The 203,470-nt window shown below is 48.4% G+C and overlaps 10 protein-coding genes, 1 long non-coding RNA gene and 1 other non-coding gene across 24 annotated transcripts; 7 read left to right on the top strand and 5 right to left on the bottom strand.

Annotated features, from left to right (window-relative positions):
* Positions 1-22,111: 22,111 nt before the first annotated feature.
* On the top strand, positions 22,112-28,128 carry AZGP1 (alpha-2-glycoprotein 1, zinc-binding). The gene is made up of 4 exons (XM_034988454.1): positions 22,112-22,187; positions 23,964-24,224; positions 26,206-26,481; positions 27,104-28,128. The coding sequence occupies exons 1-4, from the start codon at positions 22,112-22,114 to the stop codon at positions 27,433-27,435; spliced, it is 945 nt and encodes a 314-aa protein (XP_034844345.1). The 3' UTR covers positions 27,436-28,128.
* Positions 22,886-26,327, bottom strand: LOC117999390. Of its 3 annotated transcripts, none has more exons than XR_004676263.1 (3): positions 24,719-26,327; positions 23,311-23,554; positions 22,886-23,103 (listed from the first exon to the last, which is right to left on the bottom strand). It is a non-coding gene; the product is annotated as an uncharacterized LOC117999390 (long non-coding RNA). The 3 variants fall into 3 exon arrangements; XR_004676264.1 differs by having other exon boundaries at positions 24,096-26,327; XR_004676262.1 differs by lacking the exon at positions 24,719-26,327 and having other exon boundaries at positions 23,311-23,642.
* Positions 26,394-125,006, top strand: ZKSCAN1 (zinc finger with KRAB and SCAN domains 1). The gene is made up of 18 exons (XM_034988175.1): positions 26,394-26,481; positions 34,896-34,988; positions 53,756-53,921; positions 61,096-61,263; positions 64,053-64,657; positions 74,381-74,896; positions 75,142-75,295; positions 77,269-77,360; positions 77,640-77,766; positions 79,968-80,858; positions 81,693-81,861; positions 103,817-104,285; positions 104,924-105,113; positions 106,681-107,504; positions 119,501-119,588; positions 120,607-120,698; positions 120,968-121,094; positions 122,771-125,006. The coding sequence occupies exons 6-18, from the start codon at positions 74,471-74,473 to the stop codon at positions 123,838-123,840; spliced, it is 4,719 nt and encodes a 1,572-aa protein (XP_034844066.1). The 5' UTR covers positions 26,394-26,481; positions 34,896-34,988; positions 53,756-53,921; positions 61,096-61,263; positions 64,053-64,657; positions 74,381-74,470; the 3' UTR covers positions 123,841-125,006.
* Positions 70,496-70,599, top strand: LOC117999693. Its single transcript, XR_004676307.1, has one exon. It is a non-coding gene; the product is annotated as a U6 spliceosomal RNA (small nuclear RNA).
* Positions 125,007-149,768: 24,762 nt separating the features above from the next.
* On the top strand, positions 149,769-152,405 carry COPS6 (COP9 signalosome subunit 6). The gene is made up of 10 exons (XM_034988462.1): positions 149,769-149,853; positions 150,074-150,199; positions 150,411-150,542; positions 150,883-150,971; positions 151,061-151,123; positions 151,421-151,468; positions 151,544-151,658; positions 151,751-151,843; positions 151,937-152,037; positions 152,146-152,405. The coding sequence occupies exons 1-10, from the start codon at positions 149,796-149,798 to the stop codon at positions 152,284-152,286; spliced, it is 966 nt and encodes a 321-aa protein (XP_034844353.1). The 5' UTR covers positions 149,769-149,795; the 3' UTR covers positions 152,287-152,405.
* Positions 152,406-153,278: 873 nt separating this feature from the next.
* Positions 153,279-161,160, bottom strand: MCM7 (minichromosome maintenance complex component 7). Of its 6 annotated transcripts, none has more exons than XM_034988459.1 (16): positions 161,082-161,160; positions 159,989-160,085; positions 159,815-159,894; positions 159,350-159,514; positions 159,064-159,188; positions 158,808-158,988; positions 158,363-158,500; positions 157,903-158,052; positions 157,388-157,502; positions 157,166-157,297; positions 156,861-156,944; positions 156,208-156,601; positions 155,436-155,519; positions 154,700-154,868; positions 153,812-153,921; positions 153,279-153,661 (listed from the first exon to the last, which is right to left on the bottom strand). In XM_034988459.1, the coding sequence occupies exons 4-16, from the start codon at positions 159,482-159,484 to the stop codon at positions 153,460-153,462; spliced, it is 2,019 nt and encodes a 672-aa protein (XP_034844350.1). In that variant the 5' UTR covers positions 159,485-159,514; positions 159,815-159,894; positions 159,989-160,085; positions 161,082-161,160; the 3' UTR covers positions 153,279-153,459. The 6 variants fall into 6 exon arrangements, with proteins under 6 accessions (XP_034844350.1, XP_034844349.1, XP_034844348.1 ...); XM_034988458.1 differs by lacking the exon at positions 161,082-161,160 and adding an exon at positions 160,225-160,502; XM_034988457.1 differs by lacking the exon at positions 161,082-161,160 and adding an exon at positions 160,188-160,502.
* Positions 161,161-161,421: 261 nt separating this feature from the next.
* On the top strand, positions 161,422-165,318 carry AP4M1 (adaptor related protein complex 4 subunit mu 1). 2 transcript variants are annotated; one of them, XM_034988468.1, is made up of 15 exons: positions 161,422-161,607; positions 161,711-161,799; positions 162,121-162,227; positions 162,307-162,403; positions 162,526-162,636; positions 162,691-162,795; positions 163,009-163,071; positions 163,174-163,240; positions 163,346-163,399; positions 163,547-163,653; positions 163,755-163,849; positions 164,098-164,142; positions 164,383-164,433; positions 164,565-164,676; positions 164,816-165,318. In XM_034988468.1, the coding sequence occupies exons 1-15, from the start codon at positions 161,550-161,552 to the stop codon at positions 165,035-165,037; spliced, it is 1,383 nt and encodes a 460-aa protein (XP_034844359.1). In that variant the 5' UTR covers positions 161,422-161,549; the 3' UTR covers positions 165,038-165,318. The 2 variants fall into 2 exon arrangements, with proteins under 2 accessions (XP_034844359.1, XP_034844360.1); XM_034988469.1 differs by having other exon boundaries at positions 161,424-161,607; positions 162,715-162,795.
* TAF6 (TATA-box binding protein associated factor 6) lies at positions 165,245-178,772 on the bottom strand. 5 transcript variants are annotated; one of them, XM_034988466.1, is made up of 15 exons: positions 178,755-178,772; positions 169,961-170,176; positions 169,769-169,855; positions 169,469-169,622; positions 169,222-169,278; positions 168,993-169,112; positions 168,693-168,838; positions 168,508-168,585; positions 168,300-168,401; positions 168,011-168,193; positions 167,482-167,556; positions 167,228-167,353; positions 166,522-166,695; positions 166,090-166,287; positions 165,245-165,808 (listed from the first exon to the last, which is right to left on the bottom strand). In XM_034988466.1, the coding sequence occupies exons 2-15, from the start codon at positions 170,114-170,116 to the stop codon at positions 165,428-165,430; spliced, it is 2,037 nt and encodes a 678-aa protein (XP_034844357.1). In that variant the 5' UTR covers positions 170,117-170,176; positions 178,755-178,772; the 3' UTR covers positions 165,245-165,427. The 5 variants fall into 5 exon arrangements, with proteins under 5 accessions (XP_034844357.1, XP_034844355.1, XP_034844358.1 ...); XM_034988464.1 differs by lacking the exon at positions 178,755-178,772 and adding an exon at positions 178,368-178,502; XM_034988467.1 differs by lacking the exon at positions 178,755-178,772 and adding an exon at positions 173,774-173,857.
* Positions 174,062-178,324, top strand: CNPY4 (canopy FGF signaling regulator 4). Its single transcript, XM_034988471.1, has 6 exons — positions 174,062-174,327; positions 176,148-176,274; positions 176,373-176,469; positions 176,682-176,804; positions 177,318-177,435; positions 177,529-178,324. Exons 1-6 carry the CDS (start codon positions 174,213-174,215, stop codon positions 177,690-177,692), a joined length of 744 nt encoding a protein of 247 aa, XP_034844362.1. The 5' UTR covers positions 174,062-174,212; the 3' UTR covers positions 177,693-178,324.
* Positions 178,584-179,992, top strand: MBLAC1 (metallo-beta-lactamase domain containing 1). Its single transcript, XM_034988470.1, has one exon. The coding sequence runs from the start codon at positions 179,000-179,002 to the stop codon at positions 179,750-179,752; it is 753 nt and encodes a 250-aa protein (XP_034844361.1). The 5' UTR covers positions 178,584-178,999; the 3' UTR covers positions 179,753-179,992.
* Positions 179,993-183,728: 3,736 nt separating this feature from the next.
* LOC117999398 (paired immunoglobulin-like type 2 receptor beta) lies at positions 183,729-192,378 on the bottom strand. Its single transcript, XM_034988472.1, has 4 exons — positions 192,172-192,378; positions 191,454-191,843; positions 187,438-187,632; positions 183,729-184,165 (listed from the first exon to the last, which is right to left on the bottom strand). The coding sequence occupies exons 1-4, from the start codon at positions 192,224-192,226 to the stop codon at positions 184,113-184,115; spliced, it is 693 nt and encodes a 230-aa protein (XP_034844363.1). The 5' UTR covers positions 192,227-192,378; the 3' UTR covers positions 183,729-184,112.
* A 6,477-nt stretch (positions 192,379-198,855) lies between these two features.
* LOC117999192 (NADH dehydrogenase [ubiquinone] 1 alpha subcomplex subunit 1-like) lies at positions 198,856-199,785 on the bottom strand. Its single transcript, XM_034988144.1, has one exon. The coding sequence runs from the start codon at positions 199,709-199,711 to the stop codon at positions 199,499-199,501; it is 213 nt and encodes a 70-aa protein (XP_034844035.1). The 5' UTR covers positions 199,712-199,785; the 3' UTR covers positions 198,856-199,498.
* Between the last annotated feature and the right edge of the window lie 3,685 nt (positions 199,786-203,470).

A 203,470-nucleotide genomic window follows, 5' to 3' on the forward strand; every position in this document is an offset into this window, starting at 1 on the left:
GAGTAACCCTTGATCAGAGCCAACCCTACACTCTTCAAGAAAGAGAGTTGGAGGGCCCCTCAGTTCCAAATGCTGCCCCTGTGGGCCTTTGGGGCATCGTTCCACCATCTTCTAGCATTTAACATTGTTATGGTGAAGTTTAAGTCCAATTTGGTAGTCTTCATATTTTAAGTGATTTGTGATCTTGACAGTTTGCCAGATGGATTTTTTTTAACCCTTGGGGCTCGTTCACTCCTCCAAGGGATTCCATTAATAAGACATAAGTTGGCACTGGCTCTCCTTGGCGTGTTCACATCTGGTCCACAGGATATATGTACGCATCCTTAGGGCCATAAAACTCTGGGCATGCAGGCCAGTTCCAGTGCAGCCACACCTCCTTCCATTCATTTGCCGGAGAGCCTATCTCTTGCCTTTTTGATTTTTCAGGCAGGAGTCAGTAAACATGTTTGAGTCCCCCTCTCAAGGCTTGACATGCAGAGGTAGCACCCTCACCCCTTGCCCTTGAGGAGAACTAACAGCATATCTCTTTCCAAAGATACCCTCTCTCTAATTTCCAACAACTCTGATGTGAGCACAGGGCTTTGAGAATGACATGACCGTTATTTATTTATTTGTTTATTTATTTGGGGTTCTTTTTCCCCTTGAAATATTTCATCTCAGACTAGCGAATCACTTCAGAATGTCATACGTGTTGTATTCTCTAAAACACTTGAAATGCCATGTTTTCCAACTTAAATCCTGTTACACTAACATTTATTCAGTACTTAAGTAAATGATGAATATTCTAAGTGCTAGATGGCTACTAATTTACTTCCCCCATGACAACCTCATGATGTAAGTCTATTATCATCCTCTTTTACAGAGGAAAGAGGTGAAGAACAGAGAGGTTATGTAATTTATTCAAGGTTGACCAGCTAGTGAGTGGGAGAAGTTGGGATTTGAATAGGCAGTGTGGTTGCAGGCGGCAAACCCTTAAACGCTACAGTAGGGCTAGCTTCCCCATTATCCAAATCAGCACCTTTGAAAGAGCTTCTGATTGTAAACCCATTGTAATTTCATACCCTCGTGAAAATTAACATCCTTTGCTTACATGTTCTACACCTCAGTGACTAACTTCACCATCCACCCTGATCCCAGCGAAAAGCTTGGGCATCATCACTGACAACCTCTCCTTCATGGACCAACATCTTCTCAACCGACCAGTGGTACTAATTCTGAATTAAGAAGGTGGTTTACTTCAAGAGTGAATTACTGCAACACCATCCTATGTCCCCACTCCTAGATTTGTCCCCCTCTAATTCATTCTGTGCATTGCAAACAGAATACTTAACTCCATACTTAGACTTACCAACATTTACCAGTTTCTTTGCTCAGTGTTGCTCCTTGAATCCCATACCTTCCATTTGGGTTCATTTTTCCTCTTCTTCTTTTTTTAAACCATCTTAATCATTTTAAGTGTGCAGTTTAGTAGTGTTAAGTGTACTCACATTGTTGTGCAACAGATCCCTAGAACTCTTTCATCTTGCAAAACTGAAACCTTGTAACCATTTCTCCCTCCCCTCAGCCCCTGTCCACATTATTCTACCTTCTGTTACCACGAATTCCACTGCTTTAGATACCTCATGTCTAAATGCAGCATTTGTCTTTTTGTGACTGGCTTAGTTTAATGCCTTCAGGGATCATCCAAATTGTAGTTATCCCGTAGAACTTTATTACTTTTTAAGGTCAACTAATAGTCGTTGTATATGTATATATGTATATACCAAATTCTGTTCATTCATTCATCCACTGATGGACATCTGGATTGATTTCACCTCTTGGTGATTGTGAATAGTGCTGCTGTGAACATGGGTGTGCCAGGTTTTCTTCTGGAAACACAACCTTCTGTAATTTTTCTACCTGGGAACTGTCGGGGGTAAACTCTTTTCATCCTCTTTGGTCTTAAAGTGCTTTCATTTTCTCCTCAATCTTGAATTGTTATTTAGTTGGCTAGAGAATTCTTGATTGATGGTTATTTTCTTTCAGAACTTTAAAGATATTATTTAACTGCCTTCTCCTATCTAGTGGGCTTTATAAGTCTTTTCTGTAAAATGCCTACAGCAGACCACATAATGCCTCCCATGATATCCACATTGTAATCCCCAGAACCTGTGAATGTTGCCTTATGTTGGAAATGGGACTCTGCAGATGTGATGAGTTAAGGGTCCTGAGATGGGGACACTCGGTTGTCTGAGTGGGCCTGATGACATCACAGGGTCCTTATAAGAAGGAGGCAGAAGGTCAGAGGGTACACAGTAGAAGATGTGAGGACAGAGGCAAGAGTCTGGAGTGATATTTGGAAGAGGCCACGAGCCAAAGAATGCAAATGGATGGGAAGGGCAAGAAAACCACTTCTCCCTGAAGCTTTCACAAGAAATGCAGCCAAAACCTTGATTTTAGACTTCCGACCTCCAGAACCGTAAGAGAATGTATTTGTGTTGTTGTAAGTCACTAAGTCTGTGGTAATTTGTTATAGCAGTGATCGGAAACCAGTACAATGGCTATTCTTCACTTTTGCCCACATTTGTATTGGGTTGCTTTTCTTCTTCTTAAGGATTTGTAGGAGGCTTTTCTGTTTTGTATATGTTATTTTTTGGTCAGTTATATATTTTGCAAATATCTTATCCCAGGTAGTGATTTGATTTTTCACTCTTGTCATGGAGGCTTTCGATAACAAATGTTCTTCACGCAGTCAAATCTTCCAATTCTTTTCTTAAATAATGTGTCCTTTTTGTCTTAAGATATCTTCCCTATCCAGACATGATAGTTTTGAGGTGTAAAATTTTTATCATTCAGCTTTAATTTTTTTATTTTCCATCATTTCATCTCGATTGCATAAAATGTTTAAAAGTACATTTTTACATTTCTAAATGTATGGGACTTATCTGCTTATCTTCTTTATGTTAATTGCATCATGGTCTGAAAGAACATAATTTCTGTAGTTCCAGCCCTTTAATTTTGTTATTCTGTGGTCTAACACGCTCCGTTTTTTAAAATACGCCATATTTACGCTTGAAAATAATGCTTACCTTTGATTACTGAATACAGTGTCCTCTGTAAGATCATTAGACTAGTCTTGTATTTTGCTCTATGTCTATACTATCCAGTATGGTAACCATAAGCCACATGGGGCTATTAAGCATCTGAAATGTGGCTGGGACAATTGAAGAAATCGATTTTTAAATTTACCTAAGTATAATTAATTTTTATTTAAATTTAAAAACTGAAACCCCATAAAATATTTTTCTGTTAAATACAACTTTGGGGTTTTTTTTTTTTAAGATTTATTTATTTATTTTAGAGAGAGAGAGAGCAAGGGGAGGGCAGAGGGAGAGAGAAATCTCAAGCAGACTCCCCACTGAGCAGAGCCTGATGTGGGGCTCAATCTCACTAACCCAAAGGCATAACCCAAGCCACAATCAAAAATCAGACACCTAACTGACTGAGCCACCCAGGCATCCTGACAACTTTGTTCTTTCAGTAGAACAACATTGCCTTTAACCATGCATTGCATAAGATGTTATTGTTACATTTTAATGTAAGTATCAAGCTCAAGCATGTGCATTGTTCCTGGTAATTCACCTAAACCTATTACTGATCTGGTTAATGCCAGTAGATTGATTCAGTTCAATGATTTAATTACCAATGTAACATTACAATGCATTTATTAAATATTTTATGCAGACAGCATAAGTTACAGTGATACCTATGTAAATTACAGTGGTAATTAATTGAAGTACTTTTTTATTTTAATTATAACATAATTAAATTATTTTACTAGTTTAAAAAAAATTAAATAGGGAGATGCCTGACTGGCTCAGTCAATGGAGCATGATCTTGGGGTTGTGAGTTTGAGCCCCATGTTGGGTGTAGGGATTACCTAAAAATAAAATCAATCAATGAAAATAGGGATAAATTTTTAAATTTAAAATGAAGGCACACTACTAATACAGAAACAAGTGGAGATAAAGAACATAGCTAGCACTGTACGTAAATATAGGGAACCAACTGATGTTTACCAGAGCGGGGGATGGGCGAAACAGGTGATGGGGATGAAGGAGTGCACTTGTCTATGGGGATGGGCACCAAGTGTTGTATGGAAGTGTTGAATCACTATATTGTACACCTGCAACTAACATAACACTGTATGTTAATTAACTGGAATTTAAATAAAGCCAAAAAAAAAAAAAAGAGTAAAAAAAACTAGCATTGTGACCAGAAAAGGAGAAAAAGAGACCGGAAAAACGTATGTCTCAGTTTTACAATTATTGGCAGCTAGAATTCCCTGAGGTGAAGCAAAATTTAAAAGCTGTTTGTTCTAATAAAGAAATTAAGGTAATAGAGTTGACTATATTAAGAGACACTTTCAGCAAATAGTGAATTTGGTAAGAAATTTCCTCATGGGCAAGCGCCTGGGTGGCTCAGTCGTTAAGCATCTGCCTTCGGCTCAGGTCATGATCCCAGAGTCCTGGGATCAAGCCCCGCATCGGGCTCCCTGCTCAGCAGGAAGCCTGGTTCTCCCTCTCTCACTCCCCCTGCTTGTGTTCCTGCTCTCGCTCTCTCTCTCTCTGTCAAATAAATAGATAAAATCTTTAAAAAAAAAAAAAGAAAGAAATTTCCTCATGGGGAGCCTGGGTAGCACAGTTGGCTAAGCATCTGACTCTTGGTTTCAGCCCAGGTCATGATCTCAGGGTTGTGAGTTCAAACCCCACACTGGGTGTGGAGCCTACCTTAAAAAAAAAAAAATGTAAAATAGCCAGAGATGAATCTATGTTGAAATTTTAACTTTTGGGGGGTGACTGAATGGTTAAGCATTTGCCTTCAGTTTAGGTTGTGATCCCAGGGTCCCGGGATTGGGATTGAGCCCTGTGTCTGGGTTCCTTGCTCAGCAGGGAGCCTGCTTCTCCCTCTCCCTCTGCCTGCTGCCCCCCCCCCCGCTTGTGCTCTCTCTCTGTCAAATAAATAAATAAAATCTTAAAAAAAAAAAAGAAATTTGAACTTTTTGAAACACAAATCAATAATAATGATTTTAAACATTATATGTATATGCTTGATACATATAAATATATACAAAATTTTAACTCCAGGAGAGTTAACATATAGTTTTAGTTTCAGGTGTATAATATAGTGATTTGACAGTTCTATACATTATTCAGTGCTCATTATGATAAGGATTTTACACATTTTTCTAACATTGAATCAGTATGTACACTAATCAGATCAATAGCTACTTTACCACATAACTAAACTGTGTTATTTTGCTCTGCTAAATATACTACATCTGACCCAGTGGTTAAATTTGGGGCTCCTACTTGGTTAATTCTTCAGTGGTCCACCGTCATCTGCCATTATCTGTTCTGTTATCCATTATCTAGGGCCCAGACTAGTGAATTCAGTGGGAATATGATCGAGACCACCCCCATGCATTTCGTAATTATTTGAAGATGCCACTGATCTCTGCTGTTTCTCCAATGTAACATTGTTTTCCATTTACTATCTTGCCCTAGTGTGAGTTTGTGGGGAAGAGGGTCCATTTGGCCTTTGCGACACACATTTGACCCTTGAACAATGCAAGGCTTAGGAACATTGACCCCTGTGCAGTTGAAAATCCATGTACAACTTTTGACTCTCCAAAAACTTAACCACTAATAGAACTGCAAGAGATCACTTTTTTTTTTAAGATTTATTTATTTATTTATTTGAGAGAGAGAGAATGAGAGACAGCACAAGAGGGAAGAGGATCAGAGGGAGAAGCAGACCCCCCGCCCAGCAGGGAGCCCAATGTGGGACTCGATCCCGGGACTCCAGGATCATGACCTGAGCTGAAAGCAGTCGCCCAACCAACTGAGCCACCCAGGCGCCCCAAGAGATCACTTTTTATTGCAATACGCAGTTTATTGGAGAGAGGAGCTGCTCACTGGGAGATGATTAGCATCCCATGTTTTAAGCAGATGCCTCAGTACCGACAGGAAGTGGTTATGAAATCATGTACTACAATTAATTTTACGCAGTTAAGATTTAATATTGCATCTTTACATTTGTTTACATTTCTCTCGACTGCAAATAGCACCATGTACAGTCTGTAAGTGTGAGCATAAGTTCTGATAAATTTTAACTTTTTAAAATAAGATTTGTGGGGACACCTGGCTGGCTCACTAGGTGGAGTGTGTGACTCTTGATCTCAGGGTTGTGAACTCAAGCCCCATGTTGGGTGCAGAGATCACTTAAATATAAAATCTTTTAAAAAACAATAAAATAGGGCACCTGGGTGGCTCAGTTGGTTAAGCGACTGCCTTCGGCTCAGGTCATGATCCTGGAGTCCCGGGATGGAGTCCCGGGATCGAGTCCCGCATCAGGCTCCCTGCTCAGCAGGGAGTCTGCTTCTCCCTCTGACCCTCCCCCTCTCATGTGCTCTCTCTCTCCCTCTAATAAATAAAGTCTTTAAAAAATAATAAAAAATAAAATAGATTCATGATTTTTATGGTAGTAATTGATAAAAGAGATTGTATCTACATATGACATGCCTTTTACTTATTTTTTTCAATATTTCTAGGCTACATGGTTCATCTGTGACTTTTTTTAAATTGTTGCAAATCTCCCAAAAATTTTTCCAATATATTTTTTAAAAATCTTCATATAAGACTAAAGAGCATCCTACTAAAGGACGAATGGGTCAACCAGGAAATTAAAGAAGAATTTTAAAAATTCATGGAAACAAATGAAAATGAAAACACAAGTGTTCAAAACTTTTGGGATGCAACAAAGGCAGTCCTAAGGAGGAAGTATATAGCAATACAAGCCTTTCTCAAGAAAAAAGAAAGGTCTCATACACAACCTAACCTTACACCTAAAGGAGCTGGAGAAAGAAAAGCAAATAAAGCCTAAACCCAGCAGGAGAAGAGAATTGATGAAGATTAGAGCAGAGATCAATGAAATAGAAACTGAAAGAACAGTAGGACAGATCAACGAAACTAGGAACTGGTTCTTTGAAAGAATTAATAAGATTAATAAACCCCTGGCCAGACTTATCAAAAAGAAAAAAGAAAGGAGCCAAATAAATAAAATCATGAATGGAAGAGGACAGATCACAACCAACTCCAAAGAAATACAAACAGGGCGCCTGGGTGGCTCAGTTGGTTAAGCGACTGCCTTCGGCTCAGGTCATGATCCTGGAGTCCTGGGATCGAGTCCCGCATCGGGCTCCCTGCTCGGCAGGGAGTCTGCTTCTCCCTCTGACCCTCCTCCCTCTCATGCTCTCTGTCTCTCATTCTCTCTGTCTCAAATAAATAAATAAAATCTTAAAAAAAAAAAAAAGAAATACAAACAATTACAAGAACATATTATGAGCAACTATATGCCAACAAATTAGACAATCTGGAAGAAATAGATGCAAACAAAGGCAAACATGAACTATTGGGACTTCATCAAGATGATCACAGAGGATCATAGGGAAAGAGAGGAACAAATAAAACAAGACGAAATCAGAGAAGGAGACAAACTGTAAGAGACTCTTAATCATAGAGGTAAAGAAATGGGAAAAACATTCCATTTCTGTGGGGGGATAGGGTAACTGGGTGATAGACATTAAGGAAGGCAGGTGATGTAATGAGCACTGGGTATTATATAAGATTGATGAATTGCTGACCTCCACCTCTGAAACTAATAATACATTGTATGTTAATTAATTGAATTTAAATTTTAAAAAATAAAAAATATTGCAATTAAAGAAAGAAAAGAAAAAATCCTCATATAAGTGGACCCGCGCAGTTCAAACCCAAACAACATAGGCTTGAAGGCTCAACTGTAATAGTATTACTCCATTGGTCAAGGAATCTATGTTGGATTTAGCCACATGCTAAGCTTATCCATTCTAATTATACATTCTGGAACATGGGAAATGACTACCAGATGGGTTTGTAGAGCAGTGACTGTAAGATGTACTGGGAGAGAAAACTGGACCAGGGCTCCACTTATTGCCAAATTTCCATATGCATTATGATGGAGTATCCTCAGCTTGTCAGTGTCAAGTCAAATCATGTATCCAACTGTCCTTTCAGTATTCCCCTTCCCTGTTGTGTGGCTTCTTTGAGTAAATGGCTGTAGGTTACTATGGGGAAGAACTCAGGGAATCCCTACTACATACACCTGACATTGTGTTGCAGACTCCTTCCACATGGAGATCCAACTGCATCTTCATTCGGTAGGCTCTCAGTCTGACTTACTTAAAACTAACAGTGCTCAGAACTCACTTGGCTCAGATACCTGTTGAGAGCTTATGGATTGGCATTAAGGTGGCTTTTCTTGATCTCTTTTGATTGTATTTATTATACCATGCCCAAAAGTAGGCTGTCCATCTACCTTTTTAATAACAGCTTTATTGAGATATGATTCACATGCCATAAAATCCACCCTTTAAGTCTACAGTTCAGTGGGTGGAGTATATTCAAAGTGTTGTGCATCACCACTATGTAATCTTAGAAAATTTCATCACACCAAAAAGAAACCCTGTACCCACTGATAGTAACTCCCTATCTCCTCTCCCTTACCCCCATCCAAAGGCAACCATTAACCTACTTTCCCTCTCTATAGATTTTCCTATTCTAGGCTTTACAACATGAATGGAATTATATGTGGCCTTTGGTGATTAGCCCTTTTCACTTAGGATAATGTTTTCAAGGTTCAACCAGGGTGTAGTATGTATTGGGACTTCATTCCTTTTTCTTGCTAAATAATATTCTATTGCATGGATATACCATTTTTATTTATTCATTCATCAGTTAGTGGACATTTTGGTTGTGCCCCTTTCTGGATAATACCACTGTGAATATTTGTGTACAAGCTTTTGTGTGGGCATATGTCTTCATTTATAGAAAATCGATGTTTAACTTTTTGAAGAATTGCCAGATTGTTTTCCAAAGTGGTGGCAACATTTTATATTCCCAATGACAATGTAGATGGTTCCATTTTCTCCATATACTTGCCAGCACTTTTTTCCCCCCAAGTGTTGGGGTCTAATTGACATATAATAGTGTACAACTTTAAGGTATACAATGTGATGATTTAATACATATACATATTACAGAATGTTTACCGCAGTAAGATTAGCCAACACATCCTTTACCTCACAATTAATAATTACCATTTTTGTTGTTGATTTATGGCAAGAACATTAAAGTTCTCCTCACAGCAACTTCCAAGTATACAATACAATATTGTTAACTATAGTCACTTACTCATCATATAACTGATGGTACCCTTTGACCAACATATCCCCATGTCCCTCACCCCTCAGCCCCTGGCAGCCACCATTCTACTCTCTGTTTCTATGAGTTCAATGTTTTTAGATTCCACATATATGTGAAAGCATGCAATATTTATGTCTTTTTCTGTCTGGCTCATTTCACTGAGCATAATGCCCTCAAAGTCCATCCATGTCGTCACAAACAGCAGGATGTCCTTCCTTTTGATGGCTGAATAATATTTCAGTGTGTGTGTTTGTGTTTGTGTGTCACATCTTCTTTATTCGTTCCTCCATAGATGGACATTTAAGTTGTTTCCACACTGTGGCTATTGTAAATAATGCTGCAGTGAACATGGGAGTTCAGATACCTCTTCGAAATCCTGATTTCATTTTCTTTGGGTATATACCTGATGTGGAATTGCTAAATAATAATGTACTTCTGTTTTTCATTTTTTTGAGAAACCACCATACTCTTTTCCATAGTGGCTGTACCAATTTAAATTCCCACCAACAGTGCACCAGGGTTCTCTTTCTCTGCATCTAAACCAACATTTATTATCTCTTGTCTTTTTCATAACAGCCATCCTAACAGGTGTGGGGTGATATCTCACTGTGGTTTTTATGAGCATTTCCCTGATGATTAGTAATGTTGAGCACCTTTTGGTATATTTGTTGACCATTTGTATTATCTTCTCTGGAAAAAAAAGTCTATTCAAGTCCTCTGCACATTGTAGTGTTTTGTTTTGGTTTTTTTTAGTAATCTCTACACCCAACATAGGCTTTAATTCATAACCCTGAGATCAAGAGTCACACACTCTTCTGACTGAGCCAGCCAGGTGCCTCCCTCTGCACATTTTTAAGTTGGATTGTTTGGGGGCTATTTTTGCTAGTAAGTTATATGAGTTGCTTATATATTTTGGATATTAACCCATTATTAGATAGAGTTTGCAAATATTTTCTCCCATTCCATAGGTTACGTTTTCATTTTGCTGATTGTTTCTTTTGCTATGCAGACCCTTTTACTTTGATGTTCCTACTTACTTGTTTTGCTTTTGTTGCTTGTGCTTTTGGTGTCACATCCAAAAAATCATCGCCAGGATAAATGTCAAGGAGATTTTTCCCTATGTTTTCTCCTGGGAGTTCTATAATTTCAGGTCTTATGTTTAGGTCCTTAATTCATTTTCAGTTAATTTTTATGGGCAGTGTAGTAAGATAGAGGTCCAGTTTCATTCTTTTGCATGTGCATATTCAGTTTTTCCAACACCATTTATTAAAGAGACTATCCTTTCCTCATTGAGTATGCTTGGTTTTCTTGTCAAATATTAGTTAGCGATATATGCATGGGTTTATTCCTGGACTCTTGATTCTGTTCCATTGATCGATGTGTGTGTTTTTAATGCCAGTTCTATACTCTTTTGATTACTATAAGCATTGTAATATGGTGTGAAATCAGGAAGTGTGAGGCCTCAAGCTTTGTTCTTTCTCAAGATTGCTTTGGCTGTTTGGAGGTCTTTTGTGGTTCCATACAAATCATAGCTTTGCTTTTTCTATTTCTAAGAAAAATGCTGTCAGAATTTTGATAGGGATTACATTGAATCTATAGATGATTTTGGGTAGTATGGGCATTTTAACAATATTAACTCTCCCAATCCATGAACATGGAGTATATTTCCAGTTATTCATGTTTTCGGTTTCACTTATCGAAGTCTTATAGTTTTTTATATATAGATCTTTCAGTTCCTTGGTTAAATTTACTCATAAGTATCTTATTGTTTTTTATGCTGTTATAAATGGAATTGTTTATTTCTTTTTCATCTAGTTCATTGTTAATGTATAGAAACACAACTAATTTTTGTATGTTGATTTTGTATCCTACAACTTTACTGAACTTGTTGATTAGTTCTAACAGGTTTTTGGTGAAGTCTTTAGGCTTTTCTATACACAGGATCATGTCATCAGGAAATAGAAACAGTTTTACTTCCACCTTTCTGTATGGATGCCTTTTATTTCTTTTTCTTGCCTAATTTCTCTGACTAGGATTTCCACTACTGTGCTGAATAGGAGTGGTGATATGGGCATCTTTTTCTTGTTTCCAGTCTTAGAGGGAAAGCATTTAACCCTATCACTGTTGAGTATGATGTTAGCCAAGAGTTTATCATATATGGCCTTTATTATGTTGAGATGTGTTCCTTCTATACCCAATTTGTTGAGAGTTTTTGTCATGCAAGGACCTTGAATTTTGTCTAATGTTTTTTTCTGTATCTATTAAGATGATATGATTTTTGTCTTCCATTCTATTAATGCAATTGTATCACATTTATTGGTTTGTATATGTTGCACCAACCTTGCATCCCAGGGATAAATCCCATTTGGTCATGGTGTATAATCCTTCATAATTTGCTGTTGAATTTGGTTTGCTAGTATTTTGTTGAGAATTTTTGCATTTATATTCATTAGGGATGTGGGTCTATAGTTTCTTTTCTTGTAATATCCTTATCTGGTTTTGGTATCAAGGTAAAGCTAACCTTGTCGAATGAGTTTGGAAGTATTTCCTCCTTTTCTGTTTTTTGGAAGAGGTTGAGAAGGACTGGCATTAATTTTTTTCATTTTTGGTAGAATTCACCCGTGAAGCCATTTGGTCCTAGACTCTATTATTGGGGGTTTTTTGGTCACTAATTCAATCTCCTTACTTACCATTGGTCTGTTCAGATTTTCTATTCATGATTCAGATTTGGTAGGTTGTATGTTTCTAGGAATTTATGCATTTCTCCTAGGTTGTCCAGTTTGTTGATGTATAATTGTTCATAATAGTCTCTTATGCTCCTTTGTATTTTTGTGGTATCAGTTATAATATCTCCTCTTTCATTCGTAATTTTATTTGAGTCCTCTCTTTTTTTCTTGGTAACCTAGCTAAAGGTTGTTAATTTGGTTTAGCTTTTCAAAAAAAACCGGCTCTTAGTTTCATTAATCTTTTCTATTGTGTTTCTGGTCTCTATTTCATTTACTTCTGCTCTGGAAGAGGCAGGATGGGAACTAAAGGTGGCTCTAGGGTCTGACTCTTCCCCCCTCTGCCAAACCGCTTCTCAAGGAGGAGCCACTGAGTTCGGTGCCTTTAGCACATCTTTGCTCACGGCATGTGATCATCTCCTTGGAAACCAAGAGCTATGACCCCACATTCAGGGCTATGCAAATGGTCCAGCCAGAGTGACCAAAGTCCTTGTCTAAATGTCTGAAGTGGGGGTGGAAAGTGGGGAGGTGCACAGAGCCCGGGGAATAGGGAGACTTTTCAAAGTTGGATGACTTTCTCCAGATTCCTCAATGGCTCCATTTATAAATGTCCTCAGTGCCTGGGTCAGTGTGGGTATCAGGGGAGGAGGCTAAGTTTGGTGCCAGGGGTTGGGGGGAGGGGGTTTTTGCCTAGTTATTTCTAAGCTTCTGACAAGACCCTAAAGTACCCAGACAAGCTTCTCTTTCACAATAAGTTTCTGAGGGTTGGTGCCAGGAAAGAAGCCCCTGAGGGTAAAGAGAACTCTCATCCCACTCCTTTATTCCACCAAACAGTGCCCTCTTTGTCTCTCCTCTTCCCACCAAATGAGACAAGCATCCTCCCACAGTTACATGTTGATGGAATGTGTCATGACCTGGAGCAGCAATGTGCAGAGATCACCCAAGGGTAAGGAGTAGAAAGAAGCGTGGAGGCCCGGCATCTCTGTATCCACTGTGATGGGAGAAGAAACCTTTCTTCTCTCCCTCCCTCCTTTTCCACCGCTGGATGTACCTATCTGGTTTTGAGGAGAGTGAGAGATCACTAGGGACAAGGGTTGAGGAGGGGTCAGCAGATGGAAAGCATCAGAACAGAAGGAAAACATCTGCCCAGAGAATTGAATACAGCAGGACTGCACCTGGGATACTGCCCGACCTGGAGAAAAGAGAGCTAAGCCAGTCCGGCACCCACCATCACATGAAAATCTGGAGGAAACAAAAATATAAACTAATAATTTCTTAAGATTAAAAATCTGTAACATTTACAAATAGTCAACAAATGCATTTCTCACCAGTATGGCAAGAATTCAACTTAGCAGCAAGTATACTCAAAGAACTGGTGATACAGAGGCAGCATCCTGGTTTTTATTCCATGCTGATCCCATCTGGCTCATCACTAGCATTTCTAGAAAATTCTCCTTCCTGCACTTTGTACCATATAAAGGCAAGCTCTTGCCCATGCAAGCATGCAGTGCTGGGAGGCTGACAGGAAGGAAAGCCTGGAGACCAGAGCCCATGAGCAGCTGTTGATCCCAAAGACCAAATTTTTCCTTCTTGACCTGCTGCTGCCGAACAGTGGGACTCACAGTTGACCCATACCTCAAAGTCCTCTCCACTTTGACAGGTCCTTACACTGTGACTTTCTTTACACAAGGTATTCCAGATCTAGTGAAGTCTTCCCCAGGTTTTAGGTCACTGCTCGCCCCCCAACAATCAGATCTTTATCCATGATTATAAAGGCAGAAAGCCCCTGGGGCCCTAGAGCCAGGTAGTGGGGATGGAGGATGGGAGGAAAGCCAAGTTCGTAAGACCAGAAGGGACATCTTTGAAAGCCATCATGGCCTATTCCAAGAACAGAGAGTGCTAGTAGACTGAGTGCTATGCTGTTTTCACAAGCTCAAGGGGCAATCCCTAGTAGGCATGAAAACGGGACTTAGCGGGAAAGAAATATCAGAGCCCCGATGATTGACAAGAGACACAAGTAGAAACGTGCAGACACTCTGCGCCCCTCACCCCACAATGCATCTCCTTTCCTCCTTCCCTATCTTATTCCCATCCTCACCTCCAGGCCTCAGCTCTCACACGGGAAGTGATGTCAGAGTCAGCACTTATCCAGCTACATCTGGCCACACGCCTTACCCATCTGAGGCTGATCCCACTTTAGAAAGCATCAGACTAACCCCTGCCCAGGATTAGTGGGTAGAAAATGAGCTGACTTTGGGGTCATTCTGACCAGGGTTCATGTGGGGGCTCCGCTAGTCACTAGATATTTCACAGTGGCTTAATCAAGTGACTTAATCATCTGGGCTACTTTGCATCAACAACTCCTCTCATGGTTATTGTGAGAATTCCAATTTTAAAAACTAGCTTATGTAAGGTGCATGTGGCCAAGGGATGGCGGGGACACTGGGTGATTATAACAGATGGCATTTATCAAGCAAGTACTATGTACCAGGTACCTGTGATCTTTTTTAATTCTCATCACAAAACACCTCTGTGATAAAGCTATTACTATAATATCCATTTTAGCAATGAGGAAATTGAAGCGCAGATTTGCTGAAGGTCACAAATTCGGCAGGTGGTGATGGAGTTGGAGGTCAAACCTATACATGCTGTCTGTGAAACCTGGGTCATTAACCAAAACTTTCACCATATTAGGAGTTACTTCTGAATAATCAGAAGGAGCGGAGAGACAGCCCTAGGTAGGGATTATATTGACCCCAGAGAGTGGCTGTTCAGGGAGGATAGAATAATGGAGCATTACTGAAAATGGGTAGGGGTGATGAGGACCTCTGGAATTTAAGGAGGGATAGTAAAAGAATAAAGGAGCAGACAATCACTCTACAACCCACAACTGGACAGTCGAATTCTTAAGTTGAATGGAAAGAAAAATTGCAAATAACATAAAGATTAAAAATAATGTTTATTTGGTTTTGGAATACCTACAAACGTTGTTGCCTCTGGTTCCCTCAATATTCACAAGATATCCAAGGAAATGAAGTCTGTTCAACTGACTCAGGAGTGTCTGCAGATCTGACTTCTCTCTCCCAGCCTACCGATAAGCTCCCTCTTGTGGCAAATGGGATATTAACTCTAAGACTCAAGAAACACCCATCCAAGGGGAAATGTCTGGCTTGGACCTTACCGAAGTGAGGGCATTAGGTGTATGGGTCCGCCACAGCTCCAAGAGGCCAGCAGTGAGGGCTGGACCATCCTGTTTGCCCTGCAGTGGAAGACCGGCTTTCCCAAAATTGCGCCAGCATATTAATGCAAGAGGGGCCTTCCGTGCTCAACACCCCTCCACCAAGACTGGAGCACACAGGTGGGTTGATCACCTTGGCACACAAAATCCCCTCTGCCAGTGGGGATCCAAAATGCAGACGGGAGGGGCATGGGACCATCCCTTGAGGCAGTTGCTTGGCAGAGTTTGGAATTTAACCCTACTTGAGCCCACAGGTTAACCTGTTACTGTTTCGTGGATGCTGACAGAAGACAGGAGAGCTCTGGGACACAGACAAAGGACTGTTGGTCATGGCACAGCAAGCAGCATGAGCATCGTGTTGGCCAGGGTTACCCCGTGCCCCTAAATCCCAGACAGTAACTCTAAAGGATCCAAGTAGATGTTCTATAAGCAGTAGGCTTGTGGTACAGTCAAGGAACGCTGACCTTGAGGAATGCATGTTTTTCTAGTGAGCAGTCATGAGTCTGATCTTTTTCCAAAGGTCATCTCTTAAGGTTGCTCACTGCAAACACTATCCTGAGAAATGGCCCGGGTAAAGATCACATAAGGCTTGGCATTCTTGCCATGTCCAGTAAGAACATGCAGGAAGCTCAAGAAGCTCAAGGCCCATGGCAGATTGCCCTGCCCAACAGCACCCCTGACCACTCCCCTACCTCTGTGCTGGGTTAACCAGTTGTCTGTGTGAGCTCTGCAACTCACAAGACAATTGCTCCTACTGGTGAGGCAGGATTGAATCCAAAAGGTGCTAACACACTGATCTTTGGTGACTCTCTGCATGGGTTGAGACAAGATTAATATGATTTGTGAGGAGTTTGCCACTGAATAAGAACATAGAAAGGTAATGAATTTAACTCCATTGGAAACAAAAGTTTGTGTGGAAAAGTAAAATAATTATAGTTGACTGCATAGCAGAGCTGTAAAGTTATTACATAGTCATAATAATGGAAACAATGAAAATAGATCTGACCTAAGTTCTCATATATAATATTTATATTAGGAGGATGGGTGATGGGAGATGGAAGTGTGTGATGGAGGCTGGCAAAGGGAAGAAAATAAATCCTCTCTTCCAGGATATCTATATAACGCCTAACACTGAAATATCAAGCATTTTATTCAGAGACACGGAGGTAAACATCTCCAAAATAACCAGCCAAAGTTTAAGCAAATCACTGCATAAAAAATGAAGAAAAATATTTTGGAAACCATATTACTTTTCATAAATTAGGCATTGAAAAAATACTTATCTTGGGGCACCTGGGTAAGTCAGTCATCTTATTAAGTGTCCAACTCTTGATTTTCATTCAGGTCACAATCTCAGTGTTGTGAGATCCATCCTCATGTTAGGGTCTGCAATGGGCATAGAGTCTGCTTAAGATTCTCTCTCTCCCTCTCCTTCTGCTCCTCCCCCTCCCTTTCTAAAAAGGAAGGAACGAAGGAAGGACAAGGAAGGAAGGAAGGAAGGAAGGAAGGAAGAGAAAGAAAGAAAGAAAGAAAGAAAGAAAGAAAGAAAGAAAGAAAGAAAGAAAGAAAGAAAGAAAGAAAGAAAAAAAGAAAAGAAAGAAAGAAAGAAAAAGAAAGAAAGAGAAAGAAAGAAAGAAACTTCCTGTCTCACTGGAAAATGGTTAAGGGAAAAAGGGAGGAACTGCAGAAAGATCCTGTAATTGGAAGTAACAGTGTAGAAAAAATCTTTTTAAAGATTTTATTTCTAAGTCATCTCTACACCCAATGTGGAGCTCAAACTTACAACCCTGAGATCAAGAGTCGCATGCTCTACTGACTGAGCCAGCCAGGTGCCCCTGGAAATTTATTTTGTTTTATTACTTTTTGAAGATGGATTGATTGATTTAAGAGAGGGAGGGAGGGAGGGAGAGAGAGAATCTGAATCAGACTTGAGCTAAAGCGCAGAGCCCAACGCAGGACTCAATCTCACAACCCTGAGATCATGATCTGAGCCAAAACCAAGAGTTGGATGCTCAACTGACTGAACCATCCAGGCGCCCCTGGAAATTTATTTTAAACAAAAAAATTGACTGAACCCCCAACTGCTTTTATGGCTTTATAGGATAAAATCAATAATAAAAAATTTTTAGAAACACAACAGAGGTGGAAATGAATGCCGTGAACAAAGCAGGAAATGAGGCCAGACTAGCTGGCTGTGTGTGGGGGCCCTACATTCAGGGTCTTGCACCTTCTGGGGAATGTTGGGTTGAGAGCTCTAGAGTAAAAACAAAGAAAAAAAGCAGGGTGGTGTTCTGGAGATATGCCTACCACAATGGACATATTCATCAAATTCAACAAAGAAATCCCAGCCTGAGTGCTCCTGGACCCTGTAGCCCTGGGCACCAATCAGAAGTGGGAATCAGAGAACATCCCAGTGAAGTGGCTGGGGCCTGCCTGGAGGAGGAGTGTCCTGACATGCTCAGAGGGATCACCTACTACCTGGACTAAGTCCAGTGCTTCCTATGTTCTACTCACCAGCAATGAGCAAGAGAAGGGCCAAGGAACCTTGAGAAGAGGAGACATGGTAGGTTGAAGACCCAGTGGAAGAGAAAGAGGGCTTAGAAGTATGGAATGGTGTTCCTCAGAATCCTACTTAACCCACTAAAAATAATTCTCAAAAGCTCTGAGTTCAGGATGAGAATAAGAATAGGGAGGGACATTGCCGGCTCACTCCTGAGCCTCAAGGAAGGTGCCTAAGTTCAGATTCTTTCCTTATCTTGAGCTTCCTAGGGAGAAACTGGCCTGGGTAAGCCCCATGGACCTTTGCTTCTCTCTCTCATTCGTAGTTTTTCTCATGCCGAATTGGGTGCACAATATGTGAAAATACTGTCTTTGATACTTGGTCATGGAAGAAAACCCAAATAACTCAGAAGGAAATAATTCAGCCAGTGATATTTCAAAGAAACTTCTGGCCCCTTGAACAAATTTGAAAAACCACGTGACAGGAGAAGGATTTCAGATCAATAAGGAAACCCAAAGTCCACAGGAACAAGCCAGGCTAAGGCAGACTGGAATGTGAGACCCCACCCCACCATGGCAGGAGAGATGGGTTGGGGGTGGGCAGGGGGAGGGAACCTCAGAAGACCCCAGGACTGGCCAGCTGTGGGGGAAGAGAAGAGGGACACTGAGCCACTCAGACATCCAGAGGAAACTTCCCGGAGAGATTGAGATTTCAGAGGAGGAAGTGAAGGCCAAGACAGCTGGCCAAGAAGAGATGAAAGATTGTTCCTGACCAGGTGGGTGTGAGATGGCTGAGGGGAGGGCCACAGGGGCCTGACAAGGGACATGACTGAGGGTGAGGCTGGGCTGTGGGCATCACCGGGCACACCAGGGAGGATAGAGGGCCCAGAGGACCAAATGTGGATCCTTCCACGAGCACCTCCTGCCCGCCCAACAGAGAACCAGCAGCAGATTCTCCTTCAGGCAGGATCAAGTTCAAGTGCACTCTGAGAATGCCCCACCCCAGGAGGACCTCATTGCTACAAACTGTCTCCTTCTTGGCAATTCCTCAGTCACTTTGGAATTGCATATTGCTCTATATCGGGGGACCACTCTGCAAACAGCCCACCAGCCCCAAGGGTACATGGGAAGACCTGTGTTTCCATGTAATTGGCTTCCTCTGTATCCTCCGTATTTTATTTTATGCATCAAAAATTATCTTGAGGGGAGCCTGAGTGGCTCGGTCGGTTAAACGTCTGACTCTTGATTTCGGCTCAGGTCTTGATCTCAGGGTCTTAGTTCAAGTCCTGTGTTGGACTCCATGCTGGGTGTGGAGCCTACTTAAAACAAGAAAAAATTATCTTGAAAGAAAATAAATAAATTTTAAAATTAAAAAAATAAAAATTATCTTGAGGATAACCAGCAAGGGAGGCGATGGCACAAAAGGCCAAGAACCACTGACCAAGAGGGATGGGGTATGCAGAGACCAGAGGCTGTGAGGGACAAGCTGCAGCAGTGGGATGTGCCTCATTCGTTGGATGATATTGGATACTCATTGGATTGGAGCCCTTCAGAACCTGATTCCAACCTGCCTTTTAAATTTATCATCCCACCTGCCCATCCCCTCAATCTTCACGAACCCAGTTTCCACCAAATTGGCCTTAATGACCCTCACATAGGTCTGGCACCATCTCTTTTTGTCTTTGCTCATGTATCCGTTGATGTATTTATGTAAGTGTTATTTTACTGTCTTCTCTCTGTCAAGCACTGGACTAAGCACTAGGGACAGAAAAATGAACATGACAGATAGCATCCCTGTCCTTACAAAATTTGTCCTTTATCTGCCAACAGAAATTGGCATTTCTGGGGCACCTGGCTGGCTCAGTCAATGAAGCATGCAACTCTTGATTTCGGGGTTGTGAGTTCAAGCCCCATGTTGGGTGTAGAGATTACTTAAAAATAAATTTTTTTAAGTAGTCTCCACACCCAGCATGGAGCCCAACGTGGGTCTTGAGCTCACAACCCCAAGATCAAGACCTGAGCAGAGACCAAGAGTCAGACACTTAACTGACTGAGCCACCCAGGCATCCCTAAAAATAAAATTAAAAATATATATATATAATATATATATATACATATATTATATACATATATAAATATATGTATATAAAGAAATTGGCATTTTTTTAAACTTTTTTTTTTAAGATTTTATTTATTTATTTGAGAGAGAAAGAATGAGACAGAGAGACAGCATGAGAGGGGGAGGGTCAGAGGGAGAGGCAGACTCCCTGCTGAGCAGGGAGCCCGATGTGGGACTCGATCCCAGGACTCCAGAATGGTGACCTGAGCTGAAGGCAGTCACTTGACCAACTGAGCCACCCAGGCACCCAGAAATTGGCATTTCTATCTCTGTTCCATGTCCTGTTCAACCACAGTATGTCCCATGCTGACACCATTCCAGATTTGAGTTCCTTCTCCGATAATTCCTTGTTGGCATCCATCATAGGAGATGGGCAGGAAACTCCTGACCACACTTGGTTTTTAGATTTCTTAGGTTTTCATAATTAGGTTACACAACCTAATTTTCTGTTGTTAGGTTCTAATCATTAATCAGTATTAGGTTTTCATCTGTTCCATCCTGGCAATTGCAAAAGACAAAAGATTCTTTCCACACTGTCACAGAAATTGCCTAATCTTTCAGGCTGTGCTTGAAGTCGGTAATTCCTGCTTCTGCGTTTACACTCTTTTTCTTTAGGCTCTGCAACACTTCTGGACTCCACATTCCCAGACTTGGGTCCCTGATTTCCTTAAGCCCTTCACGCCGTCCTATGGTAGCAGCTGCTTAGGACCTAAAATTTTGCCTTCAGTGAGCATTTCATTCTGGCGGACCGCCAGAGAGAACTCAGTCAGGTGGGTAACTCTCGACGGAGTAAAACCACAGCCTGCAAGAAGGTTCCCAAAACGCGTGTATCGTCTCTGCATTCAGCCCCAGTCCGTCCGGCCCTGCGATCAAGCCCGGTTACCCTCCCTGCATTTCCCTGTCCCAATTTCATTATCAGCAGAATCTTCAGTTGCTGAAACAGAATCGAACTCCCACCTGAAGCAGAAAACAAACAGGCTTATCGGTTAGCCGTCGGGATCAACGGAGAGACTGGCAGACCCCGCCTCAGAATTAGGTGGGAGAAGCCCAGGGCAAAAATCACACCACTGAACAAGTCCTGCAAACACACACCGCGGCCGGGAGGAGGGACCAACGACACCACCTCCCCGGACGCGGGGCACGCCCCCCGCTTGCAGACCCGCTGCTCCCAGGAGGGGCCGCCCGCTCTGTCGCCGCCTGCGCTTCCGCGACACCCGCCCCCGCGGCCAGGGCGCGGCGTCCGTTGACCGAGCCCAAGCCGGGCGCCCCCGTTCCGTTGCGAGGAGGCTGCCCAAAGGGGCATCGGGCTACTTCTGCCCCCAGGGTGGAAAGGCCTGGATTCCCCAAGCATAGGAAGGGGCGCCTGGGCGGCTCCGTCGGGTGAGCGTCCAACTCGTGGTTTCAGCTCGGGTCGCGATCTCAGGGTCCGGCTCCTTCCTCTCCCTCTGCCCCTCCCCCACTCACGTAAGTGCGCGCGCGCTCGCTCTCAAATAAATAAATCAATCTTAAAAAAAAAAAAAAAGACGGGGCGCCTGGGTGGCTCAGTTGGTTAAGCGACTGCCTTCGGCTCAGGTCATGATCCTGGAGTCCCGGGATCGAGTCCCGCATCGGGCTCCCTGCTCGGCAGGGAGTCTGCTTCTCCCTCTGACCCTCCCCCTTCTCATGCTCTCTCTATCTCATTCTCTCTCTCAAATAAAAAAATAAAATCTTTAAAAGAAAAAAGAAAGGGAGGGAGGCAGAGATGTGAATGTCCTCCACGCAGAACTCCAGTGTGCTGGGTGAGAGAGAGAGAGAGAGGGTCCCACCCTAGCTGGGGTCTGCCATGTGCAGAACTTTTCCAGAGGCGGTCTGACAACACCCCAACCCCCCCGCAGTGAGCCTAGGGTGATAGACTGGAAAGGCTACACACACCCCAGGCACCTGCCACTTAACACTCCCGCTTCCCTCCTCCCTCGTGCCCTGGCATTCTGTCACCTGGGGGATACACAGTCCCAGCCCGGCTTGGCTCTCAGTCTGCACACGGTCTGTGAGCTGGCTGAGTGCAACCTCTGCCCGGGGTGGCTTGTGCATCCTTCGCTGTCACTGTCAGAGGAGGAGCCTGTCCTGAGTGCTAATTGGCTGTGGAGTCACCTTTCCCAGGCTGGGCTCACAGCCCAATCATTCCCAGAACTACACCTGGCTTTATTTCCAAGTAGTCTGCTCTGAGCTCCATGACCCAGGGCAGTCCAGAATCTTCCGGTCAGGCAAAATGGTTACAGTGGTGTCTGTCCTGCTGTCCCTGCTACTCCTTCTGGGTCCTGCAGTCCCTCAGGAGACCCAAGCTGGTGAGTGAGGAAGCCAGGGTGGCTCTGGGGGACAGATGGGCTGGAGAAGGGCCTCTAATGCAGCTGGAATTCCCAGATATACCGTGGGAGTGAGTGTCCAAGGCTGTCACCTAACTCAGCTCACAAACGTCGAGAAGCCTTGAGGGAGCCTCTGAACTCATGCTCAACGAGGCCTTAAGAATCAGAAGCTAAAACCCTTAGTTTACAAATGAGCAAAACTGAGACCAAAGAGGTGAAGTGACCTGGCGAGGGTCACACACAAAGCAGGAGCCACACAGGTAGAACTTTCTGTCCCTTGCTTTCTTCCAGTGGCTGGGTGAATCTGTCTGGTTCTCAGAGAAAGAGGGAACAACCCTAAGGGGCAGATGTGAAGGCAGGTTAACTGGACGGTTGTACAAGGAAAATGATCCCCTCCCCCCACAGTCAGACCACAGTGCTACCATTAGCCCTGAGGGCAAGTTAGGGGGAAAGAAGCCAGCTGGAATCTGGGAAGCTCCAGAGTCCACACTAGGATAGGAAAATGAGGCTGTTTCCTGGCCACCAATTACATGAAGAAATGTAAGCTAAACTGTGCATGTCTGAAATTCGTTACATTTAAAAATTATGAGGATGCATGTTTTATTTTAAAATGTTAATCACACCCTACACCAAAATCTGTATTAGTCAGGGTTCTCCAGAGAAACAGAACAGACAAGATATAAATACAGGAAAAGAGATTGATTTTAAGGAACTGGATGGCACAATTGAAATCTGCAGGCCGGAGACCCGGAGAAGAGTCAGTGTTGCCATCTTGAGTCCAAAGGCAGTGTGGAGGCAGAATTCCTTCTTCTTTGGGGGACTGGGCTTCTTTCTTGTGGCCTTCAACTGATTGGATGAGGCCCACCCACTGTGAAGGGTAATCTGCTTTACACGAGGTCTAAAGTTAATCACATTGAGAAACTAATTAGCAAGAATAATTTCAGTACTTGAACTAGGAATCATCCATAGAACCTCCAACATTATTAACCCCGATGTGAGTTATATCCTGAATTAATTGGAAATGTCCCCCCTCTCCAAGCCCCTGCCTCACACCAAAACGCAAGGTACAACCCTGGGAATTCTGAGATCCAGATCCTGACCTTACCCTGTGCCAATCCATTCTAGGTCATCTCCTGAGTTTTCTGGCAAATTCTTCCTACACATTCGAATTCTATGTCTTAGATTAAGTTGTGCTCCAGTAACAAAGTTTTTAGTGGCTTAACCCAACAAGTGGTTTATTTCTTGCTTGTGTAAAGTGAATACAGATAAGGCAATGTTCCTGTCTTCCCTGGGGTGACTCAGGAATCTGGGGTATTTGCATCTTCGGACTCCTGGTTTCATCCTGAGGTCTCCACAGTCATCACATAAATAAAAGAAAGACAGAACAAACCAGTTAATAGGGCCTCAGACCAGAAGAAAGACATCACTCCCACTCACATCCCCAGAATGCATATCACTCCCACTCACATCCCCAGAATGCAGTCGCATGATCCCAAAATACATACAAGGAGGCTGAGAAATATTACCTTCTTATGTGTCAAGAAGAAACAATGAAGTGAAAACACAATGGTGTCTGAAGTACCATACCCAGGATAGAGGTAGGGCCCTTTGCACTTGGGTGAGCCTCCAGAGTGGTGAGGCTGAGGGCTGGGGAGGACGAGGCCCAGTGGCCACAGCCCCCTTCCTGGCCCTCTGCTGCCCCACATTGGGCATCCCTTGCATGGACCCCACACCTCAAAGTCTTCTCCTCTTTTTCAGGGCCTTACTCTCTGAGCTTCTTCTACACTGGGCTGTCCAAGCCCAGGGACGGCTTCCTCAGCTTCCAGGCCACGGCCTACCTCAATGACCAGGATTTCTTTCACTATGACAGTGAAGATAGGAAGGCCATACCCTCGTACCCCTGGAGCCAGATGGAAGGAATAGAGGACTGGGAGAACGAGAGTGAACTTCAGAAGGCCAGGGAGGACATCTTCATGGTGACCCTGAAGGACATCATGGACTATTACAAGGATACAGAAGGTCAGTGGACCGTGCACTGCTGGGGTGGAGGGTCTTAGTTCAAGAGGCAGCCCTGCAGGGGTGAGTGGAAAGGGGTCAGCAGGATGGAAGTAATCCCCGTCCCGAAGGAGGAACGGAGAGCAGGGTAGAAATACGCAGACACTCTGCATCCCCCCAACCCCACAGCGCATCCGCTCTCCTCCTGCCCCATCCCATCCCATCCTCACTCCCAGGCCTCAGCTCTGACAGGAAGTGATGTCAGAGTCAGCTCTCATCCCGGCATGCGTCACCTCTCAACTGCACAGCCCAACCTGTCTGAGGCTGATCCTACTTTAGAAGGCATCAGGCTCCCTTGCCCAGGGATGTTGGGAAGAGTGAGCTAACCCTGGGGTCCGTCAGACCTGGGTTCACATGGTGGCCCGGCCAGTCACTAGCTGTTTGACAATGAACATGTTCTTAATTATCTGGTCTGAATCTGTGAAATTGGAGCCTTCAAAAGATTCCACAAAACTTACCTATGCAAATTCCATGAAAGCTAGAACATCGTCGGTCTTGATCTCCCCAATCGTCCCATCACCTGGGACAGCCACTAATAACCTGCTCAAATGAAATATGTTGAATGATTGAGAGAAACTGCCTCACACAAACTGTGGCCCATACTGGGAGCTTAGTAGGGACTGAATTCAAAGCCACACACTGTTAGAGTTACATGGAATCCTAAAGACCCTCCTGTCCATAAGGAGCGGACTTGGGAGGGCTCATCTGGAATTGTGTTAGGAGGAGGAGGAGGAGCCGGGACCTCCCCACCCCCCAACCCCCCATCCCCAACCCTATGTCCCAAGTCAGCCAGTCACAGGCTGGTGAACTGTTGATGCTAAATCATCATAGGGTGAGTGTCGAAAGATGGGTTTCTGAGCACAAAAATGCCTAAGAAGCTACGTAGAATCTGAGAGTTTCCTACAGGAGGCCAGAGGTACGCAGACATCTGAAGGATAAGGAAGGGGAAGCCCTGGTAAGGAAAAGGGCCCGCACTGTGCATCAGAAGTAGGAGAGGGTGAGGTACCCGGGTGCCCGGGAAGGACCCAGCAGACATCTGATGGGCTGGAATAAAAATGCTGAAGCAAGTAATTATGAGTAAAGAGGGTAAAGAGAGGAATGGAGGGTGTGAGAATAACATTTCCTGAGCACCTACTATGGGCCAGGCACAGCCGTCAACACTGGGAACGCTCACAGCAACGCTCTGTGGCCGTCGCTGTTTCCAAGCCGAGAAGACCAAAGCACAGGGAGGGTAAACGCTCAAGTTCACGCCAGGTCGGGGCGGAGAGAGATCTGCCGTGTGCGCCCAGGGAGCTTGGGATCAGAGCCTGGGCCCACAGCGCTAATCAGTATCGGGTCCCCGCCAGTTGTGTCCCCCTCCCAGAGGAGGCCAGTTTCCAAGACTTGTTGCTCACTGGGCTGAGAGGGGGCTTCAGAGATTCGTAATGAAGATCTTAGGCCCCAGAATAGAGGGGAGCCGTGATCACATCATGTTTACTCAAGCGGTAACATGAGCTCCACTTAGAACAGCGAGAAAAAGGAGAGATTTGGTAATCTGTATAAAACTCCGAATAATTTCTATTTAACTTGGAGATGGCACTTCAGTGTGGTTCTGTCAGGTTCCTAAGAACTCCCAGTGTATTCGACGTTCACTAGATGAGATGATGCCGGACGGTGGGGGGCAGGAAGCTGGGAGCGCGGTGCATGGTCTGCAATCCCTGACCCTCCCCAGCCAGGAAGGATGCATCGCAGCTCAGACGGGCCTAAAACACCAAACCAAAGCACCTTTCCCTCTTCTGCTGTATGTGTGACTCATAACCCATTTGCCAAGATAAAGGGACCACATGCTGAGATTTCCAAAACCTCGCTTCCTGTTGTTTCTGCAAACTGGGTAGGAGTCGAAGTTATTAAAACGGAGTCGATGCCAGGCTGACTGACTTCCCTGGGGGGCCCGGGGCGGGTGCAGGGGCTCACACCTTTCAGGGAATGTTTCGCTGTGAGCTCCGGAATAACAAAAGCAGTGGAGCATTCTGGAGGTACGCCTACGATGGAAGGAACTTCATCGAGTTCAACAAAGAAATCCCAGCCTGGGTCCCCCAGGACCCAGCCGCTCTGAACACCAAGCAGAAGTGGGAGGCGGAAAAGGTCTACGTGCTGCGGGCCAAGGCCTATCTGGAGGAGGAGTGCCCAGCGATGCTGCGGAGTTACCTGCAGTTCAGCAAGATCCACCTGGACCGACAAGGTACCCCCCGCTTCCTAGGTCCTGCTCCCCCCGTGCTGATCTGAGAAAGACCAAGGTGATCTCAGGCTGGGAGCCTGGGGAGCATCTCAGGCCCAGGTGGTGTCTCTCGGATGATGCCTCCCGGCTGGGCAGTGGATGAAGGCAGGTGTGGGAAATGCCTGCCTGTCAGAGCCTGGTTGTCCCAAGCTGAGACTTCGGTTTGGGAAACAGTGAGAACGAGGGTCCTGTGGGACAGAGCAGGCATGGGTCTGACGGAGAGAGCCACAGGCAGAATTAAGACACCGAGCTGAGAATGGGGGAGGAGGGAGCCCCAAAGCTCACTCAGAAGTTTGGGAAAAAATAGAAAAATGTATGGGGGGGTAGTCACAATTTCTTGCCATCAGATGTCAATACACGGTGGAGGGACAGGGGAGCCCGTGGGCTGTTGTGGTCATTCCACGATCCAACGGGGAGGCTCCTGGGAACCCTCGGCCTTGCCTGATCTTCGCAAAGGTTCCCTGGGGAGGCAGACACAGAGCGTGGAGTTCTGCTCATCACTGACGCCCAGAGAGCGGGAGGGAAGGGACGTGAGCGGGAGCCACCGAGGGCAGACCCTCAATGTCCACGCTCTGTCCCTTCGCAGATCCCCCCACCGTGTCCATCACCAGCCACTGGACCCCAGCAGAAACTCAGACACTCAAGTGCCGAGCCGATGGCTTCTACCCACGAGAAATTGAGCTGCACTGGATTCAGGGGGACGATACACAGGAGGCTGAGGGGGGAGACGTTGTTCCCAGCGGAAACAGCACTTACCAGTCCTGGGTGGTGATGTCAGTTTCCCCGCAGGACAGAGCCTCCCGCTCCGGCTCCGGCTCCTACTCCTGCCGGGTGAAGCACAGCAGCCTGGCCCAGCCCCTCACTGTGCTGTGGGCGGGAGCGAGGGCTGAAGGCTCCGAGGGCACCCGGGGGCAGTAGCCACCCCTCCTGCGGGACAGGAGAGACGAGCTCTAGAGGCCAGGGGTCAGGTGGTGGATTGAGGGACATAGAAGCCGAGAATGCCGGCCACGGAGCTGACTCACGGCTCAGTTGTCTTGCAAAACCCCATTAATCTAATCTGTGGATCAAATCAACAGTAATCACCTTGCCTAGCACACAATGTAGAAAAGTATTTTTTTAAACAGAGATGATACAAAAATGGGAGTAGATGTTACCCTTCATCCTGTGCTTCTCAGCCTTCGATTCATTTGAAATTCTTGGTATCGACTTAAAGCAACGTTTACAGGGCATCCTGCCCTGGGGGGTCCACTGTAGCAGGGCGTGGACCGTCTGGTCCCTTGCGCCTTGTTCAGGAGCCCACTGTGGATGTCCCCTCTGTTGCGAGGTCGTAGAACCTCTTTAATACAACCCACGCCTCTTCTGTGCCTCAGTTGCCCAGACCTGCCTCCTCCCAGTGAGCAGCCCCCCTCCATTCCAGGTTCCCACACCTTCTGGTCTTGGAGTCGCCAGAGACCCTAGCTCATCTGAGAGGCTTCCTCTCTTCAGGACGCACTCCCAGGAAAACAGGAATCAGATGTTCTTGGACTCCCTCCAAATTCACTTGAGTTTGTTTTTTTTTTTTAACCCAGTTACCCACCACCGTCCACAGGTTTGAAAACCCCAAAAGACAGAACAGACCTCTCACCCCTGACCTTTCTATGAAGCTCATCTGCGTGACGCACACTTCCTTCCCTTCCCAGTCCCGGGCCTCCGAGTTGGGCTCCTTAAGGAAATCATCCCCCGCATTCAGTATGCTGAGCTGACCCTTAGTCTTTCTTGAAAGCCTAAATTTGAAGGTTCTGCTTGTCATTTTTGATACTTTGACCCAGTTTGGAAATCAAACTGAGAAATAGCTTCCTCAGTCTATGTGAAATCCACATTCCTCTCCTCTAGAACCAAAAAAAAAAAAAAAAAGTCCTGTTTGAACGGTACAGGCCGCAGAGGAAAACAATCCAAATAGTCACGATGGAAAAATATGGCCATGAACAAATAAAGAAAACCACGTGACAGGAGAAGGATTTCAGATCAATAAGGAAACCCAAAGTCCACAGGAACAGGCAGGCTAAGGTAGACTGGAATGTGAGACCCCGCCCCACCACGGCAGGAGAGATGGGTTTGGGGTGGGCAGGGGGAGGGAACCTCAGGAGACCCCAGGACTGGCCAGCTGTGGGGGAAGGGGAGAAGGACACAGAGCCACTCAGACATCCAGAGAAACTTCCCGGAGAGATTGAGATTTCAGAGGAGGAAGTGAAGGCCAAGACAGCTGGCCAAGAAGAGATGAAAGATTGTTCCTGACCAGGTGGGCGTGAGATGGCTGAGGGGAGGGCCACAGGGGCCTGACAAGGGACATGACTGAGGGTGGGGCTGAGCTGTGGGCATCACTGGGCACACCAGGCACCCACACCGTGCGTCCTTCCACGAGCACCTCCTGCCCACCCAACAGAGAACCAGGAGGTTCTCCTTCAGGCAGGACCAAGTTCAAGTGCACTCTGAGAATACCCCACCCCAGGAGGACCTCATTGCCACAAACTGTCTCCTTGGCAATTCCTCAGTCACTTAGTAGTATTTTGTCTCTCTCGAAAATTCCTCTGGGGATAGTTCACCAGCTAGACTGCAGGGATGGAGGGCTCGGATTTAGGCAGGAGATGCCAACAGGATATGGGACTTAATGTAGTTGCTGTTAAGGTCCTCTCCAATTTTGGTTGAATGCTGCTTCTCCAATCTGGCTTGTCACTAGAACTTATTCTGCTTATTGAAACAATACCCTCTGTCAAGGTTCAGCCCACATCTTACCTCCTCCCATGACCACTACCACGATCAGTAATTCCAACTTATACTCGTCCATGCTGAGATGTCTCTCAGAAATATCAGGGAAGATTTCCAGAAAGACATTGAGTGAAGCCAATGTCCACTCTATCTCAGCATCATCCCAGACCATTCTCCTTTTTGTTCCTTTCCAAGTGAAAGGAAAGGAATCAACGATGGGAATATCTGGGGGAAGAGCATTTGGGGCAGAGGGGATAGCGAATGCCAAGTCCCCAGGGCAGGAACAATCGTGGTATTTGAAAGGCAGAATAATGACCAGTGGGCTGGAGTGTCATAAGAGAGGATGTTGAAAAGGCAGGTAGCAGTCAGATTGTGCAAGGCATCGTTTGCCTTGGGAAGGAGTTTCTACTGCAAACGGCAACACCTGGTAGGTTCTAACCAAGATGGCAGTAGGATTTGCTTTAGGTTTTTTGTCTTTTTTAAGATCTTATCTATTTATTTGAGAGAGCGAGAGCAGGGGCAGAGGGAGGGGGAGAAGCGGGCTCCCCTCTGAGCAGGGAGCCCAGTGGTGCGGGGCTTAATCCCAGGACCCCAAGATCATGTCCTGAGCTGAGGTCAGAGACTTAACCGACTGAGCCACCCAGGCGCCCCTGCTTTAGGTTTCTAAAACATCACTTTGGCTGCTGTGTGAGGAAGGGACAATGGTGACACAAGGGTGGAAACAAGGAGACCAGAAACAAGTCCCCGGAAGGACTCTGGACTGGAATCCTAGCAGCTGTGAAGGGAGCAAGCAGCCAGAGTTTAGTATATATTCTGGACATCAAGCCTACAGGACTTGCAGATGGACCGATGAGCCTTGAGTTTGCTGACGGGTTAGATAGGAGCTGTGGGGGAGAGTGGTGACTCAAATTCGGATCCCAAGCCTTGGATCGGAGTCACTTCTGGCAGCACCCTCCCCCACAGGCTATGTCACACACAGCCTCCAGCCTCAGCCCCTTTGATGGCTCTCACCCACCTGATCCCTACTGCTGGAGCACTTGCAAGCTTCCTGCTTCTCATCGGAGGAAACATTTTCAAGATGACCCACCTGGAATAGTAGAATAGTATTTCCAGTACTCCCAGTCCCTGCTCTGGTTCCCAGTGTAGCTCCCCCCCACTCCCCAGAACCAGCCTCCAAAGCAATCCGTGCTATTCCTTTCTGCGTCCTTCCTCGCTCTTACCGCTCAGACCTCTCTCTTCTCCCCCACTAGCCGGAGCGGCAAGCTAAGGTCCCAATTACGCCCCACGCTCGCATCCTCCCCTTACCTGGCCTGCCTGCACACCCTCGGATGAGCTTGTCCTTCCAGAAACCCCTCCCTAGCCCTCCAGACGCAGCTTCAGCGTGTCCTACGCGCCCCCTCGTGGTCGAAAGGCAAAGGTGCAGGCTGGTCGTGCTCACGGGGGCGGGGTCTCCTCCCGCCAGAGTGCCAGGAAATGCCCACGCACCCCTGGAACCCAGGAAGCCAAGGTGGCTGGATTTATATCCCCGACCACAGCAGAGCTCCGGGAAGCAGAAGTGCTTTCTACCTGGGAGGTGAAAAACTGTTATCGATCATTCTAAACTAAGAGCTGGCAGAGAGAGGAAAAGATCCAACCGAAACGCTTCCGTGAAGCCCCCCTTGGACCGGCTCCTCCAGCCCGTGGCTGCCCCAGAGTTTATTTGCTCCCTTCTTCAGTCCTGACCCGATACTCCTCGCTCTCACCTGCTCTGGTTCAAGGGCTTGCGTTCGGCTTTGAACTTCAAATCCCAGTGCCTACTTCAGGCAAAACAGTAAACTAGTGACAGAAGGAGACCTCCTTAACCAATGTGGCATTTAGGAATGCCCCTCAGCTGCAAGGAATAGCATACTTGACTGCAGATGGTTCATACAACAAACGAGGGATTTTTCTCAGCTCCGGGGTTACGTCTCTATGGGGGTTTTTTTGGTCTCCCCCTACTGGTCACAAAAATAATTGCAGCAGGTGTCAGGAAGGCGTCCTCAACAATTTCAGCTCAAAGCCCGGAAGCATGGCCCTAAGATAATGACCAAAACCTCTCCCCACCCACCACCCACCCCCGCTACTCACCCCACCACAGTTCCTGCCTTTGTTCACGGAGGGAAACCTTCCTAGGAAGACACACCCACCCACCCCTTCCGACTTCAATTTACATCTCACTGCCCAAAGCCAGTTTCCAAGTACATGTCACAGGCTGGGTCCCTTTCGTGAGATTAAGAGTTTTCTGTCAATTCTTGTCAAAATCAGAGCGCATTTTTTAGCACACAAGAAGGAGGGAGATTATTTCGGGGTAAGCAGCCAACAGTTTGTTACATTTGAAAAAAATATGATATAATGTTAAAAGAAAAACAGTTACCTCACTTAATGAAACATGAGCACATTCCCATTAAGGTCAGGAATAAAACCAGAATCTCTATTTCCACAATTATTCAATATTTTTCTGGCATTTCTAAGTTAATTCCTTAAGACAAGAGGAAATGAGTTCAAATACTAACAATCATGAAATGAATTGACACTTATTAGCAGATGCTCTGCCTTCCTACCTAGAAAACTCAAGAAAATCAATGGCCAATTCCCTGAAATAAGTCAAAGAGTTCAGAAATGTGGGTGACAAGCAAATATACAAGATCAATAGATTGCCTATATACCAACAACAAATAGTTGGGAAATATTAAAGAAAAAAGGAAACCCAATCACAATTGCTTTAAAAGGAATAAAAATAGGGCGCCTGGGTGGGTCAGTTGGTTAAGCGGCTGCCTTCGGCTCAGGTCATGATCCCGGAGTCCCGGGATCGAGTCCCGCATCGGGCTCCCTGCTCGGCAGGGAGCCTGCTTCTCCCTCTGACCCTCCCCCCTCTCATGTGCTCTCTCTCTCTCATTCTCTCTGTCTCAAATAAATAAATAAAATCTTTAAAAAAAAAAAAAAGGAATAAAAATAGAATACCCAGGAATGACTGGATGTTTTCCTCGGGATTGATCAGGGCGCCCTGATTTATACAGGTTATTGTTTGCAATGGAGTTCCGCACCTTTGGCCTTGAATCTGGTATTTGCCCCTTCTCTTTAGGAACCCAATGAAGGGCTCTCCCAGGCCTCCTGGCTCAAGCCTTCAGGCATATCCTGTCTCCTACTCAGACTTCCTCTCTACCCAAGCTATGTAAGGGGTCTGGAGAACCAAACACAGGCCAGGTTGCAGTGGCCTGAGAACAATGTGTCTTCGATATGGGAATAAATTCTTAATATAATACTAAACCCCCTCCAAAAAATATATATATATACAAAATAGTGCACATGGGAGTTAGTATGGGTTACTGGCTAAGTAAGCAGTCTCTGGAATAAGATTGAATGGTTTTGACTGGAAGCTCTGCGGTTTATAACTGTGTGATCTCTCTACCTCAGTTTTCTTGTCTGTAAAATAACAGTAGTGTATACCCCAGAATGGGATGAGGGTTAAGTGAGCCAACACAGGTAACACTCTTTAGTGGCAGGTATGTAATAAACATTCAAAAATTATTAGCTACAGGGGTGTCTGGGTGGCTCAGTCGGTTAAGCATCCAACTCTTTTTTTTTTTTTTTTAAGATTTATTTATTTATTTGACAGAGAGAGACACAGCGAGAGAGGGAACACAAGCAGGGGGAGTGGGAGAGGGAGAAGCAGGCTCCCCGCCGAGGAGGGAGCCCAACACGGGGCTCTATCCCAGGACCCTGGGATCACGACCTGAGCCGAAGGCAGACCCCCAACCACTGAGCCACCCAGGCGCCCCAAGCATCCAGCTCTTGATTTCAGCTCAGGTCATGATCTCAGGGTCGTGAGATCAAGCCCTACATTGGGCTCCAGGTGGAGCCTGCTTGGGATTCTTTCTCTCCCTCTCCTTCTGCCCACCCCCCACTCACTTGCACGCTCTCTCTCAAATAAATAAATTTTTAAAAAAATAATTAGCTATATTAAGTATTCTATCATGGTTATTGCTACTGAGAGAAAGGCCTTCTTAAGCCAGGTACTGTTCAAAACTCATTAATTCATTTATTCCTCAAGACAACAGAAATGTTTTCCATGCAACTCCCAGGTGAGGCCCTTACAGGGAAGGGGTGAGCCCTCCTTCCCCCTTGGTCTTCCTCATCCTGCTCCTTGGGATTGGGTGTGGTGCCTGGAGCTCCATCTTCAACTGTGACATTGAGAACCACACCCTGGGGACAGTGGAGCAGAAAGCTGGAAGCAACCAGAGTGCCAGGTGCCTGCCGGTGGAGCCCCCAGCCCAGCCCCAAACCGCCTAAATCCAGACTTTACAAATGTGAGAAAAACAATCCTCTGTCTTGTTTCAGCCGCTCACATTTGGAGTCTCATTCACAGCCATCAAACCTGTGTCCTAACTGATAACAGCCTGCCACCAGGCAGTTTCTGCCATTTGAGACATTCCTGGGTGTAGTATTGAAATAAAAGCTCGGCCTTCTGAAATGCCCTTTCCTTAAACTGAGACAGGGCCAATTAGGAGATAAGAAGCCCAAAGCAAGGGGCACCTATCTGGCTCGGTCGGTCGGTGGAGCATGCGGCTCTTGATCTCAGGGTTGTGAGTTCGAGCCCCACGTTGGGTGTGGAGCCTACTTTAAACAAATAAATAAGCTTTTTAAAAAGAAGAAAGAAGCTCAAAGCAAAATGTTTCCCAGGTAGTAATGTTGCTTAGGGACCACCTAGGCAGACAATTTTCGTTAAACTAAAGCTGCCTGGCTGGAAAATTAAATATTAATAGCTGTACATTAATAGTTAAAAGGAAATTTGGGAGCATGAGGGTGACCCCAAAATAATTTCAATATACACACTGTTCTCTTTTCACTATGCCCCATTAACTTTGCCTTGCCTTCTCTCAGCCATCCGGTCCCACAGGTGCCTCCTAGGCTCACAACACCTGCTGAGGGAGCAGTCGGCTTCCCTGGACCCTTGAGCACCCAATCCTTACATAAGGATCTTAAAACACATTGGGCGTGTCAGTGTCAGATTTCCTTCTCAGGCTAAAGGGGCCCCTTTCAGGATTCCGAAAGACATTTCCTCGCTAGGTGGTAGGCTCAACTGCAGTTGCACCATACTGCCACGAGAGGGCGCTATGTACCCATGCTAACGGATTGGGAGAGGCTCAGCCGCTTTAAGAACGTGTAGGGCTGGCGGGAACCCTGGTTTGCTGATCCCTTTCATGAGGTCATCTCACTTCGTTTTCACACCTGTCCCCCAGCATTTCCACCTGAATGTCCTGAAGACCCCTCAGAATCCCAAGTTCAAATACCAGCACGATCTTCCCCCTCCACCCCATCCCCAGAGGAAACCAGAACAATTTCTCTCCTCCCCCTCCTCTCTCCCCCTCCTCCCCCTTTACCTTCTCCCCCTCCTCTCTCCCCCTCTTCCCCCTTTACCTTCTCCCCCTCCTCTCTCCCCCTCCCTCCTCCTCCCTCTCCCTCCTCCTGATTCCTCCATCTCAGTTAAGGGCATCTTTACCCTCCTAACCACCCAAACTAAGACCTTTGGTTCCTACCCCTCCCTTTCACCCCAGACAGCCTAGATGTCACCAAAACCAAAACAGGCTCTCACTCAGGTCCTTTTGTCCACCCAGATTGCTCCTGTCTGACTGTGCCTCCCTCGGGCAGTGCACAGTCCTCCCCAGTCGCCGGCCTTTCCCATCATCCTTGACGCTCTGACAACACAGGTGAGATCATGTCATTTCCTTTTTTAAAGGCCAAGAAAGGTGGAAACGACCAGAGTGTCCATCGAAGAGTGAATGTGGTCTAGCCATTCAATGGAATATTATTCAACCTTAAAAAGTAGGAAATTTCAGGGGCGCCTGGGTGGCTCAGTCAGTTAAGCGTCTGCCTTCAGCTGAAGTCATGATCTCGGTCCTGGGATCGAGCCCCACGACAGACTCCCTGCTCAGCGGGGAGCCTGCTTCTCCCTCTCCGTCTGCTCCCACTGCTTGTGTTCTCTCGCACTCTCTCTCTCTCAAATAAATAAATAAAATCTTTTAAAAAAAAAAAAAGGAAATTCTGACACATGCTCCAACAGGGATGAACCTTGAGGACATCATGCTAAGGGACAGCAGGGCTTGGATTCATCCAGAACTGACTGTTGGACCCAGATAGTTTTATCAATAGGCCAGGCTTTTGAGACAACAGTCCCAACACATGGCAAAGGATGTGACAGAGGGATCTACTTCAAACATACGCCGATTTGAAGAAAACCTTTAAATCAGTTACTTCCTTGGTCTCTAATGTCCTTTTTTTTTTTTTTAAGATTTTATTTATTTATTTGAGACAGAATGAGAGAGAGAGAGCACATGAGAGGGGGGAGGGTCAGAGGCAGAAGCAGGCTCCCTGCCAAGCAGGGAGCCCGATGCGCCACCCAGGCGCCCATGTCCATTTTTAAATAAGGGAAATTTCTGGGTTGAATTTACTTTTCTGAGTAGATCTTCCTACTGAAAGAAAGGGAAGTTCTCAATCTTCATTCTCTACCTGGGAGTAGCTTTGCCTAAAAAGTAATAAAGCTGGCATTCAGCTTTCCAAATAAGGCTTTTTGGCTTTGGTTACTGCAAATCTGTCTGAAGTCGCTTTGTGCTTCTAAGAGGACACACCAGCCGAGAGTTAGTCGGCTCCAGAGCCACTCCTGGATCTTCCAGTTCCTATGTGAGCACTCTAGGCAACTTATTTATGCTCTTGGGTTTGTTGTTGTTTAAAGATTTTATTTATTTATTTGAGAGAGAGCACGAGCAGGGTCATGATCGGCTCAAGTCATGATCTCAGGGTCCTGGAATCAAGCCCAGCATCAGGCTCCGCACTCAGCAGGGAGTTTGCTTGAGATTCTCTCCCCTTTCCTCTCTCTGCCCCCCCCCCTCACTTGTGTGTGCTTGAGCATGCTCTCTCTCTCAAATAAATATATAAATCTTTAAAATAAAATAAACGTCGGCCATCAACAAGCTTGCAGTTTTGCTGTTGTTGTTGTCATCAGTGTGATTAGCCCATCAGGACCAAAAGAATTAAAATAGTGCTTTCTGATGTAAATATAATGCAAGCACATACAAAATGTTAAATTTTCTAGTAGCCACATTTTGACAAGCAGAAAGAAGCAGGTGGAATTAACTTTAACGCTATTTTTAATTTAACCTGATCTGTCCAAAATATCACTTCCACATATACATTTAAAATTATTTTTAAGCTATTAAATGATAAAGTTTACACTTTACAAAATTAATTAAAATATTTAAATTATTAATTTTAAATGTTATTGATATATATCTTACATTTACATTCCTTTTTTTCATATGAAGTCTTTGAAATCCAGTATGTATTTTACATCAAAGGACATCTCAATTGGGATTAGACACATGTCAAGTGTTCAGTAGCCACCTGTGGCTAATGCCTACCCTATTGGAAAAAGCAGGACTAGAATCTTAAGCCAAAGAAGATACTTAAGGCAGAACATTGGCAAATCCAAACCCCTGCTGATCAAACAGAATGCAATGATTTTTCACAAAGCTGCATTTCTAGTTCTACTGTGGTAAGAGCTGAGGTAGGAGGGAAGACTTTCTCACATATTTGGGTGACCATTTTCCTCTGCTGTAAATTGTTTAAAGCCAAATGAAGTCCTTTTTTTTTAAGGTTTATTTATTTATTTGAGAGAGAGAGAGAGCATGAGCAGGAGGGGCAGACAGAGAGGGAGAGAGAATCCCAAGCAGACTCCACACTGAGTGTGGAGCCCAACAGGGGGCTCCATCCCAGGACCCCGAGATCGTGACCTGAGCTGAAACCAAGGGTCCGACACTTAGCCAACTGAGCCACCCAGGTGCCCCTCCCCCAAAGAAGTCTTGAACCTTCTTTAAGGTGTTTTTCTCCAGGGTAGCTTTTCTAATGTTTCTCTAGGCTTGAGTTACAACTGGCAGCATCACCCCATATGCTAGAATTTCTGACCAATGTAAAATTTCTCAGATATGTAAGAAGTCCTGATAAATGCCTGGGACTTTGGCCACATTTATATTTTCAGGAGGGTCCTGACTTGAGTGGCTCACTGGATTTTCCTCTAATGTGATTTTTTTTTTTTTTTTTTTTTGACAGAGAGAGACAGCGAGAGAGGGAACACAAGCCGGGGGAGTGGGAGAGGGAGAAGCAGGCTTCCTGCAGAGCAGGGAGCCCGATGCGGGGCTCGATCCCAGGACCCTGGGATCATGACCTGAGCCGAAGGCAGCCACTTAACTGACTGAGCCACCCAGGGGCCCCTGATTTTTTTTTTTTAAGTAGGCTTTACACCCAACATGGGGCTTGAACTCAGAACCCTGAGATCAAGAGTTGCATGCTCTACTGACTCAGCCAGTCAGGCACCCCATTTGTTTGATTTTTTTAAAGAGAATAGATGCCCCCACCTCTGTTGAGGTATGATTGACATATAACATAGTGTAAGTTGAAGGTGTAAAATGTGATGATTTGATACAATTATATATTGCAAAATGATTACCACAGTAGGATCGGTGTCAGAATTTCCTTCCTTCTTAAGGCTGAATAATATTCTATTGTGTGTGTAGACCACATTTTGTTTATCCATTCATCAATAGACACTGGTTTGCTTCTACTTTGGGACTACTGTAAATCATGTTGCTGTGAACAATATCTCTTCACGCCCTTGGTTTAAATTCTCTGGGGCATATACCCAGCAGTGGAATTGCTGGATCACATGGTAATTTTGTTTTGGATGCTTTGAGGAGCTGCCATGCTTGTTTTCCACAGTGGCTGGACAGCTTCTACATCCCCACCAGCCATGTACAAGGGCTCCAATTTCTCCACTTTCTTTTTTTTTTTTTTTAAAGATTTTATTTATTTATTTGAGAGAGCACATGAGAGGCGGGAGGGTCAGAGGGAGAAGCAGACTCCCCGCCGAGCAGGGAGCCCGATGCGGGACTCGATCCCGGGACTCCAGGATCATGACCTGAGCCGAAGGCAGTCGCTTAACCAACTGAGCCACCCAGGCGCCCGAATTTCTCCACTTTCTATTTCCAACACTTGCTATTTGGTGTTTTCACTAGTAGCCAATCCTAATGGGTATGAGATGGTCTTTTCTGCATTCTTGCACACTCCATTTGGTCGATTTGGGTGTTTTGTTCTTAGCTTTTTTTAATTTTTGTGGGGTTTTTTTTCCCCCCATTTGGTCAATTGTGAAACTGTTAGATGGTTCCTGCCGTTTAAACAATTAGGTTTTTTTTGTTTTGTTTTTTGGGGTTTTTTTTTGAACAATTAGGTTTTCATTTTCATGGTGTTCATTTCAGATGAGAGGCAGCCCCAGGCAGTGGCAAGTGCACAGGCCGTGGTGGCACAAGTCCTGGGTTCTGATTCAAGTGTGTCCCTGGGAGACCCTGGGCGCGACAGAAGTTTCTCCAGGCCTGTTTGATCCTCCTCCGGGGGACGCGAGCATGATAAATAATACACCGTGCTCCGACCCCTCAGCTGAAACTCAGGCCTGGATACATTTGAAGTGGACATTCTCTCTCACAAGTGAGCTGCCGGACTCGATTTCCAGGTGTTTGTTTTCCTTTTGACTCCTTTTGCTGCCCCTGGACGTGGGTACACGCCGCCCTGGGAGTACCGTCCGGGGACCTGGCGTAGTCGGGTCCGCGCGTCCAGCGAGCCTGGGGAACCACCGAGAGGCGGGGCCTCCCAGGTCCTAGAGAGGGCGCCTCGAGAGGCCGACGCGGGGGCACTTCCGGCCTTTGTGCGTCTGCGGCTGACGGCGGCCCGTGGGGGTCGCTGCGCTGCGCTTCGGCCCCCGGGGTCCGCGCTGACGCGCGCCTCGGCGTTCCCCACCCCCTGGGCCGAGGCGGGGCTTCCCCTGCCGCGCAGCGCCGGGCTCGGCCTCCCCAGGGGGCCCCTAGGAGAGGCCCGGCTGCCCACTGCGGGGGCCGCGACTCGGCCTGTCCCCGCACTCGGGTCTCGCCTTCCCTTTGTGCCCCCGGCCGGCGAGGACCCTTCAAAGACTAGGGGTGCGGTGGGGGCGGGGTCCGCGGTTTGACCCCTCGTTCCGCCCGGCTGCAGAATTCGGGCCCAACGCGCTCCCTCCCTGATCCGTGTTGCCGTACGTGGCGGGTCCTTTGGGAAAATGAGGTGGTTGTCGAACTGCGAAACGGGCTCTGGATCCCCCGGCTTTCCGTTTTCGTGGTTCAGCGCACACTGAGCACCCCGAGCGCTGGGCTAGGAGGAGGGGAAGTGCGGACTCACTAGGTCCTTGTCTGTGCCAGCCTGGGGACACCCAACAAGGGAACAGACGAGTGTGTCCCCGACGCGGTGTGAGATGCACACGAGAGCTGGTGTGGACGTGCCACTGCGGACGGGGATCCGGACGGGGAAACTTCGGGGTGGCTGCTGGTGCGGGGAGGGGTGGGAGTCGGGGCTGTGGAAATGCCAGGCAGCCCGGAACGTGCCTGTTAGAGCTGGAGCGGGAGTACAAAGGTGAAAAGGGGAGGTGGGGGGCGCTGCCGGAGAGGGTGACTGTTTCAACGCCATCCTGATAAATGTTTATTCTGTGCTGGGTTGTGGAGATTAAAGACTGTGCGTGACCACAAGGCCCCGCCGTAGAGATTGTTGAGTCCCTTCTGCTGGAAATAGCCAAGACTCAAAAAAAAATAAATAAAAAGATAAGTAAACAAATAAAACACCTGGCTTTGTTATCGAGAGATAGTATGGCAAAATGATACCTGAATGCCGCTTACTGGCTATGTGACCTTGGGCAATTTTCTTAATCTTTCTGACCCTCAGATTCTTTGTTTCTTTCTTTTTTTTTTTTTTAATTTTTTAGTTTTTAAAGATTTTATTTATTTATTTGACAGAGACACAGCGAGAGAAGGAACACAAGCAGGGGGAGTGAGAGAGGGAGAAGCAGGCTTTCCACGGAGCAGGGAGCCCGATGCGGGGCTCGATCCCAGGACCCTGGGATCATGACCTGAGCCGAAGGCAGACGCTTAAGGACTGAGCCACCCAGGCGCCCCTCTATTTTTTTTTTTTTTAAGATTTTTATTTATTTGAGAGAGAGAGCGAGAGCACATGAGAGGGGTAGGGTAAAAGGGAGAAGCAGACCTGAGCAGGGAACCCCACTCGGGGACTTGACCCCAGGACTCCAGACCTGAGCTGAAGGCAGTCGCTTAACCAACTGAGCCACCTAGGCGCCCCAGATTCTTTGTTTCTAAAGGAGGGATAATAATAGTAGTAGTTAATAGGGACCAATGAATGAGGTAATGTGTATAAACACCTGCCTCAAATGTGTGGCAGGTACTCAAGGTCCTCCTAGGATAAGATAGGGTAGGGTAGGAGAGTGTAGGATAGGATGGTCCTCCTGTAGCTTTCTGCACTTGATCTGAAGTGATGTCACTCCTTTTTTTTTTTTTTTTCCTTGTATCGGCCCAGACATCTGGCACTTTTCTTGGTGTCTTTCTGTTTCTATTCTGCGTTTTAAGATTTTTGTTTCTTTGAGTATACTTTTTCCTTTTATTTATTTTTCAGGCTTGAAATCAAGTGTATTCTTTTTCTTCTTCGGGCTTATTTACAGACCTTTTTGCTGAATTGTGATCTATTCCTGAGAACTTGATATTCTGCAAATCTTCATGTCCCCCCAAAATCACTCAAAATAAGACCAAGGCTAATAGAGTTGGGGACACATACACAGAAAGATATTTATGATCTTACTTATATGTAAAATCTAAAAAAAGAACTAGAAACAGAACAGAACAGATTGGTGATCGCCAGAGGCTTGGGAGTTGAGGAAAATGGGTAAAGGTGGTCAAAAGGCACGAACTTCCAGTTATAAGGCAATTTCTGGGAGTGTAATGTTCAGTATGGTGCCTATAATTAGCAATACTGTATTGTATATTTGAAAGTTGCCGAGGGAGTCAATCTTAAAAGTTCTCATCACGAGAAAAAAAATTTTGCAACTATGTATGGTGGTGAATGTTAACTTATTGTGGTTACTATTTTGCAATATATACATATGTCAAATCATTATGTTGTACACCTTAAACTGATGGAATATGTCAATTATATTCCAATAGAACTGGGAAGATCATTTAAAATAAAAGGAGCTGGGGCACCTGGGTGGCTCAGTTGGTTAAGCGACTGCCTTCGGCTCAGGTCATGATCCTGGAGTCCTGGGATCGAGTCCCACATCGGGCTCCCTGCTCAGCAGGGAGTCTGCTTCTCCCTCTGACCCTCCCCCCTCTCATGCTCTCTCTCTCTCATTCTCTCTTTCAAGTAAATAAAATCTTTAAAATAAAATAAAAGGAGCTGGGGGGCCTGGGGGGCTCAGTCGGTTAAGCGTCCAACTCTTGATTTCGGCTCAGGTCATGATCTCAATCGTGGGATCGAGCCCCAAGTTGGGCTCCGTGTGCTCAGTGAGGAGTTGGCTTGGGATTCTCTCTCTCCCTCTCCCTCTGCCCCTCCCCCCACTAAAATAAATAAATTTTTTATAAAAGGAGTGGGTAAGGGGTGCCTGCCTGGCTTAGTCAGTAAAGCATGCAACTCAGATCTTGGGGTGATGAGTTCAAGCCCCATGTTGGGCACGGAGCCTACTTAAAAAGAAAAAAGTTGTGTAATATAAAAGGAGCAGGTAACTTGATGAAGAGGCTGAGAGGAGAGGTTGAGGCCTGAGTTAGGGAGACACGGGCACATACACAGAGATTCGGGCCAACTGTGCAATAAGCCTTTCCAAAATAAAGCTTGTAGCTACCTGAGCTAGCAAGAGGAAAGAAGGGTGTGTACTGAACTCAAGTTCCCCACAGCTTGCTGAATTCAGCTTTTCTGCTGTGCTTTGCTTTCGGGTGCACAAGACGTTAACACGCTGAGAAAACTTGCACACGAAACAACAGGACTTCACATTTTACTAATATCGTTCTCCCCGTTTACCAAGCGTCTCTGTGCTAATCACACCCCCAGGAACATATTCTAGCTAAGCAAACTATCTGGTCATTGCTTTCTTCTGGTCCTTTCATAACCTCTCAAGCTACTTCTTTTTTTCCTAAATTTCTCAGGAGACAGTATGATGGATAATAATTTTTGCTTCTAAGAGCAGAGATGTGCAGTGATCAGAAACTGGGAAAACATGTGGGGAGAAGTGGCGTGGGTGGATGAGATTGAAGTATACAGGATACAGGGAGTCTGCAAGTTACAAGCGCCTAACTGACAAACGTTGTGAGTACAGTAGCCAGATGCACCTGCCTCCTCCTCTCCCACCCTCCTCCACCCCAGCCCCAGCCCCACCTCCCCATCCACTACCCCTGAAGGCTCTGACCAGGAAGCAGGAGCTAAGCAAGACACATCTAATCTGGCACCTCTTCCTCACCGCCTCAGGGAAACCGTGTCCTCAGCGCCACCCTTCCCTGCCCGTCACTGCTCACTATTATGCCACATCAGGCAGCCTTCCACCCAGGCACATAAGCTCCCTCTTTGTGTCCCTGCAGTAGGGACATTTTCCATCACCTGCCTTTACCTTAGAAAATGTACTGGCCTTTTCCATCTCACGCTCTTTACCCCACTTGTGAATTTCAATACAACACTAATCATGGCTGATTTGACCAATGATTATTCAGAGATACAAGCGTATTAAGAAGAGAGAAGACTGCAAATATCCACGTGAAATGACATGGGGGCTACGAGCCCCTCAATCATTTAAAAGCCCAAGTATCTCACTCAGAACCTCCACAGAAGTAATCTCTTGCTGGAATCCTCCACTACTAGCTCCCCCAAAGGAATAGTGTTTCTAATCCAGCTGCATTGTTTTCCTTTTGTATTTAGATGCTAGAACTGCAGTGATATTTCCTACTATTTTTCACTGCAGGTCTATAGCGTTTGGGCCACATTATGTTTTAGCTAAGTTCTTGTGAGGGCGTAAGTGATGTCTACAGCGCTGTTTAGTTGGGAAAATTAGCTCTAAACTCCCAAGAGCCAATCTATAAATGGGCTATTGGAATATATTTCTGTTGTTTATTAGAAATAACCATTTATATGTTAGTATTTTAGTCTTGTAATACTTTACTGTTGTACATAATTTTTTTCTGCCCCTAACCCACATTTATTGGCTTCTTGCTAATGTTTTGAGAAATAACACTTTTTTTTTTAAAGATTTATTTATTTATTTATTTGAGACAGAGAGAATGAAAGAGACAGAGAGCACATGAGAGGGGGGAGGGTCAGAGGGAGAAGCAGGCTCCCTGCCGAGTAGGGAGCCCGATGCGGGACTCGATCCCGGGACTCCAGGATCATGACCCGAGCCGAAGGCAGTCGCTTAACCAACTGAGCCACCCAGGCGCCCCGAGAAATAACACTTTTAATCACTCTGCATGGAAATCTTGCTAAAATTTATGATGCTTTCCTGTGGGGACATGGTTTAACTCATTTTTCTTGCCTCAGTCAACATTACACACATCTTTTACACAATGATGTCCTCAGGGACATCGTGGGTTCTTTGCCCTACATGAAATGATCCTACCTACATAACTTTCTTAGTTTCTCTGTAGATGTCTTTTCAAAGAAAAAGTAAACCGAAGCCTCATATATGCAGATAATTTGCTCAATTAAACAGGAATCCTGCTTTCATCTCAGTTATTACAATAGTCTCTCAGGTTTTTAAAAGTTATTTCTAAGTGACTCAAGAAGTCTGAATTTGGTTAAAATTCAATCCGTGGCACAACCCTTTCCATACGCCATTTTAAAAAACATGGTCTGACACAAATATTTACCTTGTAATGTTCACAGACGAACCCTGAGCCTCTTTAAAAATAAGACAAACAAACTCTGTCCTTTGCTTGGGACGTAGTGCTTATTTTTCAAACCCTATTGCAAACTTCCCTGGTATCTCTGACCCCATTTATGTAGCCAGTGTATTTACAAGAGTGAAGTGACTCATACACACTTGTTTTCTAATTTCCTTTTGGGCAATGGTTATAAAAACATTATTTTGTGAATCCACTCTGTCCCCTGTCATCACTTATTCCCCTGGTCCCACCTGGAACATTAAAATGCCCTCTTTCTGGGAGCAGGTCTATAATCCCAGTCTGTTCTCAACCACATGGTTCTGCTGCTATAAAGGGACTGGAGGTAAAACTAAGGGCGAATGATTGCTCTTTCAAGGAAGTTCCCTTCCCAAGGGCTCTGTCTGTGTTAGAACATTGCCCAGTCATGCTGTGCCCCAGAGGAGCGATCCCATACTACCAGCCTGTTGCTGAGCCTTGGTTTGTCTGTTTTTAAATAGGACCTAATACTTGAAGATCAGTGAGATAGGACAGAGGAAAGCCCTGTGGAAACTGTGTAGCAGGAACACGGGTAACAACCACAAAGAGTCAAGCACCTGCTGGGAACCAGGAGTGCTACTAGATACTTTGTATCTATGATGCAGTCACTTTTAAAATTTAGGACAACCCTGCAAGGTCCTGCAAGGTTGGCATTATCATGCCCGGAACCTTAATGAGGAAACAGAGGGGCAGACAGTTGCTCATGCTCAGTGGCTCTGCCAGGGGGCCAAGTCAGCTCAAGTTCAAGGCTCAGGCTCTTTTCACTAAAATCCTTTTCCGGATAGAGGCTCTTATTTTCCTCTCTACCCAGAAGGAAGACAAGAGCTGTCTTTCAAGTTCTTAACCACAAGCGGAGGGGATGACAGGACTCAGCAGGCCTCAGCAGGGCTGGCTGAGAAGCACAGCAAGTCTCCCAGACCTGGGCATGCATTTTAGAACAGGCTCCAGGCTGTCTGGAAAGCCTGTGACCTTTGTGCATTTCAGGGTGGGGGTTGCTATATAATGTAAAAGAGGAAAAAGGTGTTTCAGACAAAGCGTAGTATGATCTTGCATTCGGAGATAACCAGAGATGACAGAATATTCCTTCCAGGAAGCTCTGTCTTCTTCCTCTTAACCGAGTAGATGCACAAATGACAAATGACGTGGAAAACCCGAAGGACTTGATTGCTTTTTGAAAATTGCTGAATGATCACCACCTCTTAAAGTGAGTTCAACTAAACTGGCCTATCATCAGGACTAAGACTGACTCAATGAGACCAACTATTTACCAGCTCAACTTGTAACATGTGGAACTTCCAGGGAAGTTCCAGACAAGAGGAGTGAAGGGGTGCAGGAGAGACACCCAAAATGTGCCACTTTGGCATAAAATTATTTCGAGTTAAGGGGCACCTGGGTGGCACAGTTGGTTAAGCATTGGACTCTTGATCTCAGTCCAGGTCTTGATTTCAGTGTTGTGAGTTCAAGTCCCATGTTGGGCTTCACAATGGGCGTGGAGCCAACTTAAAAAAAAAGAAAGATTATTTTGAATTAAAAGGAATAAAAACCCAGCAGATGCAGGAAAGGTGCTCCACCTCCCTCATGACTGCCTAAATTTACATTGGAAAGGAGAGCCTGTGACAGGCAGAGAAGTATTAACAGAGTCCCCACTCTTTATCAATGTGCACAATAGGACAATCTAGTTTGGGCCAAACATCTCCTTTTACCTTGATGTTGACTTTTCTCCCCTCTGTGTCCTCAGGCCCTTACCTTTTTCCTTAGTTTATATAAGCTTCATGTTGGCTCACTGCCTCCAGAATTTCCTGTCTGTATAGGTTCCCCAAACCTACGTCTATTAAATTTGATTTTCTCCTGTTTAAAAAAAAAAAAAATTGCCAGACAACAACAAAACAAAAAATGGCGGGGGGGTGGGGGTGGGGCGGTGGTTTAAGAAATGCAAAAAAGTCTTTTTCCATAGGGGTACAATGTCTTTTTTAGGTTTTGAGAACAATTTGATCTATAACCTCAACACAGACATGTATTTTACTCTTCAGAAAAATCCTGGCACTCTCTTGGGGGCTGGCTCGGTCGGAAGAGCGTGTGACTTTTGATCTCAGGGTTGTAAGTTCGAGCCCCATGTTGGATGTAGAGATTCCTTAAAAATAAAATCTTTTCGGGGCGCCTGGGTGGCTCAGTCGGTTGAGTGTCCGACTCTTGATTTTGGCTCAGGTCATGATCTCGGAGTCATAGACTCCAACTTCACACTGGGCTTGGAGTCGGCCTGAGATTCTCTCTCTCCCTCTCCTGCCCCTCTCCCTGCCTCAAATAAATAAATAAATCTTTTTAAAAAATGAAATCTTTAAAGGAACAAAAGGAGGAAGAGGAGGGGGGGGGAGCGGGAGAGGAGGAGGAAGAAGGGGAAAAAGAAAAATCCTAGAGTTCTTTCTTCCTGCTCCAAGATGGCCAGTCTGCTACCCAACTGTGCACACCTGTCACCTCAGGACACCTGTCTCCTGTCAGCAGCACTCAGGGAGCCCGAGACCCACCCTCAGCCCCAACCCCACCCCCTGCTGGGTCTCCTGCTGCCGAATCCCATATCTCTCCTGAGTACACTTTCTTTGGGTGACGCACATCCTTCCATAATCTTCCTGAGATAGAGTGCCCGCCGAGTAAATATTTTGAGACCTTGCATATCTGAAAATGTCCTTTTGCTCTCCTCATCACCCTTTTCCCAGTTTGGGTGTAAAATTCTAATTTGGACATTATTTTTCCTTGGAATTTTGTCTTCTAACTTCCAGTGCTGCTGTTAAGAAATCCAGGAGCATTCTGATTCTTAGTCCTCTATATGAGACCTCTTTTTTTTGTTTCTGGAAACCTTTGGGTAGTAAATTTCACGTCGATGGGTAGGTGTTATTTCTTTCTTTCCCAAATTCACTTTTTTAAATATTTCATTTATTTAATTGAGAGAGAGAGAGAGAGAGAGCAAGCGAGAGAGCATGAGCAGGGGGAGGAGCAGAGGGAGAGGGAGAAGCAGACTCCCCGCTGAGCAGAGAGCCCGATGCAGCTGGGGACTCCCGGATCTTGACCTGAGCCGAAGGCAGAAGCTTAACCCACTGAGCCACCCAGGCACCCGTCCCAAATTCATTTTTGCTGAGCATGCAGCGGGCTGTACATGTTCTGGATTTCTGCGACATTTTCCTAAATTCTTTTGTTGAGGATTTCCCCCCACTTCACTTTCTCCATTCTCTTTTCAAAATTCCTGAAATTCAGCTGTGGGAGCTCCTGGGTTGGCTTCTCCAATTTTCATGTTGTTGGTTTTTTTTTTAAAGATTTTATTTATTTATTTGAGACAGAGAGAATGAGAGAGCGAGCACATAAGAGGGGGGAGGGTCAGAGGGAGAAGCAGACTCCCTGCCGAGCAGGGAGCCCGATGCGGGACTCGATCCAGGGACTCCAGGATCATGACCTGAGCCGAAGGCAGTTGCTTAACCAACTGAGCCACCCAGGCGCCCCAATTTTCATATGTTTTTCACTCATATTTCCAATCTCTTGATCTTTTTGTTCTATTTTCTGGCATTATTTCCTTAACCTTCTCTCCTAATTAATTTTTCATCTTTGCACTAATATTATTTCCAAGATACTCCTTCTGTTTTCTGAATGTTCCTTTTATAGAGCATCCTGCAATTTCTTCTCATATCTCTGCGGACATTAACTGCAGAGGTTTGGTTAAATGTTTCCTTCTGCTCCCACATTGTCGTGGTTTCCGTCTTTCTCTTGCTGTGGCCTGCTGGTACAGAAACGGCTAAAGATGGCCCCTGTGTTGTTTACTTTGCAGCAGGCTCAAAGCCCACCAGCACTAAACTCAAATTCTTACACATCTTATTGCTTTAAATATAGCCACCCAAGCAGATTTTTAGCCACGTAGAGCCTGCCTGCTTGCAAAACTGCACACATCAGTTAGCTCTAGATAAGACCAACCCCAGGGCTATAAAAGCCCCCAAACCAATGCTGCTCTTAGGGTTTCCTGACCCAGAAGCTCCCCACTGGCTGCTGAGTGACATCACCTAGACAGGCAAGTCCTCTCTCCTAGTCCCCTCTCTTCTGAGTGTTCTTTTGCCCTACTTCCCCCGCCCCCACGTTCCAGCTGTCTCTGCAAGGCCCTTTTCATGCAATCCGGTGCACACTCCACCCAGTAAAACACATCGGACAGCACTGTCACGTGTTGTCAACCTCGGAGTGTCGTGGACCTGGGACGGCGAAGGAACTGAGGAAAAGAGACGACAGTAGAGCAAGGCACAGGGACCCTGAGCAATCAGCCCAAGGACCCGAGGTTTATTTTCCATAATCTTATATACCTTCTACAGTGATATAGATCTATAATGATTTACAGCAGGGGCTTGGTAAGGCACATTCTTCCATGTACATAGGATTAGTGCATGATAAGAATCTTTAAAGCAGGACAAAGGAACAAAGAGGGGAGTGCATGGTGCGCTGTTTACAGCTGGCTTCCTATCTACAAAACATCTTCTGCTGCCTACTTTAGAACAGACCACACACGTCCCAAGGGCATTTCACTCTGATCCTTTCGGGTTATTTTTAACCCTGCAATCTCGAGTTTTCTCAGAGATCTCGGAGTCTGAACGAACATGCACCAGTGGTTCTTGTGGCATTCTGTTTCCCACAACGTGGTGGCCTGTCTTCCTTGATCAGCCCCAAACCTGGCCCTCACCACACCTATCCTTAAAATAAGGGCTTTTCTCAAACGTCTTGGCTGTCCATTCACACATGTCAGCGTGGAACTCTGGGAAGCTCCCTGCAAGGCTCTGCTTGTGGGCAAGTTCTGTCCACTATGAGCTTCCCTTAGAGGATCTGGTGGGAACTAGCCTCCCAACTGTCAGTGTCTTAGTCTTGTCTCTTGGTCAGTCTCTCCAGGGGAAAACCCTCCAGTCTCCCTCCTGAGGAGCCCAAGCCTGGCTGGCTGCCAGCACCCTGGATGCAGGGGAGGAAAGGGCTTGACCTTTGAAGGGTGGGACCGGGGAGAGCAGGACCCCCGACCATGGGCCTGAGAGGCCACGCCCCTCAGGCTACCACCCAGGCCCAGTTGAGGTGTGGGTGCTATACCAAAAAAAAGGGATTCTTGGGGCGCCTGGGTGGCTCAGATGGTTAAGCGTCTGCCTTCGGCTCAGGTCATGATCCCGGGCCCTGGGATCGAGTCCCACATCGGGCTCCTGACTCAGTGGGGAGTCTGCTTCTTCCTCTCCCTCTGCCTCTCCCGCTGCTCATGCTCTCTCTCTCTCTGTATCTCTGTGTCTCAAATGAATAAATAAAATCTTTAAAAAAAAAAGAAAAAAAGGGATTCAATAAATACCTACCTCCAGGATGGTGACACCCTCCCCCTAGGCACGTGCTTTTTCCTAGAACAGGAGACAGCAAACTTTTTTTTGGAAAGGGCCAGATGGTAAATATTTTAGGCTTTTCGGGCCACATGGTTGATGTCACAACTACTCAACTCTGCCACCGTAGCGCAGAAACCACCACAGACACTATGTAAATGAAAGAGCATGGCTGCGTTCCAGAATCACTTTATTTATGGACACTGAAATTTGAATTTAATATAATTTTCACGTGTCACAATTCTTTTTATTTTTTTCAACAATTTTTTTTTAAAGATTTTTTTATTTATTTGACAGAGAGAGAGAGACAGCGAGAGGGAACACAAGCAGGGGGAGTGGGAGAGGGAGAAGCAGGCTTCCCGCCAAGCAGGGAGCCCGATGCGGGGCTCGATCCCAGGACTCTGGGATCATGACTTGCGCCGAAGGCAGACGCTTAACCGACAGAACCCTCCAGGTACCCCTTTTTTCAACAATTTAAAAACATAAAATTCTTAGATTTCTGACTACACAAACAAGTGGCGAGCTGCATTTGGCCCAGCGGCAGGAATTTATGGATCTCCTTCCTGGAATATCATCGTTTAGAGATTATCATCAAAATCCTCTGAACCTGGGGGCGCCTGGGGGGCTCAGTCGGTTGAGCATCTGACTCTTGGTTTTGGCTCAGGTCTTCATCTCAGGGTCGTGAGATCGAGACCCCCCGTCGGACTCTGCAGTGCATGGAGTCTGCTTGAGATTCTCTCTCCCTCCCGCTTGTGCTTTCTCTCTTTCTCTCTCTCTCTCTCAAATAAATACATAAGTCTTAAAAAAAAAAATCTTCGGAAGCTGTCTTCCTCTTCCCCTTAGCAAAGCCTCCCAGCGCTCATTTTTGTCTGTAGGTATAAGGGTTACAGGTTTTCTCCCTCCCCCGCGCAGCCTCCAAGATGGGCCATGGAAATTTAGACGTTTATGAATTGCCTTGGGATGGAAGCCGTGGTAACAGGGCCTCCAAGACTTGCTGCCAAGTTCTGCCCGGGGTGGAACAAGTTGTTGATTGTTCTCTTTCCCTGGATTTTAACCAAGGTGATAAATGAGGGCCGGAGGAGGAGATCTCTGGGAAAGGTGGGGGCTCGCAGCCAAAGCCCTGACTCCCAGGCCACAGGCTCATCTGAGTCAGCGCCTCGGTTTCCAGCCATAAAGACCGTTCTAAGTAGGCCGGGACCTGTCTAGTCTCAACTTTCACACGAGGGAAAGAAGTCCCACCTTTCGTAGTTGCAGGGGCAGGATAGGGGTTTGGCAGAGAGAAGAGCTCCTTCTGCCACTAGGTGTGTATTTCCGTGCAAGTCCATTCTGCTTGCCCAGTCTCACTTTCTTTATCTCTAAAGTGGGGATAGGCACTCCGACCTCATTGGGTAGTGGTGTGGATTAATAAATTAACATACCTAAAGTCCCTGTCACATCGAGGGGGCTCAACGAATGGCAGAGAGTATGATTCTAATTTATCCAGACGAGGAAACTCAGAGAGGTTAAGGCACCATCCAAAGGGCACACAGCTCATTAGGGGGTGGAGGCAGGAACATAATTTGTTTTCTCAACCCTTCAACTAATATTCTTTCTTCTATCCTGAGCTGCTTGGAGAGGAGAGCTTAGTCCTTTTTTTTTTTTTTTTTTTTTAAGATTTTATTTATTTGACAGAGAGAGAGAGAGCACAAGCAGGGGGAGCAGCAGAGGGAGATGGAGAAGCAGGCTCCCCACTGAGCAGGGAGCCTGACGCAGGACCCTGGGATCATGACCTGAGCTGAAGGCAGACAATTCGACTGAGCCCCCCAGGTGCTCTGGGCTTAGTCCTTTTTTTTAACCACACCTGAAATGCTACGGGAGGGAAGGTGTTGGGACTACAGGATATTGCCCCGTTCCCTCTCTTTCTCTCAGTGCCCCCCCCCACCCCCCCGCCCTGGTTTCAGGTGACAGACACTCTCCTCTGGTGGTTAGACACAGCAAAGCGGGTCCCACCTCCACATCATACAGTATGGGGGTATTGCAGGGCACCACCCCTTGGCCACCTCCCCTTGCCACCCCCAGCACCCCTGTCTCCCCTCACCCCCTCCCAGATGCAGGCTGCCTTCTTCTGGGCTGGGCCACTCCGCTGAACAGTTGCAAAGATTCTTTGTAATGTGTTTGCCTGGGGAGGAGGGAGAGCAGGGCCTGGCTGTCCTCAAACCACAGAGAAGGAGCCAAGACAGATGACCTGTGGTTTGGGGGCCCGGATTGCAGACATAACCCAAGTGCAGAGCCCCTGGCTCAGCTTCCTTGTTTCTGGGCATGGAGGCGCCTCTTTACCCAGGGAGGCCTGTTTACTCAGCTCAGCTGAGTGAGAGATGTTTACACAGGGAGGGAGGTAGCCATCTGGCTCTTCTCTGGCGGAGCGGGGAGCATTTGCAGGTCAGGCACCCTCTCGGTTCCAGGGCCTCTGGGGAGGCAGCCCCCTGACAACAGGCTTTCTGAGATGTGTGTCTCTCCTTTGAGAGTGAATGTGGACAATTTGGGAAAAAATTGTAAAAATGGTACTGTTTTTTTTTGTTGTTTTTTGTTTTCGTTTAATCCAGACCCACATCAGATAAATTGTCCAGGATCTTTCTTCCCACAGTTGTATTTTGCAAGGCTGGGAGAAAGGCAGTTTTCCACACTTAAAGAATGGTGATGTTTGTCACCGGTGAGGTACTTTGTGGTTTGAAAAGCTTTGCCACGGGTGCCTGGCTGGGCTCAGTCGGTAGAGCGTGCAACTCCTAATCTTGGGGTCGAGAGTTTGAGCCCCACACTGGGTGTAGAGATTACTTGAAAAAAATGAGTTGAAAAAATAATTTATAAAGGACGGTCCTGGGGCGCCTGGGTGGCTCAGTCGTTAAGCGTCTGCCTTCGGCTCAGGTCATGATCCCAGGGTCCTGGGATCGAGCCCCGCATCAGGCTCCTTCCTCAGCGGGGAGCCTGCTTCTCCCTCTCCCACTCCCCCGGCGTGTGTTCCTGCTCTCGCTATCTCTCTCTGTCAAATAAATAAATAAAATCTTTTAAAAAAAATAAAGGACGGTCCTATCCACCACTCCACATGATCCTCAAGACAGCCGAGCGGTGGCCAAAATCATCCATATTTTACGGATAAGGAGTGGACACTTGGAGAGGTCAAGTTGCTTGCACAACATGGCGACATGAGGCCATGGGTCTGTCCCGGGGTACCCCAATGGAGCATTCCCTGGGCGCCAGACGAATGGAAAGCCTGGGGACCAACGCGTGAAACCGTGTGTAACATACCCACCGTACCGCTCCACCAGGGAAATCAGGGAGGCGAGGATGCAAGTTACAGAATCCCTGAAACTTGCCTCCACCTTCCTTCCCCCATCTCCTCTTGGGCTGGGGCTCCCTGCATTCAAACCTGCGTGTGTCCATCTGAAGCCACTACCTAGGTTCCACCTACCATCCTCGCTACTTCTTCCCAGCCCTTTATCCTCCCTTTGATAACCCCAGACACCAAACCACCCAAGTGGGAGTCATGCCAGCCTCTTCCCTTTCTCTCTTCATCTCTGTCCCTTAAGTCCAGCTCAAGCCAAATTGCTGTGACCTGTGTGACTGATTAATACTCCTCAGCTTGGCCCCGCCACCCTTAGCCCAGCCCCGGCACCTGACTCGGCCACCAGCCTCGCCTCCTGGTCTCTTCTTTCCCGCCACTGTCAAATCCTGGCCCTCTCTCTACTTGCCAATCTATCCGTCAGTGGCCACCTTTCTAGAACGACTAACGTGTTCCTGAGTTTTGCAGCTTGCAAGCGCATTTGCATACAGACACACAGACATTCACACGGAGTCCCGTTCCGAAGTTAGCTCCTCCTCCCCAAAGGATCTCCGTTCATCTCCTGCCTAATCTACCGAACCTGGTCGGTTTTCTTTCTTTATTTATTTGACAGAGAGGGAGACACAGCCAAAGAGGGAACACAAGCAGGGGGAACGGGAGAGAGAAGCAGGCTTCCCGCCGGGCAGGGAGCCTGACGTGGCTCGATCCCAGGACCCCGGGACCATGACCCGAGCCGAAGGCAGACGCTTAACGACTGAGCCACCCAGGTGCCCCGGTCGGTTTTCTTTTTATCTTTGCGTTCAGTGCATCTAACTTGGCCTGCCATCATTCCTCCAACCAACCTGCCTTTCATTACTTTCCCCATAAAATGCTATTGATATGCTTTCAAGTATTCTTCCTAATGCAAAGTCCTCACTTCCCTTCCTCCAAAAATTCTAATCAGCCCTCTTCTGTGTCCTTCCTTATTCTTTCTTGACATTCAGTGCCTGTCACCGATTGTTAAAATCAGACTGTGACTCCCGAAACAGGAAGCTTTAGGGATCACGTGGCCGCGAATGGCAGTTTACCCCATGGCCAGCCACCCCGTGCTGCCCGGACGTGTCTGTACATCCACAGTGTGCTTCTTTACACCGCAAGCTCCCTGGAATGGTGAGGATCCTCTTTCTTTGCAGACTTCTCTGAAGTTTAGAAGAAGCTCTGGGGTTAGCTCAGCGGCTCTCCAGACTCTGGCCCAACTCTGAAATGCATCCCCATGCCATGAATCGCTCTCCTCTGCCATTTGCCCTATACCAAAGGCAATTTGGGGGAGGCCCTGTTATTTTTTTTAAAGATTATTTATTTATTTGAGAGATACATGAGTGGGGGGGGTGCAGAGGGAGAGGGAGAAGCAGGTTCCCCACTGAGCAGGGAGCCGGATGCCAGACTTGGTCCCAGGACCCTGGGATCGTGACCTGAGCCAAAGGCAGACGCTTAACCGACTGAGCCACCTGGGCAGCCCTGGGGGAGGCACTGTTACAAATGACTCTCAGTTTGCCTGTGATTGATACTCTGATGATCAGAGAAGCCTTAGTATTATGTCCTCAGGTTGAGTCCCAGAATTTCAAAGAGGGTCGTGCAAAATTTGCATACGACTTGGGCAAATGAAAGGCCAGACCCGGGAACCCAGCTGAGTGGTATCACTGTCTTCTTTTACTTTGTTTTTTTTTTTTTTTTTTTTAAGATTTTATTTATTTATTTGAGAGAGAGAGAGAATGAGAGAAAGCACATGAGAGGGGGGAGGGTCAGAGGGAGAAGCAGACTCCCTGCTGAGCGGGGAGCCCGACGCGGGACTCGATCCCGGGACTCCAGGATCATGACCTGAGCCGAAGGCAGTCGCTTAACCAACTGAGCCACCCAGGCGCCCCTTACTTTGGTTTTTAAAGGGGAGGAAGGCCACCCCATCCCGTTTGGCTGCCTGCCCGAACCACTGGAGTTGTAGTGAGCTCTCCTATATCGCTGCCACCTCTGTGTGCCATAGACAGAGTCTGGCTGTCTCTGGCATACAGGTGGAAAGAGCTGGTAGATGGGCCTACACAGGCAGCCTAAGCCCAAGGCTCATTCAACAGTCCAGAGCCCTAAACTCATCTCATGTCCCATGTGAGTCCGAAACTATAATCATGATAACCGTGGTGTTACTAGCCACATAGTTCAATGTGGCAGTCACTCTGCCAATGACTTGACATGAATCAGTTCAACTGGAGCCTCATCCCAGCCTGATGGGGTAGATGCTGTTATAATCCCAGTTCTACAGAGAAACTGAGGATCCAAGAGGTTACGTAACTAGGCTAAGAGAACATAGTACAGATAAAATTAGAACCAAGGCCAGTGTGAACCCTACAGTGACCTTCTACTGGGACCCCCTGGTCAGCTGGGTCCCCTTACATCCTTCCCTGATACGAATGGGCCCGTCAACGAGGGGGCAGCTCACCTGCAAGAGAATCGCCAGTGGTCCCAGCTGAGCAGAACCAAGCTGGACTTGACTTCTTCCTCCCTCTGGGTCACCTTGTTGCAGTCCCACCACTTTTTTTAAGCATAAGGATAAGAATCCGGGCACCTGGGTGGCTCAGATGGTTAAGCGTCTGCCTTCGGCTCAGGTCATGATCCCAGGGTCCTGGGATCGAGTCCCGCGTCGGGCTCCCTGCTCAGCAGGGAGCCTGCTTCTGCCTCTCTCTCTCTCCCTGTCTCTCATGAATAAATAAATAAAATCTAAAAAAAAAAAAAAGACAAGAATCACTATGTTTAAAATTTAAAATTAACTCCAAAAGATACCTGCTCCCCCATGTTCATTGCAGCATTATTTACAATTACCAAGACATGGAAATAACCTAATTTATTTATGTATATATAATATACATTTATGTATATATTACATTTATGTGTATATAATATATGTATATATTATTTATGTGTATATAAATGCAATATATAGAATGTATGTATGTATATATATTTATAAATACAGATAAATATACTCACACAATGGAATACTATTCAGCCATAAAAAAATGAAATCTTGCCATTTGGGACAATATGGATGAACCTTGAGGGTATTATGCTAAGTGAAATAAGTCAGACAGAGAAAGACAAATAGCATATGTATGATCTCACTTATGTGTGGCATCTAGGGGGGAAAAAGTTCCTAAATACAGAGAACAGATTGGTGGTTGCCAGAGGGGATGAGGTAGGAGGTTGATAAGTCATGTGGAGGAGGGCGTCTGGATGGTTCAGTCGTTGAGCAACTGACTCTCGATGTTGGCTCAGGTCATGATCTCAGGGTCGTGGGATTGATGTCAGGATCCACATTCTGCATAGAGTCTATTTGGGATTCTCTCTCTCTCTCTCTGCCTCTCCCCCCAATTGCGCACACACACTCTCTCAAATAAATAAATTAATTAAAAAATAAATAAGTTATGGGGACATGATGTACAGCCAAGAGAGTTGATCTTAAAAGTTCTCATCACAAGAAAAAAATTTTGGAACTATGGTGACAGATGTTAGCTGGGCTTATTGGTGTGATTGTTTTGCAATATATCCCTATATCAAATCATTATGTTGCACACCTGAAACTAATATAATGTTATATGTCAGTTATATCTCAATTTTATTTAAGGATGGGGTGCCTGGCCAGCCCAGTTGGGAGAGCACGCGACTCTTGGTCTCTGGATTATAAGTTTGAGCCCCACCTTGGGTGTAGAGATTATTTAAAAATAAAATCTAAAAAAAAAAAAATGAGGTCACTGGGTGGGCCCTAATCCAATAGGTCTGGGGTCCTTAAAAGAAGAGATTAGGACACACACACACACAGAGGGAGGGCCACGTGAAGGCACACGGACAGGAAAGAGAAGACAGCCATTTACAAGCCAAGGAAAGAGGCTTCAGAATGAACCAGCCCTGCTGACACCTTGAGTTTGGACTTCTAGCCTCCAGACCTAAGACGATGCATACCGGTTGCTGAAGCTGCTCAGTCCGTGGCACCTTGTTGGCAGCCCTAGACGACTAACACAGTCTCCCTCTGGAGCCCCCAGTTCAACCTAAGCCGACCTTGCTCTTCTTTTTTTTTTTTTTTACGATTTTATTTATTTATTTGATAGAGAGAGACACAGCAAGAGAGGGAACACAAGCAGGGGGAGTGGGAGAAGAAGGCTTCCCATGGAGCAGGGAGCCAGATGCAGGACTCCATCCCAGGACCCTGGGATCATGACCTGAGCCGAAGGCAGACGCTCAATGACTGAGCCACCCAGGCGCCCCCAACCTTGCTCTTTTTGCAGAACCCTAGAGGAGAAGCTTCCAGTGCTCCTTCCCTGTGTTGCTAATCTCCTTCTCCCTGCACGCTGGCTTGTCCAGGTGCCCAGAAAGCAAAGCCCTGTGCCCAGGTGGCCTGGTCGTTTCTGTACTGCTGTCCATGGAGCCCAAGATTTGTTCAACTGCTATTGAACCAGGCTCTTGGCTCACTCGGAGTTTACAGCCCATGAGGAGCTCCAGGGCCCTGCTCACTGCTATTGCTGTCAAAAAGGCCACATCTTCCACATCCAGTCCTTCCCTACTTATTTTTTCCAGATTGATGTTCCATCTTGGATGGTGTCCACAAGGATGTGTTGCGGACTTTTCCATCTGCATGCAGAACATTTGGCCCTATTACATTTTAACTCACCCATTCCTTGTTTGGGGCATGGGTATAGGGAAAAGGGTTGCTTTTCCTCCCTCGATGTACAAGTTAGCACTGTTAGCTTAGGGTCATACACAAATCTAACTTTCTGTCACCAACATTCCCATATGTAACACTGATAAAACAGGAAACAGTTTGCATAAAGCACATATAAAAGGATCCTATTGAACAGGAAATGGGAGAGAACCCAGTAGTAGCTGGCTCTGGAGAGTGCATTCAAAGTTGCTGTGAATTTATTAATATAATTTGGGTCTGGTAATTCAACCAACTAAAAAGTCCATCCAACTCTGCCCTTACCTGCCTTCCATCCAATTAGCAAGCAGTTGTTGAGGGCTTGTCCGCCCCCCTCTCCGGAATAAGATCCATAAACACACTATCTTCTCTATAAAGTAGTATCTCCAGGTAATTGTCCTTTGTTTTTTGTTTTGTCTTTTGTTTGTTTTAATTCAATTAATTAACATATAATGTATTACCAGTTTCAGAGGTACAGGTCTGTGATTCATCATTTGCATATAACACCCAGTGCTCATTACATCAAGTGCCCTCCTTAATGTCCATCACTCAGGTACCCCATACCTCCACCCCCATCCTCTCCAGCAACCCTCAGTTTGTTTCCTATGATTAAGAGTCTCTTATGGTTTGTATCCTGGTATTTGTCCTTTGTACTCTGCTTGAGCCTCTTCATTCTAGTGTTCCAAGATCATGATCAAGCCTGTTTTACTCCAGCCACGCCATCTATAATTTTTCAGATTCGCAAGTCTTAAATATATATCCTCCTAGACTTCACTTCTGGCCATATGGCAGCCAAGATGAGCAGAGAAACCCTCCCTATATAGCACACTGAAAAGTGATGGGTTCCATGCAAAAAGCATCTTCTACTTACTCATGAATGAGCTGGTGAGAAAGTAAGGGAATTCCTTGGAGGCCAGAAATGACAAGAAAGCAGTAATCCAGAAGGATAAGCACATCCCCAGAGAGACTTTTCCCTGGAGTGTCCGCTCATCTCTGGTGCCCAGAATATGGGTTTTAACGGGCCACATGTGAGGGGGATAGGAGAAAAAGCCAGGGACTGAGCCCTCTGCCTAAAGCTAGGAACCTCAAAGGACAACATCCTGAAAGGTGAATACGAGTAAAATCCACACCAAAGAAGACCATGGGAATATGTGGCTATTTGGGTCTTGGAAAATTCCTCAGGGTCCTGGGATTAAGCCCCATGTCAGGCTTCATGCTCAGCGGGGAGTCAGCTTGTCCCTCTCCCTCTCCCTCTGCCCCTCCTCGCTGCTCGTGCTCTCTCCCAAATAAATAAAATCTTTTTTAAAAAGAGTTTATTTTTAAGTAATCTACACACCCAACACGGGGCTCGAACTCACAACCCTGAGATCCAGAGTCGCACTCTCCACCAATGAGGCAGCCAGGCATCCCACTAGCTAAATTTAGTTTATAGTGACCCCAACATATTCATGTCTCTGGGTACAAGACTGAATCAAACAGATTCTCACTATAAACCCAGCGCCCACCTGGCTCCCACAGGGAGAACCCTGAGGAGCTCGCAACAGGAAATCACTAGACACCAGAGAAAACACCCCCAAGAACCCTAGTGCCTGGTGTCAGCAGCACATTCGGGGAATGCATCCCTTTGGTATTAACCCCACCTGTTTTCACAGCACAGAAGTCAACCTTGGGAGCCCACAGTTTCTGGAGTGCCCTTCAGAAACTTTTATTTGTTTGGGGCAACCTGCCAGGCCTAAAGTACAGTGTTTCTTTGTAATAGTAAATCATTACATTTAGTGATACTTTGAGTTCTTTCGAAACTCTTGTGTGGACGTCACCTGATCTCATTAGTAGAGCTTGTTCACCAATAGGTAGAGAACCTTGGGGTCACCAGCACGATTTCATGTAGACCCTCTGACTATTTGTGGGGCCAGCAATCTCATTTCTCGGAATCTATCCTTAGGAGGTAATCGGAGATGTCTTTAATGATCATGGACAAAGATGTTCTGCTTTTCCCATAGTGCTGCCACCAAAGTATCTTCTTTGGTTATTGTCTCTTTCCCCTCATCCTGACGTCAGTGCCATTATTTCCTCTTCCAGTCAAGATTATGATAAAAATAGCAATAATTGTGATAAGTAACGTGCACGGAGTGTTCACTGCGTGCCAAGCGCTTTGCTATGAACTTTTTACACATTCAGTCATTTAATTCCCACAGAGACGTTGTAAGGTTAGCATCACCATTATCAGCTACCAGTTATTATCAATAATTATCAAATATTATAATTATCAGTTATTAACTATCATCGTTTTACAGATGAAAAAACTGAAAGCTTAGAGAGAGAGGTTATTAAAAAGCCCCAAACATGGGGCACCTGGGTGGCTCAATCAGTTGAGCATCCAGCTCTTGGTTTGATCTCAGGGTGATGCGATCAAGCCCCATGTTGGGGAGTCGGCTTGAGATTCTCTCTCTCCCTCTGCTCCTCCCTCTCTTTCTCTCACTCTCTCTAAAAATGAATAAATAAATCAATCTTTTTTTTTTAAAGCCCCAAACATATAACCTGTTAATGGTGGAGTTGAGACTTGAACTCCACTCTTTTTTACTCTATTTTTTATGCCTAAATAAGTACACTGTGCCTGGTACCTGGTGACGCTGAAGAGGACTTCATCAGTTTCTGAAGCCATCCCACGGAACCAGCAGTATCTCAGAGAAGAGCATCCTAGATGTTTCGGTTTCTTGTCCAGTGGGGAAGAACCTGTTTGTCAGGACTCAAACCTCTGCCCCTTCTGCCCCAAGGAACTCAGCTGTCCTGTTTTTCCCTGCTGGCTGCTTTTGCTCAGGTTCTCACCTTCCAGCCAGCTCACAGATTCTATATCCCAGGTTGTGAATCTTCATAAATTTTAGCCAATCATGGTAATCCCATCCCCTATGCTCTGATGGTTCTTGGCATGGGTATGTCATGCTTTTCAAGCTGAAGAGTCGTGAAAACCTGCTGGGAATGGGGATGGGGGCCGAATTATGAGATTTTCCTTGCTCTTAAAAGGGGACACAAGACCAAAGACAGCCCAGTCTCCTTTGCATCCTTTATGTCTCAATTCTGTGCAGTTTCTGGAAAATGTTTTCTGTATCTTTGGGGAAAGAGGAAGGTTTTTGTCTTATTCACCAACCTGTCTCCACCCTGCCCCTCTTCACACACACCTGACATGACAGGTGCTTCTGGAAGGTTTCTCTCAGTGAAATCTGCATTCCCACAGCCCAAACCAATATTTGAGTAGCATTTAGCAGAAGCACCTGTGGGCATTTGGAGGTGGGGTGGGGGTGGGGCAGATTGGACATACATAAAGAGTAGTCAACACTCAATGGAATAAAAACTCCAAGAGATTGTTAGGATCCTAGAAGAAAGGGGGTGTGAGGAAGGTTCTAGACAAAGCAGAGGACTTCACGTGGGGATAAGCACTGGAGAGCTGGCCCGGGATAAATTCCTGATGGCTGAGATGGCTGAAAATGTTAAATATTCACCTTGAGTGATTCCAGGCTGCGCGGTTAGAATATCCCTCATTTATTCAGAAACTGAGGGATTAAATTTATTGTGCACAACGATTTTCTGTGTCATGGACTTTTTTCATAGGTCTGGAAGCTGAAGAAGAGGCAGTTCCAAGCCAGGGAGCCCAGACAAGACAGTGGCAGGCAGTGGTACTTCGGGGCAGAAGGAAAAGTGGCAACACCGCTGACCTCGGAGCAGGCTTGAGACCCTGGAGCAGCCCCTGGAAATAGAGGAATTCTGAAACAATTAATGGTACAGCTGCTCGATAGAATACTACATAGCTATTAAAATGACAATTATCCATTCAGTGAAGCAAAATTGAATGTTAATGATATAATATTAAGTGTTTTTAAATAGCACACGAGGGGTGCCTGGCTGGCTCAGTCGGTAGAACATGCAGCTCTTGATCTTGTGGTTGTGAGTTCAAGCCCCACGTTGGGCATAGAGATTACTTGATAAAAAAGATTTTATTTTATTTTTTTTATCACAGAAAAGCCAATTAATTATTACTAAGGTTAGCTTTTGTGGAGGACTATAGGTCACAGATTAGCAGTCTCATCAATAATGTGACCATTACCTGTAATCAAAATTTTCAAATATAAAATTATATACATATACGTAATGTAATACAAATATTTTTTCTATCCTTTAATTTCCAAAGCATGCTCATTCACCTCTGACTGACTGATCGTACATAAATATCCTTTTGATAGGCTAGGATACCCGTGTTATCCCAATTACAGAAAAACAGATGCAAAACAGTGTTACGTGACTTCTTTGCCTGAAAGTGTAAGACTAAGTGTGTGTGCATATCTATTTTTAAATCTCTTTATTCCCATTCCATCCTTTTGGCTAAACTTTATTCCTATAATATCTGCCCTTCTTAAAGTCCCTTCTCTTGTGAAAGTCATCATTATCCAGTCCCCCCAGCCAAATCTTCTTCTTCTCCATCCCCCCCGCCCCACTTCTAGTCATCAAATGCTAACAAGGCATCTTAAATCTTTCTGGAATGGATCTCTTCTCCATTAGAATTCCCTTTTGCAAGTCCATTTCTTCATAAGTCTGACATGAAAGATTATTTATTAGAGAGAGAGTACAAGCAGGGGGAGTGACAGAGGGAGAGGGAGAAGCAGACTCCCCTCTGAGCAGGGATCCTGATGCAGGACCGGATCCCAGGACCCTGGGATCATGACCTGAGCCGAAGGCAGACGCTTAACTGACTGAGCCACCCAGGCGCCCCTGACATGAAAGATTGTAATTGCTCTGCCGGTTTTCTCTTCTTTAGTCAGTGGTGACAGCTCCAGGTCTGTTTGCTCTTGTCGTTCTTGTATCATGCTCACAGTCTTATTGACTATGCATGCGAAGTTTGATACCAAGACTTTATCGCTGACAATTCCTTTAAGAGCGTAACTGGATTTTTCTTGCTTGCTGCATCCGGATGATTAGTCTTGATTTCATATTCCAGTCGTCCACTCCAGCTTATCAACCTCCGCTCCCATGTTGGATAGTTGACCAAGAAAAAAGATTAAAAAAAACAACAACAACAGTGCACATGATGTCACATCAATCAGATTGGGCTTTTCCAGGTGGCAAGAAACAAAGTTAGGCTCTTTTGTTGGCAAGGGATTTATTGTACGTAAGGACGCACGGGGAGATAGGGCCACAGGATGCACTGACATCACAGAATGTTATTTGGGGCCTGAAGGTGACTCAGGTTATCACCTTTTTCTGCTGTGGGCCCTCACTACTAGCTGGCTCCCGTCTGTGAGCTCTGCCATGTGGTGACCATTCCCTTATTGCCTTTGTTTCCATAGTTCAGTTCTCTCTCTCCTCAAACCTCTGTTTACTCATGACTTTTCATGCTTCTATCACCTATTGGCTTCCAATTACTGATTTCTGCTTGCCCTGTTGTTTTTTTTTTTTTTTAAGGTGAACAGTGTGTTACCCTCACAGCATTTTTTTTTAAGTTTATTTATTTTTTTTTTTAGTAATCTGTACACCCAACGTGGGGCTCGAACTCATGACCCTGAGATCAAGAGTGGCGTGCTCTCCCCACAGAGCCAGCCAGGCTCCCCTTGCCCTGCTTTCTGATTGTTTACATGTGTATCTCCCACTGAAACTCCCCAGGAAAGGGTATCTAATGGTGTAGTTCCCTACTGTTCCATTAAAGCTCTCAGGCCAGGCCACCTCCATAGTTCCACCAGTCAGGATATATGTAAGCTGTTTTTCCGTCAGATGCCCAAACCTGACCCATTCTGCTCTGGTCTGAAAAGTGGTCACACAACACGAATGTGGCACCTACTTAACGCATACCAGCCATCTATCCAATACAACTGTAGTTTTGAACTATGTTTCAAATGATAAATAAAAAAGATATGGGGTACCTGGGTGGCTCAGTCCATTAAGCGTCTGCCTTCGGCTCAGGTCATGATCCCGGGGTTCTGGGATCCAGCCCCGTGTCATGTTGAGCTCCCTGCTCCGCGGGGAGCCTGCTTCTTCCTCTCCCTCTGCCTGCAGCTCCCCCTGTTTGTGCTCTCTCTCTGTGTGTCAAATAAATAAATAAAATCTTTAAAAAATAATAATAATAAAGATTTGACATATATATGAAAGCAGGGAGGAAAGGGAGGAGTGAAAGCCGTCACAGACTGGTTAGGGGGGAGGGATTAGGAGTGATTATGTTTCTCCACTTCGCAATTTTCATTTAATGATACTGTAATTGTTTTTTAGTTTTCAACTTTTTTTTTTTTTTTAAGTAATCTCTCCCAAGCAATAGCAGTCATGCACCCACTACTAAGTTCAGTCTCTTTCGTGAACTTGACTTGGAACATAGAGCAAAGTTACAACCATTAAAGCCGGGTCACCCTTGCACAGAAAATGAAGCAAGGTTGACTTTGTCAGGTGAAAGTGAAAGCCAGAGGTGAAGATTGTGAAAGCACCCTGAGGGCAAAAGTTTTCAGAGTGCTATAATAGCATATGCCATATGGGCAAAACACAGGCTCTTACAGCTACGTTGGTTGTGGAAATATGTCCTTTGTCCACAGGCCAAATATTGGAAAACACCATGCATTCGATTGGCCGACAGCTCCAGGGCCAGAGAGAAGCTACCACGGCAGTTTTGTGAAACCAGCCACCCCTGGCTTCATTTTGATCTTCCTCTGTTGACACAGCCTGGTTTCAGTTGCTCTGCCACAGACAAGCAATTACTAAGAATTATTATTGCTTGACAATAACTATAATTACTGGATGGAAAGGACAGCAGAAATCGAATTATCATATGGACTGGTGCGGGAGCCGGTCAGCTGAACCCCGCCTCCCGTCCGTCCCCGGCGCTAACTCCCGGCGCAAGAGCCGGCGCGGGGGATCCTCGCGGCTGGAGGCTTGAGCGGAGCACCCAGGGCAGGAGCGCGGTCCAGCGACTCGGGCACCGAGATGCAAAATCCTCCTGCGCTCCTAGAGAGAACCCGGAAGCGCAGCGCAGTCCCGGAAGGCGAGGTGCTGACACACTTCCGGCCTTTGTGACTCATTGTGTCTGTGTCGAGGCGTCGGGAGGGCCTAGGTCCGTGTGCAGCGCCCTTCGGCCGGCCTGAGCCCCAGAGTCAGCTCCCCTTTCTCGCCCAGCGCCCCCAGGCCGCTCCCGGGGCTCACGGTGAGACTTGGGGCCGGCCTCTGGGGAGGGCGGGCGCCGCCGCCGGGTGTGTGCGTGAGGGTGGGCTCTGCAGCCGCGGCCCCGGGGTCCCCTCCAGGCGGCCCGGGCGGAGTGTGGACAAAGCCCAAGCCTTGTTCGTCCCCAGGCCGGGCGGTTGGAAGCGCCGGCCCCCGGGTCCAGGCGGGGAGGGGGCGAGGGTCTAGGGGCCGGGGGTGCACGGAGACCTGGGGAGAAGCCGGGCCCCGCGCCCGCAGTGTCGTCATCGTCGTTTGACGTTTCTGAGAACAAGGTTCGCGAGCGAGCCGACCCCTGTCTGATTTGACTGCCTTTCCTTCGTCGCCATTTGCTTTGATTCCAGGGAGAGGGTTTTTTGGTTTTTTTCGGGGTCCTTCAGGACCTCGAGGTGAAAAACGGGGAAGGCCGAGCCATGGACACGTTCCGAGGTGCCGCTGACGTGTTTCCAAATCACCTGCTTCTCACCCCACCCCCCACCCCCAAGCGGTGATTAAAGAGTATTTGAAGCTTAGAGGGGATAAAGACTTGATTCGGGTTTTATACATCTCACTCGTTCCGCCTTGCGGAATATTTTGAAAACCTTTAGAAATGATCTCTCCGGAAGACTAGGTGGATTTTTTTTTTTTTTTTCCAGTTCTGGGTAATTAATCTGCTTGTCTTGGAGTGGGTGAAGAGTGAAGGGAGTTTGTGGAAATTGCACCAGCGCTTAGGAGACTGATTGCCTGAGTGACCTTGGGTGATGCAGGACTCTTCTCCAGCTCTCAGTTTTCTCATCTTTAAATAAAATGAACTCGATTTTCTCAAAAGGCCCTTCCAGCTTTGAAATTATTTGATTTGGTCAGTGTAATTGAAAGATTCAGCTACAGTTCAGCCTGACACGGCGCCCCTCCCGTCCCTTTCCTGCAGTGCCTCCAGTACACAATAAGATACTTTTCATTATAGAGAGTGGCTGTTACATGGCCAGGGACCAAAGAAAGCATTTATTGTACAGGCCGGTGCTAGGCGGATTGGAGGTGGTCAGTAAATACTTGTTGAATGGGATTGTGGAGAATTCATTGTAACCAGATCAACGAAGCACTGTTAGTATATATGCTGGCCAAATGTGGAGAAATAGCTTACATTACATAGTGACCCATTATGATAATTTGCCCCAGAATGTATCTCCCAAGTTTGTGTTGTCTCTGAATTACTGTGCAAGATGCCTGTTAGTTATTTCAGGCAGTTTTCACCGGTATTAAAGTATCAACAGGGAAACTAGCTACTTAAATACACCATAGTCTTTTACTGATTCTCTACTTGATCTAAACATTTAATTTTTTTTTAACTTTCTATTGCATCTAAGTATAGGTGAGTGGTTATGTTAAATTTTACCTTTTCGTTCTCAGGTAGTCTCGGTATTCTTTGTGTAGGTAGCTGTCTTTTAAAGGGAGGTTTTTCATATTTAAAAAAAAAAATTGGGGGCGCCTGGGTGGCTCTGTCGGTTAAGTGTCTGCCTTCGGCTCAGGTCATGATTCCTGGGTCCTGGTGTCGGGGTCCTGGTGTCGGGCTCCTGGGCTCCTGGTGCCGGGCTCCCTGCTCAGTGGGGAGCCTGCTTTTCCCTCTCCCTCTGCTGCTCCCCCTGCTTGTGCTTTCTCGCATTCTCCCTCTTAAGTAAACCTCTGTTAAAAAATCGGGAGGGGTGGTGCAGTTTGTTTAAACTTTCAAGACTATGCCCTGGAAAAGGTACTGGCCTGTTGAGAAAATAGCCTTCGGAATAAACTGAGCTTGTAACTCCAAGCCCTTTTTGTAAGAAAATCGTTGATATTTATCCTCAATGAGAACCAGTTGCTGGGGGTAATCTTATCTCAATCAGATAGGGTGTCAGAATGTTTTTCAGCACAGAGGGACCCCAGAGGTAGTTTTCTGCTCCCCTCCCCCTTATCCTTAGATAAGGATACTAAGTGCCAGAGAGGTTAAATAACTCACTGGGGGATATGTAACTTATTTGTGGGAGACTAGAATGTAGGTATTCCAAGCTGTGCTGCCCTCAGTATTACAGGAATTGTCCTGTTGCTTAGTCTTTTAAGCGGGCTGAAAATTGTAGAGCATACTTACATCTCTTTCTGTTTATTGAAAAGAAATTAAAGCACCTATCTAGTGCCTACCAAATGCCGGACACTGTTTTAAGTGCTTTACATGCATTAATTCATGTAATCCTCACAACAACTCTGTGAGGAAAATAACGATTTTTATCCCCATTGCACAAATTCAGAGAGAGAAATTAATCTGCCTAAAATTATCGGCTGGTGAGTGGTGGTACAGCTTATTGAGACTCTTCCAGGTAGCCCCTGGGGCTGATTTGAGGGCAGTATTGAGTGCTGTATGAGTGGGCACAAAAATAGTAACACCGTAAATTCAATCAATTACTTCTTAAAAACTAATGTTTGCAAGGAATCGTACTAAGTGGTCTAAGAGGTACAAAGAAGCCTACCCTAGGGCTCCTGGCTGGCTCAGTTGGTGGAGCGGATGACTCTTGTTCTCAGGTTGGTAGGTTTGAGCCCCACTTTGGGCATAGAGTAGAGCTTGCTTTAAAAAAAAGAAAAAGGAAACAAAGAAACATACCCTTAGCAGTGGTCCAGTTGAGGAGGAAGTTACGAAAAATTAAATTGCAGAGAAAGATAAGGACTTCCATGGCAGATGCTTGGCAGAGAGCATTTGGGCCAGAAGTTTAGTGAGAGGAGAAAAGATTGTTTGCTGAGATCATCTGAGAAACCTAAAATAAAATCCAGCCCTTCCACTGCTGTTGTGACTTTTCTCTTTCTCAGAGTAGGAACAGAAATGTTGACGCATGGGGGAGAGGACCTGTCATAACTGGGGAAGAGGGAATGTGCCCGTGCCCTCATCTCTGTCCCTTTGTGTCTCACTTCCTCTTCAGTCTCTTCCTATTGAGTTCCATTGACTCGAGAAGTATCCCACTTTTTTTTTTTTTTAAGCAAGCTCTGCGTCCATCGTGGGGCTTGAATTCACAACCCTAGTATCAAGAGTTGCATGCTCCACCAACTGAGTCAGCCAGCCGCCCCCAAAAAGTAACCCACTCTTTAAAACTCTGGCCTAGGTGGGACACAAATCAAGATTCCTTTCCTCGGGGCACCTGGGTGGCTCCGTCGTTAAGCGTCTGCTTCTGGCGCAGGTCGTGATCCCAGGGTCCTGGAATCAAATCCCACTTCGGGCTCCCTGCTCAGCAGGGAGCCTGCTTCTCCCTCTCCCTCTCCCCCTGCTTGTGTTCCCTCTCTCGCTGTCTCTGTCTCTCTGTCAAATAAATAAATAAAAATCTTAAAAAAGAAAAAAGATTCCTTTCCTTTATCCTCCTTTGTATAGCCGAGACAGGATAAAATCTTCATAAAAATAGAGCTCTGATGCTAGGCTAGTTTCCGCACCAGTCCTGCTCAGTTATCCTGTTGGATGGTCCCCCCTGGTTAGATTTGAGGTGATTCCTACTTGCATCTCCTGCTGTGTCTCCTTAGCCACACCGCTCTCTGGTGAAAACTGCAGATGGCAGATGAGGCCCATTCCTGGGTGGTCATCCTCATAGGCCCCCCTCTTAAAAAGAATCTGTGTCTACACAGAAGCTCTTCCTTACCCCAGGTGTTGGGACGGAATGATGGTTAGAGCTTGAACTGAGGGGTCCCACAGACGGAATTTCAAATCCTGGCTCTACCATTTAATTGCTGTATGACCTTGGGTGTGTTATTTAACATCAGTAAACCTTAGTTTTGTCTGTGTAAAGTGCGATAATAATTGTAGCTACTACCTGCTAAGATTGTTACGTGAAAGACTTAATATCTGCTCCATGGAAAGCGCTCAGTGAACATCCGCTCTTACTGTTATGCCTCTAGGAGTGAATGTTCTTGAATTGAACAGCAGTGAGGGGTGAGTGGCATTTTAGCTAAGTGCCGAAGGATACGAAGGATTTGAAAAGGCAGAGAAGACTGGGAGAGGAAATCCCAGACTTTGTGATGTGAGTAAAGGAAGGTGATCAGAATCCAAGGCCTATTTAGGAGATACTCATTTTGTGGATGGAAAAGGCTCACGCACGAGAGGGGCAGAAATCGATGATGGGCAGTGAAGCGTGAGGGGAAACTGGGACCAGGTACTGGAGGGTGGCTCTTGGAAGGCCATAGAGTTTTTGTAAGAATCATCATAGTAAGGTAGGACATGACTGAAGGCAGGGAAGCAGAGAGAGGAAGCCTGACTTGATGGAATTAGATCATTCTCCCTGGTGCTTGGAGACTGAATCCATGTAAGGAGAGGAATCCAGGAAGGTGAGATTCTGGGCTTTAGTGATTGAATTATTAGTAGAGTATCTGATCGCTAATTGCCACTAAAGGGAAATAAAAAGTGGCAGGGGGAGCGGTGATATTTTGAGTAGTTCTTATTTCTTCTACTCAATTTAATGGAATTAAACTGCCAGGTCTTGTAACAGATAAGTACAAAGAAGACTCTCTGTCTTTGAGGGGCTTAGAATTTAGTTGGGGGGTGATAGGAACTGCAGTCCAAATAATGATAATATAAGGAGAATATAGATGGCATAAATAGGAACAAAGCAAGATTGAGGGTGTTCAAAAGAGGAAGGTACCTTATTTAATTTGGAGTGTCAGAGGAGATTTTACATCTTGACAAGTAAAAATTTGACCAACAAAGTTGTAATGGTGGGAAATTGTGCACAGCAGAGACGTGAAGATGGAACATCACACCCTGTGCGTCAGGAACATGAATGGTCAGATAGGCTGAAATTTGGGGGGATCAGTACTTGGGGATAAGACTGGAAAAGTAGAGTAGGGTGTGTTCTTTGAACACGAAATTGGTAGATACCAAGGATTCACTGACACTAATTTAGGGAAGGAGGGAATGACCAGAAGCATTCTTCGGCAAAACTGCACTGACCTCCTCAGTTTGTTGTTCGTTTCAACTGGGCAGAGATTGCAGCTGGGGAAACTGGGACCCTGTCACCAATTTAGGCAGGAGATCTGGAACCTGAACTAGGGTGATGGAAAGTAATTGTGGGAGGCGTAGCAGGAAAAGGTAGTCTTTCTTTTGACTTTTCAGAATGAAATTAGAGAAACTAAGGTTCATAGGAATTATTTAGCCTCCAGTTGGGAAGAAGCTAGCTAGCCAAAGGAGTGATGTCGTGGACTGCCAACTCACCGCCTCTTCCGATGGAGGAAGCGCTCCTAGGGAGGTCTTGGCTATTCTGATGCCCCAAGCTCCAGGGTGCCTCTTGCTAGAAGCTGCCTTGTTGACACATCAGTTACTTCTCTGGCTTCTCTAGCACTGGTATTGAAACCTCCATAGAACGGTTGGTACATTCTGCTTTGTACTATAGTTACTTGTGTAAAAATAGGAATCAGGCTTCTCATCTTTGTGTTCCCCTCAGTCTAGGAGGACACTTTGCATATTGTAGATCCGGAGAGATGTTTAGGAAATTGAATGATTGTAGCTGGAAGGACTTGATTAAAGCTGCTCTGAAGTTGAAAAACATACTTACTGCAGCAAGGAGGGTGGGTGCAGAAGGGGTCTGAAGGAAGTCAGCGGGAAGGGCTGGAGGATGGTTTGCACTGGGCTTTACCAGCTTAAAATCATTGAAAAAAATGACTGAATTCCCACATTCTCTCAGTTTATATAGAAAGCCTTTTTGGATGTAGCGTTTTTTATTGTTCTCACAGTCTGCTACTTTAATAAGGATTTTAATTTTTTTAAGGACAAAAAAAGTAAGATAGAAAAACTAATCCTGTGATAAATGTCAGATTAAAATCATAGTCTTTGCCACTAAAACATTCATCTCCAGTGCTTGCTTCGGCAGCACATGCACTAAGATTAGAATGATACAGAGATTAGCATGGCCTCTGCACGGGGATGACATGCAAATTCATGAAGCGTTCTGCTCCAAACAAACCAAAAAACAGTCATCGCCGAATCTTTTTTCGGACACACATTCCTATCTGTAAAAATTATTTGTAAAAATTGTATACATGTATTATTTTCCCAGCATTTTGTATAATAAAACAAAAAATACATTAAATTGTGCTATTGAAAAATAATTTTTGTCCTTTAAATGCATGTGATCCCTTTTCCACCCAAAATTACTAATAATCTTTTTTAATGAGAGCCATGTAATTAAAAATGCTTTGCTAGTTTAAAATTCATGGGCACCTGGGTGGCTCAGTTGGTTAAGCGACTGCCTTCGGCTCAGGTCATGATCCTGGAGTCCTGGGATGAGTCCCACATCGGGCTCCCTGCTCAGCAGGGAGTCTGCTTCTCCCTCTGACCCTCCCCCCTACTCATGCTCTCTCTCTATCTCATTCTCTCTCAAATAAATAAATAAAATCTTTAAAAAATAAAATAAAATAAAATTCATGACTTTAGGGGCACCTGGGTGGCTCCCTCCATTAAGCGTCTGCCTTCCGCTCAGGTCGTGATCTCAGGGTTCTGGCCCCATGTCTGGCTCCCTGCTCGGTGAGGAGCCTGCTTCTCCCTCTCCCTCTGCCCCTCCCCCTAGCTCGTGCTCACTCTTTTCTCGCTCTCTCTCTCAAATAAAATAAATTAATTAATTTAAAAAGATAAATAGGCCTGGCAGTGAGAGGCCAGGCTGGACACTGATTTATGATATTAAAAAGCTCAACCCCTCAAAAAAATTAAAAAGATAAATAAAATTTCTGGCTTTGGATGGTACAGCAATGGATGCTCTGTCTCTAAAGCTTGAATTTGGTGCTGTTGAACTGAAAAGATACCTCACAAAGATTTGTCAATTCAGGTGGAAGAAACACATTGTCAGCTCGGCTTAGTAACTCATGATTGGTCCTGTCCACCATGCTAAATTTTGGTTGTTGAAATTCAGCTAGTACATTTCCATTTTCCATACCTTTAAATCACCTGTTCTTTTTTTTTTTTTTTAAGATTTTATTTATTTATTTGACAGAGAGAGACACAGCGAGAGAGGGAACACAAGCAGGGAGAGTGGGAGAGGGAGAAGCAGGCTTCCCACAGAGCAAGGAGCCCGATGCGGGGCTCGATCCCAGGACCCCGGGATCATGACCCGAGCCGAAGGCAGATGCTTAACAACTGAGCCACCCAGGCGCCCCAAATCACCTGTTCTTAAAAACTGATAATCAAAAGGTGAGGTGCCTGGGTGGCTCAGTCAATAGGGCATGATCTTGCGGGTCGTGAGTTCAAGCCCCACATTGGGCGTAGAGCCTACTTTAAAAAAAGCTAATCAAAAGGTGTTTTATGTTTTTAAAAAACAGATTTTTAAGGTCTATAAAATTCTTCATTTGGAAGATTTTAAACAGTAGAAAATATTTACAAGTTTTTCAAATGTATAGATGCTGCGGTTTTTCCGGGATACTTAATATCATTTTTGGCAGTTAAAATTACAGAACGGTGGAGACTATTTCCCAGCATACAGCTATTCTCCTAATAGTCTTTCCTTGCACTTTTTTTTTCTAAAGTAGCTTTGCCACTTATTGGTTGACATCTTGTTTGATTTGGATTGACATTGGTTTTTATCTCCTTATCTGGGTGAGTAAAACCTTTCTGTAGATAGAAGCTTCATCTGAGCCATTTGTTTCTTCACGTGTGTTTGTACCATTAGTACTTCTTCAAATTGTAGTTTCTCTTCCAGAGTCTTTAAGCTGCTTGTCTTTTTTCTTTTCTTTTGAGCTATAATTGACATATAACAATATATTAGTTGCAGGTATACACCATAATGATTTGATATTTGGGCAAAATGATCACCACAGTAAATCTAGTTAACATCTGTCACCACAGTTACAAATTTTTTTTGCTTTTTTTTTAAAGATTTTTATTTACTTATTTGAGAGAGAGTGAGAGAGAGAGAGAGCACAAGAGTGGGGAGGGTCAGAGGTAGAAACAGACACCCCGCTGAGCAGGGAGCCCGATGTGGGGCTCGATCCTGGGACTCCAGAATCATGACCTGAGCTGAAGGCAGACGCTTAACCGACTGAGCCACCCAGGCACCCAGAATGTTTTTTCTTGTGATGAGAGTTTTTAAGATCACTTAGCAACTTTGAAATATGCAGCACAGTATTATTAACTCTAGTCACCGCGTTGGACATCGTATTCCTATGGCTTATTTATCTTAGACCTGGGAATCTATCATTTGACCCCCTTCACCCAGTTTGCCCGGCCCCCGTACTTGTCTCTTTTATGAAGGCAGGATTCATTCAAGCTAGATAAAATAATCCACTATTCCACATACCTCGTCTCAGATAAACTGGGAAATATCACAATACCTAAAATTGCGCAAGTGAAATGAGGGCACTTTGGCAGCTCTGTGTGGGGGAGGGAGGCTCCCACTTTTTCCTTGGGACACACTCGGTGACATGGGACAGTTCGGCATTGAACCAAGGGAGAGTGTTGGTGTCAGTCGCAACACGCCATCTGTAAAGTGGCACTAGCAGGGGCGCCTGGGTGGCTCAGTCGTTAAGCGTCTGCCTTCGGCTCGGGTCATGATCCCGGGGTCCTGGGATCGAGCCCCGCATCGGGCTCCCTGCTCAGCGGGAAGCCTGCTTCTCCCTCTCCCACTCCCCCTGCTTGTGTTCCCTCTCTCGCTGTCTCTCTCAAAAAAAAAAAAAAAAAAAAGGGCACCAGCGGTTGTGCCTCCTTGCTAGGACCGTTGTGGGAGGAAATGAGATGATGCGTGTACTGCTTGAAGCTTGGTGCCTGGCACCCTGCTGACACTCGGCTCTCGCTGGGCTGAGTGCCGTAAAAGCCTGGTGTCATAACCTGCCGCCCCTGGAGGTGAGGTGTTTGGACTCAGGCAGACACCCCGAGGGTGGAATTGGCCTATTGGAGGTTTCTCTCTGAAAAAAAAATTTTTTTTTTTAAGATTTTATTTATCTGAGAGAGAGACAGCACAGGCGAGGGGAGAGGCAGGCAGAGGGACAGGGACAAGCAGACTCCCTGCTGAGCTGGGAGCCCAACACGGCTCGATCCCAAAACCCTGAGATCATGACCTGAGCCTAAGTCAGATGCTTAACCGACTGAGCCACCCAGGTGCCCCTTTAAGATTTTATTTTTAATAACTTTTTTTTTTTTTATTGAGAGAGAGAGGAGGGTCAGAGAGAGAAGCAGACCCCCTGCTGAGCAGGGAGCCCGATGTGGGACTCGATCCCGGGACTCCAGGATCATGACCTGAGCCGAAGGCAGTCGCTTAACCAACTGAGCCACCCAGGCGCCCCTTTAATAACTTTTTTTTAAAGATTTTATTTATTTATTTGTCAGAGCGAGAGCGAGCACAAGCAGGGGGAGCAACAGGCAGAGGGAGAGGCAGACTCCCTGCTGAGCAGGGAGCCCTATGTGGGACTCGATCCCAGGATCCTGGGATCATGATCTGAGCCGAAGGCAGATGCTCAACTGACTGAGCCACGCAGGCGCCCTAAGATTTTATTTTTAAGTAATCTCTACACCCGATGTGGAGCTCGAACTCACAACCCCAAGATCAAGAGTGTCACTTGCTCTACCGACCAAAGGCAGCCAGGAACCCCTCTGCAAACCTTAATATATAAAGTGACAGTGAAAACAGCGTGCCTCTGGAGGCTTTTTCTTTTGCTCTTCAGAGGTGTTTTCAGTGCTTCGATGTGCAGCCTTGTGTGAAGTGCTAATACAAGTCACTTTTCATAAAGGCACTAATAATTCTGTTTACTGTGTCAGGAACAGCACCGAAACATTTCAGCAAACATCTCCTAAGCCAGGAAGAAGAGCCCAGACCCTATTTGGATCAAGTCCGCCCCCTGAGCCTGAATGATGACTGCAGAGTCCAGGGAAGCCACAGGTCTGTCCCCACAGGCTGCCCAGGAGAAGGATGGGATCGTAATAGTGAAGGTAGAAGAGGAAGATGAAGAAGACCATATGTGGGGGCAGGATTCCAGCCTGCAGGAGACGCCTCCTCCCGACCCAGAGATTTTCCGCCAACGGTTCAGGCACTTCTGTTACCAGAACACGTTTGGACCTCGAGAGGCTCTGAGTCGACTGAAAGAACTTTGTCATCAGTGGCTACGACCGGAGATCAACACCAAGGAGCAGATCCTGGAGCTGCTGGTGCTGGAGCAGTTCCTTTCCATCCTGCCTAAGGAGCTCCAGGTCTGGCTGCAGGAATACCGTCCCGATAGTGGGGAGGAGGCCGTGACCCTTCTGGAAGATTTAGAGCTTGATCTATCAGGACAGCAGGTAAGAAGAGGTGAAACCGATTGTGTGTAAGCAGCGCATGGGTTTTAAGCCTGGAACAAAGAGCAAGTTACAATTTAAAGCGGGCTGTAGTTGTCCTTGTGGTTACTCTTTATGCTCTGCTTGGGTACTGAAAGGTGTGCTGGCCTCCTTCTCCTGCATCCACTGGTCTGCTTACCATCTTTTTGTTTGTTTAAATTCCCATTTAAAAAGTGATTTACCCACAAGCCCACCCTGTTTGTCCTCAGGTCCCAGGTCAAGTTCACGGACCTGAAATGCTCGCAAGGGGGATGGTGCCTCTGGATCCAGTGCAGGAGTCCTCGAGCTTTGACCTTCATCATGAGGCCACCCAGTCCCATTTTAAGCATTCATCTCGGAAACCTCGCCTCTTACAGTCACGCAGTAAGAACTTAGCAAGGTTTCATGTGGGGAAAAGCAAACTATTCGGGATGGGGGTGCCCTCTCTGTGTTGCTGAGGGCCTGTAATTTTTTTAAAAAAGCATGCTTGTCTTTTTATCATTACACATTATTGTCATTATTACTAAATATTGGGGGAAATCTAACTTAGAGAGCAGCCTAAGGAGTTAATGTTACTGAGAAGGTAAATGAAATGTACATCATGAACTTGGATGGACATTACATTATTCTTGGAATTTTTAGCATTTTGAACGTCCAGCAGATTTTTTTTTTTTTTTTTTTTTACAAGAAATTGCTGGGAAGAGGTTATATATTTACCAGCCTGGGTTTTGAAACACTCTGGTCCAATCTCATAAGTTACCTTGAAAAGGATCATTTTTAAAATTCATTTAATTTAAAATGTATAAAAATGTCATATAACCTCTTTTTCTAGCTTTCAGAAATTTCAAACAGTGGGAAAAGGATGGAAGAAAATACTTTGTTTTTGTTTGAGGAATAGGAGAAATGTCATTTCAGGGTTATACATAAAAATCAGTTTAAATTTTTTTTTCCTTTGAGGAAAATATTAACTATGTCTTTATTCAATTTAAAAATCAAAGTAGGTGCATAGAATATCAGTAAAAACAAGACCATATTAAAAGTCCTGTTGTTCAGTAAGCGTTGCTAAAGGTACGTTCCTTAACCAGTGTGTTCATTTGTGCTGACATTTAAGGCAGGAATATTAGAGCTTCAGAAAACATTCTCTTCTGTGCATTCTGGAGGAATCTGTAAATCAGTGCGTTGTGCTGACTGATCCACCACTGACCATCCAGTCCCAGTCATGTCCTGTACAGGGCTTGTGAGGTCTCTCCACACTCCACAGGGGGGAAATCAACATTGAGGAGAATATTTGTAGTTTTCAGTGCTCGATTAGCACCTCCTGGCACCAGAATAGCAGGTTTAGAGCCCCTGGCACATACATTTGATACTTAGTAAATAGTTCTTCAGGGAATTCAGCCATATGCATTTATCCTTAATTCCCTCCCAGCACTACTCCTCTTCCAGAGTCTTTCCTAATTCTCGGAAGGTTAAGATGCTAGATGCTAGATACTCGGTCTTTCTGCACATTTTGCTTTAGCTTGTTTTATAACTCTGTGGTCTGAAATAGTTACAAGGTTTAGTAATTCAGTTTCAGATTCATTTCTCTTATGTCTTTGCAGCTCAGTAACATTCTCTGTTTATCCAGTAACATTACCAAATCTAATACTACTTGGCAAGGGAAGATCTTAATTTTGTGGTTTAAAAATTTGTATAGTTGTTGTTACACACTGCAGTTTGTGTGATCGTCTGATAGACTGTCTTGTATCAGATCAGGGTCGACCCACACTTCTGCGTACTAGTGTCTCATCGACATTTGAACCACGCATATGTTTAATCAAAAAACTGTGGCTAAGTGAGGGAGAAAAGTAGGAGGACCAAAAATGGCCAGAAAAGACCACCTTTGTGCCCTGTGTTTCAAGATATTACTACTAAAGATTGTTAATGCTCGTGTTATATTTTCTGCAACTGAGTGAGGTTGTGATGCTCTGGTACTGTTCCTTGGACTGGAGAAAATTAAATTGTGAGCCCAACTTGAATCATGAACCAGAAGTTACCCACTTCTGTAGGTAAGGAAGAATAGGAAGCCAGGTTGTAATTCTGGCTCTGCCATTCTTAGCCGTGTGACATTAGGCAAGTCATTTACTTTCTCGGTGTTTGGTTTCCCCCTCTTTAAACTAAAGGGTTTGGATCAGGTGATTTTAAGGATCCTTTTGTGACTTGGAAAAGCAGAGGTCATATTTTTTCTTCGTTAGAGTCTCTGTAGTTGAACACTGAACATCAAACATGCTTGGGCAGGAAAGAGAGTGCCCCGGGCCCTTCTTGGAGGGGAGGACCAGAGCAGAGCTGGTCTTACTCACAGCTCCTTTCTCCTCCCTCAGCTCTCCCTGCCACCCATGTTCCTGCCCCTCATCACGAGGGGAGTCCCAGAGACCAGGCGATGGCATCTGCACTATTCACGGCAGATTCCCAGGTGAGCAGTGGGCCCCTCTGCCTTCCTGAGACCCTCGTGTCCGCCTTTCTTTCTGGAGCTCTTTTAGCTCTCTCCACCCCGGACACAGTCTTGATGCCCCTTCCCACAGACTAGCCCCACTCCCACCCTCCCCATCCACCAGAGCCTGGCATGATCCCCTTTTCTTTCCCAGCATCCTGCAGGCTTGCAGTCAACTCTGTCCCTGACTCCCAAGTTTGGGTGATGGGATTGTCCCTGAGCTGTGGGAGAACTGAGTGTGGGGATCTCATATTATTTCAGGCAATGGTGAAGATCGAGGACATGGCCGTGTCCCTCATCCTGGAGGAATGGGGATGTCAGAACCTGGCTCGGAGGAATCTCAATAGGGACAACAGGCAGGAGAATTATGGGAACGTGTTTTCCCAGGGTAAGACTGATGCAGGATTATTGTCTAAGATTGTTTTGCGTCTTTTTTTTGTTAGTTGCGGGATCTCTGATGTGTTCAGTTGAGAGTTGACAAGGATTGAGAGACTGCTGAGCCCCTTTTCTTCAGGCCAGATAGAGAAGGAGCACGTTTGTGTTCATTTAAACCCCAAAGCCTGATACCGTGATTCCCTGATTCCAAGTGGATTTTTTTACTTTTAGGTAGTTTTTGCTGTTTGAAATCAGAAATACTCTTATGTTCTGAGTTCTCGCCTCTTCTACCACTCTGATAGCTAGGATTTGTCTCCAGTCCCCATCGGTTGTAATGTAGGTGCCTCTGTCGAGGGGATAGAATCTGTATTTCCTATTATAGAGGTCCGGGTGAGACCTGATCATCATCAGTCTAATCCTAACCTAGGACCACATTCCTGGACTTAACAGGCATCCTTCCATGGGCTTGCTTTCTTCTTCCATCCTGTGAGCGCTGCTCCACAACAGCTTTGTGTAATTACTCATGACTTGTGCCTGTGACCTCCCTTACGATCAGGACTCCCCGTTTCCAAACCTAACGGTAATCTTGTACAGACAGTTCTGCTCCTGGACACGTAGTAAGAACAAAAACAAGCTCTCAGAGGCATCAACCAGATAAGACAAGGTGACCCGGTTGACAAACATTCCCATTTGTCCCCTTCCCTCAATCCCTGGAAGACAGTACTGCAAAGCAGCTCTCTAATAAGTTGTGTCATGGGATGTCCACAGAGAGATTTCTGCCTACGAGGACAGAGGGAGGGTGAGTGAAGGGAACTGAAGACACAGAGTTACTAAAGAAGCCTCAGGTTTTGTTTTGAACCATAGACCTAACCAGGTGGTAGTTTCTTGGTACTTTGGACCAGATTCTGAACATTAAGCCAAAGAACTGATCTGTGTTTCTTAGCTGGGTATTACCTACCCCGTGATAACTTCAAAAAGCAAACAGTAGTTGGAGACAGTCTGGGAATTATCCCAATAACCAAGGACCTTGGCTTGGAATTCAAAAGAAGTGGACCGATTTCCTCTTCTTACGGTTGGTTCGGTATTTACGGCGATTTCATCACTAAAGTCAGGGCTTAGATACTAATCAGGTTTCCGTGGTTGCATCCGGGAGCCTCTTTGGGATAGTGCAGACCCACTTGGAAAGGGCTCTTAAAGCCAACTAAATAAAGAATAGTAGAGTTGCGATAACTTGGGTTTTTTATTAGATAAATCTAGACAAGTATAAAACGTGCATGTTCATTGAACAATTTTCACTCTCAATTTAAAAATAATGACACACAGACTCTAGCAGACTACAATAAAGATATATTCCAATGTTTTAATGTGCTGGTTGCCAAAAGACAGGATCAGCTTCGCGTTTGTAAGATTTTGGTTTTTTACATCGTCTCCTTCAGGGGCCATATCCAGAATTGTTCTCAGTTTCTTTTCTGTTCTCAGGTACTCTCAGTGGTCTGTCAGTGAAGGTTTTTAGTCACGTTTACTAATGCCCCAATCAACTTCCTCACTCTCCACTCTGATAATTGAGCACTGTCAACTATGCTGCTCTCGCTGGAGGAGGGAGACTCCTGTGTCTGAAGACCCAAGTGACCTGCCAAGTCGAGAGCTCCTGTGTTGTCCGCTAACCGTGGCCTTGTTAAAAATCTCCCAGAATCGGAGTATTCGCTTTTCCTTTATTAACTATATATATGCCTTCCTTTGTGGGCTAGTACCGCTTACCGTTTCTAGGAGGGACCTGTCCATTCTCTTTGTTCAAACTCCTACTTAATATTAGAAGCAGAACATGATTTTTTTTAACATATATTCCTTCATATTAATAATTGGGTAACCAAATCCTAGAACTGTGAATTGTGACCTCTTACGTTCCTTCTTTCCTCCTCCCTTCCTTCCCTAACTGGTTCTGCTCCCTCTGCTCTTCACTCCCCCACCCCCATGTGTGCTCCCATCCTCTCCCTGCGCTCCCTCTGCTCTCCTCCCACTCAGGCCGCCCTCTCCTTCCCCAACTCTACTCCATGTTGTCCCGATTCTTTCCCCCTGCTTTTCTTATATTTTATCCCCGGTTAATACTGTGAGGTCATTTTGCAGGCATGTAGAAGCTTCCAGGAAAACAGTGTCAGTTGATTAACCCACATATTCAAAAGAAAATGGTGCCATTTATATTTTCTATTGTGTCAGGTTGTGAAAACAGGAATGAGAATGAGGAGTCAGCCTCAAAGGCTGAAATCGCAGAAGACTCAGCATCACGTGGGGAGACAACAGGAAGATTCCAGAAAGATTTTGGAGAAAAACGTGAACAGCAGGGCAGAACAGTAGAAAGGCAGCAGAGAAACCCTGAGGAAAAAACAGGAAGAGAAAAAAGAGATTCGGGGCCAGCTACAGTCAAGGAAAAAAAACCCACCACGGGAGAGAGAGGTCCAAGGGAGAAGGGTAAAGGTTTGGGAAGAAGCTTCAGTCTGAGTTCAAACTTTAACGCCTCTGAAGAAGCTCCAACGGGAGCAAAGTCCCACAGATGTGATGAATGTGGGAAATGCTTCACGAGGAGTTCAAGCCTTATTCGCCATAAAATAATCCACACTGGAGAAAAGCCCTATGAATGTAGTGAGTGTGGGAAAGCCTTCAGTCTTAACTCAAACCTGGTCCTGCATCAGAGAATCCACACAGGAGAGAAACCTCATGAATGTAACGAGTGTGGCAAAGCCTTCAGTCACAGTTCAAATCTCATTCTCCATCAGCGGATCCACTCTGGAGAGAAACCCTATGAATGTAACGAGTGTGGGAAGGCCTTCAGCCAGAGCTCAGACCTTACTAAACATCAGAGGATCCACACAGGGGAGAAACCCTATGAATGTAGTGAATGCGGAAAAGCTTTCAACCGAAACTCGTACCTTATTTTGCATCGGAGGATTCACACCCGAGAAAAGCCCTATAAGTGCACTAAGTGCGGCAAGGCCTTCACCCGGAGCTCGACCCTCACTCTGCATCACAGGATCCACACCAGGGAGCGAGCCTCCGAGTACAGCCCCGCCTCCCTCGATGCGTTTGGCGCATTCCTGAAAAGCTGTGTGTAAAGTGAGAATTCGTCAACAAGCCATTTCCCCCTTTTGTTTCCAGAATTACTTCAGAGATGTGTGCCCACAGAGGGGAAGAAAAGGCGGCCTCAACAGATTAAAAGGAAAAAAAAAATCACACGTCAGGATCCTTGTAGTTCCATCAGCAGTGTTCCGCCTTTGCATCGTCTGTGGGCATGTAATCCTTCCATACGGCCCCTGCAGGGAAAAGCTAGTCCTATGGAGAATCCACACGATATTTCCATACAAGATAAAAGCACACATACAGTCAAATGTCAAGCTTTTCAGTAATGAGGATACCTTTAAGGCGCTCTCAGACTCAGCAACCACAACATAGAATTGAAAGATCAAGATTGGCTCCGTGAAGGCAATACTGGGGTTTTAAAGCTGCTTGCTGCAAACAAGCCCTACTTGGCCAACATCTTGCTCTACCTTATTTCTCAAAAACAAGAAACCGTTAAAACAAACTGCATTGCGACATGCTGCTCAAACTAGTTATATATACGATAAGTTATATACGATCACTGGTAGCCTGCCAAAGCTATAGAAATCTAGGACTGTGCTGATCGGTATCAAACCAAAGATTTCTAGCTCTTCCTGAAAGAGGGTATGTGCACCAGTCTACAGTTCCAAAGGATTCCAACAAATGTAGATGGTTCTATCCTCATCGCTGAGATAAATTCTACTGAAATGGCAACAATGATTCAAAACCCTTCTCTCCCTTCTCGAAATCCCAAAAGCACTATTGCACTCCAAAATGCATTTCTCCACAAGTTAGCACTTGATTGATTGTAGACTGTCTTTTAATCCTACGTTGTTTCGTGTATGAAAGTTTTCATCATGCCCCCTCCCCAAAGAGATGCTTCGAACATCAAGGGATCGCTCTGTATCCCGACAGCACTGGATACAGTGCTGAACACGGAAGAGGTACTCGTAGTACTTGACTTCTACCAGGACTTCTACGCTTACGGTGAAGTCTGTGTGAATCAGGAGTACCTGAAGTAGGGTCGCCTGGCCCAGCTTTGGAAGAGGACCTTCGGAGTCCGAGCATGCTACAGCTCCAGGGTCTGATGTTCCTTTTATCCTGAGTATAAAAGAAAGCCGCTGGGTAGCTGCCTGCATAAACTTTTCTAAACACAGATCTGTGAGTAAATAACCACGGAATGCCAGAAACAACTCTCGTCATCATCTTCAGAAAAATAGGAACTTTTACTAAGGCCATATCTTAACATCTTTCTGGGGCAAAAGATCTTAGCCAGAATTCTCTTCAGTCAGCTGATGAACAGCATGATCATTTAGGCACTTTCTCAGTCATTTGTGACTGAATAATACAGTGCAGAAGACATGGTTTTTGTTGCTTTTCAGAACAAGGAAAGGTGTAGAGTGCATTTCCCCCCCACACTTTCCAGAATGTTTGCAAAGGCACTTGATACCATCAGCTGGCAATTCCCCAATGTGTGTGTTGCTCTGGGAAGTTCATCGACAAGCTGAGATGTGGTTGGTTGTATGATAGTTGAACTGCACGGAGTCTTTTCTGTTTCTCATCCCTGAAGACTGAGGGGAGGCTAGGAAACTGGTCTTTTCCGTCGTCTGTGCAGGAGGAAGCAATCGGCTGCCTAGAAGCTAGTTATAGATGGTTTTCAGATACACACGCGGGAGAGCCAGGTATCCTGGGCGTCATAGGCAGTCCTCAGGGACTCGGGGAGAAAGGTCTCTGCTCGTGAGAGTGTGCAAATGATGGTGCACAGCCCTGCAGGAACTTAGAAACAGACTAAGAGCAGACCTGAAGACTCTCTGCCTAATGGGAGAACCCCACATAGAGTTTGAGTTTTTCCCTCAAGAAACGACTAAAACTGTCATCCTTCACCAGTTGTTCCCTGACCGACAACTCAAGCCCACCAGACGCCCTGGCTTTATGGGGAACCAGTGAGGTGGGGGCAGCTGTGGCCTCAGTTCCAGACCAAACTAAAATTCTGCGCAGCAGTGATTCTTTGGCCTCTCTTCATAACTGGGACCAACCACCTGGAGCTTCTAAGCAGTTCCATCAGTGTCGCCTGCGGAAACTTCAAGGAAGTCCCCTGGTGACCGGGAGAATTCCACCCATCCAGTTTAAGAACAACAGGAGATGCTCCAGAAGAGTATACCTAATGGCTTTTTGTAGTAAATGAAGGCGGAAGAAGTGCTTTTAAGGTTTTCTTCAAAAAGTGAGCCACAGTGGAGGCTTCACACAAACCTGCTGGCGCTCGTCAGCGGAGACTTGCCCCCGGGAAGCCCTGAGAGCACCGAGGCGCTTCAGCCCGGGCCCCAATCAAAGCGCCGACTGTTCTGGAGAGGCAGTGAACTTTGGTTGGTTCCACATGGGCCTTTCTTGGGCCGCAACTACATGCTGCCATCACGCAGTCGTCGTTTGTGTTTTGAAACTTCAGTGCAACCTGCGCCTCGCGTTTCTGTCCTGTGCCAACCATGGGGTAGTCACCGTGGTTGCCTTAGGTCTTCGGCAGACGCAGTCCTTCAAGCAGCCATTTGAAAACGCATTTTCTGAAGAAGCCAGGCTTGGGCTGTTTATTAAAACCATTCACGTCATGTCCATTTATCAGCTGCCCAGTGCGAAGTGTAACTGGGTCATGGTCAGAAGGGCTTACCACAGCTCATTAGCGTTGGGACGTTCAGAAGTTCTTGACGGGCTTGAAGTACTCCGTAGTTAACCATTAGCATGCTAGTTGACCTAATGGAAGTTTTTGAAGGGTTTTTAAGAAAATACCTTATTAAATAAACCTGCCAGGAAGAGAAGTGAAATCCTTCAGATTGTGGGGAATTTGTTTTTACTCCAGCCTGGCAGACAAAGCTACAGCCTGAGAATATAGATCTCAGAATATGAGGCATCTTGATAGGCTAAGACACTTAGTATTTTATTCAAGGCATAAAAGTGAGACTGTGCTAACTTTGTACAGAGAGTTTGCCGTGTTTGCCGTGTGTGACCATTGACATCTCACATACATCAGAGAATTCATTCCAGAAGGGAACCTCATGAATGCGATACGTATGGCAAAGCCTTCCATCCTATCTCAGCCCTTAGCATCAGAAAGCTTAGCTGTTAATAAACTTTATTAATATTGTACGTGAGGCGAACTTTCATGTATACCACTCGTTGCTTTGGACAGAAAATGAATTCTGTCAGTATGTTCCAATCATGTAATGAATTTCAGAAACACTGCAGAGGAAGCTCGATCTTAACTCCAGAGGATCCACAGAAGAAGAAAAAATGTGGGGAAATGCTAAAAAGAAGGCAAAAACTGTTCATGCTGGGTACTTCTATATATATTTTGTATGACCGCAATGTCAGTGTCCATGTTTTGTACCTCTGACCCGGTTCTACTCTGTATTCCCTGTAAACAGATAATGTACTTTATTTTAATCTATTTGACAGAACACGTCACTCCAAAAGAGCAAAGTTTTGGAGTGAGTAGTGAAGGAGGTGATGTGGGTATAGATAAAAAGTCAGTTTACAGACCTGAGGAGGGGGGAAATGAGAGAAAACCTTCATAATTTAGTGCTTACCAAATCAGGAGAGGAGATTCAGAGATTCCTTAGGAGAGACAGGTTAATAGGGCTCTAGAATGGAATGGTTCCTAGAAACATCTGCAGCTTCCTGGGCGTTTTCTCTTCAAAGCCAGGAAGTGGACCCCTTAGCTGCCAGCTCACCATTCCAGGCAAAGAGAATGGATTCTCTGGGGGGGGGGGGGGGGGGGGGGGCCTTCTCCGTGAATTGAGAGCGGGGAGTGCCCTGGGAAGGCCAGTGGACCACTTAACCTGACCAGATTGTGGAAACCATAGTCCCGCTTCCCCCACTAACTAATCTTCATGCTTAGGAAATTTGGGATAGCAAAGCACCAAGATGGGCCCTTTCCTAGAAAATAGACACAGATGCATCTAGTTCCTGGCATGGCAGGAAGTTTTTCTAACAAGGCTGGAGAAGCATTTTGTAGTATTCCCTTAGGCTGTACTCCTGTGTACCTTCCCTGCCCCCCGCTCACTTCCTCGGATTGTTCCTTCCCCATGACTGTTGGAAGGCTTGTGAAGATTTGTAGCTATGAAGGAATTTTTTCCTCCCTTTTACCCTAGAGTTGATCACCTTTCATTCCAGGGTCTGGTCACCCTGAAGTCCTCATCAGAAGCTAGCTAACCAGGTTCATCCTACCATCCTCATGGAAGATTTGGTTACACGAATTGGAGTAACAGTATTAAAACATAGTCAGACGGTGACAGCAATACTTGCCAGAGGAGCCATATTTTTTGTGTGTCCCACTCTGAGCAACTTCTCAGAAATATTTATGAGGGGGCTGGGTTCCCCATTTGGGAAACCATGAAGGTCTGCAGGTTGCAAAGTGAAACGTAGAATCAGAGAAGAGAAAATTAAATGGTATAAATAGATCTTTTCGTAGAAGTTAGAGTAGATTTTTATTTCAACTACTACTGGAGAATTCAATAAGAAGCATTATTTGAAAAGTTTTCCTAACATAGGTTTAGGTTTTGTTTTTAGAATGGACACACTACTGTACATTTAAAAGCAGTTACTTATTTTGCTACTCAAAATAATTTTTTATTCTATCTGAAGATGAACTTACCTGTTTTACTTTTCAAAGCTTTGTAAAGCAAACTTGAAGTTATAGGGAGGCTAAGCCATCTCCAATTCTGCAGGTCACACAAAAGTTGGAGAAACACTTTGGACATCTCATTTGACAGAGTGTCCTAACATGAGAACATAGTTTTCATATTGTCCGGTCTGTTTAACAGTGGATACCACAAACCTCATGTTTTTCTCTTTATCCTAAAACAGTGGAAGGTGAGGAGAGGCATTAGGTTGACTTCTAAGCAATGTTATTTTAACAGTAAGAAAAAAAAAAGTCTTTAAGATTTCTGCCCTCCATTTACTTAAAGAATCATGGCTCAGTTAAGAGTTACACAGTAGTCAGCAAAGCTAATTGGTCTTAAAGTCAAACTTTCTCCCTTCCACAAGCACTCATTAAGCAGTGAGGCTAAGTGTTTTAAGATACTAAGAAGAAAAAATGAGACCTGTGAGTGAAAGGTGGTGTTAAAACTCGGATTTCATTCCAGTTTCAGATTTGGGTTTTAAGTTCCTTGGGTCCAGGGAAGGGACTAGGCAGCTGCAGTCGCCCCAACTCAGGTGCGTTGGACAGTGCTCGCTTGCCTTCCCCCTCACCTCAACCTCTAAACAGTTTAGGTAAGGTTTCTTTCTGCCCTAGCAAGGACAAAGCATGTTAGGCTTAGAGCTGCTTCTGCTAGTAGCCGAACTTCTTCCGTGAGAACAAATAGATGGGGGGGGGGGAGGGGGGAGGGCAACAGACGGTGATTGTGCCGGAAAATCTTGGTCTAAAAATAATGTGAGTTTAAGGTTAAGGGGGGGCGTTGTAAGCAAAATCAGCGATTATTTTAAAAAGAACATACGTATTTTTATTAACTTGTAGTTAAATATAGATTATTACAACCAGGTCAACATCATAAGCCTAAATCTATATAGAGAGCTAACTCAGGCATTGTCTTGTTTTTCTGTAGACTGGATAAGACAAACCTTTCCTGTTTTTGTCAGTCCCTAGTTTCTTAGTTTAGAATAAATTAGACCAAAAGAAGAAACTTGTCTTTGTATACCCGCAGAATTAAGTTATTGCTGTTGAAACCTGGCCTTTCATTTCACTAGTCTTAGAAGAGTCCAGATGCTTGGTAGATGTTCAGTAAGTGATTTTTAAACTGAATTTGTTCATTTAGAATCCTCATTAACCTTTCTAGGAAGACGACTTTGAATAAATAATGGAATCTTAGAGGAAAAGTGGTTTGTTTTTTAAAAAGCTAGGGAACTCCTCTATTGAAAATAGTTTGAAAACTTGATGGAGGACTAAAGTTTCCATCATGAGAAATGGCAGCAAAGTACCACTGAATGCATTTATAGTCAGTGGTCCATTTTGGGAGGCCGGTGGTATCTGACAAATGTTAGAGCAGATGGGGAAGGAAATTATGGGGAATTGTAATAAATATCTCTTTATGTCGTTTCTCTTCTGGGTCATGGTAAAACAATAAATTATCACCTCTAGGTCGCAAGGTTGGCATTTGTTTTTTCTCACTCTTGGTTGCATAAATGCACACATTTCAGATGAGGCAAAAAAGCATAATTCTAAAGGTAAAAACTGGAACCGTGACCCGCAGGCCCTCCTTCACGGGAGCTTCGAGTTCTAGGTAGCTTCTCGGAAGGAGGAGAACCAGATAAAAAATCATGGAGTAAAGTAGCTTTCAGTGATTCCTCCAAACACGATTTTCTCAAAAGGTGGAACCATTAAAGTACAACCTTTGACCGATTTATAAAACTCAGAAAAAACTAAACATCCTAATGGTCAGCATGTGATCTGGTAGTTCAGACCTTCACACTGTGACCTCTCACCCGATAACCTGGTTTTGCTATTGCATAATAATAGTGAAACACACTCCATTCGATTTTTTTTTTGTCTCATTTAAATAATTCATTTATTCACCCTTTTTAGAGACCAGAATCAAGGCACAAAGTGTTCTATCTGCTTTGGTTTCAGGGTCCTTACGGAATACTGACTCCTGCCCTGCTTGCTTTCCAGGGCAACAGTGGAATAAGCAATTTTTTTTAAAGAAGTAAGTAAAAGGTGGCACATGTCGGGGGGTAATGTATTTTTCTGCATTGATCTTCACAATGAAATCCCAGCTCAAGGGAAGTTCACCTTTCCTGGGCCACTGGCCTGGCCTGGGCCGCCCAGAGAGCAGAACCTAAGGTGAGGGCTTGTGTGCCGGTGATTACTTTAGGAAGTGATTCCAGAGAACCAAAGTGAGGGACAGGGTAAGCAGAAATGGGGAGGAATCCAGTACATTCTTGAACCTGGTCACTGCTGTGGAGGATGGGCCCTGTGGCAGATTCCAGCCCTGAGCTGCTAAAATCAGCCTTGGGCACAGAGAGGACTAGAACCTTACAGCAGCCCGAAGGGCACACAAGAGTCAAGGGTCAGGGTTCCTTCCAGGAGCTTCCCGCCTCAACTTTTCACTCTGTGCAGTCCCCGTCAAACCTGGTGGCTGCCTGCCCTGCCTCCATTCCTGAGCCTTTGTCACAGCAGCCCGAGGGAAACATGCAGACGTGCCCACCTATCTTCTACCCTTAACCCTCCTGGATAATCCTGTTCACTGCCTGCTTTTAGGTTCCCAGTGCAGGTGTTTCCTGCTCTCCAAACCCCTATGCTGGTCACGGCTTCACGTCACTCTCAGCAGATGCTGGCACCTCAGCGTTCCTTCCGAGGGGCCTGAGGCCACTGGGACGCGCGCTTCACTGTCTGGTCCTTCCTGCTCCCTGGAGCCCCTGGCCTTGCTCTCTGGTGCCTCCATGCTCCTCCTCACCCCGCAGCACCTGTTCTGCGTTTAAATAAGCACCTGCCTGTAGCTTTAAGGAGCAAGACAATCTTTTGTCTGACTTCGTCCTCTCCTTTTGGCTGCCAAATTCCTCTACCAAGTGGACCGTGACCACTTCTCATCTCTGCCGCCGATCCCCCTCTTAAAGCTCCTGGAATTCAGCTCTTCCCCAAGCACTTAAATCGCACCGCAAAAAGATCACTGGTGTTCTTAACAGCATTTTCTCTTGTCTTCGTTCTCCCTTTTCTAGAATGTTTGGCCATTTCCTTGAAACTCTTGTCAGTGGCTTGTATTAGGCTGACCTTCAGCCCCTCTCTCTCCTTCACTCAGGAATAATAACCATGAGTTTTCTCTAATCCACACATCAGCTTTGCAAAGACGGTTGCCTGGTTTTACAAGTGCAGAAACAGGCCCAGGAAGTGAAGCGGCTCACCAAATAAATGGCAGAGCTGGATTTTAGTGTTTGTTTTAAGTTTACTTACTCATTTTTAAGTAATCTCTACACCCAGCGCGGGGCTTGAATTCACAACCCCGAGATCAGGAGTCGCATGCTCCACTGACTGAGTCAGCCGGGCGCCCCTAGAGCTGGATTTTCAAACCAAGTGTGTGACTCAAGCAACCAGGTTCTCTCCACTACTTCATTGTCCCTTGTTCTCCTTTATGAGCTCAATTCTCCCTTTGTGAGTCACGCGATCCCACAACTACATTTATGGAGCAGCCTAAGTGCAATGGTTAACCGTCCACAGGCATCTAGTGGAGCTGCTGATCCCCTTTCCTCAGCTGATGCGCATCCCTTTGCAATCCCAAATCCTCCAAGGAGCCAGATTACCTCTGGAATAATGGAAATTACTATACAGGCTTAAGGGGCCTTGCTTGTCCCAAACTACCCGTGTGCCTCTGCAAGTGGTCACCACTGCTGCCAAGTCTAAAGCATGGCCTCCACACCGGATTCTTGAGCCTAGGAGGTGGTAGTCTCACTCTACCCTACCTGGATTATCTTTATCATTTGCCCTACATTTGGTTCCGGATTCCACGTTTTAAAAGAGAAGCGGTCCAAGTGCAGGATAACAAAAGCAAAACCACCTCATATGTCCAGTAAAGGGTTTTCCTTGATGAGAAAACTCACTGGGAACTTGGTCTTTGCCCTCAAATATCTAAAGAGGGTTGCGAGAGGGATTCAGTTTGTTCTGCATGAGTCCCAAGACATAGAAACAAAAATCCTTTTCAGCAAACATTATTGTCAGGCCACGTACTAGGAATAAGAAAAAGAAAGCGATACAGCAACAAGTAAGGCAGATAAGCGAAGCAGTTCTGCCTCGCTACTACCAGGACTCAGACAAATTAGAAAAAGGCACCCCTTCCTCGAGACACACACTCGGCTGCCTTCTGTTGGCAAGTTGTGATAACCATACAGATCATTGATCACTCCCTGATAAGAAGGTGAATGGTGGCCCTTGGGGTGGTGCTGGGCACCAGCTGCACAACCAGGAGTAGGCTTTGTGGAAGCCACGGGCAGAAGAAAGAAGCTTGTTGAGGAGCCAGCCAGAGCTGCATCAGTTCATTCAGGTACGGCTGGGGGACCTCGGGGGGCCTGCGCAGGAAGGGATTTTGCATGGGGGAGGGCTGGGCCAGATGCCCTTTGTGATTCCCTTCTGTTCTGAGAGTATGCGAATTTTTCTGGGTTCTTCCAGAAACCAGGGGAACAACTTGCAACCTGCTCTTGTAAAAGTCTTGGCAGGAAACTTTACCCTCTCTCTCTTTTTTTTAAAGATTTATTTATTTGAGAGTGCACAGGCTCGAGGTGGGGGAGGGGCAGAGGGAATGGGGGAGAGAATCTCAAGCAGACTCCCTGCTGAGCATGACCCCGTCTAGGGATCTAGGGGCTCGAGGTGGGGCTCAATCTCACCACCCTAAGATCATGACGTGAGCTGAAGTCAAGAGTCAGATGCTTAACCGACCAAGCCACCCAGGCACCCCTACCCTCTCTTAATAAGGAGAAGGCAGGTGGCTCTCTCCAGAAAGGGCAGAATTGGAAAAAAGGATCTGTGATAGGTGGAGCCACATCTATCCCTGGGGAAGGAGGCATGGGGGGTAACATTAAACCAGGGAGGAGATCAAAAATAATATTGTAGCCAAGAATGTTGAAGATTACAAATCTCTTACTGTTGGTATAGTCAGTTACAGAGCTAGTTCACTTTCATGTGATCCAAATGCTTTAAAGTTGTCAGAGAAGGTGGGGCACCTGGCTGGCTCAGTCAGTAGAGCATGCAACTATTGATCTCAGGGTTGTGAGTTTGAGCCACACACTGGGTATAGAGATTTCTTAAAGTTGTCAGAAAAGGTAATGTTTTGCCCATTTTCCAGATAATCAAATTACAGATCTAAACTCCCAAGGCTCAATAGCCACGGGGCTCCAGCTCTAAGCTTCGGGTTGTCTTAACTACATCACTCTGCTTGTATTCTCTTTTCCTCTCATTTTCTTTCTTTCTTTGTAATATTTTATTTATTTATTTTTTAAAAAGATTTTATTTATTTATTTATTTGAGAGAGAGAGACTGAGAGAGAGAGCACATGAGAGGGAGGAGGGTCAGAGGGAGAAGCAGACTCCCCCGCTGAGCAGGGAGCCTGATGTGGGACTCGATCCTGGGACTCCAGGATCATGACCTGAGCCGAAGGCAGTCGCTTAACCAACTGAGCCACCCAGGCGCCCCTGTAATATTTTATTTTTTTAAGTAATCTCTACACCCAACGTGGGGCTCGACCTCAAAATCCCAAGATTAGGCATTGCATGCTCTTCCAACTGAGCCAGCCAGGCACCTCTGCTTTCGTTTTCTTTAGCTGAATGAATGTCTTTGCAGCTCCCCAACATGCTATATACATGCGGACTCCTTCTGGAAAATAAAAAGGCAAGTTTTCACAGTTGTATTGCGTGAGAAGTTTGTCCAGCCCTGTTCTAGGAGAAATCAAGGTATGATCACCCTCTACTGGCCAAGCATAGTGACAGCAACAAAAATAAGCAAGGCGAGAATGAGCAAGCAAGGTCTAGAAAGCCACCATTTGAGGGAGAAACATGACCACCATGCTGCTGGAAGGGGAAGGAGGAAGCCAGAGCCTACAGTAACCACTGGTAGCTTTTCCCTTCCAGATTTCTGCCACAAAGGAGAGGTCAACGCTTTTTCTCTTTCAAGACAAAAGACAACTGAGCAGCGTAGAGAAAGAGAGATGGGAGAGTGTGGAGGTCATTTAGGAACTGTGGACCCTCCAAGGGCCCTCGGTCAGTTCAAACATTTCACAGTCCAAGATTCAGTGTATGTGCCGCCGAAGCGAGCACTTACAGTCCAAGATTCAGAAGCAACCTTCAGATAAGATCATGGAACTGTGTAGGTGATCGCTGGGACATGAGAGTGTTCAAGTATTTCGAAGGGCTGACAAGAACGACTGCATTTTGTGAGAGAAAAGGACTAAGCAAGACCAGGGTCACTGAGTTGAAATTATAGGAATGCAGATTTTGGCTTTAATTTATTACTGTTGTTTTTTTTTTTTTTAAGATTTATTTATTTTAGAGACAGAGCCAGTGAGCAAGGGGAGGGGCAGAGGAAGAGAGAGAAACTTTATAGTAGACTCTGTGCTGAGCACGGAGCCGCACAGGGCGGATTTCACAACCCTGAAATCATGACCTGAGGCTAAACCAAGAGTCAGACTCTTAACCGACTGTACCACCCAGGGGTCTCTGTTACTTTTTATTTTTAAGTAATCTCTACACCCAACATGAGGCTCGAACCTACAACTCTGAGATTGAGTTGCATGCTCCTCCCACTGAGCCAGCCAGGTGCCCCAGATTTTTGCTTTAATTTAAAAAACTTTCAGCAATGAGAACTCTCTGAAAGGAGGGAACTGTTCTCTAAATTAGTAAGCTCCCTGCCATGTAAATGGTTAGAAGCAGAGGGCTGTCAGAAGGAATGTTTGCATGTTACAAGAGGTTAGACTGTGGTCACCCAAGATGACACATTCAGGCACTGTTTACCGGTCTCCACTCTATTCTCATTGACCACATCTGCAATTATTTGTTTACATATCTGCCAAGAACTGTGTGTATTTTTCATTTTTTCCTTTTGCTTTTATTTATTTAGAGAGAGTGTGAGCGGGGTGGGGGAGAGGGAGAGAGAGAATCTTAAGCATTCTCCACGCTTAGCATGGAGCCTGACGCCTCCACCTCACCACCCTGAGATCATGACCTGAGCTGAAATCAAGATTTGGACGCTCAACCGACTGAGCCACCCAGGCTCCCCCTTTCCTTGTGCCTTTTTTTTTTTTTTTTAAGATTTTTTATTTATGGGGCGCCTGGGTGGCTCAGTTGGTTAAGCGACTGCCTTCGGCTCAGGTCATGATCCTGGAGTCCCTGGATCGAGTCCCGCATCGGGCTCCCTGCTCGGCAGGGAGCCTGCTTCTGCCTCTGACCCTCCCCCCTCTCATGTGCTCTCTCTCTCTCATTCTCTCTGTCTGAAATAAATAAATAAATAAAAATCTTAAAAAAAAAAAGATTTTTTATTTATGGGGCGCCTGGGTGGCTCAGTCGGTTAAGCGTCTGCCTCCGGCTCAGGTCATGATCCCAGGGTCCTGGGATCAAGTCCCGCATCGGGCTCCCTGCTCTGTGGGGAGCCTGCTTCTCCCTCTCCTCCCCACTTGTGCTCTCTATCTCACTATCTCTGTCTCTCTCAAATAAAATCTAAAAAAAAAATTTAAAAAAAATTTTTTTATTTATTTGACAGAGACACAGGGAGAGAGGGAACACAAGCAGCGGGAGTGGGAGAGGGAGAAGCGGGCTTCCCTCGGAGCAGGGAGCCCGATGCAGGGCTCGATCCCAGGACCCCGGGATCATGACCCGAGCCGGAGGCAGACACTTAACGACTGAGCCACCCAGGTGCCCCTTTCCTTTTGCTTTTAACACAATGCCTGACACATTCTTGGTGTTTGTTGAATGAATTCACTGGAAAAAGTATGAGGTTCTTGGAAATCAAAACTGCTCTGAAGAGGAAATGCAGGTGACTCATCACAGTGAGCCACCAGGCACGGTAGCTGACTTTTCCTTTGCTCTCTTACGGTTGTGCCATGTGGTCATAGTTATATTAATGGAAGAAAATAAATACTCATCCTAAGTTAACTTGCTGTAATATAGGATGATTTGGATGGATAGCACATTGATCTTCCTAATGCTATTTTTAAAAATCTGTTGAGGGGCGCCTGGGTGGCTCAGTTGGTTAAGCGACTGCCTTCGGCTCAGGTCATGATCCTGGAGTCCCTGGATCGAGTCCCGCATCGGGCTCCCTGCTCGGCAGGGAGTCTGCTTCTCCCTCTGACCCTCCTCCCTCTCATGCTCTCTGTCTCTCATTCTCTCTCTCTCAAAAAAAAAAAAAAAAAAAAATCTGTTGAGATATAGTAAGGACACAGGATGGAATTAGAGAATCTTGATCTATCTCAGGTCCACTACTAACTAGCTCACTAGTGTGCCTTGGATCTGACTTCCCCAGGCATCGGTCGCTTCATCTGAAAACAAGAGCTTAACCAGATCATCCTTAAGGTCTATTTTGGCATTAATATTTTCGAACTCTGGGCTCCTTTGCTTTTTTTTAAAGATTTTTAAAATTAATTTATTTGAGAGAGAGCGTGAGCGAGTGCACAAGCAGGGGGAAGGGCAGAGGGAAAAGGAGAGAGAGAATCACAAGCAGACTCCCGGCTGAGTGCAGAGCCCGACACAGGGCTCAATCTCACGACCCTGAGATCATGACCTGAGCCGAAATTAAGAGTCAGACACTTAACGGACTGAGCCACCCAGGCACCCCTCCTTTGCTTTAGAAAGAGCAACAAGCTTGGAGTTGCAAGGATTTCCTTCAAGCCTCAACGTCACAGCTCACTGGTTGCATGGCTAGGCAAAGATCCAAGGCTGGGCCCTGAACATCCGCAAATTCTGCCTTGACCTCTTAAGGAAGCGACTCATATCATGAGGAAGCCCAAGCAGCCATGGGGAGACGCTCACACGGAGGAGCACTGAACCCCAAGGCCCACATCCCAGCTCCTTAGATGACACCACAGGAAGCAGGAGCACTCAGCCAATTCACAGATTTGTGAGATCACATGAGAAATGATTATTGCATTAAGTCACTCAGTTTTGAGGTTTTTAATGGAGCAATAAGGAAGTGAAACCAAGTGCTTAACAGTACCTTGCCCATAGTAAGTGCTCTAAGGAGGTATATGGAGGGAATGGTAACAGTGAAGGAGTGTTGTGAAAGGGTTGGAAGTCAAGGAAAAACTAACAGGGGTATGGGGCAGGCAAGCTGTATGAAGCCCAAAAATGCGCTCTGCAATACTCCTGTCCTCCCCATCCCCAGGGCTCTCCCACCTATCCAAGACAGCACCAGATGATACAGGAAGTGGCTATTTTGAGCAACTTTATTAGGAAGTCATTCCTTACATTGAACTTTTCTAGCGTTTCCATTCATTGGTCTTAGTTCTGAATTCTGGGGTCCTATAAAACACATTTCTTTTGGAAATGACAGCTCTTTACATATTTGAAAACTGACTACTTTGTCCCTCATTCTCCCCTCTTTTCCTAACTAAAGTAAGGAAGAATTCTCCAGATTCTCTCCAGTGCAATGGTATGGTGTTCAGACCTCACACCCTCCAATTTGCTCATTTCTGGGCCACCATTGGCTTTTTGGTGCCTCTTAACAGGTGGCAGCCAGAACCCACCCATCTTAGATGTCTGACCATGCATGGGGGGAATGAATGAATGAAACAAGACTGACCATGTGACGACTGTTGGAACTGGCCAGTTGCTACATGGAGGCTCACTGTCATCCTCTCTACGTTTATCTTTGAAAATTAAAAAAAAAAAAAAAAATTAATGACCCGCCCCCCAAAAAAGGGGGAAATGATACCATGTTTCTATAAAGTCAGGGTGCATTTAGGCAGGGAATTTCATGTGCAGGCATGCTGCTGTCCTTCAGCAAGTGTGCCTTTTGAGGAGGGATCAGGCAAAAGCAAACTCAGTGGGGGCTGGGAGAGGGTGGTGCAGAAAGAAACACTGAGAATCTAGTCTGAAACCTGCAGCTTAGCAGAAGCAGCGGGAGAAAAGGCAGAGACTTCAACAAGCCCCACAGCATCAGGAGCACCTTAGAAGGCAGCCTCTGAGATTTCTGCCCAGAATTCTGTTCAAATTGATGCCACCGTGACTCAAGTCTGACAGTGATCACTCAATCTCTGGCTTCCTGGGCCAAACGTGGGGCTCCGTGTCCATAAACGTGGATCAAGTTCTCACGAAGCGACGGGCCCAGGTCACGGGTGAACAGGGCTCTGAAGTCCACGAGGGGACCCTCTCCCTGGACCGGGACGTCGGGGATGGGGTGGGAGAACGGCCAAAGCCTTCACCCGGTTGGCACTTCCTTGGTTAAAAAAAAGGGAGGTGGGTGGAACTAGGTCCGTGTTCCCGTAGTGGAGCGACTCCGCCTGTCCCCAAAGCGCCTCGACCCCCACGAACCCGAGACACCGAGACGCAGAGACGACTTTCCCAGTTCCTAGAGGGGCCGCTACGGCCCAGTTAGACTCCAGCGGGGGCGGGGCCCTTACGCACTTCCGGCTGCGCCGGCCGCGGGGTGCGTCGAGGTGTACGGGCGCTTCGAGCGGATTCAAATGCGGTGAGTCTCTCGGTTCCTGGTTCGCGTGGCGGGCGAGAGAGCGAGCCTTGGCCGGAAGGGTTCGGGGAGGGAGGAGTAGGTTGAGCAGCTGTGGCCTCTGGAGAACCCTGGCTGACCCGCCCTGGGAGGTCTTCAGGGAGGAGCCCGCGCTTCTACCCAGCCCCAGGTAGCGGAGGCTCTTGCTCACGGGAAAGCCTTTTCCGCCCCGCCCCGGGGGTTTCACAAATGAAACTGCCTCATTCTCGTTCCAGAGCAGTTTTTCTGTGCTCTTCCTGAGCCGAGCCGTCAGTCGGACCCGGGTTGCCTTCCCTTCTTTCCCCTGGCTCTCGACAGGAAGTCCCAACTCAGGGCTAATTGATGAGAACACGCCTGAGGGGCTCGGAGACCTGCTGTGGGAACCGAGCCTCATTAGAAGTCCCGGGTCGCGGGGGATCCAAGAAAGGGAATAGTACCGTTGAGCTTTGTTCAGATAGAAAGCACACACACAACGGGCATCTGCTCGAGTTTGGAAACGCATTTTTATTTTACCATTTATAAATAGGTTGTGGAGGGAAAGGTGATCTGGTGGGTGAGGACCTTGGAAACCTATGTTATTATAAGGAACAGTTGAAGGAACTGTGAAGAAGAGAGATGAGAGGCGAAAAGCAGTTGTTCTCAGGGATTGGAAGGCTGCTATGCAGAAAGTAAATACTGTACAGTGGAATTCTGTGCCTCAGTTACCAAATTTGCCTGCCTACGCGTTTTCGGGTACACAATGAGTGTGTTAAAGACGTTCTAGCATTAGTTGGTAAGTACCAATCAGTTGTTAGAATCTGTGATAATTTGGTTTATTTATGCCTCATCTTGTTCCGTAATGGATTTGGGGCACTTTTATAAAAGTATACATTTGGGGAAATTGTCATAAAAGAGGGGAAAAGAGGAGCGCCTGAGTGGCTCAGATGGTTAAGCGTCTGCCTTCGGCTCAGGTCATGATCCCAGGGTCCTGGGATTGAGCCCCGCATCGGGCTCCCTGCTCAGCGGGGAGTCTGCTTCTCCCTCTCCCACTCCCCCTGCTTGTGCTCTTTCTCTCGCTGTATCTCTGTCAAATAAATAAATAAAATCTTAAAAAAAAAAAAAAAAAAGAGGAAAAGAAAGAAAAAAAAAAAAAACCCTGGAAATAGGAACGATTCTCTTCTGGTTATAGTAGACTGTGAACGTATGAGCCGCTTGTGCTAAACATTCTAGGTAGCCTAAAGAAAGTAGTTCACTGTGGTTGAAGACAATGTGACTTAGTAATGAAGCCTCTTGTTTTCTTTTTTTTAAATTTTTTTTTTTTAAGATTTTATTTATTTATTTGACAGAGAGAGAGTACAAACGGGGAGCTGCAGGGAGAGGGAGAGGCAGACTCCCCACTGAGCAGGGAGCCCGACGCAGGGCTCGAACCCACAACCCCAGGACCACGACCGGAGCCGAAGGCAGACGCTCAACAGGCTGAGCCACCCAGGCGCCCCAAGCCTCTTGTTTTCTATCCACATGCTTTTGATTTTATAAATACTTTGTTAAGAAAGCTTCAGAAGCCTGGGCGCCTGGCTGGCTCAGTCAGTAGAACATGTGACTCTTGATCTCAAGGTCATTAAGTTCAAGCCCCACGTTGGGCATAGAGCTTACAATCAATCAATCATAAATTTAAAAAAAAAGAAGAAGAAAGAAAAATTCAGAAGCCAAGACCTGGAGGGCATCCCTGAGTGAACCTTTAGGCAAACTCAACATGACCAAATGTGAAATAACTGGCTTTCTCGGGGTGGGGGGCGGGAATCAATACAGAGCATTATTGGATTTTTAAAGAAATCTTTGCCAGTCTGATAGATGGAAGCGTTTCATTGTAGCTTTAATTCTCATGTCTTTTATTATAACTAAGGTTAAGTGTCTTTTTGTGTATTTATTATTAAGCTGAGATTTGAACGACAAATAGAAATCTGCCCTGAAAATTGAGCATTAATGGGTCATAGGGAATGAGGAGGGGAGTGATGAGACAGTATGAGGAGGCAGAGACCAGGCTGTGACTTTTGTGTGCCAGAGAAATTAATAAAATGGTTGTCAACAGCTGGGTGTTATGTGCAGATTTGTATGCTAAACCTCTGCTGGTACTAGACTTACAATGTGTGAAACTTCGATTTTTCAGAGGAGGGAACTTCAGGAGCCAAGGGCAGGCTGCCCCAAGATGGGGCAGTTTACATGAATAGTATTTTGAGTTAAAAGCAGTTGAAACCCAGCAGATTCAGGAAAGGCTCTTCACCTTTCCCCTCAAGTGCCTGCCTATACCAGAAAGAGAGCTATCAAGGAGATTCTTCTTTACCTAAAAAACCTGCATAATAGGGCACCTTCTGTTTTGCAAATATCTCCTCTCACCTTCCTGCTAATGATCTTCCTCATCTTAGTATCCTCAGACCCCTCTCCTTAGCTCAGGCTGTTATATAAGCCTCCATGTTGCCAGACTGCCTTTGGAATTTCATGTCTGTTTGGCTCCCTGTACATACCAAGCTAAATTTGATTTTCTCCTGTTGAAATTTTTTTTAAATAAGCTCTATGCTGAATGTGGGGCTCAAACTCACAACCCCGAGATCAAGAGTCACATGCTCTTCTGACTAAGCCAGCCAGGTGCCCCCTATTTTTTTTTTTTTAAATAAAAAATAAATCAATAAACCTCTGCTGCTAGCCTTTGAGCCTCGGAGTTAGAGTTGCCAAACTGGAAAATGGCTTGTGTGATTTCAAAGGAGGACAAGATTGTCATAATGTTGTCAGCTAGTTACAATTGTTTGATAAAAGTAAAAGTAAGCATTGTGTATGTTTGCAGTAGATCTGTTAGAAACTTTTTTTTTTTTTTTTGGTATTTAGAGTATCAAATAAAACCTTCAAAAAGGTATTGTTATATTGGTCTCAGGTGTGCAATATAGCGATCCAACAATTTAATACATTACTCAGCGCTCATCAAGACAAGTGCCCTCCTTCATCCCCATCACCTGTTTCACCCATCTCCCCCCCACCCCACCCCACCCCCAGGTCACCACCAGTTTATTCTCTGTAGCTAAGAGTATGTTTTGGTTTGTTTCTTTCTTTGTTCGCTTGTTTCATTTCTTACATTTCACATATGACAAATCTAGAATATTAAGTAATTTTTGAAACAAAGAAATAGCATCTGAAATGATGCTGGTTCCATAATCAGTTTCAAGGTCAAAAAAATTTTTTTAATACCTTAGAGGATGGTTGAAATACTGTGTAGCAGACAAAAGCCTCTGAAGGCAGGTTAGAAAGGGAACTCCCTTCCCGCCCCCCCCTCCAGAATGTTCTGAGCAACAGTGGCGTCTTTATAGGTGGTGTGAAATTAGTCACATCATGTCTCATTGGAATGGACCAGTGATGGTATCTTTTGTTTCAACAAAATACTGAATAATCAGTCTTTTACAGCCAAAACATCCCCAGATTACTGATGAGGTCTGTCATCCCTCAATCATCCCTCAATCTTGTCAGCTCTTACTCAGAAATAGCTAAGTGGGGAACACCACACCAAAATTCATAGAACTTAAAAACATTCAACTGAAGATTCCTGCCAAGAAGACTTTTGATACTTAGAATTCTCTTACAGAAACAGTGTTTTTCAATCTTTGGGAACATATGTCTCCCCCTTTTTTTTGAAGGTTTTATTTATTTATTTGTCAGAGAGAGCACAAGCAGGGGGAATGGCAGAGAGGGAGAAGTAGGCTTCCCCGCTGAGCAAGGAGCCCAGTGCGGGACTCGATCCCAGGACCCCAGGATCATGACCTGAGCCGAAGGCTGAAGCTTAATCAGCTGAGCCACCCACACGTCCCCATATGTCTCCCTTTTAATTAACATTAAAATTCTCAAAATTCCATCTTGCCCCAATAGAAACTTTATTTCATCAGATCAATATTCTGATAATTGTTGGATGAGAGTCAGAAATTAATTATATTGTCCTAGAGACAAAGCAGGCACCTTTTTTAAAAAATAATTGTGGGACGCCTGGGTGGCTCAGTCGGTTAAGCGTCTGCCTTTAGCTCAGGTCATGATCCCAGGGTCCTGGGATCAAGTCCCACATCGGGCTCCCTGCTCATTGGGATCTGCTTCTCCCTCTGCCTCTGCCCCTGCTTGTGCTCTCTCTCTCTGACAAACAAATAAAATCTTAAAAAAAAATTAAAATTAAAAAATAATCGTAAAAGAAAAACGCTTCATAACTTTTTAAAAATACCTAATGAACTCTAAAAATGGTCTGCTTCAACTAAGTTTTGAAGTTAACAGCTAACATATTTCTCTTTACTACCACTCCAGAATAGAATAGCATTTGTCAAAGCTGCTTTCCCCCCACTCCCCCATATTTTTCAATTTAAATGTTTTATTCTATTTTATTTTATTATTTTTTAGAGATTTTATTTTTTAAAGATTTAGTTATTTATTTTAGAGAGAGCACACACACAGGGGGAGGCGCAGAGGGAGAGGGATCACTTCTTTTGTATTTTAACGGGATCACTCTGGCTGCTTGTTGGCAATAGACCAAGGGCCAAAAGAGGAAGCACTTAGGCTCTTGCAGTACACTGGTCAAGAGGTGATGGGCTGGGATGGCAGTGTTGGAGGTAGTGAGAAATGGTTGAACAGTGGGTCTTTTGGATGTAGAGCTCACAGGATTTGCTTATGAATTATATGTAGAATGTGAAGGGGGAGTCTGAGATAACCAGGTTTTTTGGTCCAAGAAAACAGAATGATGGAGTTGCCATTAACTGAGATGAATAGCCGGGGGCGGTGGGGGGGGGGGAGATAATGGGGACTGCAGTTTTGGACATCTTGAACTTGAGGTGCCATCGGTCATGCTGGTGGCGACGTCAAGTAGTAGTTGGTTGTATGAGTCTAGAGTTCAGAAGAGAGGTCCAGGCTGGAGGTAAATTGGCAGTTGGGAGTATATAGATGGTGATTCAAGCCGTGTGACCAGATGAAATCTCCAAGGAGAATGAATGCAGCAAGAACAAAGGGGTCCAAGTGCCAGGCCCTCCACTCATTTGTGGTCTTGGCAAAGACATGAATTTGAATGTGGGCAGCGTCTAAGGGAAGCTTTTACTTAAGATTTTTTTGTTTGTTTTAGAGTAATCTCTACATCCAGCATGGGGCTCAAACTTAGTAACCCCGAGATCAAGAGTCACACACTCTACCAGGGGAGGCGGCCACGAGACCCAGCTTTTGATTGTCACCGTGTACGTGTTTTGCCAAGGCAGTTATGTGATCTGTGGGTTTGGATATGCCCCTCTGGGAGCAGATCCGCATGAATGATAGGTCACTCTCTGTTTAATGCCACCTGTGTTACATAACTCCTCATGTCTTGCTGAGTCTCCCAGGCTTGATCCCAGAAGCTGAGCAGCCCAAACAGATTCCAGTGTCTTTCCTGTTGTAGGGATGCCCTTCTCTGGGTGGAGTGTGAAATTTTGTAACCAGTTACAAACAAGTATTTCAGCACTGCGGAGACCTACTTCAAAGCATTTCATATGAATGCTCCCGGCACTACTACATCTGTTATTTTAAGGTTATTTTAGCCTTGAGTGCTAATGCCTTTATTTTAGGAAACGAGATGGTGTGCTTCTGTCCCAGCTCAGTTTCAAGTTATCCTGAACTTGGGCGCTCCAGCAGTATATTGGGTGTGCAGGGCAGCATGAGGGAGTGGGTGGTGCTGATTCTGGTCCACCCTGTCAGGACACCTGTTGACATCTCATAGGATGCTTCTGAATGGGGGTACAGGGGCGCGTGGGTGGCTCAGTCGTTAAGCGTCTGCCTTCGGCTCAGGTCATGATCCCGGGGTCCTGGGATCAGGCCCCACATTGGGCTCCCTGCTCAGCGGGAAGCCTGCTTCTCCCTCTCCCACTCCCCCTGCTTGTGTTCCTGTTCTCGCTGTGTCTCTCTCCGTCAAATAAATAAGTAAAATCTTTAAAAAAGAAAAAAGAAAATTTGGGAAATGAAAAAAAGAATTTAAAAAACTGAAGTCATCTACAACCCAGCAAGATCACTGTTCGTGTTTTATCCTTTTTCCTTTGCTGTGATTATGGGGCCATATGTGAGACTTGATATTCAGGTTATACAAGCCAGATCCATGGAAAACGATGTGCGTGTGAGCCAGGAGTATACTCGAGTTTTTATTTTCATTTTTATTTTTTTCATACTCAAGTTTTTAAATGCCTTAGATTTAGATTATTTGTGACTCCTATTTCCTCATCTTCTGTAAGTCATTTGTGCCTCATTTTTATGGTCTCTACCCTTGTTATCAGCATAGTTTCACATAACAAAAACCCACGTAGGTTTTTATCTGTTTGGCTCTTTGTTGAGACTTTGCTGGAGTTTTCCTGCTCTCAATTATCCACACCCAGAGTGGGACATCTATGTGACACATGACAAGTGCTGCTTAACAGTTGGAAACATGCTCAGGAAAGCCAGTCACAAGCATGGAAGGCTGATTTATGAAGGTGTCTTTCAGAATATGTTTAATGAATGCTGATAATTGTAGTCTGATTCAGATGTCTCTACTCATTTATTTTCCATCTCTCCCACAAACTTGAAAGCTCCGTGGGGGTGGGAGTGCATCTGGCTTGCTCATCACTGCACTCCCAGCTCCAAGCCCATGGCGTTCAAGTAAATGTTGACTAGATGGACTTCACTTTTGGCAAATGAGGAAAATAGAAGTAATTATATTTATTACAGATGTTTTGGGTGTTCTAATGTATGAACTGACCGATATGTTTATAATATTTGATATTTAAAAGAAAAATACTTTTAAGCACTTTGCATTTGTATCATCTCTGGTTTAATTTTTTTCCCCTCAGTTCCTTCTCAGCAATATATATCTCATCGAAATAAATACCTCTGTAAGAATATAGGTTACTGTTAGTTTAATCTCTGTCATTCCACTTGTCTTTCTGTGAAACCTAAAGGTAAAGGACATTTAAAAACTTGCATATGCCCTACTTAAAAGTGGGTCAAGTGAAGCTCAGAATTATATCATTGGGGCACCTGGGTGGCTCAGTCAGTTAAGCGTCCGACTCTTGGTTTCGGCTCAGTGTTTGATCTCAGGGTCATGGGATCGTGGGGCTCTGAGCTCAGTGCAGAGTCTGCTTGTCTCCCCCCAACCCCCCACATCCTTGCAGTCTCTCAAATAAATAAATGGGATCTTTGAAAAACAGATTTTTTAAATTACATCATTAATTATACTCTAAATTATTATTATTTTAAAATACTCTAGTTAATTCCAACCCTCTAACATGATTCCTGGTTATGCTGACTAGCTCCATTGTTTGACTAGCAATTTATTTATTTATTTATTTGTTTGTTTATTTATTTAGTGAAGTAGGGAGTTTGATGTGGGGCTTGAACTCACGACCCTAAGATCAAGAGTCGCATGTTCTACTGACTGAGCCAGTCATGCATCCTTGGCTAGCAAATTTTTAATATTGAAGCTCAAAGTCTTAGATTTGGAAGGCTGCATTTGGCCTGTAGATATCCTGTTGAAATCTTGGAGTTGTAAGATTCTGAAACAGTTTTTGGAGCAAAGTTAATTTAAATTTAATTTTAAAAGTATGCCATTGTGCCCTTTTTTTTGAGTGGAGACAATGCAAGATTAGGATATCCTGAACTGACTCCCGAATGATTTTGAACAGTAATTTTTGTATGATAGTTTTATGGTAGCTGTAATTTCCACAATTTCTTGTGCTAAAGGTGTGGCTGTCAAGACCTAAAAAGCATCCTTTTTTTCTTTTTGTAATTTATGGTAACCGTATTTTCTCAGGTTTAACGCGGAGCCCTAAAGAACCAGAAACCCAGAGGAACCGATATTTCCTGCTCCACAGAGTCCCATCTCTAGTGAGACTGTTTCTGGAATCTGTGTGATGACCAAGGTTTTGGGCATGGCTGCAGTTCGGGGCCCTCGGCCTCCACGGGAGAGGGGACCTGTGGTGGTTAAAGATGAGGATGAAGAGGAAGGGCAGAGCCTTCCTAGCCTGGAGGTGTTCCGCCAGCGCTTCCGGCAGTTTGGCTACCATGACACGCCTGGCCCCCGGGAGGCCCTGAGCCAGCTCCGGGTGCTCTGCTGCGAGTGGCTGAGGCCCGAGATCCACACCAAGGAGCAGATCCTGGAGCTGCTGGTGCTGGAGCAGTTCCTGACCATCCTGCCCCAGGAGCTCCAGGCTTGGGTGCAGGAGCACTGCCCGGAGAGTGCCGAAGAGGCCGTCACTCTCCTAGAAGACCTGGAGCAGGAACTGGACGAGCCAGGACAACAGGTGGGCTGGGGAGAACTTACATGCTGTGAGGCTGGGAATAGAGCACTCTGGGCAGGACTGGGTTTATCCATCCAATGGGAGGGGCTGAGTGGAAGCTTCTGCTGACTTAGATCATGTTTCCTCCTGTTCTTCTTCTGTCCAGTATTGATCTTTAGCCGTGGGAATGGAATGAGATGGATGTGTTTCTTTTCTTTTTCCTAGCAGTTGTACCTTAGCTCTCCTGAGGCTTTCTTTCGTTCTGCAGTTGAAAAGTCTGAACAACCCAGGGGTTAGGGTTGTCACCCCCCTCCCCTCAGCGCACGTGCATTTGAAAATCCCAATACAACTTTTGATTCCCCAGAGCTTAACTTCTAAATAAATAGCCTAATGTTGACCGGAAGCTTTACCAATAACAGTCAGTCAACACTTACTTTGTATGTTATGTGTGTTATATACCATGTTCTTATAATAAAGTAAGCTACAGAAAGGAAAACATTAAGAAAACCATAAGGAAGAGAAAATACATTTACTGTACTGGATGTATCAAAAAATTATATATGTGTATAAGTGGACCTGCATAGTTCAGACCCGTGTTCAGGGGTCACCTGTAGTTCTGAGGTGAGCTGTGCACAAACCCCGCCATTCGTGGTTGTCTCTAGGTCTCACCTCCTCCAAATGAACAGCAACAGGTTTGGGAGAAGAGGTCCTCTTCAGGAACAGCAAAGTTTCCAGGCAACACGCAGCCGCAGTCTGTGGAGACCAGTCACAAATGCGAAGGTTGGGAGCCCTTATACATCCAGGAGACTGGGGAAGAGCAGGATTTCACTCCAGAGCTGAGAAAGAGTCAAGGTAGGGACTGTCGTGCTGCGTGCTTGGTGCCCCAGGCCTTTGTGGTGGAAGAAACAGAATAATTCTCATTACTGGTTGTGAGGCAGTCCCCCTAGACTGACTTGCCTGGTCTGGCTGCCTGGGCAGGATGATGAGTACCTGAGTGCCTTTCCTCCCAAGTGCGTGCATCTCAGCTAGAGTCCTAGCTTGGGGGGGTGGGGGGGGGAATATGACACACTCTTAAAAGGGTTGGTCGAAGTAAGTTTAAAAAAGGGACTGTTCACAGAGGTGTGACAGGTTGAAGGAACCAGTGAGAGATGAGGCTTGTTCATTTGTTAATGACTGAGCGAAGAACCTGTTAAAATCAGCATTGGATTATGCAGAAATGGTCCCAGGTAAAATCTTTTCAGCTTCTGCCTCATAAGGTTATTTAAAATGTTTTGCTTATTTATTGAGTTACTTATTTCCCACACAGAGTACACGGCAACTTGAAGGAAAGTCTGTATATGTAGCCAAGTGATTGCTCATCACCGAGAGTGGAGGGGACTTTTATCTGCCGCGGCTGTGGTCCCAGGGGGCAGGGGGTGAGAGTGCACGCGGCTGGACAGTTGCTGCTGGCGGCCGGAGGAAAGAGATGGTCGAGTGGAGAGAGGACGCCAGGGGCCAGGGAAGGGGCTGAGAGGAAGGTACCTCATTGGCAGAGGCTTCTGTACTCCTCGGGGGCCGACAGGTGTCAGGGAGCCCCTGGTTCAGTGTGGATTTCTCTTACTCCCCTTTTCCGTGTATGTGGACGGGTTAGACGGACTTGTAAGTGTGGCTGCCTAGTGCAGTGCTCTAAAAAAGATAGATGGCTTCAGTCTGGTTTAGCAGTATTAACTTTAGAACTAAAAGATGGTGAGACAGCCACTGTAGGGTATGTGCTGGGAATCAAACCCTCCTGGGAGGTGGGCACTTTGATTTAAACTAATAATGAGCTGGGACTAGCCTGGTCATACGTGGACTGAATGTCCTCTTTTGTTGCCTTTTTTTTTGTTTGGTTTGGTTTGAATTTTTTTTTTTTTAATTTTATTATGTTATGTTAATCACCATACATTACATCATTAGTTTTTGATGTAGTGTTCCATGTCTTTTGTTGCTTTTATATTCCACTTCTGTGACAATGTGGATTTCATGAGTTTGCCACTAGCCTCCTCTCCCTTAATTACCCTTTTTATTTTCCTTAATCAACTTTGACCATTCGGTAATATTTCTTACTCGTTTCTTTCTGCCTGAGCATCCGCCAGCTCCTTTGTTTCTGTCCCAGTAGGCTTGGTTTTGCTTCCGTGCCCTCTTTATATGAAGTTCTTCTTCTGGCAAAGAAGGCTATGTCCTCTTCATATCGTCATAGCTGCTGCTGGGGGCTGGTGTGAAAGCCTTGTGCTGTAAACTAGATCTGGTGGTGACTTATTTGTGTCATTGTCCTGTTGTGACCTCTCACTGAGCGATACTTGGTCACCATCCATGTCAGCTGACGTTTTATTTCTCCTTCAACAGTTTCTTCTCAGAACACAAAACAACTGACCTGTTCTTATTCTACTTCTTGTTTCAGACTGTAACTCGAACACCCAGAATGAGGAATCAACAGACAAGCAGAAAAGTTCTGAAGAATCTCAAGAACTCAAAAGGGATGTTATTCCCATGATTATTGCCAGTAAATGTGAGGCCAGGTTAGAAAGGCAGTGGGTAAACCTTGAAAAGGAAAGAGGAACAAAAACTCCTCTCCTAGACAAAGGTTCCAAGAAAGGCAGAGAATTGATTCCCGCTAAACCTGCCCCAGGAGAGAGGCGGTACATATGTGCCGAGTGTGGAAAAGCCTTTAGTAATAGCTCAAATCTCACCAAACACCGGCGAACACACACTGGGGAGAAACCGTATGTATGCACCAAATGTGGGAAGGCTTTCAGCCACAGTTCAAACCTCACCCTTCATTACAGAACACACTTGGTGGATCGTCCCTATGACTGTAAGTGTGGGAAAGCCTTTGGTCAGAGCTCAGACCTCCTTAAACATCAGCGAATGCACACCGAAGAGGCGCCGTATCAGTGTAAAGATTGTGGAAAAGCTTTCAGTGGTAAAGGCAGCCTCATCCGACACTATCGGATACACACTGGGGAGAAACCTTACCAGTGTAACGAGTGTGGGAAGAGCTTTAGTCAGCACGCAGGTCTTAGTTCTCACCAGAGGCTCCACACTGGAGAGAAGCCATATAAATGTAAGGAGTGTGGGAAAGCCTTCAACCACAGCTCAAATTTTAATAAACACCATAGAATCCATACCGGGGAGAAGCCCTACTGGTGTAATCACTGTGGAAAAACCTTCTGTAGTAAGTCAAATCTTTCCAAACATCAGAGAGTCCACCCTGGAGAGGGAGAGGTGCTTTAACCGTCAAGTAATGCTCTCTGGGTGGGTTTTGTTTTTATTAAACTTTAGCCCATGGATGCTAGGGAGAAGCCCAGTAATTGCGATATAAACTCTAGTCGTAGATTTTGTTTCACTCATAACACATCAAGGGGTGCCTGGGGAGTGGGTGCTCAGTGGTAGCATGGCGGCACGGAGGGGCTGGAGGGCGGCGGAGCATTCCTCACTGGCCAGCCCTCCAGGGCGCAGTCCCCTCGCCTTGCCTTGGGTCCCAAGCCAGGCCGGCACTGCCTTTTTTATAGTTAAACTGAGTATATCCAGTATAATTAAGGAAGGAACACTGAAACTGTTTAACTGTTTTAACATATATTCGAGAAGTATAAGATTTGTAAAGAATTGAGCCACATTGAACACAATTTAATCTGATTCGGAATAAACTTACAACATCTTGTAATGGTGCCTCAGGACTGTTAAATGGTATGTTGGTTACTGAACATTTCGCAAGAGAGGAAACTATTCCTGCCGGTTTTAGTTTTGGGGAAATTTGGATTTGGGGTAATTAGAACTTCTCGTACTCGTGAAGGTGCATATTGGGAAATTGGGGTAGAGTGTATAGAGTAACTGCATCTTGGTCTATGTTGTGCCTTTTTTTTTTTCTGCATACTGAACACATTTATTTCATCATGGAGAACATTCGTCAGCCTCGTGTGCATTTTGGTTGTGTATATTCTGTCTCTGCCACAGTCTGAAAATCTGACTCTGAAACTTCCTTCTAAACTCCACAACTCAGTAATATCCAGCATGATTCCTTTAAGTCTATCCTGTCTGTTCCCTGACTGTAGTCAGGTGAGATCTTTGCATGGTCTCCAAGCAAGTTTACTCTCCTACAGCAAGGGGGGGAGGGAGATGCGTTTGTTAGACCAGAGGGTTCTGGAGAATTTGGGGCTTGAGGTGCTCAAGCACGCCTCCCCAGATTTCTGATGCATCAGGATCCCAATCAGGACCCAGAATTTTGGTATAAATGACTTGGCAAGGCTTTGTATTTAGCTGTCTCTGCAGTTCTGCCCCCCTCACAACCCTGTGCTAGTTTTCAGGCCAGTCTGCTCTTGCTGCAGAAGATGGGGATCTCTTTAATCCCTCCTGTGGGCGACTTTGGCTTTCACAACATGCCCTGAAATGATAGTTGGCTGAACTAAGCCTATAATTTTCTTTCTTCAAAGCTTGAGAGAGAACCTGCAGTCCTTGTAATTGCCACTATCCCAATAAGGTTTCAAGTTCTAGGACTGTTTCAGAAACTCATGCTTCCCCTTCTAGCAGAACCTCATATCCTGCCGTGCCTGGTAGAAATCTTCATAATGGCCAGGTAGAGCATGCCAGGAGTCATGACTACCACGCTCATTACCAGGCTCCTCTTACTAACCATCTGACCAGCGAGTGACCTATTCCAGAATCCCATCCTGAGGGCTCAGTTTCTAGGGCCACTTCCAGTACCGACTGTTACAGTTTGGGTTTCCCCTAGGACAGCCTGCAACAAGGGCTTGGGGGCAGATAGGTTGCTTAGGGAGATGGCTCCAGGAAGCCAGGTGTGAGGGAGCGGGAAAGGAGGGGAGAAAAAAAGCCAATAGTGGGTGCACTGTTGATCTGTGGCTTCTGTGTGGGGACCACACAACATAACAAATGGGAGAAACTGGTATACCTGAGCTCTGCTCCAGTCCCAGTGTCCAGCTGTGGTTAGGAGGCAGTGCCTCCTTGGCTCCAGGAGAGTGGCTGAGAACCCCTGGTAGACTGGGAAGAAACTGTCCCCAGGGGGCTTTCAGGCTGTCTTGGTCTGAAGATGCTTGCGAGCACCCCCCCCCCCCATATCACGCAGATACGCATGTGTACACACACACGCAGACAGATGTACAGGACTTAATCTGGATTCTAGATAATATTGGGGGCATACTTAACACTAAAAAAATTATTCAGTGCTTCTCTGCAATTCAAATTTAACGGGGCATCCTGTATCTTGCAATTCTACCCCTGGCACTTGGGGGCAGCAGTGCTTCTACCCCTTTGTCTCCCCAAATGTGGTGATCTGATGAATTGAGGGGACTCACACCAGTAACATGTATATTTGTGGATGAAGTGACAGCTTTGTGCATCCCCGGAAATACGTTGTGACTTTATAAATTCTAGAATAACCTCAAAGTGCTAGCCTGGAAATCAGGGCAGCAGCTCTTCTCTTGCAACCCACCTCCAGAATTCTCTTTGGTGGAGATTGTCTGCTATGAGGAGACAGAAGTGTCTGATCTGTCTTGAGGTGGGAAATAACAGCTGTATCCACATTTCTAGGTAATGGCTTAATTTCACCCCATCTAGTCTTATCTACAGTGACTTACATATAGTCCAAGTATACGATTCGAAAATACGATTCTAGGTGAATAAGCCAATTTTGACTCTTATTACTACATTTCTAGTAATGTCAGAGCCAATATATGTTCACATTTCAATCATTTTTTCCCAACTTTTTAAATTGTAAAATACACAACAAAATTTACCATGTTATACGCCTTAAAAATATATAACTTATTAAAGACATAGAAACTTTATACCAAGCTAATAGGAAATACCTCATTTTAGGGGCACCTGGGTGGCTCAAGTCGGTTGGGTGTCTACCTTCGGCTCAGGTCATGATCCCAGGGTCCTGGGATCGAACCCTGTGTCATCGGGCTCCCTGCTCAGTGGGGAGTCTGCTTCACCTTCTGCTCTTCACTCCCCCACCCCCCTCGTACACTCTCGCTCACTCTCTCAAATAAATGAAAATATTTTTAAGATTTTATTTATTTGAGGGGCGCCTGGGTGGCTCAGTTGGTTAAGCGACTGCCTTCGGCTCAGGTCATGATCCTGGAGTCCCGGGATCGAGTCCCGCATCGGGCTCCCTGCTCAGTGGAGAGTCTGCTTCTCCCTCTGACCCTCCTCCCTCTCATGCTTTCTGTCTTTCATTCTCTCTCTCTCACATAAATAAATAAAATCTTTAAAAAAAAAAAAAAATCTGTTAAAAAAAAAGATTTTATTTATTTGACAGAGCAAGCACAAACAGTAAGAGGGAGAAGCGGGCTCCCTTCAGGCAGGGAGCCAGACGCAGGGCTCGATCCCAGGACCCTGAAATCACGACCTGAGCCAAAGGCAGGTGCTTAACCGACTGAGCCTCCCAGGCGCCCCAAATGAAATCTTTTAAAAAAGAAAATAGTTAAGTTTTTTGAAAGATTTTATTTATTTAAGAGAGAGCCGGGGTAGCAGGGATAGCAGAGGGAGAGAGACAAGAAGACTCTGCCCTCAGCATGGAGCCCAATGCAGGGCTCAGTCCCACAACCCTGAGATCATGACCTGAGCCCAAATCAGGAGTTGGATGCTCAACCAACTGAGCCACCCAGACACCCCTGGAAATAAAATTTTTAAAAAGGGGAGGCAGCATTAAAGACAGTGATGGGAGAAAAAAAAAAAAAAGACTAAAAGATTTTACACTTTATTCAGTAATTGTATCATTTGTGTGGCTACTGAATTGTTTGAGAACTATACTTGAAATGTCAGAAAAAAATAAACCATTATATTTATTTAGTTTGAAATGAAGGGGGTGCCTAGCTGGCTCAGTCAGCAGAGCATGTGACTCTTGATCTCAGGGTCCTGAGGCTGAGCCCCATGTTGGGGGTAGAGTTTACTTTAAAAAAAAAATTATTTTTTAATGAAGATTTACCCATAGAAGATAAAGGAGTATAGTTGTAGAATTAAGAATTTAAGTAAAACTGGATTGGCAGTAGCAATATTAACTCATTTCTTCACAATAAAATACCTATCTTTTTTTATTTCTGTCCAAGAGCAATTGCCCAGAAATAATGTGAACCCCAATATGCATATATTTCTCCCTCTGTGTCCTCAGTGTTCCTTGGAGAAATAGGTAATTCTATATTCAGAAAAAATGTAAGGTGAGCCTGGCAGTTTTGTTGTGCCAAAAGGCTCTCAAATTTGATGAGGTTTTATTGAAATGACACAGGGACCAATCTAAAATGAGCTCATGTTGGGATGCCTGGGTGGCTCAGTCAGTTAAGGGTCTGCCTTCAGCTCAGGTCATGATCCCAGGGTCCTGGGATCAAGTCCGACATCGGGCTCCTTGTTCATCGGGGAGCCTGCTTCTCGCTCTGCCTGCCGCTACCCCTGCTTGTGCTCTCTCTCTGAGAAATAAAATCTTTTTTAAAATTAAAAGAAAATTTAAAAAATGAGCTCATGTTTGCCAGAGTCGTGACAATTTGAGCATCAAAGAGAATATTGGCTGAGGTTGATTGTCATATATTTAGTCTAAAAAGCCAGAGTCTACAATGATTAACAAAGTAAAGTATTCTAAAAGAATGGCCATTGGAAGCTCTTTCAGAATGAGAAGTAATTCTATTGAATCTTGTTATTCAAACACATTGGTATTATGGACTACTTTACAATATTGATGAGGAAAGAAATTAATAATATAAATACATCAATGAGGAAGTATTTTCTGACTCAAAGGAAATAGCAGTAAAAAGACTCTAAGTTTTGATCTTGAGTTAGACAAAGCCAGGTAAAATACCCACATACAAATTTAAGTCTCCTTGAGAACTTTATGGTTTTCCTAACATGAAAGAATGGAAGATCCCATAGGTCCCAAAGTCATTAAAATTACATTTCTTAGGATCCTGTCAAATCAAAGAATTAGCAGGAGAAAGAAGTGTACCTAGCATAAAGTTTATCCCCTCAGGTGGGAACTGCAGAATTCTATCAGCAGAAAAAAGAATTTGAACACATATATGGCTTGAAATGAGGGAAGTGAGCTAAAATATCATTCCCCTTAATTTCAACAAGGACAATTTCAGTGGAGATAGGGTTGCCAGATTAAATGCAGGATGACCTGTTAAATTTCAATTTCAGGTGAACAACGAATAATTTTTAATAAAATGTCTCATGCAATATCTGGGGCATGGTTTGTATATATTTGAGGATATACTGGAGGTAAACGAACAAGGCCATAAATATTTACTTGCTTATTTATCAGTCATTGCAGAGTTGTTATTATCAGGCAGTGTTCTGGATTTTGGAGGATTACATTGCTAAATAAGACAGTCAGTGTCCCTGCTCTCAGAGACTCTAGTAGGGGCTGGAGGAGAGAGAATACTGACGATGAGAAGTAGACAGATACACAAAATAATTCCAGCCACTAATATTGGAATTTTTTAAAAAGTCTAAATATTTCCTTTTTTTAAGATTTATTTTTATTTATTTTGGAGAGAAAGAGTGTGGGGAGGGTGCAGAGAGAGAAAGAGGAGAGAGAATCCCACCAGACTCCACACTGAGCACGGAGCCTGACATGGGGCTCAATCTCATGACCCTGAGATCATGACTGAGCCAAAACCAAGAGTCGATGCTCAACCGACTGAGCCACCCAGACACACGTAATTTTGGAGTATTTTTTAAAAGGTTAGAAAATCGTATTTTCAAGTGTTTTCTGGGTGCAGATTTGAGAGGCTTTTCTCAATAAGTGGGCATTACTTATTACTAAAGTATTAAATCTATTGCTATTTTTGCTTTTGCTTTTTAAAATTTCCTTCCTTTTAAAAAAACTTTTTTTAAGTAAGGTTTATGCCCAATGTGGGGCTTACATCTAAGACCCTGAGATCAAGAGTTGCATCCTCTAGCGACTGAACCAGCCAGGCACCCCTCTACTTTTGCTTTTATAGACATAAATGTTGAAAATTCCTGCTCACGTAAGTTGAGAAGATGAGTGGTAGAAGGAATATAGTTATAGCAATGTTGATTTTACATACCAAAATCACACTGTGATCTATCAACAGAAATGGTTTTTTCCTCCTTTGCTTTTACTGGTGGAGGGAAGTACTGGGAAATCACTGGAATCACAAAGGATTTGTCCACCTAATCCTTATTGGCAGCGATATTTCAAATGAGTCCTTTTGTTTGGTACCCCAAAAGTTTTGATGCCCCAGGGCAATACATAGCAGTATTGGGGGTGAGAAACCTATCTTCCATCAGGAGGGAAGATGGCCGTGAAGGAGGGCACCCTGGCCAAGGGAGCAATCTTAAAGGTGTACAGAGAGAAAATATAAGACTCTGGCAACTGATTCTCTCAAAACTAGCTGTCTACACAGACGCTCTGAGAATATTTGTGTTCTCCATCCCCCATTCCTACCTGCCAGGTTGCTCATATCCTTGTCTGAAGACTGCTATGAAGACCCCAGTGAGGCTACCAGTGCCCTCCTTTCTATTGACTTTCGGTAAGGCTTACTTTTTTACTCTTATTTTCTTCCTTTCTTTTAGATAAAAGCTTTACAGAAGTTCCAACACTTCCTTTCCCACCTTGGTGGATTGCCTTGAGCATCCCCTAGGTGACTCATGACACTCCGGAGACCATGGACTCAGAAGAATAATCATTAAGAGCACGCACGGCTTTTGAGAACTTGCTGGGAATTAGCCAGCTGGCTTGGTTCTGGGGCAAACACTAACCATAAGCTACAAATTGACTTCTCAGCCCCAGAGTAATAAAGTTGATAGCATTGAAGGTGCTGGGTGTCTAAGAGCTGTTCCCTTCGGATGGTCATTAGGGAACCTTTTACAGAACAAACAATCCCACTTTGAGGAGACCATTTCCACCCTGCCCTGCTCTCCTTGCCCCTGCCTCCTTCTTCATCTCTGTCCTTCTTATCCTAAAGTAGAAGTGGAAGAAAAAGGAATGGAGGAGAGATTTAAAAAAAAAGCCCAGGGACTTTTGTGTGTGTGTGTGTGTGTGTGTGTGTTGTTTTGGTGGGGATGAGGGTGGGTATTGAGTTTACTGAGCGACTTGATTATGCCAAGTACTTGCTCAAATTCTCATTATGGTCTGGAAGGACTGGAGATGGGTCAGGCACCCACCCATCTCAGGCCACCCTCAAGGTGTTATTAGTGACTTCTGTTCTGCCTCCAGGCCTTAGTCCTGACTATTTCCTCTGCCCTAGCATCCCCTTCTCTTCCAGGGCCTGCAACACTTCTGCAAATTCTCCTTTCCTAGCACTTTTCATATTTTACTGGAATTGGGTCATTTAAATTGCTGTCCTTAGCCTGCCGTCACTGGAAAGTGAAGTCTGTTGCGTTCTCAGAGCTGACTGTGGGCGCCATAAATATGGGATGCAGTGGAAACTGGGATCAAATGGGAGGCAGGGCTGGAAGGGGAGCCAGGAGGGCCCCCTCGTTACTCAGGATATCACAAGATTTCATTCTGTATGTGACCTGGAAGGATTTGATTCCTACACTTACAGGGTTCCTCCTGTGAGGGCATAAAGTGAGCGAACCACGGAAACCTTCCCCTCCTCTCCTCAAGGATCTCACACAGTCAGCTCCTGGGGGGCCTCGCCCGCCAGTCTTCTTGTCTTCTTCGGATGCACCGGATAGATTTTAGTAACTTCCCCGACTTTCCTCTCTCATCGCTTGTACAGGTTTTGTCCTCACGGGGCTCTCTGATGGGCAGGAATGTTCTCTTCGGATTTTAATTTAAGGGAGGCATTTTGGGGCGCCTGGGTGGCTCAGTCGTTAAGCGTCTGCCTTCGGCTCAGGTCGTGATCCCAGGGTCCTGGGATCGAGCCCCGCATCAGGCTCCCTGCTCGGCGGGGAGCCTGCTTCTCCCTCTCCCACTCCCCCTGCTTGTGTTCCCTCTCTCGCTGTCTCTCTCCGTCAAATAAATAAATAAAATCTTTAAAAAAATAAAATAAAAATAAAGGGGGCATTTTTACATGAAACAAACACAAAACTTGGTTTATTTGGAAATTTCAAAGAAAGGTGAATTTTTTTCTACCGATGAACCCTTCAGAAGTCTTTTTTGCTGCGGGTCGGCTCGGGACCCGGGTCGCTCTGCCCAGGTGCGCTCTCCTCCGCCCTCGACGATCCGCGGGGGAACCCCCGCCGCCCCGCGGGTTCTGGGGCGCCCAAGCATGTGCCCTGAGGCCGAGGGACGCGGCGCTTCGCCCCGCCCGGCCATCAGGGGGCGCGGCGGCGGGCGGGAGCGCCAGGGCCGGCGTTGGCGGCCGCCGCGCGGCCTAGGCCGGGAGTCAGCGAACCACCGAGAGGGGAACACCTCCAAAGTTCCTAGAGAGAACAAGTGGGCGTGGAGGCTACGGGGATAGGGTGGGTAATGAAAAGGATCGACCCGGAAGCGAAATAGAACTTCCGTTCTTTGTTCTGTCCGGGTGTGTGGGTCTGTGACAGGGTCCAACGGGGCCTGGTCGGTGTTTGGCCCCCCAAATCTCCCGTCCCTGCCCCCAGGGTGAGTCCGGCCGCCCCCGGGGCTCGCGGTGAGACGGAGGCTGTGGCCGCCGGGGAAAGGGGTGGTGTCCGCGCCGCTGCGGCCCGCGGGGCCCCAGGCCCGCCCGGAGCTGCCGGGAGGCGCCGCTCCCTCCCCCGCAGCCGGTCCCCGACTCCGCTTCCCCGGGGACCTCCCTCCTCCAAACGGGGCCTTGCCAGGAGGGGAGGAAAGGGGCTGCGGTTCTGGGCTTGTGACTTAGCCCAGCACGAGCACTTAAAAGTTCCAGTACGGCTGTAAACGGGCCCCTCTCTTTACAACAGCTGATGACAGCTTCCCTAACTTGGTAATCCTCTCAGACGCTTTTATTTGGTGTTAACACAGTTATTCGCGCCAGTGGCAGGAGAAGTCTCTTTGTCCTTAGCCGGGTCTGAGATCTGAGAAGGAGTTCAACGAAGCGTTCGCAGTTAGAAGTAGCTCTGGAATGGGGGGTGGGGGAGAGTGCAAACTTAGTTCCCGAGAATAATCCCCTGGCGCTCAGTAAATCGAGTCCCTTACGCGGGTTGGTGCAGCTGTGTCTGGCTCCCGCTTTCAATTGTGTTAGGTCCCTGATTTGATCCGCTTTTGAAGTGGGATTGAACGCAGATGATGGATGTTTACGCTCTGAATGGCATTCGTAAACTCCAGGAGAGGATAGGCAGGATGATGAACCCGAAATATAGGGAACAGTGAGAGGAGCTAAAGGTATTTATCCCCAAGAAGGGAAGTTTGTGGACAGTGAGCGTCATTTGGCTTACAAGTGTTTGAGGAACAGTTGTGTGGAAGGAGAAGATTCTGTTCTTCAAGCACCTTAGGGCAGGGTGCTAGGCCTCTGTGAGGTGAAGGTCCAAGGGGGATAGATTTTCCCACCTTACCTACCGAAGACCTCTCTGTTGGTGAAGCTTTGCAGCAATGGACCAGACTCCGTGCTGAGGTTGACAGTTTCCTGCAAGCTTAGCTGTCAGAACATTGGGAACTTGAGAAGGCATTCCTCCCACTTGGGTGGGAGGTTGACCTGGAGAACCTTCAGTTGCCTTTCAGCTCTCCAGGGGTGCAACACAAATAACCACTTGTGTCTTAATTGTGTTGATTAGTGTATGGTCTTTTTTTTCCCCTTATATCTGAGTAGAAATGAGGTTTACATGAATATTTTTTAATTCCTTTTTTCCCCCCTTAATCGTACAGCGCTGGCGTCAGCTTAAGTTAGAATTTCCAGGAACTTGCACAAAGGCTTCCAAAGTCCCGATAATTGCTACTCTGGTCTTCTAGGACCTAACTCCAAAGAAGGAAGGAAAGATTCCAGCAGGTAAAGCTTTTCATGACTCGTTCTCACTGCCAGGTCGTCTTTGTCAGTCCGCAGGAGCAGCTTCAGGGAGAGGCGCTGGCCCCAGAGCAGGGAAGGGCCCTGCCTGGACCTGAAGCTGTGGGGGCACAATGGAGATTTTTCTTTCTGTGAGAAACATTGTGTACTGATGCAGACACTGGGGACTTGTTCTCAACAATATGCCTTTGAGTTCCAGCTTTGGTTGTTACCAGCTTTGAGGAGGGAGGCTTGTTTTTTTTCTTCTGGAGTCAGAGCCTCTGAGTTCCCTTTCTAAAGAGAGTTTGGACCAAGAGCTGATTCGTTGGAGGTGTCTGCTTATAAACAGTCCTGGAAATCATAAAGTTGGTTGATAGGGACAAAAGATGGCTGGCTCTGAGACAGAGTTGAAGGGACCCAGTGAGGAGGGAGCCTTGGTGGCAGTAGGGTGTGTCACCTTGATTGCCACTGGGCCTAGCTCATGCCTCATTCAATGTCTTTCTCTGTGTAAAGGCATTGGTGGTGGGCATTCTGTACCCCCTTGTTGCCCAAACACTAGAGTTCTGTGAACTCTGACTCTCAGGGCCCCTCCCCTTTTTATGCTTTATGTGAACGCAGCTGTCTATAATGGTAAAGCAAATATTGTTCACATTCCTTTCAGTAGTGTCTTGCAATGTAGTGACACTCAGCAGTTGTTTGTTACATGAGTAGGTAAATAAAGAGGGAAGTAGACAAAGTCCAGGGGTTTTTTACTTTGCTCTTGCCCGAGTGTAAGAAAGCTCTGGTGGCTGTTCTTGGTCTGTTGACTCCTGTCACGGCATTCAAGTGTGAAGTAGAAGCTTCTGCTTGAGATCCAAACCTTAGTCTAGATACTCACGTTCTGTTTTATTCACTAGAGCCACAGAGAACAGACCTCTCTTGATTGTCATAGCAACTGGGGAATGGGGACGTCAGGAGGGATGAAAATGGAGTAATAAGTAATCTTATGTGTTTTTTTAAAAAAGTGTTGGTCCGTGCGGCAGGGCCTTATATTCTGATCCAAGGAAATGTATTAGGAGAAAAGGGAGGTAGAAAGAAGGCCGGCTGCTACCTTCTCGGTGACGGGCCCAGCCTCTAGATCTGGCGAGTACGTACACCTGCTCCCTGCGATGACACTGCATGGGGACCACAGAAGGGGCCCCCGTCCCTTAGTAACATCCTGCCTTTGGCTGAAACTGGAAGCAGACAGCTGTCTTAGAAAGGGGAGGAAGGATTTCTCTAATTTAATTAATAGATCTGAGCTATTTGCCGTAGTTCTGGGTGTCAGCTGTTATTTCCCCAGGGTTTTCTAAATGAGAGACCGAGAACTCAACGGAAAGTTTCTCTGATCTCTGCCATTGGGTGCTGTTTTGTGACCCCTTTTCCTCAAAGGATAACACCTAAATGTAATGTAACAGCTAGAAATCTAATAAAGTAATTTTTTTCCTTCTACCAGCTCTAATGTTTATGAGGTTTTTTTAAAAAAAATCTGTAAATAGGAGCACCTGGGTGGCTCAGTCGGCTAAGCCTCTGACTCTCAATCTCAGCTCAGGTCTTGATCTAAGGGTCGTGAGTTCAAGCCCAGCATGGAGTCTACTTAAAAACAAATAAGTAAATAAAAAATCTGTAAACAGTTAGCTTTATGCACCATCCCAAACATTCTTAAAAGTTCATACAATACATACACATTTTGCAGATCTATGTGTACATACTTTTTCGTTTTTTTGGTTTTTTTTTAAATTTCAATCGTTCTTTTTTTTTAAAGATTTTATTTATTTGAGAGAGAGAGAGAATGAGAGACAGAGAGCACGAGCGGGAAGAGGGTCAGAGGGAGAAGCAGGCTCCCCGCTGAGCAGGGAGCCCGATGCGGGACTCGATCCCGGGACTCCAGGATCATGACCTGAGCCGAAGGCAGTCGCTCAACCAACTGAGCCACCCAGGCGCCCTAATTTCAATCGTTCTTAGTATTCAATTCTGTTAGTATCATTATTTGGCACCAGTGTTCCACGTTTTCTGTTGTTATAAATATCACTCAGTATGTTGTGGGAGCCAAAGGTGGGATATTGTCTAGGACAATTGTCCTAGACAATTGTAGCAGGACTCGGGCCCTGGTCTTTCAGCTCCAGATTGTCTTTCTGTGGTGCTCATGGAATCTCTCCACAGGGTATTTACCGGGATCTAGAAGACTGGTCCTGGTTGCTACAATTCCTCCTGCTAATCGTGGGTATGAGCTGAAATGCTAGCTCAAGGGAGGTGGTTTTTTTTGGTTTGGTTTTGTTTTGTTTTAATCATTGAACCTTGAACTTTGCTTCTGCAGTGCTTCCTCGTTCTCATTCAAAACCGGCTTCCTGCTGAGTCTGCAGATAGTGGACCAGAGACCCAGAGCTTCTGGCCCTACCCATGGAAACTCAGGCTGATTGCGTATCTCAGGAACCTCAGGCCCTGCTTGAGAGTGGTAAGGAATAGAGATTCATTTATTCTTTTATTCAGGCATTCAGCGGTCATGCTGCATGTCTTATTCACCAGGAATCGGGCTAACCACTAGAATCCAGATGTGGCTAAGACACAGTCTTTCCCATTCGGTAGCTTACAGCCCAGTGGAAAAGCTAACTGAAGCCAACAATGAATGTACAGCTTGGTAGCCTTTACAGCTGAGGCATTTGTGAAGGGCCGTTGGGACCTCATGCAGGATTAAGAAAACTGACAATCACAGAATTCCAGGTGCTTGGTCCTACTTTGTGTTCTTTAGGAGCATGCACTTAGGGGAGGCTCTTGGGAAATCACTTTGTAGGTCACAGGCAAAAGGATGAAATGAGCAGAAGCCACTAAGGTATTTGTATTTTGCTGTCATAGACTGTGCCACTGACTTCGGAGGCAATTGCTGTTGAAAGGGTATGCTTATCAGGAAAAAGCATTTAAGGATCTCTTTGTCCCGGTGATTGCACACAGTCTTGTGTCTCTAGGGGTTTAGAATTTCTAAGGGACAAATATGTTAAGAATTACAGAAGAAGAGATGTGATCAAGCCCAGAACCAGAAAACATTTTGTAGTGTTTAGATTTGACCTGGGGTGAAGAGAAAGAAGGAGAATGGGCATTGTGTTGTTCAGTTGGGGTTGGGTGAGGCTGCTGGTTTCCTCTGGTCTAAGAGACCTTTGTGCACGAGTCTTGAGTTCAGAGATGTGGAGAGGGATGGAAGGGGTGAGCAGGAATGTCTGCGTTGCTGGCCAAGGTTGGGAGAAAGGACAAGAAGGTGCTGATCACTAATGGGAGGACTGGGCCGGTTTCTGGGAGAGAGCAGTGACTGAACAGAAAGGAAGGTACCTGGGGCAGATGGAGAGCAGGATCAGCAGGGCTTTGGACACCTCACCTCAAGAGGGTTTGGGTCCTAGGTTCCAGGACCCAGTGAGTTTTCTGTGGGTTGGGAGGCCAGAGAGCAGATGGGTTCACTCACGGAGCCTTTTATTGTCCTTCAGCTCTTCCTTCCTCGACAGTTCCTGCATTTTCCGACAAGGACAGCCTAGGGGATGAGATGTTGGCAGCTGCACTCCTAAAGGCCAAGTCCCAGGTGAGCTGTGATTCCCTTTATCCTTCTTCCTTCCCATCTCAGGGAAACGTTTATGCCGTGACATCCATTCAGTGCCCCAAACCGTGATTCCCCCCATCAGGAACGTGGTTCTTTCCTCCTGAATAACGGACCCCTCTCTTCCTCTGCCATAACCTCCTTTCTCCCACCTCTTAGATACTCATTGTTCATCCTCATTCCCAGTTATTATTTTTGGTGCTGCCGGTCCCCTCCCTCCCCCTGAAATTGCACGCAAGACCGTGTTGTTTCAGGAGTTGGTAACGTTTGAGGATGTAGCTGTGTACTTCATCCGGAAGGAGTGGAAGCGTTTGGAGCCTGCTCAGAGGGACCTCTACAGGGATGTGATGCTGGAGAATTATGGGAATGTGTTCTCGCTGGGTAAGGAGATAACGCTTTCTCAGTAAAACTCCCTTGGCATTTCTTTGTTTCCTTGTTGGCTAGTGACACTTGAGTCGCAAAATGATCAGCTAAAGATTGACGTAGTCTCAGAAAATTCTAACAATAATAGTAACTCCTGCTTGTACAGTAATTGGCAGTTTATAAAGAGCTTTCCTATACATTCTCTCATGGAAACCTCACAGTAACACAGTAACAGCGGTTGCTGGGGTTCTTCTTGTGTTCTCGGTGACGAAAGAGACGTCAGAGGCCTTCAGTGCTTCACGGTGGTCCTATAGCTATCAAGTAGCAGGACTCGGGCCCTGGTCTTTCAGCTCCAGATCTGCTGCTTTTTTTTCCATGTGATTCGTAATGTGTAATTCAGAGCCTTTTCCAAAAGATGAGCATCTCGGGATCCCTAAACACGTGAGGTACTGCTGGGCGCCCATGTGCGCATTCTGGAACTCCTTCTCCTTCCCTTCTCTGTTGTACCCCCTCGAGGGGTCCATTGCTTTGTTCAGGACTAGAGTGGCTGCGGCTCCTGGAGAAATTTGCAACTAGCGTCTTTAACCTTTACTCTGTGGACGGTTAATCTGTGACTTGTCAGTCACGCACTGTCAGTGAGAACATTTTCTGGGCAGCGCAGGGCGTCTCCCTCCCTCCCATTGGAGACTCCCTGCACATTTCCTTGCTGGCCCTGCGAATCCTGGGTGCGGACTCAAGCTCTGGGAGCACTTGCTCTGAGCAGGATAAACCTTGTCCCATGGGCAGGATTTCCATTTCTGAATTTTGACACAATCTTTGGGCTGCATTGAGACGAAGAGCCAAGGGTCCTGGGTTTGAAGGGAACTGAGAACAGAGAGGTCCTGAGAGGTAGGTGCCTGTTCAGGTGAGGGAGAAACAGCTGTTTCTGTTCTCTAACACTCATTCCTGGTCTTTACTTCTTAATATATTGACGGACTAAAAATGCTAACTGTCTAGACCCTTTTCACTCATCCTCTTTGCCCAAAGCTCCCTTTGAAAATCCCAAAGCAGTGGAAATAAGTCAAACAAGAAGATGGTTTATGCATCTTCACACCTTAGCCCAGCCTTCGATGCCTAGGGCCCAGAGGCGGACTGAGCTCTGTCTTTTGCCTGTTTCCGTGGGTTTGGCGTGTGTGGCCTACAGACGTGATTGTTCTTTTCACCTGAGGCTGTGGCAGTCACTGTGGCCTCCCCCTTGTCGCTTCTTCCTGCTCTGCGACTGTTTCCCATCACCCTTCTGGGCTTGCTTATGTTTCTTCTTCCCTATCTTCTGGAAGCCACTGTCTCCCCACTTGCATTTCCAGTCTCTGACCTCTGTGAGGACTTTGTCACTTCATTAAACAGCGTGTCCTTTCTCTTCTGTTTTTGTTTCCGCACCCCTGCCTGGTCTGTCTTCCTCTCCTCCCATCTCCAGCCTTCTCTGTACTTCCAGATCTTTTCACTTTGATTTTGCTTCTTGCCTTTCTTCTTCCTTATTTTCTCGATGCAGATTTCTCATTGTGCATCAGCTGCTCCCAGCCTGGGCAGGTCTGCACGCAGACGAGAGGCTTGTGCTTTTAGCCTCGTGAACATCCTCCTCGTAATTATCCTGTCCTCTGGTTTTGATCCTTTCTTCCACAAGGAACAAGTGATGTTTGTATTTTGTATTGTGCCAGATGGTGAGACCAGAACTGAGCATGATCAAGAAATTTCCGAAGATACCGGTTCACATGGGGTGCTATTGGGAAGATTCCAAAAGGATATTTCTCAGGGTCTTAAATTTGAAGAAGCCTATGAACAAGAAGTCAGTCTCAAGAGGCAACTGGGGAACTCCTCTGGAGAAAGATTGAATAGGAAGATACAAGATTTTGGTCAAGTGACAGATGAGGAAAAGCTAACCCCTGTGGGAGAGAGAAGTGAGAAATACAATGATTTTGGGAACAGCTTCACTGTGAGTTCTAACCTTATTTCGCATCAGAGACTTCCTGTGGGAGACAGACCCCATAAGTGTGATGAATGTAGCAAGAGCTTTAATCGAACTTCAGACCTTATTCAGCATCAGAGAATCCACACTGGGGAGAAACCCTATGAATGTAGTGAGTGTGGGAAGGCCTTCAGTCAGAGCTCACATCTTATTCAGCATCAGAGAATCCACACTGGAGAGAAACCTTACGAATGTAACGATTGTGGGAAGACCTTCAGTTGTAGCTCTGCCCTCATTCTACATCGGAGGATCCACACTGGGGAGAAGCCCTATGAATGTAGTGAATGTGGGAAAACCTTCAGCTGGAGCTCCACCCTTACTCATCATCAGAGAATCCACACTGGAGAGAAACCATATGCTTGTAATGAATGTGGGAAGGCCTTCAGCAGGAGCTCCACCCTTATCCATCACCAGAGAATCCACACTGGAGAGAAGCCCTATGAATGTAATGAGTGTGGGAAGGCCTTCAGCCAGAGCTCCCACCTCTATCAGCACCAGAGAATCCACACTGGAGAGAAGCCCTATGAATGTATGGAATGTGGAGGAAAGTTTACTTACAGTTCAGGCCTTATTCAGCATCAAAGAATCCACACGGGGGAGAATCCCTATGAATGTAGTGAGTGTGGGAAGGCCTTTAGGTATAGCTCAGCTCTTGTTCGCCACCAGAGAATTCACACTGGAGAGAAGCCTTTGAATGTAATGGGAATGAGCAAAAGTTCTCTCAGAGTCACTGCTGAATTAAATATCAGAGAGTCTACATGAGAGAGCGCCACACACCTGTTTTCCTCACTTCCTCTGCGTCTAAAGAGTTCCTGCCTTACTATCTAAGTATGAACATCTTAGAATGTGTCCCTTCCAACTCAAACCTTTCACTTTAGAGAACGGGGCAGATCGGGGAAATCATGCTGGCACATCCTCATGGTGAGCCACCAGGTCAGTTTCCCCAGGAATCACACCAGGAAGCAAGCGGCAGGTTAAGTGCTGGGAATACGAGGGAAGCTCTGGGACCAGTCACCTTCCATTTTGGAAGGGAGTTTGCACTAGACCATTTCTCTCACACCAGAGGAGCCTTTCTTTCCAAGGTGGGGAATGGAAGCACAGTAGGAATAAAATTCCAAGGATTCCTCCGTTGGAGTCAGTATACTCAGCACAGAAGGCAGTGGAAGGAATGTTCTGAGTCCTGCTATTTGCTAAGAAGGGCACATGGAGGCTCTCTTTCAAAGCCCCTGTTCCTAATCCAGCTTTAAATTTTGATAAGGAATGTGCTGTTTGTTGTTGTCGTTGTTCCATGACTTCATTAATTATGGAAATTTGGGGCTGAGGGATTAGTTATTTTATTGGGGGGACCCCACGAGGTTTTCTGTGCTCTCTCTATTTTGGGGGGCTCTTGGAGCTGCAAGCCCGTTTCCAAGAGCAGTGAGGCAGTTTTGTTGGAGAACTTGTCTTTCCCTATTGTGATAGGTCTGATTGGGAAATCCATCCGATAATCGGTAAGGCTCACAGGGAGAGGATCAAAAGCATTTAGCATTGGCCTGCTTCCCGTCCTCCTCTCTCCCTGTTCCTCTCCCCACTCCTGCGTTGCAAAGTGATTTAATCCAAACCCCCAGTTGCTAAGAATAGAATGCTTTTAAGGAGCTTGCTCAGCCAGCTTGCCCTGCCCTCTGACACCTACGACCTATGCCCTCTGGCCCCAGCAGCTGGACCTCTCATGACCTCACCTCTGACTTCAGCAGCCAAGTGTGAATGCAAAGAAAGAGCAAAGCCCAGAGAAGGGAGTCTCTGGCCTGACGCGGCTGCCGGGCTCCTTGCTGGGTTAGGATGGAGCTCGAGTTTTCCCAGCTGAAGGGATGATCTTTCGTTATCTTTTTCCAATCCTGCTCATTCTGTAGCATAAATGAAGTGCACTATTAAACAGAATAGTTTTTTTAGAAGGAGAGATTGAGTGTGTTTTTGTGCAGGAGCCAAATTTATTTCAGTTAAAATAGGAAACCGTGACTATAACTGGAATCCTTAAAATTTAATCTTTTAGATTTTTTTTTTACAGACAACTTTTTCTTTCACACACATATGACCTCTCGCTGTCAAGACTCTGTCGCATTCCTCTAGATACTGCCACAGACTCTCAGTCATGTACACGTTGGATTTCGTGTGCGGCATATCATTCTGTGTGGTACGATACTTAAGACCAGCAACCCAAACTAGAAAGGTGTTCCTGGGTGTAGGGGCCCTGACAAGCGAGTACTTGGGTTTTGGGTCGCAGTGGGCATATGTAGATTTCTTGTTCGGGCCCTTGATGGGAGGAGGTTCCAGTCATGGAGAAGGTGGAGATGAAAGTCTTACGGAGAAGATGGGGAAATGTCTGGAACTGGCCTCTGAAAAATCTTAGAGCATATATTGTGATTGACCACCTAATATGTTTTTGATTTCTTAAAGTTATAATGAAACATTCTTTTGGCTCTTCTTTGAGATTCCCCACATACTTACAGACTGACTTTGTGTCTCAAAGTGTAGGCCATGAACAACCCATATTAGAATCACTAGGCTAGGGGCGCCTGGGTGGCTCAGTTGGTTAAGCGACTGCCTTCGGCTCAGGTCATTATCTCAGGGTCCTGGGATCGAGCCCCGCATCGGGCTCCCTGCTCGGCAGGAAGCCTGCTTCTCCCTCTCCCACTACCCCTGCTTGTGTTCCCTCTCTCGCTGTCTCTCTCTCTCTGTCAAATAAATAAAATCTTAAAAAAAAAAAAAATCATTAGGCTGCTTGTTAGTAATGCAGGTTTCTGAACCCCCAAATCAGACCTATCAAATTATTTCTGAGGTTAGAGCCTAAAAGTTTACACTGAAAAGCAAGAACTAGTAACGGAGTAGAGAATATTTCTGGAGGGAGATGAGCAAGGTCTTTTAAACCTCCTCTAAAACACAGAGGAGAAGAGGTTCCAGGCAGGACCGTTTGGGGGTGGGTGAGGCCCGAGCATGGCCACTTACGTGGAGATTCAGGTTGTGGAGCTCTGGGAAAGACAGGTAAAACTGCTAGGTGATGGGGGCGCCTGGGTGGCTCAGTTGGTGAAGCGACTGCCTTCGGCTCAGGTCATGATCCTGGAGTCCCGGGATCGAGTCCCGCATCGGGCTCCCTGCTCGGCAGGGAGTCTGCTTCTCCCTCTGACCCTCCTCCCTCTCATGCTCTCTGTATCTCATTCTCTCTGTCTCAAATAAATAAATAAAAAATCTTTAAAACAAAACAAAACAAACTGCTAGGTGATGAATAGTCGCCACACATGACGGATCAACCACTTCTCTGCCCGCCCGCTGCACTCCCCTCACCCCGCAGAGACCTCATGACTCCCTCCTTCAGAGCATCTCCGTGAGGCCTGGGAATGATCTGGACTGTTGCATGAAAATTATGTTTATTTTTAAGTATCCTTGAAGCTACTATAACATTTTACTCCTCTGGTTTTCCTGATTATTCCTCTTTCCCATTATGATTCCTCTTTTCTCAGTCCCTGAGTATTCCTGAATGTTGGGTCATGATACCGCTTTGTCTCTTTCCTTACCATGACCTTCGAGCCACTTGCTCCTGTGGTCTCAACTCTTACCTGTGCAAATAGGTTTTAAGTCTGCACCTGGGCTACGAGTCTCTCCCGAGTTCGTCTTGGGTCTCTGGCAGACTGCTGGTCATTGGTACTTGGACCTCTAAAAGTTTCAAGTGAACGTGTTTCAAGCCAGATAACATCTTTCCCATAAACTGCCCCCTCTCAAGATTTCTGTAAACTCAGGGTCAGACCGTCAGAGTTTTCTTTGGTTACTCATCCTGCGTCTGACCAGCGTCAAGTCCTAGGCAGGTGAATTCAGTAGGCATGGGGTGGAAAGAGATTATTGGCAGAGGGGAGGGTTTCAGAGTTGAGGTCGTGGGGGAGGTGGGATTTCCAAGTGATGGTAATGATAGTAGCTGACACATGGCATATCCTCCGCCTGGCCCTTTTCCAAGTGGTTTTCAGATGTTAAGTCATGTAATCCTCACAACCGCCTGTGTGTGAGGCAGGCGTTAGTATTAACCTCGTCTTACAGAGGAGGAAACCATTGAACTTGCCAGGTGAGACGTGACCATGGGATCAGAGAAGCACCATGAGGAAGACCCTGGGTTGCTCTACTTGGTGGGAGGCTGGACCCCGTGGCCCAGATGGCTCCCATGTGAGGTGGGGAGGCGTGTGTGAAGAGAATCTCACCCAGGCGATCGTCTTGCCCTGTCCCTTAGGATTCTACGACCTCCGTCGTTCCTCTTTGCTTCTATTGCTGCTAAGCCTAGAGTTCAGGTCCTTATTACTTCTCCCCTCAGTTATATAAATAGTCTCCTCGTGGATTGTTCTCTTTATTTTCTCTCAGTCTCCCCAAAGCACTACACCCATCTTGTCACTCCTTCAGTGGCTTCTCCCTTCTTAATAAAATTTGAAATCCTTAGTCGTATAGTGAAGGCTTTCCTTGAGCAGGTCTCTGCCTATCTGAACAGCCGTATCTACAACTGCTCCTCTTCACACATCGAAAAACCAGATTTGTGAAAACCAGTGCTGGTCAGTAGTGAGGGTGGTAAAAAAATATATTTTATCTAGTACTATTGCAATAGAGGAAAAGAGATCTCTGTATAGACCTTGGCTCATGTCCGAATACAGCTGGTCAAGTGGGGATTTACAGCTGAGGGGCAAGGTAGGGGTCAGTGGATGGAAAATTTCTAAGAGAAAAAAGACATCAGGGTAAGAAGGATTTTGGTTAAACTGACCTAACAGGATTCTTGAAGAAGGGCCGGGGTGGGTAGATCCCACCCTGGGGTGACGGTGGAGGATGAAGGACTGTTGGTAAACTGACTTCTCAGAGTTCTTGCTAGACCTAGATTTATGAGGAAACGCACAGAAGGGCCTAGGAGAAGGTTCAGGATCCTGAGTTTGGTTTGGTCAAGCAAAGAAGCTTTGTCCCATCAAGTAGCAAGATGATAACAGGGCCCATCCACACCTTACGTTCATGCCCACGAGTTTGTTCACGCACGGTGTTCCCACATCCTGCTGGGGCTACCCACATTCAATCAATAAAAATCAGAGTTCAAGAGGGCCTTAGAAACCATCTTCAACCTCCTGTTCCATGCAGAAGCTCAGCGGTAGCCCTGACAGATGACCATCCATTCTCTCCTGCACTGTCTTCAGGATGAGAGGCTCCTTGCTGCACCCAGTAGAAAGGCAGGCTGTTCCCCTGTTGAACGTTCTCACTGCTAGAGGTTCATCTGAGCTGAATTCTGCCTCCTTAAGTTTCTGCCTCCCATGGTTAGCTTCTGGTTTTGCCTCTCATCTGTGAAATGAGAAGGATGGGCAAGATTTCCAAGGATATTATCTAGCATAAAAGTTTCATTTCCAGTGCCCCTCACCCATTCTGAGTCCAGTCTGTTCTTGAGATCCAGCTCTATTCTGAGAACGCATATTATGTGTAAGTTTCCAAGTAAGGGAAAACCCTGGTTTTACCTGAACACGTCAGCTGAGAGGAGTAGGAACCACGGAGTGGTAGTGGAGAAGAAAATCTTAATATTTTTAAAAAATAAATTGTTTATGGAGCTTAAATTTTTTAATCTCCTTCAAAAAAAAAAAAGGAAAGCCCAGTCAGGTGTATTATTTTAAATATGCCAGTAATGAAGAACTGAAGATTTTAAAATGAATAAAAAATTACATGGACTAGAGGCACCTGGCTGGCTCAGTTGGTAGAGCATGCAACTCTTGATCTCGGGGTCATAGGTTCAAGCCCCACCCTGGGTGTAGAGCTTACTTAAAAAAAAAATTACATGGACTATTTTTTACATAAATATGGTCACCAGAGTGGTTTCTTCTCCACAAGCATATTTTTCTTTGTATATTTCCTACTTTGGTTGCTGCCATCATCCACTTCCCAGTCAACCAAGCCAGAAACCTGGGAATTGTACTGGATGCGTTGTTTCTCTGCATCTGCCCGCCCCCCCACCTCCACTTGTCAGGCATCTCCAGCGCATCCCGTGTTGCACACCCTTGACTCCCACGTTGGCCTGGGCTGTCCTTACTTAGTTCGTTCTAGGACCCTGGCCCCAGCCTTCCAGAAGTCTCTTTGCTTCCAGAGCCTTGCTCCTCAATCCATTCTTCATACCTCTGCATGAGCTCTCTCTCTAAAATGCCGAGCGTATGACACCATCACCGAGACCTTCCAGTGGCCCCTCTCATTCCTTAGGCCAGTAACCAAATTCTTTATGGAGAAGCAGGCTTCTCATTTCCTAGTCCTGCCTCCTTCCTCGCCCTGCCTCCTAAGCACACTTGTTTGTTTGTTTGTTTGTTTGTTTTAAAGATCATATTTATTTGACAGAGTACAAGCAGGGGGAGTGGCAGGCAGAGGGAGGAGGAGAAGCAGGCTCTCTGCTGAGCAGGGAGCCCGATGTGGGGCTCGATCCCAGGACCCCGGGATCATGACCTGAGCCGAAGGCAGACGCTTAACCAGCTGAGCCACCCAGGCGCCCCTCCTAGCACACTTCTTACACCAAGTCCCTCCCCCACCTCCCCCCACATACTTGACCCTGGAGCCATGCAAAACCACGGTTAGGGTTACGGGGACACATGCTGTTTCATGCCTCTGTGCCTTTGCATATGCTCTTCCTGCTTCCTGAACGCCCTCCCCACCTCGTCCACCTGACAAAATCCTGTTCACCTTTGCCAACCTCCTCGTGAGCGTCACCTTTTCTGTGGAACCTTGCCAGGAATCGTGCCCGTGCCCTTCCTGCGAGCTACCTCTGCGTCTTGTGTGTCCTGTCCTTCTTGTGCTTACTCATTTGTTCATATATCGGACTCCCTCACTGAGGTGAGTTTTCCCCTACATTTTCACACCTCTCTACCACAAACAAGAATTGCGTTCTTAATCAGAAAATAATAAATATTAAGAAAAAGAAAATAGGGGCGCCTGGATGGTTCAGTTGGTTGAGCGACTGACTTGATTTCGGCTCAGGTCGTGATCTCAGGGTTGTGAGACTGAGCCCCTCCCCCCACAAGGCTCAGCAGGGAGTCTGCTGGAGAGTCTCCCTCTCCCTCTGCCCCCCCCCCAAATAAATCTTTAAAAAGAAAGAAAATAAAGTAGCAAGAAGTAACATCCATTGAGCACTTACTATGTATCAGGCATTGTTCTAAGCACTTTATATGTTACCTAATTCAACCCTCATCACAATTCCATGATGGTAGGTACTATTATTGTCCCCATTTCTATTCCCTTTCTTCAGGAAAGAAGGAGGGAAGGAAGGAGAGAGAGAGGGGGATCCCCCCAGGCACGCAGTAAATGGCACAATGAGGGACAAAGGTGTTAGGAGCCTCTAGCTGGGGCTTCATCTCCTTATCACTCTCCCCAGACCACCAGAGGGAACCGCCCCCCGCCCCTGCCCTCCTTCAAGACCCCTCTCCTCCCACCGGTCCCTGATGCTCTTCAGTGGCAGTTCTGCAAGTCCTGGGAGGTAGGAAGCCTGTATGGTTAATATGAGACAACGAGACACCAGCAGAGGTACCGAGATCATGAGGGCTCGTCTTTCTTGACCGCTGACCTCCGTGCTAGCATGTGTGGTCTTCACAGCAGTCATAGACGCTGGGAGTCCTTCTAATATCCCTATTTCGCAGATGAGAAAACCGAGGCCCACAGTGGTTAAGTAACTTGCCTGACATTACAGAGTTAATAAGTAGTGGAGCAGGGATTCGGACCCAGGCAGCCTGGCTCCGGAGCCTGGGCTCTTTTTTTTCTTTTTAATTTTATTTATTTGACAGAGACACAGCGAGAGAGGGAACAGAAGCAGGGGGAGCGGTAGAAGGAGAAGCAGGCTTCCCACCGAGCAGGGAGCCCGATGCGGGCTCGATCCCAGGACCCTGGGACCATGACCTGAGCCGAAGGCAGACGCTTAACGACTGAGCCCCCTGGCGCCCCTGGAGCCTGGGCTCTTAATGACACCACTCCAGTATCTACAAGTGAAATGGGGGAACTCAAAAAAAGTTTGCTTGTGTTGTGTCTGGGAAGATGCGAGGCACGTAGCAGCCACAGAAGGCTTCGTTGAGGAAGTGGCGTTAAAGCTCAATTGAAATCGTGGACAGGTGAAACAGAGATAACCATTTCTCTTTTTTTTTTTTTTAATTTTTTTTTTAAAGATTTTATTTATTTATTTGAGAGAGAGAATGAGATAGAGAGCATGAGAGGGGGGAGGGGGGAGGGTCAGAGAGAGAAGCAGACTCCCTGCTGAGCACGGAGCCCGACGTGGGACTCGATCCCGGGACTCCAGGATCATGACCTGAGCCGAAGGCAGTTGCTTAACCAACTGAGCCACCCAGGCGCCCACCATTTCTTTTTCAGGCCAAACATGTGACTTCTCTTTCCCTCAAGACGCCATCATATTCCTCTAGAATTCCTCTGTGTGGTACGATACTTAAGACTGTGTGGGCAGGTAGAAATCATTAAGACAAAACTATTTAGCCGGAAACATGCACGATCCCTGGTACCCCTCCCCTCATTCCTTTCGGCTTCATCACGGTGTGGACACCAGGCTGAAAAGTACAGTGAAAAGGAACTTTCGATTGTCTCTTTTGTAGGAAGAAGCTGATGCACTGTCAGAATCATAAACAGTAACTAGTGACCAAAAAAAAAAAAAAAAAAAGCTTTTCAAGCTACTTACATCACCTGTCTTTTACCTGATTTGAAAATATAATTTTTTTTTTAGTAATACTTACCTGCTCTAATTACACCACAGAAAAACCATACCACAGCAGCTGCATGGGACTCTTCATGTCTCACACATGTTCAGGAACTGTCATGGTGCCCTGTCATGGATTTCCATCGCCTACCCCACGGAGCTAGCATTAAGGGCCTGTGAGCTCACCAGCCCCCGCCAGGACCCACCATGCAGCATCTTCTCTCATGAGCACGCCACTTACTCTCCACCGTCCTGCCTTTGCTGACGCTGTTCCCTGTTTGCAATGTCCCTCCCTCCTTCCCTGATTGCTAGAATCCGAGTATGTTAATATGGGGGGAAGGCATTCTAAGTGGGAGGACAGAAGCAGCACTGGGCTCCTGGAGAGGAATGTGCTTGTCACATTCCAGGACCAGTGAGGGCATTTGCGGTCTAGGAAGGGCTCTGCATTCTGAAAGTCAGGTCCTAACATGTGAGGGGGTTTTCTCATACAGAATCCTTGATCCTTAATCCAGTTGAAATTCTGATAGAAAATTTGGCTACCCTTAATACACACAAGGGTAACTGATGGTACGAATCTTTTCATGTCAAGCCACATCCGACCCCCACAGGCAGCCTCTACTAAGAACAGCATGTGGGGGCGCCTGGTGGTTCAGTCGGTTAAGCATCTGCCTTCAGCTCAGGTCGTGATCTTGGGGTCCTAGGATCGAGCCCCACATCAGGCTCCCTGCTGAGTGGGGAGTCTGCTTCTCCCTCTCCCTCTGCCCCTCTGCCCACTTGTGCTCTGTCTCTCTCAAATAAATAAATCTTAAAAAAAGAAGAAGAAGAAAAAACAGCACGTGGGGTGCCCGGGTGGCCCAGTTGCTTAAGTGACCGGCTTTCGATTTTGGCTCAGCTCATGATCTCAGGGTTGTGAGATTGAGCCCTGCATTGGGCTCTGCACTCAGTGTGGAGTGTGCTTGAGATTCTCTCCCTCTGCCCCTCTCCCTGCTTGAGCTCTGTGTCTGAAATTAAAAAAAAAAAAAAAAGCAGCCCGTGTAGACATCCAGGGTCCAGGGTTCTCCTCAGTGTTAATCCTCCACTGCTCCACCAATGCTCGCCCCTTGGCAAAGGCTCTGTATGCCTTATACTCCCTTAATTGCTTGCTTGGGTTTATTTGTGCATGTGCTTTTATTCTTATTATTTTTTATTTATTTTTTATTTATTTTATTTTTATTTTTTTTAATATTTTATTTATTTGACAGAGAGAGACACAGCGAGAGAGGGAACACAAGCAGGGGGAGTGGGAGAGGGAGAAGCAGGCTTTCCGCGGAGCAGGGAGCCCGATGTGGGGCTCGATCCCAGGACCCCGGGATCATGACCTGAGCCGAAGGCAGACGCTTAAAGACTGAGCCACCCAGGCGCCCCTATTCTTATTATTTTTTAAAGATTTATTTATTTACCTGACAGCACAAGCCAGGGGGAGCAGCAGGCTCCCTACTGAGCAGGGAGCCCGATGCGGGGCTCAATCCCAGGACCCCGGGATCATGACCCAAGCTGAAGGCAGACGCTTAACTGACCCAGCCACCCAGGCGCCCCTGGGCATGTGTTTTTAAATACCAACTGTATTATAATCCATACACCACACAGTTTACCCATTTGAAGGGTACAATTCAGTGGTTTTTAGTATTCAGAGTTGTGCAGCATCACCATAATCAATTTGAGAGCATTTTCACCACCCCAAAAAGAGACCATACCCTTCGGCAGTCACTCCCGACCCCCTAATTCCCTCAGCCCCTGGTGACTACCAGTCTACTGTCTGTCTCTCTGGATTTGCCTATCCTGGACATTTCACGTGAATGGGATCGCCATAGCACAATATGTGGCCTCTTGTGTCTGGCTTCTTTGGCTTCTCAGGACGATGTCAAGCTTTGTTCGTGTATGTTGCCGCTTGAATCTATACTTCATCCTTTTTAATAGCTGAATAGCACTCAATTGTATGCATTTACCAGTCTGTTCATTCTTTTCATCCATTGGGGAGCATTTGGGTTGTTGCCACGTTTGGGTTATTAGGAATAATATGCGATGAATGTTGTGTACCAGCTTTTGTCTGGACGTATGTTTTAATTTCTCTTGGGTATATATACTCAGGATAGGAATTTCTGGGTCAAATGCTTTATTTAACCTTCTGAGAGAATGCCAGATGGTCCTCCCAAGTGGTTGTCCCATGTCACATGCTCGCCAGCAGTTACAGGCTTCTGATTCCTCTGTATCCTCAACGACACTTGTCACTGTCCTTTTTATTATCGCAGTTCTACTGGACGCGAAGTGGTCTCACTGTGGTTTGATTTGCATTTCTCTGATGGCTAGTGATGGTGGGCATCTTTCCACTTGCTTTGTATATCTTTTTTTTCCTAAGGATTTTATTTATTTATTTGAAAGAGAGAGCACAAGCGGGGCAGGGGGCAAGGGGCAGAGGGATAGGAAGAAGCAGACTCCCTGCTGAGCGGGGAGCCCAACACAGGGCTCAATCCCAGGACCCTAAGATCATGACCTGAGCCAAAGGTAGATGCTTAACTGACTGAGCCACCCAGGTGCCCCCATTTATATGTCTTTTTTGGAGAAATGTCTATTCAGACCCTTTGCCTGTCTTTTAATTGGTTGGCTTTTTATTATTGAGTTGTAGGATATGTTCTAGGTGTAAGCCTTATCAAATATGCCTGATTTACAAAAATTTTCTACCATTCTATAGGTTCTCCTTTTACTTTTTTTTAAAAAAGATTTTATTTATTTATTTGACAGAGAGAAATACAGCGAGAGAGGGAACACAAGCAGGGGAGTGGGAGAGGGAGAAGCAGGCTCCCTGCTGAGCAGGGAGCCCAATGCGGGGCTCCATCACAGGACCCTGGGATCATGACCTGAGCCGAAGGCAGACACTTAACAACTGAGCCACCCAGGCACCCCGTCCTTTTACTTTCTTAATGGTGTCCTTTGAAGCCAGAAGGTTTTAATTTTGGTGATGTCCAGTTTGTCCATTTATCTTTTGGTTCCTTATGCTTTGCATGTCTGTATTAGTTAGGGTTCTCCAGAAAAAAAGAAACAATAGGATATAGAGAGATACAGAAGAGGGGATTTATCATGGGAAATGGCTCATGCAATTGCGGAGGTCGAGCTATGCCATGATATTCTACTTGCAAGCTCTACAACCAGAAAAGCTCATGGAATAATTCAGTCCGGGTCCAAAGGGCTGGTGTAATTCCCGGAGTCTGAAGACCTGAGAAGCAAGGACAGCCCCAATGTCAGAGGGCAGAGGATGGATGAGAGGGAGGGAGGGAAGAAAGGGACAGAGACAACGCACCTGCTCTCTGCTTTTTGATTCTGTTGAGGCCCTCAACCGACAGGATGATGCCTGCTCACATTGGTGAGGGCAGATCTTCTTTACTCAGTCTGTTTGAACGCTAATCCCTCCGTAACCACCCTCACAGACACACCCAGAAACATCCCTTAGCCCAGTCACATTGCCACGTAAAATTAACCATCCTGGTGTTCTATCTAAGAAACCGTTGCTGGTGGTAATGGAAAACGTACAGCCATCCTGGGAAAGTTTGGCCGTTCTGTAGGAGTTCCACGAATCTATACATGTGCTAAAATTAATAGAACTGGAAAACAGAAGAAAAACTGCGTGATCATTTAAAAAAATTTTTTTTCTTTAAAGATTTTATTTATTCATGAGAGACAGGGAGAGAGAGAGGCAGAGGCAGAGGCAGAGGGAGAAGCAGGCTTCCCGCTGAGCAAGGAGCCCAATGCGGGGCTGGATCCCAGGGCCCAGGATCATGACCTGAGCCGAAGGCAGACGCTTAACTGACTAAGCGACCCAGGCGCCCTCATTTTTTTTTTTTTTTTTTAAGATTTATTTATTTTTTTGAGAGAGCGAGAATGAGAGAGAGTACATGAGAGGGGGGAGGGTCAGAGGGAGAAGCAGACTCCCTGCCGGGCAGGGAGCCCGATGCGGGACTCGATCCCGGGACTCCAGGATCATGACCTGAGCCGAAGGCAGTCGCTTAACCAACTGAGCCACCCAGGCGCCCCAGGCGCCCTCATTTTAAAACATTTAAAAATTTAAAGTAACTACCTCATGGATTGTTGAGTAGACAAAATAATGTATGTGCGGTGCAGGAAAGAGTGCGCTTGATATGCTCCCGATGTTCCCGGGCAGGCTGATGTGGTGAGCCAGGAATCACGTTCATGGGAAAGGCGGGGCTGGCAGGCCGGGGAGGTGGCTTGGGAGGCCCTGGGAGGGGCTGATCAGAGGGGTACCGAGCAGGGGATGGGGACCCGCGGAGCCCGCGCGTCCTGCCCGGCCCGGCCCTGCGCGCCTGCACGCGTGGGGAACCTGGGGGCAGGTGCGCCAGCCCTCCCCTGCCAGACCGGCCTGCAGCCCCGCGGGGCCCGGCGTGGGGGCGGTGGGGGCGGGGTGTTGTATCCCCCGCCCAGCAACGCCCCCCCCGCCCCCCCCCGCGTCCGGGCAGTGCCAGGACTCGCGCCCCTGGCCCCTCCGGCCTCGCGGGGCTGCAGACTGTGACGCCGGCTCCCCCGGAGCACAGCCAGCTTTCTGGGTGCCATGACCCCCTGACGCTGCCCAGGGAGGATCAGGAGATTGGGGGCGGGGCCTGCCATGCTCAGGTTCCTTACACACCCCACCCCCACCCGAGGGTGATTTCGATGCACAACCAAGTTTGGGAACCCCGACTTAAATCCTCTTTCCGGTCAGTTGGCAATCCACAAGGTGGATGCCCCCGTGGAGGTGGGAAAGCACAGTGTGCTCGCTTTCCTGGCCTGTTAATCCAGTCCTTTCCCTGCCGCTGCACCCCCTTTGTACACGTTACTGGACCCCTGAGTCCCAGCGGCCAGAGACTGGGAGCTCCCTCCCTCAACCCGTCACCTTAGGCCAGACAAGCTGGCTTACATGCTGGCAGTGGGCCAGGTGGGGGTCACAGCAGCAGAGAAGAGAGGCTGAGGCTGAGAGGCCCGCTGGGGTGAACAGCAGGATTTGCCGGTCCTCTAACCACTGAAGTAAACTCACCAAAGCAGGAAGACTGGCTCCGCTGGCCAATGTGGCATCCCTGAGGGGAGACCAGGCTGCAGGGCGGAGAGAGGGGCGTCTTTCATGGTGGAGAAACCCGGGTGGGCTGATCCCCTTTGGAGAGGGTCTGCGGACCAGCTGTGTAGGGGAAGGAGGGCAGGTGGCCAAGGAGAGGGTGCCCCCAGGAGAATAGCAGGGGACCCCGGTTAGGGTCAGATGGGAAAGGGCCTTTCATGGCAAGGTGAGGACTGGCTCACTTTCCCCCCAGGTAACAGGAAGTCAAAGGAGGTTTACAAGCAAGTTAATTCTGTGAAAAGCACGAGGGTGCTTGGCTGTAGCTGAGTACCAAGATACAACGGGCCTGACCACAAAGCCACTGGGGTCTGAGGCTGTGGGGGTACAGTGTGGGAGGTGAGAGTCCCCCTCCACCCCAGGAGGGACAAGTGGGGAGAATCACGCTTGGTTTGGCCACCAGGCTCAGAGGGCATGGGGCTGGGAGGCAGCTCATGGAAAACCGGGAAGGGCTATGCCAGGGAGAGGAGACCAGGGCGGGACAGGGTCAGCGGCCAGGAGGCGAAGCTGCTGAGAGACAGGTTTGGGCCAAGGGTCACGTTGTCGGGAGGTAAAGGCCTGACCAGAGAGGGAGCTGCCGGCCCTGGGGCCTGGAATGTTCAGAAAGAGGCAGGGTGTTACCATAGAGGCTCAAGCATCATGTGAAAGGTTGCACATTCATTATTCAGTTAATATTTACTGAGCAGCTGCCTGGGCCCTGGGGTAGACCTGTGGGCACAGCAGGGAACCCAACGGTCCCTGGAGCCTCTGTTCATATGGGGCCAGAAATAAGGGGTCAGCAAAGAGCATGGGGTGAGGCAGGAGAAAGTCAGGTCCAAGAGGTAAGGGGATGGCTTCCTTGTCAACTTGGCCAGGCGGCAGTCTCCATTCAATCAAACACTGATGGAGGCGTAGCCACGATGTGTAGTTTGTCCATGTGATCAGAGCTCTAAGCGCGATCGTCCTTGGTAATCTAGGTGAGACTGATTCAGTCCATTGAAAGGCTCAGAGCAGCGCGCCTTTCACAGAAGAAATTCCACCTGTGGGCAGCGGTTTTAGCTTGAGCCGGAGTTGGGCCTGCCCCTCCTGATGGCCTGCCTTGTGGATTTCAGACTTGCCTAGCCAGCCCCCTGCAATCAGCTAAGCCACTCAGTTGCAAGAAAGCTCTCTGTCTGTGTCTCTCCCCTGACTGACCTGGGGGGCGTGTTATGTACTGGCTGGCATCCACCGTTGGAGGTTTGACCAGCTCCCTGAGTGAACCTGAGCCACAGGAGGGCTTCAGCAGAGTGACCATGGTCTGTGGTCTGACCCCCATTGACAAGGGCTCACTGGCGCCAAGGAGTCGTGTTGGAAAGCAGCAAAGAGAAGTCAGGATTAGGAATGAAATTGATGTGTCCTAAACATGGGCTGTTCCTTTGTTACGTAGCTGTAACTGGAAAGGCAACAGGGACTTGGTGTATTTATTGAGTTGTTTATTTTGAGTGAATAGCATAATGAACTCAAAATGTGATCAAGTCCTGGTGGAACTGAGACACTTTTTTTTTTTTTTTAAGTAGGCTCCACACCCAACGTGGGGCTCAAACTCATGACCCTGAGATAAAGGGTCACAGGCTCTACTGACGGAGACAGCGAGGCGCCCTGGAACTGAGACAAACTTTTATCCAATCAGATCCTTGACTTCATGGGCATTACCTATCAAGCCATTTCCTACTGTCTTGACTTCACAGACTGTTCTCGGAATGCTACCTTACCACAAACCTACCAGATCCTTTGATGGGCAGCCTAACCGCCACTGGGACTCGTTGTTCAGAGATGGTCCATGTCTGCACAGAACCAATACGATGGGTTCGAGAGTCAGGTATTTTTAGCCGTGTCCCTTGACTTGCTGTAAGTGACCCTTTGGCAAATGACTCACCTCTTAAGCCTCAGTTGTCACTTCTGTGAACAGGAGTTACTTGATAAGAGTTTTGTGAGGCTTAAAAGCCAACCTGCGGCCAAGTGTTTGCCTAGAGGCTACTCGAAGTGTGTGCTCAGGACGTGTTACTAATCATTCATGTCAGTAGGAGGATCTACCAGGAGCAACTCATGGCTTAGAGAGACACCAGACAGGTCCTGTGGTGTCTTTCTAGACAGAACGGACGTCCCTCAAGTCAATTTTAAAGACCATTTATAGACTCTTTCAGATTAATCTCATCTGCTATAAGAGGAATTCCCAGTTTTGATATACTTTTGAGCCATCATAAGACATCTTCTGTCTTTAACATGCTCTAAATTTCCTCAAAAGATAGACTCCACAGTTGCAGAATATGATTCAAATATCTGTTAGCCTTTTTTTGTTAAAAAAAAAAAGGGATTTGGGGTACCTGGGTGGCTCAGTTGGTTAGGTGTCTGCCTGTGGGTCATGTGATCCCAGGGTCCTGGGATCGAGCCCTACATTGGGCTCCCTGCTCAGCGGGGAGTTTGCGTCTCCCTCTCCCTCTGCTCCTCCCCCTGCTCATTCTCTCTCTCTCTCTGATAAATAAAATCTTTTTTAAAAAAATGGGATTTAGGGGCGCCTGGGTGGCTCAGTCGTTAAGCGTCTGCCTTAGGCTCAGGTCATGATCCCGGGGTCCTGGGATCAAGCCCCGCATTGGGCTCCCTGCTCGGCGGGAAGCCTGCTTCTCCCTCCCCCACTACCCCTGCTTGTGTTCCCTCTCTTGCTGTGCCTCTCTCTGTCAAATAAAGAAAATATTTTTAAAAATGGGATTTATTGCATACACCAAGCACAATACACTTTTGGGGGCAATTTTATTTTATTTTAGTTTTTTTTAAAAGATTTATTTATTTATTTGACAGCAGACACAAGCAGGGGGAGAGGTAGAGGGAGGCAGAGGCAGAGGCAGAAGCAGGCTCCCTACTGAGCAGGGAGCCCGATGCAGGGCTTGGTCCCAGGACCCCGGGATCATGACCTGAGCTGAAGGCAGGTGCTTAACTGACTGAGCCACCCAGGTGCCCCTGGAGCAATTTTTAAAAATTGTGGTAAAATATACTTAACATGAATTTTACCATTTTTATGTGTACAGTTCAGTGTCATGAAGTACATTCCCAGTGTTGGAGTCTTTTTGATGCACCAAACTCACCAGGTTTTCCTGAAGTATGAGTTTGGGTGACTGAATACTCCTCCCATTTCAGGACAGTTGCAGGCCCTCCCTGGCTCAGGGTTCCTAAATGATCCTAACTCATATAACAGAGAGACTGTATGTGAGATGGAATCCAAACTGCCTGGAGGCTATCTCAAGCCTTTCCCTAGGTGAACTCTCAGGTGCTTGGTAAGGTCCCTCTTTTCTTTTTTTCTGTCTTTCTTTTCTTTTTTTTTAAGATTTATTTATTTTACAGAGAGAGAGAGCGCGCGAGTGCGCAGTGGGGAGGGGCAGAGGGAGAGTGAGAGAGACGAATCTCAAGGAGACTCCCCGCTGAGCACGGAGCCCAATGAGGGGCTCCATCCCACAACCCTGAGATCATGACCTGAGCTAAAGTCAAGAGTCGGACGCACAACCAACTGAGCCACCCAGGTGCCCCAGTAAGATCCCTCTTGACGGAGAAGTTTCTCTCCCACTGACCACGTGCATGGGCCTCCCTCCAGTGTGGAACCTCTCGTGTTGAGAAAGCTGTGAGCAATTCCTGAAGGCTTTTCCGCACTCACATTTATATGGTTTCTCCCTAGAACAAATTCTCTGATGTCAGTGAGGTGTGTTCTGCCTCAAGGCTTTTCCACAGTCACTGCACTTAAATGAGTTCTCCCCATGATGGATTTTCCAGTGTTGAGTAAGGGCTTCTCTCCAGCATGTTTTCTCAGGTGCCAGAAGGTGGGGCTTCTGATGCAGGTTTTCCCACAATCACTACATAATAGAATTACTTTAGTGTGGGGATTTTCTGATGCTTACCAATGGTTGAGCAACCTAATTTACATTTTTTTTTTGATATTTGTTTATTTATAGGTGGGCAGGGGCAGAGGGAGAGAGAATATTAAGCAGACTCCCCACTGAGTGCAGAGCCTGATGCGGGGCTCGATTTCATGACCCAGAGATCACAACCTGAGCCGAAACCAAGAGTTGGATGGACGCTTAACCAACTGAGCCACCCAGGCACTCCCCAGGTTTTTTTTTTTAAAGTAGGCTCCATGCCCATTGTGGGGCTTGAACTCATGAGCTCGTGATGGAGAGTGGCATGCTCTACCAACTGAGTCAACCAGACATCCCATAAGATCGTTCTTCTTATGGGATATTGACATTTCTGTCGGCTTTCTTAGGATGACAGGCTTTTTCTCCAATGGGGGGTGGTTTCCTGGGGATGCCTGTTGCTGTGCTCGGACACGACCTGGGGGAAGGGGATACTTTTCTCTCTCTCTCATGGAATTCTGCTGCTATTTCTGTTTTTTTTTTTTTTTTTTTAAGATTTTATTTATTTATTTGACAGAGAGACACAGCAAGAGAGGGAACACAAGCAGGGGGAGTGGGAGAGGGAGAAGCAGGCTTCCCGCTGAGCAGGGAGCCCGATGCGGGGCTCGATCCCAGGACCCTGGGATCCTGACCTGAGTGGAAGGCAGACGTTTAACGACTGAGCCACCCAGGTGCCCCTGCTGCTATTTCTAAACAGCTCAGAGATGTAGAATACTCATCTAGTCTTCCATTTATACCCGCCGCTTCACAGTCACCCCTTCCTGGAGTGCTCAGCTTCTTCCCGGTTGTCAAGTCTTGGTCTAAAAGAACAGAAAATAGAAAAGGCCAATGCCATCAATCTCTGTGGTAAAGAAAAGAAACATTCCACAAAAAGTCCAGAACGATTTACACGACTCTGAGATAAATGGGCAGGCAGCCTGGGCATGGGAGGCAGACAGAGCCTCAGTGAGAATTCGGCCTCCACCGCTGAATTGCTTGGAGGCCCTGAGTCTGTTTCCTCACGCCCTAGTTCACAGATTCTTCTGGGTACAGAATGTATGTGAAAGAAAGCCTCAAGCACTGCACATGACATACTAAGTTGCCATATTAATTCAGTGAACAGTAGCTGGTGTCATCTCCCAAAAGCACTTGCTGGGGCACCCGGCTGGTCCAGTCTGTGGAGTGTGTGACTCTTCATCTCGGGGTTGTGAGTTCGAGCCCTACGTTGGGTGGAGAGGTTACTGAAAAAAAAAATAAATAAAAACAACAACAACAAAAAGCACTTACTAAGTACATTCTCCTTCACACATGGCTCAGTGTGGGTTTCTGGCAGCTGCCGAGGAAGAGGGGAGTTTAAGAACGCCCCTGTGTCCCACACTCAGAATCAACGTCCCTTCCATGTTCTTAATGCTTCCATCCTCTGCTAACCGCATCTCCCCTAGGAAGATATTTCCTCCAGCCACGGCCTGTCCTACTTCCCTCTGCCCCTGCAGCCAGACTGTAACCCACGTTTTGTCACTACCTGTGGTCTCTGGGTGACAGAGGGATGCCATCAACACATTGGAAGCAGTAACCCATTTGGAGTAGTGGAGAAGGGCCCAATTTGATAGATGAGGAAAGAGAATTGAAGAATAAGCCTCATCTCCTACATCCAATTAAATCTGCCTCTAAAATAGATCTTGCCGTTATTCAAGATGCTCTACCATAGTAGGTTACATAATGGCTACACAAAGGTGTCAAGCCCTAATCCCTGGAACTTGTAAATGTTATTTTATTTGGAAAAAGGATCTTTATAGATCTAATTAAGTTAAGGAACTTGAGATGAGATCAGCCTTTTATTTTTAACTGTGGGGAAAATGAACCCAGAGCTCTTGTGCTTGATCCCGTTGAGGTGTCACTCCTATCACATGAACTAGGAGGATATTCATAGAAGAAATGAAGGCCCAGAGGATTGTTGACCATGTGGGCTCAGGAGGAGAATCCCCTTAAGGTAATTACGGTGAGTAGAAGGAGCTCAGCTGGGACAGAGGTCTCCAACAACCGAACCTCTCTCACATATCTCTATTTTCACCCTAATAACGGAAATCAAAGAACTAAAAAGAACCCTCAGCTTTCAGAATAGGGATTATAAATTCTTTACCGGGAAAGGGGTCCAGTAAAGACTGATGATCGACCCACGGTTAACATTCTGGTTGGCAGGAGGATGATGCTGCTGGGATGTGAGGGGGATGAAAGCTCACATCACAGGTGGCCCTTTGATGTGCAAAAGGAGGCTCTGGAGTCTGCTCTTTGTACTTTAATATCTTCTGCTGGATTTCACAGAGCGCGTAAGTAGCTCTTAGGCTTGTTGACATTTGTAAAGGCTTCTTCAGACAAATCAAGGTAATCCACTAACTTTTGCAGAAAACTTGGTTAATTTCCAGTGACTTGCCTTCTGAAGGAGAAGAAGGCCTGAGTTATGTTCTTCTCGGCCCAGTTCTGTTTTTTTGTTTTTTTAAGATTATTTATTTATTTATTTGACAGAGACACAGTGAGAGAGGGAACACAAGCAGGGGGAGTAGGAGAGGGAGAAGCAGGCTTCCTGTGGAGCCGGGAGCCCGATGTGGGGGCTCGATCCCAGGACCCCGGGATCATGACCCCAGTCAAAGGCAAATGCTCAACCAACTGAGTCACCCAGGCATCTGGCTCATATTTTTAAATTAGGAAAATCCATTATTTAATCTAAAAACTGAATTTTGGTTTCTGCAGTTTTCCCCAACTTCATTATAAGTGTATCCACTAAATTGCATGTTGCTGCATTTCACCCTGGCAGCTGGGCCACCCCCATGCCCGGCACCCCATCCTCAGTGCCGGCCACTCCGGGCTGTAGCAGGAACCGGGTGCTGCAGCTGGGGGTGAGCGAAGCCCAGAGGGCACTTGGGCCATTGGCTTATGTGGCACTGGCCAAAGGCGAATGTCGGGACACCCTGCCTGGCACAAAGGAGCAATGTCTCTCCTAGGGCCACCCGTGACGGCCCCCTCCAGGCCCATGTTAATGAAAACGACTGGTCTTGTTGTTGGGCTGGGACTGGACGGGCCTCCTGAGTCGGTCACTTTCGGTAGCGCCCCCATCAGCTGCAGGTCACCGAATCCCGGTCTCGGGCGCTGGCCTCCCATCCACACAACCTAGTCATCTGTGCGCAGTCCCCGTCTTGTAGGCACTTTCTCCAGCACCGTCACACACGCATGCACACGGACGCACACGTATACCCCAATTCCACTAACCCATACACACACACACACATACACACACTCCCCTCACGGCCCGGGAGGATGGGCTGAGAGAGGATAAGGTGCTCACTCTTCATGAAGGCCAAGAGGTGGCCAGAGAGTACCATCTATAAAGAAGCTGTCGTTAATTTTCTAACTGATTAAGGCTCTATGGGGCCACAAAGATAAATGGGCCCAGGAGCCTTCCCCCTAGGAGTTACAGCCTAGAACACGAGAGCGGGCAGTGCTGGGGCTGCAGGAACTAGCCGACCGAGCAGGTCCCAGTGCCCTGAGAGTCAGAAAATGACTCTCTCGGGCGCCTGGCTGGCTCAGTCGTTAAGCGTCTGCCTTCGGCTCAGGTCATGATCCCGGGGTCCTGGGATCGAGTCCCACGTCAGGCTCTCCGCTCAGCAGGGAGTCTGTTCCCTCTGCCTCTGCCTGCCCCGCTCTGCCTACTTGTGTTCTATCTCTCTGTCAAATAAATAAAATCTTAAAATAAATAAAAATAAATTCAATCCCATTATCTTAAAAAAAAAAAAAAGACTTCGGATCCTCCGGTTCCCTCGTCCTGAGCACGGCATCGCTTGCCAGGTGCTCTTGCTTCTAGCTCTGTGAGATCCCCATACCAACCTCCTCCTCCCACTGCTGGCCACCCCCCTGCAACCACGGAACCCGCTGGGCCCTTCCGGAAGCCCGTTCTCCCCAGCCCTGACCCTCCCCATTACCGGGCCTCACAGAGAATCGCTCTCTGATCTGACTTAGCTTCCTGACCTGTAACCTAACCCACAAGGGATGCACATCTCTCTCATCTCCTGACCGCAGGTCGTAGAGGAGGAAACTTGCCCGCGGTTGCGGCAGAGCACCCTCAGGACCCAGGCGGGCAGCTGCAGGCATGCCTGGGGGGGACGAGCGGCGGCGGCGGGGACAGGTGCCCGGGTCACAGCCACGTGTGACCGCTGGGAGATGACCTGTGGGAGAAGGAGGGCAACTCCCTCTCCCGAAAAGCAGCAGCGAGGCTCTGGGCTCCAGCGCAGCCACATCTGCCCACACGCCTGCACAGGGGCTGTGGCTGTTTAGCGAAAAATTCGCGGCGCCTGCGTGGCTAGGTCGGTTAAGCGTCGGACCCTTGATTTTGACTCAGGTCATGATCTCAGGGTTGTGAGATTGAGACCAGCGTGGAGCCTACTTAAAGATTCTCTCTCTCCCTCTGCGCCCCCCACCCCTGCACCGCCCTCCCCGCCCCCGCTCATTCTCTCCCCTCTCTAAAAAAAAAAAAAAGAAAATCCATTTGCACAAAACCCGCATGAATTTTTGCCACAGCTGAAAATACTGCCTGTCAAGCGAGTTGAGCTCACCTGCAGCCCACCCACGGCACCCACAGCCCAGCTGAGGCTTCCCTGCCCTGTGGCCGTCAGAGGGACCCGCTGGTGGGTGTGAGAGTCTAGTTCTTCGGTTCCTCTAGCCTTAGAGAAGCCTTCAGTACACACAAGGTGCGGCCGAGCCCCTAGCTGCACCTCCCGATGTATCCTGCCGGCCCGCGTGCGTGCTCATGGGTGAGCAAGGGGGCTCGGGCTCGGACCCACAGAGGAGAAAGTGGGCCAGTTGACTCAGCAGCTGTGGCCCAGCACAGCTCTGACTTGGATCCTGCCTTTGGATTCTGCGATCTCTCTGCGCCCTGCATCACCCTCCCTTCCCCACTTCTCACTGGAGTTAGTCTGGAGCAGCTACGTGATGAGCACCTGTGAAGCACTGGGTCACAGCACTAACCCCTCCCCTGGACCCCGAACCTCCGATTAGTGGCAGGAAGCCCTCAGCACGGTGATGCCCCAGAGCTGCCCTTGCCATAAGCAAGTGCCTGGTAAAGGGGTGACCCAAAGGAATTAGCACAGCGCTTCTGACCAAAAGGTAAGGATTAAGAGACCCTTCTTATTCCACGGCTCGCAGAGACTATCCCTGCGGTCTTGGGGCACTTGGTTTAAAGGGGAAAGAGAACTGTGGAATCATGCATCCATTTCCAATAACAACTAAAATCTAGCTGGAGTATCGCCTTCATTCAGTTCGGGATCCAGGGGGTTCCCCAGTCACAATGCTCCCCCATCCATAGAGCTGTAGCAGAAGGACGTCCAGATGTCCTGTCTGTCCCTCTCCACAGTTTCAGCCTGGTCTGTCTCCACATGTCCGGGACTCCCGAGTAGTCAGATGTATCTCTTGGGTCCTGCACTGGGCTGCTGGGCAGGAGGGGCCGGGCGAGGAGAAGAAACCGGCCTAGTGGTGGGGGTTCCTGCGCGAGGCCGGAGTGGAGGAGGGCCCCGGCTCCTGGGCTGGCCCTGGGACAAGCACAGGGTCTTGCCCTCAGGACCCGGCTCTTAACAGGCCAGCTGCTGTCTCCACAGTGTGCCACTCAGTGAACCAAGTGGGTGACATCTCTTTTTTTACCCCCTACATCCACAGCGCTGGACAGCCCTGAAGCCGTAGAGATGGGGCAGCTTCCAGGTGAATCGTCCTGTAGGGTTGGGGCTGCAGCCTGAGGTGAGGCAGCTGAGGAACGCGGCCGAATCTCTCTCAGAGGAAAGGCCAAGTGCATGAGCAATATTATTCCCAAAGCCATTCTTGGAGTGCAGTTGTGGCAGCGAGGATTTGTGTGGTCTCCTGCTGGTTGTCGTTGTAGCCCCTGACAAACGAGTTAGATGCCTTGGTCCTTGTTCCTGTAGGGGAGGACGTGCCTGAGTTCCGCTGCCGGGGTCTGGACAAGGTTTGCAGTGGAGAAGCGAAGCTCAGGGGACCTTGCGTGGGGCCCGATGTCCTTGCTGCTTCTACACCTAAAGATGTAAGTAGGAACTGGTGGGTATATGGTCGCAATTGTCCAGTCCCTTAAGTATTAGAGGGGATTTTCCCATTCAGGGACTGCTGTATGGAGCGGGTGACAGTAGGCCGCACAGATCGCCAAGCAGGAGGGGAGAAAGGGAAATCACGGCCGGACTCAGGTGCCGCCAGTGGCGGTGCAACAGCGCCACCTGCAGGACGCAGCCGGCGGCGCACCCGCCCGTGCCGAACTCCAGCCCCCGGCGGCCTGGTAACTCTGCAGCCGGGTACCCCCATCTTGGGGTGCATCAAGTCAAAGCTAATGAATGACAAGGTGGGAGGAGCCTACCCGGCCTCACTAGTAAGACAGGAGTGGTATGTTTAAGAGCACAGTCGGTCCGGCCCCAGAGGGGTTTTACATGAAGTGGCACTCCTGTTTTGGAAGAAACCTGAAACCAAGACGCCGATCGGTAGGGACTGGAAGCCTCAGAGTTTCCCCTGAATGCCTGGGCTTGGTTCGCTGATGGCTCAGCTAAGGTGAACCCTGATGGGGTGCACTGGCTGTCTGCTGCTGCCCAGCTTCAGGGCCAGCTACCCCAAACTGAAAGCCAATGTCACAGCTCTGATCAGTGGGCAGAACTCAAAGCTGTTCTCATCGGAAATCTGGCTAGCCCTCCCCCCCCCCCCCCCCCCCCCCAGGAGCCTGGTTACATTTCGCTGACTTGGGCTGTCAGCCAATGGCCTGGCTGCTTGGTTTACCACTTGAAGATGACAGAGGAGCTGAAAGGCGCACGCTTTGGGGGCAGTGAACACACCTTGGCTCTGACAGTCAAGTCACTTGTGTGCATGCTTATGGCGGAGACCTGGTCTCTGATGAGGCTGACCCTTTTAAGATGCTGATCAAGCCTGCACTGCCCAGAAGGTCCCTCCCACGCCTAAATCGACTCCATCGAACCTTCGACACCTTCTAGGGGCTCTCCTGGTGCTGATGTCCCTGTTCCAGTCTGATCCCCTGAGTTAAGCCACATCATTATGGCCCTTGAAGCTAAACTGTGTCATGTTTTAGGTTTTGCAGATCATCTACAGTTTGACATTGGGGTGCACAAAGCTTTTTCTCACAAAAGCTACCCAACAATGGGTCAGTAGTCAAGGTGTTGGATGGACATTCTACACTCCCTACAATACGCAGCATCTGAGTGCCAAGGGCTGGAACGGCCTCCTCCAGATCATCCCGACTTCCCTTACCTCCTCCTGGTCCACAGACCTTAGTAAGACATCCTGGTCGCTAAATGTCGGTGTTCGCTGAAAGTGTTCATCTCCTCCTGGTCAGCCATCTCTTGGGTAATGATCAGGATGAAAGGAGGGTTTTCTAGACTTGTTTTGAAAATTCAAGATTCTGCCCTGACCATTCCCTGGTATACCCCAGGCCATCCTGGTTGCAAACAAAAGGGAGCCTAGGGAATTCCAATCCTCTGGGTACAGCCCAGCCAAAAGGGAGCCTAGAGAATTCCAACTTAATTCTGGTTCAGCCACTAGGATTCTCTTCATGCACTGACATAATGCTAGATCATGAAGACAGTGACCATTCGATTGAGGGCACTGCTCTCCAGCTCCCCCACAGTGGCCCACGTGTGCTGTGGCGGGCTGAACAATGGCCCCCAAAGACAGCCAGGTCCCAATCTTTGGAACCTGTGAATGTTACTGTACAGGGAAAAAGGGATTTTGCAGATCTGATTAAGTTACGGATCTTCAGATGGGGAGATTATCGTGGATTTATGATTAAGTTAAGGATCTTCAGGTGGGGAGATTATCGTGGATTTATGACTAAGTTAAGGATCTTCACATAGGGAGATTATTCTGGGTTATCCCAGTGGGCACTACATGGAATGCCAGGTATCTTTATAAGAAGGAAGCAGGGAGGGGGTTTTATTACAGAAGGCGATGTGACAAAGGGAACAGAAGGACAAAGAAAGAGATTTGAAGATGCTGCTAAAAGGCTGGACTTGAAGATGAGGAAGGTGATAAACCAGAACACATCTCCTGGTACCTGCTGGTTGTGGGCACTGGAGTGGCTCTGCGGGATCAAGACACAGGTGTCCACCTGCTTTCTGAGAACTTACACACTTTGGGTGTGGCGCAGACACATATTAAAAGAGCCAGCCAGACAAATTGCAGGGGCAGCAAGAGGGGATAAAGCAGCGTACAACAACTTGCTTGAGTGTAGGAGTGTGGAGAGGTCTGGAGAGGACTAGGTTTGCCCGAAGCCAGTTTTGAAAGGCTGCTGGAGATGGAGGACAGAGGGAGGTTGGGAAGGGTTAGAGAGTGCTGGGAATGTTCCTAGTACTGTAGGTAATACGGTATTTGGAAGGAGGCAAGGAGGACCCCAGGTGAACCACTTCAAATTAACCATTCACTTAAAAACTATTTGGGTGTGTGTAGGTCAGGTATCGTGGGATGTGGGAGCGAGCGGAGCGTGCGAGGGGAACTGCCGTGAGAGCCGGCGTGGCTGAAGCATGAGGACCAAGGGGCAAAGCAGAGGACAGGGCCGGCTAGCAGGCAGGGGCCGGATCCTGCAGGGCCTTGCACGCCATGGTTAGGGGCTTGGATTTTATTCTGAGGGCAAACACGTGATTTTTCATTCCTTCTGCAACAGCCTTAGGAACTAGGCCGTTTTATCCCAATTTTACTGACGAGGACGGTAAGGTTGGGAGGGGACAGGGTTAAGCAATTTGTTCCAGTTCACCCGCAGCGGCAGGCGACAGGCGAGACCCGGGTCTTCTAAAGTCCGCCGGCTCCGGGACCGCCCGCCCCGCCCGCCCCGCCCGCCCCGCCCGCCCCGCCCGCCGAGACCCCGCGCCCACTGAGCATGCGCCGCCGGCCTACGGAAGCCGGCAGGGAGGGGGCGGGGCCGAGGCTGGCGGGCGCGGGGAAAATGGCGGCGGCGGCGAACGGGACTGGAGGGAGCAGCGGGATGGAGGTGGATGCCGCAGGTAACGGGCCTCGCGGGGGCGGCTTCTGGTGACGCCCCTCGGGGAGCGACAAGGCCCCCCGGGCTCCCGGGAGGAGTCAGCAGGCGGGACGGCAATACCGCTCCCTGGACTAACTTGCGGGAGGGATGTATGGCTCCGGCTCTGCCGTCTCCCGCTCGCAGCTCCGGGGCAGAACGTGCGGCCCCTTCTCTCACTCGCCCTCCTTTTCCTCCACCCTCAGTGGTCCCCAGCGTGATGGCCTCCGGCGTGACGGGGAGCGTCTCCGTCGCTCTTCATCCCCTCGTCATTCTCAACATTTCAGACCATTGGATTCGCATGCGCTCCCAGGAGGGGCGGCCTATGCAGGGTGCGTCTTCGGCGTAATTCTCCCACCTCCTCTCCTTGGTCACCTCCCCCAAAGAGGGGTCTTTGCCCCTTCCGTTCCTGAGGCCGGCTCCCCCTCCCCCAGGTCACGGTGTCTCCAGCGTTTGGTTCACACTGACCTCGACCCTTGGGCCGTAATGATGAGGGACAAGATTCCTGACCCTCGTGTTTTACATGTCGTTCTCTCCCCCCAGTGATTGGGGCTCTGATCGGGAAACAGGAGGGCCGAAATATCGAGGTGATGAACTCCTTTGAGCTGCTCTCCCACACCGTGGAGGAGAAGATCATCATTGACAAGGAGTATTACTACACCAAGGAGGAGCAGTGTGAGAGGGGAAGAGACTTGGGGCGGGGGAGAGGAGTGGGAGTAAGAAGCAGGCAGAGTGGGGAAGATGGAGAGTGTTGGGAAGAAACAGGAGAACGGGACAAGGTGGGGGAATGAGGAGAGTAGTGGAAAGGATCTCAGAAAGAGAACATTTTAGGTATTCCTCCCCCCCCCCCCCCAAGACAGTAAAGGATGAGAGAAGATAGGAGGGATTAATTATTGTGAATTGAGCGGGGAGTTGAGTGGGGAGGGGAGAAGCTGATGAAAAATACACCAGGAGCTTCCAATTAAGGGAGGGTGGTTTAAAGAAATACCCTGTACTTTGGCTCTTTCCTTTGCAGTCAAACAGGTGTTCAAGGAGCTGGAGTTTCTGGGTTGGTATACCACCGGGGGGCCGCCTGACCCCTCCGACATCCACGTCCACAAGCAGGTACACGTGTGTGCCGGGGCAGAGCACGAGGGGGAGGGGGAGGGAGCAGGATGGGCCTTGACCATCGTGTCCACCATCCCCTTTTCCAGGTGTGCGAGATCATCGAGAGCCCGCTCTTTCTTAAATTGAACCCTATGACCAAGCACACGGATGTGAGTAATACTGACCCTGGGCCTACTTTTTATCCTCCTCCCCTGCTGTCCTTTACCCCATCTCTGGTGGGTGGAATCGTCACCGGAGATGAATTCTCCCACTCAGCAGCTGTGTGACTTTGGGCTAGTCATTGAACCCCTAAACTGCTTTTCGCCTCACGTGTGAGATGGGGATTATCCTTACTTCAGTGGGTCCTTGGGAAGATTAGATGGGAAAAATCTAGCGTGGAGAAGAGCCCAGCCCAGCTTTTGGCCTCTAGTAGTTCAGTAAGAGTGGTCTCTGTTGCTTCTTTCCAGCTTCCCGTCAGTGTTTTTGAGTCTGTCATCGATATAATCAATGGAGAGGTAATGCCCTGCCCTTCAGCCCTGCCATCCTGCCCCTGGCCTTTCCTGCTGCTGACTCCGCCTTGTGCCCTGTAGGCCACGATGCTGTTTGCCGAACTGACCTACACTCTGGCCACGGAGGAAGCCGAACGCATTGGCGTCGACCACGTGGCCCGAATGACCGCCACGGGCAGCGGGGAGAACTCCACTGGTGAGGAAGGCCGGCAGGGTTTCCTCGGCCGCGGGGCTGGCAAGTCTGGCCACGGGCGTTTTCCACCTTGGCCTGTCCCTGTCTCCCTGCAGTGGCCGAGCACCTGATCGCGCAGCACAGCGCCATTAAGATGCTGCACAGCCGGGTCAAGCTCATCTTGGAGTACGTCAAGGCCTCCGAAGCGGGTAGGAGTGTCTCCCTGGCGTTCGGACCGCTTTTCCTCTCCCTCCTGGGGAGGTGACAGCATCCACATTAATGCAGTCCTTTTGTGCCTTTAGGAGAGGTCCCCTTCAACCATGAGATCCTGCGGGAGGCCTATGCTCTGTGTCACTGCCTCCCAGTGCTCAGCACAGACAAGTTCAAGACAGACTTTTACGATGTGAGTATAAAACCCAGGCTGGGGAGGTGGGGCTTTTGTACGTCATGTCCGTAATGGCGGACCTGGGACAGTCCACTGTTCCCCGGGCAACTGGTCTGTTCCTTCCAGCAATGCAATGACGTGGGGCTCATGGCCTACCTTGGCACCATCACCAAAACCTGCAACACCATGAACCAGTTCGTGAACAAGTTCAACGTCCTCTATGATCGACAAGGCATCGGCAGGCGGATGCGGGGGCTCTTCTTCTGAGAGGGTACTTGAAGGGACAACGCACAGGTCGGACAATGGCCCCACAGGGGAGGGGTGTCACACTCGTTAGAGAAACCTCCTGTCAATAATAAAAGGGGAGCAGCCCCTCAGCACCCCTTCCAGTGGCTCTGTCCTCTCTGTTGGGCACCACACAGCCTTCTCAACTTGGATCTTAAAAGGAGGCCCTCGTTCCAGCCTTGCTCAGGCAGGACAGGCTGCAGTGATGAGGAGGAGCTCCCTGCCACTTGAGGTGACCCCATGTCCGGTCAGGTGGATGCATCTACACTGAGCCAGAGGCTGCTCGCTTCCACCCAAGTGAGCTCTGTTCTCTGAGGTCTCCCTACGACAGCAGTGCGGAGACCAACCCTGTACACTTGACCGATGACCGATGATCCAAGCTAAGGGAATTTTTTTCGGACACCCCAAAAGCTCTGATCCTCTGGGCCCTGTTTATTGCCAAGACGAAGAAGTTTCTCTTACTGCGAATGTTCGCACTCGCTTACGACAGGGAGATCGACACCTGACCCTTGGGGCACCTCACCCCCAGCAGAGGCTCTCGTGGCCCTCCTGGGGGCCAGGTGTGAACGCGGGGACTGCTGCGTGTGGATCCCCTGTGTGAGGTGTCCCATGTCCCTGTGCCACCCTTCCACTCCCCGTCCTTACCCCTAAGTAAAGCTTTAGAGTGGGAGTTAGGGACGAGGGAAGGTCTGAGGCATTTCAAGCAGAAAAGACGAGTTGGCTCAGAGGCGCTGCAGGTCCTATGGGCGTGGTCTCCAGAGTTGGGGGGGGGGACGCACAGCAGGACCGAGGAGGGGACTGGAGTGGAGCTCAGTCTTGCACCTCATCTCCGCACGGTGGCACTTACTGGGGACGCAGCAAGGAGTAACAGTGCCTGGCAGGTAGAGTGGGTCCCTTACTTGGTAAATTTATGGAGTGGACGGGGTAAGACTAGCATGAAGGGAACAAGGTAAGAATCTAGAAAATTCCTAATACCCTGTTTGTAGATTGCTTTATTCAAACACTTTATTAGCAAAAACAATAAAACAAATGCAGCTCAGGAGAAAGGAGGGGATTCTCCTTTCCTCTCAGAGGCATCATGAGCTCTTTCAAAAAGGGGGATGGTCAGCACGTGGAACGCAGAGCAGACCCCAGTGTCTCACGAGCTGGACGGAATCAGACAAAAGTGATCCGCGTCCGGGCGGTATTAACCTGCCAGACATTTAGCTCCTCGTACTCATCTAGCGCCGCCTGGAACTGGGCGGGCGTGAAGCCCCGGGATATGCAGCGCTGCTCGGCCTCCGCAAAGCGCACACTTCGGCCCTCGGAGACCAGCTCCCGGATGGTGGCGAATATCACGTCCGCCGGCCTCTGGGTCCTGAAGGGGACAGTGCGGGGGGGAGAGTGGGGAGGTCAGAGGACCCTGGGCCCGTGATAGCAGCCCAAGGCCCACACCACACACGTGTGGATGCAGGAGCCATGAGGCTAAGTAGTCGGGGCCGGGACGTCGGGCCTCGTGTCCGCTCACCTCGCCGTCTGCCCCTTGTCGCCCAGCAGAGAGTCCTTGGACATCTCCATGAGCCTGATGGCTTCGTTCACATCTTCCTTCTCCACCGCGTCAACCATCCGCAGCCGCGCCTGCAGGAAGGGAGGGCGAGATGGGCACGGGAGGAGAGGGGGGAACACGTCAGCCCGCCCCCCCCCCCCAGCTCCAGCTTTCGGGAGCGCGGCCCAGAAGACGCGCGGAGAGCCCCCCGCCCGCCCAGCAGCTGCAGTGCGGGGCCGGCACTGTCAGACCGAGACAAGTGCAATGCGCGGGCAGCGTCCAGCAATTGCCCAAGTCTCCGCCTCGCAACGCTGGCCAGTCCCGGGTTCCGCTGTCCTGTGAGGGAGACCGGACCCTTCGGAGCTCCCCTGGGCTCCCCAGCACGACGGACAGAGCAGGGGGAGCTCGGCCACGAAGGCGGCTGGCGGAGAGGTCGCGTCCCTGGGGCTCGGGAAGTGCTAGCTCAGCAGTAGGTCAGGGAATCACACTACCTGCACGAACAGCACTTTGGAGCCCCCGGGACTAAGGTCCACGGAGTGCGGGCGGAAGGGCAGGTGTCTAGCAAGGAGCCAGGGGCCAGGGCCCAGGGCGCGGACGTGACCCCCGCCCCGCCCCGCCCCGCCCCCGCGAGGCTGGAGAAGCGACGGCGGGCCTCTCCCTCCGGGGACGCCGTGCGTGCCCTACCGGAGCAGCAAGTACCCACAGTGCGGTAGCACGCAGGACCGCTATCTGCACTGTCAGCACTTTAGCACCGGCAGGGCCTGAGCGGGAGGGAGGCGGCGGCGGCGGCGGCGGCGGCGCGCGTGCGCGGGGCGGGGCGGCGCGGGCTGCCCGGGGTTGGGGGGGGGCGGCGGCGGGGCGGGCGCTCACCAGAGCCGTGGACAGCCGCAGGATGGCCAGCAGGGTCCGGGCGGAAGTGTACGTGGCGTCCTTGCTGGCCCAGGCCTCCCGCCTCATCTCCACGTACGCGGCCGTGATGTAGTCGGCCAGGGACTCCGGCACCGTGGGCTGCTTCTCCCGGCACATGGCGATGTAACGTCTGCGGGAGAGAAGGGTCGTGGAAGGCGAAGGCGGAAAATTTGCTATTTAAGACCACACGGGGAGGATGGGGAGAGGGCACTTTCAAGTAGGAAAAACAAATTCGCTGGAGCATCACTGGTGGAGTTCTCCAGATGATTTCTAAGTTTTCAGAAAAAGGATTTTATAACAGTAAAATCCATCTGTCCTAAAAGACGGTCAAGTCCCCTCCCCCCGAAACTAGGACAGTGGGGGGGGGGCGGTGATCCACGTCGTTTAGTGCAAGAGAACAAGGACAAGGGGAGAAGACCTGAGGGCTCCCTGGGACCCCCTGGAGCAAACAATGCGATCAAGCACAGGGAGCAGCATCCCGCTACTCCTGGAATCGGGACCTGCCTCCACCCTGAGATCGGCAGCTGGGCAGAAGGGTTCTGATGCTGGGTTCTTCTTGTGAAGCCGCGGGGGGCGGGGGGCGGGGGGGGGGCCCGGTAGTGAAAAACTCCCTGTTCCAGGAGACGCGCACACAGCCCAAGCGGCTGCCACACGGAGTGACGGGTCGGGCACACTGGCCGTGCCCCAGCTCTCCTACCTCATCAGCTTCATGTCCAAAGGCTCAAACTGGGCTGGGGGCTGCCGGCTATGCTGGTGCACGTAGGTGATGTGCTGGGCCAACCTGCAAGAGTGGAGGCAAGTAGACACCTTCTCCTGGGGGCTCCGTACCCCATGCCCCAGCTTGCCAGCTCTTCACAGCGTGGCAGGGAGGCTCTCCCAGGAAATCCTCCCCAGGATTTTTTTTAAAGATTTTATTTACTTGACAGAGAAAGAGAAACAGAGAGGGAACACAAGCAGGGGCAGTGGGAGAGGGAGAAGCAGGCTTCTTGCGGAGCAGGGAGCCCGATGCGGGGCTCGATCCCAGGACCCTGGGATCATGACCCGAGCCGGAGGCAGACGCTTAACGACTGAGCCACCCAGGTGCCCCTCCACTTTATTTATTTTTAAAGATTTATTTATTTGAGAGAGAGCATGCGTGAGAGAGAGCGTGTGTGAGCAAGGGCAGGGAGGGGTGGAGAGAGGGAGAGAGAATCCTCAAGCGGACTCCCTGCTGAGCATGGAGCCGGATGCTGGGCTCGATCCCAGGACCCTGAGATCATGACCTGAGCCGAAGGCAGACGCTCAACAACTGAGCCACCCGGCGCCCCCTCCCCAGGATTTTAGTCCTGACCCCCCATTTCCCTAAAGAACCGTGCACTAGCTCCCACAGTAAGCAGGGAACTGGAGGAGTTTCCAACCCCTTCTCCCTCCCTACAGATCAGCGGGGGTGGGGTGGGGGGGGGTGTCCTCGAGCACTGAGCTCCACTCACCGCAGGTCATTGTCGCGGTCAGGCCGGTCCTGGATCAGCCAGAGGAGGTCAAAGCGGGAGAGCAGCGCGGCAGGCAGCTGTATGTTCTGCTCCAGGCTGCGGCGAGGGTTGTAGCGCCCATAGGCGGGGTTGGCGGCAGCCAGGATGGAACAGCGGGCGTTGAGCGTGGTGAGAATGCCAGCCTTGGCAATGGAGATGGTCTGCTGCTCCATGACCTCGTGGATGGCCGTGCGGTCGGCCTCGGCCATCTTGTCAAACTCGTCGATGCAGCACACACCCTGGTCCGCCAGCACGAGGGCCCCGCCCTCCAAGGTCAGCTCTCCGCTCACCGAGTCTCTCAGCACAGCCGCCGTGAGCCCCACTCCCGAAGAGCCCCGGCCCGTGGTGTACTGGCCTAAAGGCGGGATCGGGAACAGGAAAGAAGCAGACACACTGAGGAAGAGGAAAAGAACAAGGGAAGAAGCAAGAATAGGAGGCAGGTGAGGCCCGAACTGGAGCCGCTCTACCGCCCCACCAGGTCCAGGCCTTCCTGAGGCAGCTGAAAATCAAGTGTTGGCGCCAGAACCACCGCCCCTCCCCGCCCCCTAAGGAACAGATGAGCACGGGGCCCCATTGTCTGGTACATTCACCCCTCCCAGGGTTCAGTTACTCACTGCGGGGTGCCAGGCGATCGATGTAAGACAGGAGCTGAGACTTGGCCACACCGGGATCCCCCATCAGGCAGATGTTGATGTTGCCTGGAGGAAGAGTTAAACCCCCAAGTGACCCTTCTTTCCGTGCAAGTTGCCCAACGACAAATACTCGAGATCCTCCCCGATACCCAGCATTACTTCTCATCCCCTCCCTGTGCCCACGAAGCCCAGATGCTCTTTTACTCTGTGACAAAGCGGTCACAGGACACTGGTCCTTGACATCCTTGCTCCCTCCCAACCGCCCCCTCATCTCCCCGCGCCCTTACCCCTGATCTTCATGCCCCGAGGAGACTGGTCCACCCCTCCCACCAGCAGGAGCAGCAGAGCCTTTTTCACGTCTTCGTGCCCGTAGATCTCTGGGGCGATGGAGGCCGCCAGCTTCTCATAGAAATCGTCCTCTGTGGGAAAGTTTAGAGTCCTTGGGTGTGGAATGGGGGGAGGGTTGCCAGGAAGAAATTCCCATTCCAAGGCTCCCCCAGGCCCCTCACCTGCAATCTGCCTCAGCTCCTCCCTGCTTAGCTCTCCAGCCGCAGACTCCTCGTCCTCACTCTTGCTCATCTTCACGACCCGATGGGCTTCCAGGTAGGTTTCAGAGAGGAGACCCTTGGGCAGGAAAACGCCAGGGTATGGATGAAGGCCCTTTCACTTACCCATTCACCTGACTCCCTCAGTTCCTACCAAAACTCTTTGTGCTACTTTACCATTGCCATTACCAGTTCCCTCTGTGGGGCTGGCAAAAGTGAAGGACAAAGGGAAATCTTTCCTCCCCCCCCCCCTTTTTTTTAAAGATTTTATTTATTTATTTGACAGAGGGAGACACAGTGAGAGAGGGAACACAAGCAGGGGGAATGGGAGAGGGAGAAGCAGGCTCTCCGCCGAGCAGGGAGCCCGATGCGGGGCTCGATCCCAGGACCCTGGGACCATGACCGGAGCCGAAGGCAGACGCTTAACGACTGAGCCACCCAGGCGCCCCTTTCCTCTCCCTTTCAAGCCCCTTCCTTACCTGTACCACCTGTCGGAACCCAGTGCGCAGGATCGGCAAGAAGATGCCGGTGACACTGACGTGGTCCCCAGGCTGGGCGATCCTTGTGTTCTCACCTTCTACCAGCACGGTGATGCTACGAGGGATGTTTCCCACAGGCACTTGGTCAGTCTACAGGGGAGAAGGCCCGCGGGCAGGAAGGAAAGAACATGAACGAAGCCTACAAGAACCTCATCTTCCAGTCCCAGGCATCCCACCCCCTACTTCTCAGCTCAGAGGAGCCAACAGGAGAAGGGAGCCCGAGACAGTCTTTGCCCCTTCCTAACTCAACTAGAAGCTCAAGTTAAACCTCCTTCCTGCTCTAGGTGACCTCTCTGCCTCAGCTTCTTTTGTTCTTTCTTTCTTCCACTCCGTGAATGACCGCAGAACCTGAGCGGACACCTGAACTCCACCTTCCCTGGGCCACATACCCCAAACTCACATGTTCCTGCATTTTCATCTCCTGGAATTTGATGAATTTGGAACCACGTGTCTGCAGATACAGCCGCCCTCCTGAGCGGTTGGTCTGGCACTCTTGGCTCGGGCACATGATCAGAGGCATGAAAGTAGGGGACTGGATCTGGGATGCGAGAAAGGAAAGCAGAAGGAAACGAAGGCAGTCACCTGAGTCAACACTTCCTCCTCACAGCATACACCACAAACTGCAAAGAATGTCTTGACCCATCCCGAGTTAATAATGATAGGAACCAAGAACACAAAATGGATGGAAAAACCACCATAGACCAAAAAAAAAGAATGACAAGTGAACACGTAGTCACATTTCACAATAAACATAATAAATGACAAATAAGTATCAGCTGACACAACAAATTCAGGGGGAAACCACCAACAATTAAGTGTGTTCCTATCCCTTGCTCCATACATACCGGCTGGTAGGTCTCCGCCCCACACTGGTCACAAGTGTAAGTGGCCACCACCATTCTGGGTTTAACTTCACAGACACGAGTGACAATTCCACGCACGGTGACCAATTTCCCCACAGAGTCAGCCCGTACTTCCCGGATCACACGAGGCTTGTTACTGCTTGGCCCTTGAAAGTACAGCTCACTAGGGGGAGAAAACAGTCATCATTAAGGTCCTGGAGAACAAATTCCCACACCCGTCCCCACTGAGACCACTCACAATCTGCGCATGAGCTCAGGAGGGTACTGGTTCTGCGGGCTTCGGGCTGTCCCAGGCTCACGGCTCCGCTGCTCCATCATCAGCCGGTGCTCGATGTAAACATCCAAAACATCTTTGTTTACCACCTAAAGAAAAACAGAAAAAACGAGTGGCAGGAAGGTAAGACCATAAAGGGCACCAGGCAGATATTCCTGCCCTCTTTCTGCCAGCTCAGAAAATCACCAGTATCCGAGAAGCTTCCCGAAAGCAACCGTTCCTTGCCCTGTGTTTTTCTGCAACCACTCACCTCCCTCTCCTTGTACTGAGGCAGCAGCTCCTGTACGGCGTCAGCAAAGAGCCTTGCATAGCGCCTGGCGTTCTCACAAATCGAGTCCACCAACTCAGGGTCATCCTCAGCTACATCGTCTAGGTCTACGTACATTGCCACTTGCTCCCGATGAGCCAGTCGAACCTGCCGTAAGGAAGCGACAGCAACAGAGCCCTGTTTACGAGGCTCGGCAGTGTCCGTCACCCACAGGGGAGAAAGCAGCGTGAGACAAAGCAATACTCGTTTCTCAGCCCCCAAAAGACCGCCTCCTAACTCCTCAAGACCACTCTTGATCGTTATGCATGTACAATTACATCCACTTACCAGATATTAAATAGGACACTAAAGGGATCACCTACAATGTATGCTTACTGAAATAAACCAGGCCACCTCTTATAACTCCTTAAGTAAGCACCCATTCCCTCCACTTTATCTTAGACTCACCAACTGGTTCCCATACTTGAATTGCTTCTTGCCAAATTCATCATCCTGGTAAAACTCTTGTAGAAATTTCTTAACCTTTTCTGGAAGGAAAATGTAAAACCACGAGAATCAGTCTTTCAGGTACTTTGCTGCAAACCCCCTTGATACGAATCTAAAAAACTCGCTTTCACTTACAAAATGTATGAAGTAATCAGTTTACATGAACATCTAAGTAAGCCTTCGTAATTGTCCCCAAGTAGGGCAGAACTCCTTCTAACAAGTCTGTTCTTACCTACGGAAGGAGAAGGGGCCCCGGGCGGTTAAGAGCATTACCCAACAACCCGCCCCCCCTCCAGGGAATTCCAATCTTTGTCTTAGTTAAAAATCTCAATACCCTTTCCCAAAGGCGTCCGACACCCCGCCTCACACACCGAACTCAAGGTTCTCCGCTTTCCTTCCACGCGTAAGATTCCCCCTTTTCTTTCGGTCTCCTCAATCTCTCCACTAGGCCCGTCCTCCACCCCACCCCCTCTCCCGCCACTGCTTCCGCTCTTAGTAAACAAAGAAGCACATGGGCCCAGATGCAGCCGCCTCACAGCCCGGGATTCCTCCGCCCAGGGCGGGAGCCCGTCCGGCGATTGGCCGGCACGTCAAGGGCCACTCCGTCCCACTCCACCGCCTCCTCTCTCGGGCTCCCGCGAAGCCCCCCAATTCCAGGCACGCCCCCACCCTGCGCAGCTCTCCCCAAGGCCGCCGCGCGGAAGGACACTGTTTACACACGACACTCCCTCCCGCGACGTCGCGCAACTTCCGCCCGCCTTCACTTCCGCTTGGAGGTTGGCCTAAAATGGCCAATCCCGGCGCGCAGCGGCCCGGGCCCGCCCGCCCCCGGGACTCCGGCGCCTCCAGGGGACGTGGGCGCTCGGAATGCTTAAGAGCGCGGAGGGAAACGGACCCGGGATGCCCGTCCCTGGGGACGGAAGACCCTTCGGGTGTCCCGAGGTCTTGGTCTCTCCCGGGCGCGCCCCTCCCCTCTGGAGCCCCCAGCCCGGCTGTCCGCGCCCCCCCCGCGAGCCCCCACTCCTTCCCCAAACAAGATGACCGGCTCTTCGACCTCGGTGGCCCGCGCGCCTCCCAGGGCACCATCTGTCTCGGCCCCGCTACCTCCCGACCCTGCCTCTGGCCTCGCGCGCCGAGCCCGGCCCCCCAGGACGCCGGCTCACACCAACAGGTGTTGGCCGGGAGGCTTCCCGCGCAGGACGCTCCTCTCAAGTTTGCATATCCTCACCTTTTTCGAGCACGTAGTCCTTAACTGCCATCGCCCGTGAGGCAGCAGTTGGCGGGTTCAAGGCTCTCTCACTCCTGGGAGAGCAGAAAGCGTCCGCGCGGCGGGCTACTGCCGACCAACCGAAATTGGCGCGAAACGTTGCGCCCCACGTGACCGGCGCCGCTGCGTGTGGGCCTATCAGAGAGGAGGCCCTTCGCCCCTCCCGCCCGCCCGCCGGTCCCAGCCTCGGCCAATCACCGGGCGAGACTGGGCTGAGTGACGGGGCAGCGGCGCGGGCACGGGGAGGGAAAGGCGGGGCGGGGCGGGGCGCTGGCACGGGCGGAGCTGGGTTTCCCGCGGTCCGAGCTGGCACGGGCGGAGGAGAAATTGTTCTTAAAGGGACAGCATACGCGCGTCCTTTTGTTCCCAGGCCGCAGGGCGGGGCAGGCCCAACTTTCGTTGTCTCCCTGCCTACTCTCCAGAACCGCCATGATCTCCCAGTTCTTCATTCTGTCCTCCAAAGGGGACCCGCTCATCTACAAGGATCGTATCCTTGACCTGCAGGGCGGGAGGGGGAGGGGCTGGGTGGGAGCAGTGCTCCAGAGCCAGCCTGTGTCGCCGACTCCTTAGCTGTCCTTCCACCCGCTCAGTCCGCGGGGACAGTGGCGGTCGGGATGTGGCCGAGCTCTTCTACCGGAAGCTGACGGGACTACCCGGAGATGAGTCCCCGGTTGTCATGGTAACCAGTGGCGGGGCGTGGGGTAGGCTCCCGGCGGGCCGGGGGTAGGGGGCGCCTCCTTTCTCCCGGGGCTGTTTCCCTGAGAGCTTCCGCTTGGGGATGGGGGTACATTCTGCCAAATATTCGGAGCGACCGTTTCTCGAGCGCTAACACTATACCGGGCGCCGCTCTGCCACTCGGGGGTAGGTGGGGGGGGGGCTACCTCCGCTGACACATTAGGCAGCTGGGCCCCCGGGGGGTGGTTCTGGCTCGCCCCAAGGCCCGCCGCTAGGAAGTCTCGCGGGCCCTTAATCACAGCTCTCTTCCCCGCCTCTGCCTCAGCACCACGATGACCGTCATTTCATTCACATCAGACACAGCGGTCTCTATTTGGTGGCCACGACTTCAGAAAACATTTCTCCCTTCAGCCTCCTCGAGCTGCTCTCCCGGTGAGGAGGGCAGGGCTGGGCACCTAGGCGCGGGGATGCGACCGCAGGAGGATATGCACACTCCGTCCTGTTTTCTCAGGTTGGCCACTCTCCTGGGCGATTACTGTGGCTCCCTGAGTGAGGGGACCATCTCCCGCAACGTGGCTCTTGTCTACGAACTCCTGGATGAAGTGCTGGTGAGGCCAGGGATCTCCCCCACCGCGCCCAGGCCCTGCAGATGTGTGCTGTGAAGGGGAGGCTGAGTCTGTTCATTCTCACCCCTTTCCTCTGCTGACCAAAGGCTGTTCCCTGCCTGCAGGACTATGGCTATGTACAGACCACGTCCATGGAGATGCTGAGGAACTTCATCCAGACGGAGGCTGTGGTCAGCAAGCCCTTCAGCCTCTTTGACCTCAGCAGTGTTGGCTTGGTTAGTCAAGGGAAGGAGGAGGAGGAGGGCTGGTAGGTACTGTCAAACCTGAAGATTGTTGCTTTGGGTGCTTTCCAGTTTGGGGCCGAGACGCAGCAGAGCAAAGTGGCCCCCAGCAGTGCAGCCAGCCGCCCCATCCTGACCAGCCGCTCTGACCAGGTGAGGGCGGGCGTGATGGAGTCAGGCCCTCTCATTTTTTCCTGGGACACCAGAGATGGAGATCCTGGCGTAGCTAGATATGGATAATCCCTTCCCTTACCCCTGTGTCCCCACCCCAGGGTCCTAGCCTCCACTGCCCTGTCCTTTCTGTCTGTCCACTTTAGAACACAGGCCGTTCAGCCTCCAAGCGCCCAAATCCCCTCTCTTCCTCAGAGCCAAAAGAATGAAGTATTTTTGGATGTGGTCGAGAGACTGTCTGTGCTGATAGCATCTAATGTAAGTTGGGCCCCCAACCCGGGAGCTGAGGACAGATGGCATTTGGGAAATGTATGGGGGGGGCGTGTCACCTCTGAGCATTGAGCTCTCCGCCATTCTTAGGGCTCGCTGCTGAAGGTAGACGTGCAGGGAGAGATCCGCCTCAAGAGCTTTCTTCCCAGTGGCTCTGGTGAGAAGTCTGCAGGCTTGGCCCAGGCTGGGGTGTGGGACAGGCTCCTCGGTGCTGTGTATGGTGGTATCTGGCAGTCTTTTCTGATGTTCTTTTCTCGGACAGAGATGCGCATCGGCTTGACAGAAGAATTTTGTGTGGGGAAGTCAGAACTAAGAGGTGAGAAGAAAGTAGGTCTCTCTCTCCTATGTGGAGGTCCCCGCCAGAAGTTGTGTGGAACACGGAGACAGATTCTCCCCCAGCTCTCCCCTGCTGCTCTCCTCTCCCACAACGTGGGTTCCAAGAGGAGACTTTCTCTCCTTCCAGGTTACGGACCGGGGATCCGGGTGGATGAGGTCTCATTTCACAGCTCCGTGCTTCTGGAAGAGTTTGAGTCTCATCGAATTCTGCGCCTGCAGCCCCCTCAGGGCGAGGTCAGGACCGGGCTGGCCTAGCATGTTCCATCCACCATGGGGAAGGGAGGCAGTTCAGGGGTGAGGAGACCAAACTGACCTCCATTCCTGTCTGGTCCCAGCTAACTGTGATGCGGTACCAACTCTCAGACGACCTCCCCTCCCCACTCCCGTTCCGGCTCTTTCCCTCTGTGCAGTGGGACCGAGGCTCGGGCAGGTGAGACCATTTCCCTGCTCTGGAACTTCTCTGAAGTCTAAGCCAATACAAAGATGTTCCCAAAACTCATTATGGAGAAGTGGCGGTAAGAGGATACAAGTCAGAAAAAGACACCCTCCCCCCAACGTGGACTCAGCCCTTAGTGGATTCACTGCTTGGGGCATGACCCACCCAGCAGCCCTGCACAGAGGCCCCGGGTAGGGATGGTGAGCTGCCAGCGAGTAACACTACCGTGCCCTTCCACCCAGGCTCCAGGTTTACCTGAAGTTACGATGCGACCTGCCCCCAAAGAGGTATGAGCGGGGGTTAGCCAAGCCCAGTTCTGTTACGTGGGGTAGGACAGAGGGCCCACATACCTATTGCTCCCGCCTTCAGATGCATCCACTGGCTTCGGAATCCTGTTCAGTTAGAGGCAGGAGGGCTCGGGAAGGGGATGGGGTAACACTCGTGCTGAACCCTAGTGTGATGTTAATGAAGAGTGGGAACTGGTCACTGCCTTCCAGGGGCTGACTCTGTTCCTTTTTTCTTTGCAGCCAAGCTCTCAATGTCAGGCTGCACCTTCCCCTGCCACGAGGGGTGGTCAGGTTAGTGGGTGAGGCACGGGGGCTCGGGCGGTTGCACCAGCTTCCCTGGACAACAGGGTGGCCCCGGGAAGGGTGGAACTGGCCTGCCCCAGGAAGGCAGGGACTGAGCGCAGCGCCTCTCCAAATTCCAGCCTGTCACAGGAGCTGAGCGGCCCCGAGCAGAAGGCAGAGCTGGGGGAGGGAGCCCTTCGCTGGGACCTGCCTCGGGTTCAGGGTGGCTCCCAGCTGTCAGGCCTTTTCCAGGTACAAGCTGCTGACTCTCTGAGACCCTCTCCTCCACCTGCACGGTCAGCCCCAACCTGTCCCTCCTCTTGCGGTGGGCCTCCCTGCCCTCCATCCTCTCTGGGCCTCAGTACCCCTTCCCGGCCTCTGTCCCTTACAGATGGATGTTCCGGGCCTCCCTGGGCCTCCTGGTCAAGCACCCTCCACCTCGGCCCCTCTGGGTCTGGGTCCCGCCAGCCTCTCATTTGAACTTCCCCGGCACACGTGCTCCGGCCTCCAGGTTCGCTTCCTCAGGGTGGCATTCAGACCCTGCGGCAATGCCAACCCCCACAAGTGGGTGCGACACCTAAGCCATAGTGATGCCTATGTCATCCGGATCTGAGGCTCCCCAAACGAGGACACGGGCAGCAAAGGTGGTTGTCTGCGGAGCTGGAGAGGAGGATATTGTCTTTTCCACCCTTCTGGCCCGAGGCTATGGATCAGGCTGAAGAGTCCAGAGTCCTGAGAGGCCAGGAGACAAGTCCTGGTCGACAAGCTCGACCTTCCCGTGGCACCTGACACAGAAAGGGCTGAGGTGGATCAGAACTTACAAATCAAACTTTTATTCTGAGGAACTGGCTGTACAATATCTAAAAAAAAAAGTAACATGGAGGAAGCAAACTATTACTCCCTTCCACCCTGCGCGCGAGTGTGTGTGTGTGTGTGTGTGTGTGTGTGTGTGGGAGAGAGTGAGAGTCAGGGACAGAAGAACATTGGCAGATATACAACAGCATTAAGGTGCAGGCGGAGGGGAGCCAGATCCAGGAGGCTGGGAGCCATTGGCTTTTGGAGTCCCTGGAGCTGGAGGGGGGCTATCCCCAGCTTCCTGTTTTCCCCCACAGAGGGCACTGCCCCCAAGCGGGGAGGGGGCTGAGGATGGGGGAGGAGCTGGAGAAGGATGGGAGGCCGGGCCTCCTTTGCCCTCCCCTGTAGGGGGAAGAGAGACCACGATGTACTTCTGGACGCTGCCGGGCCCAGAGGGAGCAGTGCTGGGGGGTGTGGTGGTGGCAGTGGAGACCAGTTTGACGATGGGCTGCACGCTGGGGACTGTGGTGGTGACGGGAGAGGTAGTGGTGGAGCCTGAGCCAGGGGCTGAGGTGCTGAGGGACAGGACCTGGGGGAAGAAAGGAAAGGCGCTGCCTGGGGGAGGATTCACCTGCTCCAGCCAAACAGCTGATCATAGTTCACATGCTCAGGAGCCTGGAGGTTGCTGCCAGCTCGAGAGCCATGCTCAGGATGAGCAGCCACAGCCTCGCGGGCCTCCTCGAAATGCCCCTTCCCGCTCCTGTCTTTGGGCCCAGAGGGAACTGGGCTCTACTCTGGGGCCCCCAGGGTACTTGGAGGTAGCCCTGGTCATGCTCCCCACCATCCCAGGTCCCCTGTGGCTCCCAGTACCTGTTGGGTGGATGAGGCGCTGGAGGAGGACGACATTACAATAAACTTGGTTGGAGGAGGGGAAGGCTGAGGCGGGGCAGCAGCTCGGGCAGACACCAGGGTCTGCACGGGCAGCGCGATGGAGCCAGGGACCTTCAGCAAGCCAGGGGTTCGAGGGCCGGGCTGAGGGGCCTGTGAGAGGGTCAGCGTGGGCCGGGGCTGCACGAAGAAGAGGGAAGAAGAAAATGTCAAGGTCTAAGAAGAGAAAGGGCACCTGTTGCTGCTCCTCGGCGGGTCTCCCTGGGGTTGGGGAATCATCCACTAGGGGGGCCCAGACTCCCCCAACACTGCTCTCTCAAAGGGCCCCATGTTTTCCAAAAGCAAGCTCTTGTCTGCGTCCCCCCCCCATCCCTCCCACGTTTCTTCACCAAACCCCCCTCCCCCATCACGGACCTGAGTGATGGTCAGAGTGGTCCTGTTGACCTGCTGAGCCTGCAGAGCAGCCTGGGCCCGGGCCTTGACAACATGGGAGCAGAGGAGGGGACCGAGGGACCCAAATTCTGCCCGATAAGCATCTTGATTGTCAGGTGGTAGGCGCAGCTTTGCCAGAACAGGGGCACAGTGTTTCTGCAGAGAAAGCAAAGAAAAGCCAGTAGGTGGAGGGCTGGGCCCCTCAGGAAGTGTGACAGGGAAGGGGTGAGGAAGAAAGTGCCCGGTAGTTCAGTATGTTCTGGCGTGGGCCGGACTGCTGGGAGAGCCGTGTGTGTGAGAACCGCTGGCTTTTCCTCAGAGGACAAGCAGCACCCACTGGTGTGACTGGGTGACTTGCTGAATACACTGGTGACTTCTAAGGGGTGGCTGGTCCACAGGGTGATGCCTTGCACAGAACGGAGCACAGTGATGCAGAAGCCTCAGGGGCAGTCCCTTCTAGGGGATGTCCCGTGCTGAGAGTTAAGATCTCTTATTTCTTACTTAACCTTTTGGTGCCTTGGTCTCCATCTGCACAACAGTATTGGACTCTGAATATATGAGGCAGAGATGGGATGAGTGAATAAAAGCCAACCATGGCTTGCTGAACATTGTACCCGTGTGTGTGTGTGGGGGGGGGGGTGAGAGTGGGAAGAAGAAAGGGGAGGACAGGGATGGGGGCTCTGGTCACCAGGAGGAGGCTCTGCACGTGGTCAGCTCCGATGCGGTCGATGTTGCTCAGCACAGGGCCGTCCAGGACGCTGCGGATCCGCTCCCCCTCCTGCTGCAGCCGTGGCAGAATCAGAGTCTTAATCACCTATCGGAAAGGAAGGGGAGAAGCCAGGAACCTTGGGTCACCTCGGAGTCTCCCGGGTGGGGCTCTTGCCCCCTAGGACCCAGGATACCTCCTTTCTCCCAGCACTCCCCCTGCTGCCGGGGCCTCACATCGTGTCCCAGCTCTGCCAGGCCTGCGATGGAGCCGTAACGTGTGGTCCACGGAGTCTTCTCGTCCACCCAGCTCTGTAAGGGGAGGGAAGAGAAACCCGGGTCAAGGGGCCTGAGAAACTAACCGTTAAGGACCAAGTCTCATGAACATGCTTTTGTTGTGGATCATTAAGACGTTACAGAGAGGGCCTGAGGTCGAGGCCCTGTCCCTCTGCCCTGTGTTTTCAGTGTCCTTTCCTCTCGCCACACTGACCCACCTCCGGCTTGGCTGAAGCTTTGTCCTGGTCACCACCCTGGGGTGGGGATGTGAAATAGTCTACACTCCTTATTCTTTAAGATTTATTTATTTATTTGTGCAGGGGGGTGGGTGTAGGCAGAGGGAGAGAATCTGAAACAGAATCCCTGCTGAGCATGGAGCATGAGCGCTGGATTCCACAACCCTGAGATCATGACCTGAGCTGAAATCAAGAGCCAGATGCCTAACCTACTGAGCCACCCAGGTGCCCCTACACTCCTCATTCTTGCTCACCTTGGTGAAGGTCTTGGTGATCCGGGACTGGATGTTGTTCGTGGTCGTGCTGAAATGCTTGCAGATCTGGGCCACGAGGCGGGCAGCAAAGTCCCGGAGTGCCCAGTGATTGTCCACATCTGGCCGCAGGCACAGCTGTCTGCTCACGATGCAGGTCATCACAGCTGGAATCAACTCATGCACCTATGGAAGGAGTGGCAAGTTGGCTAATTCTGACAAATGGCTTCCCATTGGTGGCAGCAAGGTGCCCCGACCCTGGGTGGAAAGGTGGGTGGGCAGGACCGCTCACATATTTTTCTAGATACAGCGTGGGGTTGTCCATCAGCGCCTTCACCATGCGCATCAGGTAGATGAGCAGGGCCAGGTTGTTCTGCACCACATTCACACGGACCTGTGGGAGGAGGTGACGGGGCGGTGAGACCCTCAGAGGAGCTCCCCCGCCGCCTCCTCACTGCCCGGAACCTCATCCTAGGTGCTGGCCGTCTGCCTCCTCTCACCCCCTCCGAGATGAAAGTGCTGAATCGTGGCAGCATCTGATAGAGCCCCGGGTCCGTTGCGATGCTCTGCAGTGCCTCCTGCGGGGGGAGGGAGGGAGGGAGTGACGTGGAGGCAGAGACCGGGACGGGTTCGTGGGACTTCCGGAGAAGGGACCGGGGGTAAAAGCAGGTCAGGGGAGCCTCACCGCCCTCTTGGCCTCGCAGGAGCCCACACAGGCTTCGGTGATCTCCTTGTAGTACAGCTGCTGCTCCACAGACAGCTCGTGGATACTTCGCGGCTTCAGCCGCAAGGGGGCGCCCTCCAGCAGGGGTGGCGCCTTCTTCTCTTTCCCTGGGTGAAGGGGGAAGACAGGTCTGAAAAGGAAAGCTCCAGGAGAGGCCTCGAACCAGACAAACCTTTGCTCCCTGCCCAGTGAGACCTCCTCACAGCTCGCCGTCTGGCTTTGGGGCAGGAGCCAGGAGAGGCCTGGCCTAGCAGTACTGACCTTTGCCATCGGCTGGAGCAGCCCCTTGACCTTTGCCTTTCAAGGGTCCATCTTCCTCCTGGCCTGGCTTTGCTGACTTCAGGGGTTCCGTGGCCTCAGCCTTCTGCTGCTCTTTGGGAGCTGGTGGCAAAGCGGTCACAGCAGGAGTGAGGAGAGTGGCAGGGGACGGAAAGGAAGGACAGGGAAGGTGAGATAGACCGGGGTGGGCTCTGGGCTTGGACAAGGTTACCTGGGGGTGGATTCTCCGGGATAGCTGGCTGGCAGCCTTCAATGCTCAGCCAATGAGCTGTGAGGAAAGAAGGTGTCAAGTTGAACTGCTGGACATGGACACTAAGGAGCCACTCACACTAGGAACGTGTTTTCCGTCCTGTTCCCACTTCCTGCAACTCACCAGCGATCTCACGCAGCGGGCTTCTCCATTGTGATCCCCACCCCCTCTCCCTCCTCCCTGCCGCCTTGCTCTCCCCACCCCCAACCTTTGAGGCAGACGTCCAAGGGCACCCGGGGCAGAGGGGTATTGATGATGTCACTCAGATCAACCTCCTTCTCCTCGTAGAAGTAAAGCTCCCGGCCCCCACCAGAGGCGAAACGGAAAGGAATGAACTCCTGAGCGTGGAAGCCATAGAGCGGCTATATCAGGAGAGAGAGAGAGAGAGAGACACTGGGATGAGAGGGAAGCCTGAGGAGCCATGGCCGAAGGCAAATGCAGCCTCTGGGAGGATGGATCTCACCACCCTGCCCCCGCCCCCAACCTCAGTCCTGCGTGCCCCAATCACCTCGACATTCTTTAGCTTCAGTGCGTAGTCAATGTCACTCGTGGTGAGCTTCTGCCGCTTCCCCATGTGCATGAACTTCAAGGCATCCTGGGGGTGGGAGACAGACAGACATCAGCCTGACAGCCTGAGGAAGAAGGGGGCCTGGGCAGCATCCTTGATACGACACAGGGCTGGGCAGACGGGTCAGGTTACCTGGGCAATCTCCTTGATGCGGTAGCTGACCTCATCGGTCAGCAGCTGGCAGGTCTCCTCCTGAATCTGAGCGATCCCCATTGACTCGGCCACCACCTTCATCGACTCCGAGGGCAGCACCGTATTGCTAAGCTTCAGCTTCTTCTCCTCGGCCATTCTGGAGCCCCTTGTTCCCTCCCCCAAAGAGTGATACCCCAGGGTGGAGAAACGGAGACCCTGGCAGGGGGATGGGGTGGGCAGAAGAGATAAAAAAGAAGTATGAGTCAGCATTGGATGTAACGGAAGCAGCGAGTAATCCGATCCAGTGCAACACAATGTACTGAGCTCCGCATTCTGTACCCAGTGTTGTGCAAGTGAGGCACAGTGAATGGACGTGGCCTCGACTGAAATCCCAGCCCTAGACTCCCCAGCTGGGTTATTTGGGCAAATTACTGACATTCTCCCACCTCTGGGTTTCTTCCCCATATGTGGAACATGGAAAAGGCTTGGTTTCCTGAGGTGGTTTTGTGTATACCTTCATCTCTCCTGCCCCTTCTTGCACCATTATTCACGCTTGACACAAAAGCAGTGACGGTTAAATACAACGCTCCCACTCTGAGCCTAAACACCTGTACAATTTAATGTGATGAAAAAACACACAACCATCCCAGCCAGTTCTTACTTTAAATTCATGGCCATGAACTTCACACAGGCCCCTCATGCTGCCAGACAATCATACTACACCTCCACGCACTCAGTCTCCCTCTGTCCTATGTGATACCTCCTCTCTTCCTTACTTCAGGCCATCAGAAGAGAACCTCCACAGATTGCCACCACATCCACCAACCTAACAGCACCAGTACCCACATCCTCTGCCTTCGCACCTGTTACTTTAAGTATTTCATTTTTAAGTAGGCTCCATGCCCAGCACAGAGACCATTATGGGGCTTGAACTCACGACCCTGAGATCAAGACCTGAGCTGAGATCAAGAGTTGGATGCTTGGGGTACCTGGGTGGCTCAGTCGTCAAGCGTCTGCCTTCAGCTAAGGTCATGATCCAAGGGTCCTGGGATGGAGCCCCATGTCGGGAATCCCTGCTCAGCAGGGAGTCTGCTTCTCCCTCTGCCCCTCCCCTCTGCTTGTGCTCTGTCTCTCAAATAAATAAATAAATAAAAATCTAAAAAAAAAAAAAAGCTGGACGCTTAGCCACCCACGCGCCCCCTACCTGTTAGAGAAGCCGCTCGTGCCTCTCACCAACTCCCAACACTGCTTTCTCCCTGCATCACCACCAAGTTTTCAACCTACCCAATCAGTCATTCCTGCCACCCTACAAAATGCAGTTATTCCTCCCATCTTAAGAAAACAAAACGGTGGTCTATCCATACAATGGAATAGTATGCAGCCTTAAACAGGAAGGAGATTCGGACATGTGCTATACCATGGATGAACCTTGAGGACACGATGCTCAGTGAAATAAGGCAGCCACAAAAGGACAAATGGTATGTATTCCACTTATATGAGGTTCTTAGAGGAGTCAAATTCATAGACTCTGCAAGCGGAAGTGGGTTGCTGGGGCTAGGGCAGGGAAGAATGGGGAGTTAGTGTTTGATGGCACTGGAGTTTGTTTTACAACATGAAGAGTTCTGGAAGGATGGATGGTGTGACGGTTGTATAACGAAGTGAACATATTTAATCCCTCTATACTGTACACTTGAAATGGTTTAGAATGGTGAGCTTATGTGTATTTCACAATTAGAAATATAAAACAGTATTTTCTTCATTTCACTTTCTCTCCAACATATACCCCGTTTTTCGGCTCCTCCTTGCAACCAAACTCCCTGAAAGAATTATCTTAACTTTCTAATTCCTCTCCTCTCCTCTCTTGCACCTACCCCAAGCAGGTTTTTGACACCACCAGGTCCCTGAAACTGCTCATCAAGGTCACTGATGGCTCCACATTGCCAAATCCAAGGTCCACTCTCCGTCCTCATCATACCTGACCTGCCAGAAGCACACACCGTAGCTGACTACTCCCTCCTGAAAACTCTTTACTCCACTGCCTTCCCCTGGCTTTCCTACCACCTCACTGGCCACTCCTGTTTCCTTGACCAGTTCTTCCTCTTGTCATCTGCCTGATGCCGGAGCATCCTGGGCTCGGTCTTTGGTTTTCTTCTGTAGCTACACTTACTCCCTTGGTGATGTCAACTACCCTCAATTTTCAACAGTGCTTATAGGCTGATGGTGGCCAAGTTTATATCCTCAGCCCAGAACGTTCTTCCTAACACCAGATTTGTTTATCAAACTGTCGACTTAAAATCTCTTCTGGGACTGAACTCCTGATCTCCCTTTCCACCTGCTCCATTTTTCTTCATCTTCATGGTAATGTCATCTATCCAGGCACTCACTCTATATGTGAGCCCTCACATCAAATCGGCCAGGTGATCCAACCTGATTCCTCCACTCCCACTGCATGGCCAAGTCACCATCATCTCTCGCCTGGCTAACTTCAACAGTCTCCTGACAAGGTCTTCCTGCTTCCACCCTTGCTCCCTACATCTATTCCCAACATAGCAGCCAGAGTGATTCTGTCAAAATATAAATCAGATTGGGTCATTTCTCTGCTCAAAAGCCTGTAGTGGTTCCCATTTACCACAGAGTAAAATCCAAAATCCTAATTACAGTCTATAAGGCCCTTCATAATTTGCCCTCTCCCCATCACATCTCTGATCTGCTTTCCTTCCTTCTTCCATCTTGATCCAGCCCCAGTGTTCTCCTGCTGTTCAAACCTCACAGGGAAGCTCTTGCTTTACGGCCTTTGCTCTCTTCCTTCTGCCTTGAATGCTCTTCCCCAGATGCCAGCTTGGCTGCCTACTCCCCTCACCCTATTCAACACCACACTCCAATCCCACTCTGCTTTTCCCCCTCATGGCATTTAACATCTACTAACATATACTGTATCATTTCTAATTGTTTATCACCACCACACCTTCCCTTTCCACCCCCCACTGTGTGGACAAAAATCTTTGTGTTATGCTCACTGATGTATTACAAGATCCCACACTGGTGCCTGAGCCACTCTACTCAGTAAATCATTTGTTGAATAAATCAGTGAATTATAAGGCTTAGAGATGTAGGTGCTCAATAAATTCACGGTACCACGATTACCAAGATACGGGTCCAAGCTTGGAACCTGCTTTGTGGCCTAAAGGAGAGTGGCTTGCTTGAAGCTGGCATTCGGAAGACTACTGTCAAAAGTGTTTAGACTGACTGCGGGGTGTTGATGGGGGCGTGCTGGAGGGCTGAGCAAGGAAGCGAAAGAGAATTTGGTCTCCTCCTCCGCTAAGTCTTAGGTTCAGGGAACACATTTATTCAACACAGACTGTGCCTGGTGCCGGGTATACAAGACGCTGTTGTATCCCAGGTCACTGGTGAACTCCTACTAAGCCTTCAATACCCTCCGTACCGACTGCCAGTAACAGCTCGCAAAACACGCTACGACCTCAGGAGCTCTTCAGGTCAGTGGAGTCGGCAGGAAAGCTTCACAGAAAAGGGCTAACTTTAACTAGATGTGGGTAGTGGCTTCCCCAGCAAGGAAGCGAGTCGAAGCTCCCCAAGGAATGGGTACAGCGCGGAAGAAAGCGCTGAGAGCCCACCTCATCCCCCCAACATCCTCCAATGCAAACCACACGCGCACACACAGTCCCCACGCGCACGGACACACAACCCAACGTCCTCCTCCAGGCTCCCACACAGGCCCTTCAGAGGGCCTAGTCCCGGTTAGCACTCAGACCCGCCCCCGTCAGCCGAACGCCCCACGCAGAAAAAGTCTCTCACCGCCGCCAAAGCACCGCTCACCCGGCGCTCGGCGCCATCTTGGCCCCGCCCCCTCCCGGGAGCAGGTCCTGGCAGAGACGGGGAGGAAGTCACTGCCCCTTCCGCGAGCCGGACTGAGTCTCCTAGGCTCACGGCCTGAAGTGGTATAAAAAACGGGTCTTTCTCTCTACGTGCAAGGAGCACACCCTCCTGCTGCAATGACTTCAGTTTATACTTTAACTACCCCGCGGCCAGGACCCTAAGAGGCGCCACAAAACCGAGGCGGGACAGCTGGGAGCGCAATGAGGCTCCACCCCCTTCCGGACCGGGACTGCGCGTGCGCCGCCCAAGCCAGGCTGGCTGGAAATTCCCTCCGACCCCCTCGGAACTTAAAGGGCCCGCTGCCTTCCCGAAGTTGGTGTGAAGGCAAGGGCTTGTTGGTTGTGGACAGCACTTTGTCATGGGACCTGTGCGGTTGGGAATGTTGCTTTTCATTTTGGCTGTGTATGGCGCTTGGGTTGGGTCGCCGAAGGAGGAGGACGATGACACAGAACGCTTGCCCAGCAAATGCGAAGGTATCTAAAGGGAGTGGCCCCTATTCACATCCCTTTGCCCATCTCCTTAGTCTGGACCGGACCAAATGGACCGTGATGGGTGGGTCACTCGATGTCCTTTAAGACCTGAGGGAGATTCTGATGGAGCTTGGCTGAATTCGAAGGGGGTCAAGGGAGGGAATGCATAGCGCTACCCCACAACTGTGGCACTACAATTCCCATAGGGCATCCAGAGGAAGTCCTCTTTTTCTCGCTTGCGTAGCCCCAGTGATCTGTGGGAACTGTAGTTCAGAGACTATCTGCCCAGGATCACCCACTCTACTGAACATTAAAAGTGTGTTTTCCCCCCTGACACTAAACCTAAACCTGGGGAGCCTGCAGGAGCTGGGTGTGAGGCTCATACCTTATGAACGTCCTCTGCTCCACCCTTGCGGAGACGCTCTCAAATTACAGGTCCCATGCTCTCCTGGGGAGGGTTTGGGGTAAGTAAATAAGGCCTTGAAGCTCAAAAAGAGGAGGCCACAGAAATGGAGGAGGTTCCCCATACGTGTGAGGCTTTGCAGAGGGTGTGTACTTACAGATTTTACTGTGAGCAGCATCTTATGTGGCTGCATGACGGTGGTGACTGGGTGGGGTGGAGGGGAAACACTTCAGAGCTGGGCCGTTGAGTTCCCTGGTTCCCTAGTTTGTTGCCTTCCTGACTTTAATTTCTTCCCTGGATTCTTTTTCCTTTCACCCCACTCCACCCTGCATTTCAGTATTGGTGTTCCGCATGACCTGAGCCTACCTCACCTCTCCTCCTTGCTCTAACACCTCTGCAGGCCTCCTGCTGTGGTCAGACTACACCCATTTTTGGCACAGCATGGAAGTCTCTTTGTTGTATGGCCCCCACCGCTCTTATATTTCTGTCTCAACTCCCATCCTCAAAGTGCCCATGATTCAGCCACACTGAACTTCTCAGCTGTCACTGAGCCTGCCTTATCCTCTTGCACTCTGTGCCTAAGCACACTTTTTCCCTTTGCCTGAAATAACCCTCTCCCTTCTGTTTCTGATTCTCAAGACCCAGTTTAGATGTCAATTCCTTTGGAAGCCCTCTTCCTTTTCTGTCACCTCCCACTATATTGTAAGCCCTTGGAGGGAAGAAGAGCACCTGTATCTCCGAGGTCCTAGCATAGTGCCTGGAACATTTAAGGCACTTTTGTTAACTTGCCCTGTGTTTAACTTGCTTGGCATTTCCGTATAGGCCACCCCCTTTCTTGGGACCCACCTCATGCCAGGCCAGGTGCTAGTTGCTGGAAGACAGTGGTGGAACATACGCAATGCTCATCCTTAAGGAAATCACAAGCTAGCAGCAATTCAGTAAATGACCATTGACTGAATTTTGCATTTCCTAAAGAGATTAAATCTCTTGTGAACCTCTAGTGTAGGGCCCATCACACCACACTGTCATCATTTTTAATCTGTCCCCAACTACATCAGCAATGTCCCGTGAATAGGGATCATGGGTCTTACTGCTCTCATGCATATAGGAGCTCAATAAATAACTGAATAAAAGCAAACACTTATAAAGTGCTCCCTATATGCCACGCACTATTATAAGGGCTTTACAGAGGTTGATTTATTTAATCCTCACCACACCTCTATGAAGGAGGTTCAACTATATTGTTATCTCCATTTTAGAGATGCAGAAACCAAGGCACAGCAGAATTACCACATAGCTATTAAGTGGCTGAGTCAGGATTCTAACCCAGCCAGTCTGGCTCTAGTCTGCTGCTTTTGCTCATCTACAGAATGAGTTGCTGGAATGTTTGTTTATCTTTCACATCCTTGTGGACATCTAGTGTGTAAGCTGCTGAGCCTGGAGCTACAGGAAAAGCTGAGTCGCACTGGCCGATCTCGAGAGGTGCTGGAGCTGGGGCAGGTGCTAGACACTGGCAAGAGAAAGAAACACATCCCTTACAGTGTTTCGTGAGTTCTTCTTGTTGCTCATCTACCTTCTGACCCCTGAGGGAGCCCTGGGAGCTCCTACAGCATCCAAGAAATCTTTGTTTCCCCTCTTCCCACAGAGAGACAAGGCTGGAAGAGGCCTTGGAGAATTTGTGTGAGCGGATCCTGGATTACAGTGTTCATGCCGAGCGCAAGGGCTCACTGAGATATGCCAAGGTCAGACTCTTCCCTAGGGCAGCATCCCACGTTTCAGAAACAACAACGGGTATCCCCTGGGACCCATCTCCCTCCAGCTCTGGAGAATGTTCCCCTCCCCATTGTTAGACTCCCTCATGGAGTCTCTGGTAGTTGACAAACCTGCTGTGGCAGAAAGGGGAAGGATGAGGTGGGGCAGTGAGCTGGGCTGATCCCAAATTCCTCTCTCTCAGGGTCAGAGTCAGACCATGGCAACGCTGAAAGGTCTGGTGCAGAAGGGGGTGAAGGTGGATCTGGGGATCCCTCTGGAGCTATGGGACGAGCCCAGCGTGGAAGTCACGTTCCTCAAGAAGCAGGTAGGACAGGATACTGCACTGCCTGGGGCAATGAGAAGGGAACCTGAGGGGAGACCTAGATACTTGGGAATTCAGCCTCTGAGCAGGAGAAGGGGGCAGAGTGAAGACTGTCATTGATTGAAGTGGGCCCAGGAGCATATCAAGGAGTAATAATGGAGGCTGATAATATCTACTACCACATATTGAGCACCTACTATGTGCCAGATTCAGGCCCACATACTTTCCAGCTGCTGCCCCATTTTACCCTCACAACAACTTCATGTGGTAGGTACTGTTACCATTTCCCATTTTACAGGCAAGGAGTTGAGACATAAGAGTTTAATAGCCTACTTGGCAGAACAGGTTTTAGTAAATGTTTGTTGAATGAATGAGGATTACCATCTCGTACGCCAAGTTTAGCCTCCTGGCTACCTGCTCTTTAGGATGGGGTGGGCAGACAGGAGTGAAGAGCAGAGAGGAGCGTTTCCAAAGCCCAGCAGAGTAGATACCTTTCTGACCCTTCCACTTGATCAGTGTGAGACGATGCTGGAGGAGTTTGAAGATGTCGTGGGAGACTGGTACTTCCATCATCAGGAGCAGCCCCTACAGCATTTTCTCTGTGAAGGTCATGTGCTCCCCCCTGCTGAGACTGGTAAGTGTGTGGGGCTGGCCCCTTTCCTGCCAGGCCCCAACCTCCTCTACCCCCCAGATTAATATCTAAATTGTTTTCTGTCACCCAACCTAGCGTGTCTACAGGAAACTTGGACCGGAAAGGAGAAGATCACGGATGGGCAAGAGAAGACAGAAGGGGAGGAGGAGCAAGATCAGGAGGAGGAGGAAGAAGAGGAAGAGGAGGAAGAGATGATCAACACACCAGGGCATTCCAAGCATGACCCAGAGGACCTTTGACTCTTGCCTTTGAGCCCCCAGGAAGGGGCAGGAGTCATGGAGAAGAACCCTCTGAAGTCTGAGCTCTCCCTGCTCCACATAAGGGTGTGTGTGTATGCGTGAGTGAGCTTGTAGCTGTTCTCTCCTGTCTGGTCTCAGGCAGGATCCTGGTGGTGCAGCATGGCATGGCTGTGGGGACAAAGGTGGGAGCAGTAGGCGGAAGGCCTGCTCCAACAGATGAGTCCTCTGCCTGCCATCTGGCCCCTTAATTGGCAGGTGTGTGTGTGGTGACAGTATTGAAGACTTTCCCCTTTAAATCTCTCTCCTACTCCCCACCCGACCCAGAGGTCAGTGAAGGCATTGGAGCTGTGGGTCTCGGGGAAAAAGGCACTCTGCCCTCGGGGTCTGTTTCTAGACCCTTACAAGAAGAAGCCAGCGTGGACATTCTCTATGACCTATACACATTGCCTGAGTCTACGCTACAAGCCAACAAACTGAACAAGAAGGGGACACTATGAGGATGGGGCGATGTTGATAAGTTAGGTGGGGTAGATATTTAGTCTGCTTCATACTAACTTCACCGAGGGCCCACCATGTAATTTCACAGGTGCCAAATTTTCTACAGCGCTAGTAAAAAATTTTTTTAAATATCACCTGGGCCCGTAGTTTCAAACAGCTGTCCTGCACACATCATACCTGGCCGATATAGCAGCGCCCAGAGAACACAGCCGTTGGTCGCCGGCTGTTAGAAGCTAATGGTGCTTTGTAATTTGCAGTCCAGGGAGGCTGGCAGGGGTCGCCCGGCTGATAAACATCTAGGCGCGGGTCCGCGCAACCCCTCTCGGCGCGTGCGGGAGAATGCACCGGAATTAAAAATCAGCGTTCGGCTCGGCCACCATACCCTGGGCTTACGGGAGCTCGCAGAGGACAAAATCTCGCGCGCTTTTCCGAGGGCCGCGCTAACTCCGGAGTGGGGCCGGAAGTAGGAGAAGCGGTGAAACTAGGTCCAAGGCGGGGAGCGTCTCGGTTAGAATGAGGGAAATAAAGAGGATATCCTTTGGGGGATGATGGGGGAGGACCTACCGCATGAGAAGTGTGGCGACGGCCGAAGACCCTGAGGGACTGGCGGGTTCAGGCTCAGGGCAGCTTGGACGATACCATCTGCGGAAGGGCGTTGGGGCGATACCATCTTAAGGGCGCGAAGGGGGTGGCAAAGAACAGACTCGGAAGGTGCTACTTTGGAGGAGGCAGGGCGCACGTGGGAACCCGAAGGGACTGGACAGCCGCCCACATCCCCATTTCCCTTCCCCAGCCGTCCCGATCCTGCCATGAGCGCTCTGGTGCGGACCGAGCCGCTGCCCGGGGAGCCGCCTCTGCTAGTGAGCGGCGACCCTTACTCCGTGGTGGTCCTGCTGCAGGGCTACGCGGAGCCCGAGGGGGTCGACGGTGCGGTACGCGCCGACGGCTCCGTGACGCTTGTGCTGCCTCAGGCCTGGAGCTCGGCCTCCGGCACCCGGGAGTCCCCGCCCGAGGGCGGCGGGGCGAAGACCGCCCTGGAGGAGGTGGCCCGTGGCCCCATCCTCGTGGACACTGGGGGCCCCTGGGCTCGGGAGGCGCTCCTGGGGGCCCTGGCGGCGCAGGGCGTGGCCCCCGGAGACGTGACTCTGGTGGTGGGCACCCACGGACACTCGGATCACATCGGGAACCTGGGGCTTTTTCCCGGGGCGGCTTTGCTGGTCTCGCACGACTTCTGCCTCCCCGGGGGCCGCTACCTCCCCCACGGGCTAGGTGAGGAGCGGCCCCTGCAGCTGGGCCCGGGGCTCGAGGTGTGGGCCACGCCGGGCCATGGGGGCCAGCGGGACGTGAGCGTGGTGGTGGCGGGCACGGCCCTGGGCACCGTGGTGGTGGTGGGCGATGTGTTTGAACGCAACGGAGACGAAGACTCATGGCAAGCGCTGAGCGAAGACCCGGTGGCCCAGGAGAGGAGCCGGAAGAGGGTCCTAGCCACTGCGGACGTGGTCGTGCCTGGTCACGGAGCCCCCTTTAGGGTGGTCAGGGAAGCCCCTCAGCCAGGGAACTGACGTCCAGAAGACCAGAGGAACCGCCCTGTCAGCCGAGTCAGAGGAGTCAGGGGTGATCGCTTCCAGCCCTTGCAAGAGGCTGGTTTTCCAGCGAGGACAGTCATCTGTATCACTGGTTCTGCAACCAGACTAGGACCAAGGACTGGCTCAGCCGTGTGCCACCTCTTGGGGCCCCCGTAGAATGGGAGAATGTTCTTGGGAGGGTCGTCCAAAATAAAAATAGGAAACTGCAGAGAAAATCATAAAGCCCTAATGTAAATGTGAATCCTTAATAGTGATAATCATGCAGATTTGGTAACTAGCAACTGCAACACGGGGGGTACTTTGGCCAATTGCTTATTTCTCATAAGATGGAGGCTTGCTGAGAGAAGGTGCAGGGCATAGAAGTAAGACCTTAGTCATCTGACTTTCATCCATCTGTTCGTTTGAGGAATATTTAACACCTGCAATGATTCAAGCACTGCCCTAGCTCAAGGGGATGCAACAGTGAGCAAGCTAGACAAACTCCCTGTTCCTTATGGAGATTACATTCTACAGAGACAGAAAGACAACTAATAATAGTAAACCAAATAATTACAGATTGTGTTTAGTGATATGAAAGAAAAGGAGGGAAAGATGGGGGTAGAGTGCCTGGATGGGAAGATGGCCTCTTTTATTTAAGGTGGTCAGGGAAAGCCTCTGAGGAGATCATTTTTAATCAGGGAACTGAATGGGAAGAAAGCCAACCATATGAGGATCTGGCAGATGTGCATTCCAGGCACAGGAACAGCAGGTATAAAGGTCCTGAGGCAGGATGGTTTGACCTGCTTGAGCAGCAAGAAGAGCATGGGGTTGGACTGCAGAGTGCCAGAGGAGAGTGACAACAAATGAGGATGCAGAGTTCAGCCAGGCCATCATGGACCAGTTAGGGGTTTGGATTTATACTGAGATGGAAAGCTTTGGCTTCTGAGGAGGCTAATGACTTGGTCTCATTTAAAGTAACTGCTCTTGTTCTGAGAGGAGAAGTGGTCAGAGTGGGGCAAGAATAGAATCAGCTGGACTGGTTAGGAAGCTATTGTGGTCTTCCAGGCAAGAGAAGTCAGTGGCACCTGCTCTTTTCCTAGAAATCCTATTATGGCACTGGTCCTCTTCACAACTGTGTCCCAGGCCCTCCATCCACACAGTCCCAGAACCCGCAGAAGCACTCAGGTGTGGCAGATGAAGGAAAGGAGCAAGTCCACTTTGCTGCAGATGATGAGCCACCCTGGGTGGATGCCATGGGGCAGGGCCTGACTGGGGGTTATTTCCCTGGTGTCCACCAAAGGCAGCTCAGAGGAACCGGTTCACCTAGAGGGTGAACCAGTAGCTGCCACGCACAGACTTGTAGTTGGTGTTGGCCAGTTTGATGACCACAGAGTGCAGAGTTCCGGGCCAACAATTCAGCCACAGCTGCCCAGATCCCTGCCAGTCACCAGATAAAGATAAATGGAGTGAAGGTGGCAATATGGGGACCCAGCCTCAGAACTACCATGGTGTGGGGGCCCTTGGCCAGATTTTCTAGCTTCTGGACCACAGAGTGCTGGGAGGTTACTGGTGTGTGGAGAGAGTACAGGGGCCAGCTGTGGGCCCACCAATGCAGCACTGTGCCCTGAGTGGTCTCCGGGGCCATCAGGGGCCCCATCTGATATGTGGAATGTAGATCCAACAGCTTCAGGGCTGTAGGGAGGATGAAAAAGGAGTGGATGGGGGTTATTTAGAACTATGCACTTTCAACTTGTACAAATAAAAACTCCAGTCCTGACTTACTTTCCAGAATATGGTCCTCTGCCCACGACTCAGGTCTAGTCATCTAGAGCAACCCATCTCTTTGGCCACACTGATGTCTCCAGGATGGGCATTCTTAGGGGTTTTGTTGGAGCTAGTGGGAAAAAGTCTAGTTCTTTCCTGAAAGACTGACATGGGAGATGTACGGAAGTGTTGAATCACTATAGTCACATATATCACGATGTGCACACCTGAAACCAATACTACCCTGTTATGTTAGCTAACTGGAATTTAAATAAAAACTTTAAAAACGGACGTGAGAGGAGAAGTTATTTGCCACCTTGTGGGGAAGAGCCCATGGGCTCTGGGGTCAAGTGGAGGCTGAGGCTGAAGCTGAACAGTAGGGGGCAGAAATGAGCAGTTAAGAGAAACATCCTGAGACAGACAAGTTTGCTCTCTGAAAGCCAGACCCATCTCTGCATTCTTCCTTCAGTCACCTGGGCTAAGCCCCCACTTTGCTGCCTAAGCTGCTTTCTGCTTTCATTCGCAACAAGAGGAGTCCTGGGTGGATACAAACACTGGTGGAAATGACCCGTTAGAAAGGCCACGGGAATTGTGGGAAAGCAGCCTTAGAGGGTGGGGCCCAGAATGATTGTACTTTTAGAAGTTTCTTCCAGCTTCCCTTTTGTGTAACCTCTTGGGAAAACTTGACCCATATGGTTAGATGCTTCTACTCACAAATATTCAGGGGCTCCACATTGCCTACAAATAACACAAACTTTCTTTCCCAGTCCTAAGACAAACTGCTTCAGCTCTGCTGGGACTGCCTGCTGCCTGCCAGACTCACCTGCCTTCTTCTCCCACAGGCCTGCTCTCCTGCTGTCCTCCCTCTTCTGTACCATCCCAATCATCCAGGCTCAATTCAGCTCACCTCCTACAGAAAAGCCTCCTCTGAATTTTCCACCCCTACTTTAAACTCTTGTAATGCATTCTCTGTATTATTCACTTAGCAGTAGGTATGACTGGTGTTGGTCATTATTTCTGGAAATGTCCCCTCCCCACTGTGCCCCTTGAGAGCAGAAACTAAGAAAAATGCTTCTATGAATGCTTCAGAGCTTGGTATTTTGTCTGTGAACGCCATGTAATAAATACATGCTATTTTCCTGATTTCTCTGGGCATCTGTTACCTGTGGCCCAGCTCTGACTCCTTCCCCAGGACTTCAGTCCCTGCCCAGCCTTGGAGAAGTTCCAGTATCTTGTTCACTCTGCAAACACAAGGGTACTACTCAAAGCCCTCCCTGTTCACCTCTTCCTACAGGAAGCTCCAGGTGTCTTGCCAGAGGGCTTTGGGGCCCGGATCCCAGGGTGGGATGAGAGCTGATGTGTCAAAGCTGTAGGAGGAAGAAAAACATAACAGAATGGATAACAAGAAGCTCCCCAAAACAAGGCCACAGGAACCAGCTTGTCTGAGGACAAAGAAGCTAGAATGGTGCTCAAGGGCCTGACCCCACCAGCTCATCGCGGGGTCTGTCCCCTGGGGGGGGGGGGAAGAAGGCTGGAAGTGTCCCCCCTGACGATGACGCCTCCAGTGACCTGGACCTGGAGCAACTCCTAGAAGATGTTGGAAGAGAGCCGGAGCAGCTGGAGGGGCCGCGGTGTGGAGATGACCCTGGGGAGTTCACCTTGGCCTTCTTCGAGGAATAGCTGTGTGCACCTGCCTCCCTGCTGCTCTCTCACCCCCTTCCCTGCCAGCAGCAGGGAGAGCCCCTCAGAGGGTCCCTGAGAGGCTGCTAGGGGTGGGGCTTGTTCATCGGCTACAGGTCACCTGGCTGAAGTCCCAGCTGTGCAGTTTCCATGTTAATAAAACAGGTTACGGCTTTCCGTAGTTCATCTCTAACCACATGCTTCCCTTCAGCTTCCCTCCCTCCTGTCTGCTCCCTGTGGCAGGTCCCTGTTCCATGGAAGGCCGGCACAGTATAGGGATCTGGGAAGGCGGGGACACCCGAGTCCTGGGAGAAGGCCGTCCGGGGGGGTGAGTGCGTCCAGTCCCGGCTCAGCTTGTTAGAGATGCTTAATGTGGTGGTGCACTTGACACATGCTCATTCTGATCGGAGGGGAAGGAGAATGGGTAGAGGAGGGGCAGACCCTGGGTTCTGGGCTGGCTACCAGCATTCCGGGTTTACTGTTCCCCACCCCAAGGCAGTCACCGAACTCCAGGACTGGGGGAGGGATCTCAGGTGTGAGCTCTTTATTATAGTTCATTTTTGGCGAGAAGGAAAAGACAGAAGTGGAAGGTGCCATCAGTTTTCTCCTTAGATGCCTTGGGGCAAATTCTAGGTACTTTTATTCTTGTGGGCAAGGGCTGGGAAGGCGGAGAGGGAGTTGGAGCAGATGGCTCTGTTTTTCTGCGGTCCTTGGTGGCCTTCCACACCTGCTGACTTCTGAGTCTTCTGTGTCTGGCCGGGGTTATTATCAGAAGCTGTGACCCGCTGGGCAGCTTAGTCTAAGGAGGTCGTCCTTCAGTCCCACTCATCAGGCCTTTATGAGAGAATATAGGGTCTCCTCCTGGGGGCTCTCCTTGGGAGGGATGCAGGGAGATGCTGCCGGTGATGAGGAGCTAGAGAGAGTGAGGGAGGTGTAGAGGATGCCGCTGTTGTCCTGGGCTTAATTCTGGCAAGAAGGAAGGAGAACGGGGTGAGACAGTGCAAGGGGAGTGATGGCTATTTCTCTCCTGCCTTGTGAACCTCATGGCCGGGACCTGGGTCTGAGCTGCAGCCCATTCCCCTCCACCCTCTGCCACTGAAACCCGCCAGTCCCCCCACCACCCTCTTCCCACCTCATCCTCCTGAATTTCTCTGCGACATTTCCCAAGGATTGGCCTCTGCTTCACAGCCATCCCCTCCACCACCTAACACCATCCTGGGAGGTCCTGTCATGCACGGAGACAACCCTCTGAACACACAGGACTCCTATGTCCCCCAAACGGCAGGGCCCTCTACTCCACCATACCCTGGACTTTTTTTTCTTTTTTTTTTTTTAAATCTCTGGGACTGAGAACTCTGAAATAATAAATGCCAGCATCATTTTTATGCTACAACTTTCTTTTCTTCCAGCTTTCTCTTACCATCATCCTGCTTGCTATACCTGTGCGTTGACCCCATGAACTCTCATGCCTTAATAATCCACTTTCTTTTCGGGCTGTCCAAGCTCCCCGCTGATCCTCTACTCTCTAGTCCCCTCTCACGAGCTCCTTGAACTCTCCTGTTCCCCTGTCCTTATGCCACACTTAGCTGACACATCTTTAATTCTGGCTGTGGCCTATGGTGGGGGTGCTATTTGCTTACCCAATGTCCATTCATTTCTTCTTACCCAGTTACAGAACCTTGATTTTATTTGGGGCGGCAGTGTGCTCCCCTCCTGATAGATGTGGGACATATGACTACATCCTCACCAATACGATTCAAGGGGAAGTTGTGGTCTTTTTGTCCTTTCTTCCTTCCTCCTGTTTCCTGCCTGGATTCAGAAATAATGGCTGGAGTCTGAGCAGCCATGTTGGATCATGAGGCAACCTTCAGGGTAGAAGCCAGTAGCCAGGACAGTGAGCAGGAAGATGGAAGCCTGAGTGCCTGAGGACAGTGGCCTCTGCCATCCGCCTCCTCATCCTTTTATATGAGGGGAAACAAGAAACTCTTATGTAAACCCTGTTATTTTGGTCTCTGGTGCCAACAGAGGAACATAACTTCTAAACAACAAGTTCTAGAAGTTTCTAAACCTGCATGGTTGAATACTGCAGGGGGAAACACGATCATGGGCAGAGATGCTTTTACAGAGCGCTGGCTTCTCATCTGGGTGGAATCCTGAAACACCATCTTCCATTCCCTCAGTGACTATCACAGCTCTTCATCTCCGACCCTCATCCTCACTCTAGAGACAACCGCTGTGATTTTTCCTCTGCAGAATTAGAAACAATTTGTATATCATTATCAATATTTTTATTCATGGCTTTTAGGTTTTATGTCATACTTAGGGGGGCCATCTCCACTCCATGGATATAAGATGGTCTCACAAGCTTTCCTCTAGTACTAGGGTTATTTCCCCCCTCTTTTAACTCTTTGATCTCTGTGGAATTTATTTTGGTGCAAATTATGAGATCACATTATTTGCTCAGATGGCTGCTCAATTGTTCCAGCACCATGTATTGAATGACTCCTCTTTCCCCATTGATTAGAAATGCTACTTATTAACCTACTAAATTCCTGAATATATTTTGATCTGTTTCATCCTGCCTATATTCAGGCTTTTCTCTTTTCATATATTGGTTCATCTGTGTTTCAATATGACAGCATCGAATCATTTTTTTTAAAGATTTTATTTATTTATTTGACAGAGAGAGACACAGTGAGAGAGCGAACACAAGCAGAGGGAGTGGGAGAGGGAGAAGCAGACGCCCAATGACTGAGCCACCCAGGCACCCCAGCATCGAATCATTTTAATTATTACAGCTTAATACTTGCAGGTGCTAATGCTCATGTGGTCCTTATTCCGTGCCAGGATCTATTCTCAATGTGTTACATTTAATTGTCATGACAACCCCCAGGGTAAGTATTATTACTCTTCTCATTTTACTGATGAGTGAGTTGAGGCACAGAGTAATAGTATCATTGCACCAGAGTTTACTCAGCCAGGATTGGACTGCAGACAGTCCAGACTCTGTGCTCTTCACCTCTGTGCTTTAATGTCTGATGGGGCTAATCTCCTCTCACTGAAAATTTTCTTCAGAGGAATTTCAAATCAATATTGGAGCGTGTTGGGGTCTAAATAATGAATGCCTCTAGCCCTGTCCTCTTGAGCTATAAGTGCATATATCCACATTTCTGATGAACATCTCTACTCAGATGCCACACAGGCATCTCTAACATATCCCAAACTAGAGAACCATCGTTCTCCCCCAAACATGGTCTTTGACCTTCTGTGTTCTCTAATTTACTTGGTGGTTCACCATGGACTCACTCACCCAAGTTCTTCCACTCCCTGACCTCTACACCAGTCCAATCACCAAGTCATACTGGTTTTCCTTCTTAAACTGTTCCAGGATCAGGCTCTCTCCCTCCATCCACCACCAGCGCATTAGACTGGCCCCGCCTGGCCCACCTCTGGCCCCTCCACCACAGACTGATGTATCTGTAAGGCAGAGCTGAGGTTGCCTCTGGGATCAGAGGCTCTTGGGTGTCATTTACAAACTTCTCTTCTCCCATCTCCAGCCTCCCCAACAGCACTGAGCTATTTAGAGTTCCTGCACTGATTTCCTGCACCTGCGTGGACAGTCACCTACTCACCACCCTCACCATTTGCCTGGCTAATTCTCTTATATTCTTTGAGACTTTTTGCAGGGTCACTTCCTATGGGAAGTCCTCCCTGATTCCCTCCTTTCTCCCAACCTACCACAGCTCTTTCCAAATGAGGCAGTCACTCCATCTCCCCTCGCTCCACCACTGAGTTCCTTGAAAGCAGGACCTATGCTTTATTTACGTCTGTCATCTCCAACTACAAGCCAGACCTGGAAAAGAGGCCCTCAACCAAAGCTTGCTGAGCCGAGCCAACTTCCTGTCCCTTCTGTTCTCGCCTTACTCTTCCCAGGGCCGACCCTCCCCTCCAAATGAACCAAAAGGTGAGGGTTGATAAGAAATGATTAAGTCAAAAGACAAAAACTAGAAAACGATCAAATTTGTGGAGAGGGATTGGTCTGGAGCAGTGGTTCTCAAACTTGATCACACACAGACACCACTTGATGAGACCTTTAAAAATGCAGATTCCCAAGCCCAGACTTCAAGCCCAGCAGGGATCTGCATTTTTTAACCAGCACCTGGGATCATTCTGATGCTGGTGGTTCTGAGAAACACAGTTGGGAAGCTTGGTGGTGGGTGTGGCCCAGAACCACTTACCTTTGCTTCTCTTCCACCTGAGGTAGAGTATCAGTCCCAAAATTGTAGTTTTGATCACAATACCAGGCACTGCCACTATGACCACAGCTCCCACACTCACGGGTGAAGACGCTGAGCTCCCAGGGCCTTCCAAGACACTGAGGCCAGTGGTGGTGGGGGCAGTGGTGGTGGGGCCCTCGGTGGTCCTCTTGGCAGCTGAGAAGACATGAGAATTTAGCAGATTCTCCCCTGGAGGACTGGAGGTTTCTGGATGAAACTTGTCACCTTGTTCCCTAGTTTGGGGAATATTAGGGGTGGGGAGCAACTCTCTGAAGCTCTCACACAGGGAGGGAGTAATGAATCCACATCACCCAGCTTAAATGCTGACTCTACCTCCCATCAGTGGTGTGACCTCAGAACCTCATTTCATCGCCAAAAATAGGGATCACTAAATTTCTAGCCTCAGGCATCCCAGGCACAGCAGAGGCGAGGGGTCAATCTTTGGGGCTGGAGGATTCTGTGTGAGGCTGAGACCCCATGTCCTTGTCCCCTTGGCGGCCAGTGTGCAGAAAGCCACGCTGACTGGAAGCTGTGTGTGTGGTCTGGGAGAAAGTGCTTGTCAGCTAGTGAGCTGTAGGATCTGTTAGGATCTAGATCCTTTTGGGGCCCATCAGATAGATTTCTCAGAGAAGAATCTCCTGACCCCCTTTCACTCCCATTGTCAGGGGTTCTGGGGTCGCCCTTCCTGAACCATCAAGGGGTTTAGCAATTTAAAAATCACCTTTCTTCTGGGTCTCCCCACTGCTTAAGTAATGAAAAGCCCGCATTACTTAGGCAGTAGAGCTAAGCTTCCCTGGTCTCCTAGGCCAGGTACATTAGTCTATGTGTTTCCAGCTTCCCCAAAATTGTATTTGACCACAGGACTCACATATTTTTTGTCCTTGTGGTGTTATTTTTTTTTTTAAGATTTTATTTATTTTTTGACAGAGAGAGAGACAGCAAGAGAGGGAACAAGCAGGGGGGTGGGAGAGGGAGAAGCAGGCTTCCCGCTGGGCAGGGAGCCCAATGCAGGACTTGATCCCAGGACCCTGGGATCATGACCTGAGCCGAAGGCAAACACTTAACAACCGAGCCACCCAGGCGCCCCGTGTCCTTATGGTTTTTGTCTTAAAAAATTCCCTTTGCTGTCATTTTAGTAGGGTTTGGTAGGAAGGGGAGGTAAACGTGCACATAACCCACCACTTGGCCCGAATTTATGCAATATTTTCTAGTGAAAATTATAAAAAATAAACATCCAAAAAATAATGTTGCAGGGGTGCCTGGGTGACACAGTCGGTTAGGTGTAAAAAGGAAACTTTTGGTTTCGGCTCAGGTCGTGATCTCGGGGGTCATGGCATCAAGCCCAATTTTGGGCTCCGTGCTCAGCTCCGGAGTCTGCTTAGTATTCTCCCTCCCTCTCTTTCTGTCCCTCTCCCCCAGCTCTCTCTCTCTAAGGTAAATATATACATCTTAAAAAAATAATGTTGCATATTAAAAACAAAAATAAGGGATTTAGAGAAAGCATCTTGAGAGATATTTACATGGTCTTTAGAAGAACACTCCCAAGGTTACTGAGGTATATAAATTAGGGGCCATTCCTGGGTGGGAAGATTGGACATTACACTGATTTCCATTCTATCAACTGCTTTATAGGTTTAATGCAATTCTGATTTAAAAAATACCCATAGGTGAGGGGCGCCTGGGTGGCTCGATTGGTTAAGTGTCTGCCTTCGGCTCAGGTCATGATCCCAGGGTCCTGGGATCGAGCCCCGCATCGGGCTCCCTGCTCAGCAGGAAGCCTGCTTCTCCCTCTCCCACTCCCCCTGCTTGTGTTCCCTCTCTTGCTGTCTCTCTGTCAAATGAATAAATAAAATCTTTAAAAAAAAAAAAAAAAAAAGAGAAAAGACAGAACAGGGAAATAGAGCTGACAGACCAGAAGTGGGTGCTATCCTACAAAAAGGCCAGGCCTATGAGTCAATGGAGAAGAGAAAAAAAATTCCATGAATGCAGTTGGAACGATTGATTTGTTTCTTGGTGTAAAGATCAAATTAGTCCTTTACCTCACACGATATACCAAAAGAAATCCTCACTACATTAATGAGTTTTACTGTCAAAAGAAAGCATACAAAAATCAGAAGAAATTAAAATATTTTCAGCCCCTAGTGGGATACAGGATTTGGGGCTGTAAAATAAGAGGAATTTAAAAAGGAGAATATAGTGAGATTTGGCTACAAAAGGAAAACATCTCTATGTAAAAAGCATTATTAAGCCAACCACAAACTTATCAGTTCTATTAGCTGCAAACATTCCTTTGGGGTGATGTCTTTGCATAGTGTACTTACCTTGGGTAAACACATTTCTTTTTGTTACTTTCCTGTATTTTTTTTTAATCTCAGTATGAATATCCAATTAATTGTATTAATTGAAAAAATTAATTTATTGATGAAAAACTCATAGTAAATGTGACTGAAACTGAGAAATGAGAAAAGTTAGGAGGATTAGGGAAGGAGGAAGAGGGGTCTGAGGAGAGCCAAAATCTCCCCAAAAAGGCCATTTAAGGGAAGATGGAAGAGGTGCCCGAAATATAAATCCAAGGCTGTCTTGCCTAATTCAGGTTGTGAGCCACTGCTGTCTACTTGCTCTAAAACCAGCATGGTGGTCCTACGGGGCAGTGGTTACCAAGGGTGGGGACACAGAGAGTGTCCTTCCCACCAGGAACAGTGATGCATTGCTCAGAATTGGCAGCGCAAGTGATTGTAAAAAGGAAACCTACGATTTTTAGTTTTTAAGGAATTGTCTACAGACAATACACCCTCCAGTCCCTGCTCCTCAGAGAGACGCTCTCCCCACACTGCTCTGGGGACAAACCTAGGTTCAAGTTCCCACGGCCTGCTGAGTAACATGGGAAGATCTATTAATGTAACACATCCCATTATTGGGTGAACAATAGGTCAAGACAACGATATGATCAGGTCAGCTGGTGAGGCTGAGCAACTACTGGTTAAGAGTGGAGGCTCTGGGCTTAAACTGAGTTCAAGTCCTGCCTGCACCAGGCTGTGGCTTTGGGCAGGTCAGTGTTAGGATCTTGGAGCCTCAGGGTCCCGCTATATCTCTAACAGGAAGACGACAGCAGTACTTACTGTTACTGTGGGGTCGTGGGGAAGGTTAACTAGGGCGATGCATACCAAGTTGTTCAACCCTACACAGTGCACAGTAAGCGGGAGCTGCCGTATTTCTGCTGCAGACGTGCCTCTCGAGGGCCAGCACGGAGCAGTGAGATCAGAGTGGACAGTGGGGACAGTACAGGCAGAGGTGGGGACTAGGGATGGGGGGAGCAAGGAGGGTAAAGAGGACAGAGGCGGGGAAGAGGGAGATGGGAAAGGAGAGGAGGTCTGGGGCTGGGGCGGGGAGCATCATGGGCGGGGTTCCGAGGAGCAGAGCAGGAGAGGAAGTGGGGGTTTTGGGAAAACAGGTAATGGGGTGTTGCCAGGGGACCGGGGCTCTCGGTCATCATTGGGTACCTGCTGTGTGTGCTGGGCTGAGCCCATGGCTGTGGGGAGACGCAAGACTCGGGGCTAGCTGGGGCTGCACACACGGACACATGACAAAGGGAAGGCAGCCCACATCCTGAAGAAGTCAAGTCCACCTGGACGGCATGGGGGGAGGGTAGGGAGGCAGGGCTGGAGCCCCAGCTTGGGGCAAGAAGGGAGGATAACTGGGAAGCCCAGGAGGTGCTGAGGCCGGGGCCTGGGGGGGCCTGGATCCGGAGGGGGCAGTGAGGGGGATGGTCAAGGAGGGCAACCCAGGCCTGGGGAGATGGAGGAGAAAGAGTAAAGTTGGCAGAGGCCTAGGGAGGGGGTGAGTATGGGGAGAGGAGTCTGAGAGAAGGGGCGAGCAGGAAGATTGAGGCCTGGGCCAGGCCTGGAGGACAAGGGCACCGTGGTCTTTAAGAGCCTCAGCAGGGTGGGCGTGGTGGCTGCCGGGGCAGCTGGACTCACCGGGGGTGACGGTGAGTCTGGTCCCCTGGAGGGACTGCCACGACCTTGTGCCGTCTCTTAGTGTTTCCACTTGGACCCGGCAAAAGTATATATGCTCATCCTCCTTCCGCAGGTTCGATATCTGCAGGGAGCCAAACTTCTGACCCTCTGGCAAGTTCAGGAAGATGCGGTTCTTGTACTTCTCATGGATGAAAGGCTGAGTACTGTTGTAGATGGCCTCCCCATGGAATTGTTTCCATCTCAAGGCTATACTCACTCTGGGATCGTTGGCTAACTCCCAGCAGTAATAGAAGGAGAAATTGATATGGACGGAGCCACCCATGGGGGCTGAGAGGTGAGCTGGTTGCTCGATCCCAAAGTCAGGAATTAAATCACATTCTTCTGAGCTACCTGTAGGACGGGGGAGAGGAGAGACTCTGAAGCCACTGGGAGAGATGAAGAAGATAACCCCAGACCTTCTGACACCCTCACCACGGGCAGTAGTGTGACAGATGGTAGGACCGGCTCTCTGGCCTGGGTGTCCCCCTCGCCAGACTTGGGGTAGGGAGGAGGGTGAAGGGTTGGGGCTGACTAGCACTATGGGACGAGCCCGTCGCTTGCTGGGGCTGGGAGGCCTGGCCAGCGACCCCGGCAGACCCCTTCTCCAGCTGCCCAGCCTCAGCCCTTCCTGGGGACTTGCTGGGCCTCGGGGCAGAGCCAGGGTGTCCCGGACACTCACCAGCCTGCAGACATGTCGGCAACAGCAGCAGAGACAGCAGCAGGGACAGACCCATTGCCTCACTTCCAGGGGAGGAGAAGACAAGCAGCTCTGTCAAGGCCAGGGGAGGCCCTAGGGGGCGCCTCCTTGGGGAGTCGAGAGGCACCTGGAGAACGTGGATCAGGCCCCTTCAGAGGAGCAAGGGAGGGTGAGAGAACTTCCCCAAACTCACCAGCACCCAGAGTAACCAGCACTTCCTTTATCAATCTGGTTTCTTCTTTTCCTATATTGCAAAAGTGCTTCCTTGTTGTCAGAGCTCAGGGAGCCACGACAGAGGCCCCCAGCCTCTATCTTCATGCTGAGGACCATGGTTCTGACCTTGGCCATGTGTGGCCTCTCCTTTCTGCCTGGACTCCTGACCACTGCCAGCACCTCTACCTCCTTAGGAGTCAGTGTTTGTCTCTCTAGCTCTCCTTTTCATTGGCTCTCTGAGTGTCTCCTGGCCTCTGTCTGTCCTTCCAGGTGAAGGGGCGGCGGCAGGACCAGCTCCAGCTCTTGCAGCAAGAAGGCGGGCAGCCATGAGTCTCTGCCCAGCTACAGCCCCCTAGAGAGGAGGAGGAGGGATCCACTGGTGGTCAGATGCCCTCGACCTCCAGCCCCAGCACCAGGGACTCCTAGCTTGCTCTTGGTCCTTCTCCCTCCCCGCAGGGGCTCCCCTTCAGCAGCCCCCGGCAGTCCTGTGCAGGACCCAGGCCTTCCAGGCCCCTTCCCTGCCCTGATCAGCTCCTCTTGTGCAGTCTCACACCCTCCCTGGGGTTAAGAGGTGAGGGTGGGCCTTCTGAAGGCCACGCCTTGACCCCAAGATGCAAGACTGGATCTGCAGGTCCTTCTGTCCCCCACTCTAGATGAGGAGACCAAGGCTCAGAGAAGCCCTGCCCCAGGTCGAATGACTCTCAAGTGATAGGTCTAAGACTCAAACTCCAGCCTCACTGAGTCCACAAAGCATTCGGTTCCTTCTGGATGCTTCCGCCTGGTTGCACCACACAACCTCAGGGCCTCAGCTCCCAAGAGCAGAGTTCTGGGGGGTGACTTCCAGGAGGCCCTATTTTTATAATGCTCCTTAGATGATTCCCTCCCCAGCTGTGAGAGCCTTGGCTAATCCAGACCTTCCTTGACCAGGGGTGATATAAGGCCCAGAGCAGTAGCGTCATCCTGGTGACAGTCCCTGGACCATCTGCAATGGAGGGCACTGCCAGTCTGTGACTGGTGGTGGGTGGGGGTGAGAGAGTGGGGCTGGGACTTTTGGTGACTCCCTGGGCAGGTTGTAGGAGGCTGGGCTCCCTCCCGCCCCCGGATGAGGTTGGCATTGGCTTACTGAGTAGATGGTGAAGGTGGGAGAGCATGATTTCATCACAGGAAGTGACCTTGTCTTCTGGAGATGGAAGCAAGCAGACTGACTTCCTTTCTCCTTTTGTTTCTTCCTCAAACCTCATAGTTATTTCCCACGCCTCTCCCTGGGCCAGCCAGGCAGCCCCTGCCCTTTCCCTGTGTCTGTGTTTCTTACACTTCCTCCCAGGCTCAAGAAGAGAAGTTCTGTATTTTCATGGGATCCCCTTATCTGAACCAGGTCCTAAACATCCACTGCCTCATTTTCGGCTTTACAACATTGTGTGGTGGATGTATTTTCATCAGTAGGAAACTGAAGCACCATCAAGAAACAGCCTTAATGTCATGGACTCCTCTGGGCTGTGGAAGGTGCTTAGGCGAATGGTAATGATTGGGAAACTAAGGCAGAAGAAAAATTATTAAATTTCCTTACTACCTACAGCCCATCAACAAGTCTTTGAAACAGGCAGAGTGACATTCCTCTCGGGACTCAATTGCCTCGATATTAATACTTTGCTAAGGGCAAAAGGCAATCCACCCCCAAACCCCCCACCCCCCACCCAGGACCCTTAAGTCTTCTTTAACATATAAAAATTCCTTCAGAAATTTCCTTTATTTCTAAACCCCCAAGATGCATGTGGCAATCACCCCCCAAGCATATGGCCCACTGATATACATCTGAAGGGTCTCATGACTAAGGTTTTATTAGACAGTAATAAATGACCTTTTTCCAACAATAGCTAGCCCCCTTAAGGTCCTGGAAACCTTGCTTCCAAAACTCCTTAGAGACTTACACTATCCCTAATGCCCTCCCAACTTGAAAGTATATAATGGGCCACTCCTCATGACCCTGGTGCAGCTCTTTCTGCCCATGGGTCCTGTCCCCATGTTTTAATAAAATCACCTTTTTGCACCAAAGATGTCTGAAGAATTCTTTCTTGGCCCTTGGCTTCAAATCCTAAAGTCTTTCTTATATCAGGAACAGTTGGAAAGGTGAACAGAAGACAGGACAAGGGACCAACTGCCTTTTTGATAGTTCCTCTAGAGGGTAGCCTGCCCTTTCTGAGGGGTGACACCTGAGTTCCACTCTCACCTTGTCTCACTAGCTGTGCGACCTGGCTGGACAGTCTCCTCTTTGCCAGGCCACCCAAGGAGTGGGCTAGACCCCCCTAGGGGGTGTCCCAGCCCATTCTGTTGGGCAGCATGGCATGTTTACTAAATACGCATGTTTACTAAATACGCGTTTACTAGATAAACTTTGGCAGAGTACCTGCTGTCCAGGTACCTTGGGCCCCACTGTTCCCACATATGGTCTTCCTAGATGCAAGCTGAACATTTCATGTCCTATTCAGGCCCCTGGACCCAGCTGGATCCCCATGATGCCTGGAATTGTGAGGTGTGATTTCTGCTCACAGATGGTGTATATTCTCTGGGTTTGCTCATCCTCACTTCTCCCAACAGCAATGAGAGAGCCCACTGATCAGCCTTGAGCTGTGGCTCTCACAGAGGGGGCTTCTGGTGGGAGAAGGGCCTGGAGTTTCATGATTCATAGATGGGCAGAGCCTAAATGCAGCTCTTTAGCCCAGAGGGTGGCCATGGGGGAGGGGTCAGAAGTGCTTGCTCAGGAGCAGAGACAGAATGAGGGCTATGAGCTGTGGACCACATTTTGTGAATACCACCTTAGATCTTCTCAAGTTCTCCTAAGTTTCTGTTCTCCCTTCCTCATTGGCCACATCCATCACTACCTTTCCCCCTCCACGGTACCTCACCTTGCTCCTGCTTTCCCCCCAAGACCAGGAGTAAGGCAAAGATATCTGCTCTCACTACCTCCATTTATTATGATGGCAGTTCTAGCCCATGCAATAAGGCAAGACAAAGAAATAAAAGTGTTCTGTGTTTTCTTAGATACTGTATTTATGTATTTGGCATTCATTTATCACAGGGCAATTGTATTAACTATTTTTTTTTAAAATTTTCTGCATTCTTGATGCTCAGGCACTTGTGGCCTGGCTGACTGGGGAGAGATGGCCCCTCCCAAGGCTAGCCTATTCTTAGATAGAGCAAAGGGCATTCCTAGGAGCATGCCTTTCCTATGCAAACTAACCAATCCAGGGCCCATACTCTAAACCACCTCCTTTATCTAACTCTCACCTACCACGCCAATATTTCCTCTGCCCTGAGTCAACCCTGTGCCAGGTGCCAGACAACGAGAGACAGTTGTAACCTGTAACCCAAAGCCCACCGGAATTAATCAAACTAGCCAATCCTAAGCTGTTTCCCTTTCCTTGCTTGTCTTGCCAGGGGAAAACACACTAAAGCTGTGGTCTGTGCCTTCCCCTTGGTCTTGCCTCTTCCTCCTCTACTGCTTCCCCAGGTGGCCGGCCCTCTACGGCATGGCATGGCATTTTCCTTCTCTGCAGGAAACGTAAGTTACAAAAACCTTCCTTCAGTGTCATTACCCTCTCTGTGTCATCACTCAGTCACCTGTATACATTAAAACGCTGTGAGAATAAGAATTGAGCCAAAAGCCATCCAGATTGGAAAGAAAGAAAGAAAAACTCTTCGTTTACAGATGACTTGATTGTTTACACAGAAGATCCAATGGAATCGACAAAAAAAGCTACTAGAGCTGTCCCTGATTTAAGCACGGTCACAGGATACAAGAGCAATACCTGAAAATCAATTGTTTTTCTATATACTAATGACAAAAAATGGAAGTCAAATGAAAATGGTACCACTTACAATAGCTTCAAAATATGAAATACTTAGAAATAAATACAACAGATGTGCAAGCTCTGAACACGAAAACTATAAAACATTACTGGGAGAAATTAAAGATTAATGAATGGAGATTTCATACGTATGTATGAATAGTGTTCAATACTGCTCAGATGTCAATTCTCCCCAAATTAACATGTAGATATAACACAATCTCAACCAAATCCCAGTAGGCTATTTTGTAGAAATTGGCAAGCCAATTCTAAAATTCCTGTAGAAATTCAAAGTCCTTAGAATGGCTAAAAACTGAAATTGAAGAACAGAGTTGGAGGATTTACACTACCTGCCTTTAAGACTTACTATAAAGCTACTGTAATCAAGATGTATTGGTGTCGGGGCGCCTGGGTGGCTCAGTTGGTTAGGTGACTGCCTTCGGCTCAGGTCATGATCCTGGAGTCCCTGGATCGAGTCCCGCATCGGGCTCCCTGCTCGGCAGGGAGCCTGCTTCTCCCTCTGACCCTCCCCCCTCTCATGTGCTCTCTCTCTCTCATTCTCTCTGTCTCAAATAAATAAATAAAATCTAAAAAAAAAAAAGATGTATTGGTGTCAAGACAGATAAATAGATCAATGGAACAGAACGGAGTACAGAAAGAGACTCACAATTACGTGGTCAGTTTATTTCTAACAAAGACGCAAAGGCAATTCAGTGGAGAAATCACAGTCTTCTGAACAACTGGAAATTTCGATTAAAAAAATGAACTTGAATTCATATTTTGCACTACCTACAAAAATTAACTCAAAATGGATCATCAGCCTAAATGTAAGTCCTAAAATTAATTAAGTCAGGAAAAAACAAAACAACAAAAAACCAGGGCGCCTGGGTAGCTCAGTCGTTCAGCATCTGCCTTCAGCTGAAGTCATGATTCCGGGGTCCTGGGATCGAGCCCCGCATCAGGCTCCTTACTCAGCAGGAAGCCTGCTTCTCCCTCTCCCACTCCCCCTGCTTTGTTCCCTCTCTCATTGTGTCTTTCTCTGTCAAATAAACAGATAAAACCTTAGAAGAAAAAAACAGGAGAAAACCTTTGAGACTTTGGCTTAGGCAAAGATTTCTTAGATTCAACACCAAAAGCATTAAAGAAAACATTGACAAATTGGAACCCCTCAAAATGAAATCTGTTCTTCAAAAGATACCATCAAGAAAATGAAAGGAGAAGCTACAGACTGGGAGACGCTATTGGCAAATCACATAACTGACAAAGGATTTGTATCCCAAATATACAAGGAACCCTCAAAATTTGTGAAAAAAAATCCCAATTGAAAATACGAGCTAAAGATTTGAAGAGATACTTTGTCAGAGAAAGACATACAGTTCACAACCACATGAAAAGATGTGTAAGAGCATTAGTCACTAGGGAAATGTGAATGAAAACCACAGTGAGATCACACTGTATATCTGTTAAATGGCTCAAATTGAAAGACCAGCCATTCTGACTGTTGGCAAGGAAGTGAAGCCACTGGAAATGTCCTACACTGCTGGTGGGAATGTACAGAGGGGCATTCATTTGCGCCATTCCTTAGAAAGTTAAACACGTATCTACTACAGGGATACACACACGTACCTCATATCACAGTGTGGACCAGCCGCAAGTGGGAACCTGTGAAAAGGAAAAGTCTCAGGCCCCACTCCAAGCTGTTGAAGTTTGAGAACCACGCCCTGGGCAAGGACACGGACTTTGAGGACCTGTCTTGTCTGCTACCTTTCCTTTTCAGGGCAATCCTGTGAGAAAAAGGAATTTTATTCCCAGCCAACAAAGGAAGAAACAAAGGCTCCGAGGGATCACCTCACTCACTCCAGTTCCCTCCACCAGGCAGGTCTAGAGCATGGACAATGCTCAGGTCTGTGTGCCTTGTGAGCTTGGTGCTTTCCCAAATGATTGTCCTTCTTCCCAGCTCCCCCAGCAGCCTAACTTCCCCCACCTTCTCTCTCCTCCCACGGCCTTTCCTATGAAGGCCATTTGTCAGTGCTGCTTTCATCCGGCCACTGGTCAAGTTCTGGGATGAGAGTGTGAGGAGGGGCAGGCCATGGAGGTATGGGAAGATGAGAAGGAGGGGAAACCGGGGGCCAGATCTTGGTCTCTTTTCTTCCCCATGTCTGCTTGCGGGCCATGCTGACATCAACACTCAGTTTACTTCCTCTTGTTTTCCATTGGGGGAGGGAGGACGGGCCCAGAGAGGGTTTGTCCTGCCCTGGCTGGGGGCAGGCACGCAGTGAGCCCTCCAGAAATGAGAGCCCAGCTGGGAAGGGAAGACTCCCCCATGTGAAACAAGTAGAAGGAGGCCCCAAAGTTAATGTTGGAACAGGTGAGGATGACACCTCCCACTTCCTGGGTGCTGGGTGTTTTGCTGATTTGCTGTATTCTTGATGCTTTGACATCTGGGGCCTCACTGAGCAGGGAGCGACTGCCCCTTGCAGTGTTAGCCAGCTCCTGGAGATAGGAAAGACGTGCCCAGGAGCACGCCTTTCTTTTTATTTTATTTATTTTTTAAGATTTTATTTATTTAAGAGAGAGAGAGATAGTGAGTGAGAGCTTGAGCGGGGAGAGGGAGAAGCAGGCCCCCCACCAAAAAGGGAGCCCGATGGGGGGCTCGATCTCAGGACCCTGGGATCATGACCTGAGCTGAAGGCAGATGCCCAACCGACTGAGTCACCCAGGTGCCCCAGGAGCATGCCTTTCATATGCACACCAACCAGTCCAGAGCCCACACTCCAAACCACCTCCTCTATCTGATGTTCCAGGAGGGCAATATTCCTCTACCCCATTCCCCCCAGGGCAGCCCCTCATCCTCAGAACCTGCTGAAATTATTCCCACTGGTCAGTCCTAAGCCTGCTTATTCTGCTTTGCCTTGTCTTTTCCACAGACACTATGATAAAGTCTCCAGCCCCTGTTTTCCCTTCACTTCCTCAGCCTCCTGACCGACCTTGGTGCCTCCCGACATGGCCCCACTCAGAATTCTGTGCCTCCTCTTTCTAGAGGTCTGTGAGTATAAATTCGTATTTCACGACAGTCATTTCTGCATCTTTGTGTCTTACCATGCCCAATGCGAACAAATCCAAATGCAATTTTATTTTATTTTTAATTTTTTTTGTTTTTATTATGCACTACATTAATACACTGCATAACCTTCTAGAAGGGGTAGATGAGTATGACCGAGTTATTTTTCATCCGTCAGGAAAATGCTTCCTTAATCCATATTCTGCAAACCCTTTGACACATAGTAACGATTAACTCCAGAGACCCGCCTATCCCTTTGCATCAAACTCCACTGATACGGATAACAGGCAACCCTTTTTTCCTTGCCCCCGTTACTGAACCTGTGGATGTGTGCTATGGCCATGTCGGGGAGGACCAAGCACACGGCCATGACGCCGATCCCGGGCAGGATCTCGAACCTCATCGCAGCGCGGTTGCCAGGGCCAAACCTGCCTTCCCGGCCTGGTAAAGGTGACCCGGCCTCGGCCCCCTTCCCTATAATTATATTTTAAAACAGTAGTTAAGTCTCCCCAAGCCCCTGGAGGTAGGCAGGGTCTGTTACGGTCCTCATTTCACAAGAGGAGACTGAGGTCCCGTGGGAGGTTATGAACATCACTTAAGGTCACATTGCCAGTAAATGTCTGCTGTGGTGTGGGGTCTGTGCTGTGCACGGTGACATTTTCGCCTCGCAGTGACAGAAGTCAACAGTCCCCTGACCCACATTACAGCCGGAGTTCCCTTTTCTGGGTTGTCTTCCTGCTACACAGGGAGATGCTTAAGGACAGACGGGCTCATGGAGCTTTGGGTCCCTGTCACCGGCTTCATGCACAGGGCAGTCAGGGCTGACTGATGTGGATGGAGAGAAGACAGAGAGGTCTTCGTCTTTAAAGGGTGGGTGTCAGGCGATGAGGATCCATGTAGCTTTCCAGGCAGTGTGCAGTGTTTTCTGTGTTGCTCATTCTGTCCCCACTCAGACCCTCAAAGGGAGGTGGCTATTATCCCCACTTGACAGATGAGAAAATGGGCTCGGGGAAGGGAAGGCATTTGCCCAGCTGCCTGAGCCAGAGCCTGCCTTCTGTGGAGTCGGCCTCTGTCACATTCGCATGTTTCATGTGTGTCGTGTGACCGAGACTTCCTCACCTGTCAGCCTCCTCACGGCCCCTGGCTGCATTCCAGCTCCTGACCAACCTGACACGTGCAGACTGAGCTTCTAGATGAGCGCAGAGGGCAGAGACCTGGGAGGCAGGGACTGACCCCTGACCTTGCTGCGTTCCCAGCTGGGAGGAGAGAAAGGATGCTCACAGAGGAGACCGTTGTCCGCCCTTGCCCTCAGAGCAGTGGAGGGTTGTAAATGTTGAACAAACAGCTCTCCAGAAAAGAAGCCCCGATTCATAGCATTTGCCCATTTCCATGGTGTAAAAACTCCCACAGTACTGAGTTAACTACTACTGTGTGGACCAAATGTTTGTGTCCCCACTCCACCCCCAAATTTACATGTTGAAGCCCTAACCCCCAGTGTGGCTGTAGTCAGAGATGGCGCCCCTAAGGAAATAATGAAGGTTAAAGGAGTCATGGGGATGGGGAGCCGATCCTATAGGATCAGGGTCCTTATCAAAAGTGACAATGCTTTTCTCTCTCTTTTTCTCTCTCTCTCTCTCCAAGGGCACAGTCTGAGGGAAGGCCTTGTGAACACATAGCAAGAGGGCACCACGTACAAGCCACAGGCCATGACCTCAGAATGCAACCTTGATCTTGGATTTCCTGGACTCCAGAACTGACAGAAATTCCTGTTGTTTAAGCCACCAGGTCTGTGGCACTTCATTATGGCAGCCCGAGGAGACTACTCCCACTCCCAATGTGAAGTCGCTGAATTTGAGTCCAGAAGAAATGCACAGCAGCAGTAGGTCTTTCCCACTGTAGGACACAATAGCATGAATAACCTCAAGAGCACAGATCATAGTAATATGTGGTAAAATTAGAGAGGGATGAGCTTCCTTCTTTTTAAATATAATTTATTGTGAGTTTATATTTTTTCTTGATTATAATTTTTTTATTGATAATGCTTACCTGACAAAATTTACCATTTTTAAGTATGCAGTTCAATGGCATTAGGCGTTGTGCACAAACTTAAATTTTAATAATGGCTGTGTTGAAAAAGGGCTCACAACATTCTCCAAAATGTAACAGTCAGCTCCAGCACACTTCCCTCTGTGGGATTGCTGGGTTGTCATAAGGTGACAGCAAATTTAGAAGAAAAAGCCATGAAATGAATTTGCTTAAATGCATTTCACAAAATTCTAACTTAAGATGAATTAGGATTGACACGTAAGTCCCCTTCCTCTTTTTTTCCTTCCTTTATTTGTAAAATGGTTTTAGTAATCTGAGCTGAGCATGGGCCCTCAAGGAAACTGGCAAGTGGATCTCAGCTGAGGTGGGGCTGCAGTTCATGTTAGCCCCAAAACTTCATGTCACTGCATGTCACCATGGTATTTATGTGGTTTGCTTTCAAACAGCAGATGTATGTTCTCTCACCATTCTGGAGGCCAGAGGTCCAAACACTCCAGGTGTCAGCAGGGTCGTGCCCCCTCTGAAGGCTCTCAGGGAGGGTCCTTCCCACCTCTCCCAGCTTCTGGAGCTCACAGGGGTCTCCCGGGTCCTTGGCCGGTTGGCACCCGGCAGTCCCTCCTTCCCGTGTCTGCCTTTCAGCGTGAAGACTGGCTTCACTGTATTTCCAGTTCAGACGCAGAGTGCATCAGGGCTCTGGGCGTTCACCGGAGGGTAAAAAACTATGAGGAAGTGGTTAACAAACGTGCCTGGGGACAACACAAGCGTGTGCTGAGGGTGAGACCCAGGAGGACCGAGAGAGGGGGAGCTTGCATCTGAGATGAAGTACATGGGGGTGGCGACGGCAGCCAGGACCCCAGGAGGAAGAGGCTTCTCCAGAGTCAGGGCACGATAGCTGAAATCACCCCACCTGCAGTCCTGTCCCCAGCACACAGTCTGTCACGGGACTTGATTAACTTGTGGTCTCTGGAGAAAAGTTATTATTTGGTACAAGCAAAAGGCAATGTTCCTTCATACATATTGGTGAATGTTGTTTCTGAAGGCAGAGAAGAGGGAGCATCTCTACTTGCTGGATGGGATGCTGCTTGATTCATGAATTACACAAGAAAGCTAATTCTAAGAAAGGCGGAGAAGATACCAAAAGCACAGCGGCGTCGCTCAGAGTTGGGCTTCCTGTAGCAAAGCAGGGCACAAGTCCTCCTGTTGGACCGCAGGGCCCATTCTCCCTCCCACACCTGCCTGAGTGCTGGTCCCACCTGCTCTTCCTGGGTTGATGGGCTGATGCCCCCTTGTGCTGAGCCAATGGAAGCAGTGGCAGGATCCTGATTGGGGGGGGAGGGGGAGCAAGGAGAGTGCGGTCACGTGGGGGCGCCTGGGGTCCCTCTGGCCAGCGGGGGTGCGCCTTGTAGGGCTGTGGTCAGGTTCACTGTGGCCTGTCACCTTCCTTTCGGATGGTGGGTTTGCCCCTATCAGTTGTGAGACCTGGGCCAGAGCCCTACCAGAGCCCCATGCCTTATGTCAAAATATTTAAGTTATCATAATCTGCCAAATAATCTCTCTCTGCCCAGAGAAGTATACCTTCCTAATACAAAATTGAGAAATGTGTTTTTACACAAATGATAGTTAGCAAAACAAAGACAACTGTATTGATTATTATTACATGAGCCTGGATGATCTGTTTTGGGGTGGCGATATTTGCAGGACTTTTAAAGACATGCGGAATTTCAAGTATTATATATTTATGTTGTAAAATTTATTTTTTTTTCAGCAAAATCACTAAGTATTTGTTATAATATTTCCAAGTAATTTATTTTCTATTGACGGCAATGCCGAATTAGACAACATTCCTTTGTCTAAGAACACAAATAGGTCATTGGGAAAAGTCTATCACACGACTAACCCAAGAAAACTTTTAATTATTTTAATTGAAATATAATATGGGCGCCTGGGTGGCTCAGTCGTTAAGCGGCTGCCTTCGGCTCAGGTCATGATCCCAGGGTCCTGGGATGGAGTCCTGCATCGGGCTCCCTGCTCAGCAGGATGTCTGCTTCTCCCTCTCCCACTCCCTCTGCTTGTGTTCCTGCTCTCGCTGTTTCTGTCTCATTAAAAAAAAAAAAAA

Source organism: Mirounga leonina, unplaced genomic scaffold (assembly GCF_011800145.1).
Source record: "Mirounga leonina isolate KUSES-001 unplaced genomic scaffold, KU_Mleo_1.0 Mir_454, whole genome shotgun sequence".
Classification (NCBI taxonomy): domain Eukaryota; kingdom Metazoa; phylum Chordata; class Mammalia; order Carnivora; family Phocidae; genus Mirounga; species Mirounga leonina.

Excerpts from the sequence above, each read along its gene's own strand:
- COPS6 (XM_034988462.1), top strand. The coding sequence starts at position 149,796 with ATGGCGGCGGCGGCGAACGGGACTGGAGGGAGCAGCGGGATGGAGGTG. Across the intron at positions 151,124-151,420 it reads CTATGACCAAGCACACGGAT|CTTCCCGTCAGTGTTTTTGA; the intron begins GTGAGTAATACT and ends GCTTCTTTCCAG. Across the intron at positions 151,469-151,543 it reads TCGATATAATCAATGGAGAG|GCCACGATGCTGTTTGCCGA; the intron begins GTAATGCCCTGC and ends TGTGCCCTGTAG.
- LOC117999192 (XM_034988144.1), bottom strand. The coding sequence starts at position 199,711 with ATGAGGTTCGAGATCCTGCCCGGGATCGGCGTCATGGCCGTGTGCTTG.
- AZGP1 (XM_034988454.1), top strand. The coding sequence starts at position 22,112 with ATGGTTACAGTGGTGTCTGTCCTGCTGTCCCTGCTACTCCTTCTGGGT. Across the intron at positions 22,188-23,963 it reads CCCTCAGGAGACCCAAGCTG|GGCCTTACTCTCTGAGCTTC; the intron begins GTGAGTGAGGAA and ends CCTCTTTTTCAG. Across the intron at positions 24,225-26,205 it reads CTATTACAAGGATACAGAAG|GGGCTCACACCTTTCAGGGA; the intron begins GTCAGTGGACCG and ends GGGCGGGTGCAG.
- MBLAC1 (XM_034988470.1), top strand. The coding sequence starts at position 179,000 with ATGAGCGCTCTGGTGCGGACCGAGCCGCTGCCCGGGGAGCCGCCTCTG.
- AP4M1 (XM_034988468.1), top strand. The coding sequence starts at position 161,550 with ATGATCTCCCAGTTCTTCATTCTGTCCTCCAAAGGGGACCCGCTCATC. Across the intron at positions 161,800-162,120 it reads ATGAGTCCCCGGTTGTCATG|CACCACGATGACCGTCATTT; the intron begins GTAACCAGTGGC and ends CCTCTGCCTCAG. Across the intron at positions 163,241-163,345 it reads CTTTCTTCCCAGTGGCTCTG|AGATGCGCATCGGCTTGACA; the intron begins GTGAGAAGTCTG and ends TTTCTCGGACAG.
- ZKSCAN1 (XM_034988175.1), top strand. The coding sequence starts at position 74,471 with ATGATGACTGCAGAGTCCAGGGAAGCCACAGGTCTGTCCCCACAGGCT. Across the intron at positions 107,505-119,500 it reads TCCACCCTGGAGAGGGAGAG|TGGACCAGAGACCCAGAGCT; the intron begins GTGCTTTAACCG and ends GTCTGCAGATAG. Across the intron at positions 119,589-120,606 it reads TCAGGCCCTGCTTGAGAGTG|CTCTTCCTTCCTCGACAGTT; the intron begins GTAAGGAATAGA and ends ATTGTCCTTCAG.
- TAF6 (XM_034988463.1), bottom strand. The coding sequence starts at position 171,933 with ATGATGAGGACGGAGAGTGGACCTTGGATTTGGCAATGTGGAGCCATC. Across the intron at positions 169,623-169,768 it reads TGAAGCTAAAGAATGTCGAG|CCGCTCTATGGCTTCCACGC; the intron begins GTGATTGGGGCA and ends CTCCTGATATAG. Across the intron at positions 166,288-166,521 it reads CCACTCTGACCATCACTCAG|CCCCGGCCCACGCTGACCCT; the intron begins GTCCGTGATGGG and ends TTCTTCGTGCAG.
- CNPY4 (XM_034988471.1), top strand. The coding sequence starts at position 174,213 with ATGGGACCTGTGCGGTTGGGAATGTTGCTTTTCATTTTGGCTGTGTAT. Across the intron at positions 176,470-176,681 it reads GCTCACTGAGATATGCCAAG|GGTCAGAGTCAGACCATGGC; the intron begins GTCAGACTCTTC and ends CCTCTCTCTCAG. Across the intron at positions 176,805-177,317 it reads TCACGTTCCTCAAGAAGCAG|TGTGAGACGATGCTGGAGGA; the intron begins GTAGGACAGGAT and ends CCACTTGATCAG.
- MCM7 (XM_034988456.1), bottom strand. The coding sequence starts at position 161,112 with ATGGCAGTTAAGGACTACGTGCTCGAAAAAG. Across the intron at positions 156,602-156,860 it reads CGATCGCCTGGCACCCCGCA|GCCAGTACACCACGGGCCGG; the intron begins GTGAGTAACTGA and ends TCCCGCCTTTAG. Across the intron at positions 154,869-155,435 it reads TTGGACATGAAGCTGATGAG|ACGTTACATCGCCATGTGCC; the intron begins GTAGGAGAGCTG and ends TCTCTCCCGCAG.
- LOC117999398 (XM_034988472.1), bottom strand. The coding sequence starts at position 192,226 with ATGGGTCTGTCCCTGCTGCTGTCTCTGCTGCTGTTGCCGACATGTCTG. Across the intron at positions 191,844-192,171 it reads GCCGACATGTCTGCAGGCTG|GTAGCTCAGAAGAATGTGAT; the intron begins GTGAGTGTCCGG and ends CCCGTCCTACAG. Across the intron at positions 187,633-191,453 it reads CAGACTCACCGTCACCCCCG|CTGCCAAGAGGACCACCGAG; the intron begins GTGAGTCCAGCT and ends ATGTCTTCTCAG.